The 258,524-nt window shown below is 41.0% G+C and overlaps 1 protein-coding gene across 1 annotated transcript; it reads left to right on the top strand.

The window, feature by feature from the left end:
• Nucleotides 1-14,959: 14,959 nt before the first annotated feature.
• On the top strand, nucleotides 14,960-146,182 carry LOC126360221 (uncharacterized protein C05D11.1-like). The gene is made up of 19 exons (XM_050007692.1): nucleotides 14,960-15,131; nucleotides 15,253-15,410; nucleotides 34,399-34,539; nucleotides 36,158-36,258; nucleotides 51,807-52,016; nucleotides 70,597-70,719; nucleotides 70,889-71,043; nucleotides 76,860-76,959; nucleotides 80,806-81,075; nucleotides 81,598-81,852; nucleotides 82,028-82,201; nucleotides 82,398-82,634; nucleotides 97,107-97,287; nucleotides 99,071-99,323; nucleotides 117,658-117,844; nucleotides 133,702-133,845; nucleotides 134,160-134,320; nucleotides 134,430-134,582; nucleotides 145,514-146,182. Exons 1-19 carry the CDS (start codon nucleotides 15,049-15,051, stop codon nucleotides 145,572-145,574), a joined length of 3,147 nt encoding a protein of 1,048 aa, XP_049863649.1. The 5' UTR covers nucleotides 14,960-15,048; the 3' UTR covers nucleotides 145,575-146,182.
• Nucleotides 146,183-258,524: the final 112,342 nt, after the last annotated feature.

The raw sequence follows: 258,524 nt of genomic DNA, 5'->3' as shown, positions 1-258,524 counted from the left end.
ATGTGCAGAAATCTTTTTCAAAATAATGTTTGGCTTTGGTTCTCATATCTGTATTTAAATCTAAGTACTTCTTCAACCAATCCCATTGTTTAAATTTCAGAACTCTACGTTTTTTCCTTAATTTCAATTGTAGAGACAGATAATGTTAAAGATTTCCATAGTGAACTGCATAATTATTTTTGGTTTCTAAAGTGGTAAACAATTTCAACATTTTAGTACCAGTTACAATTTTATTTTCAGGAGTGAGTGGTAAATCTTTATGTAATCATTGAGTTTTTTTTGGATATTCTAAACTTACATCAAAGATATATCCTGTTTTAGCAGTATCTGATACTGTACTTTGTATAATCAAAATTATTTGGTTCTACCCATTCAGATCCACCATGTGGCAAGTATGGCATATCTTTTACAACAAATTCGGTATTCCTTCTCTTATTCCTTTTTGAATAATTAAAATCATATCATAATCATAAAATTACTCAAGTGACTGCTTAGCCATTTTCATCATTTTATCTCTGGATGATCCTAGTAGAATGAAATACCAAGATAGGCTACATCACTATCTTTTATACACGTTTTTCAAAAATTTTATAATTTACTTCCGACAATAACGATACATCAGTATTAAGATACAGATCATGATATATATCTAGAATTTTAATATTACATTTCTTCCAAATTATTTTTACATGTTTATAATCTTCATCACTTATTTCGCAGTAATTAAGTTTATTGTAGAATTCTTCTTTTACTGGTAACTGTGCCTCTTCAAATTTTTTCACAGAATCCATGTAATCATATGGATATACACCTTTTCTGATAACTAAGTCGAATAACTCTTCTGGGAAAATTTTTCTAATGTTATTCATTTGATCTCCCTTCAAATTTTATGAAAGGTTATCAATTGACAAACCCATAAATTTAAATCTGTCAATAAATTTCGTTTTCAAACTCTCTGTCTTATTACAAAAACTAATATAATTGTCTTCATTGTTTGCTATTAAAGGTTTTTCTTTCCTACCATAACCAAGTTCTTTTACGAACAGATATGAATGATATCCTAATAAATTATGTAAATTAATTGGTACAAAACTAAGATTTTACACTGTTAATTACATTTATTACATAAAATGGATATATATGTTTCCAGTCGGATCAAAATGATATCGAACCTCCTTATTTTTGAGTGAATTATGACATTTACACAATATATGTTCTTCAGTCTTCTATATCTTGGATGTTCTTCAGCAGCTAATGGTTTCATTTCTTAAACTTCAGTTTAAATTCCTCCAATTTGTTCAAACTCTGTTTTTATATATTCAATGAAATATTCTTGAAAAACCTCTATAAACAATGGGAACATTATAGTATCTATTTACATATTTAGTATAGTAACATAATCCATTTGGTTCATAGTTTTGATATTTCATTGTATATGAATTTTCTGCATTTGGTTGACAGTTGTCCATCTTCAACAGTAAACTTTGAAAATTAACATAAATAGCAACTGGAACTTTCTGTGTATCTTGACAATTTTTAAAACTTACATAGGAACCTTTCTCTTGTATCTCTACTTTAAATGGTTTCTTAACTTAATAGCTTCATGTGCGATTACCTAATTTTTCTTTACTAGTGAAACAGAGTAAACACATATCACAAATTAATTTTTCATACTCATGTTTATTAATTTCACTCAAAACATACCTAGGTACAACGTTTATGCAATAATAGTTGAGTTATTTCCTTCCACGAAATAAAGGACATTTACATGTTTCTCTTTATTACTTTTCGCAATTTTTATTTGAAATACTTGATAGTTTTCATTAAATGAATAAACTTTGATAGATACAATTATTTAATTATCAAATTTTGAAATATGATAAACAACGAGAAGGAAGCTAAAAATTTTCAAGTTTCTGATCAAGATAAAGGCCAACATTTTAATATTTTGTTACTCTTTCTGAATTTTTCAGGACATAATGCAGATTTTATAGCCCAGAGAAAACATTTTTGATGTTAATTTTTTACATTAATACATTCCTGTTTTAAATTTTATCTGGTAATTCAGTGCAAGATAATCCTTTCAATGGAACGTATCTGTTAATTCCTAGTTGTAAACCTATAATTCTATTTAATGTCCAACCTGATCTGCAAGCTTGAAAATCACCCATACTTGTTAAAATATTTTGTTCACAAACCTTAAAATTTTTAATTATCTCTTTCATTTGTGATCCTATAGTTTTCTGTCTGTGTCTGAAATTCCATAATATTTCTAGTTGTCTGTATTTGATACTCACAAAAAGTTTTAAAGTTATTTTCAATCTGTGATGTATCTTTAGATAGTACTTTAATTGTTCATATTTTTTTATTTTACTGCTGTTAAGAAATAATTATGTTTAATTGCGTTTAAATTATTTACAAAATTTTTAGTTTGCCATCTTATTTATCGAGTAACATGAACTCTAGTACTCACAATTAAGTTACAAGTTATTCTCCTGTTTGAATATTACACAACAGAAACGGATAATGCACATCTGACTATTAAAAATTTACAGAACTCTGTTCAGTACGTACTGGCAATACCACATTTTCTTTCTTATTCAATGGCTTTAATAAACACATGGCTATCGCACTGAATATGAATGGGGCGCACATTATAAATTCTTGGTATCATGGCAACATACTAATCGAAGGAAAAGGCCACCAATCTTTTTCTTTTCACTATCTTATTTATTCCGATAAATTCTATAACCTAAACACGCAAATTCTATAACCTACAACAATAACACATGAGAAATTCCGCCCAGTGGGCATGGCTTTACATCGGTGATTCTCTATCTTTTGGTCTCGTAATTATTTAACGCTACAGTGCACTTTCTTGATAGGATGGTGTATCTTTTGCTATATCTCACACTTAGACTTTCACACCCATCATCACGAAAATTTCCTCCAGACCAAGCAGTACAAAAGGAACATGCATAATCCACTACCTTTGTAACTATCTTGCCATGCAAACCACACACACTTAAATTACATGAAATACACCACACTGGCAACATACAATACAACACCAAGAATAGTCACAACGTTATAATCACATCACTTTCAGCTTTCCCACTTCAATTAATGTTCACCCCAGTTTCACACATCAATGCCCCATTTCGTAACTTCCCTTTCCTACTACGAACTCTGGAGGGTATATGCACAGTCTTCCTGTGCAATGCAAGCCAAGTGGCATTGCTGGGCAGACGGCTGACTCACCTTGCTTCACTCTCAGAGTATTATAGTTTGAATCAAGCGTCACACGGAAACATAACACGCAAAGTAATATTAAGAACATATTCATCACACACGCGAGTCCTCAACTGATACCATGGACGAGTACTTCTCTTTATCCTTTGTCTCACACACAGATTGAGACTCACACAGTACTCACCACGTGGAAGTACTCGTCTCTAATTTCTAGTTCTGCACACTTCATTTCTTAAATATTTCCAACTTATAGTACACACGCCATTAATTCAGCTCAAGGAACTTCCTGGCAGATCAAAACTGTGTGCCCGACCGAGACTCGAACTCGGGACCTTTGCCTTTTGCGGGAAGTGCTCTACCATCTGAGCTACCGAAGCACGACTCAGGCCCGGTCCTCACAGCTTTACTTCTGCCAGTATCTCGTCTCCTACCTTCCAAACTTTACAGAAGTTCTCCTGTGAAACTTGCAGATGGTAGAGCACTTGCCCATGAAATGCAAAGGTCCCAAGTTCGAGTCTTGGTTGGGCACACAGTTTCGATCTGCCAGGAAGTTTCATATCAGCGCACACTCCGCTGCAGAGTGAAAAATCTCGTTCTGGAATTCAGCTTAACTTTTGCAATCAGAAGTATTTCAACTTATTGCTACACCTGGTTTCATTGTGACCGTTGCTCACTTCCGAAGATTACTACAATCCCCTTAATATTACCTGCCTGACATTTAATTCTCTCCACAAAAGTTCCTGAAATAGAGAAATTATTATTACAAACTACTCTTAAGTATTTGACATGCATACCATGTCTCCACTCTTTTGTGTTTATGGAGCACACTTAAGACAGATCCAGCGGCAGAGTGTTGTAACATGGCCGTTCTTCAGGTCAGCTTGCACCTCCGTTGCGGTGGGCGAGCAACTTGCTACCATATTGGTTAGCCACATTTCAGGCGCTCAAAGCTCAGATAAATTTCATCTCTTTGGTTCTCTCAAAGATGATCATATATTGCACATTCACTATCTGTGGTTAGCAGACGACCATACATTCATACATTTCGCACATCTCACCAAATTGGATGTAGGGATTTATTTTGTGGGAGTGCACATGTGATCAATTAAATAAATAATTTGTCATTCTATCCTACACTGGTATATGGCTTTGGTGTATTAACTGAAATTGAATTTTTATTACAAAAAATATGTTGTTTTGACAAGAATAATGAAGAATGTTGTACCTATTTTCAATGTTGGGTGGTACTGAACCCTTTCAAAATTATAACATTTCTCTAACTACTCTTAATAATGGGGTTGTTTTACTGATCATATCTGTCACGGCACAATTCCTTTAATCTCAGTCTCTGTAAAAATTTCAGCTTCAGAAAATTTAAAATTATAAATCAGCCTTGTGTTATGTTTTAGCTAGAAATTTATTACAATCTCAAACTAAATAAAGGCACTTTGACAAATGTGAAATGAGTTGTAACATACTTACAATAATGAATTAATTATGCACAAGCAGCTACATGCTCTCTGCCCTAAATCACACAACGTACTGACACCCTTATGCCAATTTGGCTACCCCTATATATACTTTCTAAACAATCCCGAACAATCCTCAGCATCGTTTAGAATCATTTATTGATTAATTAACAAATAAAACTCTCATCCTAAAACAACTGTCACATGTTAAAGATTTATTAGTCTTTTTATATATAAAACACATGAGTGAATTCTAGTCTATAAACTAATTGTAGAGTGTATAAATGCTTAGGTGTTCAATGTTAACAATACACTTGTTACATTTTCTAGTCACAGGCGATTCATGTTGTATAAAATGTCCTTACCAATTAACAGACTTCTACACATTAATGTAATTAAGATTCCGTAATCATTCCCTTTGTAACTTTTTCACATGTACATATTTTTCATACACCTCTATGTTAGAAGTTACTGTTCATGGCTAAAATATATGTGTTTGAATTAATTTTTATTTTACTGTTACATTTGAAAATTAGTATAAAAAGGACATAATATTTCATTAATAGTTCTAGTTTTTGATTCTCAAAGATGACATTAGAAAAGGGAAATATTTTTTTCAGTGCTTTATCTTCATTATTAGTTCTAGGTTTATCACAAAGGTGTTGTTAGAAAATGGAAAGATATTTCAATGTTTTATCTTCTTTAGTTTCGAAACAATAATCACCATTTTTAATTTTATGATAAGATAATTGTTTCCAAAGGCTTCGTCCTTCTCTGACATGATACATACATACATACATGTAGTGTTCAGTCCAGAGACTGGTTTGATGCAGCTCTCCATGCTACTCTATCCTGTGCAAGCTTCTTCATCTCCCAGTACCTACTGCAACCTACATCCTTCTGAATCTGTATTGTGTATTCATCTCCTGGTCTCCCTGTACGATTTTTACCCTCCACGCTGCCCTCCAATACTAAATTGGTAATCCCTTGATGCCTCAGAACATGTCCTACCAACCGACCCCTTCTTCTAGTAGAGTTGTGCCACAAACTTCTCCTCTCCCCAATCCTATTCAATACCTCCTCATTTGTTATATGATGTACCCATCTAATCTTCAGCATTCTTCTGTAGCACCACATCTCGAAAGCTTCTATTCTCTTCTTGTCCAAACTAGTTATCGTCCATGCTTCACTTCCATATATGGCTATGATCCATATAAATACTTTCAGAAACGACATCCTAACACTTAAATCTATACTTCGTGTTAACAGATTTCTCTTCTTCAGAAACGCTTTCCTTGCCATTGCCAGGTTACATTTGATATCCTCTCTGCTTCGACCATCATCAGTTATTTTGCTCTCCAAATAGCAAAACTCCTTTACTACTTTAAGTACTCATTTCCTAATCTACTTCCTTCAGCATCACCTGACTTAATTCGACTACATTCCATTATCCTTGTTTTGCTTTTGTTGATGTTCATCTTATACTCTCCTTTCAAGATACTGTCCATTCCATTCAACTGCTCTGACCTGATATCTTTTAAGAAATAGAATTAGTCCAGCTTTATTTTAATTATAACATCCTATTAATTTATCTCCTTTACATTAATCATGAAGTTGAATGACCACTGACTGCTCCATTTGGTCCTCCTATTTATATAGACTATAATTTACTGGATTTGTAAAAAATAAGACATCAAAATTTTTCGACTTCAGAGATTTCTTATTTAATTGATATTTAAGAGCTAACTATATGGAAATTTTATGTTCATTTTTTTCATACATTCTTATGTACATTTTTTACATTTGTTACTATATTTATCTTTATAAGAAGAAGTAACGTAGAAACGATCTACATTTTTCATGTCTTTGCAAGCTTTATATTTCTATGCCACTTTATTGTTTTATTGTGTCTCTTCATTTTCCAATGACAATAATATTTTCGAAAGTTCTTCACTGGGAATTAGTTGTAAATGATTTTTATAATAAGATTTTGTAATATGTATTACACATACACTAGGAATTCGATTATTGTTGTAATTTACACATTACACAATTAGTTATTTACACATCGTTCTATATCCAACTTTTGTATATTTTTGTGACTAAAATAATCAATTAACTTTTCTGTATTGCAATATTTACAAAGTTTGGATTTTCCTGCTTGTTGAACCCACTCAGTTTATATTGCAAAAATGTATTAGATTTGTGAAAAAGTAAAATTCTCTAATGTTTCTACGTAAACTTATAAATCCTTTATTACATTATGCACTAATGTTGTACCTTTAATACCACATAAAGATAAATCATCTACACTAGCTCTAACTACTTGTTTCGTAAGTTCATTATATCCAAAAATGTATCTCCCTTGGAAAACTGAGACAATTCATTAATGTATCTGAATGCAGAATTTATTGTAGTAGGTAACGTTGCAGATTCTCTAGTTATAACTTCTTGTGATTTATATGTAAGATTAAATTCATCTAATTGAACATAGAAAATTTTGTTAGAGAATAAAAATGTTCTGCCTGAATAAGTGTCAACTATATCATTTAACAAAACGTTTTTACAGAATACTCTACTAAATATTGACTTATGATTGCATGGGGGTTTAATTAAATAAAATGCTAATAATTTTAATTTTAGTCACTGTTTGTCCGGTTATGCAGTCTCGTAACCGGTTGGCCCTGAATAATATTAGTACGCAATCTGCTTGCATAGAATAACAACAAAGAATGAAAGGAAATTTCCGTTAACACAATTAATTAATTAAGTCCCCAGCAACTATAAAAGCTATGAAACAAGGAAGCATAAGTGTAGCTGTTCTGTGTGTGGAAGTGTGATTCAATGTACACATCTGACACGGTTCTTCCTCAATGCAATAAGATGCTATAAACCCCATTTACAATGAAGTAATTAAAAAAAACAGAAATACTATAATTACATATAGAAACCAGAATTAGTCTACTACAAGAACACGAGCCAGATACTTTGTTGACTGAACCTGTGAGCAAGAGGCATTGTCATTTAGGACATTTGAAATACAATAAATTTTTTTTACCTCTTATATATTGACGAAAAATACACTCTGATCATTACAACATCCCCAATCAAACACCATCGGCTGTCTAGCCCATCAGAACAACTGCACACGACATGCTCACAACTAGCACTGCAACTACGGCTACCTCACAACTACAACTGCCCACAGCAACTTCTCAACAAGCACTGTCAGTGGAGGCGGCTGAATAATACTCTTTGGCGCAATCTCTGGCACTGTGACTCAGTGTAGCCACCTTTCAGGATGTCCCAAAATTAATTTTAGTGTTAGTAGATTTGTCATTTCTATAATTTAATCAACAAATAAAATAACTTCGCAACTTGGTCTTTGATACATTCTGTCTGTTTTTTGTAAATCTTGTGGTAAAAATTTTAACCAATTAGTTATAAACTGTGAATTCACATCTTCACTTATCCATGCCCTCTTCTGACAAAAAATATATAGAACTCCATTCATAATTAATAAGTCATAAAATTTATTATTTTCACATAGATCTTTAATTAACTGGTGTTATAACTGCTTTAGAATTTGGTATAGTCGTTTGTGTTGATATTTTCTTACCATATAAACTTTTAATACCATCAATATCATCTTGAAACCATTCTAAAGGTGAAACAATAGATAACAGACTCACTGTAGATTCATAATTATATAAATGATAGAAAACCTAATCAGCATCCATTTTCGTGATCTGAAGGCTCAAATAAATTTATTTGATATTTTGGTGTATTTTTATCAGTTTCCATGTACCAAATCTCATCTTTATCCACGCATATTTCAACAGGATCATTATTCATATTTGGAAAAAATTCATCACCTATCACATTGTCATTTCCATCTATCTATAGTCTTTGAACAATGATGACCAGATATTTCATGAGTGTGTACTCGTCTTTTACTTGTAATTAAAACATTAGAATTATTAATATCATGAGCAAACTGAATATTAATATATTTTGACCATACAAGAAATGCCACCTCTGTCACTTCTAACATTTTTCATTTCCTCCTCTATAATTCCATTTTATATTTTTCTTATTCCATTTACACATACTAGTTCTATAACCACCAAATCCATCTTTTACACCATATCTAAGTCTGTTCATAAAATAAAAAGTATCTTCACATAACTCACCTGATATATCAAGATTGTATGTTAATTGAAATAACATTAATGATTCTCTTAATAAATAATCACTCACTTCGCTGATTATTGAATCATCTTGGCAACTGCCAAAGCAGTCTTCAGACTGCATCTGAAAAATATTCTATATCTAAGTAGCCAAAATCATTCAAATACTTAATTGTTTTATTCTTATCATTTGGCTGCAGGCCTATAGCTGGCGCTGAAACCACTTTCTTTGCAAACAACAATAGCAGAACTATGTTCATTTATAGTATATACAGTTAAAACATTATAAGATTAATCTGTTCACAAGTACCACCATCATCATATCCATGTGTATTATTAGCAAATAGAAAAACATCATCAATTTGGCATCTAACGAAATTTTCATTATACCTTTTAATAACACTTCCATACTTTGGACAGTTAATTTGTTCTTTTAGCCATCAACACATTATTTGCAAAAAAATTATTACAGCATGTTTTTATAAATTGGTGATTTTCATTACTTAAGTCTATAAGACATTCATAATCTACAGAGCCAGCTGAAGCCTACAGCCAGAATATTCCGTAACTGTTTCATAATGTTTAAACTTTTTCCTTAAGAGATTCAGATAGTTCTTGATATTTTAAAATTGTTTCACAGTTCTTAAATACAAATCATATAAATGTTGAAAATTTAATTTCTTACACACACACATTGAATTATCTAGTAAGTTGTTCTCTTGTTTTTGGGTAATTCAACTCATTATGCTGGGAGGGGCTCACCCTTGGATTGTTAATATTTTTATTTATGTGTCCATAAGTTATTGTCTTCTCAGTTTTGAATAACCTGTAAGTCCTACCTATTTTCTCTGTCTTTCCATTCGTTTATTTTCTGTTTATGTAGACCCGCCATTTATTAGAAATAATTTTTATTAGGTCTGTAAACAAAAGAATTCAAAATGTAATTTTTCCATTTAAAAATTAATCCATTCTTTGAAATTTAAGTACATTACCTTTAACTTTTTTATATGGAATTGCCAGGACCATAATTATTAACACCTGCAGATCTTAAACAATAGAAGATTAATTATATTCATTATCTGGGAAGATGGAGACTAGAAATATATTTTATAATGTATTCACTATGGAATTTCAGAGATTGTGACAGCACATGCTTGGAAACCAGCGCCTGAAAATTATTTAAATATTAAAAGAAATTACAAATGATATTTTATCTTTTCTATATGGAATTCCAGGCACCAGCAAACTGATTCCTGGAAACGTTAAACAAATGGTGTTTTATACTTTATTTATGAAGATTTTCAGTTATATAAAGATTTACAAACCTGCCAGGGTGTCAAAAGTATGTCAATGTACAAAAAAACCATAAAATTACATAATAAAGTAAGCAATCGAATATTATGTTCACTGAAATAAGAATAGGAAAAACAGAATTAAAAAAAAGGTAAAAATTATTTTTAATAAATGGTGGTAGTTCCAGCGACAGCTAAAACAGTCACAGTGACAGCTGATGCAGTTTTTGGACTGCATCCAAAGACATCTAAAGCTAAAGTATCTATATGGAATATATTTATCTGATTTTTTTATAACAATAAAAAATAGAGACAATATATATATGTGTGGTGTCTGTTCTTTAACCACATTTTCAAAAGAACAGACACAATTTTGATCCAGCAACCACCATGAATTAAAACACAAAGGAATTATAGACATTGTCTGTGAGTGGGCATTGGTTGAAGTCTATGTGGGTGTTGAAAATTTGTGCCGGCCTGATTTTCTAACCCAAGTCTCCTGCTTACTAGGCAGATGCACTGACCACTAAATCATCCAGACACAGTGGTCATCCCAACTGCACTAACTATCCTAGCATCCTTCCTGCAGACCCAAATTCTCAACTTAGTCACATACTTCTAATGTAGCCCATTGCCAATTATACTCATTACTCATGGCATTTTGCTGATATCCATAAGACTTTGAGCCTGGTTTACATCTGCACTGAAGAGATCATTGGATGTCTTCACATCATATATATATATATATATATATATATATATATATATATATATATAGAATTAACTGTTGACAGATTTGACGGTTGTTGTCAAGTCTTGGAAATAAACAGTTCAAAAATGAATTCAAGGAATTCAGATGTTGCTGGCTCCAGTTATACAAATATCTGACTGTCTATTAATAGAGTGCACAAACACCTGAAGGTGGTATTAATGAGATGCCAAAACTGGTCATCTAAATAAAATAATTTCTGAAAACGATAGACTGTTTGGCGATCTTTTTTTGGTAAATATGTGACTGGCTGCTGTCCCATGTCCAAGATGGATCAACAGAGATCAAGTGAAACTTCCTGGCAGATTAAAACTGTGTGTCCGACTGAGACTCGAAATCGGGACCTTTGCGTTTCGCGGGCAAGTGCTCTACCATCTGAGCTACCGAAGCACGACTCACGCCCAGTACTCACAGCTTTACTTCTGCCAGTATCTCGTCTCCTACCTTCCAAACGTGATTCGGTAGCTCAGATGGTAGAGCACTTGCCCGCGAAAGGCAAAGGTCCTGAGTTCGAGTCTCGGTCGGGCACACAGTTTTAATCTGCCAGGAAGTTTCATATCAGCGCACACTCCGCTGCAGAGTGAAAATCTCATTCTGGGAACATCCCCAAGGCTGTGGCTAAGCCATGTCTCTTCAGTATCCTTTCTTTCTAGTCCCGCAAGTTTCGCAGGAGAGCTTCTGTAAAGTTTGGAAGGTAGGAGACGAGATACTGGTAGAAGTAATGCTGTGAGTACTGGGCGTGAGTCGTGCTTCAGTAGCTCAGATGGTAGAGCACTTGCCCGCGAAAGGCAAAGGTCCCAAGTTCGAGTATCGGTCTGGTACACAGTTTAAATCTGCTAGGAAGTTTCATATCAACGCACACTCCGCTGCAGAGTGAAAATCTCATTCTGGAGAGATCAAGTGGTTTACGATTTGTGAAAAGCACGAAATGTCTGCCTTTAAGCATGTGGATAAATTTAGTGATTGAGGCATATTCCACATAGAGCTCATAGGTATAGATTGAGTAATTTGCTTGTGAAGGTGATAACTCTTGCTAGAGGTTGCCAGTCGTTTTGCACATATTGCTGTAACAAGACTCCAATTGAAGCTGATGATGCATTTACCATAACTGAGAAATATATGTCAGGAAGAGGGTGAGCTAACAATGCAGCCTCTGCAAAAGGAACGTTTACTTTGACCAAGGATGGTTCCTTTTCATCAGTCCATTAAAGTGTGTCTTCACGATTAGCTGAACCTTCTAGTATTTCATTGAGAGGTACTGCCAATAATGCATGATTGTGCATAAAACGGCGACAGAATTTTGTCAAGCCCAAAAAACGGCGTAACTCTCATATTGTAGTGGTCTGGCGAAACTGTGTAATAATTTGCACAGCATCTTGAAGTGGCAGGTTTCCTTGTGCATTGGTGAAGCGCCATAGGGATTTTACTTTCATTGCTCTGAAGACAGATTTTTACAGGTTAATCACTAAACTATGTTCTTGCAGTCTAGTTAATAGTTCCTATAGATGCACTAGATTCTCTGCCTCGCTAGACGACATTACTAGCAGGTAATCAATGTAAAAATAACAAAAACTCTATATCTCTAGTTACTTGATTCATGATCACTTAATAGTCTGAGTGGTACTGCACAGTCCTAATGGCATTCACATAAATTCAGAGAATCTGAATGGAGCGCGAACATCATTTTGGGTACATCTTTTGATGCAGTTGATATTTGGTAAAAACGTGGATGTGATCGATGGTGGAGAAAACAATCTTACCATGAATGTGCATAGGAAAGTCTACAATGTATGGAACAGGGTAACAATTAGGTATTGTTCTGGTGTTAGGCTGATGATAATCACCATATGGACACCAATCTAAATTCTTAAAATTATACCAATATTTTGCAAAATAATTGATTAAAAACTGTACAAAAACATAGATGTAAGAGAAGATTTTCATTGCAGTACGATAACGACCCCTCATTATAAGGCACATAAAGGCCAGAAAGAGGTACTTTACAATACAACTTAAAGGTTACTAAATCCTCGTCAGGCATTGAACATCAGCTGAATAGAAAATTTATAGTTTATGCTGAAGAACAAAATGAGGAAATTAGTGTCACTTTACTAACTGATTTAATCAATAATTTCAAAGCATAGAGAGTAGATTTATGTACTCAAGTTAGCTGCTAATCTTTTGGATTTGATGCCTAGGAGACTGCAGTTTATAATGTAATCAAAAGGACTCCATGCGAAATGACAGAGGATGATGTAAGCCAACAATCCGAGCACTATTATTTTTAACACAGTTTAACTTTTTTATTCAGTTGCTTTGGGTTCATAACAATTTTTTTCTGTATTCAGTCACTTAAGGAGAGCAGGACGTCAAATGGGCCGACTTGGAGCAGGAGAGGCACCACAGGACTTCTTAATTTCCACTGTCTATACTTTTACGAGTAAATTCATAACACTTTGTCAGCATGACCAGGAAGGATTCAGGATTCACACTCGTAGCAGCGGAAGTTCAAAAACATAACAAAATAATTTTTTTACATGTGAAATTCCATCATTTTTACACTTACTATTGGCTGCATTTGTTGCTATAGGTACACTTTTCTTGATAAGTAAGAGAGACTGTTCGATGAATTTTGCACAGCATACAAACCATACTTACAGGTGTCTGAAACTCTAGAATCTATTTAATTTATGAAAAATGAATGAGCTGTTACGTTTTAAACTTTATGTTTAGAAAAAATCAAATTTTGTAGTTAATTATCTTAATTTTTACCACAGATTTTAATAGATTTGGAAAATTGTAGAGTTTCATACAGCTGTAACTATGGTTTGTATGCTGTGCAAAATTCATCAAAGAATCTGTCTTACTTGGGAAGAAAAATATACCTATGGCAACAAATGCAGCCAACAGAAAGTGAAAAATGATGAAATTTCATGTCTAAAAAATTTATTTTGTTATATTTTTGCACTTCCACTGCTATGAGTGTGAACCCTGAATCCTTCCTGGTCATGCTGACGAAGTTTTATGAATTTATTTGTAAAAGTATAGACAGTAGAATATAAAATGTCCTGTGGTGCCTCTCCTGCTCCAAGTCGGCCCTTTTGACGTCCTACCCACCCTTAATAAATAAAAATTTTAGTTAAATGTAACGCAAATTAAAATAGAGCAATATGTATGGGTGTGTGAATATTTTTGTCCAGTCCAAATGTGTGCTTCTTTTCCAACGATCTCATTGTGTGTGTGTGTATGTGTGTGTGTGTGTGTGTGTGTGTGTGTGTATTATGTATTGAACCAGGGAACTAGAAACGATGGAGCAATTTCATCCCACTGTAGCCCTCAGTGGTTCACAACCTCACAACAGGCCTCAGCAGTCCACCCACCCCACTTCCGCCCCGCAGTGAACCTAGGGTTACTGTGCGATTCGGTCCCCAGTTGACTTCCCTGGGAACGTCTCATACCAAACGAGTGTAATCCCATATGTTTGCATGGTAATTATGGTGTATGCGTAGTGGAGACACTGAGAGACCAATCGCTGACAATGGTGCTGAGGCGGAATAAGGGGAACCAACGTGCATTCGCCAAGGCAGATGGTAAACCACCTTAAAAACCACCCATAGGCTGGCCGGCACAACGGACTTCGACAATAATCCGCCGGGCGGATTCGTGCCGGGAACCGGTACACATTCACGCTCGGGAAGCAACGCGTTAGACCGCGGGTGTCGTTGACATTGTTTTGACATTGACAATTTTTAGACAATAAATTTGTTTGAGCGGCTCTTTTCCGCAGCACTTCTAATTTTTGTCTTTATATCGTCTTGTCATTGTAAAAACTGCGAAATTATTTTTAGTTTTTCTATACGTTTAGGACGGTAAAAGCCCAAAGAATGACCTGTTTAAGAAAATTGCAAAATTTATCTTGAAGAATGGAGAGAAAACACCAAACCTGAGTGGCCAGATAACTGCTTGTGACTGGTGAATGATATAAGCAGAGACCCTTTTTTGGGACGTCGATCGTCTTTTTCTGATTGTGCAGTATTTATTTCTTGTTCTTTGATTTTGTTGAGCAAGGAAATTTGATGTCTTTTGTATTTCGAAAACGATTTACTGTCTTGTCACTGTGCAGAATCCTGCACAGTAACGGCAGTAAAATTTCTTTACGGTAATTGAAATAATATATTACGTCGCACAGATAGATCAGATACTGAACAGTATCTCCTTGGAATAACTCACCGAGAGCCAGTATCTTTGTGTAAAAACTTGAAAATGGCTCCTGTTGACAGCTCACCGCCGAGACAGAAGAGCGCAAATTTTGAATTAATTTGTTCGTTGAAGGCTAATGACTTGGTGCCAGTTCATAAATACAAATCAAGTGTTACGGGTCTAACAGTTGCAATAGCAGAAGTTGAAGGACCCGTAGTAAATGGATATTTCTGTTTAGGTGAGTCTCAAACCACAGACCATCCGGTCTCCAACGTTTACGGCTATTACAATGAAAATACATTATATAATGTAATGTGATACGATAAAACTGAATTTGAAGTCGTTAAGTGGTACAGTTTCATAGTGTGAACTGAAAAGAAACCATCTGTTACACTTCTACGGTGATTTACTCTTATACTGTAAGTGTTTTTGAGTATCACGCGAGCTATTTCGTGGAGCACCACGCAGTTTCATTAGAGAGTCACATGTGTTGGACGTCTATTTTTCATTACAAACCGTACAATCAGGCTCTCACGTGTGACTATTGTGTCCAAATTTACCAACAATTTATGTATGATTATACGTATTGACGGCCTCCTAATCGGGAACAAGACTGTAACGTGGCCCGAGAAAAAAGTAAATATGAGAAGGGAGTGATATGAAGCAGTGAGTCCCACCCGTGCATGCCGCAATTTTTTCCCCCCAAACCACTATAAAATCTGTCGCAACGGGATGTAGTTTACGCTCTGTGTGATACCAGCCACAAACAATACTTGCACCTGCGAAGCAATACCCACGATTGCCAGTAGCCAGTACTGGATTTCATATACCACTGTCAGTGAACCAATTGAAAGCAGGTTACTTCAAATAGAAAAGTGTCTTTCTTGAGTCTCCATCAGATGGTAGGTAGCATGCGTTCCCCCCTCAGCCCATACTTCCATTGCAACAAACAAACACGCACACGCACGGACAGTCTCCAAGGAGCAACTCTCTGCTGTATGTGTGACACGAAAAATCACATCAGGACCAGGCCATATTCTTCCTGCTGTGTTGTGTTCAGGCTACATTCTTTGTGCTATGTTGTGTCATCTATGCTAGCTACTAGATGTGTGCCCATTTGTAGTTTTAATATAAATTAATTTGATGGAGATATTGGTTCCTCTATTGAAACTTATTTCCTGTACTGCCACACTAACCAACTCCTTATGAAAGACTCTTGATACTATAGCAAACTACTGACTCTATGGGTTCTCAAATCCCAAAACCTCGTGAACAACTTCCAGTGTGAATTCAGGGTCACATCATCCTCTGTAACTTAAGAGGGTATATGAGTCTGCCCTGTGTTCAATTTGTGTGGCTGATGGTTTTACAATTGGGTCTTGTGTACAATGACGTATGTCTCACTCAGCAGTGGAGTGTGTACTGATATGAAACACAGGGTTCGGTCTTAGGTCCTTTACTGTTGTTGATATACATTAATGACTTACCATTTGATAAAACACAGTATATACAGTTCCGTACAGTAAATGGCACAACTCCAGTAATAAATATGGACTTTGAACAGAAGTCTGTAGCTAAGGTAGAATTTTCAAAAAATTTTTAGGTGTGTCCATCGATGAGAGGTTAAACTGGAAGCAACACATTGATGGTCTGCTGAAACGTCTGAGTTCAGCTAAGTATGCTATTAGGGTTATTGCAAATTTTGGTGACAAGAATCTCAGTAAATTAGCTTACTATGCCTACTTTCATTCACTGCTTTCGTATGGTATCATATTCTGGGGTAATTCATCGTTGAGTAGAAAAGTATTCATTGCTCAAAAACGTGTAATCAGAATAATTGCTGGAGCCCACTCACGGTCATCTTGCAGACATCTATTTAAGGATCTAGGGATCCTCACAGTAACTTCACAGTATATATATTCACTTATGAAATTTGTTGTTAATAATCCTACCCAGTTCAAAAGTAATAGCACTGTGCATAGCTATAACACCAGGAGAAAGGATGATCTTCACTATGCAGGGTTAAATCTGACTTTGACACAGAAAGGGGTAAATTATGCTGCCACAAAAGTCTTTGGTCACCTACCAAACAGCATCAAAAGCCTGACAGATAGTCAAACCAACATTTAAAAATAAATTAAAAGAATTTCTAGATGACAACTCCTTCTACTCACTGGCTGAATTTTTAGATATAAATTAAGGGGTGAGGGGGGGGGGGGGGGGGGAACTAACTTAAACATTAGTGTCATGCAATATTTTGTGCAATGCAATATCTTGTACAGACATCTTTTATTAACCTGACACGTTCCACATCATTACGAAGTGTCTTATTCATGATCTATGGAACAAGTATTAATCTAATCTAAACTGGCATATGAAAATGGTGTGCCAAGTTGAGACTTGAACTCTGGACCTTTCTTTTTCATGGGCAATTGCTCTACCATCCCACTGCACTCCTCCGCACTTATGGAGGGGGAGGGATATTATTCCATATCAGTCACCCAATAAAAAATAAATTTTACACCCACCTCTGTAGATTTTCATGAAATTTGCCTAAGATGGTTCTAATAACCATCTTGACAACACCTGCAGTTTTTTTATAGTTTTTTATATAAATTTTTAAAGTTTTAATGTTTTGCGTTTTCCGAACCTTCGGAAATAGTGAATTTAATTTGTATTCATAACTTTAAAATTGCCTATCTTAAAAACTCTTTTAGATAACATCATGAATTTTTGCAGCAGGTTAATTTATTATACATATTTGAAGATAAAAATGATACTATTAAAATATATTAATATTTTATATGAAAAAAAAATTATCTAGAGTCTCAGACCTGATAGAATGCTCAAATTTGTTTTAATTTACTCTTAAACATATAGGCTACTTCATCATCATCTTTCAATACTGATTATGCCTTTCAGCATTCAGTCTGGAGCATAGTCCCCCTTATAAAATTCCTCCATGATCCCCTCTTCAGTGCTAACATTGGTGCCTCTTCTGATGTTAAGCCTATTACTTCAAAATCATTCTTAACCGAATCCAGGTACCTTCTCCTTGGTCTACCCCGACTCCTCCTACCCTCTACTCTACTGCTGAACCCATGAGTCTCTTGGGTAACTTTGCTTCTCCCATGCGTGAAACATGACCGAACCATCTAAGCCTGTTCGCCCTGACTGCTACATCTATAGAGTTCATTATCAGTTTTTCTTTGATTTACTCATTGTGGACACCCTCATGCCATTGTTCCCATCTACTAGTACCTGCAATCATCCTAGCTACTTTCATATCCGTAAAATCAACCTTGTTGATAAGGTAACCTGAATCCACCCAGCTTTCGCTCCCATACAACAAAGTTGGTCGAAAGATTGTACGGTGCACAGATAACTTAGTCTTGGTACTGACTTCCTTCTTGCAGAAGAGAGTAGATCGTGGCTGAGCGCTCACTGCATTAGCTTTGCTACACCTCGCTTCCAGTTCTTTCACTATGTTGCCATCCTGTGAGAATATGCATCCTAAGTACTTGAAACCGTCCACCTGTTCTAACTTTGTTCCTCCTATTTGGCACTCAATCCGTTTATATTTCTTTCCCACTGACATTACTTTTGTTTTGGAGATGCTAATCTTCATGCCATAGTCCTTACATTTCTGATCTAACTCTGAAATATTACTTTGCAAACTTTCAATTGAATCTGCCATCACAACTAAGTCATCCGCATATGCGAGACTGTTTATTTTGTGTTCACATATCTTAATCTCACCCAGCCAGTTTATTGTTTTCAACATATGATCCATAAATAATATGAACAACAGTGGAGACAGGTTGCAGCCTTGTCTTACCCCTGTAACTACTCTGAACCATGGACTCAATTTACCGTCAACTCTAACTGCTGCTTGACTATCTATGTAAAGACGTTTAATTGCTTGCAAAAGTTTGCCTCCTATTCCATAATCACATAGAAGAGACAATAACTTCCTCCTAGGAACCCAGTCATACGCCTTTTCTAGATCTATAAAGCGTAGATACAATTCCCTGTTCCATTCATAACACTTCTCCATTATTTGCCGTAAGCTAAAGATCTGATCCTGACAACCTCTAAGAGGCCTAAACCCACACTGATTTTCATCCAATTTGTACTCAACTAATACTCGCACTTTCCTTTCAACAATACCTGAGAAGATTTTACCCGCAACGCAGATCAGAGATACCTCTCTAGTTGTTACAATCTTTTCTGTTTCCATGTTTAAAGGTTGGTGTGATTACTGCTTTTGTCCATTCTGTTGGAACCTGTCCCGACTCCCACGCCATTTCAATTATCCTGTGTAGCCATTTAAGACCTGACATTCCACTGTATTTGATGAGTTCCGACTTAATTTCATCCATCCCAGCCGCTTTATTGCACTGCAATCTATTGACCATTTTCTCCACTTCCTCAAATGTGATCCTATTTCCATCATCATTCCTATCCCATTCTACCTCGGAATCTGAAACATTACTGATCGTATTTTCACCTACATTGAGCAACTCTTCAAAATATTCCCTCCATCTGCCCAAGGCATCCACAGGATTCACAAACAGTTTTCCTGACCTGTCCAAAATACTTGTCATTTCCTTCTTACCTCCCTTTCGAAGACTGCTAATTACAGTCCAGAATGGTTTTCCAGAGATTGACCCATGGTCTTTCCAAGATTTCTTCTTGGAAGCTGCAATTATCTGTTTGGCTTTGTTTCTTTCTTCAACATAACTTTCTCTGTCTACCTGAGTTCTAGTATGTAGCCATTTTTGATACGCCTTCTTTTCATTTTACAGGCTGCCTTGACTGTCATTCCACCAAGCTGTTTGCTTATTCCACCTTTACACACTACTGTTCAAAGACATTCTTTGGCCACTTATAGTATTGTGTCCCTGTACCTTGTCCATTCCTTTTCCAGTGACTGCAATTGACTACATTCAACTAACTGGTACCTTTCTGAGATCACTGTTATGTACTTGTGTCTGATTTCCTCATCCTCAAGTTTCTCCACTCTTATCCTCCTACCTATGGATCTGACCTCCTGCACTTTCGGCCGCACAATACCAATTTCACTGCAGATTAAATAGTGACCAGTGTCATCGAAGAATCCCCATAATACACGTGTGTCCCTCACAGCCTTCCTGAATTCCTGATCTGTTATTATATAGTCAATGACAGATCTGGTTCCCGTGCCTTTCCAAGTATACGGTATTTGTTCTTATGCTTAAAAAAGGAGTTCGTGATTACTAAGCCCATACTGGCACAGAAATCCAAGAGTTGTTTTCCGTTCCTGTTGGCCTCCAAATTTACCCATAACCTTTTCATACCCTTCTGTTCGATTTCCAATCCTGGCATTAAAATCACCCATGAGCAGAACACTGTCCTTGTCCTTTACTATAACAACTACATCACTGAGTGCGTCATAAAAACTATCCATCTTATCTAGATCTGTCCCTTCACAATGCGAATATACTGACACAATCCTGATTTTCTTGCTAGACACTGTCAAATCTATCCACATCAGTCGTTCGTTTACATACCTTTTGCAACTACGCTGGGTTCCATTTCTTTCCTGATGTAAAGCCCTACACCCCATTGTGCGATTCCTGCTTTGACTCCTGACAGGTAGACTATGTATTCTCCCACTTCCTCTTCTTTCCCACCCCTTACCTGAATGTCACTAACAGCTAAAACGTCCAACCCCATCTTACTTTCAGCCTCTGCCAGCTCTACCTTGTTCCCAGAGTGCCCCCATTGATATTAATAGCTCCCCATCTCGTTACCATTCATTTGCCGAATCGTATCTTAGGAGTCCCTGGTTTGTCAATTAGGGGTGGGACTTTGTCACCTCCAAAGGTCTGAGGCATTTTGCTCTGATTGTTGTCAGCATCATATTTATTGTACCAGGGAAGCAGGTTGCTAGCCTTACTTGCCCCGAGTCCCATTGAGTTTTACCCCTAACGGTTGAGGGACTAACTGGTGGATTTGGTAGTCCTTGTCGTCTGAGCACAAAGGTGGCCACGACTCGGGATATGTCCGAGATGCCCAGCCTTATTCCAAAGTAACTGGTATCCCGACTGTCAGTACCACTTACTTGGCCACTCATATGTTGCCTGTGGTTCATGAGCTAGGACATGATACCAGGAACCCACACCATGAACCACTATAGGCTACTTGATAAAACAAAAGTAATGATGGCTTTTTAACATTTTTATTAATTATAGTAGATTACGTTAGAATTATGTACAAAGATAGTGTACTTAAGACACTTATGTATAACCCAACTTGTTGCTTGAAACATTGAATTTTTTGAGTAATTTTGTCTTTTTAATAAACATTAATGCTGATTCAAACTGTTTTTCCATTTCATCCAAGAGCTTTCAGTTCTTTTGATATAGTCTTTTTTGAAGTAATACATTCTTCCAGTGCCGCCTGATTGAGGTGCACCCAGCGAGGTGGCGCAGAGGTAAGGCACTGGACTCACATTTGGGAGGACGACGGTTCAATCCCGCGTCCGGCCATCCTGATTTAGGTTTTCTGTGATTTCCGTAAATCACTGCAGGCAAGTGCCGGGATGGTTCCTGTGAAAGGGCACGTCCGACTTCCTTCCCCATCCTTCCGTACACCGATGAGACCGATGACCACGCTGTCTTGTCTCCTTCGCCAAAACAACCAACCAATTCATAAGAGAAATCATTACATCAAAATCCTTTGCTTTCTCAACCACACTTGTATCTTCTTCGTCATCATCAGAACTTGGTGCATCGTATTTAAATGCTTTTGAAACCGCCTTTTTTGCAGCTTTTTCAATACTGCTAACCTTCTTTTTAAAATAAGACCCTTTACTTTGTTCTGACAAGCCATGAAGCTTTATCGGTGTTAAACCTAAAATATCAAGACCAATGTTTGTTTGTACGAGGGATTCATTTCTGGATTCCAGTGTTTCTAATTCAACCATGACTTAAATCATCTGTTTCGCTTTCATTGACTTCAACTCTTAATTTTTCCTCACAAAAGTTACGGCATGTCGAGCAAAGCTTTTGTCCAGGTTTTATGCTAATATTTTTTGTCAGTAATTGTTTGGAAAGATCAAGCCTACACTTCTCATCGATTTTTTTATGGGCTTCTTGTGTTTGATACTTTTCAAAAACATTTAAAAAGTAGTAGCTGTATTGTGAACATATATTCTTATATTCACACAGATTAATTCCAGATTGTAAATGGATCAAATCTTTTTCTTCCTCACTCAATTCATATACTGGTTGTAACGTTTTTGAAGGTGTGTAGGTTGTTTGGAAACAGTCAGATTTTTTTAAATAACCCTACGCTACAGGTTTGAATATCTGACATACTGATTTCATTTTTGGTCTGATTACTGTTCTGGTTACTTTTATAGGATATTGGAAAAGAATCTCTGTAAACTAAGTAACAGTACTTACTGAAAGTTCAAATAAACTTAATAAAATACTATGCGAGCACTATTTAACACTGTAATAATTTTTTACTTCAAAACACAGAAGTAACAAAACAAAATCCAAGCGTACATATTGTTCCTCCAAGAAGACAAAACCTTATTTTCGGTGTCTTAGTTACTTGGTACTTTTTATTTTTAAAATATAATTAATATGTAGCCTATACAATTAAGAGTATTTTAAAACAAGTTTGACCTTTCTATCTGGTATGAGACTCTTAGATATTATAGTTTTTGTGAAACTAAACATCCGTTAGAAGAAAGGGAAAAAAGTACATTTTTTTTCATTTGGAAGATTTTTAATATATCTTTATGGTAATTATTTTTAACATTTAGATATAATACACAAACTTATTCCAAAATTTCATACTGATATCTTGAGTATTCTTTAATATACTTTTTTTTTTTATATATATAGTTGTGAGGACACATTTAAGTTTCGATTTCGGTCTGCGGAAACAACGCCAAATCTAAAAACTTCAAAAATTTATAAAAAAACTAGAAGAGATAGAGCAAAAAAGTTTTACAAGTGCTTTCAGGATGATGAAAGAAGTAATTGTACCAAGTTTCATCAAAATCTGACATGGTTGGTGTCAAAGCCTGGCTGACTTGACATGGAATGACCTGGGAGGCAGAGGTTCTGAGTTTGAATCTCGGTCTGGCATAGTTTTAATCTGCCAGGAACTTTCTGATGATTCTTGTTGGTTAGTTCTTGTTTCGGGAGCCTTACTTGGACAGATCTGCTACATCAGAGCATTCTGTCTCCCAAGTCGAGCATAACATTATGTGTGGTAGCCAGCAGCAGAAATGCTTCTGCACTGACAGTTTTGTGATCTGTTCTCTGGCCATTTTGCAGCTATATCACTGGAGTAATATTGACCATCAAAAGGCTGTAAGAATGTGCTGCAGAAACTGGTTTTAGGTTTTCACCAGGGAACACAATATGTTTAAGGTCTTATATTTTGCATGCTACAGCTCAACAGTGGATGACACTGTTGTAATTGTAACTAATTTCTGAGTTTTCTGGGCAAGATGAATGACAAAAAAAATTAACACGATTGCCATAGGCCCACCTAAAGGTCCTAACAAGCTGCATAAAATCAGTGAACCTTCTGAATGAACTGTAATTTATGCGAGTGTTTCATGTTGGATGTTTACTGTGACTTTTGAGACATATGAGAGAGTAAGTGTCATGTTGCTTGACTCCTCTTAGGTTCACTTTGATCTGTTATTAAAAATGTTCACTAAAATGTATGTAGTAGGTAGCAGTGTATTAGTAGTTTGTGTTTACTTCCTTGTAAATCACTATAATCAATTGAGAAGTGGAAAAAAAGCATGCATATAAAGATGACCTGGTCTTGTTTACCTGATCTAGTGACCCATATTTGGCATTTCTCAGTTGAAAGCTGACAACAGTGCTGCCTGCTGCCATGGCTCTTCTTTCAGTGTACGGAGTATAGGTTTTTCAATGGTCTTTTGTCAGGTGCTTGATTAGTAACTATACACCATCCTTTTCTGTGGTATAAATAATTTTCGGTCGTAGCTGCATTGTCAGAAGAATGTGCCACAGGGTCAAGTATGCTAGCAATTCCATGTGTAGGCCAACACAATAGATAAAGGTGGCGGCTCATACAGAAGTTTTAGTAAGTGGCTCCATGAAAAATGTCTGTATTACAAATATAAAGTGCACTGTATGTAGTGACAGACTTTTAAATACCATTAGACTATGTTCAGTGAGCCAAAAATGGATTCAAACAAAAGTGTTCCGATGGAGCAAACACAAAATGTGCCTGTGGTCTAATTGACCGTGTTTGCAAATGATTTATGTACCAAAACATGGTACTGTACCTGAAGAAAACATAGTTTCTACATTAAAATAGAACTTATTGTGTTCAAAACAATGCGTATGTCATATGGAAACAGTGATAAATGAACTCAAACGAGAACAAAAAGTCAAAAGTGAGCTATTTTTTAGGCCTAAAAAAAGCTGGTGTGTCAAACAAAATGACAAACATTTTGAACTGAAAACAACGAACAAATATGATTTGTAAGATACAATCAACCGGGGAAATAAGAGAGATGATTTCACGTCTCCAAGAAGTACCTCGAAGAAGCAAGAAAATATTAAAAGTTCGCGAATAACAAAGGTGGCGATTACATATTTTCAACTATCCTTGGAAGAGGCTTAGGAGGTATTATGGCCAGAATGTAAACTAAACTAAAAGTAACTGGTTTTACTCATCGTGGCACACTTCTACATGAGGTGCTAAAAGACTGAAACAATCGTACCAAAATGTTTCTATGTGTTAAGAAAGTACAATTTTGTATCTAGTAACACTCAAAACAGCCACAAGATGAAAGAACAAAAGAGGAAACATGACTCTGCCCTGGAAAGGAAGGAAAAGGAGTGTCATCACCAGCAGCAGAAGGAGTGTCGTTACCAACAGGAGGAGGGGTGTTGTCACCAGCAAAAGAAGCTGTGTCATCACCTGCAGAAGCACCATCTGTGGCAGAGACCCTGCAGGCAAGAGACAGGAGAGGAGATAGAACAAAGAAGCAAAAACATCTCAAGGAGCAGGATGTTTTGTACTAGCAGTTAAAAAAAGGGTGCCACAGAAACTCAAAACATTAACACAAATATTTCTAATATAAGAATCTTGTATCAGAATGTACAGTATGCATCCAATAAATTAGAACAGATAGAAGTACAGAAGCTACAGAGCTATCACATATATTTATTGTCAGAACATGGGCTACAGGAAAATGAAATTTACAATGTACAGGAATATAAAGTTGCTAATTTCTGCAGATCTGAACATAAGGGCGGCGGGGTGGCAGACTATGTACACAGTAAAATAGAGGGTATCATTCTGTGGTCAGAAGACAACGGTACAGAAATGATGTTTGAAACTGCAGCAATACAGATGACATTTAACAGGGAAAAGTATGTGATGATAGGGCTCCACATATCACCAAACAGTAAGATAAATGGATTTCTAAAAAGAGTTAGAAGTCTTGTTAGATAAGGCTAGCAGGGAATCCCTTATATAATTGTAGCAGGTGACCTGAATATTAACACACTAAAAGACAACTGTTGCACAAGGAGTTTTCAGGATCTGATTAAAACTTACAGATTTAATTTAGCAGTAGACAGATGCTGTAAAGGAATAGAAACATTAATAGATCATATAATCACTCATATACCACAGAGCAGTCAGTGAGTACAGGTCATGTACACAACCATTGCAGACCACTATGGGGTATTAGTTGAATTAGCAGGCAATGTAGGAAGTCGAGAAGAAATATTTAAAGAATTTAGACAAACTAAGCAAACAAACATAGACAGGCTACAAAGGCTATTGGAAACCAAAGATTTTAGTGAAGTATACTTATCAGAAAACCCAGATAAAGGATGGGAATTATTCTGCAATACCTTAGGTCATTACGTAGATGTCACATTTCCATTAGTACATAGGGAAATAAATGAGAGGTATAATAGAAATTAGGTCACAGTAGAGGTAAAAAGGAAGAGCCGAAATGTTGGCTAAGGCCAGCCCAAGAAAATAGGGATGCATATAGGGAAAAGAAGAAATCGTACATCAAACTGATAAAAGAAATTAAATCAACACATTATGAAAACAAGATAACAAATTCACTAAGACCATATGGTCTCTCATAAATGAAGAGAGGAAAGGTGTAGGAGTGGAAAACACTTGAGGTAAATGGGAGGGAACTTAAGGATGCACAAAATGTCAGCAATGCTTTAAACAAACATCATTATATTGAAGTTACAAACGAATTAATAAATCAAAATTATACTTCCAAAATAAACACAATAAACATTACATATGAGACAAAATGCTTATCACTGACCCCAGCTAATGAATCAGAAATTGGATAAATACTAAATAGTCGAAAAACAAAAAACACGGAAAGACTAGATAGTATATCCACTAAACGAATGAAATGTTGTTTACAGTGGGTAGTAAAACCATTAGCCTGTCTGATAAACTTATCTATGGAAAAAGGAGTATTTTTCAGTGTACTTGAAGAGTGTCAAGTAATCTCTACATATAAAGGAGTGTGCAAAAAGACCCGGGAAATTACAGATCTGTAACTATTACATCTGTACTCTGTAAAATAATAGAAACCATAATAAAAGACAGAATATTAAATTTTATACAAACATGCAATATTTTCAATGATGAACAACATGTGTTCAGACAAGGCTAATCTACCAAAATAGCAATAGCTTGATTTGTAACACTTGTAACTAAAGCACTTGCTGAACAGAAGAAAGTATGTGGTATGTTTCTGGACCTATCCACACTTGGTGTACACCATGACATCCTATTAGAAAAGCTTCATTGTTATTTTATAAGGAAGAAGCAGTAGACATCATTAAATTGTTTTTAGAAAATAGAAAGCAGTGTGTAGAAATAAAGCAAAAAGAGAAAAATAATATAAAAGTATCCTTTCAAGTTTTGAAGTTATGAAATACGAGGTTCCTCAAGGATCTGTCCTTAGTCCATTACTTTTCATTCTGTGTTAATGATATGACCAAAACAGTATCTGATAGTATAGTTTTCATATGTTAGTATAGTTTTCATATGTTGTTCCCACTTCTATGACAGATGACCTGCAGGAGAATGCTTCACTAAATATAAAAAGTGGAAACATTTATTTCAGGGGAAATAATCTCTTTATAAATGGAAACAAAACAACAGATATTCAGATACATGAAACAAAAAACACACTTTCAACAACATTACTGTCAAGCTTGGGTATATGACGTGGGGAAAATCACATAAGTAACATTTGCAGCAGATAGATTCAAGCATATTTCTTATGAGAAAAATGTCAGTCAGTCAATAATATGGACTAGTCCATCTGCACCTCTCGTATGGCATCCTGGTTTGGGGCAATGCTGCAGATTTGCACCCACAAAGGATATTAAGAGTACAAAAGATAGCCATATGATGCATCGCAAAAGTATCAGCTAGAGAATCTTGTAGAAATAAATTCATCGACCTAAACATTTTAACAGTAGCATCAGTATATATTTATGAAACAACTATCTACCTAAAAGCTAACTGCACTGCAACGCTAAATGGAGAATAATAATAATAACAATAATAAAAAAATAATAAATGGAGAATAATAATGAATATAATACAAGAAGGAAAATGACTATCATATAGAAGAAAATAAGCTAAAATTAACAGGGATGAACTTGATCAACTAGTAAGGACCATACCGGATACTGACATTAAAATTCTGCTTGGAGACTGTAATGCGAAGATAGGACGAGAGAAGAAATTTTGAGGTGTGGTGGGGCGATGGCTAGCGCATAAACTTACAAACGAGAATGGTGAATGGTTAATTGAATTTTGTACTACAAATGGATTGGTTTTGAGGACAACAAGGCTTAAGAGAAGACCACATAAGTTAATAACATGGAAATGCCCTAACATCAAGCAAGGAGAGTACCAGATAGAATATGTAGCCATTGATCAGAAATTCCATACGGAAATCTATAATGTTCTGTATGGAATATTGATGTTGATTCAGACCACTACATTTCAAAAATTAAAATGAAACTTACATATAAAAGAAAAAGCAAACCTCAAAAGTTAGATACAAAGAGAGCATATGACACTAGTTATATTGTTAATAATCAGATATGTTACGAGAGATCAAGAATACCTTTAAGTGACAATCTAGAAACCACTGTCAATTGATTAAAAGCCTTGGATGAAGAAATAGCTCCTGTATGGAAACGCAAGAAACGTGCATGGTTGAACGAAAATTGCGATATATCGATTCAGCATAGACATAAGGCCCGGTTAAATGACCGACAAGAGAACTGAAAGCTCCAGGGAGGAATTAATAAATGCTAGACGATCAACCAACAAAGAAATTAAAGGGTCAAAAGGCAATTTTGTAAGAACTCGCTAAAATCTATCGAGGATGTTTTCAATTACCACAAGACGAGATTCATAATGCTGAAATACACTCCACCAAGTCTTTTGATAAAGGATGCAAATAGAAAGGTAGCACATAACAATTATGACAATTTAATGATATTGGCTAAATATTTCAAACACTTACTAAATAGCGCAGAACCTGAACATCACTTGAATGTTGACCTCTATCCAAGAAACAAAACACATATAGAAAGAGTTATACCACCACATACAGGTGAAGTACAAGCAGTGATCAACTCGTTACAGAATTATAAAGTGGCAGGTGAGAACCAACTAGTGGCAGAACTTGGAAATATGCTAATGTACATACTATTCTGATATTACACAAACATCTTATTGACATTTGGAATATTGAGAAGTTAGCAGAGGAATGGAATGTTGCAATAATCCATCCATTACACAAAAAAGGAGATAGATCAGATCCAAATAATTACAGGGATGTACCCCACTGGTTATTACTTAAAAACTTTTTTCCAATGTTTTGTATTTCAGAATTAATGAACAGCTTGATGGTGAACTAGGCGAATATCAAGGATGCTTTCAGCCAGAATGAAGCTGTCCTGATTAAATTATTAGTCTCAAATGGATAATGAAACATCAAAGGGTCAGGGACAAGAAGCTAGTGATCACCTTCGTCAGGTGTAAAAAAGCCTACGATAGTACCCATTGTGAATCTCTATTGTCAATTCTAAAAGAATTTGTTTTACGTCAGAAACTTGTCGACCTCGTTGCAGTCACCCTTCGAAATATCAAAGCTAGAGTAAGGTTCAGAAATGAATTCTCTGAACCTTTTGAGATTCATACTGGCCTTCGACAAGGTGATGAATTGTCTCCTTTATTGTTCAGTTGTGCGCTGGAGAAAGTGATGTGTGAATGGAACAATATATGTTCACCATCTGTTAAGATTGGAAGAAAGATTCAACTTAACTGCCTTTCATTTGTAGATGATTTGGTGCTGTTAGCAAACGATATTGATGGAGCAAGGGTTCAGATAGAACAACTCGAACTATTAGCACCAAAGGTTGGATTGCAAATTTAGTTTGAGAAAACAGAAATAATGCCCAGCTTCCAAGTTGACACATCCCATATCATACTCCATAATGATCAAGCTAGATTAAGGAAGGGCAAACCTGCATTTCTAGCATTTGTAGACTTGGAGAAAGCTTTTGACAATGTTGATTGGAATACTCTCTTTCAAATTCTGAAGGTAGCAGGGGTAAAATACAGGGAGCGAAAGGCTATTTACAATTTGTACAGAAACCAGATGGCAGTTATAATAGTCGAGGGACATGAAAGGGAAGCAGTGGTTGGGAAGGGAGTGAGACAGGGTTGTAGTCTCTCCCCGATGTTATTCAATCTGTATATTGAGCAAGCAGTGAAGGAAACAAAAGAAACATTCAGAGTAGGTATTAAAATCCATGGAGAAGAAATCAAAATGTTGAGGTTCGCCGATGACATTGTAATTCTGTCAGAGACGGCAAAGGACTTGGAAGAGCAGTTGAACGGAATGAACAGTATCTTGAAAGGAGGATATAAGATGAACATCAACAAAAGCAAAACGAGGATAATGGAATGTAGTCAAATTAAATCGGGTGATGCTGAGGGAATTAGATTAGGAAATGAGACACTTACAGTGGTAAAGGAGTTTTGCTGTTTGGGGAGCAAAATAACTGATGATGGCCGAAGTAGAGAGGATATAAAATGTAGACTGGCAATGGGAAGGAAAGCGTTTCTGAAGAAGAGAAATTTGTTAACATCGAGTATAGATTGAAGTGTCAGGAAGTCATTTCTGAAAGTATTTGTACGGAGTGTAGCAATGTATGGAAGAGAAACATGGACGATAAATAGTTTGGACAAGAAGAGAATAGAAGCTTTCGAAATGTGGTGCTACAGAAGAATGCTGAAGATTAGATGGGTAGATCACATAACTAATGAGGAAGTATTGAACAGGACTGGGGAGAAGAGAAGTTTGTGGCACAACTTGACCAGAAGAAGGGATCGGTTGGTAGGACATGTTCTGAGGCATCAAGGGATCACCAATTTAGTATTGGAGGGCAGCGTGGAGGGTAAAAATCATAGAGGGAGTCCAAGAGATGACTACACTAAGCAGATTCAGAAGGATGTAGGTTGCAGTAGGTACTGGGAGATGAAGAAGCTTGCACCGGATAGAGTAATCAAACCAGTCTCAGGATTGAAGACCACAACAACAACAATGATCAAAAAATTAAAGTAGTAAACAACTTTAAATAACTTGGTGAGATTATTACCCTGGATTGCTAATGAAAGAGCATCAATAGATAGTAGAACATTACAACTACAGTGAGTTCAGAGAACCCCATGGCCAACCTACAAAAAAAATGATCTCTCTCAATAAATGTAAGCATCATATGCAAGTGAAACACTTTTCAAACTAAATATTAAAGCAACAACTGACAAATTGCAGAAAGTTGATAGAAGAGTACTCTGAACAACTATCAGTAAAAAAACATCAAGTTAATGGGCGGTGGAGACTTTTGCCCAATTCAGTAGTGTATAAAGAAGTAAATCCATTAATTATACAATATGGAAAAGGATTGCGTTTTTTTGGGGACATATCTCGTGTACGAAGTACTAGAATCCTGAAGCAACTTTTTGACTACTTCTGGAACAGTATAACCAAAAATATTGGGTTTAAAGAAGTAGAAAGTGGTCTGGATAATTGAACATCACCACACACCAAATTCAACACCGAGAAGAGAAACTGCCTCTGAAGAACAAATGCACATGACTGACATTCAAACCACCTGAAGAACAAGCAACCAGATCACAGCGAATGAAGGAATTTTGGGAAACCAAGTAATTACTGACTGCTAACACCTAAAGTTAATCATTTTAGACTCTGTTGTATTACATTTGATTTTACTGCTACAATGCGGGTGTAAATTATGTAAATAAAAAAATAAAGACATAACAGGCAAATAAACTTTAAACGTATGATGCATACTGTACAACAGTTTACTGCATTGTATAAAGATGATAGAAAGTATGTCTCTTTTTAAAAGAAAATTAAAAAGGCATCTGATCAATATTTGCCCTTACAGTGTTAAACACTATCTTGAAATAAAAAGTTAAACAGTGTATTAGTATACACTACAAAGTGAAACTGCAACAAATATAAAACTGCATATGGACTCGCTTCCAGTATGTAAGATATACAAAATAATATTTCATGTCAAAATGCTGATGCTGCTGTCGTCTACTTTTTCTCTGGTTTTCTTGGCAGTTCTGAGTGAAGACCAAGGAATTACAGAAAAATGAACTATATTATCACTGACATCATCTAGAATGTACTTGTAATGACTTTTTTTGTGAAAATTCTATTTTATATGTACTGTCAAAACTAAGCTTTTCGATTAATTTATCCATGTGCTGATGCTACCTTTGTTTATTATTCATCTGGATGCCAAGGACTTCATACATTAGAGCCTGCTGCAGTGTGTTATAGTTGTAGTATCTAAAGGTAAAAATAGTCATTGATGCACAGCCCGTGACTCAGGCTATTGGCCTGACTGCAGTTGAGTGCAGCCTGTCTTTGCCATGACACTAGATGGGCGAGGGTGCAGGGCCCATTGCTCAAGCAGTGTTTTTCACCCAGGTAAGATCCTCACACCCCTTCAGTAACAGACTTGAGTGGACGTAGGGCGATTATGGAGATAATGGAATGAGGAAAAATCCCCTGTTTGGGTTTGAACCTGGGACCTCCAGGGCTGGCCTGCATCCTCTAGCCCACTGGTATAAGCGATTTTTGTGTATCTGGATTTACGTAATACGAGTCTTTGTGAGATTGAGGGTTAAACATTTTATTGTGAATCAGTCATAAGTCTATTCCATTACTTTTCCCCACTGTGTCTGGCATGTAAGTATTTGGGCCCTTCATCAGAAAAGTCGCAGTTGTTGAACAGTCCTTAAATGTCTGGCACACAGTAATCTATTTCAGTGCTTTATGATATCAATATTTTTTATTTGTATGTTTCAAAGTTGTGGAAGGGGTATTATTTGCCTATGACAGAAATCTGTTTGAATAAAAATTCCATTGATCATGGGACATTGTTTGGTGGGAATCAAGAAAGCAATATACCCATGTGAAGAACACCTTCGAAGGACCACAAAATATTCTGTGATGTTTATATAATTTTTAATGAAGATCAGACTGAAAGGTGTCAAGCCAAAGGGAAGTGTAGGCTTTTGTACCAACAAATACTGTATCACTCTGTATACATACACATTAATGATTCCAATTAAGTGCTTGTTAAATGTGTGAAGTGGCCATATTATGTCTCGTTGGGATATTGTCTGGTGTACAGTAGGGGCCCACGTCATCAGTTTGGCAGTACGATATATAATAGGTAATCTTATCCATCCTGCATATTATGGAGCCCATGGCTGAACCCAACGTATTCACTAGGTGTGATCAAAGTTCAAGGTGGTCACTTTCCCATCCACATGACTAAATGGATTACGACCTCATTATCTGATTGGGTCGCACAACGTATGTGTTTGCTTTGTAAGGTACTTAACTCAGTTAGAGAATGTATGGGATGAGGAAAAGTGGTTCAAGAGACGTTGCTGTCAATGTGCTTCCTCACAGACAAGATATCCTTCATGAGCCTGTATGCCGTGCTTGGCAGATGTAAGATTTATTTTGCTAACGCAGTGCCATAGCATATCATTTCTGTGATGTTGCTTTCACCAGTGATGCCTGGGTGAAGTAGTAGCTCGCAGTGTAGACTATCCTTTTAAGGGAAGGAATTACTCATGAAAAGAATCCATTTCAGCCTCGTTTGAGTTTAATGTTAAACTGTGGGGTCTCTATGTAATTGACTATTCTCTAGCCAAAAGGTATAGGTGTACCAGTAGGACAATGCTTAGTTAACTTGTATTCAAACCCAATTCCATATTGATGACAGGCTTCCGTCATATTAACCGAAGCAAAATATCTCGGTGCTCTATCTGTTCTTCGAGGGAAGATGGTCTTGAGCGTGTGAATATTTTGATGTGTGGAACACACCATTTCAGTTGAAGTAATATACTGCTTTCTCTTGCGTATTTCCATTAGTGACATGACTTTTGTATTTCCATCCATCCATTCTATTGCCTTTTATACAGTGTATGCTGGGTTGGGACTGGTGAGGTACTTCTCCTGTTACACACAGGATCAATGATACCTTTATACAGGCTATTATTATGATGGGCCAGTTACTCCCAAAGACATTTTAAAGCTGCTTCCACCTTGCTGCCCCTGCCCTCTTCTACCCACTCCCACCCCTCTCAGGAAGGAATTGTCTACTACACCTGCCTTCATTGCTTGCCAGACCATGACAATGTTTTCCAAAGTGTTTGCAAATTGTGTAACTGTGGCAAGACGGGGGATCAGCCTAATATTCACTTCTTTGGACATCGAAACCTACCTAAAAACCACATCATAGCTGGCTAGGCCACTGGTCCCCATTGTTAATCTGCTAGGCTTATTTGATGCAAGGCTGGCACACCTCCACATGGCCTGGGACTGGGTACTTCAACATGTTGGGGAGGTTCAACTTCTTGTTTTTATCCATTATGATCTTCTTGTTAGACATCACACAAGATACATGTGGCATGTAACCTACTTGACGACAGTATTACTTTTGTTACTATTACTTTTATTTTTTTTAATTACTATTACTTTTATTTTTACTGATTCATTGGAAATTAACATGTTAACTTCTATTCATTTGCAGCCACTGAAGCACATGATGATGATGGACTTCCCCACACACTGGAGCACCTTATTTTTCTTGGAAGTGAAAATTATCCCTACAAAGGTGTACTTGATTTACTTGCAAATAGGTGTCTAGCCTCAGGAACAAATGCATGGACTGGTAAGAAATGGAGACCTTAAACTTTCTTGTTGCAAGTGTAATCTGGTAAGTTTTTGTTAACATAGTAGGCTAATGAGATTGCCTTTTATGACATGATGAAATAATGGTTAATGTTGTACTGACATCATAAGAAAGTGTTTAGATGTGCAGACTAGAGCTGTTAAGTGCAGGAGTAGTAATTACGAAGTGTGTGCTTGTATCTACACATAATTTAGAATTTTCATCCTCAGTTTTCTATATAATGTATGTACAGTATTTGTAAATACCATTGTTATATATGAGGTGTACATTTTTATTTCAGTGTGATGTATGGTTTTTAGCGACAAGTTCGTTTCTAGTCCTGTAACAATATCTCATTGCAGCGCATTGTTTAATAATTGTCATTCCTGATGAAGGTTGTATTAAAGGCTTTCAGAGTTGTTAGCTATCACATGAAACTTACAAATTTCAGTTGTACGTTATGGCATATTTGTAATTTTGGTTCAAATAATGCCACAAGTGCTACATTGATGTAATTAAACATACATCTACATCTACATTTATACTCTGTAAACCACCCAACGGTGTGTGGTGGACAGCACTTTAAGTAGTATGTTGGTGTGTTTAGGACGCTCATAGCCTGAAAACAGGTACCAACTGTAGCATCCAGAGGAAAAGCCGCAGTATGCTGTAAGTGCACTTCTACCCTCAGTAGATTACTCTATAAATCTTGTCCTGATCACACAGTAGTTCGTAATTGTGTGCGATACTGTCCACCTAGGCTGTGAATAAATGCCCAGAATAAAGACCGTCAGTGATTTGAATGTCGTGTCAGTTATAAAGTACTCCACACCCAGAAGTTGTGTTTTTTGAGAAGTAAACATAATCACGAGGAATCATTGTTTCTTCCTATGATAACAGTGACCACTTTGACTTTTACAGATCAGTATGCATAATGTTGATAATTAGTGAAGGTCTTTTTATTTTTATTTTTTTATGATAATAGCCGTCATTTTATTAGACACACAAGAGCAATTTTCAGGCAATCGAGAAAGTGCCATTATCTGGCAATTGAAGAAGTGCAAATGAATGTGAAGTGCACACCTCCCAGAGGATCGGCAGCTGAACATTATAAAACAGATTGCTGATCTAGGCTGCAAGTGTTAACATCAACACCTGTCTGATGCACCACACTTGTTGTTTTAAAACCCATCTTCTCATCATTCTTAGGTTGTAGATAGATTTGACCTCATATTCTACATGTAGATGTAGACATAGAATACGAAATGGAAAATCTCTGGGAGAGATCACTCGTGAACTGGCAAACAGTGACAAAGCATTGATTTTTGTTAACAGTTTATGATGGAAGTTGATTAATTTTGATTAAATGAGATAGACAGAACTTCATTCTGTAACAGAACCTTTATCAGCATTTTAATATGGCTTCTGCCTTTCAGCATTGAAAAACTGGGATGAGAGCAGGTTTCAGTTGGTGGCAGTTTGTAAGCACAGATTGAGATACTCACAGTTGTTAACTGGGATAATGAATTGTTTATGTTGTCTCATTAATTTTTGGCTTTGTATTACTCAACATTAAATTCAATTCAAAATGTACCGAATATTTTAATAATTTTTACAGATACAGATCACACATGCTACACGATGACAACAGCTGGCAGTGAGGGGTTTCTCACATTGATGCCTATATATTTGGATCATATTTTGTATCCTACTTTAACTGTAAGTACATAAAAATTAAACCAAATGAAAACATAATATAGAGTGTAGAAAGTTTGAATGTAAGGATAATCAAACTATAAAGTAAAGTCTGTGTTAAATAACATTGAATAGCTTAAAGCTGTAGGTGCCTAACGCACAAAATAATAAATTTAAGGCTATTTTCTCATCTGGTGAGGAGGACACAACAGTTCTTTTACTCTTTGAAAGATGCCTGTGACCAGTGTTCGCAGCTATAACAATAGAGGCTTTATCAGTGCAACAAAGATGCATGATTATCACAGCATTTGTGTCACTATCAGTGTAAGATAATGGACTTCTTAGCTCGTTTGCACCTGATATTCAGCACTGTAGCCAGTCTGTTGCGGTGGGGCCGCCATGTACCCTGTTGATTGTAGCCACCTGACAACACAGGGATGGCTCTACTGATGCCTGCGCCGTTAACTCTCCACATATGCCAAGGAGTAGAAGCCCGTCACCCTGGGGCATTGGGACTCCTGGCAATGGCCATCCTGCCAGGTGGCCTTTGCTGCGGCTGGTGGCGCCCGTGGGTCAGAGTGGGTGGCATCGGGGTGGATGACACGCCATGAAGCGTAGTACGTCATCTCTTGCTGGTGGTCAAACACCAACAGCCTTTAAGCGATCAAGGTGTAACTTCAGCACTAAGAAATACAACCCCAAATCGTTCCCCCTTCTAGCCACACCCTGGGAGGAACGCCAGGAAAAGGATACCTCATATGTACGAGAGTTGATGGGGAATCTTGCTTATCAATGAAACCTCATTTTTTTGTGGAGCATTTGGAGGACAAGTTCGGGGAGGTGGAGGGCTTGTCCAAAATGCGGTCAAGATCGGTCTTGATCAAAACAGAATTCTCTGCCCAGTCACGGGCACTACTCGCCTGTGACAAGCTGGGGGGTGTTTCTGTTTCGATCACGCCCCTAAGAGCTTAAATATGGTCCAGGCTACCATATTTCACATGGACCTTTTTTGCAGTCTGACGATGAGCTGCGTGCCGATTTAGAGTGGTGAGGTGTTCATTTCGTCCGGCATGTCACAGGGGTCCGAGGGATAACTGGTGTCTTCATCTCGGCCTTCGAGGGTGACACGTGACCCGAAAAGGTCAAGGTGATGGTCTACCGCTGTGATGTTAAGTCATATATCCCTTCCCCGATGCTGTGCTTTAAGTGCTGGAAGTTTGGCCATATATCTTCCTGCTGTACTTCCAGTGGCACCTGTTGGGACTGTGGACATCCTTCACATCCCAATACTCCCCGTGCCCTGCCTCCCATCTCTGTCAACTGCGGAGAGCACCATTCGCCTTGCTCGCCAGACTGCAGGATTCTTCAGAAAGAAAGAAAAATAATGGAATGCAATACCCTGGACTGACTGACCTACACTGAGGCTAAGAGAAAATATGAGAGGCTACATCCTGTGCATAAGACGTTAGCCTACGCTGCCACTACGACAACAGTTCTACCATCTTCCGTTCTGACACGTACAGTTTGCTCTCTGAGCTGTCAGACTCCACCTGCCCCCTTGATGGTGGGGGGGACTTCCTACCCTGTTGCTCCTGCACAACCTACTTCAGGAGCAATACACCCCACCCACCCCCCAGCCATCCAGGATGTCAGTCCCCATTTCTCAGCTGGAGAAGCGTAAGTCTTCTAGGAACGAATCCCTTGGGTTACTCCCTTGCAGGTTCCTACCAGTGGCAAAGCTGACATCCGCCAGTGGCTGAAGCAACCACAGGTAGCTGGTCGTAGGGTCAGGTCCTCCTCAGTCCCAGAGACTGAATCAGTGAAGCCCTCCCAGCCGGACAAACCTAAGAAGCAGTGAGAGAAACCTAAAAAGAAAAAGACCCTCAAGAACCAAGGCACTGTGGTGGCACCCACACTCACACGACCTCTACCTACAAGCTCTGTGTCTGAGGATGAGGTGGAGATTCTGGCATCCGCTGAGGACTTAGAGCTTGCTGGGCCCTCAGGCACAATGGAAGTTGATCGCACAGGTACTCATCTGGTGGCAGCAGGTGGCCCTGAGGTGTAGACTGCCTCATTGATTGTTTCACACCTTCCTAGTCTCACGATCGAGTAATCCTCCAGTGAAATTGCGGCAATTTTTCCCACCGCCTGGTTTGAGGTATGGCAGATGTTAAGCTTTACACCTGCTTTCTGCATTACACTCCAGGAAACCTGGTTCCCGGCAATGCGGACCCCTGCCCTCCACAGCTATAAGGGATATTACACAAACCGTAGCAACTATAATATTCTGTCAGTTATGGTATGCATCTGCCCTGAACTCAGTATGTAGTGAACCTGTGCCTCTGCAAACCCCTCTTGAAGCTGTGGCTGTCAGGATAAGAACAACACAGGAAATAACTGTCTGCTGTGTATATCTTCCCCCAAACGGTGTAGTACCCCTGAACGTATTGGCTACACTGGTTGATCAACTCCCTAAACCTTTCTTACTTTTAGGAGATTTTAATGCGCATAACCCCTTCTGGGGTGGTGCCATGCTTACTGGTCGAGGTAGGGAGGTTGAAAATTTTGAGTCACAACTCGACTTCTGCCTCTTAAATACGGCTGCCCGGACACATTTCAATGTGGCACATATTTGGCCATCGATATCTCTGTTTGCTGTCCTGACCTTCTCCCATCTATTCACTGTAGAGCACATGACGACCAGTGTGGCAGTGACCACTTCCCCATCTTCCTGTCACTCCCCTGGCATCATGCCCATGGACACCTACCCAGATGGGCTTTAAACGAGGCAGACTGGGAAGCCTTCACCTCTGCTGTCACTGCTGAATTTCCCCCATGTGGTGCTATTGATGTTGTTGTTGAGCAGGTCACTACAACAATCGTTTCTGCTGTGGAAAACGCGATCCCTCGTTCTTTACGGTGCTCCCGGCGAAAGACATTTCCTTGGTGGTCACTGGAAGTCTTAAGGGCAATTAAAGAGCGTCGGCGAGCTCTACAGCGACATAAGTAGCACCCTTCCCTAGAGCACCTAAGGCCTTTAAGCAGCTCCGTACCTGCACTCGCCAGCTTGTAAAGCAATGGAAACAGGACTTTTGGGAGGGATATGTGTCGACAATAGTGTGCCATATATCACCTTCCGAAGTCTGGATGAAGATCAGATGTCTTTTTGGGTACCAGACCCCAACAGGCGTCCCTGGCATTAACATCAATGGCATGTTACCTGCCAGCACAAATGCAATTACCGAGCATTATGCTCGAGCCTATGCGTCGGAGAACAACCCCCCCCTCCCCCCGCCGCCACCCTTTGCGCCCTCAAATGGCAGATGGAAAGGAAAGTCCTCTCATTCATTTTACGCCATAGTGAACCTTATAATGCCCCATTTACAAATGGGAGCTCTTCAGCGCGTTTGCACATTACCCCGACATAGCTCGTGGGCCGGATCGGATCCACAGTCAGATGATTAAAGATCTGTCATCTGACTACATGCGACATCCCCTCATGTTTAACTGAATCTGGTACGATGGCATCTTCCCATCGCAATGGCAGGAGAGCACCATCATTCTAGTGCTCAAACCCAGTCAAAACTCACTTGATGTGGATAGCTAACGGCCCATCAGTCTCGCCAACTTTCTTTGCAAGCTGCTGGAACGTATGGTGTGTCGGGGTTGGGTTGTGTCCTGGAGTCACTTGGCCTACTGGCTCCATGTGAGGGTGACTTCTGTCAGGGTCGCTCTACCACTGATAACCTTGTGTCCCTCGAGTCTGCCATCCGAACAGCCTTTTCCAGACACCAATATCTGGTTGCTGTCTTTTTGGACCTACGTAAAGCATACGACATGACCTGGCAACATCATATCCTTGCCACATTGTATGAGTGGGCTCTCCAGGGCCCGCTCCCGATTTTTATCAAAAAATCCCTGTTGCTCCATACTGTCTGTGTCCAAGCCTGTGTGTCCCATAGTTCCCTCTGTATTCAGGAGAATGGCATTCCACAGGGCTCCGTATTGAGTGTGTATCTACTTTTGGTGGTTATTAATCGCTTAGCAGCAGCTGTAGGGCCGTCAGTCTCACATTCTCTGTATGTTGGTGACTTTTGCATTTCGTACTGCTCCTCCAGTACTGGTATTGCTGAGGGCACCTACAGGAAGCCATTCACAAGAAGCAGTCATGGGCTCTAGCCCATGGCTTCCAGTTTTCAGCTGTGAAGTCTTGTGTCGTGCATTTCTGTCGGCGTCGCACTGTTCATCCAGAACCAGACTTTACTGTAATAACAATCCACTCCCTGTAGCGCAGACCTATCGATTCTTAGGACTGGTTTTCGACACCTGGTTGACTTAGTTACCTCGCCTTCGTCAGATTAAGCGGAAATACTGACAGCACTTCAATGCCCTCTGCTGCGCTGCCTGAGCAACATCAACTGAGGTGCAGATCGCCCTATGCTGCTGTGCTGCAGCTCTACAGAGCCCTTGTTCAATCATATCTTGTTTATGGGAGTCTGGTTTACGGTTCGGCGGCGCCCTCAGCATTGCGTTTACTTGACACAGTGCACCACTGTGGCGTTTGCCTAGTGACAAGAGCTTTTAGAATTAGGCCGGTGACCAGTCACCTGGTGAAGGCTGGAGTCCCTCTATTGAAGGTTAGGCGTGCACAGCTGCTCGCCAGTTACGTTGCACACATTTGTAGTTCTGCGCATCCAAATTACTGTCTCCTTTCGCCAATCAAGGCTGTTCATCTCCCCCATCGGCAGCCCTGGTCAGGGCAAACAATTGCGGTTCGTGTCCGGTCCCTTCTGTCTGAACTGGAGTCCTTCTCGTTACCACCTCTCCTTCAGGACCATTCACATACGCCTCCATGGTGTAGACCTAGGTCGCAGATTCTTCTGGACCTTTTGCATGGCCCTAAGTACTCCGTTAACCCTGTGGCTCTCCACTATCACTTCCTCTCGATTCTCGATATGTACCAGGGCCATAAAGTGGTTTACACAGATGGCTTGATGGCTCATGGTCACGTAGGCTTTGCATATGTTCATTGATGACATATTGAACAGCACTCCTTGCCAGATGACGGCAGTGTTTTGACTGCAGAACTGGTGGCCATATCTAGTGTTCTTGAGCAGCCTACGAGCTATCAACCAGTGCTACCCTCGCCATCCTTGAGTATTGTCCAGTCAGGAGTCCATCGATGTCCAGGAACGGTCCTGTTGTTCAGTGGTGCATCGGAATCCCAGGCAATGAACTTGCTGACAGGCTGTCCAAACAGGCTACATTGAAATCGTTATCTCAGAAACTTACCTGCGTTACCCCCTGCGGGTTCGGGGGTACGAATAGGCTCGCGGTATTCCTGCCTGTCGTAAGAGGCGACTAAAAGGAGTCTTCAAAGTTTCGGCCTTATGTGATGGTCCCCACTTGGGTTTGACCTGCCATTTTCAAAATTTCCGTTGTTAGTGCGTGCCATTTGGGGAAGGACGCCTTACGTGGTGTTTTTCTATTGGTCCATCGTGCACCTCCATATTGCATGCTATCTATTGTCGTGTGGAGGGATTTACACCCCATGTCTTCTGGGTTGCCTCCTCGTCTTGTGCGCAATCCCCTTCTTAGCGCCCACGGCAACTGTGGACCCTTTCAACACCTAAAATCCAGCACGGTAGCCAGTCCGTTGTGGTGGGGTCGTCATGTACCCTCTTGGTGGTAGCCCCCTGACCACGCAGGGATCGCACTACAGATGCCAGAGCTGTTTCCTCCCCATGCATGCCAAGGAGTATGTGCCCATCTTGTCTGGGGCACGGGGACTCCGGGCAATGGGATATCGGCCAGGTACCCGTTGCTTTGGCTGGGTGGCGCCCTTGGGGAGAGCCCTCGTTCGGAGTAGGTGGCATCTGGGCGGATGTGGCGCAATGAAGCGCAATAAATCTCAGCAAGCTGGTGGTCGCACTGCCACCAGCGTCTCTAAGCGAGGCAAAATTGAATTCGATGCTGCACAATATGATCCTCAGTCGTTCCCCTCGTTGGCTGCGCCATGGGAGGGACGCAGATCTAGTTCCAAGCAGGAGCCTTATGTACCACAATACCTTGTCTGCAGCAGGACTGATGGTGACTCCTTTCTTTCGACAAAGCCTATGTTTTTTGTGGAACACCTGGAGGATAAGTTTGGGGAAGTGGCGGGTTTGTCTAAAATGAGGAATGGGTCCATCCTCCTCAAGACGGCCTCCCCAGCCCAGTCACGGGCGTTGCTCTTGTGTGATAAGCTGGGAGACGTCCCTGTTACCGTCACTCCCCACAGTAGCTTAAATATGGTCCAGGGGATTATTTACCATCGCGACCTCTTGTTACAGTCCGATGACGAGCTGAGAGCTGACTTGGAGCGACGTGGTGTGCATTTTGTCCGTCGTGTGCACAGAGGACCCAAGACCAACAGGGTGGCCACCGGTGCCTTTATCTTGGGCTTCGAGGGTGTTGTATTGCCTGAGAAGGTCAAGGTAATGGTTTACCGTTGTGACTTCAAGCCATACGTCCCTCCCCCGATGCGGTGCTTCCAGTGCTGGAAGTTTGGGCATATGTCCTCCCGTTGCCCATCCAGTGCCACATGTCGAGATTGCCTGTCTGTGTCAACTGTGGGGAACACCACTCTCCATGCTCGCCGGACTGCCCCGTTCTTCATAAGGAGCGGAAGATTATGGAATTTAAGACCCTGGACCGGCTTACTTATCGCGAGGCAAAACTGAAATTTGAAAGGTTGCACCCTGTCCCTCTTCAAACTTCCTATGCTGCAGCTACGTTATCGTCGCCCTCGCGGGCGGCAGTTGTCGCCTCCTCTGTGCCGCCTTCAGTTGGCCCTCGGGGCCGTCCATCTCTGTCTGCCCGCCTTGTGTCTGGGGGCAAGCCTTCCTCTGTTGCCCCCTTAGCAGTTGGGGGCAAACCCCCTTCTGTCACTCCCCCCGCACATGCTTCAGGAGTGACATCTGCTCCAAAACCAGGGGGCTCGATCCCTCCCCCTCCCCCTTCTCTGCCGGCATCGTCTCCGCCGGCGTCGTCTCTGCCGGCTCCTCTCTCGCGGAAGGGGTCCCTCGGGGCCCTCCCTTCTTCCGTTTCTTCTGCTACCCCGCCGGATGTCAGCCAGTGGCTGAAGGTTCATCCACCTGCTGGTCGTAGGGCTTCTGCGTCGTCGTCAGCCTCCGACGCTCCGTCAGAGAAACTCTCCCAGCCCTCTAAGCCAAAGGACAGACGCGAGAAGAAGGACCGGAACGTGTCCAAGAAGAAGGACGCTCTGGCAGTTTCAGTACCGCCTGCTGTCAATAGCTCTGGCTCTGGGGATGCGGTGGAGATCCTCGCCTCTGCCGCGGATCTCGCCCTCACGGAACCCTCGGGGACCTCTCCTATGGACACAGCTGACTCTCGCTCGGTGGCGGCCGTTGACTCTGCGGCGCCGTCTGCCTCTTAGTGGACTTAACGCCCTCCCAGTCCCTTCCTGCTTCCATTCTCCAGTGGAATTGCGGCGGTTATTTCCGCCACCTGCCTGAGCTCCGGATGCTTTTGAGTGTTTCCCCTGTTCTGTGCATTGCTCTTCAGGAAACTTGGTTTCCAGCAATGCGGACACCTGCCCTTCGCGGTTATCGGGGATACTATAAGAACCGCGCTGACTGTCAACGAGCTTCAGGTGGAGTTTGCCTCTTTGTTCACCACTCTGTCTGTAGCTCACCAGTACCCCTTCTGACGCCTTTAGAGGCAGTCGCTGTCAGGATTGAGCTCTCGCCGGCTATTACTGTTTGCTCTGTTTACGTTCCTCCATATGGGCAACTCCCCCGACATGTCTTGGCTGCGCTGCTGGCTCAACTCCCGCCGCCATTGCTGCTTCTGGGCGATTTCAATGCCCACAACCCTCTATGGGGTGGGACTGTCTCCGATGACCGTGGTCGCGCTGTGGAGCATGTGTTGGCTCAGCTCGACCTTAGCCTCTTGAACACCGGTGCTCCCACGCATTTCAGTGTGGCCCATGTCTCGTTCTCGGCCATCGATCTCTCTCTTTGCAGCCCCGGACTTGTCCCATCCCTTCACTGGAGAGTTCATCCTGATCTGTGTGGTAGTGACCATTTTCCCATCTATTTGTCACTGCCCCAGTGTCATTCTTCTGGGCGCCTGCCCCGCTGGGCTCTCAACAGGGCTGACTGGCCGGCTTTTACTTCCGCTGCCACCATTGCTTCTCTCCCACAAGGTGACATTGACGAGGTGGTCCGTGTCTTGACCTCGTCAATTATTTCTGCGGCCGAGACTGCCATCCCTCGCTCTTCTGGACTCCCTCGGAGGAAGTCTGTCCCCTGGTGGTCGCCGGAGATTGCTGAGGCTATTCGCGACCGTAGGCGGGCTCTCCAGCGTCATAAGCGGCACCCGTCTCTGGAGACCCTCATCGCCTTTAAGAAGCTCCGTGCCTTGGCCCGTCGTCTTATTGCACGGCGTAAGCAGGAATGCTGGGAGAGGTACATTTCATCCTTGGGCTCCCGTGTCTCCCCGTCGCTCGTGTGGTCCCGCATTCGGCGGATTTATGGATACCAGATCCCTATGGGTGTCCCTGGAATCTCCCTGGACGGCGCTGTCTGCACGGACGCCGCCACCATTGCTGACCACCTTGCCACGCACTTTGCTACGAGCTCTGCGACTGCAACTTACCCTCCTGCCTTTCGCTCTCTAAAGGAGCGCGCCGAGCGGACGCCGTTATCGTTCCACACACGTCGTTCTGAAAAATACAATGCTCCTTTCAGCGAGAGGGAATTCCTCGCTGCCCTCGCCAATTGCCCTGATACAGCGCCAGGACCGGACTGCATCCACGCGCAGATGCTGAAGCATCTCTCCAGGGACTGCCAGAGACACATCCTCACCATCTTTAACCGCATTTGGAGCGAGGGCGTGTTCCCGTCGCAATGGCGAGAGGGTGTTATCGTTCCCATCTTGAAGCCCGGTGCGGACCCTCTGGCGGTGGACGGCTATCGTCCCATTACACTAACCAACGTTTTGTGCAAATTGCTCGAACGTATGGTGGGGCGGCGTTTGTGTTGCGTCCTTGAGTCGCGCGGTCTCCTCGCTCCATCCCAGGGTGGCTTCCGTCAGGGCCGGTCTGCTGCGGACAATTTGGTGCGGCTGGAATCTGCTATCCGTACGGCCTTTTCCCGCCGTCAGCATCTCGTTGCTGTATTTTTTGATCTGCGGAAGGCATATGACACAACATGGAGGCATCACATCCTTGCTACGTTGCGCGAGTGGGGTCTTCGTGGTCAGCTTCCAGCTTTTCTTCAAAACTTTTTATTGCGCCGCTCTTTCCGGGTGCAAGTCGGTGCCGCCTCTAGTTCCTCTTATATACAGGAAAATGGGGTCCCGCAGGGCTCGGTATTGAGCGTTTCCTTATTTCTAGTGGCCATTAATGGTCTGGCTGCAGCTGTGGGGTCGTCGGTGTCTCCTTCTTTGTATGCCGACGACTTCTGCATCTCATTTAGCTCAACGACTACGGGAGTCGCCGAACGCAGGCTGCAAGCAGCCGTTCGCAAGGCGGCATCATGGGCTCTGACTCATGGATTTCAGTTCTCTGCGGCCAAGACTCGAGTTATGCACTTCTGCAGGCGTCGGACGGTCCACCCTTATCCGGAACTTTACCTCGACGGTCACCTACTTGAAGTGGTGGACACTAGCCGCTTCTTAGGACTCGTCTTTGATGCCCGGCTCACATGGGTTCCTCATATTACTCAGCTGAAGCAAAAGTGCTGGCAGCACCTCAACGCCCTCCGCTGCCTGAGCCATGCGTCTTGGGGTGCAGATCGCAGCACGCTGTTGCGATTGTACAGAGCCCTTGTGCAGACAAGGCTTGATTATGGGAGCCTGGCCTATGGGTCTGCATCGCCCTCAGTGTTGACGTTGTTGGACCCCATACACCACTGTGGGGTTCGGCTTGCAACTGGTGCTTTCCATACGAGCCCCGTGGATAGTCTGCTGGTGGAGGCCGGGGTTCCCCCGCTGCGGATTCGCCGCCACCGACTGCTCGCTGACTATGCTGTCCACGTGCATTGCTCACCGGGCCATCCCAATCATCGCCTGCTTTTCCCTGCCAGTGTCCTCCCTCTGCCCGACCGGCGACCTAGGTCTGGGCTTTCCATTGCTGTCCGCGTCCAGTCCCTGCTGTCTGAACTGGGGTCGTTCCCTCTTCTGCCGCCCTTCCGGGCCTGTGCACCCACGCCTCCCTGGTGTATGACCCGTCCGTCCGTCCGCCTGGACTTGGCACGGGAACCCAAGGACTCGGTTCCGCATGTGGCCCTCTGTCACCGTTTTCTTGCGCTCGTCGCCTCATTTTCAGGCTGTGAGCCTGTCTACACTGATGGTTCCCTGGTGGATGGTCGTCCTGCCTACGCTTTTGCTCACGCTGTCCATGTTGAACAGCGCTCCTTGCCGGCTGGCTGCAGTATTTTTACTGCAGAGCTGGTGGCCATATTGCGCGCTCTTGAGCATATGCGTTCCTGCTCAGGTACGTCCATCGTCATCTGCAGTGACTCCCTGAGCAGCCTCCAGGCTATCGACCGCTGCTATACCTCTTCTCCTCTGGTATCCTTTATTCAGGAGTCTGTTTTTGCCATTACCCGCTCTGGTCGTTCGGTGGTCTTTGTTTGGACGCCAGGTCACGTTGGCATCCCGGGGAATGAACATGTCGACAGGCTGGCCAAAGGGGCGTTCGACGCCCCCACTTTGGCGATCGGCCTCCCGGCTCGTGATTTGCAGCTGGCGTTGCGCCGTAAGGTGCTTCAGATGTGGCGTGATGAGTGGCGTAGCCTGACTTCTCCGAATAAACTGCGGGCTGTCAAGGAGACGACCGATGTGTGGCAGTCCTCCCTGCGGGCTTCTCGCAGGGACTCTGTCATCCTGTGTCGGCTCCGCATCGGCCATACCTACCTGACGCACGGACATCTTTTGCGTCAGGAGGATCCCCCCCTGTGTCGGTGTGGGTCCCGGTTGACGGTCGCCCACATTTTGTTGGAGTGTCCCCGCCTGCGCATCCTCCGGCAGACTTTTAATCTCCCGGGCACGTTGCCTTTGGTTTTATGCGACGATGCCTCCATGGCTGACGACGTTTTAAATTTTATCCGTGGTAGTCCTTTTTATGGTTCCATTTAGGGGGACCTTTCCCTTTCCCTTTCTGTGTATCTTGTCCTCGAGTGTCTCATTGGTTGCAGATTTTAATGTGTGTATTCGGATGGTTGACTCTTTCCCAATTTTTGTACCCATGGTCAGTCAACCAGTTTCCGACCCTCTTATTTTCTTCCGTTTCTTTCTGTCCAGTGTTCGTCTGTACTCTTCTTGTCTCTAGTGTTCGCTGACACATTGGTGTTCTTTCAGTGACTGGGGGGAGGGGCGTCTCCTCCCCCCTTGGGGTTTTACCTGTTCCGTAAATTTTGTTTCGCCGGTTTTTTGGAATGGGGGACTGATGACCTTAGCTGTTTAGTCCCCCTTAAACATCCCAACAACTTACCTGCGTTCAGTCTTATGCCGCAAGGTTTTTCAGCTTTGGGAGACGGAATGGCATAACAGTATGCACAAAAAACTGTGGGTCATTAAGGAGAATATGAATGTGTAGAAGTCTTCCATGCGGTCCTTTCGCAGGGAATAAGTTGTCCTCTGCCGCCTCCACATTGGCCAAAAGTGTCTAATGCATGGTTATCTCCTCAGTCACGAGGACCCACCTCGGTGTCGCTGTGGCTCAAAAATGTTGGTCGCCCACTTCTTGACGGACTCTACCCACTTTTAGCTGCTCTGCAGCAGACTTTAAACTTTCCCAGCACCCTACCTTCGGTGTTGGGCAGCAATGCCTCAACAGCAGCTTTAATTTTAAGTTTTATTTGTGAGGATGGGTTTTATCATTCGCTCTAAGTTTTAGCGTATGTCCTTCGTCCCTTTGTGTCCTCCACCCTAGTGCTTTTAGGGTGGAGGTTTTAATGTGTTGCAGAGTGGCTGGCTTCTCGCTTTTATTCTCATGGTCAGCCACCCATGGTGATTTACTCTCTTGTTTTGATTTCTTCTACAGGTTTCTTGCTTCTCTCTGTGGTTTTCTTGACCAATTTTGTCCATTTTAGTGTTTGTTGCTCTTCTGTCATTCTTGTGGTTTACTCCTTTTTTCCAGCTGTGTTTTGTATGTCTCGATTATTTTACTCCTACCATTGTGGAATAATCTTAACTGGGACGAGGGACCGATGACCTAGCAGTTTGGTCCCTCCCTCCCTCTTTTAAACCAACCAACCATCGATGTATTGAATCTGGGAAGAATGATTGTTTAAATGCCACTGTGTGTGCTGTAATTAAGCTGAGCTTGTCCTCGATAACGCTACTGCAGAGATGTGTGGGGGTTGTTTTATATTCATAGTCATCATTTAAAGCTGTTTCCTAAAACTTCATCAGTAGTTTTTGTTGAGATAGTTTACATCTGTCTTCAGTAGCCTGACACTCCAGTTCCTTCGGAATTCCGGGAATTTTTCATTGTTTTAGCTTTGTTAAATTTTTGTAGTTTTGACTGCCAAGAATTGATTCTCTAGCAAAGATTGTTACTGTATCCTTCTACTGGAGAATGATACAGCAGCAATAAAATATAAACGAGACAAATAAAAAGTTTAGTGGCAAAGAAAATGCGCCACTTACAACAATAAAACACTGTGCATGCACAAGCATCTGCAAACAGCAAAAATATGTCAAAGGCCTTAGGGCGAAGACTATGTAATACTTCGTAACAATAAACTGCTTTCTATGAGCGTGATGTCACAACCGTGTACATTAGGTTCATTTGACCATTTGCCAGCGGGCTCACGCGCATGCGCAGCTGACTTGCGTATGAGCAGTACCTTCTTCCACTTCTCGCTACTTGAAGTGTGGCTGTTAGCTGCATCAGCAGTAGCAGTAAGCAGCCAGATGCTAACGAGTAAAATTTTTCTCGCGCGCGCACGGAGTTGTCAGAGTTGTAGTGAGGAGGGGGTTAGTATTCGTCTGACTCCTGTTTGCGTTAAGTGACTCCGCTGTTTCCTCTTTGTTTACAGCTCCCACATCAAATGATAACAAAACGGATTACTGCGGCTGGGAGCTATCAAGTGAATTATTATACATTCACGTAATTACGGAGGGCAAAATTATATTATTAGTTTGTTTTCTGCTTTTACTTCCAAATTATTAGCAGTCAAGCATTAAGTGCCTTGCAGAACAGGGAAATTATTTTTGTCAGTTTGCTAAAGAAATTTGGCTTTATTAACCTTCCTACTGAGGCAATCAATTTATTTGAAACAAAGTGTCTTGTTCCAACTGTTCACTGAATTTCAAGTGCACATTTTCATCTTCTGCCATGTATGGCATTATGCCATAATAAAGAACCAAATATGAGATAGTGCACTACTGGTACTCCAAAAAAGAATTTACATCCCCAAAACTACACTGAAAAGCTTAATATCAGACGGGACCTACTCCAGTGTGAATCTGGAAAAAACCAATGTGTACTTCAAGCCGAATTATGCATTTCAGTATGGTTTACGAAATCCCGATGCTCTTGGAGTATCCTCTGATGTCCTGTTTCTTTTATGACGTAATGTAAGCTTTCTTAGTGCTTTATACGTACGGTCATGAGGACTTTCTAAACCACTGTAGCAGTGCACGTGCAATAATGCCTGTTTTCTGGCGCTCTCTGGCAACTGCTAAATTGAACCGTTTGAAAAGCGTTACTTTCCAAGTAAATTTCTTTTTACGCAAGATAAATATGTTACATGTGAGTAAGTGGGATGAATTTCTTAAATTACATTTAAAACTGAACACTTTGAGGACCTGCCACTTACAAGAATTTCGAGCCCAGAAGACTAGACATTTGTGTCACTATTTTAAATTTACTGGCACATTTGTGTGATGTATCTTAAAGTACAACACACAGAAAAAAGATCAATATTACATGTGAAAGCTTAGCTTCTCTTGTAGCTTATTAGTCTTATAGACCAATAGTGTATGTGAAAGCTAAGCTTTTTTGTAACTATACTATATATATTTATGTAAACCATTAACTTTCCCTCTTTGTTTGTTCGCACTATGTAACAGTGATCTGGCTATTGGCCGACTATAACACGTGTCCAATGCTCTGAATATCTGCTGTCATTGGCTGGTGAGATAATGTGGCAAGAGATATGACTGGCTTGCAAAAGGACGTCGCAGTCCCAATTTCAACGCTCCGGAAACTAACGTGCTGTGTTTGGTGGAATTCAAATGTATACTTCCGTAATACGAAAATATGTAGCATATATGCTGCTGCACATCAAAGGTCTTTCCAGAACTTTTCTCCTTTTTTTTTTCTTTCATCAAAAGTCTTTGAGGTTCTACGCCAGTGTATAAAATGTAAACCATTCAAAGGATTGATAAGTTTTACAGTTCCAAAGGAAAAATGTACGGAAAATCTACTGTCACCTAGCACGGAAAAAGTTGTATTTCCTCCCTGGAAAAAGTATATTTTTTAATTGGGATATGTGGGAATAATTCAGGACTTTTTTTTTCCTTGTCCATGTATACACCCTAACCATTTCTAGGCCATAAGCATTGGAAATAGTAACCACTGATCGTTTGGGTGAACCACTGAGCAGAGAAAGGCACAAAAACCATATACAAAATTAATAGTTTAGCTTTCGGACAATGTCCTTTTGATGCCGAGCTAATACGTACAGGTGCATTTTCCTGCGCTGTGACCTGACTGATACCGTATGAGTCCCAGCAATCAGAGAAAAGCTAAGGTACATGTTCCAAATTTTAAGTTATGTGACTGTCTACCACTTAATGCGTCAATTATATGATGAGTGATTATCTTAAATGAGTGTTCAAACTAGAATGTTATGAAGGCTGATTTCTATGTTGTAATTTTTTTTTTTTTTTTTTTTTTTTTTTTTTTTTTTTTGTGCACTGATAAGAAGGACTTGCTTCTTATTTTTCATGTGAATCTTTCAATAACCGAGCAATTTAACATCATGTTATTGGAGAATTGCAGAGTAGGCACTAATGTTTCTAGTAGTATGGAAGCGTTAACTTGTTATAGGGACCCCGAATTATAATCTACATTGTTTGAAAAATCTGTTAAGAAGATGCTGCTTTTCCATACCTGACATGTATTTGAAGTTTTCTAGGAGCATTCTTAACATTTTGCTATTTTATCATACCAGTGAATAAGAAAAATCACATGGAAATGGCTTCCAAACTATCTTTGCAGTCTTGTTTCAAGTTCAGAGTGGTATTTTATTCCGTTGTTGAAGTACTTAAGTAGTTGTCCACAGGCATAGGACAGAAAATTTAAAATTTTGGTAACTATAAACAAAATTGAAAAAAGTTGAAGCACAATCTCTGGGTCCTTGGCTTGCAAATCCCACATAATGTTAGGAATAATGCTCATAGTAATGTCAGCCTACATTTTTACAGTAAGTTGAAGTGTGAAGTGTTGTTAGAGCTCAGTAAATGTAGAATATACAGTAGTTGATTGATATGCAATAGCTTAATATAAAGCACGTGAATTGGTGAATATTATTTCCTTTGTTTTTCAGGACTCCGGATTCATCACTGAAGTTCACCACATCACAGAAGAAGGGGAAGATGCTGGGGTGGTTTATTGTGAAATGCAAGGCCGTGAAAACATGGGCGAATCAAGATCTCATTTGGCAATGGTACGAGGTGTCTACCCTGGTGTCTGTGGCTATAAATCAGAAACTGGAGGCATTATGAAGAACTTGAGGGAAAGCACTGATAACACAAAGGTAAATAGAAGCAACGTTAATTTTGCGCACATATGCAATATGTGCCGAAACTTTGTTTTGTGTAACAAAACTAAATATGGTGTGAAATGCAGTGTAATGTATTTCACAGAAAACGTGATTTAGCACTCAGGTACTGTCTATATTTCTATTCGATTATTTTAAAAAATTGTGTAATTTGATTTAATAAATACATATGATAATGGCAAACAGTCACATATTGCTAATCATTGTATGCAGCAGAAACACCCTCCTAACAGCAGAGAGACTTAACTGGCTTTTGAACAACTGCTCTTATTTGTGAATAATGGCCTGTGTGCACATTTCACACATACAACACTCACATGCACTACACATCAGTCAACTACAGCAGAGTGGTTGGCATTCCTAATTTTTTATACACTATCATAGTTTTTCTCACATAGTTAAGGCATTATCGACATTCTATAAATTATTATGTTCAGTTTTAATATTTTACAGGAAGGTTAGAGTAATTTCCTCCTTGGATATTTGATCATCTAGAAATTCTTTTTTCAAAATTGGTCTGTGCTTTGTTGAAAGTTGTAATCAGTCTGATATGGAAGGGGCTTAACTGTTGAGGAGTGGTGTAAGAAGCAAATATGATCTGCCAGAACTCAGTTTTGGTACACAAATGGGAGGAGGGTGTGGTCTGCTGGTTGCTGAGGAACATGCAAAACCAATTTAGCAAGAAAACTTCTCTAATAATCTAGAAGCCTTGAAGGGGGAACACTATCAACATTGTATGCCCATCCTTTTGACGGGAGGTCTTGGGAATGACAGCCATTTACTATTGTGAGAAAATGAAAAACCTACAGCCATATTTACGATTTTATTTATTTTGTAGGTATGAGTTTTGGTGCTTCAGTGCGCCATCTTCAGGCTGTAATTGATGCTGAAAGGTTTACAAAATCCCTTTATGTACCACATCAGTGACCAGCATAACTGGTTACACAGACTATCTGAAAACTTTGGCGTCAGCACTCCAACTGTCAACCAGCAGAAATTGGTATTAATGCAGACAAGCTGGTGTGTGTCTTGCAGCAGAGTAATGTGGCAACTGTCATGGATAGTGCGCATCAGGCATTTTATTGCAGAAGCACTGAGCCAGATGTTTACCTGTTGGCAGCTATAGGCTGGGCCTGTCAGTTTTTATTCTGGTATCAGCTACCTTGTATGTGGCCTTCACTTTGTGCCATGTTCTGTTTCTCCGTGTTTAATTGTTCAGTAGCTTGTGCTGGTCAAGTTTTTGTTTTGCCCACCTCACCATAGTCACTTGCGTAGTGTGTTTTGTTCCCTCTTCAAGAGTTCAGATCCATGGCTTGTTATGGAATTTGTTGGCTGGAAGAGTTGTATTTGAGCCGACAGCGATGGTTTTGTCGCTTTGTGTATTATACGAGAGTGGTGAAGTGGACGTTCTTATGTATGTAATACTTTTCCTATTTTCATAGTGTTAAATTGTAGTCATCATGGGCACATATTTTATGTGATACTAGCAGGAACAGTTGTGCCTCCAGAAGCAACAGCAGCTGAAGAACAACCAGTATCAAGTGCAGCTGCAGGAGATGCTCAAACAAAATGGATCTGCTTGCACACTGTGCTGATGGTGGACTAGATGTTTTCTGAGAAGCTTGCCGTGTGCTGGTTTTGATGAGTCATCAATGGAAAAGTGGGGAAGTTCCTTGTGCTGGTTCTTGTTGCATTGCCAAGTAATGTGTATCATAAATCCTGCTGATGAGGCTGCCTTGTTATTGTCTAACAGTGTGGGGTAGTACAAAATTGTGCAAAACTTGGAGTCTTCCGCTGAGCCTGGGAAACTTAACTTTCAGGTGTTCTATCAGCAGCTGGTGCATTATGTTTTACATGAAACCCATGTGGTGGTGGCACAGTCGTAATTTAACCAGCACCACAAGTGCTCCAGGCAGACGTATGCAACCTCAGTCAGCAACATGTGAGAGATCTTTTTTGCAAATGACTTTTAGTGTCTCCATTGTCCTACCTCATATGCAGACTTGCTAATTATGGATATGATCGTCCATTTAGTACCTGATGTCGAGGTCCAAGCTAGGGCATTGGCCTTGTCTGACCCTGCTTTAGCCAAAGTTGCCCAGATTACTGAATCACAAGAACTTATGGCAGTGGCAAGGGATGTACTTTATGAAAGTTGTCAGGTGGCGATGTTAGATATGTGTACTAAATAACTAAAAGTGGCCTGAAGGGTTGGCCAAGCAGTCTTACGTTCTGCTGAGCTGATGTGCGCTTCCGTTGTTGGTGGATTGTGTGCCACCTGCCTTCATCTGCAGTGAGGTCGGCAGATATTGGTAAGTTGAAGAGCTGTGGTTCCAATTGCTTAGCCAATCGGTGTCAGTCTCCTTCTGTCTCTGTTTCTGCATAGTGGACAAGTTAGCAGTCCTGCCATGACTGCCATGTGGTGTATGTTAGACAGGATTGCCCATACATAGGTAGCATGTGTGGTGTATACCAAGAAGTAGACAATTTGCCATCAGTTTGTGACAGTCGAGCCACAGGATGGTCATCCAAAGCCTCAGTGTTTTCCCTGGTTTTGGAGGCTGTGTGTTACGCTATTTTATTCTGCTAAGGTTGATTGAGGATGGGTGATTGATGTAGTAACAGGTAGATATGGGAGAAGCAGTCAGCCAAATAAACTTAGACACACTCGTGCTCTTGGGCTACCTTTTGTTGCAATGGCTACTACACCATGCTGTCTCTTACAATTAACAGTGTATGCCTTTGAAGGGGCAATTCTTGTTCTCTGCAAATTATAAAACTGTGGAATGACAACTTATGTTATTAGCGATTAATTTATCACTGGTGAAAAATATTTTTGTGTTAGACACTTTCTCTGGTTTTTGGCTTCCAGGTAGTTGACAGAGTACATTTAGTGTCTTAATTGGAACCATTTAAAGATTTGGAGTCTTTATTGGGATCTTATGACCAGATGTTTGAGAATACTGTGGGACAGACAGAAAATTTCGAACCACACATCTTTCTTAAGCCATCAGCAAATGCGTAATTATGTTGCCCCTGCCCCATTCCCATCACCATGTGTGACAGTTAAGATCGAGTTTCGAGTAACAGTGTTGGCAGGATCTGTGCGCGTCATTTTCCTACTTTGTCAACTCAGTTGGTAAATCTTTTGGTGGAGATTCAGAAGCTGAATGGTGCCGTGCACCTTTGATGTGATGTTAAACAGATGGTCAGTGGACAGTATGTTACAAACTTGTATCCAATTGTGCAGCTGGAGGAACTGTTGGTGAAGTTGTCAGGGAGCCATTATTTTTCATACTTATGCGACACATACCTGTAGTTGTCTTTAGACGCCACTCCTCGGGATTTCTTGGTGCTCAGCACACCATTTGGGTTTTATCAGTTTAATTACTTGGAATTTTGTGTGCAGCAAGAACTTATGAATGATATTTGTGGCAGTTTATTCAACTATATTGATGACGTCTGGGTCACAGGCTCCAAGCAAGTACAGCATTACAAAATCTGCAAGCAGTTTTCTGGCTTCTGGATAATGGTCTTTGTGTGTAATGTGTAATGTGCTTAGCGAAGGTGGCCTTGTACCTACGAACAGGCAAGTCAGAGCCATCGTCAGCCTACTGGCACTAGCTCACTGGCTTGTGGTAGAGTTAATTGGTTAGTATACAAAATGAAACAAGCAAGGAGCTTAGAGGGAATGTGAGCAGCACAGTGTGTCACTTCCTTGCAGGATATCATCTCATGTTAGGACGAGAAACTGCTGATGGTGAAAGCATGTCTGTCTGGTGTAACTACATCTAGTTACTTCTGTTAGGATGAAGTCACGTCGTTTCTGTTCATACAGGATACTGTCTACTGGCAGTGTTTTCATATGAGATGAATGTGTTGCACATTTAAAAATTACTTCTCTCCTTAAGCCCTTTAAATGCAGCTTTTAATATGTGAGGTTAAAATCATTGGGAGAGCTAGACTTGCTATATAAACTACAGATAATATTATGTACACGGCAGGCAGCAATGTGAAAGAAAATATTAAAGAGAAAGTTACAATTAGATAAAGTGTTATTTCTGGCGTACAGTTGGAGAAACCTATGCCATAATTGTGAACATGTGCTATGTGAAGAAAAAGAGTCCTGTTGTATCATTGTTCAAGAGGAAGGATAAAAGTGACTCGGACAAACACAGAAGAATATGTTTACCTAACTCAAGATATAAAATCTTTGCAAAAATAATTAGAACATTGATAAGAAAAATTTCTTTGGTCTCCTTAGAGACCATCTTGAGAGGTGTCTGCTGTGTTCAATGTGTAACAGATAATTGAGAAGCGCCAAGAATATACAGTATAACCCTACTTTTATGTTCCTGGAATTAACATTTTCCCGCCATTTACGACATTTTTTTATCGTGCCCGTAAAATTTCCTATGTCCACAATGTTCATTTGCTTCCAATTTTGCGTCAACATATTTATAATTTTCCTGCGATTTACACATTATGAAAAAGTGTTCATGGAGAAGAAAATGACACTGGCATGATGTTGGCCATCCATTAATGTTTATAAATAGTAAGTAGTTTCGTTACACCAGAGTGCTATACTCAGAGGATTTGAACCAGTAAACGTGTAACAGTTACAAAAGTTCGTACCGTATTTCCAGCTGCTGCCAAGTTCTACTTGGCATCGTGGCTGATGGAAGTAACTAGGTTCGTTCGAATAAAGATGTTATGATCAATCACAACAACAATTTCCAAACCGTCTCTGCTGTACAAACTCATTTTCATGTTTGTTGTGATCATTGTCGCCTTTGTCGAATCATATTTAGCGAGTTTCGGAGTTTGTCCACTTGTAGCGCTAGTTGACACTGTCATTCACTTTCGTGTTGCTCAAATGTTTTTACTTTTTAGTATAAACAAGTGCTGGTTATGCAAGTTTTTCATGTTGAGCAAAATGTGTTTCGAGAATTTATTCTAATTATCAAGTGCAGTATTTATGTATGTGCTTTTTATTTATTTATTTATTTATTTATTTATTTGCACTGTCACACAAACAGTGTGAGTGATAGTTTGCAAGTGTGTGGTTTTTCTGCATAACTGAGGAGGCACAGTACCTGATATAACCTCAAAGAGATGACTACAGGAGAGACGCAGAACACCATGTGCCAACGCAGCACAAAATACTTACCTACATACACTACTGGCCATTAAAATTGCTACACCAAGAAGAATTGCAGATGATAAGCGGGTATTTATTGGACAAATATATTATACTAAAACTGACATGTGATTACATTTTCCCGCAGTTTGGGTGCATAGATACCGAGAAATCAGTACCCAGAACAACCACCTCTGGTCGTAATAACAGCCTTGATACGCCTGGGCATTGAGTCAAACAGAGCTTGGATGGTGTGTACAGGTACAGCTGACCATGCAACTTCAACACGATACCACAGTTCATCAAGAGTAGTGACTGGCATATTGTGACCAGCCAGTTGCTCGGCCAGCATTGACCAGACGTTTTCAGTTGGTGAGAGATCTGGAGAATGTGCTGGCCAGGGCAGCAGTCAAACATTTTCTGTATACAGGAAGGCCTGTACAGGACCTGCAACATGCGGTCGTGCATTATCCTGCTGAAATGTAGGGTTTTGCAGGGATCAAATGAAGGGTAGAGCCACAGGTCGTAACGCATCTGAAATGTAACGTCCACTGTTCAAAGTGCCGTCAGTGCGAACAAGTGGTGACCTAGATGTGTAACCAATGGCACCCCATACCATCATGCCGGGTGATATGCCAGTATGGCGATGAAAATACACACTTCCAATGTGCATTCACCGCGATGTTACCAAATGTGGGTGCGTCAATCATAATGCTGTAAACAGAACCTGGATTCATCCGAAAAAATGACGTTTTCCCATTCGTGCACCCAGGTTTGTCATTGAGTACACCATTGCAGGCACTCCTGTCTGTGATGCAGTGTCAAGGGTAACTGCAGCCATGGTCTCCGAGCTGATAGTCCATGCTGCTGCAAATTTTATTGAACTGTTCGTGCAGATGGTTGTTGTCTTGCAAATGTCCCCATCTGTTGACACGGCAATCGAGACTTGGCTGCACGATCCGTTACAGCCATGCGGAAAAGGTGCCTGTCATCTATACTGCTAGTGACACAAGGCCCTTGGCATCCAGCAAGGCGTTCCGTATTACCCTCCTGATCCAACCGATTCCATATTGTGTTAACAGTCATTGGATCTCGACCAACGCGAACAGCAATGTCGCGATACGATAAACCGCAGTTGCGATATGCTACAATCTGACCTTTTTCAAAGTCGGAAACGTGATGGTACGCATTTATCCTCCTCACACAAGGCATCACAACGATGTTTCACCAGGCAATGCCGGTCAACTGCTGTTTGTGTATGAGAAGTCTGATGGAGACTTTCCTCATGTCAGCACATTGTAGGTGTCTCCACTGGCGCCAACCTTGTGTGAATGCCCTGAAAAGCTAATCATTTGCAAGTCACAGCATCTTCTTCCTGTCGGTTAAATTCCGCATCAATAGCACGTCATCTTCGTGGTATAGCAATTTTAATAGCCAGTAGTGTATTTGCCCATGACAACGTGAAAAAATTCTTTAAACGTGCCATTCTAAGCATGAAACTGCACATAAGTAGTGCAGTATTTCAGCATTTAAATAACAAATGATGGCTACAGACTTTCAAAAACATTGATTATGATGTATTAGATTGAGTGGAACGTTCATATTTCCCAGACAGTTATCAGTTACAGTTACATCAGCAGTTTGTATTAGATAATAAACAAGTCCCTGACAAGTCTTTCGATGCCTGTTGTGTACATATATCACAAATAAAGTGTGAAAATGCAAGGGGGATCCCATACTTAATTTTGCAGATTAAAATGTTATTTCCCACATTTTACATCATTTTTTGAAGTCCCTTCAAAAGTGTAAAAGCAGGGTTTCACTGTAATTTGGAAACACGCATAGCACTCATTGTTTGCATAAAAGCATGTAGTAGGGTTAATATGATAATGGAAGGTTCAGGGAGAATTTAATGATTTAGAAGTAGAGGAAACAAATGTAATACGCACTGAATAGTCAACAGGCATATCTGTCTATAGAGCTACATAGTACCAACAGAAACGCACAATGCTGGGATTGCAGTTATGAAGGTTGACTGTGATGAAAGTTTGTGTCGGTTGTGTAGGTAGATGGAAAAAGGAGGAAAGGAGTTAGGTAAAGTTGGGGTGAAGGAGGTAACAGCTTGGAGGGAAGCAGCAGGTGTACAGGATAGGATGTAGGAGGAAGGTGGCAGGGATAGGACTCTGACACAAGGTCACTGACACTGGTGAGTTGATGCAGCATGTGGTAATGATGATGTGGAGGAGTGGACAGACAGTGGCTGGAACGAAAGAGGAAGGAGAGACTGTGGAAAAGGTGATGTGAATGCAGAATGAGTAAATTTAGGATTATGGTGCAGGGTGAGTGTAGAGGTGGTGTGTGAGACAAGGACTAGTGGAGATTGAGACCAGGAGGATTACGGGAATGAAGTATGTGTTTAAGAACAAATCAGATTTACACAGTTTAGAATCACTGATGTTTCGGGAAAGGATCCAGAGGGCATGGGTCAGAAAGAAACCATTGAAATTGAGCATGTTGTGCTCAGCAGCATTTTCACCATTGGGTGGTCAGTTCTTCTCTCGGCCATAGCAAGATGGTGACGATTCATTCTGATGAACATCCAATTGATAGATGTTGCTCACATAAAATGCTGTGCAGAAATTGCATCAGAACTAGTGTTGGATATAGTGGCATTAATGGGTGCCTCTCCTTCTGCCTCTGATGGGGTAAGGATAAGCCTGTGACAGGACTAGAACAGTATGTGCTGGGTGGGTGAATTGGACAGGTCTTGCACACGAATATTCCACAGAAATAAGACTCCTTATGGCTAGGGGTTGGGAGTGAGTGGGCCACACTGGATATTGTGTAGATTGAGCGGGTGGCAAAATACCACTTTAGGAAGGGTGGTAAGAGTATAGGGTAGGCCATCATTACCGGCCATGATGATAAATTGTAAAGTGAGCTGGTTCATGGGGCTGGTGTGGAGATTAGTGGTGTTCGGAGATAGGGCACAGGAAATCTGTGTGTAGGCTAAGGACTTAAGACTTCCAGAACAATGGACAGTTCAGTCCACAGGTGGCCAGACTATATTGAAGTGATTTTTTGCTGTGGTAGGGGTGATAGCTATCAAAATACAGGTATTGTCGCTTATTAGCTTGATATGTACAGAAGGTGTGGATGAAACCATCAGATAGATGGAAATCAATGTACAACTAGGTAGCACATTGGGCTGAGGAGGACCAGGTGAATTAAATGGGAGAGAAAATGTTGAGACTGTGGAGGAATGAGGATAGGATTTCTTGGCACTGGACCCACATCGTGAAGATATCGTCAATAAACTTGAACCAGATAAGGGATTTGGGAGACAAGGTTTCCTCCAGAGAGCCCCTAAACAAGTTTGTACAGGAGTGTGCCATGTGGGTGTCCGTGGCCATGTGGTGGATTTAAGAGAAATGCTACAAACGTTCCACAGAACAGCGACTCTCAGCTCTTGTTTTACAGGAGTGAGACGTGTGCTAAACTGCTAGAGATGAATTCTAGATCTGAGCACCAGAAATGAGATTCTCATGTGCAGTTGAAGGCTGCTCCAAGAGAGAGCATAAGAAGTGAGAGAATCAGAAAAGAATCGGACATCTATTCTGTAAAAATAAAAGTTAACAGATATTGAAAGAAATGGTTCAGATATGACAAAAATGGTGCAAAATTGTATTTATTTATACTTAACAAATAAAAGATAATTGAAATAGTCCATGCAACCCACATATTAGTATTTAATAAATATATATAATAATTACTATAACCTCAAGGCAGAGAAGTGGACATCAGACACTGGAGCTGGCAAAAGAGGCAGTGTATTGTTTAAGAATGAAGTGGACAGAAGGCATGATAATTCCAGATGTTAGTGACGGTGCTCTGGCAACATCTGTTTTACACATTAGCAATGGTTGAATCAGTAAAGTTCTTGGCTAACAACCTGATTTTATTCTCAGAGTTCAGTGATGACTGCATTTCCTGTTAAATCAGTAATGTGCTTCACAAACTACCTGATTTTATTCTCAGAATGCCATGATGACTGCATTTCCTGCTACCTACAGTTTACAATCACAAATTGTAGCATGTTTGTGTAATAGGTGCTCTACCTCAGGTGGTAATTCTGGGAAGTTCCAGCATTTGCGGCGAAGGAGAACTTGAACATGCTGAAATACCTTCCTAGTGTAAGTCAGAGGGCATTATTTTGACATAATTATGAAAAGGATGACTTGCTGCTTACCCTGTAGAGGATATGTTGACTCCCAGATAGGCACAACAAAAAGAATTCAAACATGTAAAAAATGACAGTCTCTGGCTGATGAATCCAGACCTATCTGTAATATTGTCATGATTCTACCCTGAATTTTCTATTGTTTGGAAGTACTGTTTTGGAACATTGCATACATAAACTCTTTTGAAAGCTGGAAAATGGAAAGAATTGCAATTAATTCTATAGAAGAACCATATACTGATTTTAACATTGCAGGAAATTAAGGTCTTGGAGGAGAATGTAGTTGATAAACAATGTTGCCGAATATATAAAGGGAAACAAGCAGTTACAAAAAAGAAAGTACTGATTTTTGGATCATCATTTTATGTCAGCAAAAAAATCATTTATAGTATAGTAGCTTCAAAGTCAGTCAGAAAGGATGTCCATGTTCACAATGAAGAGCAAGAATAAGAGATTGGCTCTTACGAATTTTGAAGCACCCATAAATTGAGATAACGGAAGAAATCTGCACAACGTTTTGGGATCTCTTATAATTTGAAGTCTCCAACATACATTAAAATACTTATCAGCAATTTCAGTGTGCAAGGGGAGGAAAAGAAATTTAAGAATAATGAAACAGAAAATTCAGCAGACTTGAGAAGAAAATACAAAAATGGTGGTATACTTATCTTTATGTGTAAAATATTCAACTTTAAACTTATGTCCATAAATTTACACAATCTACTAAGAAAATCAAAGACTTGAGTGTACCCAATTCTAGGAGAATTTCAGCTGGATCACATAATCGTGTCAAAAAGGAATATCAAGGATAAAAATTTAATTCAGGTCATTCTTTCTAAGGTTCAAATTTAATTGTTGTTGTTGTCTTCTTCAGACCAGAAACTGGTTTGATGCAGTTCGCCATGCTACTTTATCATGTGCAAGCTTCTTCATCTCCAAGTAACTATTGGAACCCGCAACCTTCTGAATCTGTTCAGTGTTTTCATCCTTTGGTCTCCCTCTAAGATTTCTACCCTCTGTGCTTCGCTCCAATACTAAATTGATGGTCCCTTGATGCCTCAGAACATGTCCTATCAGCAGGTCCCTTCTTCTAGTCAAGTTGTGCCACAAATTTCTCTGCTCCCCAATTCTGTTCAGTACCTCCTTATTTGTTACACGACCTACACATCTAATTTTCAGCATTCATCTGTAGCACCATATTTCAAAAGTTCCTATTTCCTTCTTGTCTGAACTATTTATTTTGTTGCACTTCCATACATGGCTACACTCCAAACAAATATTTTCAGAAAAGTCTTCCTGACACTTAAGTCTATACTTGATGTTAACAAATTTCTCTTCTCCAGAAACTCTTTCCTTGTCATAGCCAGTCTACATTTTATATCCTCTCTACTTCGACCATCATCAGTTATTTTGCTTCCCAAATAGCAAAACTCCTTTACTACTTTAAGTGTCTCATTTCCGAATCTAATTCCCTCATCATTACCCAATGTAATTCGACTATATTCTATTATCCTCACCTTCCTGTTGTTTATGTTCATCTTACATCCTTCTTTCAAGACACTGTCCATTCTGTTCAACTGCTCTTCCAGGTCCTTTGCTGTGTCTGACAGAATTACAATGTCATTGGCAAACCTCAAAGTTTTTATTTTTTCTCCATGGATTTTAATTCCTACTCCAAATTTTTTCTTTGTTTCCTTTACCGATTGCTCAATATAGAGATTGAATAACATCGGGGATAGGCTACAACCCTCTCTCACTGCCTTCCCAACCACTGCTTCCCTGTCATGCCCCTCTACTATAACAACTGCCATCTGGTTTCTGTACAAATTGTAAATAGCCTTTTGCTCCCTGTATTTGACTCCTGTCACCTTCAGAATTTTAAATAGAGTATTTCGGTCAACATTGTCAAAAGCTTTCTCTAAGCCTACAAAACGTAGGTTTGCATTTCCTTAATCTTATCTTTTAAGATAAGTTGTAGGGTCAGTATTGCCTCATGTGTTTCAGCATTTCTATGGAATCCAAACATCTTGCTCACCAGATGGTAAAATTTTGTCAGGACTGGCTTTCCCAAGGCTGTCAGTAGTTCTAATGGAATGTTGTCTACTCCCGGGGCCTTGTTTCAACTCAGGTCTTTCAGTGCTCTGTCAAACTCTTCATGCAGTATCGTATCTCCCATTTCATCTTCATCTACATCCTCTTCCATTTCCATAATATTGTCCTCAAGTACATCGCCCTTGTATAGACCCTCTATATACTCCTTCCGCCTTTCTGCTTTCCCTTCTTTGCTTAGAACTGGGTTTCCATCTGAGCTCTTGATAGTCATACAAGTGGTTCTCTTTTCTCCAAAGGTCTTTTTAATTTTCCTGTAGGCATTATCTATCTTACTGCTAGCGATATGTAGCTCTACATCCTTACATTTGTCCTCTAGCCATCCTTGCTTAGCCATTGTGCACTTCCTGTCGATCTCATTTTGGAGACATTTGTATTCCTTTTTGCCTGCTTCAGTTACTGCATTTTTATATTTTCTCCTTTCATCAATTAAATTCCGTATCTCTTCTGTTACGCAAGGACTTCTACTAGCCCTTGTCTTTTTACCTACTTACCAAATTTAATTATTCCCATCTTTAATAAAGAAGACAACTGAGAAAGTTAAGAGATACATCAGTATAGCCATTATTACAAAAGAAAATATAGAAATATTTAGAGAAGAAATTGAAACAACTAAAAGGTGAATGGCATGAATTCCAACAACAGATTATCAATGTGGCAGAAAAGACATAATGATTGACCAAGAAGAGGATTAAATGAAACAATAAGTTTACTGTTACCAGTCACTGTTTATTTGTTTCCACGACGCGTTTCGAAGGTTTAAACCTCCATCATCAGGTGGATATACATCAGTTAATATGGCATTTGTGTGTTTGTGTTGTGTTAAACTTAAAGTTTCTAACACCTCACCTGATTGTATAAATGAGTATGAACTTTATGCTATTTTAAGCTGTCAAAATCGTATTTACATACTGCCTGAAGTATTTACTCCAACAAATGTATTCAACACCTCCAAATCCTTCAAAAAAATTTTCTGTAATAATGTTGTTAGGACGTATATTCTCTGGACTTTGTGAGAACGTTTTCTCTTTTGCTGTACGATCCATGCACCTAATAGATTACGACGCCATATTTGTTTATACAATATGATAGCGTTCATGTGATGTGTTACGACTGTGAAAGGATCCTGTGACCACTGGAGGTACTTTATCTTACTTAATTTATGTTTACTGCTAGATACAAGTTCAATTTTGTCAAAACAGACAAAGTTCTGAAATACTGTTTTGTTTTCTCCACTAGACAGTGTCACAACTTCCTCCAAAGAAATCGTAACACAACACAAACACACAAATGCCATATTAACTGATGTATATCCACCTGATGGAGGTTTAAACCTTCGAAACGCGTTGTGGAAACAAATAAACAGTGACTGGTAACAGTAAACTTATTGTTTCATTTAATGTCAATAACAGTCACGGTAAAGCCTAACCTAAAAATGTTCGCATTCAAGAAGAGGATATTGTGGAACAGGCATTGTGTGGAATCTCCAGAACAAAGGGCTCAAAACTGGAGATGTTATAAAGAAGAGCAGCAGCAATATCAACACCTAGAACAATTGAAACAACAAATAAAAGAAACATAAAAAGTAATCCAGAAAATCAAAAGAACCTTTAAAATATCTCAGCTTATGGAAATACAACAAAATTTCACCAAAAATAATACTAGAAATTTTTTCCAGGCTCTTAAGTGTGTGTTTAAAGCATATCAGGCAGTAAGCATTTCTTTCAAATATGATACTGGCAAAATTGTATAAATAACAAAAAATATTGTCGAATATTAAGAAAAAATTTTGGCAGGTGTTTAAACTGTCTAGTTCCTACAGTTAAATCAGAATTTTCAGTATTTAAGAAAATACTGAGAGATTTCCCGTCAACATTGCTATAGATTCATGAAATCATCAGAACACACAAAAATGAAAACAAAAGTGGGAGAGGCTCAATTACCGCAGAATTATTCAAACTGTCAGAATCAAGAATTAGACGAGCTCTACATTTGTTTTTTGAAAACCTGTGGAAAACAGAAAATATTCCAGACAAATGGAAAGTAGCAATAATTAACCCGCTACATAAGAAGCAATACATACAAAATTTCGAGAATTACAAAGGAGTATCACTTCTACCACTGATATACAAAATATCAAAAATTCACCTCTACAGCAAATGAGTGAACATTTGGGTGCTTTCGAAAGGGAAGACTATGTACAGAACAGACTTTTTATCTAAAATCAATGTCCGCCGCAGTAGCTGAGTGGTCAGTACGACGGAATGTCATGCCAAGAGGCTCGGGTTCGATTCCCAGCTGGGTCAGAGATTTTCTCCACTTGGGGATTGGATGTTGTGTTGTCCGAATCATCATCATCATCATCATCATCATCATCATCCCATCCCATCTCATCTCAGCTCCATCCAGACGCAATTCGTCAAAGTGGCGTCAACTTGAAAGACTTGCAACAGGCGAACTGTCTACCCAATGGGAGGCTCTAGCCACACGACATTTTGTTTCATCTGAAATCAATAATTTACCACAGAATGTTAATGCACAAACTTATAACAATGTCATTTATTTGTTTCAAGAAAGCATATGATTCTGTAGACAGAGAAATAATAGGTAAAATATTAAAGAATTCAGTGCCAAAGCAAATTCAGCAAACATAATTCATGAAACTCAAACAAATATGGTATCTTAAGTTAAATTTGTGAACTAAATAACTTGGGCATTTGAGTAGCAACTGATATTAGGCAAGGGCACGACTTATCACCTTTACTGTTTGTGTTTTAAAGAAGCTAGGAACCCGCCTTGGCTTCGGAAGGGTAGCCTCAAGTATAGTATCTACTTTTACTGGGTGGCTTGTTTGGCATAGTGGTAATTTTGTTTATTGGGCACTGCATAGAGTTAAGATTAAAAATCATAGAACAACATTAGGTAACTGAATATCATTGCTTTTATTTAACTCAAATGATTTAAGCTGCACATGCCACTTGCTGGCATACTGCAGCACCGAAAGGCATAAGGGGACTGTCCAGCTGCAACCCGCTAACAATGCTAGTCATGCAGTGAAGGCTTCCATAGCCACTCACTCGTCGGTAGAAACAAACACCGTGACAAATATTTTAAAAATGCGCCAAAGTACATAAACACAACTGAGTAAAATAGAGCAAGTTTGAAAATTTAAATATTTTTGTGATACTGTACAGCAGATTTGACTAGAAACATTTGAGATTGATGTAAGAGTTGGCAAAATGGGAAGAGCAAATGTTTCAACAAACATTGTGTACAACAAGAAAAGCATCTTCAGAAATCTCAGAACCTGGAGCAAGGCATCTCTGGTCCATATACAGGTTGCTTATTAATTGTTTTCAGGGACAACAAAAGTGTATTTTTCCATGTTTTCTTGATTATTGACTGAATGTAAAAATTTAAAGTGCTGTCAAAATCTTCTCATTAAGAGCTGTAACCTAATGTTATATAAGACAAATTTTACAGTTAGTAACTTGGTGTTTGTCTCAAGGCAATGTAATTGATGGCGTGCAAATGTCTAGACTTTATTCGTCTAGTATTTGAGAGTAAAAAATAAAGAGGTATTGAGAAGAGTGAGAGTGAAAAGACAATTACTAAATGTAATTAAAAGAAGAAAAAGAAATTGGATTGGGCATATATTAAGAAGAATGACGGACTGATAAAAACAGCTTTAGAAGGTTATGTAGAAGGGAAGAGGAAGCGAGGAAGAGAGAGATTCCAGATACTGGATGACATGATGGATGGTACAACATGCAGCAGCCTAAGAAAGAAGCAATGGATCGCAGAAAATGGAGAGACAAAGGACCTGCTAATATAGCAGACAACTGATGTTGATGATTTGAGAATGACAGCACCTAGTGAATTCCAATAAACTTTACACATAATTTCAAACACTTTTGAAACTGTTTCTTGCTGGCAAACCCCTTCCTCCCACTCACCCATCCACCCACCCACAAAATGAGGAAAGGAAAAAAGTTTATTGAATTTTTCACTGTTCATGCAGCATTTGGCACGGTGTTTCAGTTTATTATGTCTTCGCTGTTAATTCTATTTGTAACACAGTTTGCAGCCAGTATCCCCATATACTACTGGAATGTACCTGCAGAACTATATCCTGGTACGACACTTAGTTCAGGAAATACAAAGTCATAAAAATTAAGATTAGTGAAAAACTAGGTGTTGCTTAAAATGATGTGCAGTAAAGCTTCATCAGGCATGACATTTAAATTTGTTACTTGTTTACTATCAATTCACTTTGCATACGGTATCTACATATACCACTAAATGTACCTCAAAAATTATATTGTTGTATGACACATAGTTCAGGAGAACATTGAGATGCATTATAAAGTAGTTCTTGCTTAATGTTGGTGGTGGTGGTGGTGGTGGTGGTGGTGGTGTCTTCAGTCCTGAGACTGGTCATCCTTCTGAATCTGCTTAGTATATTCATCTCTTGGTCTCCCTCTACGATTTTTACCCTCCACGCTGCCCTCCAATGCTAAATTGGTGATCCCTCGATGCCTCAGAACATGTCCTACCAGCCGGTGCCTTCTTCTTGTCAATTTTTGTCACAAACTCCTCTTCTCCCCAATTCTATTCAATACCTCCTGATTAGTTATGTGATCTACCCATCTAATTTTCAGCGTTCTTGCTTAATATGCAGTGCAAATTACCCAGTTTATATTCATCCAGTGTGTCATAATGAGAGTACTTAACGATTTCTATTGAACTTCAAGCATAACTTCAAAATTTTTCTCTCGTACATACGGAAAGCAAATATTTAACACATTAGCTCATTTGTCACCAGATGTTTGAAGCTGTTTTATATATGGCAGCTCAGTTCTTTAAACAGTCAGGGGTTTACTGGTACAAAACTAAAATGCTATGCCACAGTGAGAAGACAAGACTGTTTATATGCCTGTGAAGACTTAATGGTGAACTGCAAGCTGGACAGAATAAAGTACTTGAAAGATGGATTATTAGAAAACTTGGTTCAGTAGCAACAGGTGGTTAGAAAACGAGAAGGAATGAGAAGCTCTACAAAAATGTACGAAGCATTCAGAACTTATGCAAAATGTTTCTTTGGACATCTCAATTGATTGAATGAGAACATGCTAACAAAACAAATATTTCTTATTTATGGAAAAAGCCGTCCACAGTAGCATGAGTTATAGAAAAGAGCTGGAAGGAAACAACATGAAAGACTGCTAAATAACAGAGGCAAATTAATCTGAATGGAATACTAAATTTTGTAGGCTTTTGTGGTTGAAAAAAAAAAAAGGAATCAGGGATGACATAGACAGGAAAAAGGAGAAGACAATGTGGGAACAAGGTTGAATATGGAAAAATAAGGATGAACTAAGAAGCAAAAGGAATTTAAGTTATGTGATGCTATATGGTCACTTTGAAGAATTAAAAAATATGTGCTGCTTGCTGCATAGTAATATCATCAAAAAATTAGTACTACTGAAGAAGAAACAGAAATAGAAAAATGTTTTTTCAACACTACAAAATTGCCATTGATCTCGGTAAAAGTCTAGAATAGGGCCAGCTGCTTTCGTTCGGGAATGTGGTCAGTGCTGGCCCTGAGGTATGATAGGAACAAAAGAAGGTGTGTCAGCTGTTTGCGTTACACAGCAAATGAGAGAGCAGTGGTCAGATGAAGTGTTGCACAGTAATACATTAGGAAGAAAGGGTGAAACATTGCTGTAAATGATGGTTATAAATTTAATTGCTTCTTGTTAGAGCTGCAGCTTTTTTAACTGAGCTAGTGTCTGCAAACAAAGGACAGCATCGCAACCTAAGATATATTCAAAAAGGCAGGGAAATATTTCTCTGCTCTGTGTTGCTATGCAATCAATGTGCGCGAGCACACTGAGTAAGTCGATCATTGTTTTGGTAATTAAATGATGTGAGAAGGTAATGGATCAGTGTTTATTAATATATTGAATGTGCGGCTATGTTAATAAATATTGATCCACCTACATGATCTGATTAAAAAACATTGACCCACTTACTCGATATGCTCACATAGTTTGATTGCATAGTCATTTCATGACCACATTTGACATATTTTTGTTTTTCTGCAATTAATCCATGAGACAGGTACCAATGGACAACACTGCCATACAGAACTAAATCACTTAAATTGGTCCACTTTGCAGCACTCGTGCCATAATCACAAAATACTTCTCTCAAAACACGCTAATAAAAAATAAATAATAAAAAAAAGAACAATCGATTCAATTTTGGCGCTAAAAATACGGTGCCGCTCTTCTCGCTTCACATTGGTTATGTCAAAGAATCATTCCATTGGGTGCGTGAGCTGACGCATTGCCAATTTATGAGCATTAGATAAATACCACTGTGACAGCTGTTGCCTCTGGAATTGACTTGAGCCATTGATTCTTTAGCCAATTACAGAACTGCTAGTACTATTATTTGTACTTCTAATTCTGTTACTATTACTATGCTTCTCTCATTTGTTTCACAGTTTCCCTGCGGAACTAAGTCAGTTGAACTATAAAGGTTGTTTATTGTAACTGGATCTGTCCTGATAGTACCTAATCCAACAGCTAATGCTGTTCCTTGGAGACAAATCTGCTCATCAGCAGAGTTTATGCATGAAAATCGGTCCCGGATTCTCTGTACCATTGCAGAACACACATTTCTGTAACCAGTTGTTCTAACATGATTGATAGTTTTCAAGAGTGTTTCCTTCTGCAGTCACTGACTTCAGTTATCTTTTCACCATCTAAACAGAATGTTGACTGTGACGAATGGCAGCATCCTACGCAGTTGACTGTCTCCTGCAGTCTTTCCTGATCTTCCGGGATACTGTGGGGGCATTGTTATAAAAATGCTCCACACAGCTCATTCCTCAGATCTGTTGTTTTATTATTATTATTATTATTATTATTATTATTATTATACGAAGAATCTGAACTTATTTCTCTTATTCTGTTTATAATAGCTCTGCAAAATCTTTATACTGTCTGTCTATAATATTTCATTTGCTTTTCTTAAGTGACACACTTCTTGATCCACAGGTGCGCAATTACCATAAACAGTTCTATCGACCAGAGAACCTGACTTTAATCATTACTGGACAAGTGAAACCAGAAGATGTGTTTGAGGCTTTGGTCCCACTCGAGGAAAAAATTGTTTCTAAGGTTGGTATTGTGAAAAAAAGTACTGACAAGCTAACTCTTGGGTAAATAGCACATTGGCAAAGCATGTCTTGAATATCACAATAAAATTGTAATTGCAAATTCTTGTAGAGATCATAAAACCATATATGCTTTTCAAACAGATAGTTTCCAGTTCTTTAAATTATTGCAGGGAAGTAGGGGCCCCTTCACACGTCCGTGGCAGTCGCCAGTGCCTCCGCTTACTGAAAGCTTGGATTTGGAAGTACCATACCCATGCGATGAGGAGGATCATGGTATGGTCTACATCGCATGGCGGGGGCCCTCTGCAGTCAAGGAACTATATAGGTCTGTTGCAGCTTTAGAGAAATATTTGGCAGAAAATGCATCAACAGCTGACAGTATTTTTAAAATACTGGCAATTTTTTGCTTCTGCAGTTGGTACCAGTTCTGCAGTACCAGCGGCAGTACTTTGTCCCTCCTTTCCAAACTTTGCAGTCTCTCTCCCATCATACCTTACTGGAGGAGGACTCCTGCAGTAGTGGCATGGTTACGATCGAAAGGTTGTTTCCTAGGCGAATCTTTCAATTATGCTGTTATGAAACATGCTGATAAATGTAGACTGTTTGTTCAATCAGTGGCTGGAAACAATCTTTAATCTGTTGAGTAGCCACTCTTCACCCTACCATTTCTCCAGGGAATGCTAGTTCTGCCCAATGTGTCTGAGAACACCTTTGGAATACAATGGTACCTTTATTGTTTATACCTTAGAGGTGGACTTTGAAAAGTGCCTAGGTAGATCATTTGGTCAGAACACATCCGTAAAAGACAAGAGTCTTGTTTCAAGTTCCCTTCTGCCACATAATTTTAATCTCTTGGGATGTTTCGCACTCAGACATTGTGGTAGTGTACATAAGTTCTCTGTATACTGACAGTTCATGATGTAAATGAAGTTGTTCAGGTATTAAAATTTTTAAATTAAGGAACTATCTTAACCACAAACATAATTTATTTTTTCTTAAAATGTAACTGATTTCGATCTGTGTGAGATCATCTGCAGACCAGTTACTGAATGATGACTGTTGGAGACAGTGGCACGAAGCAGGAACTGCTATGGAAAGTGTGAAGATCAGTGTATGTTTGTGGGGAAGAAGGATTAAAATACACTGTGTGCCTCCATTTTTACAAGCTTTATTGGTTTCTCCTCATGCCAATAGATGAATGTTACTGTTAGCTCTGATCTCTAATAAGTATGTCTGTTACAAATGTGTGGGGGAGCAGTGTACAGTGTGATGCAACTGAGACTGGCCACTGAAAATCCAGAATGAATGAATATATCAAAGTGCAGTATTTGCCAAGTTAGAGCAGACAATATGGAGAATTTTCCAAGGTTCACAAGTAATTTTTATTGTTTATAATCGCAGAACTTTGGAAGAAGCTTCAAAGAAATCTTCAACAACATAGCATGTATGAGACTTGATAAAATAGTATCAAGATAGCAGTGCCGCAAACCACTGTCCTGCCATGAGGAGGAGAGGTTCCCATACATGCCTGTTCTATTATACCAAACGTAAGCAAGCACATAATTGGGGTATATTTTTTGTATTTATTATCACGGATGTCTTACCAAGCACTTAAAATGTTGACCTTGAGCACTGTTTCACTAAAAAGTGATTCTGGAGAAACAATACTGCACATTGAACTTCATCTGGAGTTAACGGCACAGGCCCTTGTTAATAAGGCATTTCATGCCTTTGGGAGTCGTCAGTGTTTTCTAAAGGACCTTCAATTTTAAGTTCAGCCACTTTTAAGTTTGATGAATCTGCAGACTGTTCTGAGCTTCCCGAATAATGCTCAAGAGTGTCAGTCATGACATGTGGAATGGGAATGACATCTGTCATACAAATAACCTCATAGCTCGGGCAACCGCAACTAGAAAAACCTGTGCATAATGTGGAGGACAATCAAATAATTTAAAATCAGAGATGGTAAAATAGTCTCATTAAAAGTGAGAGAAAGTCCAAATCTACACTGGCTATTTCTTGTGTTTCCACAACCAGTTTCATACCCTGTGGAAGTACATCTTCAGGTCATATCTACATACAGAATACAGCTACATAAGTAAAAGCACTAGTAGTCAACATAACCTACCGAACAAACTTTGACAGTAAAGTATCGTACTCGTAAGACTAATATTTCGTGTGCCATGAATTGCAAGGTACAAGTGCGTATAAAAACATGTCACTTGTTGCTAAAACCTTGAATGAAATGACAGATGGACATCCAATCTGAGTCATGCGTGGTCACTAATACATCTCCAGAACTCAATCAAAAGATGAGCGCAGACAGCATGTGACAATCCACATATGATAGGATAAAACCTGTGAGCACAAAACATTGCAGAATGAACATACTGTAAATTAAAACACATGAAAGAGAAGATACCTGCCATCATCAAAAACCATGGTAGAAACAAAGAATTAAGACACCTAATCCTTGGGAGTCATTAATGTACTATTACATTTGTTTCTCCCGCAGATTTTGATGAGGGTAGGTATCTTCTCTTTTATACTCTACCACTGCTGTGACCAGTGTTTCTATTCACATTACATTCATCTGCAATGTTTTGTGCTCATAAGTTTTATCCTATCGTATGTGAATTGTCATGTACTGTCCAGGCTCATCTTTTAATTGAGTTTTGGAGATGTATGAGTGATCATGCATGGTTTGGATCGGATGTCCCTCTGCCATTTCATCTGCGATTTTACGGAGTAGTGACATTTTGGCGCGCACTTTTACTTTGGAATTCATGGCACATGAAATATTCATTTTGTGAGTACATCACTGTGTTGACTACTAGTGCTTTTTCTTACATAGCTTTTTTTCTGTACGCAGATATGACCTGAAGATATACTTCCAGGGTATGAAACTAATTTTCATATAGTGGAAAAACACACACACACACACACACACACACACACACACACACACACACACACACACACACACACACACGCACAAACAGCTTATGCGGATATGGACTTTAACTCAGTGTTAATATAGATTACCTTACCATCTCTGATTCTAGATTGTTTAGTTGTCCTCACATTATGAACATCTGTCACATTGGTACCACACTGTTTGCCTTGTGTCCAGTGGGATGTCTTCCAATAATTGCGGCATCATCATATTGTAAGAATTTGACCTTGAGTGTGTTTAAATGCACCAAACGAGGATAGACCAAGAGTATTGTTTTTATCCACTTCTTTCATTCAGCGTGAATTTGCAACTGAAGATTAGTGCATATTGCAAAGTTTGACGCGCCTGTGGTTTGTAAATGATGGTTCTTCCTTAAACAAAATTTTGCCAGCATATGCCACATCGCTTTGCACTTTTTGTTGATAAAATTCGAAGGACTTTAACTAATTTTGCAAGTCAATTCGTGAAGCTGTAGATGCTGCGAAATATGAAGAGGATGCAATGTTATGGAATGTAGCTTCACAGAACACTCATTTGGTAGATCCCTCTTGTTCTTCAGAGATGCCTCTTAGTGACAATTGCAGTGTGCTGCTGCTGCTAAAATGTTAGTTCAATTTCTTTCATCAGTTGATTTTTATTTCCCTTGGCGTATTTCATTCTTCACACTGCCTGTTTCTGGAACTTTAATACTTGCAAAGACAAATCGTGAGTGCTTGGCACAATCCGGATACTTTTCAGCATACAGTGTTACTGTTGCTCTAATAGTTTGGCAACATTTGACATAAACAATATTCACTTTTTTGACTGCCGCATACATTGTGAATGTCTCAATAGCAATATGAGCAAGTTATCATCTAATTGTTACAACAGCAGAACACAACAGGTAAACAAAAGAACGATACCTGAGCTACATGTTTGCTTATATTTGGTACAATATGGCAGATGTGTATGGAACTTTTTCTTCTGACAGCACGACAGGGATTTACAGTACTATTATCTTGATGCTATTTGTTCAGGTCCCATATATGTTATGTTGTTGAAGTTCTCTTAGAAGTTCCATTCAAATCCAACAGAAAAATCTATATAGTACCATTAGAAAAAAAGATAGTGTTGTAATTCAGTGAGTATAAATGATTAAGACTGCTGGTGAACATAGGAAATTCACTGTATTGTCAACTGTAACTTGGCAAAAACTGCTTCTTGATGTATTTATTCATTCTGGGTTTATCTGGGGTGCCTTTCTTAGCTGCCTCATCTTGTATACAGGCTGGACAAATAAAACTGGACTGGAAAAATTTATAAGACTGACACAGAATAGACCCATGTTAATGAACAGAAGAACCGCTTATCATAGAAAATGATGGAAACCGTGATTCTGAATCACCAATTAGTTGCTATCAGATATCTGTGGATATACATTTCCCACATACTCTGCCCTGACTATTTCTCTGTGTCATCATGTTTGAGTGAATGAGAGGAGCAGACATGTTTAGTGACCAGTTGAATGTAGCACAAAGTAATTATCAAATAAACAGTGCATGTTCATTGTCAAGTAACTTAACTCATGAAAAACAAGTGTAATGGCTTGCACAAGAGTTTAAGACTGAAAGTGTTTTAGCAAAATCTTCAGCAAAGTTTACAATAAAAAAATTATTGGTAAAATTACACGAAATGGGCTCTGTTGTGAATAAAAGCTGTAACAATCTGAAAGAATTCTTACACAGTATTGCTTAAGCCAAGGAAAACCTGAGAAAAGTCTGACAAAAACTCATTTATCTGTGTTGGTAGGAATTAAGAGATCATAATGTTGAAACATTATCAAAAAGTACCTTCACTTGTATCCATGCAAATTTGCTGTTGAGCATGAATTAAAATGTTTGGACGAACTTTTGTATGTAGAATTCTGCCAGTAGTTTCTGAGTGAAGTGGAACCAGGAGTTTCAGATCTTGTTTTCCGCCGGCCAGTGTGGCTGAGCGGTTCTAGGCGCTTCAGTCTGGAACCGCGCGACCGCTATGGTCGCTGGTTCGAATCCTGCCTCAGGCATGGATGTGTGTGATGTCTTTAGGTTAGTTAGGTTTAAGTAGTTCTAAGTTTTAGGAAACTTATGACCACAGATGTTGAGTCCCATAGTGCTCAGAGCCATTTAATCTTGTTTTCCATTTGTACAGATGAGGCTTGGTTCAGAAAGCCAGGGTATGTCAGCTCGCAGAATACGCTCATTAAGCATCAGGAAATTCCCGTCAATACTTTGAAAACTTGTTGTATAATCTCAAGATTGGGGTTTGTTGCACAGTGTCCAGTGTCTGCATTGTAACACAATTATTTCTCCAAACTGTTTATCAAAAGCTACTCCGTATATCCGGAAGCTGTTTAAACCATATGTGGATCAACTCGAGGATGATGAATGACTGTATGGTTATCGGACAGCAGGACGAAGTAGCAGCACACACTGCCTTGACATTCTTGTCATGAGTGCCATAGGTGTTCAGTGAGGCAAGGACAATCAACACAGGCAATGCAACCTCCTGGCCATCTGGATCACATCCTCTCTTTCCCTATGGTTTTTACCTATGGGACAAGTTGAAGGGTCAGATGTACTCGAATAATCCCCACTCATTATAAGAGCTACGGTAGAAGAGCCTAAACACTATTACTGCTATTTCTTGGGAAAGCTACTACATGTATCTCACAATTTGAAATCGAGCGCAGCACACTGTCACTGGTGGCCATTTCCAGAAAAATTTGTGACATTCATTACAAGGGTCGGTCAGTCTTGCATCAGCATTATTGTAAATATTTTCTGGATGAGTTACATTTTGCCCACTTTATATGTGCAGCTCCTTAAAAATCATTTTATGCATTATTATCTTAGAAAATGTGACAGGCTTTTAAGGCAACAGTCTGTTTCCTGCATTGTTTTATTTTCTGTCAACATGAATAATTCAATAAGTGTTGTACCAAAACAGGTAGCGACTAGTGGAATGAGAGCGGAGAGTAAGTTAATGTGGTCTCATTCTCTTTGTGAAATTATATCATAAGTGAACAAAAAAGCAACAAAAAATATGGTTATTCTTTGTTCATTTTGGGAGTAGTACTAAGCTTAAACAAGCTTTTTCCATAAATTTTTGTTTTCTTCTTTGTAAAAGTCTTATCATAATGTGAGTTCAACAACATGTTTTTTCAGAATGTGTGCCTGCTCTGTGATGCTGAAGTACTTGACGGATACATCTGTCAGTCCATTGCAGAAGGAATTTGTTGAAATAGATGATCCATATGCTAGTAAGGTATTATAAAATTATTATAAAAAAGATAAGAGATACTGACAATTTTTTCAACAATATTTTCTTTTGTAGTAAAAAAGTTCGTTTTTATATTCACTTCATAATTAATTACGTGATTTTTGCCACAACAATTGCAATGCAGTCAAAAGTTTTAGCTATATTACAGAATATTCTCAGTGGTGGTAGTTCCTTTGTTGTTTGTAGTGTATCTACTGTCTAAATGGCTATATATACTGCTCAGTACAGTCATTTTAAAAATTCTAACTGTTTGGCACTCAAGATGTTTTCTCGACAAAATGTGTATCAGATTGATTGTACATGAGTGCCTCAAAATTATTGCAGTTGCTCACAGTGACGTTGGTGTGTAGTTATTCTTCCAAGCTACTTTGTCCTTTCTCATGGTTCGACAACAGTTTGTCTGCACAGTTACCATTTCATAGAGATTCGTTAAATTAGTAGCTTAGCCTATCAAAAAACTCGATAAAACAATTCATTATTTTATTTTTAATTAGCTGTAACCACTACACAAACTATTCTTAAGAGGTGTTGAATTTAAAAGCTTATGTTGAGAAATAAATAATAATTGAATTTTGTCAAACCTGGTTTGGAGCACTAGCACTCATCTTAAAAAATTGCAGGTGATCAAGTAAGGAACTATTCAAACCTAAACTATTTTCTACATTTTCCCCTTTCCCCCTTGACCTCTTAGTTCCTGTCTGCAGCTGCCATAAACACAAAAACTCATCAACTGGTTGTATTACATAATTACTAACACATCTTATTTTCTTTTAGATATGTTGGTCATATACAATTCTAGTATTATGTCATTGACTCTCTTGTCTGCTGTCAAACTTAGTTGTATTAAGCTTTTCCATTTGTCCATAAATAAAAAGGAATGGAAGCAGATTGTTTTGTAAGGTCCATGTCAGTGTCTTATTGAGTCAGTATTCCTATAGGAAGATGTGGAGTAGAAGTAACTGCGCTGCTGCCTGATGTGAAGTCATAGCCTGAATTGTCTCAATCCACTATGACCAACATTTTGTGTAAGACAGAATACAGATGTCTCAGGAAATCACATATGGTAACAGGGCACCTAACAACACTATCCAGTGGTTCGCTATCCTGTCAGGGTGACACACTCAACTATGCTAAAGGCTCAACAGAACTATACTTACAGCTGTTACAGCCCGGACCTGTTTGCTTCTGAATCTCGTAGCCTGGGATCAACATGACTGGTTCACATGCTGTTCACATTCATGTAAAGCTCTGAAGTGTTGTCACATGTCTTACATTTAATCCAAAGGACAGCAGACTTTGACTCAATGCTGTCTAAAATTTGTGTTGGGAAGCTGGTCGTATGCATCTGTTGCACTTAAAGTAATGCATCAGTATTAATACCTCAGGGGTCCTAACATCTGAATTGGACTTTGGGATCTATCCTGGTTTGTTCTCTTAATCCTCACTAAGATGCAATTGAGGTCTGCCCCCCCCCCCCCCCCCCCCCCAATTCTTATAAATCGCTTTAAAATGTGCACTGAATCAGAGGGCTGTTTGAGATGAAGCTCATTTTCATGTAGCATGGGAAGTAGTTAAGGGAATAAATAGTCTACACTAACTCGTGCAGCAGGTAAGTGTGCTAAGAGCTGCAGCAGTGGGAAAGCCACATTGCATCATCTTCACCTATAGCAGCCGTCTATACTAAGAGATGCAATTGAAGACAGCAACAAATATGAAATATGTTCTGTAGTGCAGGTTTTAGTGCAAAAAAAACCTCAAAGATTTTAACATTCATCATGGAATATCTGCCATATGCAGACTGAATGTGGCGATTGAAGATGTGAGTTGTTAGTATCACTTGTTTGAGAGTGCAAAGACAAATAGTGGTCATGACGATAGTGTAAGTGACCAAACACCTTGTCAAATGTCTACAGAAAATGGATGAAAAATTTTATGAAAATGGGTTCAGGATACCTCAGCAGTGGGCAGAGATTTGTCAGTACGGTTTGCAAGTGACTGTGATTAAACCATTAAGGTACCCCAAGTTTAGTGCTTATTGGTTTCTCAGAACCACTAAATGAATTGAGTGACTGCTTCTATGGCTTTTCCTTTTACTTTCATGTAGTAGAAGGGCTATTGAAAAGAATTGTGACAAGATAAGCGTTTCCTAAGCTAATATGGAACAAAACACCAATAAACATTTTGGGATCATACTGCTTCATCCATAAACCAAACACTTATAAGTCAGCAAGGTTATGCTTGTAGTTTTTTGGGGCACTAAAGGAATACTGTATGTGGATTTGATGGAGTGTAAAAGGCAATAAATTCTGAAGCCTATTTTGAGACACTAAGCGAACCGAGAAGTCATTCAAAACACACAGTATTGACTTCCCGTGTAATGTTTTTAAGCAACAGTACTCAGCCAAATCTGTTCAGCAAACACAAATGATGTTGCATCTTTTCAATTGAGGTGTTTTTGAACATGTACCCTACTGTCCAGACTTGGCTACAAGTGAGTTCCATCTCGTAATGTGGATGAAAAATTGGTGTATCTCTTATGAAAAACTTAGATTCTGTCATGAGCTGGCTACAGTTAGGCAACAGCATTTTATACAGTGGGAATTTAACTTGCGAAGAAATGTGACATATGCTTAAATCTGAACTCTGATAGGAAGGTGTAATTCTCAGTTTATCTTAGTAAATTTGATTTAAATACTCTAGTATTTTAATGCCTCCTTATACTTACGAAAAATGACCTGGAATGCACAAATGAAAATGTGGCAGTTACTTGGTCAGAGATAATATTGGGTTTTTCATAATTGTGATGTCATGCAGATGTCTTGTCAGTGATGTAGTTGCTATTTCCAATGCTAAATTTATACATTTTTTGAAGTGGTTATTGCTTTCCAACAAATGATATGGGTGATAATATATTGGAATTCAATCAGTGTACTCAATGAAATGCTTGTCTGTTTTGGTTGACATGAATTTGAGATAGATAATGGTAATCATCTTGAAAATATTAAATCTGCAATTGAGGGTTGGGGGCAGGTTAGAAATGCATTGTACTTTATTCAGTTATGGGAACCCCATCCTGTCTTAAAGTTGACACCGATCGAGGTGGATTCGCATTCGGGAGGACGACAGTTCAATCCCGCATCTGGCCATGCTGATTTAGGTTTTCCATGATTTCCCTAAATCGCTCCAGGCAAATGCTGGGATGGTTCCTTTGGAAGGGCACAGCCGACTTCCTTCCCCGTCATTCCATAATCCGATGATCCAACCCATAAATTTGAGAAGAGGGGCTAAAATAAATCACACGTCATTGAAAGACAAGGTCCAAATACAAGTTAGGCATTGTTTCTTGTGATGCTTATGTGTGGGCAGTATTCTTAAGTGCTTTTTGTTTGGGATACAGACTTTGAATGTTTATTATACTACATGAGAGAAAACTATAAAATGCTAATGAGATCATTACAGCTGAACATGGAGGATTGTGAAATAACTATTTAATACAAATTACTGCTCCACCTTGCAACCAGTGTTGTTTGGAAGATATTAGAAGTGGCACTTAATTTGTATGCATGTCAGTTCATAATAGTGCCTTAATAATATTAATACTTTAGTGCATACATTCTTTTGATTTCATTTTCATGTATCATAGATTCCAATCTTTGCCTGTTTGATGATTCTCAGTTTTCGTGGCCATACATTTGATATTAAAGTTGATGGTATGTGAATTGAAATAAAATCTAGCTAGTGATTTTTTTTTTTATATGAAATTTTACTTTTGGTGTTTAACGTGTGTAATGTTTCCTCACTCACTGTTATTTTTACATCTGACATTTGCAGGTGGGCTACTCTTTGGCAGAGAATTCTGAATCAATGTTATATCTGATCTTTGAGAATGTTCCTAATCAGAAACTGTGCTTGGTACGTGATCGTTTAATGCAAGTACTCAATGGAATAGCACGTGGTGATGAAAAAATTGATATGCGCCGCATGCGTGCAGTTATTCACAGACAAATTCTGGAATCTCTTAGTCATTTGGAGAACAGCCCTCATGACAGCATTGCATTCATGATTATCGGCGACATGTTATATGGGAACACCAAAGAAGATGTAAGTCAGTTTGGTAAACAGAAAATTAAACTCCTGTGAAACATACTTTTAATTATAGAAATAGCAATAGGTAGTAGAATATATTAAATATTAATGAAGTAGTAGGACGCCAGCAAGGAAGCTTCAGGTTAGAGCAACTTTGATGGTTGGATGTCTTTTTGTCTGCCTAATTAAAGTGAGTTGGGTCTTTTCATTATATTTAAGAAAAATAATTTATATGTGCAGATAGCTATGCATTTTTTGTCTTTGCTTTACTCTTAACCTCAGATCTATTTCTGCAAAGAATGTTTAAAGAAAATGACATCTGTTTCGTAACAATGAAAGCTATATGGATGCTTACAGTAGTCGGAAAAGAGTTCAGCACCGTTCTTAGTTGTGTATGCGTGCGCCATTTTTGTGATGCACATATGGCAGAGTATATTCTGGTGGGAACAGTGGTAGTACTTGTGTATTTATCATTGCTAAAGCTGTTAAATAATCTTCAAGAAGCAGTGAACTGATGTGTTGTTTTGTTTGTAATAGCTAGACCATCGCTTAAATCAAGTTGAAGATCTTCGTCAAATGGAACGAGAACCGGAAGACTTTTGGATAGGACTACTAAGGAAACACCTGGTGGAGGCACCAAGTGTAACAGTGCGTGGTGTGCCAAGTATAACTGAACAAAAACGTATGGCTGATGAGGAACGTCAGAGGGTTGAGGCCCAGAGACAGTCTTTGGGCAAGGAAGGGCTATCAGAAAAAGGGGAGAAACTCCGCCATGCTATGTTAGAGAATGAGGTATAAATATATATTTTCCCCCCATGTGATTTTGCAGTAGAGATGATCATCATATTTCTAGTCTGATTACTGAAATTGTGAACAAAAAAAATTTAGTGACAATAAAAAGACAGCAAAGGATACAATTCATAGTAAGTGTGTTACCTTTATTTAAATAGGATGTATTATTTTCCAGAAACCACCTCCAGAAGAGATGCTGACATCAGTGCCAATTCCTAGTATAGCGTCCATAAATTTTCATCCTATTAAGCGATACACAACTGATTCATCAGAACAGCACCCTAAATTCGACCTTTCTGGTGTGCCAGTACAGATGCATCTTGATGATATTCATACAAATTTTATCTATGTAAGTTATCAGGTGTATTTGCCTTTCCATTATCGTAATTTATAAATGTGAATAACTCTTTTAAGGTAAAGGACAGATAATAGTCTGCAAAATGCGAACTCTCTTCTTATTGCAATGGAAGTTTATAACCACTTGATGTATAATAAAATTACATTGATGTTTACTTGTAAGTGACAGAGTCTGATCACTTTCTTAGATGTTTGTGCTGATGGATACTTCAGTCATTGATCAGAATCTCAGACCATATCTTCCACTATTGTTGGATTCTCTTCTGGAACTACCTATACAGCGGGGTGATAAATTAGTTCCGTACGAAGAAGTAGTTGCTGAATTGGAGGAGGATACAGTCGGAAGCAGTACTCGCATAGGGCTGGAATCTGGATCGAGGTTTCAGTGTGGCCCTTACTCACATACAGCTTTACTTACATTACAAGTAAGTTACCTGTTGAGTGTTTATCTACAGTTAAAATATAAGTACATTTTAATTGTTGGTAATTTATAAACCTTTCAGTTGCTTTGAATGTAGTTTACTTATGCATTAGTGTTGCATGTTAAACATTGTCAGAGATACTGTGATTATTAGAGTAGAAGAGAAAACAATCTGTTGTTAAAATTCTACTCTGGGAAGTATGTATTCTTTCCATAATTTATGCTTTTTTCAAATAAATAGATTTAAGGAAATTTGCAACATTCCAAACTGCAAGTGCTTGCATTTAACATTTGGGAAACCATGTGAGGCAGTTGGCCATTTATACGTATCATTGTGTCTGCCATTTATATTGTGATGGTTTGTCACATTTACTTCAGCTCACTGTGGCATTGCTGGCTCTATATAAATTCATTAACTTTCAATAACAGCTTGATAGTAATTTTAAATTTTAATGCTTAATTTTGCCCATTCTTCACACACATGACTTTCTTAAAGATTGGCTAGACAAATTGCGAACTTGCTGCATGTTCGCATTTCATAACACAGTTATTTTCCCTTAAATGTGAAGATGTTGCAATTAAGTGCATATTCTTATATGTTGTGGATGAAATAATGTTTTTGGGGCTGGGCAAGATAATTTCATAATCAGTGGGAACATTTTTCCAGTATTAGGCTTGTTAGGTGTAAAGATTAGAACAAATAAGATTTTCCAAGAAATAGAAGCAAAATTTTTGATTTGTGTGCACTATCCACTACTTCATTGGTAGCAATACTTTTACGTGTATAGGACACACACACACACACACACACATACACACACACACACACACACACACACACTTTTATCTCAAGTGCTGAGGACTAACTGATGCTAGTAGCAGACTTGGCTCAGTTGGCAAAGAAATAGAACAGGGAGGGAGGGGGGGTTAAGAAAGATTATGGTGGTGTGGAACATGATGTGTGAAGGGGAGGTTGTAGGGTATGAGGGCCATGGAAGGGGACATTTAGAAGGTAGGCTGATACAGAGCATTGTGGGAAAATGGAGGACCCACAAAAGAAGAAAGAAATGTATAAATATAAAATGGGTGACATTGTTTTTAATAGATAAGTAACAGTGGACAGTGAGAGGTTGCTTTAAGATTGGAAGGTGGAATGAGATAGGAGCAGGAAGTGGCTGCAATACAGATAGTAATGTATCTCGGGACAAGAGGGATTATAAGATAATGAACTGTAGTGGAGACAGTTCCTGCCGGCACTGTTCAAGAAAAGCAGTTGAACTGATTAAACAATGGAAACTCCATGTAGGAATATCAAAAAGTAGCAAAAGATAGATGGCTACTTACTGTAAAGTAAAGTTAGGGTAAGTTGAATTCATCAGTGAGACAGTGGAGAACACCCATGTAAATGACTTTCGGAGCTGAAGAAAATGTTGTTTAAGTTGTGGAAGAATTGGGAAAGAGTATCTCACGCTGTATCCATATCACGTCTGCCGGGGCACCTCATCCAAGATGTGGAGGCGGCCTTGCCTGCGGCTATCGAGCGTACGAGGTGCAGTCATGTGCAAGTAGTGCTCACATCGGCACCAGTGATACCTGTCGCTTGGATTCTGAGGCGATCCTCAGTTCATACAGGCGGCTGGTGAATTTGTTGAAGACCGCTGGCCTCGCATGTGGGGTGCAAGCAGGGCTCTATATTTGCAGCATCGTTCCCAGAGTGGATCGGGGTCTTTTGGTTTGGAGCCGAGTGGAGGGTCTCAACCAGAGACTTCGTCGACTCATGACGGTCTTGGCTGCAGATTTCTAGACTTTTGCTATTGGGTGGGGAATTGTAGGATGCCCCTAGATAGGTCAAGGGTGCACTACTCAAAGGAAGAGCCTACTCGGGTAGCAGAGTACTTGTGGCGTGCACATGGTAGTTTTTTAGGCTAGGCCGTAGTGCGAGGTGTCATAAACACTCACCAGTCGACGTGCAGGCAGGGAAATCAGGATGCGCTCAGTGTAAAGACACTTCAGCTATCAAGATATTAGCAGTAAATTTTCATAGTGTTAGGAATAAAATTCCTGAATTTAATGCCCTCCATGAAGTGTGTGGCACGCAAATTATTCTCGGGACTGAGACCTGGCTGAACCCTGAGATAGGAAGTTCTGAAATATTTAGTGAGGGTTGGAACGTGTATCGGAAAGACAGATTAGACACCGTAGGAGGTGGTGTCTTCATTGCAGTTGACAAAAATATTGTGTCTGCTGAGGAAGTAGAGTGTGATTGTGAAGTTTTCTGGACATGTTTAACAGGGCTAGGAGAAATAAAGTTAATTGTTAGGTGTTATTACCAGCCACCAGGTTCCACCGTGACAGTTCTAGAATCATTCAAAGGGAGTCTACATTCTGTATCGCAGAAGTACCCAGATCATGCTATATTAGTCAGAGGCGACTTCAGCCTACCAAGTACAGACTGGAATGTCTATGGATTCATTAAAGGTGGTACTGACAAGACGTCGTGTGAATTACTTTTGAACACATTATCTGAAAACTGTCTTGAGCAGCTAATTCGACAGCCAACGCGTAATGGAAATATTTTAGATCTGGTAGCCACGAACAGACCAGACCTCATCGATGGTGTCAGCGTTGAGACAGAGATTAGTGATCATGATGTTGTCATTACGACTATGGTTACTAAAGTTAAAAAGTTGGTCAAGAAGGCTAGGAGAGTATTCTTACTAGAAAGAGCAGATAAGCAGTTGTTAGCATCCCACTTAGTAAATGAGTCGACTTCATTTACTTCGGGTATGATGGACGTGGAAGAATTATGGGCAAATTTTAAACACATTGTAAATCACGCATTGGACAAGTATGTGCCGAAAAAGTGGGTTGGTTAGTTTAGTTAGTTTTTAGTTTAGTTATATTACTTGTTCCATGGATCATGAACAGGATTCTTTCGTAATGATGTGGAACGTGTCAAAGTACACAAGATTCATTTATCCCAAATAATCATTGTTAGTCTTATATACGGTACAATTGTTAATGCTTACTGTATTTCTTTGGCCTATGTCTAAAAATTCATCTACGGACCGAAAAGACCCACCCTGGTTTAACAGTGCAATTCGGAGAATGCTCAGGAAGCAAAGACAGTTGCACTCGTGGTACATGAAAGATCAGGAGAATGAGGACTGGCAAAAGTTAGTAAAGATTTGTGCTACTGTAAAAAGAGCGATGCACGAAGCATTCAACCACTACCACCATCATACCTTAGCAAAAGTCATACCTTAGCAAAAGTCATACCTTAGCAAAAGTCATACCTTAGCAAAAGTCATACCTTAGCAAAAGTCATACCTTAGCAAAAGATCTTGCTGTAAACCCAAGGAAATTGTGGTCTTATGTAAAATCGGTAAGTGGGTTGAAGGCTTCCATCCAGTCACCTACTGATCAGTCTGACCTGGCAACGGAAGACAGCGAAACAAAATTTGAAACTGTAAATTTAGCTTTTGAGAAATCTTTCATGCAGGAGGATCGTACAAACATACCACTGTTGGAGTCTCATACAGATTCCTGAATGGAGGACATAGTGATAGACTCCCCTGGGGTTGTGAAGCAGCTGGATTCGGTTGAAAATAAATAAATCGCCAGGTCCTAATGGGATTCCAATTCGGTTTTACAGAGAGTAGTCTACTGCATTGGCTCCTTACTTAGCTTGCATTTATTGCGAATCTCTTGCCCAACGTAAAGTCCCGAGCAACTGGGAAAAAGTGCAGGTGACACCTGTATATAAGAAGAGTAGAAGGACGGATCCTCAGAATTACAGACCAATATCCTTAACACCGGTTTGTTCCAGGATTCTCGAACATATTCTCAGTTCGAATATAATGAATTTCCTTGAGACAGAGAAGTTGCTGTCCATACATCGGCATGGCTTTAGAAAGCATCGCTCCTGCGAAACGCAACTTGCACTTTTTTCACATGATATCTTGTGAAACATGGATGAAGGGTATCAGACAGATGCCATATTCCTTGTCTTCCGGAAAGCGTTTGACTTGGTGCCCCACTGCAGACTCCTAACTATGGGATTGGTTCCCAAATATGTGGGTGGCTCAAAGACTTATTAAGTAATAGAACCCAGTATGTTGTCCTCGATGGTGAGTATTTGTCAGAGGTGAGGGTATCATCTGGAGTGCTCCAGGGAAGTGTGGTAGGTCCGCTGTTGTTTTCTATCTACATAAATGATCTTTTGGATAGGGTGGATAGCAACGTGCGGCCGTTTGCTGATGATGCTGTGGTGTACGGGAAGGTGTCATCATTGAGTGACTGTAGGAAGATACAAGATGACTTGGACAGGATTTGTGATTGGTGTAAAGAATGGCAGCTAACTCCAAATATAGATAAATGTTAATTAATGCAGATGAATAGGAAAAAGAATCCCGTAATGTTTGAATACTACATTAGTAGTGTAGCGCTTTACACAGTCACATTGATTAAATATTTGGGCGTAACATTGCGGAGTGATATGAAGTGGGACAAGCATGTAATGGCAGTTGTGGGGAAGGTGGATAGTCGTCTTCGGTTCATTGGTAGAATTTTGGGAAGATGTGGTTCATCTGTAAAGGAGACCGCTTATAAAACACTAATATGACCTATTCTTGAGTACTGCTTGAGCGTTTGGGATCCCTGTCAGGTTGGATTGAGGGAGGACATAGAAGCAATTCAGAGGCGGGTTGCTAGATTTGTTACTGGTAGGTTTGATCATCACACGAGTGTTACGGAAATGCTTTATGAACTCGGATGGTAGCCTCTAGAGGAAAGGGGGCATTCTTTTCGTGAATCGCTACTGGGGAAATTTAGAGAACCAACATTTGAGGCTGACTGCAGTACACTTTTACTGCTGCCAACTTACATTTCGCAGAAAGACCACAAAGATAAGAGAGATTAGGGCTCGTACAGAGGCATATAGGCAGTCATTTTTCCCTCGTTCTGTTTGGGAGTGGAACAGGGAGAGAAGATGCTACTTGTGGTACGAGGTACCCTCTGCCATGCACCATATGGTGGATTGCGGAGGATGTAGATGTAGATGATGTAGATGTTGATGTTGATGTTGTCGCCAATAAATCTGAGAAAAGTGAAGGGTTCACGATTTTGGATACCTAGAAAAGATTTTTTTTAACATGCCTCATGAACAGATTGCTAGAGGACAATTTTAGCTCCTGTCATCGTACTGAGAGTTGTTGCATATTTGGAGTCAGCTAAGATTTGGGGAAGCTAATTTTTGATAGTGGCAGGCTCATAGGTATTGATGATGTCAGTGTAGAGGAGGTGGCATCAGCAGTAACATAGTGCCAGTTACTAAATATTTTTTTGTTTTTAACTGCAGACTGGGTTGATCTGAGCAATCACTCAGCGGGGTGGCAAAGCTGTGACTGAGAGAACACAAAGATACAGTCTAACCCTGCTTTTACATTCCCGGAATTAATGTTTTTCTGCTGTTTACGATATTTTTTTATCACTCTTGTCAAATTTCCTATGTCCACAGTGTAAATTCACACCCGATTTTGCGTTAACATATATATATAATTTTCCCGCAATTTACACATTATGAAAAAATGTGCGTGAAAAAAAACTGACATAAAATGATGCTGGCATGATGTTGGCCATCAAGTAGTGATTAAAAACATTATGTGGTTAAGTTTCTTCAGATCTTAGCAGATTGAAACCAGTAAATGTGTAAAAGTTGGATCAATTCGTACCGTATCTCCTGCCGCTGCCAAACTCTACACTGCATGATGGCTGATGGAGTAACTAGGTTTGTACAGATAAAGGTACCTTTGAACAATCACAATGATTTCCAGACTGTCTCTCCAGTGCACATGCAGTTTTGTGATTGTTGTAATCATTGTCACGCCACTGTTGAACCTTATTTAGTGTGTTTGTCTTTTGGCTGCGTGTAGCACTAGTTGTGACACCTTCTTTCAGTTCGCGTTGCTCAAATGTTTTTTTGTTTAAACAGAGAGCGAATTACATATATTCTCATGCTGAGCAATCGATGTTTCAAGGGTTTATTCTCGAAACACACTGTGCTAAGCATGAAAAAAATATGTAACTGATGCAGTGTTTCACTATTTAAATAATGAATGACATCTGCAGGCATTCCATCAATAATTACGTATGAAATTGAGTCAAATGTTTCTCCTTCCCAATTATGTCCCATTATATCAGTGGTTTTTATTAGATAATAAACCATTATTAGATAATAAACAAGTCCCTACCATGAATGTTTTGATGCCTATTATGTGCACTTACATAAAGTGCAAAAATTCAAGGAAACAACAACAACAACAACAACAACAACAACAGCAATCATAATTACCACTACTGCCCTGTTGGAAGTATGTGGACACCCCCAAAAACATATGTTTTTCGTATTAGGTGCATTGTGCTGCCACCTACTGCCAGGTTCTACATATCGTCGACCTCAGTAGTCATTAGACATTGTGAGAGAGCAGAAATTAGGGATCTGCAGAACTGAATGTTCTTCAAACATGATAAAGTGATTGGGTGTCACTTGGTGTCATACCTCTGTACTTGAGATTTCACACTCCTAAACATCCCTAGGTCCACTATTTCTGATGTGATAGTGAAGTGGAAATGTGAAGGGACAGTTACTGCACAAAAGTGTACAGGCTAACCTCATCTGTTGACTGACAGACCACAGACAGTTGACGAGGGTTGTAATGTGTAATAGGCAGACATCTACCCAGACCACCACACAGGAATTCCAAACTACATCAGGATCCACTGTAAGTACTATGACAATGAGGCGGGAGGTGAGAAAACTCGGATTTCATGGCCGAGCGGCTGCTCATAAGCCACACATCACGCTGGTAAATCCCAAACGACACCTCGCTTGGTGTAAGGAGCATAAACATTGGATGATTGACCAAGCAAAATCGTTGTGTGGAGTGACAAATCATGGTACACAATGTGGTGATCCGAAGGCAGGGTGTGGGTATGGCGAGGTGTGGGTTTGGCGAATACCTGGTGAACGTCGTCTGCCAGCTTGTGTAGTGCCAAAGAGTAAAATTCGGAGGCGGTGGTGTAATGGTGTGGTCATGTTTTTCATGGAGGGGGCTTGCACTCCTTGCTGTTTTGCTTGGCACTGTCACATCACAGGCCTACATTGATGTTTTAAGCATCTTCTTGCTTCTCACTGTTGAAGAGCAATTCAGGGATGGCGATTGCATCTTTCAACATGATTGAGCACCTGTTCATAATGCACAGCCTGTGGTGGAGTGGTTGCATGATAACAACATCCCTGTAATGGACTGGCCTGCACAGAGTCCTGACCTCAATCCTGTAGAGCTTTGGGATGTTTTGGAACGACGACTTCATGCCAGGCCTCACCGGTCAACATCGATACCTCTCTGCAGTGCAGCACTCCATGAAGAATGGGCTGGTGTTTCTTCCAGCACCTGATTGAACATATGCCTGCGAAAGTGGAAGCTGTCATTGAGGCTAACGGCGACCCAACACCATGTTGAATTCCAGCATTACTGCTGGAGGGCACCAATAACTTGTGAGTCATTTTCAGCCAGGTGTCAGGATACTTCCGATCTCATAGTGTAGTTCAGCTGGTCCTAACTTGATGGTAGGATTATAGAAGCACCCTTCCTTGTACACTGAAGATAGTTCCCTACAGCACAAGTCTGACTCGACACTGTGCCTTTTTAACCACCCATAAACCTGTCCACCACCAACTGCCACTGTCCTCAATGTGTTAATGTGTTTATAAGGTAGTTGAAGCTTGGCTCAAAGAAGTTACATTTGCCCAAATGGCAGTGAAGGCTGTTGGCTTTAAATTATTCAGATAATGCCTAAAGGTTATGCAGATATCACTTTAATGTGACCCCTGTCATGATTACATCATCCAGATAGGTCACATTATTGTATGCGCTGCACAAGATACCTTTGAAAAATCGTGAAAACAGTTATGAACCCAAACAGTAACGACACATTCGAAAATTTGTCACATTCAACTTCAACAGAAAACTGTAGGTATGCATCAGGTTGGTTTAGAAAAGTAGTGGCTCTCGGCCAGCTTTGTCAGTGATTCATCTAAATTAAGATAGACATTTCATTTGAGTTCATGGTGTTGTTAGTTCCCATACAGCCTAATTAAGCCAGGAAATGAGAGAGGTACAAAATTAAAATTTAGAAACAGAATGCGAGAGGAAAATAAATATAATACTCATCTGATGTAATTTCTGATCATTTGTCAGCCACTATAAGTTAGGACTTACATAATAGATGTAGAAGAGCATAAAGAAATGATAGTGTACAGTGAGTATAGATTTGCATGCTAATGGTCAGCCAAATCACCTGGGATGTGCCATTTTATCTGATCATTTCACCTGCTCATAATGAATCTCTGTTCTTGTAGATCAGTACTTTGCTTTCTTGCCCACAATGCACTTTCCTATATCTTCTTCTTCTTCTTCTTCTTCTTCTTCTTCTCGGTCTCTTGCCCTTAATCATTTAGTGCTCTGCTTGTCACTGTCAGTGCTAACTCCATCATTTGCAATGCCTGTGTTCATGCTACAGTTGGCACCACTTGTCACAATGCCAGGCTAACTTTGCTTTGAAATGAAGTGGAATGCGGTCCTTTCAGTATGTAGATCTCCATGTCTTAAGATAAGGAATACCTCTGTGCTATCCTTCACACCTTGTTGAATGGCCACTGCTGTACTCTGCCAAAGCAGTAACAAGCATGATGTCCACATAATATTGGGCCACTGTTGTACTCTGCCAAAGCAGTAACAAGCATGATGTCCACATAATATTGCTGATTTCAGTGTCTTCTTCACAATCTGTGACACCTTCTTGTGCCCTCTTTTTCCTCAAAATGAGTTTTATTTTTCCTTGACTGTGTTGATGGGGAACTCTTCCTGCAACATATCATAGGTTTCACAACCCCTGTTATTCACTTCTACATTGATCTTTGCCTTCAGTCTACCCCTCTTTCTCCTAATCCACCACACCAGTTTCACACTCCCTTGTAAAGTGGATTCCAAAACTTTTTTCTTCATATTTCCCTTACTGTGAATTCTTTCCCCCCCCCCCCCCCCCCCTCTCCCGTTTAGGTGTGCACCACCTCCTTTGCAACCACCCACCTAATTGTTTCACATTGACACAATATTGTGCAACTCCTTCCCAACCTGATTCTCACTTTGCTCAGCATTTTCCTGCCACCAACAAATGTCTAGGACAGAAATCAGCGCAGTTGGATCATGGCGTCAGTGGGTCTCTCTTTCCCATACTACACAACACACCTATTTGCCGGGTGGTAACCTGTAAACATATAAATGCAGGTATAACATGTTCTGAATTTGCTGTCAACTTATATTGAACTTCATATTTGTCAAAGATTGGAGATTTAGCTTTGCACATTGAACCGTGGACCTTGCCATCGGTGGGGTGACTTGTGTTGCCCCAGTGATATGGATAGAATTACTGTAGGTACAACCACAACAAAGAGGTTTCTGTTGAAAGGCCAGACAAATGTGTGGTTCCTGAGAAGGGGCAGCAGCCATTTCAGCAGTTTCTGGGGCGATGGTCTGGAAGATTGACCGATCTGGCCTTGTAACATCAACCAAAATGGCTTTGCTGTGTTGATACTGCGAACAGCTGAAAGCAAAGCGTAACTACAGCTGTAATGTTTACCAAGGACATGCAGCTCTACTGTATGGTTAAATGATGATGGCTCTGTTTCGGGTAAAATATTGTGGAGGTAATGTAGTCCTCCCATTTGGATCAGGAAACAAAACTGTCGTTCTGTGACTTGGAGTATGGAATGTTAGATACCTTATTCAGGCAGGTGAGTTAGAGAATTTAAAAAGGGAAATAGATGGCTTGCAGTTAGATGTAATGGGAATTAGTGAGGCTCAGTGTCTGGAGGAAGAGGACTTCTGGTCAGGTGAATACAGGGTTATAAATACAAAAGTCAAATAGGTGTAATGCAGAAATGGGTATAGGGAAGAAGAAAATAGGAATGCAGATACACTATTACAAAGTTGGTTTTGACGCCATAACCGTAAACCCATGTTCCGTCACCAGTTACGACCCTTTTGAGCAAATCAGGATCATCATTGTTGTCATTCAAGAGCTCCTGGGTGATGGTCATGCAATGGTTCTCTGATCAAAATTGAGAAGTTTTGGAACAAACTTCGCTGACACATGTCTTATGCCCAAAACATACGAAAAAATTGCATGACATGAGCCGACTGATATGCCAACATCCTCAGCAACTTCTCTTTTGGTAATTTGACTATTTTTCAAAAAAATTTTCTTCACAGCTTCAACATTGTCATCTGTTGTTGATGTGTTGGGGCATCCGGGGTGAGGTTTGTCCTCGGCATCTTCTTAGCCATCTTGGAAGAGCTTGTACCACATCTTAACATTTTATTTTTGTAGAGCAGGCTCACATTTTGAACAGCCCTCGAATAAGGAAATTTTATATGTGGAAGTGACCCGCAGATACTGGAAGGTTTCAAATTTATTATAAATCGGTCGGACAGAGATTTAGGAACCAGCTATTAAATTGTAAGACATTTCCAGGGATGGATGAGGACTCTGACCACAATTTATTGGTTATGAACTGTAGATTAATACTGAAGAAATTGGAAAAAGGTAGGAAATTAAGGAGGTGGGACCTGGATGATGAGTTGAAAGAAGCAGAGGTTGCTGAGAGTTTCAGAGTAAGTGATAGGTAACTGTTGACTAGAACCAGAGAAAGGAATACAGTAGACAGATGGGTAGCTTTAAGACATGAAATAGTGGAGACAGCAGAGTCTCAAATAGTTGAAAAGACAAGAGCCAGTAGAAATCATTGGATAACATAAGATTGATAAAAGGAGAAAATATAAAAATGCAGAAATAAAGCAGTTGAAAGGGAATACAAATGTTTAAAAATGAGATTGATGGGAAGTGCAAAATGGCTAAGCAGGAATGACTAGAGGGCAAATGTAAGAATTTAGAATCATATTTCACTAGGGGAAAGACAGATACTGCCTACAGGCAATTAAAGAGGCATTTGGGGAAAACAGAAGCAGCTGTATGAATATCAAGAGCTCAAATGGAAAACCAGTCCTCAGCAAAGAAGGGAAACCTGAAATTTGGAAGGAGTACATAGAGGGTCTGTACAAAGGAGATAAACTTGAAGGTAATGTTAAAATCAAAGTGGATGTAGAGGTGGGAGATATAATATTGCATGAAGAATTTGACAGAGCAGTGAAAGACCTCCTAAGATGTAACAAGGCCCCAGAAGTAGACGATATTCCGTTAGAACTACTGATAGCCTTGAGAGAGCGAGCCACGACAAATCTCTTCTTTCCAATTATAAAGAAAACAGTTGCTGGCAGGTGTGAAAATTATTGAACTGCAAGTCGTGGTTGCAAAACACTAACACGAATTCTTTACAGAATGGAAAAACTGGTATAAGGTGACCTCAGGGAAGATCAGTTTATATTTCAGAGAAATGTAAGAACACAAGAGGTAATACTGACCCTATTACTGATCTTGAAGATATAATAAGGAAAGGCAAATCTACATTTGTAGCATTTTTAGACTTAGAGAAATCTTTTGAAAATGATGACTGGAATCCTGTCTTTGAAGTTCTGAAGGTAGCATTGTTAAAATACAGGGAGTGAAAGGCTATTTACAGCTTAACCAGACAATAGTTATAAGAGCTGGGGCATGAAAGACAAGCAGCAGCTGAGAGGGGAGTGAGACAAGGTTGTAGCCCATTACGATGTTATTCACCCTACCCTTTGATAAAACAATAAAGGAAACCAAAGAAAAAATTTGAATAGGAATTAAATTTCAGGCAGAAGAAATAAAAACTTTGAGGTTTGCCGATGATGTGATTCAGTCAAGAGACAGCAAAGGACTTGAAGGAACAGTTGAACAGAATGGACAGTGTCTTGAAAAAGAAAAAGGTGAACATCAACAGAAGGAAAACAAGGATAATGGAATGTTGTCAAATTATATCAGATGATGCTGAGAGAGTTGGGCTAGGAAATGACAATTTAGATGAGTTTTGCTAGTAGGGCAGCAAAATAACTGGTATTGGCCAAAGTAGAGAGGATATAAAATGTAGATTGGCAATGGCAAGAAAGCAATTTCTGAAGAAGAAAAATTTGTTATCACATATAGATTTAAGTGTTAGGAAGTGTTTTCTGAAGGTGTTTGTCTGGATTGTTGCCATGTATGGAAATGAAATGTAACTAATAAATGTGTAGATGAAAGGGGAATAGAAGCTTTTGAAATGTGGTGCTACAGAAGACTACTGAAGATTTGATGGGTTGATCGCATAACTAATGAGGAATTATTGAATAGCATTCGGGAGACAAGAAGTATGTGACACAATTTGAGCAAAAGAAGGGATTGGTTGATAGGACACATTCTGAGACAAGGGATCACCAATTTAGTGTTGGAGGGAAATGTGAGGGTTAAAAATCATAGAAGGAGAGAAGAGTACAGTAAGCAGATTCAGAAGAATGTAGCTTCCAGTGGTTTTTTAGAGATGAAGAGACTTGGACAGGATAGTATAGCGTGGAGGGCTGCATGAAACCAGTCTTCGGACTGAAGACAGCAGCAACAACAACAACAACAACAATGTTGAATATTGCACCAAAAGCTTAGTAAATTATCGCAATACTACATACTTAACAGAAACACTTTTACTTAACATGGAGAACAGTGAAATCAGTGTGTTGATTGGCCTGTTACAAGAAGTTTGAAATTTATTCAAGGCATCAAAAATTTGGTCTCTACTGTCTCTTACAAAACTTACAGGACGTGCTAAATCCATATTTTGAAACCTCTTCTCCGTCATTTGTGTTGCCACTTTTCTACTAAGGTTGTTCCCTTTCACCTCAGTGTGTAACTTCTACTCTGACAATAGTGTTTAACTGTTTGCACTGGTGCCTGTAGCATCAAATTTATATTGATCTTGTGACTACAGCCTCACAATTTAAAAATTTTGTATTTAATTTATATCTAATTTGCAGCTCAATTTGTCTGTAGCTGTTTTGTTTGAATTTCTCTGGATTCTTTACCACTGTGCAGTGAAAAAAGTCAATTCACTTCTGTGAACAGTGATTTGTTTATCACATTTTGTGTGTGCATTGGAAACTCTTGATTCTTTGTGCTGTCTCTGAACTACAAATGATAGATCTAAATGCTCATTGCAATCTTATGGTTATCAGTTGTAAACAAATGAATTGTTTTTTTGCACAACATTTGGTGATCTCAAGTTCCAAATTGTCCACTGGAATGACTGCATCACATGCCAGAAAGATTGAATCGTGCACTGCTATGATAAAATGCTTTGCATCAATCGTGCCGCACAGAACCACCTGTGAACAACTGTGTTGCATAATCAGTGCCCACCATGTCAGAGACATACAGAATTGTGGAAGCATTGAAGTTATCAGTGTGATCCTTAGTCCACTAGGGGTGAAACTCCCAAGCTTCTGGTCAGATAATCCAGAAATATGGTTCACCCAAATCGAGAACCACTTTGTCTTGAGCCACACTACCTCGGATGAAACTAAATATAGTGATCTGGTGGCTATATTTAATGAGCTAATGGCTATGGAAGTACAAGAAGCCTAGCTTCGCTGCCAAGAAAAATGTGTCTCTATGTAGCATGTATTCATAATGCACTTGTGGCCAGCAGAAGCTAAGCAACTTGAAAAATTGCTCCACACTGAAGAACCTGGTGACTGCACATCATCTCAACTAGTGTGTTATCTTTGCATGCTCGCAGGCAATACGATTAATGACGAGATTTCTTGCTTGCCTGTGGATGTACGGAAAATACTCACAGTTTGCGCTGGTGACCTTGATGCTCTCGCTCAGACTTCTGACTGAATAGGCGTTGTGAATGTCTGCTACATTTCGTGCTTGCAATGTAAATTCTTGATTCTTTGTGCTGCCTCTGCATTACAAACAAATGAGATATAGATGCTCCTTTCAGTCTGATTGTTTTAATTAATTGCTTATGTTGTGTTGAACAAATAAAATATAATTATGCTCTACACCTCCTGACGCTCAATACCACTGTCCTGATTTTCTTCTGGAAGTTCTATTGTGCTACACTTTTGGTACGTCAGACTCACCTCGGAGTTTTTATGAGCTGATCCCCTGCTCTGGCTTTCCTCTGAATCATAGTTCAACTGACTCCGTACTTAACAAGATATTTGTTAACAGTTACTCTTCAGAATTGGAATGTGGAAATTTGTTACAAAATTTTGTGAACATAAGCTTGATCCATAGGAAGATAGCATATTAAAAGCATTCTAGTGACACATTTTCGATACATAATGTAATCTCAATAGGGAAAACACTTTAAATTGATTGAGTAGATCATTAATCTTTACTATGGTTGATGATGATGATAGTTATGCAATATATGAAGTGACTATTGTTCCAGCTTGAGCCTGAAAAATATGAACGCTGTATTGTTTGGATACGAGAACTCCTGTATCAAACCAAATTTGTGTCAGAAAGGCTTCGTGTCATTGCTTCGAAAATTGCAAATGATGTAGCACAAGCTAAGAGGCAAGGAAACAGTGTCACAAAGGATTTAATGAGGGGTTTGTGCTTCAGTAAAGGTAGGTTCCTTTATGTTATCTTTTTACATGTTTTTACAGTTGTGCAAGCTACATAGATTAACTGTATTTTGCAGATAATATACATTGTAGTACATTTCATCATATTTAATAATCCTCTGTACCAAATTAAGTGTGTGTTAACAGTTTTTAAAATGTCAGGAGGGTTATTTGAATTGGAAGTGTAAATGGGTAATTTGAAATGGTACTATTCTTATAGTTGGAAAAAAGTTGTTGAAGTATGAAGTACCAATATGTTACTTTAGAAACCTGACTGTGAATCCACTGGCTTGAGTTGCAGACGTTTTGGTCTTCCTTTACATTGCTATTATTGTAGAGTGCATTTAAGAATGAATAAGTCAAACATATCTAGAAAAGGGCAGAGTAGAACTTATACTTAAGATAGTGTAATTATTAATATTGTTGGCAATAGAAGCAACAGCATTAGAAGCAACTTAACTCAATGAATCATAGTCAAACTTTAAATGTGAAAAAGTGAAGTGCTCAGAATGATTGTGGTTTTTGCTGTAGGATGTCCATCGTATTTAACGTGTAGATCAGGTATGATTCCTGGGAAGGATTAACATTTCACGTTATGTATTGCCTTACTCCTGTGTGTGAAGTTGCAGTTAATACAGATAACTTTCCTTGCTTCCAGTGCAGTTCATTTCACTGCCAGACCATAGAGAGGCACTTAGTCTGTTTTAAATTTTACACGTAGTCTGCAGTCTGCCATTGTATTTTTATATGGTTAACAAGCAATGTAAATTATTGCAGATACAATAAGTTTAAAGGAGGAGGCATTGCCATACCACAAACACACATATACTGTCTGTCATGATTGACTGCAGCTATTCTGGACTGACCATGCATGTTTGAAGTAACAACATACGTACCTGCCTTCAACCAGTTTTCCTGGATTGTTGAGAAGAAATAAGGGAGGCTTGTTTTTACAGATTAGTCTGCAATGACTTCTCATTCATCCTTAGTGTGCCCCTACTTAAGTGAAGAAAGTGAACCACATTATTTTCCCACACTCCTTACTGTTATTGAATGAATGTCAGTGGATGAGTGTAATCTTCACACAGAATAAAACTGGGACACCCACATCCGTTTCTTGTTAGGTGAAAATAAGATGTTCCTTTTTAGATTGAAATCAGTCATTGATGTGTTGATGTAACTCCAACTGCACAATCTTTTGTGTTATCCATTGATTATGAATTTTCATTACTTGAAAAATCTCGTCTAAGAACTTGGAGACAGCCATCATTCAGTCCTGAGAGTACCCTGTATCTGTTGGTAGATGCAGTGGACACTGTCTTCAGTCTTTCTGCAAGCACAACACATTTTATTTGATTGCAACTGTTTTGGGGTCCTGGACAAGATTTTATCTTAAAAGAGAATTGACTTGTTTGTTCCTGTTCCAGAATTTGTTGAGAAAATTAAAGACTGCTGCTATGGTCGAAGTAAAATCTCCATGTGTGAAATTCCACCTATCAGCACTCAACCCCACTTTTAGATTGTAATAAAGTATAGGAATGCTGGTTCTGATGCAATACTGCACTGAAAACTACTTTGGATTCAGTCTTTCATAGAATTGTGACAGGAAACAAACTTTAGAGTAATCCTTGTGCCAACATACTTTTTGTCTAACTTGTAAATACACATTTGTATTTTTTAGTGCCAAATTATGTCAGTGCAAGTATATTTTACATCTCCTAATACAAGCAACATTGTTCTGTATTTGATTCATGGGAACTTGTAGATATTGTTATCTGTTTTGCAGAAAGTAATCACTATTCTGCTGGGATGATAAGGCAACACAAATTCCTTACTTCCTTGATTGAAAAACTGGATTCAAGAGAAAAATGCAGTGAGGTAATAAATGAGATGGAAAAAGCTAGACAGTTGCTCACAGATCCAGGCAACATGGTAGTCCATTTGTCAACGAATGTGGATCAGCTCGTCACGAAATACCCTGATCCAGTAAAACCTTGGGAGAAACTACTACCTGAGGATAAAACTCCAGCAAAGAAGCAGTATGTATTCTTTTTTATTGTAATTACATGTTAAGTTTGTTTTGTGGCATCTGTATGGAATGGTAAGTTTCTCAGCGCATTTTGAAGCACTTCTATCAGGAAAATTTGGCCATAGTTGGACAAAGAAAGATAACTTTCTCCTTATGGGAAAGGGAAGGGGGGCTACCTCATACTTGTGCCAGAGTTTATGAATATCTCAATAGCAGGCATGTCCTGTTATGGATGAAAGTTATTGACAAGAATGGGTTAATAAACATGATGTGGTTAATGTTGAGGAGAAGAGTGGATCAGCACTCTGCTATGAAACATTCTGTGTTGTTAGTGTTGGTGTTAGTGGTGGGATTCCCATCCATTTGTTTCGATTTCATGTCCCTTGACAAATGACATTTAAATATTTTCCCCAGCAGTATCCTGAGCATTAAAAAAAAGGTGTAAGTGTGGTTGAAATTATGTATAGGTTAACAAAATAGAAGCCATAAAATCAAGAAGATTGTGATATTGGCTGTAAAACAGCAATTACATGAGTTGGAAAATGATGGGCTTGGATAGGGAATCAGTGCAAGGACATTCTGTGATACTGTACCTGCATCAGATATATTTATGAATGGTGAACCATTTGTGGAAACTTCAATCAGAAAGTGGACAAGCATAAATAAAACCATCAGTTGCATTTTCTGTAATTCCACAGGGAGAATCTTGCATCATAATAAAATAAGGGAAGTCAGAGCTCTCGTGGAAAGATATAGGTGTTAATGTTAACTGAATTTTCCATCGGTTCTTGGTAGAACAACATTATAATAAATGAAAACCACCAGTTTGTTTTGGTTCTACAGTATTACATTTATTGTGTTACCCGGTTATTGGCTTACAGGATGGCTCTGGAGATGGCCTTGTAAGCCAAGAACTGGTTAACACAATAAAAGTAATACTGTGGAACAAAAGCAGACTGGTGCTTTTCATTTATTATATAGGTGCTCATTTTTCCCATGCACTGTTGGAGAGTGGGAGAATCGAGAATTATTCTGAAGGTGGTTCGATGAACCACTCTGCCAGACGCTTAAGTGTGATTTGCAGAGTGGCCACGTAGATGTAGGTGTGCAAATAGAATGGGACTCCAGCTGGTCAAAAACTTGAAAATAAATACTGCCATCTGTAATATTATTAATTACTTTGACTATCAGTTTTGGTGCGTCATTGGCACCATCAGGCCCCTATACATGTAATGTCAGACCATTTTAACTGATTTTTCACAGTGAGTGAGTGTGTCTGAAATGTATTGGAAGCTTGGTTGTATTTTCACTAGCTATTGCATGATATTAGGCATCAGCTGACAGAGTGTTTTCAGTAATTAATCCTTTGTCGATGGAAGAAACAGGCAGACTAAGAAACAGAAAAAGCCCTGGAAGTGATAAACACTTTCATTAGTTTCCCTTACATGGACTTCTACACTACCAAAAAGAGTACAACTCAAGTGCTAGTTTGCCAGTACCACCCACATCAATGTAAAATGAGTGAAATTTATATTTACCTTACATCTGAACTGTAGATGTAATACTGCTGCTTATATCAGTTGTATGCTAGGTTCTGTGTAAATAAATTATTATTGCAGCCTATATGAACAATAATTCAATTATGTTTGGAATTTCACTCATTTGCCTGAATTCCTGCACATTATTTCAAGGATGCCCTGAATTCTCTCTCTCTCTCTCTCTCTCTCTCTCTCTCTCTCTCTCTCTCTCTCTCTCTCTCTCGCTCGCTCGCTCGCTCGCTCAACTTGTACACCTTGTAATGAATCATTACTGTATCCAATGAATTTATGTACAAGTTTATTGAGATGAGAGTTTTATTATGTCAGTAATAAATCAGCTTGCGAATTTTGTGTCATCTCAGCTGGCCATTTGATGAGCTGTCAATGAATTTGGCAGGGTACAAATGTCATTGTGCAGTATTGCAAATGAACTGTGGTTTCTTTCCGTACTTAATGTGTAACCTCTACTTCATATACGTGACTTCTAATTCATATATATAGCTGTTACTTTTGACTTCTGTTACTTAGTGTTGTTACAAAATTGTCACACTTTCATATTCCTGAATTTTGTTACTTACGCCATCACACTGAAACATACGTGATTTCGGTGATGATGTACATGGTGATACTGATGAAATGGTAGATTTTTATTTGAATTATATGGTCCATTTGCGATATCAGGCCTAAGTTGGTACAAATATTTTCACAAGAGAGACTGCATTTGTCATCATGGTTAAATGTTGAGAGATCAAGTGCACATTAAGTTACACTTGACGAAGTGAGTGAATGTTGCGTACAGAGCCCCAGGAAATCTGAATGAATATCCAGACAATAGTTGATGCCAGCAGTGTCGGCAATTAATAAGAAGCTGTGTGAGCAATCACAGCAGATCCTGCACAAATTACAAGTAATGCAGAAACTGCAGCCTAATGATCCCATAAAGATAGTCATACTAGAATTTTATGGTCATTATCGGAAAGGTTTGTGAAAGAAATCATTGAATAGCAATGCAACATTTAATTTATGCAAAGAAGTTATAAAGCACTGTATACAGGTTATGAGAATGTTAACACTATTAGTGACATAAAACTCACAACCAGGACGTAAAATTGCCGTTTGTTATTTTTAAACAGGATAGATTTTACTTACTTGTTTTCATAGAGAGTTGTTGAGGAATGCTTTCACCTGGATGTATTTGAGGATTAGTTAGTAAAACTATTAAAAATTGCAATGCATTTTTACCAAGAGGAGCCTCAACCACACTGGTGTGTTATTGTGTAGCAGTTTGCACCAGCTTGATGTTTTCCAATACACTGCTCGCTTATCCCAATAAACTTAACATTATTTTGACTGTTAACCTTTTGTACGTTTAATCTGCTCGCAAATAGAGTATTTCATTGTTTTCTGGAAATTGCCTCAAATGATTGATTGTCATTTTATGCTCTTAACATGCTTTTTCCCATTTGAATTTCAGTATTCTTCTATAAAAGCGGAAATGAAATTCAAATAATTTGAAAGCCTGCTAAAACAATCCATTCGAGTCATTTGATGCTTGTGACATCATTGGCTAGTTCGCTGCTCTTACTATCAAAATGCTAACATAGTGACTTGTTGTTTTGAAATTTATGTTTTAGAAAATTACTTACAGATGGTGTGTAGTACCATATTGTACAATTATATCTATAAAAATTTCTGAAAAGTTGTTTTTGAGTGTTGTGAGTGTTTCAGAGAATGAGAAGATAAGTAAAATGTTCTTGTACTGAACCTGCAAATTACCACCACATCGACACAGAAGTTCACTAAGTTAATTAAAAATGTTTTGCACTGTGAAGTTAACATTAATTTACTTTCGAGACACACTCTTGTACTGTTACAATGAAGAATAACATCAGTCAACGCAATTAAAACTCCTAGTGAAAATTGTCCTTTTACCCAGCCAACTACACATCAATTATTCGGTAGTTCAGTTGTTTGAGCAGTAGACCATTACGAGATAATGTCCATAGATTGCTGTTTGAAACGTAACCCGAAAGAACATTTTAACTTATATATAAAATGACTTGAGAATCCTCTCATGTGGAAACCAAATCACAATTACAAAATTTCACTATACCCCTCAGAAACAGAGTATTATTATGTTTGCCTTTGCTGTTCACATGTGCTTACATTTGCAATCACCGTTCACACAGGTCACATTTAAAGATATTTTCTGGTTAATATGACCCCACAATTTTTACCTTTGTACTATCCAGCTAGGATCCAAATTGTTTAAGCTTTTGCAGTTTTATCATCTTAATTAAAGATGAAGTAAGTCTGCTTCAGACACTAAAGTTTGTTTACACTCACAAACATCACAGCCCTTAAGTTTGTGTCACATGCATGTTGACGCCTAAAATCTCTCTGTATAATGTCATTGTCCTACGCCTCATTGTACTGGGGGTGTATTCAGTTCCAGGAATTCTTTCCAAAACAGTGAATTGTTTGTTCACAAAGTAAATGCATTTATCCTCTGTTGTCAGTTTCCCAGACTAAGACTAATGTAAGTTATACACAATACATCTCACAATTGGAAGAACTACTCCAATCAGTTGTTGGTAATGCTGTTTTCGTATTTTGTGGAAACTTTTTAGAGATGCATGACCTTCCCAGGATTCCAACATACTATCTCTTCATCTGCAGTCGGGTGAGCTATCTGTTGTTCCACCAAATGCTTGCTTGATGTCGTATTTCTGCTGAGTCTTTTCTACAGACAAAATCAGAACTTAAGTTTTGCCAAAAATAAATTTATTCTGCTTTGGGTCATAGCTAATGACTGATAGTTGACAACTTATTTACAATATACGGACTCATTTACAAAAGTTCTACAATTAGCGAGTTTAATGATATTGCAGGGAGAAGGGAAAAGAATGTCCATCATTGCACATACCGCTGCTGTAAATGGGGGAGCATAAACACATCAACTTTTGCAAGGCTCCCACTATCACTGTTAACAAAATTCCTTTCTATTGTTGCTTCTATCTACTCCTAGCCTGTGACGTCACCAGAGCATCAGCCAATAAGAGTGTTTTCGATTATGTGACCAATTCTTGATATTTAATGATTTTTAAGCTTTAATTGTGCAAAAGTAACACACATTTTGTGAGAATACTGACTGTAAATGCTGTTTAAATGTTATGATCAGTCAGAATAACAGCAGTCGGGACCATATTTTTAACATAGCCAAATAGCCTATTGTAGAATCACTAGCTAAATGAGGTAAATTGTTAGAAAAATAACTGTACCATACTTTCAAACAGAAAAGTCACAAATTCTACCACAGAGTTCGTATTAAATAAAAATCACACTTTTTTAACACACAGTTCATGAAACGAAAGTTAATGTTTATCTGTTCCTTTACTAAAAACTGCCACTAGCAATCAGTATCCGTACTGAATAAGCAATCTTCCAATTAGAAATTGAAACCGAATAATTGATGTGTAGTTGGCTGGGTAAAAGGACAATTTTCACTAGGAGTTTTAATTGCGTTGAAACGGAATCAGTTTACTAGTATTCAAATGTTTACACAATATTCAGTAGTTAGTTTTGCTTTCCAAAATGTTACAGAGTTCCTTACACCTTAGCTGCTAGTGCGTGTAAACCAAGTCAACATAAAATTCCATATAGGGCTATGGCATGCAGTAAGAAAAAGTATTTTCACTTTAATAAATGAAATTCTTGGAAAAACCATCCAAATCAGATATTAATGATCATATGTACTTTGTACAATCCTTATCACTCTGTTCCTCAGCAAAATGTATGACTGAGTACCGTATTTACTCGAATCCAAGCCACACTTTTTTTCCGGTTTTTGTAATCCAAAAAACTGGCTACGGCTTAGAATCGAGTGCAAAGTAAGCGGAAGTTCTAAAAAATGTTGGTAGGTGCCGCCACAAAGATAAATACTGGCGCCAAAACCTCTGCATCAGTAAATAAATTAAAAGAGAGGAGAAAAAAAAAGGTAGAAGACGAGCTTTTGTCTCTGCCCCAAGTCTGCATTTACAGACATTATCCAACGAAGTAAATAGAAAGTTCGTATTGTTCATCTTCAAATGTAGCGGCCTTTCAAAATACTCGTAGCAACTAAAATGAATTTATTAACACAAAAATACCAACAATGCACAAGACTTCAGGATTGTAGCAAGAGTTGATACGCTGGGGCTCATTAAGATTTCACATAGTGCACCTCTTGCTTCGTGGAATTTTGTGAAGTGCTTGTTGGTGTTAGTGAACCATAATGAAGCACTTTCATTATTGTGCCAAATTCAAGAGGGGAGTTATTTCTTTTGCGGAACAAAGTTCTAATCCTGCTGCAGGTCTGCGATATGAGATTGATGAGAGCAACGTCGGGCGATGGCAACTACAAAGAGACAAATTATTTGAATGTTCAAGTAGCAGGAAAGCATTTCGTGGGCCAAAGTGTGGCCGATATCATGCACTAGAAGTGATTTTTAAACGAATTTGTTTAAATTGCTAGAGAGCAAAAAAGAAAATTTTAAGGCTAGTCATCTGTTTATGAAGCGCTGGGGTTTTTCACTTCGGAGGCGAACTTCAGTTGCTCAGAAGCTGCCGAAAAATTATGAACAAAAACTTGCGGAATTTCAGCGCTTCATAATTAGGCGGCGCACAGAAAAGCAATACCTTCGTGGTCAGATAGGAAATACTGACCAAACTCCCGTATATTTTGACATGCCGTCAAATTATACGGTTGATGCCAAAGGAAAGAAAGACATAAGTGTTCCTACATCAGGGGATGAAAAACAGCGGATGTCTGTCATGCTTGCTTGCACAGCAGATTGACATAAATTACCCCCATTCATAGTTTTCAAGCGAAAGACTTTACCGAAATCGGAAGTGTTTCCAAAAACTGTAATTGTACGAGCAAACGAAACTGGGTGGTTTTCGGAGGACATGGTGTTGGAATGGGTTAGGTGTGTGTGGAATCGTCGTCCTGGCGCAATGCTTGGTTTACGCAGTCTGTTGGTATCAGATGTGTACGCAGGCCATACAACACCTGCAGTTAAACGAAAATTAGAGGCAAGAAAAATAGACTTGGCAGTAATTCCTGGCGGGATGACGTCAATTCTGCAACCACTTGACGTCTGTTTGAATAAACCATTTAAGGACAAGATTAAACACATGTACACAGACTGGCTTTCGAAAAGCGACAGACAACTGACACCAACTGGACGCGTAAAACGCGCAAGTTTGTCACAAGTGTGCCAGTGGATTTATGATGCATGGAAGTGTGTTCCAAATCAGACTGTGCAACAAGCATTTAAAAAGTGTTTGATATCCAATGCACTAGATGGTACGGAGGACAATGCTTTGTATGAAGAAATGTGCAACAAAGAATCGAGTGATAGTGATTCAGAATCATGACTGATAGTTTAAACATATCGTATAAGATGTATTACAAACCTAGTAAAATTTTGTTTTAAATTTCAGCGTTTAATTTCCAAGTTATTTTCATTCTTATTTTATAAGTGTTGCTACTCTACATTGCACTGGATAGAAAAGCGTGGAGAGCGGCATCAAACCAGCCTACGGACTGAAGACAACAGCACACTCTGCATTTGAAGTCATCACTTAAACTCTACTACGAAAATCCGACTGGCGAGGCTGTTTGGGATGTATGTCAATATGGCCAACTCTACATTCTGAATTTTTTCCTACCTGTGACAAGACATGGTTGCTAATAGGAACTTTTATGAATCGTGAATCACATGCAGTATTCTCTTCACCATAAGAATAATACGAATGTAAACATTATGCCATGTATTTTTTCATGTTTGCTGCTATTTCATTTAAATCCTGTCTGCCTAATACACTGCGAAACTAGAGTGAGACAACAGCAAACGCGAAAGAATATACATATCATATCATATTTATATTCATATTATTCTCATGCTGAATAGTGATACAGTCAGAAATGAAGCACGGCAACTGACTAGATTTTTGAATCTAAGATTACTAATTTCTGTGCAGAATGTAATGTACTAAAGAGGCATCTGCAAAGATTTTCAAACGGAGAATAATTTTCGCTGAATTCTCGTTCACAACATTTTCTATCATACGCAATCTATTATTTGGTTCTTGTTGATCGTTATCGAAGAAAGAAGCAGTGTAAGTAATAACAAATAGCAGTCTCTTGCCATTGTTTAGCTAATGAGAGACGTCCTCCTTTTTTAAGCGGCAGTAGCACGCACAAAAGCAAGCCATGCCGCGAGCGGCGACAGGTCGTAAACACTCATCATCAGAATGCGACAAACAATGCATGACAGTACAATAAGGCATTTTTAGCTTAGAGTGACGTAAACACCTATAACAAAGAAAACGGCACTTATCAGATCAAAGCAAAATAAGCAATCAATTCAGACCACACGAAGCACGTGAAAAGGGAAGGGTACCCGTATAAATACGGAAGGAGTGCCTGCCGCATAGCAATGGCTACCTGGTAAAGCTGAACTGCTAAGCTTACGACTCAAACCAAACTACTGAAGCTGTATCCATTATACCTAAATTATGTCTCATGTTACAATGGACCAACTTTGTTTCAAATTGAAGGTGCAGTCTAAAACTTTTCTCTCCCCTTAAATTTAGAGTTTCAAATTTCAGATGTGGCTTAGATTCGAGTGCGGCTTAGATTCGAGTAAATGCGGTATATTACTGAAATTTTTAGATCGCCTTGGGACACAAAAGTTCTATGAGAACTAGGTCCTGACTTCTCGATAACTTAGTATGTGCTGTCAGTGTACCAGGTACGTAATGAGAGACTGCACTCGTCCCTGGTTGGCTAAACATTATAGTCATTCAATATTATAACTGCCCTGGTATATTTAGATCCTTGAACAAGTTGACTGATAATAAAAATTAAATGAATTTGCATATTCTGCCGAAATGTGTTCTCTGAAACTAACGATGTCTTTAAATTAATGATGAATATAATAGAGAGAAACATTCCACGTGGGCAAAAATATGTCTAAAAACAAAGTTGATGTGACTTACCAAAGAAAAGCGCTGGCAGGTCGATAGATACACAAACATACACACAAAATTCAAGCTTTCGCAACCAACGGTTGCTTCTTCAGGAAAGAGGGAAAGACGAAAGGATGTGGGTTTTAAGGGGCAGGGTAAGGAGTCATTCCAATTCCGGGGGCGGAAAGACTTACCTTAAGGGGAAAAAAGGACAGGTATACACTTGCGCGCGCACACACATATCCATCTGTACATACACATACACAGACACAAGCAGACATTTGTAAAGGCAAAGAGTTTGGGCAGAGATGTCAGTCGAGGCGGAAGTACACAGGCAAAGATGTTGTTGAAAGACAGGTGAGGTATGAGTAGCGGCAACTTGAAATTAGTGGAGGTTGAGGCCTGGTGGATAACGAGAAGAGAGGATATACTGAAGGGCAAGTTCCCATCTCCGGAGTTCTGACAGGTTGGTGTTAGTGGGAAGTATCCAGATAACCTGGATGGTGTAACACTGTGCCAAGATGTGCTGGCTGTGCATATTAGGTACATACTTGCATACACTGAATCAGTTACAGTTTAAAAATTCGTTCTTCACATGCAGTCTCAATTCGCTCCATCACATATTCCAGTAGCATGAAAACTATGATATTAACCAAAAAGAACTTGAAATGGAAAAAAGAATTTCAAAAATATTTGTGTAATGCTTTTTTGTGATGTTAGGGGCTATATTTTGACTATTTAATGTAGACGTGTTTGCCTAGAATTCTGTGATGATGCATGTGCAATGTTGTACCAGTGTATGAGGAGGCTGTTCTGTATGTAATACAGAAAATGTCTACTTTTAGTAAATCGTCAGTGTTGTGTGAAATTTTATTACCTTCAATGTGATGAAATAGACAAGAGTTAAATCACATGTTGGTGTATGATGTAGTTGCTTAGTATGTGCACAGAAAACAAATTGCTGCTTACATATTGTGCTAATGGATCTCACAGAGACATTTCTGTGCATGATGTACACAGGCACACAACATAGCTTAATCAGAGAATAAACATTGCTATGCCATAAGTTGGGATATTGCCAGTTGCCATGCTGATAGTTCATTCTGTTGTCAGAGATATGGGAGAGGCAGTGGAGCATATTTACTGAAATAGTTGAAATTGCATATCATAAACATTAACCACACATACGTTTTCTTCCTTCATTTTACATTATCACACTAATGGTCTTGTAAAAGAAGTGAACATAAATATCACTTGACAAAAAATACGTAATACTGTTGTATGTTACATAATAATTATGCCAAATAGCCATGACATTTGTTGACTGTTGCTTGCCTGTATGCTGATTGATTCCACATTCTTAATGCTTGTACAATCAATGAAGAGGACATAATGAGATTTACAACAAAAGAGGAGAAACATTTATACTCTGAACAGTTACAATCTGTGTTTTAAATCACTTTGCTATATATTGTATTAATATTTAGCAGTTGCTGTTCAGTTAACTGTAACTGAAAGAACAGAACGACTCCTTGAGTAGTATTACATGACTTGCAACATTGCAATGCTTCACCATCTTCTTTACATGACATCAAGCAAATCTCTGTGTGTGTGAAGGATTGCAACATAGTGAGGACCACTTTGATATCATTGAGTCAATCACACACACATTGTTCTGTACCCAGTGAGGTGGTACAGTCGTAAGACACTGGACTTGGATTCAGGACAGTGATTCTGTTCCTTGTCTGTCTGTCCCATTTGGAGTTTACTTAAATTGATTAAGGCAAATGCAATGATAGTTCATTAAAAAGGGCCAATTTCCTTCCTCAATATGAGCTTGGGCCCAGTCTCTATTGACCTCATTGTTGGAGAGACATTAAATCTTAGTTTTCCTTTCTTCCTTCATGTCCTGTGAATTCCACCATTGAGAGCTTTTAGAGGAAAGTTATATATTAACAGGTAGTAACAACCACGGCAAACTTTTTCTCGAAAGTTAACGAACAACAAATTATGATCCTTGTTAATGTACTCACATTGATAATCATATGAATTATTTTATTAAAAAGGAGCTCCTTTGAAAAATTCCATTGTTTCTCCCATTCATTTATGGAACATAAGTCATGGGGCACAAAAGGGTGGTTGAGAAGAGAGTGAGACAGGGTTGTAGCCAATCCCTGATGTTATTCAATCAGTACAGTGAACAAGCAGTGAAGGAAACCAAAGAAAAATTTGGAGTAGGAATTAAAGTTCAAGGAAAAGAAATTTGCCAATTACATTGTAATTCTGTCATAGTCAGCAAAGGACTTGAAAGAGCTGTTGAGCGGATTCGAAAGTGTCTTGAAAAGAGGATATAAGATGAATGCCAACAAAAGGAAAGCAAGGATAGTGGAATGTAGTTGAATTAAATCAGATGATGCTGAGGGAATTAGATTAGGAAATAAGACACTTAAAGTAGTAGATGAGTTTCGCTATTATGGCAGTAAAATATCTGTTGAGGGCCAAAGTAGAGAGGATATAAAATGTAGACTGGAGATGCCAAGAAAACCATTTCTGAAGAAGAGAAATTTATTAACATCAGATACAGATTTAAGCGTTGGGAAGTCTTTTTCTAAAAGCATTTGTATGGAGTGTAGCCATGTATGGAGGTGAAACATGCACGATAAATAGTTTAGACAAGAAGAGAATAGAAGCCCTTGAAATGTGGTGCTCCAGAAGAATGTTGAAGATTAGATGGGTAAATCATGTAACTAATGAGGAGTACTCAATAGAATTGGGAAGACAAGAAGTATGTGGCACAGTTAGACAAAACAAGAGATTGGTCAATAGCACACTTTTTGAGGTGTCAAGGAATCATCAGTTCAGTATTGGAGGGAAGTGTGAGGGGTAAAAATCATAAGAGGGAGACCAAGAGATGCATACGTCTAACGGATTCAGAAGGATGTAGGTTGCAGTAGTTATTCGGAAATGATGGGGTTAGTACAGGATAGGGTAGCATGGAGAGCTGCATCAAACCCGTCTTTGGACTGAAGACCACAACAACAAATATCTTATAGAGAGCGGCTCTGCCTCAGCCTTTAACTATGAGCAGCACCTGAGCTGCCAATTACTGACAAAGTTAAAACCTGTTTAATGAAATTTACATCCCTGAGTGAAAACATTCTTGTAAATTAATAAGGTACTATCTAATAAGGTGCTCTTGTGTTCTATCCTCTTCTAGAGAAATGAGACTCCCAAAATTAGACATACATTTTGCAGTAACAACTGCTTATTACAAGACCTAAGCCAAATACAACATCTCTGAGAAACTTAAGAACAGCAAGATATTGAGGAGCATAGAAGATTAACGATGGCACAGTCCCACGAGGGTGGTTACCTGTTGGCAGCAAACGTTTACAAATTTATTTGTCCACAGAACATGAGTGAATTGCAGAGGTATCTGAGATTACCAGAACTGCACTGCTTGGCATGAACACAGTCTCTACCAAAGAGTGTCAAAGCACTTGTCAAATTACCCCCCCCCCCCCCCCCCCTGGCTGAGTCGTAGCTAGTGGAATGATGGTGTTGGAATCCACATGATTTTGCTAGTTCGAAAAACAGTGCAGGCTCTTGGTCTGTTGGGACATGTACCAGGTACGAGAGGGGATGATCCGTGTGTTGAGAGAAATATTCTGCCTGTTGTTTCTCCAGAGATATCCATAATTGGTGCAGTTTCGGGGCATTGCGGCACAGCAATCCTTTTGTTTAATCCTGATAGAGGCACTTTTTAAAGCTGCATTCCCTTGTATCCACTTGCCATGAGTTTTGTAGCTGTGTCAGCTGCTTATGCTGCAATGAATTTATCAAAATTATTATTGTTGCATCAGCGTAAGTTGATCCCTGAGAGATGCAGTGGGCTGGGTGTGGCAGCATTGCGGGCCTAGCTCAACCACTAACGCAAGGCAATTTTTTAATTTTCTTTATTTTTATTTTATTTTATTTTTGGAAACATCTGTGTGGCAATGCCTCGTTGTCACAGCTCAGTACATGGCTACTGTTTTCACTTGCAGCCATTAGTGCTTAGCTGTTAAAAGCTGGAAAAGTGCTACAAGCTAACAGGACTCTTCTTTTTGCCATCTCTACTATAGTATGCAAAATTGCATTATAGCCTCATAAAATAGTCGACAGCTGTGTTATCTGCCCGTTTCGTGTGTGTCAAATCTGTACTAAACTGACTGATAAGTTCTAATTGTTGAAATTGCCACGACGAAAAAGTTCCCTTTGTTGTTTTGAAGAGAGAATTTATGAGTTTATGGTCAGTGTATATTGCAAAGACCGCGTTCCGTGTATGGGTGGAAGTGCTGGATAGCCTCGTGTATCTCATGCATCTCTCAACTGTAAACACTCCTTTGTCTGAGTGCCAGTCAGATTGTGAGGAAAAAAATCCAGGTGTTGCCATGCACCATCAACTTCTATCTGGAGCACCTTACCAACTGCCAGTTAACAAGCAGTCACAGTCACAGCAAGGGGAGCCACATGTATGTGGTGTGACAAAAGAAGTACTTTGTGTAGCCTGCCCTTTACCTGTTCAAAGGTGCATTGCTTTTCTGTCGTCCCCATCAGTGGTCACGGCCAGCGGTGTTTTGGCTTAGCAAAGCTGCTGTCAGGGGTGAAAAAAATTCATGGAGTTGCAAATTTTTGTTCAGCGGTAGGGGGGGGGGGGGGTGTGTAGTGAGCAACACACAAACAATTGTGGGTGATTGGGGGAAGGGGGGGGGGGGGGGCGTTTTAAAGATCATTTATGTTTTTCTTGACTATCTGAAAAACTCACATTCTAGTGAAAATATTTTCCAGTGCAAAATTGGCAAAATTTAATGTAGTTTAATTTCTTACAAAAAAGGTCCTTTTCATTATTTCTGTGGACTAACAGGTTTTGCATTGTGTAGGGGATAGAAAAATTGCAGATTATTAAAAATGGGTTTTTAACGGTATCAAATTAATGTTTATTGTTAAATAATGTGGGTTAAGAACAAATCTTAAATGTTCGTGCAGTGTCCAAGTGCAGTAAAACTGTATTAAGGGCTAAATTGTGTACAGGGGTTTGAAAATCTGAGGGACGGAAAGTTGGCAGATTGTGGTCATGTGCTTCACCTTCACATAGGACAAAATGTTGAGTGAGCAGGCAATTCCCCACTCTCTCTCTACTGCACTTTATCACAAAAAGCAACTTCAGGGTGTTCCACAAAGTTTTACTGACCCTTCTGCAGCTTGCCTTGTGAATCACTGGCGTGCAGACATTCCTGGTGCCAGTGTTCATTTTCCATAAGATGCATTAACACTACATGGGATACAGATACAAATTACTAATAACATGGACAGACTCAGTGTAAATCTGTGCACACTGTTCTACAATGCCAGAGAGAAACTGATTCTCACTCATCCTGTATGACAGCTGTAGCATTCTTCCAGGAAAGGCAACTTCCCCAACATGAATGCTGATCACTTTTGAGTTTACAGGCAGACTATACCTACCAGCATTTCCTGTCCACTTCTCTCTTGTCAGATGCTGAATTGTAGATAGGCCCAACGAAAAGACTGTCGGAAAGTGAGCTGGGCTCTCTCTCTCTCTCTCTCTCTCTCTCTCTCTCTCTCTCTCACACACACACACACACACACACACACACACACACACACACACACACACACACACACACGTGCACGATCACAGAGTCTGGCAGCTGGAGCCAGACTGCGAGCAGCATTGCATGATGGGAGAGGCAACCAGGTGGGTGTGAGGAGGAGACTGGGGCCATCTTGGATTTTCCACTGTGCTCACATTTATATAGTGAAATTATTTTCCATTTATTGAGTGAGTATTTATTTGATATTGTTCAATGAGCTATTTTGTAAAAAAGCTCAGCAACTGGTGGTGTCAGCTGTGTACCACGCTGAGGAACCCACCCCAAGTGTAACAAGCTGCCAATATGTATTTGACCGGAATGCTTTTCTCAGCTTGAGGATATCAAGTGCATCACCCCCACCTCAGCTCTCCAATATCTGAAGAGGCCCAGTGGCTGAAATTTGCTCTTCCTCTGACAGTGTCAAGGAACTTAAGATATTTCAACACAAGTCGAGCAGTGTGTTACAGGAGATCTGGCTCCACTCAGTGCAGCCCACTCTAGAAGTGCCAGCAATTCCCCTAATGAATGGAAGAGATTTATGCATTCTGCCAGTAACATAGTTAATTGAAGAGAAATGCATTCTGATCATTCATCAAATCAGCACCAAGTGAATACAACATGGTTACAGGGCTTTACAATACGCTGTCAACGACAGAAAACAGCAAGATGCCACATTTAACAATTCGATCCCTTTGCCACCAACACTGAGTAGGTCACTGACAACATTATATTTATAAATTGAGCACTTCTCAGCCATTGTTCATACAAACATATTTTATATAAAAGCTCACCGAGCAACTGCAAATAGGTACTCATTTAATAAACTGTAACTAACTTCACTCTATAAACACGGGCTCAGTGAAGTTTTTTTGTCTACTTGTGTAAGAGTACTGGACAGGAGATGTTGGAGAGATGCAGTCTGTCTGTGAATTGAAAAGTGAGCAGCACTTTTGGTGGAAGAGTCTTTCCCGGAAGAACACTAGGGCTGTTGTACAGGATGATTAAGAATCAATTTCCCCCTGCAGCACTGTAATATAGTGTGCAGAGAGTTAAGTAGAATCTTCCCATAAACTTTTCTTGCATTTGTAATATTAGCAACTCATTTACGTATTCAATTTAGAGTAAACACACTTTGTGGCAAAAACCTCCATCCCCCCCCCCCCCCAATCTCCCTCCCTTCCCCCAGAACTGTCTGCACTCTGTCACCAGTGATTCATAAGGCTAGCTGTGGAAGGGTCGATATAACTTTGTGAAAGCCCTGTGGTTGCTCTTTGGGATGTAATGCAGTAGAGAGATGGAGAATTGTGTGCTCGCTCACCATTTTACAGACCTATGAAGGAAGGTAGTGCACAATCACAATCCAGTGACCTACCTTTCCTCATGCTTCTTACCTCCAGCCCGCCTCTCCACCCTATTGCACCACTAGACCACAGTTTGTCCCGTAGTACAGTTCTACTGCATGTAGATGTGGTACACAAATTTAATATTTGCTCTTGACCCACTTCAACGAACAAACATCAATGTTATGCCATTAAAACAGTGTTTTTAATGATTTGTGGTGTTTCTACCCTGTGCAACACAGAAACTATTAATCCTAGAGAAAAAAATCAATAGACCCTATCTGTAGGAAATGTAATTTATATTAATTTTGTACTAGGAAACATTTTTGCTAGAAGCTGTGGTTTTTGAAGTATTCAAGGAAAACTTAAAAGAGTGACCTTTAAACATGACCGCCACCCAACCCCACACTCACACCCACTTGTCAGCATTTTTAGTATGTTGTTCATGACATGACACTCCTCCGTACTGCTGTACAAAATTTTGAGACCACAAAATTTTTCTCCCCAGTGGACTTTTTTCGGGATTCTTAGGTATTGAAAGTCTTTGGGGAGGGGAATGTTTTGTATGGTGTTGATTCTCTTTGGTTGCCAGATGCCTACTGCAGAAACTGTGTGACCTAGGAGTACACACTACACTTACAGCAAATGTTGAGTTTATATTCCCACATGTTCATGGGCTCATTGTTGTTTACATATTTGTGTTGTGTTGCTGAAGAATTGGGAGAGCCATAAGCATTAATGTCGCATTTTTTCCCAATGTGGACTTCTGTCAGGCAATGTGCTTATGTGATTTCTAAGTTTTCTGTTAGAATGTACCTGTATTAAAGCTTGTTTTCAGCTCCCCCATTACAGGTGAGTGCCCTTCCCGCCTTTTTAAAATTTCATTCAGTGCCATCAATTATGTAACTCCTTGTCTCATACATGACTCAATGCATTTCTGAGGACATGTGTTCCATAACTTGACTGCTAAGTTTTTCATAATGTAGATGCAGGTTTTTTTTCATGTTGGATAAATCATTATGTTTGTATGTTCCAAGGTATCCACTCCAAATTATTTGATTTGGTGTGCTGCTTGCCTTATAAGCCACTGTACTCTAAAGCTTAACAAAAATGTACACCAGACCTTTGGGAAACCAATATTAGGTCGTTGTGATGCCTGTGTGACTGACTTTATACAGGGTGAAAAGTATTTAAACTGACAAACTCTGGGAGGTCGTAGGGGACATAAAAACAAATATTTTTCCCTAATGTCATTTTTTCCTATGAGCAGTATTTAAACCAGGAGAGGAAGATTTCTCTGGCAGCAAATTAATTAAACCAAGGAACACCTTTCCTCTTTTTTTATGACCAAGAGACAACATACTGACACAACCCAATTTCAATTATAGCAGATTTTCAAAAATTCCTCCATTGACACGTAAACAAAGGTTACACTGTCGGATCATGTTCTGTCTGGCACAGGCAAAAACCCCGGGAGTATCCTGAATTGTTCCTGCTGCTGCTACTATCTGGGCAACCAGATCCTCTTCTGATGCAACAGAAGTTGCGTAAACAAGGTTGCGCATCTCTCCCCACATAGAAAAGTCCAGAGGGGACATATCTGGGGATTGAGCAGGCCTTGGTACAGGACCACCTCTGCCAATCCATGTTTCTGGGAACCGTCAGTCCAGGAATCGATGCCACATCGACTGAAACATGCCGGCGCCCAGTCATGTTGGAACCACATACGTTGTCTTGTAGGGAGTGGGATGTCTTCCAGCAATTTGGCAATGCTCTGACAACAAAATTGTAATAGTTCCTGCCATTTAATGGCCTAGGTAGCAGATACAGCCCAATTAAAACAGCCCCAAACAACACCGACCCACACATTAACGCAGAACCGCACCTGATGAGCGCTAGTAACTGTGGCATGTGGGTTATCCTCACTCCCAACATGCGAATTGTGCTTTTTGAAGACTCCATCAAGTCTGAATGTTGCTTCATTGGTAAACAACACGAAGGATGGAAATGTAGGATGCATTTCACACTGCTCCAGGTACCACTATGAAAACTGTGCTCTGGGGGGATAAACAAATGGTTCCAGGTTGTGGAAATGCTGTAAGTGAAAAGGACGTAACAATTGCTCTCGAAGGACTGTTCTTACATTTGTCTGATTCGTCCCCATGTCACGTGTAATTGCACGAGTGCTGATTGAAGGACCCGCGCCACATGGTGCAAGACAGCTTCCTCAAGTTGGAGCTTTTTTACCGTACGATGGCGTTCCTGTGCAGGTAATCTGCAAAATGACCCAGTATCATGCAGACGTTGGTACACAGCAGCAAAGGTTGTATGATGCGCGATATGGCGATTAGGTTATTGTTGTTCATTAACCCGCTGTGCAGCTCGTCTATTGTGGTGCACTACGTGGTACGCACCAACCATATCAGTGCACTCACAGAGAGAATGCACTACTACACTGGAGGACAGCTGTTGCCTACTACTGAAGACCGTAATATGACCTCTAACAAGTGAAGAGCGTAATAAGGCCTCCCCCGGTTTAAATAATCCTCACAGGAAAAAATTACATTGGGGGAAAATATTTCTTTTTGTGTCCCGTACAACCTCCCAGAGCTTGTCGGTTTAAATACTTTCAGCCTGTATTAATTTACACACCTAATGCTATAATTTATGTTACAATTCAATGGTCAACATATCCTGTTCAGTGTCTCTTCAATGTTTCACTTAAATTATATTAGTTTATTGCATTGTGTTCTATTTTGATTTTATGATTTTAGAATTTATTCATTTGCCTTCAGACTTGCCGTGACTCCAGACTGGTCTCTGTTGGTGCCTCCATCAGAATGCATTGGTAAAGGATGTGTTGTTGGGTTAGGCTGTGTCGAGTCGTGTTTCATGTGCCAAACTACAACTTCTATAAAAACTTTTGATGATCCAGACCTAGCACCACTGCTACTCTTTCTTCAGTATTTGACTCAGCTTGAGGTAACACAATTTGTTTATTTCCTTGGTATTGCAAATGCAGTTAGATGTAGATAATTTTATTAATAGGAAAAGGACGATAGAAACTAACCTTTCACTCCCCTTGATATATAACATACTTGCACTGCTTCATGTACATTATTTGCAGAAGGTTAATCAGTTTGTGAAAGTACTATTTTCCTCCATGTATTTATAATTATCTTGATACTCAGAAGTGTGAATATGACCTGTAGGAAGCTGTAAGAAAAAAAAATTGCTGGGGAGGAGGGGGGGGGGGGGGAAGGGGAATATTTTGTATGATTAGCAAATGAGAGAACAGAGATTTTCCCTATTATATGCCAAATCAGTGGGACCAGATACTGTTGCACACAGTTTTTAATGTTTTTTACCTCATTGTTTTCAACTTTCTAGTTTGAGGACAACTTAAAAAAAAACTAAAATTTAAAGTAGAACTGAAATATACACAACATATGCAGAAAATAACTGTTTGCTAGATAAAAACATAACCATAGAAATATACAATAGCTGTGTTATTCACCAACTGTGGTATCTGCATTTATTTCATCCAGAAACTGAGAGAAATATATTTCACAGACCAAATTTGCAAACCTGTAAAGTTAGAAGCAACAGAGATGACTGCAGAAGTGTAGAGGAGTCAAAGTTGCCAAACAGCAGAGATAAAACCAATAGTGGTAGGGGGACAAAAAACAAAAGTAGAAAATTTGTGAGAAAAAGGAAAACATTCTGTGGAGAGGTTTTTGGGGTGGTGTGGGGAGGGGAGGGGAGGGCAATTAGGTAGAGAAATAAGGAAATTAAATATAGTAAATGCAAATTGGGAGCAACAAAAAGATGATTGGAGCGTGGAAAGAATTAGGCATTGTATAATATCAGAATAACAAACACACTGCTATAGTCCACATAGAATGTACTTGCCGGTAGATGCGCAGCCAACAGGGCACGCATGGTGAGAGTGGTTGTAGTGGGAGTTACAGGCAAGTGTTGTAGGGGAAATGCCGAGCACTGGAGGGGATGTGTCGTTCTAAGCTGAAGCCTATGCTCATATTTTTTGTAAATATTAAGCGGTGCCCCTCCATGTCCACACTTACATGGTGACCATTCAAACAGATCACTGTCACCTCCGCTTTTGTTAGTATCTAAAAAGAATTTCACTGAAGATGGAGCAGTTTATTTTTGTCTGGCTTGTTAATCATTTGTAACTTTCAGAGAAGTGCCATGAGTGGTGAACTTTTGAGTAGAGCCAACATAGCACTCCGGTTGCTATGTTAAAATATTTGCTTCTTCCCAAAACACAGCAGAGTTTCACACATTCTCACCTCACTAACATGTTGTGCAGACACAATTGTGAGAGAATTCAGAAACAGTGGTTTATTAAGTGAGGAACTGAGGAAAAGTGAGGTCAGTAACTATATCCTCGGTACAAAGAAGCATGTAATGTCTTCACATACGTTGTTCCAAAACCCACAGCATTTCTCATTTCATCAGTTACCAATGGCCCTTAAAAATTACATTCTTTCATATAATAAGTCTGTAGTTATTGAAACAACATGGTAGATAACAAAGTTTTACATAATAATGATATGGTAAAATACTCTCCTCTATGCATGCTATCATTCGCCAAAATCTCATTTCAATACCTGAATCCATTTATCAAATATGAAGAATGTTGTGGACATTTCACTCTGGCTTTATCGCTGGCGCAGAATGACAACAAATGAGTGTGCTACATTGGATCAGTTTTCTAGAGATTGGTGGCAGATAGAGACCTCCACCCAAGTCTAAAGAAAAATTCAGTATGTTAACTAAATTTCATAAGCAATAACATACTATGTAATTTGCATGAAATGCAAAATCATAGCAATCTCTCTTTTTTTAATTGCATGCTTTTCCAAATTTTGTGCCTTGTCTTATTTTCCAAGTAAATATCACAATAACTATTACCATTAACAACTGATGGGCACATCATCCTGAATCTGCCATATAAAACTATAAGTAAAGAATTTTTTTTAACCAAATGGTTTCTCTAATGTTGTTTGAGAAAAATTGCAGGGTGTGCGCCACAATTCTGTCATCGCTGACCAGCTGAAAGGTGGAAAATGCTTACTGGCCTCCCCTTCCAGACAAACGAATGAACTAGCCCAGCTCTTTGGATGAAAACTGTTCCTTGCACGTCAAGCATCATATGCTGTGCAAGCTATACCTTTGTACAGTGCTCAATTTGTTTGATCCTCAAGATTTTTAAAACACTTCTTTGGTTGCTGCAGAATTAAAATAACTTACAGTGATAAATGAGAATTGAAAGATATTCTCTGTGAGCTTGCAGCATGACACGCTCATGAAGTTGGAAGTTTTTTGCTCTCTGGATGCATGGCAAAATATGCACTTTTATTGCTTTTTTTCTACATTCATCATCAGTAGTGTCAATGTGGGAGAGAGTGTACCTCAATATCATAATTATATGTTTAAATGGGGGAATTGAAACTACAGATGAGGTATTTGGCAACACACAAATAATCTGAAGAAGGAAGAAATATTTTTATTGAAGTAACCTGAGTACATTTAATAAAGTTTGGACTCTACTGATTCGTTGCTAATTAATCATACCATCAACAGATGTACATCACAGTACCTAGATTGTGAATCCATTTTATTGTCTTCTAGAACTGCTGTCAGTGTTTTGTGAAGTAATAAATTATAATATTGTAATTAACAAAGAGTATTACACATGTTCAGCATAATTGTGCTACTACGACCATTGACAATATAAAATACTCTTAAATAACCACCTTGGTTGCCATTGCATAGAATACCAAATCTCAACGGTCATAGAACATGTCTGTACATGAAATTACAACATAAAAGTAATAACAGATAAGAAATAAAATGTTTATGAACTCAAAAAAAGTCTATCGATAAGTTTAAGTAAATGCAATCAACAATACAACAAGAATCAGCTTAATTTTTCAAGGAACTCCTCGACATAATAGAAGGAGCGACCTATGGGAAAACTCTGTTTCGATTTGAAAGCGCATGGATTACTGCTACGATTTTTGAATTCGAGTGGTAGCTTATTGGAAATGGATGCAGCAGTATAATGCATACCTTTCTGCACAAGAGTTAAAGTAGTCCAATCCAAATGCAGGTTCGATTTCTGTCGAGTATTAACTGAGTGAAAGCTGCTTATTTTTGGGAATAAGCTAATATTGTTAACAAGACATGACAGTAATAAATATATATATTGAGAGGCCAATGTCAAAATACCCGGAATCATGAACAGGGGTTGACAAGAGGTTCATGGACTTAACACCACTTATTGCCCAAACTGCTCCTTTCTGAGCCAAAAATATCCTTTTAGAATGGGAAGAGTTATCCCAGAATATAATACCATACAACATAAGCGAATGAAAATTAGCAAAGTTGGCTATTTTCGTGTTAAATGATCACTCACTTCAGATACCATTTAAGTAGTAAAAATGGGTGCATTAAGTCTCTGACCAAGATCCTGAACGTGAGCTTTCCAAGACAGTTTACTATCTATCTGAACACTTAGAAATTTGAGATCTTCTGTTTCGCTAATCATATGCTCATTCTTTGAAATTAAAATGTCAGGTTTTGTTGAATTGTGTGTTAGAAACTATAAAAAGTGAGTCTTACTGTGATTTAGTGTTAGTTTATTTTCTACAAGCCGTGAACTTAGGTCATGAGCTGCACTATTTGAAACCGAGCCAATGTTGCACACAACATCCTTTACTACTCTAACACTTTGGACAACTTAAAGTAGTGAAGTATGAAGTTTGTGTGTAAACTCCCACTTCCTTAACGATATGACTTAGTTGAGATTGTCAGCCAACTTTCCTTGCTGGTTAACTTGCTGCTGCAAACTCCTTTTCTCTTCTTCTCCGAAGTATATTTGTTAGGAACAGGAATTTCTCAAGACACTTTCTACTTATAAAAATAAGCAGATGTACCCAATTTCTTTTGCTTCACTTAATGATGTTTATTCAAACATCAAAACTTTTACAAATCTCATTCTCCACACAAACACTTGCTAGTAAGTCTCTTCACATATGCAAATGTTAGAAACAAAGTTCATTTACACATAAGAGAAAGTTGGCTTAAAAAACCAACTCCATTCTCATCCTGAATCTGAATACACGTCTTATGATTTCCAAGTCAAAGATGAGCATCCATTCAACAATATTCCATTCCAGATGGAAGGAGGCCGAGTGGTTCTAGAATTTACACGGAAATTCTCGAAACACTACACTACCAAGCTAGTGTCATCAGCAAACAGAAATACTTTAGAGTTATCTGTAATACTAGAGGGCATATCATTTATATAAATAAGGAACAGGAGTGGCCCCAATACTGATCTCTGGGGCACCCCCCCACCACCCCCACCACCACCACCACTTGACCGTACACCACTCAGACCCCACGTCACAGCCATTCTCAACCTTGTGAATAACAAACTTTTGCTGCATGTTGCTGAAATAAGAGATGAACAAGTTGTGAGCTGCTCCCCATATTCTGTAATGGTCCAACTTCTGGAGCAATATTTTGTGATCAACACAAACAGATGCCTTAGTTAAATCAAAAAATATGTCTAGCATTCAAAACCTTTTGTTTAACCCACCCAGTACCACACAGAGAAAAGAGAACATAGCATTTTCAGTTGTTAAATGACTTCTGAAGCGGAACTGTACATTTGATTGCAAATTGTGCGATATAAAATGATCAATTATCCTTAGATACACACCCTTTTAAATAACTTTAGCAAACACTGATGGCATAAAAATGGGTCTAAAATTGTCTACATCATTCCTTTCTCCCTTTCTGTAAAGTGGTTTTACTACTGAGTACTTCATTCAGGAAACTGACCATTCCTTAAGGAAAAATTACAAATATGGCTAAATGAAGGGTTAACATATGCAGCATAGTACTTTAATATTCTGCTAGGCACTCCATCATAACCACGAGAGTCCTTAGTCTTCTGTGATTTAATTATTGACTCAATCTCCCTCTTGCCTGTATCACAGAGGCATATTTCAGACATCAATCTCAGAAAGAGATTTGTCAGGAGAGTTATATGATTCCCTGTACAAGCTAAATTTTTATTTAATTCACCAGCAATGCCCAGAAAATGATTCTTAAATACTGTACATTTATCTGATTTATTAGTAACAGAAATATTTTTACTACGAACTGACGTTATATCGTCAAACCTTGTGCTGCTGACCAGACACTTCTTTCACAACTGACCATATAGTTTTAAATTTATCTTCTTAATTAGGTATCTATTTGCATACCATATACTCTTTGCCGTCCTAATAACATTTTTAAGCACCTTACAATACTGTTTGTAATGGGCTTCTGCAGCTTGATTGTGAGCACTTCTAACATTCTGATATAATTCACACTTTGTTCTACATGATATCCTTATCCCACTAGTCAGCTACCCAGGCTGCCTATTACTGCTGGTACCCCATTTAGAATGTTGTAATGGAAAGCAACTCTCAAAGAGCACGAGAAATGTGTTAAGGAAAGCATTATATTTATCATCTATGTTATCGGCACTATAAACTTCCTGCCATTCTTGTTCCTTGACAAGGTTTAAAAAAGTCTCTATTGCTGTTGGATTAACTTTCCTACATAGTTTGTAATTACATGTGATATTTGTTTGAGTACAAAAGCCTTTTAGTGTTAAAATTTGTGCCTCATGGTCTGAAAGACCATTCACCCTTCTACTAACAGAATGAATAAAACAGTTGTCTATGGCTGTACTACTGTTCCCCAGCACCCTAGTTGGAAAAAAACAGTTTGCATCAGGTCATATGAATTTAGGAACTCTGCCAACATCCTTTTTCTTGCACCACCATACAAAAAAATTATATTGAAGCCACCACATATAACTAATTTGCTAATTTCTGGTACTTCCTACAAAGTAGTCCCCGGCTTGTGGTTGCTTTCTCGTTTCCCGAGCACAGGAGCACAGGATCCCAGGTTCGATTTCCAGTGGGGTTAGGGATTTTCACCTGCCTCAAGATGACTGGGTGTTTGTACTGTCCTCAGCACGTCATCATCATTCATGAAAGTTGTGAGATTGGACTGAGGAAAGGTTGGGAATTTGTTCGGGCGCTGATAATCGTGCAGTTTGAGTTCCCCACAAACCAATCATCATTATCCTACAAAGTGAATCAAGAGCCCTCTCTAGGTTAAGCAGAAATGCTCTGAAGTAAGAGTTAGGGGACCTATAAACAACAGTTAGAAGTTTAGTTTCACTAAATTTAAATGCCCCTGCACCACATTCAAACATCCATTCAGTGCAGTGCCATGATATGTCTATGGACTCAAAGGGAATACTGTTTTTTACGTGCATAGCCACTCCCCCACCCTGCAAGGAACTACTTGAAAAACAGGCAGCTAATCTGTATCCTGGTAAAGTATGCCTCTGAATTGTCAAATTATTTAAGTGGTGCTCCGACACATCAATAATTTCAGAGTTAACGTCTGTAAGCAGTTCACTAACTTAATCTCTAATACCTCTTATATTTTGATGATATATGCTAATTACTTCTCTGCTTGGAAACACTACATCCTCTGAAGGTGAGCCCTTAGAGGGACTTCCTTTAAGGAGGTATACCTATCACCTGACTTAAATCTAAAAAAGTGCAGCTCTAACACCAACTACTACAGGAATTTTTCTATGAGTGATCCTCCCACCACCACCACCACGACCACCACCACTCCCCACTTCCCACTCCCCACTACACTGTCACCTGTAATCACCTGTAAGCTTTGCCAGCCTCCCCTTCCCATACCTATTGAGGTGCAGATGCCTAGTGAAACCCGATCTACTGATAGACCCAACTGGTACCACTGAAATATGACCCATGCCCTCTGCCATCAGCGTCCTCTCCAGCCCCATGTTAACGTGCCTAACAGCCGCATTAAGATGAGGCCGATCATGACGCTGAAACAGTTGCACGAAATGCGCATTAGTGCTACCAGTTTGAGTAGCTATCTTTACCAGGTCACCACATACATCCTATTCCCCATCCCCATCAAGACTGTTCCCTGCTCCACACACTATCACTAATTGATCCTCTTTCGTAAAATTACTCCATAACTCCCCCGTGCTGTCAGTCACCTGAGCCAACCCTGCACTAGGCTTCACAATGCTGATGACCTGGTACTCACTCCCCAACACTTCTTGCGACTGCTGGCACACACCTTTACCTAGCTACAGAACCTCTTCTTTCTGTTAGATTTTGCAACTGACCTAGGCCTCCTAACTGTCGAGGACTGCTGCTTGGTCTCTACCTCTACAGCTACAAGAGGCTCCTCTCCACTCAACTCCTCTATCAACTTATTTCTACAACAGATTCTGCATTCCCAGGAGAGGATATCGGTAGAACGCCCACTGGCTTCCCCACTGCACACACCCCCCCCCCCCCCCCCAAATGAAAATACTTTGAACAAACCCCACACCATAATCCACTACTCCCAAACCTACAACAGAGTCCACACTTGTCACCCATGGTAAAATTTTACAGTTACTGAAAACAACTATACTATTGTTTTCGTATACCAGTTGCACTGGAAGATACACCCAAAACCATTGTTTGCACTCCATTCGAACTGTAGGAATTTATGCAAATGCCATTCAGGCTTTGTAACACCGCCCAGACTTTCCAGCACTTTGTGGATGATGTAATTAGAGACTTAGAATTGTGTTACATCTGCATTGATGACCTGCTTGTAATATTGTCTAAAGTGGCAGAGCATCTAGCACACCTATAGCAACTGCTCGCTAACCCACACGAACATGGTTTACTGATTAACCCACAAAAATGTGTCTTCAGATTAATGGAAGTAAACTTGTTAGGATACCTTACCAGTGCACAGGGAAGCTTGCCACCTCAAGAGAGTGGATGCTATTTCTCAGTATAGATGAAGCTATTTCTCAGCTTCCCCAGCCCACTACAATAAGAGAATTATGACGTTTCTTGGGATTCACAAACTTTTATCGACATTTTGTGCTCAATTAGGCATTGTTAGCAGCGCCTCTCAATGAAATGTAAATGGGATGTCTCAACCTGGAGATACACTGCAGTGGACTGATGAAAACAAAGCATCCTTGGGAAAAGTAAAAGCTATTATTGCAGAGGCCGCATTGTTAGCTAACACTTCTCCTGAGACACCTTTCTGCATTATGGTAGATGCAGCATCAGATGCAGTTGGAGTCATGTTACAGTAATGTGTGCAAAACATCTGGCAACCTCTAGCTTCCTTCAGCAAGGCAAAGCAAAGGAACCACTACACGCCATTCTGTCCCATCGACCTGTCTTAGTCGGTTGATTCCATACAATATCACTTCACTGTCACGACTTAATCAATGTTGTAGGGTCATATGACAAATTACTTCGTAAATTGAGAATTCATACATTTTGTTTTAAAAAGTGAACACTACTATCTACTTTCTACAAGTTTCACTTAGAAAAAAAGTCTTACTGTAATGACAGGAACCTAGGCAGATGGGCTTAGTGCTGTAAAGTGGACCACTTACAGCAAAACACTAATCCAGTGTTCCACCAGAGCATTCACCAGGCATCACCATCCACCTGAGTGTCAGTGCCCAGACTATTACCATAACCAGGGACTCTTTGGCTTGCGACACCACAACAAACCTATTTGGTGCAAATAAATATTGGCTGCTCGGCCAGGCTGGGCATGAGTTGAAAAAAGTGAGTTATCAAATTGTCAGCCATCATAGTGTTGGCTTCCACCATGAGGTCACTGAGTTCTGATGTCATTCCAACGTCTGCTGCCAGATGGACTGAGGGTCATACTGACATTATCCTAGCTAATGAGCCACTGGGCCACTCACCACCATCAGTGGAAACTAGATAACTGGTAGTCCATGATTGACTCCTCGGATATCTGTGTCGTTGCTTGCCACTGCTGTGCAACTCAGCTTTCTGCAGTCAGTGGGCAGTGACAGGCTGCTACAACAACCTGTTGAGCATCCACTGTATTTGAGTTGTACAATTAGAAAAGGCTTGCTTCTCTTTTTCATTATTAAGTGTTTCATGAAAAAATGAATGTTCTTTAAAGCAGTAATTTTCCACTATTAGCTAGAAATCGACAGTCTCAAATTAATCTTTCCAAAGTTACTAAATGATGTTTTCATGAACAAATGCAGAAATTACCTGTAAGTTGATACGTGACTTTCTTTACCAAACTGTACAGTAACCGATGTAAAACCCAAAATATAAAGGCAAATCAAATGGGAGTAGTTAATCTCCACTGGCAAATGAAATATGTGTCAGTGCCCCATGAACCATGGGCCTTGCCGTTGGGGGGGAGGCTGGCCTGTCTCAGCGATATAGATAGCCGTACCGTAGGTGCAACCACAATGGAGGGGTATCTGTTGAGAGGCCAGACAAACGTTTGGCTCCTGAAGAGAGGCAGCAGCCTTTTCAGTAGTTAGGGGCAACAGTCTGGATGATTGACTGATGTGGCCTTGTAACAATAACCAAATCGGCCTTGCTGTGCTGCGAATGGCTGAAAGCTGGGGGAAACTACAGCTGTAATTTTCCCGATGACATGCAGCTTTACTGTATGGTTAAATGATGGAGTCCGCTAGGGTCAAATATTCTGGAGGTAAAATAATCCCCCATTCGGATCTCCAGGCAGGAACTACTCAAGAGGATGTCATTATCAGGAGAATCAAAACTGGCGTTCTACGGATTGGAGTGTGGAATGTCAGATCCCTTAATCGAGTAGGTGGGTTAGAAAATTTAAAAAGGGAAATGGATAGGTTAATGGTAGATGTAGTGGGAATTACTGAAATTCGGTAGCAGGAGGAACAGGACTTCTGCTCAGGTGAATACAGGGTTATAAATACAAAATCAAATAGGGGTAATGCAGCAGTGGGTTTAATAATGAATAAAGAAACAGGAGCACGCGTAAGCTGCTATGAACAGCATAGTGAACGCATTATTGTAGCAAAGTCAGACACAAAGCCCACGCATACTACAGTAGTACAAGTTTATATACCAACTAGCTCTGCAGATGACGAAGAGATTGGAGAAATGTTTTATGTGATAAAAGGAATTATTCAGATAGTGAAGGTAGACTGAAAATTAATACTAATGGGGGACTGGAATTTGATAGTAGGAAAAGGAAGAGAAGGAAAAGCATTAGGTGAATAAGGAATGGGGGTAAGGAATGGTTTAAAAATCGTGAAAGAAGGTTTTATAAGTGGAAGAGGCCTGGAGATACTGGAAGGTTTCAGATAGATTATATAATTGTAAGACAGAGATTTAGGAACCAGGGGCAGATGTGGACTCCGACCACAATCAATTGGTTATGAACTCTAGACCAAAACTGAAGAAACTGCAAAAAGGTGGGAATTTAAGGAGATGAGACCTGGATAAACTGAAAGAACCAGAGGTTGTAGTGAGTTTCAGAGAGATCATTAGAGAACAGTTGACAAGAACGGGGGAAAGAAATACAGTAGGAGAAGAATGGGTAGCTTTGAGAGATGGAATAGTGAAGACAGCAGAGAATCAAGTAGATAAAAAGACGAGGGCTATTAGAAATCTTTGGGTAACAGAAGAGATACTGAATTTAATTGATGAAAGGCGAAAATATAAAAATGCAGTGAATGACACAGGCAAAAAGGAATACAAACGGCTGAAAAATGAGATCAACAAGATGTGCAAAATGGCCAAGCAGGGGAGGTGAGAGGACAAATGTAAGGATGTAGAGGCATATATCACTAGGGGTTAGACAGATACTGCCTACAGCAAGAGAACCACTTGTATGAATATTAAGAACGCAGATGGACAACCAGTTCTAAGCAAAGAAGGGAAAGCAGAAAGGTGGAAGGAGTATATAGAGGGTCAATACAAGGGCGATGTACTTGAGGGCAATATTATGGAAATGGAAGAGGATGCAGATGAGGATGAAATGGGAGGTGTATACTGCATGAAGTGTTTGACAGGGCACTGAAAGCCCGAAGTCGAAACAAGGCCTCGGGAGTAGACAACATTCCATTAGAACTACTGACAGTCTTGGGTGAGCCAGCCATAACAAAACTCTTCCTTTTGGTGAGCAAGATGTATGAGACAGGATAAATACCCTCAGACTTCAAAAAGAATGTAATAATTCCAATCCCAAAGGAAGCAGGTGTTGACAGGTGTGAAAATTACCGAACTATCGGTTTAATAAGTGACAGCTGCAAAAAAACTAACATGAATTCTTTACAGACAAACGGATAAATTGGTAGAAACCGATCTCAGGTAAGATCAGTTTGGATTCTGTAGAAATGTTGGAACATGTGAGGCAGTACTGACCCTATGGCTTATCTTAGAAGAGAGATTAAAGTAAGGCAAACCTACGTTTGTAGCATTTGTAGGCTTAGAGAAAGCTTTTGACAATGTTGACTGGCATACTCTCTTTGAAATTCTGAAGGTGGCAGGGGTAAAATACAGGGAGCAAAAGGCTGTTTGTAATTTGTACAGAAACCAGATGGCAGCTATTAGAGTCGAGGGACATGAAAGGGAAGCAGTGGTTGGGAAGGGAGTGAGAGGGTTGTCGCCTATCCTCGATGTTATTCAATCTGTATATTGAGCAATCAGTAAAGGAAACAAAGGAAAAATTTGGAGTAGGAATTAAAATCCATGAAGAAGAAATAAAAACTTTGAGGTTTACCGATGGCATTGTATTTCAATCAGAGACAGCAAATGACCTGGAAGGTCAGTTCAACAAAATGGACAGCGTCTTGAAAGGAGGATATAAGGTGAACATCAATGAAACCAAAATGAGGATAATGGAAAGTAGTCAAATTAAATCAGATGATGCTGAGGGAATTAAATTAGGAAATGAGTAGGTGAGGTTTGTTATTTGGGGAGCAAAATAACTGATGGTCAAAGTAAAGAGAATATAAAATGTGGAATGGCAGTGGCAAGGAAAGAGTTTCTGAAGAAGAGAACTTTGTTAACATCGAGTTTAGCTTTAAGTGTCAGGAAGTCCTTTCTGAAAGTATTTGTATGGAGTGTAGCTATCTATGGAAATGACTGATGGATGATAAATAGTTTAGACAAGAAGAGAATAGAAACTTTTGAAGTACGGTGCTACTGAAGAATGCTGAAGATTAGGTGGGTAGATCACGTAACTAATGAGGAGGTACTGAATAGAATTGGGGAGAAGAGCAATTTGTGGCACAACTAGACTAGGAGGGGTCAGTTGATACGACATGTTTCTGAGGCATCAAGGGATCACCAGTTTAATAGTGGAGGACAGTGTGGAGGGTAAAATTCATAGAGGAAGACCAAGAGATGAATACACAAAGCAGATTCAGAAGGATGTGGGTTGCAGTAGGTACTTGGTGACAAAGAATCTTGGACAGGATAGAGTAGCATGGAGATCTGCATCAACCAGTCTCTGGACTTGAAGACCACAGCAACAACCAATGATTGCCAGTGCTTAACTAAGATAGAATACAATTCCCAATTTGAATTGCATGTATTTTTAAATAAGAAGCCTCTGTGTAAACAAGATGACCTTAACTGTAAGCAAGACGATGTGCTGTGGGTCGGAATCCAGGATGGGAGAGCTGCCATGGCATTATTTGGAGAACGTAGCAGATGCTCACAAGTGTGAACGGCAGTCGTTTAGGATGGGCCATGGTTTGAGGCAAGCCGCCTTGGGCAACGGACACACTAACGTCACAATACAGTTTGCATCTTCAGGATGTGTCAGGAAGATGAATTCTATTTTTAATGAGCTTTTTGTGGTAGTATGTGCATGCTGTTTTTGGTAGAATTCCAGAAGAGTGCTATTGTGGATGGAATGGTAGAAAGAATTCATACAAAGACCACTAAAGATAACGTCTGAGAGTGGAATGGGGAAAAGTAGACTTTAGGACACCTTTAGAGAGTGTGACACACTGCCACCAAGCTCAGCCCTATAAGGCAAGGCAAGATAAAATGATAATTGGAAACCACTACTATTGGCTAACCTAAATAGTTTAGAAGTTGGAGTGAGACACATGGCTGTACTTAAAGAGGTCCACTCTCATTGGCTGACACACAAACATATATTGAGAGAGGGAGAGAACAGGACACAGTTTTTGCAGCATCAGGTATTACAAATTTTATTACGGGTTAACCACCTGAAATGAGAGGAAGCGAAGAATTTTTATTTTTAAAATTTTTTTTAGAGCTTCATACTGGTCACCACTTTGAATAATTATCACTCAGCCAATTAAAGTATTGTGATGCCAGAAAAATGCAGACTAGATTTTTCCTTGTAGGAAGCAAATGAAAGCAAATCACTCTTCACCTAGGCACCTTCTTGGGCAATCTTCTGATTTCAGGATCTTGATGAATGGGCATCTTCTGACAGACTTCCCTTACATACTTATTCTACCCAGCCTATATGAATTTAGACACAGATGCAGATTGTTGGTACAGAGCCAAAGATTGATTTTACAGCCGTTTCAGCCACCACCTTAACATTAATAAAATGAGGTCTAGCTGCAACATTGAGATGACGTGTAGCAAAAGCAGAGTTTTTTTTTTTTCCTGTGAGATTCAGTAACTTGGACCTTTTTCTGAAGAGGTGTTTGTAGTTAAATGTTCAATGAGCTCTCAACTCAGGCTGTAAGTGCAAATGCATATCAATCTGTAGCCCTTTCTGTCTTTAAACACTAACCCTTCTGCAATCATGTTGTGACTAATCCAAATATAATTGTTTATCCAGGTATGTGTTCATTGAATCACATTCCAGAGGCCTTGCCAAGGCATTAGCTTATCATTGTAAATGATTGTCAAACTATTTCTTTTGCATTTAATGTAATAAATTGTGTTAATTGTGGTCCTTGTTTAACTTTGCAGATAATGAATTACCTGATCACTATTTTTTAGGGCAACTGTTTTAATCATGTCAGATGTACAGGGCCATTTTTATGTATCCAGTTAGAATTAGCAGACAATTATCGAGCCTTTCCCTGCAACTGAACTACTAACAAAGAAAGACTAGCCTTTTCCCAGTTATTTACTAGTTGCAGCAAATATTTCAAGAGCTGAGTTAGATAGTTAAAGTCAGCTGATTAACTGACAGACAATGTATATGTAATGATACAGTGACAAATACTGGAAGCAAACCAAACCTCCAGTGGAAATAAAGAAATTTGCACATTACACTGCATTATCATGTGTAATTTATGCCTTGTGGTGTGTGTTATCCTTGTGCAAGTTTGATCATATTCTCACATTTATCATTATTGTTACAGAAACAATACAATTCACTACATTTTATGAGTGCAGTGTAAACACTCCAATTCTTTGTGCTATCTTAGTAGTACAGACAAACGATGGATATAGGTACTTCTTGCAGTTTTACAACTACGCATTGCAATTAACCACTTTTGCTGTGTTGAACAAATAAATTGTAATGTTGCATGACACTCTCATCTGCGTCATTACTAGAAGCAGTTGGCTGTTTCGGATTTGCTTTTACACACTGAGATATTTACATACTTTGTTTGGCATACTACTAATATGGTACAGAGGTGGTGTCAATGAAGAAATCATATCATGGTATCTTGGTTATTGTAAGGTATCATTAAAAGAATCACCAAATATGTTTCACATTTTACATATGTTTGTACATGTAACTTTCAAGTTGTTATTTAGTTCTTGTATCATCTGTTGAATCACATGCTATCTGATAGTGTTCTAAGAACATGTAAAGCACTCTGCAGAAGAGTGGATAAGGTCCAGAATGGAATTTTCACTCTGCAGGGGAGTGTGCAGTGATATGAAACTTCCTGACAGATTAAAGCTGTGTGCTAGACTGAGACTTGGTCTGGCTGCAGGGCCAGGTTGGGAGTCGTGCTTGGGCAGCTCAGTTGGTAGAGTACTAGCCCGTGAAAAGCAAAGGTCCTAAATTTGAGGCTCTGTCTGGCATGCACTTTTAATCTGGCCAGAAGTTTATGCAGCTAAAGGGTTTGTTTCATATTTATGTTCATTTGTAGCTCTGAGGTCTAGCAAGGCATACTGTATACAGACATCTAGTGTGAAATATATTCTAATGGAATTGAATACCTTGTGCAGAATCATTAGGTACATGGAATTGTCCTAGTCAATAATAGAAAAACCAGTTAAATTTTCTAATTGGTTCCTTAAATTGGTGCCAAAAACTTTTTTATTAATTTCTTCTTTGTCAGAGGCCATATTTGGATGCCTGAAAATTGTGTATATCAGATTGCTTCTCCTTTTAGGTAGCCATGAGAGTGCTGCATCACACAATTTTTTTTGTTTGTGTTTCCAGTGCCTTCCCTTGCCATGATACACATTCTATGTGGTCTTCAGATTTATGCGCTAGTGCAGGGAAAACTACTTGTGAGCACTTTTAGCTCTACAGTTAGGCATTTTCCTCTGTGTGAATACATATGATTGACAATTGCATAGAATACTGCAGTTAGGCTCTTGTGTTCCCTTTCCCAGCTTTCTCCCTGGGCTTCTTAGTCTTACCTGTATTTTTACAAAAGGGACAGTCCAGGGAAAATATGTACCAGAGAAAGCACTGCGTGCGTGCGCTTGCTAGCTCGTAAAAGGATTACTTCAAAAGCTAACAAGTCTTTTCTTTTTGTGTTTGCTTGTTGACAACCCAATCTTCTGCTTTTCATTGTGTGGTCTCCTATAATCAAAAATATTTAGTTTCTGAAAGGTGTACTTTATAAGTCTGCTTGAATTAGCACTTGTTTTAGTCTGTGTGATAGTTGAATGATTCATATTATTTTACCGAAAATTGGTATTATTTTGCAGGGACCCATGTGGAGACAAATAAGAGGTCAAGGTTTAGCATATAGTTACAGTATAATACCGAGGCCACATGAGGGACTTCTGCATCTGACACTTTATCGAGCCACTAATTGCATTGCGGCATATAAAGAAGCAAAAAGTATTGTTGTGAGTTATACTTATTTCCTTAAGCTTTGATAATTACATTGTAAAATGTTTGTCTGGTATGGAATGTGAAACTGTTAATCAGTACACTTGATGACTATAGCTATCAAATCATTTGTTCTATGCACAGGGAAGAACACTTTTACTCAGTTTATAATGTTACAATGTGGTATGCTTTAGCAGTTGCATATGTGTCTAATATTACTGTATTGTGAAAAAATCCAGAAAACAAATTTTATAGCAATACATTTAATACGTAGTTTGTAATTTTCTGTCATTAAATATGAGTTTGTATATAATTTTTTAATTTTGTGCAGGATTCTCATCTAGGTAAAGATGTCAAATGGGACCAGACATTGTTTGATTCAGCAAAAAGTTCCCTAATTTTTGAAATTATAGAACGTGAGAAGAGTGTGGGAGATGTGGTAACGCAGTCTCTACTGTCATATTTTAAAGGTGTTGATCAGAACTACAATAGGTGAGAATCACAAGCTATGCACATATATAATCAATATTTCTAATATGATGTACTAGCTTCATGTTGTTGTAGTTGTTGTTACTGTTCAGTTCAATGATTGTTTTATCAGGCATCTAGTGCAGCTCATATCGCAAGTCACCGTTGAGGACTTGACACAAATTGGTCCAAAATATGTAGCTCAACTCTTCGATCCAGAGAAATCTAAAACAACTCTTGTGTGTCATCCTACAAAATCAGAGGAAATTTCATTGGGATTTAAAGCGTAAGTTCACATTGTCTTAACAACATGTATCATAATCTTAGCACAAAATAGGAAGTAGTAGAGAGTAGCATGACCATTTGGAAGACTAACTATTTAAAATAAATCTTGGTATTGTGTCCCTGACACTAACTGTTTAGCTGGGATTGCTTACAGTATTTTTTCCTCTTCATTTCTTTTTTGTAAATGTGTGAACTGAGACTCCATACTGTGTCATTATTTTATTATTGCTTGAGCTGTAACAGAACTTGTGTTAATGTTGTGAGAGGTAAGACTTTTTAGGTTAAATATCTCATGCAGATAAAATGCTTTGAAAGAGGTCCAGGTAAATTAAGTGGCTCATACAACAGAACTTGTTTGAGTAACTATATCGTTGTATATCAGGATGTTAGAGAACTAAAAACCAAAGTTAGTGGCATTCTTATCAGTCAACATGATCTAGAATGTTGAAGGGAATTTAAGGTGTTATGTCTGTCTGAAGTTGATGTAAAGACAGGAGGCCATATGTTAGACACAGAGAACTATAAATCAGAAACCTATTTCTGGATAGAAAAATGGAGAAAGGAGATAGCAAAAAAGTGAGTTGAAATCTATTAATGTAAGTAGTTTCTGCATGGATCACCAGTTAGAAGCCTGTTTTTATGAATTTCTGCTACTGGAAAAGCCATTTATGCATACTAATATTCTGATATTGTGGGTAATGTGGGGGAGAAGATGCACAAATAATAGATATTTTCAAACAGGTATTCTGTGTTTGAAAGTTTAAGTTCTGTGCTGTAGGCCTGTTTATTTCTTAATATAGTTTGTGGTGTTGGTCTGCTTTTGAGAGGAAATGGCATTTTTTCACTGGACAGTTTGAATTTTTCTTGCATTAGTAGTGTCATTGTACTGAAACTCCTTCTGACCTATATAATGTAAAAGAATATCAACACTTTACAATGTGATATAATGGCTGACAGTACCAATGTCGTTATCCCCACTTTCACCTTCAGTGTCCTCGTCTTTGTTTTGTTGTGAAGTGGCTGTTACAATTTTGGCATCACTTGTGTACTGGAAGCTGGGGTCACATTCATTGATCTTCAGCAATTCCTTCAAGTTTTCTTTATCAACACCACATCTTCAAAACCATTGAAACCCATAGCCAGATTTATTATTTGTGCCAGTGTTATGTCTTAACCACTGAAACCTTGAAAATTGTGGTCTTCTATATCTGGCACCAGAAATCCTGTGTTTGGTATCTAGAATTGTCAACTTCTTCCAGAATGCTACCAAATCAACAACAACTAGCATTCTCAGTAGACCATACCGGTAGTGGCATTTTCATATGCATTTAAGCCTTGCTTCATTGGTTGATAATAGCAGTCATGTTAGGAGGTAAAAATTTAGTTACGAGAATGCTCTCATTGGAAGTGAATGGGTGTTATCAAGCAAAAGAACAGCCTTCTGTGTGACAATCCTTTCTTGTCTGGAAATCGCTGAAACTGTGGAACCAGTGTTTGAAAAATTTCACTATCCATCCATACAACTTTTTGGTGGTTATATTGCACAGGGAGATCGTTAACTGTGGGATCTGTGACTGCTCAGACTATTTTTAATTTTTTCCCCCAATTTTCCAATCACCAGTAGTTTTAACAGTTCACAAAACTGCAATGCTTTATTTAGATGACTTATATCCAGGAGCGTGAACTTCAGTCTTAAAAGCAAGGATTCCAGTTGGTAAATATTTCCAAATCAGACCACTTTTTTGTATTTAGAATTTGATCTGGCGTGAAATTGTCTTCTTCCTCAAACTTCTCGAACTTGTACCGGAAGGAACTGGCTGCTGCAATATTTGAACTAAGCTGCTGTTCATTCACAGTAAGTTCGTGAGTCCTGTGATGATGATTGAATCTGGTTTGCCATCCAGATAAGGTATTAAATTGTCCCCGTAACTCTAGAGCTTCATGAAAATGTTTAGCTTTTATGGCAAACATCGTGCCTAAAACAGACATCTTCTGTTCCTTTTTGGCTAAACAATTGCAAAAGAGCAGCATCTCATTCATCAAATGTGGATCTCCATGTTTTTTTTGTGCACATGGTCCAGAACTAGAATTGCATATCCTGACAAAATCCTGTATTTTCTGCTTATTCTTATTTTTGGCCTGAACCCCTCTGCATTTCAATACCATAATCAGCTTTTAGGTTTGCAGTTTCCCCCTTCTCAAACTCAGAAAACTGAGTTTGTTTTCAATTTCCACGGTACGGGCTGGCTAATACCAATGAAAACGATACTCTGTTGTCACATACGGCATTTGTTTAAATGATGGGAAATGGCACATTTTGGGCACGTGGCAGATTGTTTATTGCTCTATGCTACAGAAAAATATTGCAGTTTTTTTAGATGCACGAATAATCCACATGTGAATAATCAAGAGTACACTGTATATTGATCACCGCAGGAAACCATTCATAGTAAAAATTGTCACTGTTTTGCCAGCTCGCAGACAAAAGACATGAAATGATAGTCTGTGGAGACTTTAGTATTAATTTTTCAAAAGATTCAGAATACACAATTTTTCCCACCAGAAGTAGACATGATAGTAGTACACTAATAGGTGATCTCTTAACCTGTAATGTGAATTTTTATCCTGTAGTGAATGGCCTCTTTAACCACAATGCATTACTGGCTATACTAAATAACAGATCTGATTACTATGAAGTGCTATCATGGACAACAGTTTGAGTAGTCCTAAACAGGAAACTTCAAGGCAGTCTTGCAGGAAGCTAGTGGGTTTGCATAAATTTTTAGCTGCTAATTTTGTAAGAAAACAAGTATGGCACAAATAAGATAGAAAAATGATCCGAATTACAGAAAGAAAGTAGCATGTGAAAGGAAAGGGAAGTTTTATGAAATAGTTAGAACAAACAAAGTAGCAGAACTGATTACACATTACAAGAAATACTTTGCTGTTCTAACAGAATGGATTAAAAAATCAAAAAAGGTGTGTATAATATCTGAAATCAATAATTCAAATAATAAAATTGAAAGGTATATGGGCAATAGTTAAGAGAAACAGTGGAATCGGACAAATAATGTGAGGACTTTGGTAGTAAAGACAATAGTCAAAGAATAAATGGTAACCTACATATTTATTAATAACTTTATTGCACTCAGAAGATTGGCATGGACAGTTAATAAGGCAATAGGAGCAGTGTCTTATACATATAGGTAAACCCAATTACTCTGACAAAGAAATTAAGAATGTAATAAACTGGTCAGTACCAAAAACTCTCTAAGTTGATAATGTCTCGTACAAAATACTAAAATCCCATTCGTATTCAGTCACATATGCAATACATCACCATCATGGTGGATAAATCGTGGCAGACTGACAGACTAAAATATGATATTGTCAGATCTCTTTACAAGAAATGATACATAGATATTAATAATTACTCCCAAGACTCTTTCGTTGTCTTATTCTCTCAAAATAAGATTGTCAGTCAGTCTTTGTTTGGATTTCAAAAGGATCTGTCCACAGTACATGCCATTTTACAATTCACCAATCAGATAATACAAAATTTAAATCACAAAATATTGCCAAGTGGTATTCTTTGTGACATGTTAAGAGCATTTGATAGTGTATTTCCTAGTATACTTAACACATAAGCTAAAATATTATGATATCAGATATCTTGCTGACAATCAGTGTGCACTCTGTTTAACTAAAAGGATGCAAAGTGTTGTATTGGGAAACTTGGCATGTGTTCACAATGAAGCAGCATATTCAGAATGGAGTATAATCACTACAGGTGTATCACAGGGATCGATATTGGGTCTGTTCTGTTCTTGTTCTTGTTCTTGTCATATATAAATGATCTTCCATCATACATACAGGAAGCAAAAATAGTTACTTTTGGTGACAACACAAGTAGAATAATGAAGGCTAATGGAGTAATTTCAGCATCCAAGTGCACATGGGTGACCACACCGTTAAAAATAATAAATAAGGATAAATCAATAAATGGAACAAATTATTACGAACTTTTACTCGTATGATATATTGATAAAAAACTTGAACAGTAAGTCCCATGTTACAGATCATCTTAAGTGTCTTAAGCTTTCCAATTTATGCGTTACAGATATCAGATTTTGGAAAAGAAAATTTCATGAAATTGACTTACTTTTCCTGTTGTTATGACCTGAGCAAGGGTCGTATTATCAGGAGATAGAGGAAAATGGGGGTGAGTGATTTTGTAGACCACTGGGGTATTGATGAAACACATTCAATTAAGTTATTTGTTGGTGAAAGTATTTGATCACTCCACTTTTTTTCCTGGTGCTAGCCAGCAATGACCGTGCTGAGTCCACGCTGCTTGAAAGAGTGAGATGGCACTTCATTGCCCGACAAGGAACTTGAGTACAGGTCCTGCATTGCCTATGGTCAATGATGTGGCCCCATCATAGGAACTTGTGCATCCCTACAGTGTGGCGTGGCTATGGGCATCTGACAGAGCCTCAACATTCCCAATGAGTGAAGCTGCACGAAGGCTCGGCCCCAGAAATCTGCATATCTGTGGTGCCAGGGATGGCATGTAGATGGTAGATCCAGCAGCAACACGGACGGCCCAAGTGGCAGTCCCAGCATACACCCAATAAGGTGGTATTTGTACTACCACAGTAGTGTTGACACAGGCATCCAGTGCCTACTCTGAACTTGCAGATGAGCAGATCAGCTCTTCATCCATGGACCCGCTTCCCATCCTCAGTGAGTCACCGTTGTACCAGCAGGGTCAGAAGTATCCTCCACAACCGTTCGGCTGTTAATTTGCAGCAGTGTTCTCCAAGTGGGCGGAAGCTTGTAGACAGTTGTTGGATCCTTGCACAAAAGGATGTTATAAGGACCTCTTGGGGACAGCTCTTAAAGCTGTTGGACATTCTGACAACAGCCTCATTGTATATTTACTTTTGTGAATTTTGTTGCTAACACGTAGTCTCAGTTTGAAAACAACAGTAATATTAACAAATATAATACTCGCTCTCTGCAGCTTGTGGTCTAGCGGTAGTGTTCTCGCTTCCCAAGCACGGGGTCCTGGTTCCAATTCCTGGCGGGGTCAGGGATTTGCACATCCCCCAAGATGACTAGGTGGTGTTGTCGTCTTCATCATCATCATTCATCCCCTTTATGGCCAGAGGAAGGGAACGGCAAACTACCTCCATTAGGACCTTGCCTAGTATGGCGGTGCGGGTCTCCCGCATCATTCCCCTATGCTCTGCCAAGAAGCATAGGACTTCATTTCCATTATACTAGCTGGAGAAATAATTTCCTTTATCCATCACTCAGCCTCAGAGAGGCACAGAAAGCAGTTAGGTATTCAGCTGTAAACTCTTTGAACTAGTGAAGTAAATGAATGTATTGGACAATAAAATGAACATGGAACACGAACCAAAATCATTATCCATTGTTCGGGGTTTTCCCAAAGCCATAACCACTGATGAAAACATCAAGAAAGTGTTAAATATAGCCCTAATCTTGGATGATTGGCAATTAAAGGTTACGAAACACAAACACTACCATTTGTCTGCATCATATGAAAGAGTACAGAACATTTTATATTAAGAATCAAGTATGACAAAGCTTTGTGCAGATGAATGCAGCATTTGTTAAACACTGACTAAAAGCAAGTGCATAAAAGAATTTCTCAACAATGTTTTATGGTGTTGCAAAAAGAATACAACTGACTTTGCGATATGACTTGGTTTACCCTATTATAAGATGAAGATTTTTCCCAGATTTGTCATTTGAAAAATATGGGATTGTCCTTTATTTGTAGGTTACACTATTGGTGCTGAGGTCAAGGTTTTTATACTGTTTAATAGGGTATATAGGGGGAGCCTTACATTTGCAGGGATCATCTTTACATTTGGAGATGAAGCTTTTTCTATTGAGGTCATGTGCAGATTTATTTTGAAGTATTTGGAAGGGCAGGGCTCAGCAAATAAAACACTTTCCAACAGGCTCGAGATTTCCTGATATGCCGAAGCACTTGATACAGTGTTGACATTGCTCGAACAATCACGTGTCACTGACTTGCACGGCACTAGTACAAGAGATGTGAGAAACAATGAACTAGCCACTGCAACAGTCTATTGTACTGATTCAAATTTGGCAATTTTGTGGAACACAGGAGGAAATATCATCAAATTCTATCTTACAAACTTTTGTTGTATTTGTACAGGTTTGCAATGAATGTTCTCAAACATGTATGGATATCATATACAAAAACATTAAAAAATAAAAAAGTCCTTCAAACAAATGAGTTGATTCAGAACCCAGACCAGCATTTCATTTGATTACAAGAGACTGTAATGGTTTACTAAGTGGATTGCAAATGAGAAATTTGGCCGCTGTTCACATATTAGAATACTGGGTAAAATATTACAGAGGCAAGACCAGTCATGGAGATAGTATCGACAGATGTAACTAGATTGTGGGAGAAGTGAAAGTTTGAGAATGGGACTGAATTGTAATTATGATTTTTTTATTTATGTATTACTTCATGTTGTTACATATGACCTTCACACTAGAATATATTGCAGACTGTTTTTCACAATTGCTCAAGCTCAGCCTGGCTGAGAGCAAGGGTGGTTGCTGGGAGGGGAGCAGTGACTTAGAAGCAAATTTCATCCTGTTGCCAACCATGGGAATCTGTCAACAGCCATTGCTTACTAGATTCCTTGAGTGTCAGGCAGCATGCCACACTTCCTTAATAACTTGCACCAATGCAGTGTGAATTCTTGAAACATTACTTCATTTGGTAGTCAAAGACCTCAATTACCTTATCTCCATCTGCAGAATATGTTGTTTAGCCTGGATGGCAGCTCGCTGACTTACGGTTGAATACCTCATGAAGTCTTCCTTGGCCTTCCTGCATACTGTGGCTGCAGTATCGTCAAAGATGCGCCATGTCAACTTGCTCCTTATTGCTGCTCTGGGAGCCAATACCCTTAGTACCTGATGTCCATTACCTGCCACATCTTCATAAAGTGTGAAATCCCACAATGTGTCTTCAGAAGTGCCCACACAGCCGCAGGCACAGCTATCATTCATTTGTCTTCTGATTTTGTTTACATGCGTAGCATGGGCCACGGCCAGCCAGGTAATGTATCAATCCACTTGACAGGTTAAGAAACCTCATTTGTAATATTTCCCTGATGTTAGGGAGAAATTTGTATGTTTTCCTGCCCATGCCTGCAAGTGTCCCATTCACTTTGCCACAGTTGTAATATGCAATCTTTTATTGCCTTTTTGGAATTGGACTCAGTTCCAAGCACCTTTCGTACTTTTATTTTGTTCTCTTTCTTTAATCATGGAAGTGCTCCCTTTTTTCTGATTTCCAAGCCCAGTGGGCATAGAATTAGTAACAAAGCATCATTCGGGGTAAGGGCAGTAGGCACCTGTTACTGTAGAGCACTCCTTGTTGAACTCTTCTCACTAACGAGTTTGGCTTCACTAGCTGCAATATATGCAGTATATTCTATGACTGATGCTTATGTAGATTGGCAGTATACTCTGATTTTTCTCAAGGGAAGCCAATATTGCCTATTTGCAGTGGTTTGATTTTATTAATCATATTTGTACCCTCTCTGCCTGCTTCCTCTATATGAAGTGCAGAGTTATAACATTCATCCAGAAATACCCTTAGTTTATTTTAGAGTTCCTTACTAGGTTTTCTTTCAGCAGGAGGTACATTGTCTTGTGAGATGCTAGTGATAATGTAACACTTAGACACCAGCCTTAGAGATCGTGGAGTGTCACATTACGTTTGTATTCTATAATTCTTCTGGAGTCACCACCTACAGTGAACAGCACATCATTTACACATGCTATCAGTCCACTGTCATGTAACTTTCATAGTATGGGCTCCAGTGCTAAATCTCAAAACTCTGTACCACAAACTCATCCCTACAGATAGCCTTTTATTATTGTCTGTGTTACATTCTTTCCTGGGAATGTTACCAATCATGTCGCCTGTGGCAGTAGTCTCTCAGGCAGTTGTACACTGCTTGTGAACACACTAATCCCTAAGGCGACCAAAGAAAGACTGCCACTGTAGGTTAACGAATGCGCCAGCAATATCAATTATTATTTGTGTAATAGCTTTTCAAACATCTTATTGGGAACATTCAAAAGACAGATGGTCTAAAGAATTTAAATATCACTGGACCCTTATCTTGCTCTTTACTGATTACTACCGCTTCAGTACTCTTCCATGGTGCAGGGACCCCTCCTTGCATGAGACACTTGTATGGTTCACGCAAGTAATTATCTGATACATCACATAGGGATTGTATTACACAGGTGTCCAAAATTAAAGCAACAAACCACTATTTCCCTGTACTGTGTCTAATTCACAATGTACTCACACTGTACGATTGTGTCCTGCATGAAAGATGCCATTCCAGTCAACAGACAACCACACATTAAATGGGACAGTCTTTGCTGGGTAGTCCCACATCCACAATCATTGTGTACACAGCACATATGGTGCAGTATAGCACAGAAAAGACGCCTACCAGGCTCCCTACAGTGGAGTCCTTATTCGGTCTGGACTGTGATTATGGGACCCAACCATTGTGGAAAGACTTACATCGAGGATGATACGTAATGGTGTGGGCAGGGATTATGTTGACCACTCGAATGCCTCTTCATGAAATTGTACAGTTAAATCGGCAAAGTTCAACTGCTGTCCGGTATCGTGACACGATCTTGATCTCATGTGTGGTTGTCGCGAGGTGCTGTGGGCCCAGACTTCGGAATGATGATACTCGACCTCATAGAGAACGCGTGGTTGATGTTCTTGGAAATGGAAGATATTGCATGCATGGCGTGGCCTGCTCACTCTCCCGATTTGAATCCAATAGAGCACATCTGGGATGCACTAGGGACAGGAGTTGCATCACGCCACATCCATCAGCCACTCTCAAAGACTTGTGCGCAGGGCTGTAGGAAGAATGGGTGTTATTGCCTCAACATGAGATTAATGGCATCATTCGCAGCATGCCCCATCATTTGTCAGGCCTATGTTGCTTGCCAGTGGTGGTTGCACCTCACACCAGTTGTTGGAGAGTGTATGTAAAGCCATTAAGATGGGAAAAAAATTAAAAAAAACTTTTTTATCTACCATTGTGTTGCAGTTGATTTTGTTCTGTATTCTTTATGTTGTTTCTACTTTACTATCACCTGATTGTACTGCTTGTGGCAAAATATACACAACATTGACTTATTTTGGTTTGTTGCTTTAATTTTGGACATGTGCTTGGTAAAGATCTGTCCGGCCCTGGAGATTTTTTCTTTTTCGGTCTTAAAATTATTTGCCTTATTTCTTCTTGTGTGAAGGGGTACACAAGTTTATTCTTTCTATGGTCTTCCCATAACATTTTTCATAACCTACACTGGTCATCTGTCTCACCTTCTTCCCCATTGTCAGGAAGTAGTGTTTTCATTATCATGGCAGCTGACTGTTCCCTACTTTCTGTTAACCATCCCATCATTCATTTTGAGTGTGGATAAGACTATTGGTGAGTGTATTTTCTTGCAGACTGTTTAATATGGTACATCCCAGGGATCAGTTGCTAAGTTAGCCTCCACAAACTGTTTCCATTGCTCCATTCTTGTTTTACATAACTATTTCTTTAGAACTTTATGCAACCTTCAGACACTTTCTCCTTGGGTCATGCTGCTCAGGTATCATCAGTGGGACACCAAATCATAATCATCTTCTTCATTGTTGAATGCCAGTGAGTGTGGCACTACTACTACTATCAGAGCATATCTGATAGTGATGCCACTATTTTCAGGGGGTGGTTCAGCAGCTTCAACTCACAAAATCAAAATTGGAAACACATGAGACAGAATTTCTTGCGCTCAGGAGGTGAAAAATTTAGTACAGCTGATAGAACAATGTGAAAGTACACAACACCATCCTCGTTTTTTGAACTATAAGTTCCTTACCCAGGGACAAGGGAGTGTTAGGCTGAGAACTTAAAAAAAGGAAAGAGTCGGGTAAATCCCACTAAGGTCCTTTCTTTTAAACCTTGTTGCAAAGAAGCATGCAATACAGATGACGTGCAGTGTCCATTCAAGAACCTTTTGTAGATTTCTCTTCATACTGTTGGGCATACTGACAACAGTCTCATGGTGCATTTACACTTTTATGAGGTTTGTTGCCAATGATCAGTATGAGTTGGAAAACAACAATGACGTTCACAGATAAAAGTGTGTGGTGGAGGAGGGAGTAAAACAACAGTGAGAGGTGCGATTATGATCCATGGAACATACAAATAACTAACTAATTAATGACTCATCACTCATTCTTCCCTGAGGAACTATTAGTTTAGAAAGTTAGGGTGCAGTTGCTCACTTGTCAGTAGTACTGAATTTTTCGTCCTCTGGAAGTTAAGCACTGGCCAGAAATTCTGTCTCATAATTTTTCAAATGTTCTACAGTAATTTTCCTTTTGAAAGATTCAAAATCGGGCTGATCCGACAGCTGCCTATCATTATGCTTGTGCCCAGACACAGCTTGTAGCAGTTATAAACTTGACTCTTGCTTCTTTCACAAATAACAAAGATGCAATCAAGTTTTGATCACAGATGACAAATGTACCAATGTTTCGGACAATTTTTAGAGTGACGGAAGTGGAAAATTTCTTTGAGGCCTTCCTACACCTCTGAACTAAGAGTTTTATGTAACTGCCATAAGTATACTGTTCGCTGGAAAAGTACTTCATTAGCAGCTAGAAGTACATGGCTATCAGGCTCATTTCTATTAAACTTTATGGTTTTCCCATCTTGTTAAAATTGCTATTATAATTAATTCCGATTTGTATTTTCTCATTTCATTTTATAAGCATTCTGTGGTGTGTGTTTAAGTTTGATTTCCTTTTTCCAGGATGAACAAAAATCTCCAAGTTTACAACAGCCTAGAGGAAAGCTATCTTAGTCAGTGGTAACTGCCATGACAGTGGACTATTGCAAATCAAAATTGAAGGGTTTACTGAGACTAAAGATGATGATACATCCTTTATAATTAATGAACATCAAGGAGTAATGGTGTGGTCCCTGATCAGACATGTCTGAGTCTGTATTGCCAGTTTGAATGTTGCTTATGCAGTGTGGATAATTTATTAAACTTGATTAGTTTCTTTTATTGTGATGAGGGTGCACTGTTATTAACACGATTGTCATGGTTATGAAGATCATCAATTGAATTTTGTTTAATTTCAAATGCTATCATGTTTGTTTTTGGCAAAATCAGACTGTTGACCAAGATAGTCATAATTACTTAAACATTTGGAGTACTGAAATTGCTCTTGCTAGAGTGCATTTTTATTTTTTGCTTTGTTGCATTTCTGTACCCATTATTAATTTATCTCGGAGACTGGCTGTTGTATGCCTCCACTGAAAACAAATGACCAAACTCAATTTTTCTACTGGTGCTTTTGTACATTAGCATTTGCACTTTTTGAAGTTTGTTTTTTTAAAAAATATATTGTGTTTGAAATGTAATAAAGAATACATATTTTTTACATCAAATAAAAGTACATTGTTGACTATTGCAAATATTTGTTACATACTCTTAGATCAATTACTATGCAAACATCAGTATTATCCTCTTGGTTTTGACTGAGAACCTTTCACAGCCAATATCTGACTCAGCACAACTTTCAGATTGTATAGCACTGTGAGAAGAAGCAATTAATGTTAATTTTAAACCTTTAAATTACTGCCTTACTGGACTGGGTGAAAAAATTTCTACTTATCGGGATTGGAGAAAGTTTTATACTTACGAAATGAAAATTTGAAATACCCTGTTATTGGTACCTGTGTTTCAATCTGATTACAAGCACACAAATCCACAATAAGTTGCAAAAAAGTAGTTATGCTTGTACATCAGTAAGTAACTAGGTTATATGAGCATTATACTGGAAGATCCACTCTTCTGACATTGATCAATGGGAGTTGTTATTAACATCAAAATCTTTAAAAACCTTGCTTTGAGACAGAAACAAATAAAAATGGTTTGTGATAAATGTACCATGTTCAGTACTTTACAGTGGTTAAATTTTTTGCATGAAAAAGTAGTAGTAGTACCTGTTGTGACTCGCCGAACATTCAAAGTGCCGCCGCGCAGTTACACGCGTCGTCTGTATGCGGTGCTGTCTGCCAGCCAGTGGCCGCTAGACTTGTACGCAGTGCTCATTCGAATGTTACCGTGTTCACATGTCTTGCTTTGTCAACTTGCTCAGTGACTTATTTGTGTGTTGTCGTTTCGAAATATGTGTGTTCAACTTGATGTTAAAACAATTGGCGATGAGGTAGTGGATATTTCCTTTTCATCATTGACCCACAGGTTTCCATGGCTACAGTTGAGCAATTATTGCAAGGTCTCATTGAACATCAAACGCTTCTAACATCGGCGATTCGCAATTTCGTTGCGGCATCAAATGCGGGCATTTCTCGTCGTTGTCTATACCTCCTTTTCCTCCTCATGACGAGACGGCGGAAGACTGGTCTGATTACAAAAAATGTCTTCGACAGCACTTCTTTGCATTTCATGTCACGGACGAACAAACATGTAAGTCTCTGTTCCTTTCATGGATTTCACCTCAAATGTATGGGTTGTTGTCGCAATTGGCTCTTTTGAAAGATCCTGCGCCTTTGTCCTTTGCTGAAATGTGCTCACTTCTGTCTGTCTATTTTCACAAGCATACGCATGTGGTAGCCTCTCGTGTTGCCTTTTATCGTTGTCAAAAACAACCACATCAATTCCATCGCGCTTGGGCTGCTGAACTTCACGGCCTCATTCGAAAGTGTCAGTTTGTTACTGACGTTCACAAAGAATCCTATGCAGATTCCATGGTACGGGATGCTATTATCCGGTCGGCGCCCAACAAAGAAGTTCGACAACGTGCCCTTCAGTTGGCAAATCTGACTCTAGATGAAGTCCTATCCATTGCACAGTCTTTTGAAATTACTCGCGCCACTGGGGCGCAAATAGAGGCATGGGGTGACGTCGGGGAAGTACAACCTCTGTGCGCTGTTGACGACGCGTGTGGTGTGTCCCTGCTGGCCGACGTGGCCGCAGTATGCTCCCACATGCAGCCTTGCCCTATCCGTAAACAACCCTCTAAGAAACTGCAGCAAAACCCCCGGCAACTTCCTTCATGTCCGCGGTGTTCTATGAAACATTCACGGGAGGACTGTCCCCAACGTTGGGCTGTGTGTCACAATTGCAAAAAGAAGGGTGATGTGTCTGCCGTTTGCAAATCCGACCGCATACATTATGTTCATGACCGTGACGCTGATTCTGCTTCTGTGTTGTCTGTCAATTGCGCTTCTTTCCTTTCAGGGAAGTTATTCCTCACTGTCCAAACCCTTGGTCGGGATGTTCGCATGCAGGTGGATACTGGTTCTGCTGCCACTATAATTAATTCTCAGACATATCTTCAGTTGGGTTCTCCACTCCTATCACCTGTCACTCAGCAATTACGGACGTACAATAAACAGAAGATTTCTCTCTTGGGATAATTTAATGCTGAGGTATCTTACAAATCCATCGTTCGCACTGTTTCCATATTTGTCGTCGACCAGAGTAACGCAGAGAATCTTTTTGGTTTTGATGCCTTTCGCGTTTTTGGGTTCTCCATAGATGACTCTGTCAATATCGTCTCTGATGCTATTCCTTATGCTCAATTGGATTCCTTGTCGACGACATTTTCGTCCCTTTTCTTCTCCGGGGTTAGGCCATGCAAACGACTTGGAAGCTCATATCACACTCAAACCCACTGCTCGGCCTAAGTTTTTTCAGGCTCGGCCCTTTCCTGTGGCCCTTTGTGATCGGGTAAAACGGGAGCTGGATCGTCTCACTGCATCAGGGGCCTTGCTTCCTCTCACTTCCAGTGAGTGGTCCTCTCCTGTCGTCGTTGCTAAGCCCAATGCTGATATTTGTCTCTGTGGCGATTTTAAAGCCACTGTAAATGCCCAATGCCTCATTGACACTTACCCTATGCACCAACCTGAAGAATTGTTCACTAAACTTGCGGGAGGCCAGTATTTTTCTAAAATTGACCTGTCAGAAGCTTATCATCAACTTCCTCTCGACACTGCTTCCTGGCAGTTTCTGGTCCTTAACACGCCTTTCGGCCTCTGTCAATACCAACGATTGCCATTCGGGGTAGCCATCACCCCTGCTCTCTTTCAGAGATTCTTGGAACAATTATTGCTCCCTGTCCCTGGGTGTATAAATTACATGGACGGCATTGTTGTCACTGGCTCCACCACTGACGAACATCTACAGAACCTCTGCACACTTTTTCATGCCTTACAGACTGCCGGTCTTAAGTGTAATCTTCAGAAGTCATAATTTTTTCAGGCATCTATCACTTACTTGGGGTTTCAACACTCTCGGGATGGTATTCGTCCGCTTCAGCGAACTGTCGCTGCGATCGATGCCCTTCCTCGCCCTACTTCTGTTAAGGAATTGCAGGCCTTCTTGGGGAAAATAGCATACTATCACAAGTTTTTACCATCTGCTGCCTCGGTGGCCCAGCCGTTGCATCGCCTGTTGCATAAAAATGTGCCTTTTCACTGGTCCATGTCATGTGATGCGACTTTCCAGAAGTTGAAGACTATGCTGAAACAGACCCCGTGCCTGGTTACTTATCGACCTGGTCAACATCTTGTTCTTGCCATGGACGCCTCTCAATGTGGGGCGGTGCAATCCTTGCACACCATTTTTCTGACGGCTCTGAACAACCCATTGCTTATGCCTCCAAAACACTCACGGATGCCCAACAAAAGTATTCTCAAATTGAAAAAGAAGCTTTAGCCATTATTTATGCTATTCATAAGTTTGGTGTTTTTCTCTATGGATCCAAATTTCATCTTGTTACGGATCACAAACCACTTGTTTCCTTGTTTCATCCATCATCGTCACTTCCCGACAAGGCTGCACACCGCCTCCAGTGTTGGGCTCTTTACTTGTCTCGTTTCAATTATGAGATTCATTTCCGGATGACGTCTCAACATGCGAATGCTGATGCACTGTCTTGCCTTCCCATGGGTTCTGATCTGGCATTCAATAGGGATGAACTTTTGTGTTTCCACCTGGATGTTGGCGAGCAGCGGCTCATGGACGGATTCCCCATCACCGGGCACCGGCTGGCGGCTGCTACGGGCTCTGATCCTACTCTCTTCCGGGTTTTATGCTGTGTTCAGAAGGGTTGGCCAGATTGTCCATCCGCTAAGACTTCTGACCCGTTGTGGAACTATTACGCTTTGTGCTACCTCCTCACGGCGAAGGATGGTGTTATCCTCCTTTCCATCGACAATGCTTCGCCGCGTGTTGTTGTACCTGCGTGTTTGCGTGCTTCGGTCTTCCGCCTCCTTCACCAAGGGCACTGGGGTGTCTTTCGCACAAAATCTCTGGCACGCCATCATGCGTACTGGCCTGGCATCGACTCTGAAATAGCAACACATGGTTGCTGCCTGTGGCCCTTGTGTGTGACAGTCTGCCGCCCCGAAGCCATCTTTGTCACCGTGGCCTTTGCCTCAGATGGCCTGGGAGCGCATTCATGCTGACTTTGCGGGACCTTTTTTAGGTACTTATTGGCTCCTCGTAATTGACGCCTACTCTAACTTTCCTTTCATTGTCCGTTGCATGTCGCCTACCACCGCGGTAACCACAAGTGCTCTCGCCCGCATTTTTTCTTTGGAAGGCCTTCCCTCTACTCTTGTTTCTGATAATGGTCCGCAATTTGCCTCTTCCGAATTTGCGGATTTTTGTGCTCGTCATGGCGTTATGTCGCGGCCCCTCCGTTCTATCCACAATCAAACGGTGAGGCTGAACAACTGTTCTGCACATTTAAGGCTCAGATGCGGAAACTCCTGACTTCTGCTGCTGCTGCTGATGCGCTTCTACAGTTTCTGGCTTCTTATCGTTTCACCCCCATGGGCGACCACAGACCGGCTGAGCTCTATGGCCGACAGCCCCGCACGCTACTTCATCTTCCGCGGCCTTCCACCTCACGGCCGTGGGTGCCTTCGCTTGGCTGGTTTACTGTCGACTACCTTGTCTGGGTATGGGGATATGGCAGGCGGTCAAAATGGAGTCCGCGCCACATCTTACGACTCCGTGGCCGACGCCTGTATGACATCGAGATGGACACGGGTGTTGCAGTGCGTCATTCGGACCAGCTTCAGCCTCATGTGCCGTCAACGCCTGTTCCGAATGCCGCTACACAACCTTCAGCTCTACCTGACACTCGGGATCTTGGCATCTCTCATTACTCACAACACAGCCCTCTCACCGTCATCTCGGTGGCAGTACAAGAACGGACGCCACCAGGAGATGTGCCCATGCAGTAACCGGATGACCATCATCTATTGGAGCCAATCTACTCGCCTCCTCCTCCTACGGACGCTGACACATTGCCCCCGTCTCCAGATATATCAACTGTACTTACCGCAACGGGCAGATTGGTGCACGGGGCCCCAGCCGATTCGTCTCCTGTCATCTCGACCCGGTATCATCGGGGATACTTCCGTCCGTACGGGAAGCCTCCTCCTCGAGACTTTACGGCCAGTCAGACAACACGTGTGGACGTTAGCAATCTGCAGGCCACCTCCATCAAGACCAGTGTGAAAATTTCAAAGGAGGGAAAAGTGTTCTGACTCGCTGATCATTATAAGTGCCGCCGCGCAATTACGCGCGTCGTCTATATGCGGCACTGTCTGCCAGCCATGCAGCAGCCACATTACCTAAGCGGCCAGGCAGCCAGTGGCCACTAGACTTGGACTCGGTGTTCATTCGAATGTTATTGTGTTCACATGTCTTGCTTTGTCAACTTGCTCAGTGACTTATGTGTGTTGTCATTTCGAAACATACGTGTTCAACTTGACGTTAAAACAGTACCTCATCTGAATGAATGTATTCATGAAACAAAAAGCTAGGTCATTAATTACTTAGTTTCAGAGATCATTTGAACAATTCTTTTATTGAAATGTTGATAGTTTACAGGATTTGTATGCATTATTATTAACATTAATGATCACATTATCATTTTATCCCTACTCATGCAACTACACTTAAATACATTTATTTTTTATTACTGTCATCTAGGAATTCATCGATGGAATGGAAGGAGTTATCAGGAGAAATGATTTTAGATTAGACTTAAAATTTTGCTTTGTTACCTGTCAGACATTTTATGTTGTTGTGCAAATGATGAAAAATTTTAATTACTGTGTTTTGAACTCGTTTCTGAGCCTTTGATATCTTTAATGATGGATAATAAAGACCATTATTCCCTCTAATGCTGCACATGTGGACATCACTGTTATCATCAATTTGTGATAGATTATTTATGACAAAATTCATTAGCTAAAATTTGTATTGTGATGGCCTAGCTCCTTGAAGAGATAACTATGTGATGTCCGTGGGTGAACACCAAATAATATTCTTACTGCTCACTTTTGTGCAGTCAATACTTTCTTTCCATACGCATTGGTTATTATGTTCGTTTAAAAACATAATCACAACAGAATCGATATTTTCTTATTCAATCAGGTGACTTTTTTTACTATATTTGCTGACCAAAGCCTATTGATGTGCTTTAGTATGCCTTCTTTAAGTTGTTGATCTACAAACTGTTCTGTCAATGGCTGGAGATGTTTTGGTAACCTCTACTGCTTACTGTGTGCTGCTGCATGACTACCCACTGGAATACAATTTTATGTTATGGGTGTGACTGTTAAACAACTTTCTGAATCAAACGAATCTCTGTACCAAACTAACAATGACTACATGACTGATCGATCACTACCTATCAATGTCTTCTTGATCGAGTATCCGTAGTATAGCTACTGCCAGTCCCTTCAGAAGGTGTAGTTCATTCATTCTGAAACTATCCAAGCTTACGGGCACCATAACCTGGCCACTTATTTTCCTAGCATGTGCTATATTTCTTCATACAAAACAACGCTGTTATCCAATATGTCATTATTTGACAGAGATTCAATTGAACATAAAGCTTGTTGTGGATCATCAATATCTGTCATAACCCAAATTAGCTTTCCTGCACCTGCTGGGACTCTGTCATGTGCAACAACTTTTGTCATATTGTATAGAGTTTAGATGGTACCACCTTAATAATGAATTTACCTTGTAAGATGGAAACATTTGCAACTGTTCCACACATCAGAAACAAATTCCCGTTGAGTTCAACTGTTTGTTGCCAAAAGTTGATATTAGCATGAGGCCTAACCAGTTAGTCTAATCTCAGTATTGCAGAAAGTCTCTGGTCCATGGTTGACCACACTTCTGTTTGCTCCAGAAATCACAGTTACTACTCTCAACTTGAGCTATATTGTCCTCACCTAAACTTTTTTTTTTTTTTTAAAAAAAATCTCCCATTGCATGCAATCTGTACCTTGTCATTTTCGATCTCCTCTCGTTGACGAGGTTCAGACTGACAACCAATACATGTGCTCCAGTATCTACTAAAAACTTATACAACTTCTTGTTTATCCAAGCTACCATGCGTCTCTGCATTCTTTTTTCCAGTACTGCGATTTACTGTGGACACTTCCCAATGGAAGGAACATTCCTGTTGGCTTTTAACTGTTTCTTTTTCGCATTGTACAATCAGTGAATTCAATGTAAAGAAAGATTCAGATATGAATTGTTTACTGCCTTGATTGCACGTAGTATACTGGACTACTCGTTTCGACCAGACTAAGCTGCCATCTTTGCATCCACAGTGTACAGCGTAATTTCATAACCTGTACACAGTGAATCTGAAGATGGCAGCTTACTGCTGTCAAAACTAGTAATCCGGTGTATTTACATGTGATCAAGGTATAAAACATTTCATATCTGAAGCTTTCTTTGCATTAAAACAATTACATGTAATTCCTATGCCTAATCATTCACCAACAACACTCTGAACATGCATCTGCTGTGTGACCACATATGTTATCCATGAACTGCAAATAATTTTGAATAATTCCATACTAAATGATGCCAACGTTATAACATCAATACCCTCTCCAAATTTCAAGTTTCTATCTTTAGCTGTTTGGGCTGAGTGATGAATCATTGAGCCACCCCCTTAAGGCTTGAATTTACATGATAGATACCATAATTTTTTGTTTCTGAACGAGAATCCAAATACAATTTTTTGCAGATTTAGCTTCAAAAATGCTGTCATAATGAAATATTCCAATAAAGACTTTTGTTCCAAATTACATCCCCTCAGAAAGTGAATTTTTCAAAAACATAGAAACACATGTTTTTTTTAAATTTTTAATCGAGAAATCAAATAACAGTTTCCATAGGTTTAGCTTAAAAATGCTGTACTACTTCCATACTGACGATTTACTTTTAAAAAGTTTTCACCCACACTTTCACCCCAACAGGGGTTAAATTTTCAAAAATGTTGAAACACATATTTTTTTATTTCTGTTTTAGAAACCAAATACCAATTTTCGTAGTTCTAGCTTCAAAACTGCCTTATCAAGAATATGTCCCAAAAAAATCTTTCATCCCGTATTTCACCTATGTTGGGTTTGAATTTCAAAGAAATCCCTCTTTAAACAATGTCTATACTATGAGATCAACACCCCCTCCAAACCTCAAGGTCCTGTCCTTAGAGGTTTGTCTGGGCGATGATAAGCTATTCAGAACATTTCCTTTTATACAGGGTCAGGAGCAGTCTGGAAAGCTTGTAAGGGTGTTGCAGGACAGAATGTGCTGAGGAATAACTGTTAAGCAAAAAATTTGATACTTGCACCGTTTCCGATTTAAGTAGCATTGAAGTTAGCCATTCAGGACGTTGCGCGCGCAAATTCAAGCTGCCTGCCCCAGATATTGTCATCAAATGTGTTTTCGTTTTGTTTCCTTAATACGAACAAGAGCGATACAGAAATTAGATGTGGGACGGTAGTAAGGATCGAACGCGAGCCAAAGGTTGAACAGTCTCATGCACTATCATTTATGCTATGAGAATAACTGACACTAAAACCTGCATCTGGCAGGCCGCTCGAATTTGGGCGTGCAGCAGCCTGATTGGTTAACTTCAATGCTCCTAATTTACGGAGAAATCTGCTCGGTATCTACAGAAAACAATGGTGCATACCTTGCCGGTACCCATACAGTGAGTTCAGTCAAAGCTGCAAAGGTTTCCACAACTGGATTCAAATTTGATGCGAATTTATTTTTAACACATCCAAAAAAGGCTGTGCCTCACACATCAAATTCTTCCATTGTTCGTCCTTTTCCGCATCTTCTTCTTCCAAACTCTGAATCACATCATGAAAATACTTGCAGCCATACACTACAAATTGACTAACTCTAGATCTTTGTTGTTGACTAATTGTTGGGTCTGCTTGATGGCTGCTGCGTCCATTGAGTCTAGCACACCTATGAAGTACCCGATTTTATCAACGTTTTCGTACAAGAGAATTGCGCATCTTATTCAAGTATCCCACCTTGTGATGACAGGTAACTGGGGTGGAGGAGGGGGGAGCCCTGTCATTTCTTGATTAAAAAAAAAACTTGACGATTATGAGACTTTACCAGTATCTTCTTCAGAGTAGCAATAAAGTAATTTATCCTGCAGTAATTTCCCTGATACTTTTCGGAAACACAGAATGGACCATGTGGAATACGTGTGTCATAGCTGAGACTGGGGCATATGCTCTCCAATTGCTGGAAAGCTAGAAGCTTGTAGCGTGCCTGATCAATCACCACAAGCCTGACTTTTTCATATTATAAGCCTCGTGGCCACAGGTTCATACATTAGCCGTTGAATGATTGCATTGTTGTGCAGGCATTTGTCTTCTCGAGTTTGTACATTTTAAAAAGCACAGGTATTACCCATTCACCAGATAATGGAAAAACCAACATATACAAAATATATCTTTGCAGTTCTTCAGAAGTTTTATCTGAAACGAATTCCACTTCATGTTTGCCGACTGTCTCTTTTACTTTCTCTAAAACGTTCTTCTCATCCGGTATAGACTTTTATGTGTACTTCTCAACAAATGTTTTGATTTCAGGATTGTTAACTGTGTGGACCGGAATTCCTGACCAGATTTATACCATGGCAAAATCCGCACAGAACTAATTCAATGACTGCTGCTTTTCAGATTCTGCAGCAAACTCTTGTATCGGAGTAATCTGCTTAGTTTCTGGCTGCAAAGTTCAATATTGTGTAAATGTTTGTTATTCTGAATGTTCTGATTACTCTGTGTCTTCGATGCTTGTCATTGGTTGCAATATATCCCTCGCATATGGCACATCACAAAATGATGCCATCAGTTGTGATAGACTGAGTCTTGAATTCTTCTGAAAGTGCACACATAATTTTCTTCTTAACCTTCAGCCTGATTTTGTAGTGAAAAATCCAATCTGATAAACACTAACATTACCAACAAGACAGTACACAGTTGATGGATAGGAACCTTTAAATTCATAAAAGCACTAACTGAATTTAGGTTTCAACTGTTGCAGTATCAACGATCAATTGTATTTGATTTGACAGCTGCATGCTGACCATTGTTACAGGTCACAAATCAGTATGCTACCGATAGCTTCTACATCTGCATGGATACTCTGCAATTCACACATAAGTACCTGGTAGATGGTGCTTACACAGTATAAAGGCCAACTGACACAAGCTGTCACGTCACATCACATCACATGCCATCCAATCAAAACATTCTGCAATGCATTTCAAATGGCAGCATGTACAGTGGTCATACCATAATATCACGTCACATCACAACACCGTCATGGTTGCTCAGGAAGAAAGTTTTGCCAGCTGACATCATCCATCTGCTGTTGATTATGTGACCCCCAAGCTCATTACCTCGTGCAGCCATACACAGGTGTCCCTATTTCATTTCTCTGTGGTTTTCATGGTTAATATCAGTTTTTTGTTCACTATTTATTATAAATGGTTTCGTTTTGTTGTTTCTTTTGTTAAAATTTGTAATAAATGATGAAGATTAATTGAAGCAGTGAGGCAGCAGTCTGAATTGTATGACGTCAGTTTACTAAATTACTTGCCCTCTACTACATTCATAAAGTGAATTTTTATACATACCAGTATGGTATTTAATATCTTGAAATGAAATGCATTGCAATATTACTCCAACTTGAAGTGAAAAAAGTACTGTAGGTAGAATCAAATTGACTAGTAGGTGTAATTTCTTTTTGTGTTGTCAGGTATTTGTCCCGTTTCAGAAAGAAATTGACTGAAAAATTTAGATACTGCAAGTTGTTTGTTTAAATTTATGTTTGTGTCAGGTTTATTTATTGTTAAGCAGCTCTCTGAATTGTGTGAGAAACAGTTTAGCAGGCATCAAGGATCAACAACTATGTCGTTTCACTAGGCAACACAAATACAAACAAGGCACTTTAACTATTAAAAGCTAAATACAAGACAAACAGAAAACCAATAATCTTGAAGTGAAGGGTATTGAGGGAGATATGACTGTTGCACTGGACCACCAACTAAGCTTAACCTTAAACAAACCAATTTTCCACGGAATGTGATGGCAGCTCGTAATACAGTGTTCCTTTAATAATTCTGGGCACAAGCTGACGTAGCAAATGGAGGGGGAAAAAAACCTTCAATTTCCTAAAATTTAAAATTAAGGTTCTTCCTCCTCGAGCTCTTTGTATAGTGTGTGGAATTCACCTTCTGTAACACTTCATGATATTTTTCAGGCACACATTCTTTTTTGTGTTGTTTTGCACATATGTCTTCTTTCTCTAATATACCTGCAATCCCAGCAAGCTGTAAACCATTTGATTCCAATACATGTCATATTTGTACCGTGTTGTGCGTGTGCACGTAACGCATCAAAACAGTTGAAAACCATGAGAAGGTCGCAATTTATGCGAGAACAGATGAGAACAGCTATGCGAGCTGAGATCACGTCACTTGAATTGGCTTGACGTTCCATGATGTGACGGGCAGTGTGAATACACATTATCGTTACGGTGCCATGACATGAAGGTCCTGTGAAGGCCACTGTGAATTGGCCTTAATCCTGAAGATGAAGAGTGGAAATAATACTTCTCGAAAGCTGCAACTTTAGCGAGATCACTATGTGGGATGTGCTGCAAACCACTGAGTAACTAGAAACATATCTGTGAAGATTTTTACATGAAAACTCAAAAATATGGGGAACAGATTGCTCCATTCGTATCTTTTAACAAAGATCGATGTCAATTATATAACAAATCCCAGATCATCCTTGTACTTTACAAAGTCAACTAGGCTTTTAGTACTCATGATTCTGTATGTTCCTCATGTCGCCGCACAGGATAGCCGAGCGGTCTGAGGCACCTTCCCATGGTTCATGTGGCTCTCCCTGTCAGAGGTTTGAATCCTCCTTCGGGCATGGTTGTGTGTGTTGTCCTTAGCGTAAGTTAGTTTAAGTTAGATTAAGTAATGTGTAAGCCTAGGGACTGATGAGCTCAGAAATTTGGTCCCATAGGAACTTATCACAAATTCCCAAATTCTTTCCCATGTCTAGAGAACGAGAAATGTCTCGTCCATCTGTTTTCCACCTTCTTAATGCAAACAACACATCACAATTTATGTTCTCTCAACCAAATAAAAACAGGAAAATTAGGAAAATTGTAAAACGGCAGCACAGACAATCAAGACACTTAATTTACCCAAGTGGAGGATAATTGTCCAGTGCTGACATTTGCCATATTGAATCTTATCTAATTTCCATATAAAAATCGGAGAACACACGCGATCATGAAGGATTCTCAACACATACTGAGTATTAGTTCGCTATTCTCTAGCCCAGAGGCCGACCCGGATAGGTCAGCCGCATCCCTGTTCCCCAACTGACCAGTTCCTGACTCTTAGTGAAGTCTTTGCGCCTTAAACCGGAAATGTCAGTTCACCGATTACCTCCGCCACCCGCTCTGCATGCCAAGTGGTGTCGTCTTAGGAAGCCAGCCACATATTTATCTATGTAATTACGTTTGAATATTATGATTGGAGCCACAATCTGGTGACATTCGAAAATGACCAAAGTATTGGAAATACCTTCTCCTGACAGCTGTGCCTGTGGAAGTATCAACTCCTCACATAAATCTATATCTTTCTTTTGACTTGACGTAACTTTCCATGTAAAATCTTTCATACCCTCTAATGGCTATCAGTGCACTAAAATCGCCGTTTTCCACATCACATCCGTACCTCTCTTATGACCAGATATAGTTATTTTCTTTGCACATGTCGGGACAACGACCACTGTAACTTTACACCCTAACACACACTTTATAAGCGTGCTGATTACAGCGAATCACACATGCGCCACTAAGTACAATGCTTTGCCAATTATTGAATGGTAGTGGCACCAAACAATAATGAGCGAAAATTCTGGGATGGATGCACATTCTCTGTCTTTCTTGTGATTGGTACCAGTGTGCCTTAGGAAGAGGGATCCAACAACCTGCATAAAAAGTGGTCTTGGTTCTACAGGCACACACAAGTATCACTAACAATATACATGTTAAAAAACATACTTTATAAATCGAGGTATGGTATTGCTTTCAAATAGTGGCCGCCCACACAAATACTGCAATTTGGATACAGAATGTGATTACTGGGGTGTGTATTAACAGACCGAATTTATGAGTTGCACACAGCCAGTATTTTAAGTTAGTAATAAAATCACTCATCTGAGCGAATATAGAAAGTGATTCGGCTAAGGAACGTTGTATTAAGTCGATATTTGCATCTCCCTCATGCCACTGCAAGATATTTCTCACGCTAACAATCAATATTTGTAACACATTCTATTCGAAGCCATGTGATATATCCACAGGGCTATAGGCGAGGGAGGATGATGGTTGATTAGGATGATCACATAACAATAGATGGTGTGCTATGTGAGGAATTACTTAAAAAATGCAATGCTAGATAGAAGTTATAAGAAATGTTTAAAATCCTATGACCAGTATGTTGGATTTTCAGAGCTATAGTGCTAGACTCAGTGGTAGAAATGCTGTCTGCCATTCAGCCACACACTTGTGTTGGATCCTATTTAGATGTCTTTTTAATGATTCCAGCCACTAGTGATCATTTTTGTGGCACTCTCATACCTCAAAACGAGTCACCTTTTTCGACCCTATCTGCTAAGGAGCACACACAGCAAAACTCCAGCGTGTTTGTAGACAATCTTTCTGCATCATGTAACCATTCATTAGTCTCTGCCACTCCCTCCCTACAGCTTTGTCCATGTGATCGTTCCAATTGAAACCGGAGAGCGCTATAACCACCACTTTCTGCATCTTACGAGCCAAGTAAATTCGTTAGGGCAGTATTTTGGCCACTCAGTGGAAATGGGAACATCTTGTCATAGCTCCGCCAACTGTGTACAATGTGTAACGCCAGTGCCAAATGAAGATTTCTCCTGCATTATTAGGCAGCATAAAAGACAGTATGAGCAGCTAAGTTGGTGTTTCTTATCAGGAAATTAAGACAACTTCACATCGTACAGGAACTGCAAGAACAACAATTATTTTCCTACTGGATTGTGGTGTGTTTCCAAACTACATACAGGTAATGCAGTCCGAAGGAGATCCCCATCTCTCGAGGTGCATTCATGCCTGTCAGCATATATATATATATAAAATAAAGATTCCAAGACTTGCCAAGCGGGAAAGTGCCGGCAGACAGGCACAATGAACAAAACACACACACACACACACACACACACACACACACACACACACACACAGAATTACTAGCTTTCGCAACCGATGGTTGCTTCTTCAGGAAGGAGAGGGAAACACGAAAGGATGTGGGTTTTAAGGGAGAGGGTAAGGAGTCATTCCAATCCCGGTAGCGGAAAGACTTCTGTTAGGGGAAAAAAAAAGGACAGGTGTACAATCTCGCGCGCGCCCACACACACACACACACACACACACACACACACACACACACACACAGACTGCGTGTCTGCTCCTATGAACTACATTCAATCTAACTTCTAAGTTCCATACCATCCACTGTTACAGCACTTCGCTAACGTCGCTTGTTAGAGAACTCGACGAGATTTTAGCTTGCCTCTCTCTTCCAATACATTGACAAAAAATAGATTCTGTGTGTCGGCATTGAGCATAAGTTGTTAAATATACACATATTTCTTCACTGGAGCAGGTGGCGAGCAATCGAAGTTGCTTTCACAGGCATGTGTGAAGTTTCATTGCCTGTGCTGGAAAAAGACCATATCCCTCAGTAGAGTTTTCTTGCGTTATAGCTTAATAAAATGTTTCATGCATTGTTTTTTTGCTGTAACACATCCAAGCAGTGGATGACTGTGTACAGCGCCATATATTTTGTTTTCTTTTCTAGTGTGACTGCACTGTCTATGTCAGGTGCTGAACTGATATTAACTCGTTTTGATCCATTGGCTATCTCAGGAAGCTGGACATTGCACAGTGTAAGGTAAGGTGCTCCCACAAAACACACACACACACACACACACACACACACACACACACACATATGTGGTGGTAGGAAGAAAAAAAAGCAGAGGTGATGTTTCTTATTGACAAAATGTGGATGACATTGCAATATTTGGAAACTGGAAGAGGTAAGCAGTACATTCCGATATTCTGCTTTCGAAATAGCATAATGTGTTCCACACTAGCACAACTGACTGATGCCAGTGATACAGACCGGCATTCTTGTCCCAGTATCGTAACTACCATCCCAATCTTACTCACAGCACCTGTCGAAGTCCACATGATCTCTTTAAATGTGTGTTTACTGAGGAGGCTAGCACTCCTTATTGGTATGTAACAAATATGAGTCCAAAACATTTGGCAGTGTTGTGGTGAAATAACTAAGGTAAAAAGAAGAAGAAATATGTGGTTAATGCATGTTGGGGCTCCAGATGGACGGAGTTTGAAACTCTTGATGTAAATCACTTAAATCACTTACCTTGCAATTCTCAAGTGCTGTTCTAATGTCTGGAGTCTGTACAAAAAAAGAAGATAGTGGAAAGAGAGACATGATCGTGGAAGATTGGAGGCACTCCTAAGGCTACATGGTTCTGCACTTAAGCAGGCTATAATGCTAGAGTAGTGCTGTTTTCGACATATTAGCCATGTGGAACTCAATACTGTTAATATTCCAAAGTGAGAAATATACACCACTGGCCATTAAAATTGCTACACCACGATCATGACGTGCTGCAGACACGAAATTTAACCGACACGAAGAAGATACTGTGATGTGCAAATGATTAGCTTTTCAGAGCATTCACACTAGCTTGGTGCCAGCGGCGACACCTACAATGTGCTGACATGAGGAAAGTTTCCAACCGATTTCTCATACACTAACAGCAGTTGACCGGCGTTCCCTTGTGAAACGTTGTTGTGATGCCTTGTGTAAGGAGGAGAAATGCGTACCATCACGTTTCCGACTTTGATAAAGGTCTGATTGCAGGCTATCGCGATTGCGGTTTATCGTATCGCGACATTGCTGCTCGCATTGTTCGAGATCCAATGACTGTTAGCAGAATATGGGATCGGTGGGTTCAGGAGGGTAATACGGAACGCCGTGCTGGATCCCAAGGGCCTCGTATCGCTAGCAGTCAAGGTGACAGGCACCTTACCCGCATGGCTGTAACGGGTCGTGCAGCCACGTCTTGATTGCTGAGTCAACAGATGGGGATGTTTGCAAGACAACAACCATTTGCACGAACAGTTGGACGACGTTTGCAGCAGCATGGACTGTCAGCTCGGAGACCATGGCTGGTTACCCTTGACGCTGCATCACGTACAGGAGCACCTGCGATGACTAATCTAGGTGCACGAATGGCAAAACATTAGTTTTTTTTTAATGATTCAAGGTTCTGTTTATAGCATCATGATGGTCGCACCCGTGTTTGTCGTCATCGCAGTGAACGCACATTGGAAGCGTGTATTCGTCATCGCCATACTGGCGTATTACCTGGTGTGATGGTACAGGGTGCCATTGGTTACACGTCTCGGTCACCTCTTGTTCGCATTGAAGGCACTTTGAGCAGTGGGCGTTACATTTCAAATGTGTTACGACCCGTAGCTCTACCTTTCATTCGATCCCTGCAAAACCCTACATTTCAGCATGATAATGCACGACTGCATGTTGCAGGTCCTGTACGGGCCTTTTTGGATACAGAAAATGTTCGACTGCTGCACTGACCAGCACATTCTCCAGATCTCTCACCAACTGAAAATGTCTGGTCAATGGTGGCCGAGCAACTGGCTCGTCACAATACGCCAGTCACTACTGTTGATGAACTGTAGTATCGTGTTGAAGTTGCATGGGCAGTTGTACGTGTACATGCCATCCATGCCTTGTTTGACTCAATGCCCAGGCGTATGAAGGCCTTTATTACGGCTAGAGGTGGTTGTTGTGGGTACTGATTTCTTAGGATCTATGCACCCAAATTGCATGAAAATGTAATCATATGTAAGTTCTAGTATAATATATTTGTCCAATGAATACCCGTTTATCATCTGCATTTCTTATTGGCCAGCAGTGTATTTCCAGCGCATGGCATACATTTTGCCTGCAAGTTGCTCTCCACTAGCCTATGGTGACAAACTGTAAGCTGATAAAACAACTACCACGCACACCAAAAGAAAACCTCCATTCTTTGTAACACAAACACTGCATAGGTTTTTGGAGGTGTTGGAGCCTGCTGTTTATGAAGTTCAAGCCTGATTATGGTTCAAAAACTACGATATGTTCGCAACAGTCGTTTAAAATGATGGTCGGCAACTGAAAATCCATATGAAGAAATAGCAACGTCCTATAAGGGAATTAATACCCTGATCAGTAGCCATAGGAGATGTAAGTGTTATCGCACTTTACCACCACCCCTGGTAACCTTCCTCTTGCACACACAAGTCATGGCCTAATGATACGTTGTAATGTTCATTTGCGGGATAATATGGCCGTTTTGCCTTGACACCACATCTCTAGAATGCCTCCTCTTTCCACTGTTATGGTGTGTGTGTATATATAGCATCAGTTCACTATCCTCCAGAACACGCAATTTTATAGATTTCAATCAGTATCCATTTCGTGGTATTTTTTTCTCTAATTTTATGTATTCTCAGTCAATTTGTATAATTTTGCTAGTTTTTCGTGATTTTACATATTTCATAATACTCCCTTCAATTTCAAAAAAAATTATTAAAGGGTTTTCCCCGAATAGTGCCAATTTTATGTCATTTTTCATATTTCTCAACAGTTTTCCACGTGTCATATGTCATATTGCTGACACACCCATATGTTGTTTGATCTTATAGAAGAATATTTGATTGTCTTGTACACCAACCTACTAAAAAAATCCTAAGACTTCCCCTCTTCCCAATGATCCACATGCATGCATTTCAGACAGGACAATTATGAAAAGTACAATAACAGTCGCTTCATACCTGTATGAGGCTCAACGAGTGGTGCAGGAGGCGACCGCTGTGGCTGAGCAGTTCTAGGCACTTCAGTTTGGTACTGCACTGCTGCTACAGTCGCAGGTTTGAATCCTGCCTTCGGCATGGATGTGTCTGATGTTCTTAAGTTAGTTAGGTTTAAGTAGTTGTATGTCTAGGGGACTGATGACCTCAGATGTTAAGTCCCATAGTGCTTTGAGCCATTTCAATGGTGCAGGTGTTGGTTGTGTTGGAAACTCGAAGTCGGGAAACGATTGTGTGTACTGCTCTGACCCATCAGAGAACTTGTCCATAGGCTCATGTAGTGCTGCACTTGATGAAATTCAGTGTCTGATAACAGTTCTGCATGTTCATTTGACTTCTGCTCCATCATGTAGGGTTCTGCAACAGGGAGTTGACATGTGTACAGAGTTGATTTCTGTTACTGCCCAGATTTTTTCTATAAGTGTATGCTCTTATTCTTTAGCAGATATGCCTCATTATTTCTGTGTGTACCTTACAAATCTGATACATATCCATAATCCTGTCAGGGCATCTACAAGCTGTAGATTTTGGGCATTTATTTTTATGCCACAGTAATAAGTTATTCGTAGTTGTCAATGTGTTGGCTGCAGGTAGCATCTTTGGCCATAAAAGTTTCCCTTCTCTCACACTACCTACAGAGTGCATCTCCCTGGCAGTGTCATTTACAGATGAACAGTTAGCATGTTATGCTTATGAACCACAACCATTCACCTCCAACAGCTCTACACAAATGCATATAAAGACTCTGCAGGCATATTAACAATTACAAAGTCTTGAATTCAACCACTTGTACATTATTTTCAACACTGGTACAGCATGCAAATAGCAAAATTTTCTTCGCAAAACGATTCTGCAATGGGTGTAAGCACATTTAATTTGTGATACTAAAGAGCATATCTCCAATATAATTTATATTAGCAATATTTGCAACAAGGTTGTCTAGCTCCTCCATTAAATAACAACCATCCAAAGTGTCCCTCTGTGTCTACCACACATCCTTTTACACTCCAAATATCCATGATGATGGGACATGGCTACCGCAATCGCACTATTTTGTGTGCTATATTTCTGTTGGATGGACGAAGACAGTCTTTTGTGAGTATCATTCATGAGATAGAACAGCACATTAGTCGAACGGTATAGTACAGCACTGTACTCATTTCCAGCTACATATTCTACAGTTGCAGTACATTTGCTGTATGTCTGTGTCTGTGACTTCACCTGGGATAGGGTTCGAAGTTGGATCCTCCATGCGTTATATCCTGAGTGATGCCTAGAGGTGGATCCACATCTTCGTTTGGCGCTGGCCTTACACATTGTACACGGTTGCTGGAACTATGACAACATGTTCCCATTTCCACTGAGTGGTCAAAATTATGGCCCTGTCGAATTTACTTGGCTCACCTTGTTTCTCCACAGGGTGCAGAAAGTGGGAGATATAGTCCTCTCCGATTTCAGTTGGAATGATCGCATGGACAAAGCTGCAGGAAGGGTGGGCAGAGACTAAGGAACAGTTACATGATGCAGAAAGACTGTCTGCAAACACGCTGGAGTTTTGCTGTAGGAGCTCCTTAGCAGATAGGTGCGAAAAAGGTGATTTGTTTTGAGATATGAGAACGCCACGAGTATGATCACCAGTGATTGGAATCATTAAGAGACATCTAAATAGGATCCAACGCAAGTGTGCGGTTGAATGGAGAGACTTGATTCCAAATTGCATACAGCATTTCCACCAGGAAGTCTAACAATAAAGTTCTGAAAAACCAACGTATTGGCCATAGGATTTAATACATTCCTTCTAACTTCAGTCTAGCGTTGCATTTTTTAACTAATTCCTCACACAGCACACCATCTACTGTGTTTGATCATTCCAACCAACCATCATCCTCCCTCGCCTATAGCCCTGTGGATATATCACGTGGCTTCGAGATAGATCGTTACAAATACTCTTTGTTAGTGTGAGAAATAGCTAGCAGTGGCATGAGGTAGTTGCAAACATCGACTTAATACAACGTTACTTAGCCGAATCACTTTCTAAATTCGCTCAGATGAGTGATTTTATCACGAGCTTACACCACTGGTGGCGTGCAACTCGTAAATTCAGTTTGTTAATACACACCCCAGCGATCACATTCTATATTCAACATCGCGGTATTTGTATGGAGGACCACTATTCGAAAGCAATACCATACCTCGATTTATAAAGTATGTATGTTTTTTAACATGTATATTGTTAGTGATACTTGTGTGTGCCTGTAGAACCAAGACCATTTTTTATCCTGGTTGTTAGTAACATATCCCTCTTCCTAAGGCACACTAGTCCCAATCACAAGAAAAACAAATGGTGTATGTGCGTACATCCCAGAATTTTCGCTCAGTATTGTTTGGTGCCATCACCATTCAACAATTGGCAAAGTATTATACTTAGTAGCGAATGTGTGATAGATTCGCTGTAATCAGCAGGCTTATAAAGTGTGTGTTAGGATGTAAAGTTACAGTGGTCAGTGTTCCGACATGTGCAAAGAAAATGCCTATATCTGATCAAGAGGGAGGTATGGATGTGATAAGTAAGATATAGATTTATGTGGACAAATGATATCTCCAGGCGGCTGGTCCCGGCAGAGGTTCAAGTCCCCCTTCCGGCGTGTGTGTGTGTGTGTGTGTGTGTGTGTTTGTCCTTAGAATAATTTTAGGTTAAGTAATGTGTAAGCTTAGGGTTTGATGACCTTAGCAGTTAAGTCCCATAAGATTTCACACAGATTTGATATTTCCAGAGGCACAACCGTCAGGAGAAGGTATTTCCAATACTTTGCTCATTGTCGAGTGTCACCAGATTGTGGCTCCAATCGTAATATTCAAATGTAATTACATTGATAAATATGTGGCTGGCTTCCTAAGACGACGCCACTTGACATGCAGAGAGTGTGGCGGAGGTAGTCGGTGAACTGACATTTTCGGTTTAAGGAGCAAGCCTCCACTAAGAGTCCGGAACTGGTCAGTTGGGGAACAGGGATGCGGCTGACCTATCCGTGTCGGCCTCTGGGCGAGAGAATAGCGAACTAATACTCAATATGTGTTGGGAATCCTTGGCGATCGCGTGTGTTGCGAGTGTTCTCCGATTTTTATATGGAAATTAGAGAAGATTCAATATGGCGAATGTCTGCACTGGACAATTGTCCCCCCCTCCCCCCCCCCCCCCCCCCCCCTTGGGTAAACTGACCGTCTTGATTGCTTGTGCTACCGATCTACAATTTTCCTGGCTTTATTTGGTTGAGAGAACATAGATTGTGATGTGTTGTTTGCATTAAGATGGTGAAACACAGGTGGACGAAACATGTCTGGTTCTCTAGACATGAGGAATATATAGAATTACGAGTACTGAAAGCCTAGTTGACATTGTAAAGTACAAGAATGATTGGGAAACTGACATCGTTTTTCGTTAAAAAATATTAGCGGAACAACAGTTTTCTCTATTTTACAGTTTTCATCTAAAAATCTTCGTAGTGAGATACATGTCAATTTACTCAGTGGTTTGTAGCACATCTCACATTTTGACTTCGCTAAGTTTCATATTTGTAGAGAGTAAATTCCACTCTTTGTCTTCGGAATCATACTGTTCAAGTGATCAGTAGATATTGCAATGCTGAAATCGAGAACAGTTGCGTAAATGGTATGATACATTCATATGCTACTTGATGATTTCAGCGTGAAAGAGTCACAAATTATGTTGTTTTGCTTGGCGTGTAATATCAGACAGACACTGCAGCTGGTATTGGTTTTGAGATAGGTAAATTAATTCACAATTGAAGGAGCATTTCTCATCGATAGAACTCAGAAAGTAAATGTTCTTGTAATCCCATAATCTGTATATGGTCACAACTCGTTGCAGAAACCACGGCAGTTAGCAGGCGAGACCGGGAACATCACTGTTAGTGGACGCCTTTGTGCCAGCAGAACCAGTCAAGCCTTTGCAGACCATTCCGCAAAGTGGCTGCTGTCCACAGAGGGTGTTCTGATCGCACACCAGGCCAGTTTGTGCAGGCGGCAGTGACCTCGTGCCCACTGACCACGGTCCACAGTTCATGGACTAGTGGGTCGCGTTGCTGCCTCTGGATCATGGGGTTCTGGATTTGTTCATGGCTGGGCTGGGTACCTTCTCGACCTGGGGACTGGATGTTAGTGTTGACCTCATCATTCCATTGTCATTTTGGAAAGTGGCGAGACAGGACAGTAAAAAGATTTTGAATTTGTACAGGCTCTGATAACCATGCAGTTAAGCACCCACAAACCAAATATCATCATCATCATCTTCATCGTAATTGGCTGCAGTAGATGACTGACTGACACCCCCCCCCCCCCCCCCCCCCAAGGAATATCTGGTGCTGCGACTATATATGTTGTATGTGCTTTTATGTTTTCGGGATATGTGTTCTTTGCAATATATGCGTTGAGCCCTGCTGGTTGATGGCTATATGCAGGATGCAGAATTGTGTGTTTAGTATAATGATATGGCATCGTGGTCCAATCGTTTGTGGTGGTACAGCATAATTGGAGATCGGTTTCGCGCTGAGAAATTCAACTATCCTCGATAGTAGCAGAGCAGTGCAATTAACGTGGTGTCTTTGGCGATAATTTCCGTATTTCATGATCTGTAGACCACTTTTGCAGGGTTTAACTGACAGCGAAATATGATTTCTGTACGTTTTTCGATCTTTACAAAACAAGTTTCCACTGAAATTCTCGTAATTTGTCCGTCTGTAATACAGGGTGGACAGTGCTCCCACACCAGTAGCAGCAATTTAGCGGTAAATTCAGGAAGAACCAGTCACAATTCTGGTTCGAATAAGACAGGGGTAAGGTACCTATGGAAAGTTTCGTGAGTCTGAGAGTCACATGATGTCTTCTTTGTTCGAGTATTCGGAAACAAGTCCAGGCAGACGAGCCTCCTCGGTTTCAGATAGGTGGGTACTGTCACACACCCGCCATTGCGGCTTTAGAACATCTCTAGACCAGCAATTGTAGACATCGGAAACTCCAGCCATTTTTTTTTTTTTTATCTGTAGGACAGTGCTTCGAATTCTATTTGTGTTCCTTTCACGATCAGTTCGAGTTTCGAAAAATGTCTCATTCCCGAATCCAGCAGCAAATATAAACTAAGCCCACTCAGCGTTTCAGAAAAGTGATGAACGTTCCTGGTCACGTCGGTATGACTGAAAACGAGGCTGCTGATGCTGCTGCCAAGGCTGCAGTCCTGGTACCTCGGCTCAATATTTCTTCCATTCCCTCCACTGATATCTGTGTGGCCGTCCGTCTGCAGGTGATGTCACTTTGGCATCACCACTGGTCGTCCCTTCTTGGGAACAAACTCCAGGAAATTAAACGTCTCCCAGTGGCTTGGATCACCTTCTCTTGGCCCTCTCGCCGTGGCCCTAGGTTGCGTATTGGGCACTGTCTTTTTGGCCATCTATATTTGTTAAGTGGTGCTCTCCCAACACATTGTGCTCTTTGCCTTCAACCTTTGAAGGTTCGACATTTCCTGACGCGTAAATGCCCTCTTTCTTAACTACTTACGTTGCAATTTATGTTTACCGTCTGAGTTATCGGCCGTTTTAGCGAACGATGCGCGAACAGTCAACTACCTTTTACTTTTTATCTGTCGTAGCAATATGGCGAATATATTTAATATATATATATATATATATATATATATATATATATATATATATATATATATATATATATATATATATATATAGTTCAGTTCTCTTTGGCGTATTTTATGGACCTTCCTCCAAGTACCTGATTTTAGCTATCTTTCCTTCCGTTGATTGGTCGCCTTAAGTCCTTTTTTTGTCTTCGTTTTTAGCTCCCTAAAACAAAACAAAACAAAACCTCAGCAGCTGTAGGACTCAGCAGCTGTAGGACTCAGAAATTTTTCTCTCTCTAACAGTGCTTTCAGACGAGCAGCTAAAACTCGAAAAGTGATGAGCGTCTTATTTAGAGTTACAGAGATATTTATTTATTTCCAGTCGTAGCTGAAGGAGTGCGCTATGCAGGGTTTGAGTTTGTATGCTGTTAGTTTCGAGTGGTATGGTGAATTTTTTTAACACCAGTTGTGTGACATCGTCATTTCAAGCTGTATTATGATCTCTACAAATAATTAAACAAACTGTGTGAAATTCATCGTTGTTAAATAAACAATGTTCTGCACTGCCTTGTCGCCTACAGTATTATAATTTCTTAAATTTTTTAACGCAGTGTGATTGACGATACATTACCCTGCTGTTGCAAGATCCTCCCAGTCCAACAGTGCAATACAGACTGAGCGAGTTTTCTGACATTTCCAGGGGTGGAGGATTGCGAGGGTGGTGGCGGGAGGGACTGGGAAGGGGAGAGGGGGAAGGGACGGGAGAGGAATGGTGGGGGAAGGGAAGCACATGCCGGCTGGCGAAATCTCATGCCATTGTCAGGGAGTGGGGTAATTAATCATCATCATTTAAGACTGATTATGCCTTTCAGCGTTCAGTCTGGAGCATAGTCCCCCTTATAAAATTCCTCCATGATCCCCTATTCAGTGCTAACATTGGTGCCTCTTCTGATGTTAAGCCTATTACTTCAAAATCATTCTTAACCGAATCCAGGTACCTTCTCCTTGGTGTACTCCGACTCCTACCCTCTACTGCTGAACCCATGAGTCTCTTGGGTAACCTTGCTTCTCTCATGCGTGTAACATGACCCCACCATCTAAGCCTGTTCGCCCTGACTGCTACATCTATAGAGTTCATTCCCATTTTTTCTTTGATTTCCTCATTGTGGACACCCTCCTGCCATTGTTCCCATCTACTGGTACCTGCAATCATCCTAGCTACTTTCATATCCGTAACCTCAACCTTATTGATAAGGTCACCTGAATTCACCCAGCTTTCGCTCCCATACAACAAAGTTGGTCGAAAGATTGAACGGTGCACAGATAACTTAGTCTTGATACTGACTTCCTTCTTGCAGAACAGAGTAGATCGTAGCTGAGCGCTCACTGCATTAGCTTTGCTACACCTCGCTTCCAGTTCTTTCCCTATGTTGCCATCCTGTGAGAATATGCATCCTAAGTACTGGAAACCGTCCACCTGTTCTAACTTTGTTCCTCCTATTTGGCATTAAATCCGTTTATATCTCTTTCCCACTGACATTACTTTCGTTTTGGGGATGCTAATCTTCATACCATAGTCCTTACATTTCTGATCTAGCTCTGAAACTTTCAATCGAATCTGCCATCACAACTAAGTCATCTGCATATGCAAGACTGATTATTTTGTGTTCACACATCTTAATCTCACCCAGCCAGTTATTGTTTTCAACTTATGATCCATAAATAATATGAAATGCTTCCTGACTATCTATGTAAAGACCTTTAATTGCTTGCAAAAGTTTGCCTCCTATTCCACAATTTCGTAGAACAGACAATAACTCCCTCCTAGGAACCCGGTCATATGCCTTTTCTAGATCTATAAAGCATAGATACAATTCCCTGTTCCATTCATAACACTTCTCCATTATTTGCCGTAAGCTAAAGATCTGGTCCTGACGACCTCTAAGACGCCTAAACCCACACTGATTTTCATCCAGTTTGTCCTCAACTAATACTCGCACTTTCCTTTCAATAATAACGGTGAAGATTTTACCCACAATGCTGATTAAAGAGGTACCTCTGTAGTTGTTACAATCTTTTCTGTTTCCATGTTTAAAGGTTGGTGTGATTACTGCTTTCGTCCATTCTGTTGGAACCTGTCCCGACTCCCACGCCATTTCAATTATCCTGTGTAGCCATTTAAGACCTGACATTCCACTGTATTTGATGAGTTCCGACTTAATTTCATCCACCCCAGCCGCTTTATTGCACTGCAATCTATTGACCATTTTCTCCACTTCCTCAAATGTGATCCTATTTCCATCATCATTCTTATCCCATTCTACCTCGAAATCTGAAACATTACTGATCGTATTTTCACCTACATTGAGCAACTCTTCAAAATATTCCCTCCATCTTCCCAAGGCATCCACAGGATTCACCAACAGTTTTCCTGATCTGTCCAAAATACTTGTCATTTCCTTCTTACCTCCCTAATTACACTCCAGAATGGTTTTCCAGCAGCTTGACCCATAGTCTTTCCAAGATTTCTTCTTGGAAGCTGCAATTATCTGTTTGGCTTTGTTTCTTTCTTCAACATAACTTTCTCTGTCTACCTGAGTTCTAGTATGTAGCCATTTTTGATACGCCTTCTTTTCATTTTACAGGCTGCCTTGACTGTGTCATTCCACCAAGCTGTTTGCTTCATCCTACCTTTACACACTACTGTTCCAAGACATTCTTTAGCCACTTCTAGTACTGTGGCCCTGTACCTTGTCCATTCCTTTTCCAATGACTGTAATTGACTACATTCAACTAACTGGTACCTTTCTGAGATCACTGTTATGTACTTGCGCCTGATTTCCTTATCCTGAAGTTTCTCCACTCTTATCCTCCTACATGTGGACCTGACCTGCTGTACTTTCGGCCTCACAATACCAATTTCACTGCAGATTAAATAGTGATCAGTGTCATCGAAGAAACCCCTGAATACACGTGTGTCCCTCACAGCCTTCCTGAATTCCTGATCTGTTATTATATAGTCAATGACAGATCTGGTTCCCGTGCCTTTCCAAGTATACGGTGAATGTTCTTATGTTTAAAAAAGGAGCTTGTGATTACTAAGCCCATACTGGTACAGAAATCCAAGAGTTGTTTCCCGTTCCTGTTGGCCTCCATATCCTCTCCAAATTTACCCATAACCTTTTCATACCCTTCTGTTCGATTTCCAATCCTGGCATTAAAATCACCCATGAGCAGAACACTGTCCTTGTCCTTTACTCTAACAACTACATCATTGAGTGCGTCATAAAAACTATCCATCTTATCTAGATCTGTCCCTTCACAATGCGAATATACTGACACAATCCTAATTTTCTTGCTAGACACTGTCAAATTTATCCACATCAGTCGTTCGTTTACATACCTTATTGCAACTATGGTGGGTTCCAATACTTTCCTGATGTAAAGCCCTACACCCGATTGTGCTGTTCCTGCTTTGACTCCTGACAGGTAGACCTTGTATTCTCCCACTTCCTCTTCTTTCTCACCCCTTACCCGAATGTCACTAACAGCTAAAACGTCCAGCCCCATCTTACTTGCAGCCTCTGCCAGCTCTACATTCTTCCCAGAGTAGCCCCCATTGATATTAATAGCTCCCCATCCCATTACCTTTTGTTTGCCGAGTCGTATCTTAGGAGTCCCTCGTTTGTTAGTTAGAGGTGGGACTCCGTCACCTCCAAAAGTCCGAGGCATTTTGCTCTGATTGTTGCCAGCATCATATTTAAAGTACCAGGGAAGCAGGTTGCTAGCCTTACTTGTCCCGAGTCCCATTGAGTTTTACACCTAACGGTTGAGCGACTAACCGGTGGATTTGGTAGTCTTGCCGTCTGAGCACAAAGGTGACCACGACTCAGAATATGTCCGAGATGCCCAGCCTTATTCCAAAGCAACTGGTATCCCGACTGTCAGGACCACTTACTTGGCCACTCATACGTTGCCCGTGGTTCATTAACTAGGACATGACAACAGGAACCCACAACATTGACCAATTAATTAATTTCCATAATTAATCTGATATCAAAAGTGGGCCAGAAGCACTACTGTTCATGCCACGTTGAGTTGTTGCACTAAGCAAGGTTAAGGGAAGTATGACACGATATTAAGAGTATCTCATGACTTTTGTCTCCATAGTGTAACTACTAAGAAACGAAATAAAATATAACGATTATTTGTAATCAATACTAGGGAAGGCAACTGGAAGATTTAGATATGTTTGTTGGCTTTTGGGAAATTGCAATGAATCTGTAAAGGGATTCACATACAAGATGTTCGTGTGAGGAACTATACGATATTTCTCCAAGCGTTTGGAGTCATTAAAAAGCTGGCATGACAGTACACATTGAACGAAATCAGACACGTGCTGCTAGGATAGTAACATGTCGCTACAACCAGCTGAAAGTGTAACAGAAGTGCTATGGGAACGTAAATGGGAATTTGTGGAAGAAAGACGACGTAGATGTCCGAAATCCAGACGGGTAAATGCAGAAACCATTTTTATGCCCTAGTCGTATATCCTGGGTAGGGATCACGAGAATGAGATAAAGGCGCGTACAGAGGCATGTAGACTGTCATTTTCCCTCGATCAATAAGGCAATGTAATAGGAAAGAAAATCGACTATACTGGTTCGTTTACCTTCCCCCATGCACTGTACAGTGACTTGTGGAATATGTATGCAGATGTAGATTTGTACCGCACACATTTCCTTTCCATTATTTTCCTGTATCTAGTGGTTAGCTGGGAGCGCTTCACATTTACGCTGATTCGATGCCAGTATACCTTGTTCAAACATTTTTGCTGATAACGTTCAGGCTAGTAACAGAATCGGTGATGTAGTCATTGAAGATTTTAATACTGGAGATGACATGTTTGGCTAGGACATTGGCACCTCTACTGTTGTGAAATCATTTCGCATCCCATTTCGTTTCCCCCAGTGACGGCAACAGTCTTCTTAGCGTTATTCTTAATCCACGTTTGAGCTGTATGTAATTCCCGATTTAAAGCGGTAGCTAATACTACGGCATAATCGATTACCTCTCTAGCTAGTCAAAACTTACGGGTGTTATTCAACATACTGCTCTTCAGATACATAGACCGTGTGGAAGGCCACTCTGCAGTTACCCTACTCTCTCATGTCATTTCTCTTGCGACTTCTGCTGTCCTATTCAACTCACTCACGTCGTTTCAATCCGCTGTCTCAGACACTGTCCTGCATCTACCCATCCCCTTTCTTCCTCCACAATTCATGTCGTATCACTCTACTATTTCTTGCATCTGCACCTTTAACTGTGCAACTTCGTCTGCTTCCCTGTCATCCCCCTCGTACTTCATTGTTGGTTGTAAACCAGAAGGTACTTGTTCCAACCTCATTTCGTTTCGTAGTTCCTAAACATTAAATACAAAACTTAATGTCCAGTTGTGATTTGGAAACACCACATCCTGCTGCCTAAAAACACATCTCCTGCGTCCAGATGATGACCTTGCAGTGCCCCTACTCCTCCTCAGGCGACAAGTCACAGCACTTCCAAAACTAGCATTTCTCCTTCCGCGCCGTCGTCGAGGTAAAGCCTGAGGAAAGAGACCATTATCATATCCCCTGCAACCAGAAGCCTGCTGTCTCAGATCAGCAGCTCCCACACACTAGTTAAAGATAATACTAACCCTAACAGAACCATATGTCCTATTCACAATTACAGTACTTTAACGATCTACACAAAACACAAAAGCAAACTCGCAAAAATCATAACAAACATAAAACACATTGACTATCTCCTCGATCTTAAGGAATACAATACACGAGGTATAGGGTCTTCCTCTGCCTATTGCTTTCTCCCTTGGTTCTACCAAAATTCCCCCCGAGATCGACTCTGACACACCCCTGAATGGTCATAAGCATGTGACTCGTGCGATCGTTGACGTCATTTTCAACTGTAACTTCACAAACTCAGGTGACATGGTTTCAATCACTTAAGGGTCCTGATACCGTGTTACAAACTTCTTTGTCTTCTCATTCAGGATATATAGAGTCGACATCACCCGCAGGTACGGTTCCCGTATGCTTTATTGCCTCCTCTTGCATTTCCAATGTCTTGGTGTTCACTTATTAGCTCTTCTTCCAAACTACTTCTACAGTTGTCGCAAACTCTCGGACTGACTCTCTGTTCCTGCTTCCTTTGTAATAATGATATCGAATGGTGACGACATATTTTTACCGTACACCGCCTCGAAGTGCGACAATTCTGTGCTGGTGTATACTTTCGAATTATGCGCACTCACCATAAAAGATGAATATGTGTTTCAGTCTGTATGGCAGGAGTTAACATAATAACTAAGCATCCTCCAGATCGTCCGATGAACCAGCTCCATACTACTGTCTGTCAGAGTATGAAGTGAATTAGTTCTTAACTTTTTGCACTCTCAACACCTAACACCACTCCGTCAGGCCAGATATGAAGTTCGTCTCCTGATATGTTATTATTGTCTCTGGCACACCACACTTCAGTAACTGTCTATTCACCGGTGCTTGCATGACTGCCACTGCATATTGGCCTGGCATCGGCACCATATCGGTTGTTGTTGTTGTTGTTGTTGTTGTTGTTGATGAAGATGATGATGATGATGATGATGATGATGATGATGTGGTATTCAGTCCGGAGACTGGTTTGATGCAGCTCTCCATGCTACTCTATCCTGTGCAAGGTTCTTCATCTCCTAGTACCTACTGCAACCTACTTCCTTCTGAATCTGTTTAGTGTACTGATCTCTAGGTCTTCCTCTACGATTTTTACCCTCCACGCTGCCCTCAAATACTAGATTGGTGATCTGTTGATGCCTCAGAATATGCCCTACTAACCGATCCCTTCTTCTATTCAAGTTATGCCACAAATTTCTCTTTTCCCCAATTCTGTTCAATACTTCCTCATTAGTTATGTGATCTACCCATCTTATCTTCAGCATTCTTCTGAAGCACCACATTTCGAAAGCTTCTATTCTCTTCTTGTCTGAACTATTTATCGTCCACGTTTCACTTTCATACATGGCCACACTCCATACACATACTTTCAGAAACGACTTCCTGACACTTAAATCTATACTCGATGTTAACAAATTTCTCTGCTTCAGAAACGCTTTGCTTGCCATTGCCAGTCTACATTTTATATCCTCTCTACTTCGACCATCATCAGTTATTTTGCTCCCCAAATAGCAAAACTCCTTTACTACTTTGACTGTCTCAATCCTTAATCTAATTCCCTCAGCGTCACCCGAGTTAACTCGACTACATTCCATTATCCTCGTTTTGCTTTTGTTGATGTTGATCTTATATCCTCCTTTCAAGACACTGTCCATTCCATTCAACTGCTCTTCCAGGTCCGTGGCCGAGCGGTTCTAGGCGCTACAGTCTGGAACTGCGCTACCGCTACGGTCGCGGGTTCGAATCCTGCCTCGGGCATGGATGTGTGTGATGCCCTTAGGTTAGTTAAGTTTAAGTAGTTCTAAGTTCTAGGGGACTGATGATCTCAGAAGTTGAGTCCCATACTGCTCAGAGCCATTTCTTTCGGGTCCTTTGCTGTCTCTGACAGAATTACAATGTCATTGGCGAACCTCAAAGTTTTTATTTCTTCTCCATGGATTTTAATTCCAATTCCGAATTTTTCTTTTGTTTCCTTTACTGCTTGCTCAATATACAGATTGAATAACATCTGGGGTAGTATACAACCCTGTCTCACTCCCTTCCCAACCACTGCTTCCCTTTCGTGCTCCTCGACTCTTATAACTGTCATCTGGTTTCTGTACCATGTCGAGTAACGAGAAAAATGGTCTATTATAGTCAGCACAAAACGATTCCCTGCTGGATTTCGGTTAAACGGTTCAAATACATACAACCCAATAAACTGAAATGGTACCGTCACTTTTTGCAACCTCTACAATAGTACTCGTTTGCAACTTAGACCTGCACATTGTGCACACAGCACACAGTTCCTGGTGTACTGCTCGACAACACCTTTCCTTCCTTTCCACCGGTATTGTCTCGCCATACTCTGATTCGCTGCTCTGCACCTTCCATGGCCAGACAAAACGTGACCATGCGTTATCCTCAGCACCTTTTCCCTTAGTGCTTGCGCCAGCACTAACTTCCTGCTTAGTGTGTCCACATTTTCGTGTTTATTCCTGGATTGTGGATGTCTTTGTACTCAATTCACTGAGTTTTAATGCCTGTCTCTTCAGTCTATTGGACGGGTCCTTCAAACCCAGTAACCACATCATAGCAGCGTGGTCAATCACTACTTTCATGTTCCTCCCATACAAATAACACACAAGTATGGTACTCTGTGCACCAGGCTAAGCATCTCTCTCTCCATGGTATAATACGAGGCGTGTTTTTTTAAGTAAGTACCGTTTTGAAATTAAAAAAAGACGTGCTAAGATATCTCAACAATTTTATTTTTACATGAAAGCCTGTACCTTATTCTACTTTTCTACATAATTTCCGTCAATATTGAGACACTTGTCACAACGTTGTACCAGTTTTTGAATACCCTCCTCATAGAAGTCTGCCACCTGACTTGTTAACTACTGCACCACTGTTTTGACTTCGTCATAATCTTGAAGACGCTGACCGCCCAGGTGTTTCTTAAAGTGCAGGAACAGATGTTAGTCACTGGGCTGTATGGAGGATGCTCTAGAGTTTCCCATCGAAAAGATGTCATGAGATCTTTGGCCTGATTCGCTACATGCGAACGGGCATTATCTTGCAGCAAAACGATGCCCTTGCTCAACTTCCATGGACTGTTGCTTTGATTCTGGTGTGACGTAGGCCACCCATGTTTCATCGCCCGTAACAATTTGGCTTAAGCAGTCCTCACCGTCGTTGTGGCACCGTTCAAGGAAAGTCCGTGCACTGTCTAAACGTTTGGTTTTTTGCACATCCGTCAACATTTTCGGTACCCAACAAAAGCACAATTTTCGGTAATTCATGTGCTCGGTCACAATGCCATACAAAACACTACGAGAAACATTAGCAAAGTCATCCCGCAAGGAGGAAATCGTAAAGCGTCTGTTTTCTCTCACCTTATTGTCCACTTCCTGCACCAAACTTTCATCAACGACCGAAGGACGCCCACTCCATTGTTCATCATGCACATTTGTGCGGCCATCTTTAAATGCTCCCACCCACTTTCTTACCATTCCATCACTCATGATGTTTTCTCCGTAAACTGCATAGATCTCACGATGAATATCGATCGCTTTTAGACCTCTAGCACTAAGAAATCTCATAACAGCCCGTACTTCACAGTCGGTGGGACTCACGATTATCGGAGGCATCTTAAACACTCAGTACACAACGTAAACAAGGAAGAAACAGACTGTAATGGCGTCAGTGTGTAGATGAAGGTACAGACTTTCATGTAAAAATAAAATTATTGAGATATCTTAGCACGTCTTTTTTTTAATTTCAGAACGGTACTTACTTAAAGAACACGCCTCTTAATGACACTCTACTCCATTCATTTGTGTGAGCGCGAAAGCAATAGGGTGTTCTTCATTGACCTGGCTCAAAATGCAGCCTAGAGTATGCATTGTATGATAAAATACATTCCTTCTGAAAATTCGGGAATACCAACACTGGGCTCGACATCATTACTTCCTTTAACTCGTCAAATGCTTTGTGACACTTCTCAGATCACACAAATCTGACACATTTCCTTAATAATTGCATTGTAACTCATGCTGTATTTGTGAATCCTCCCACGAATTTCCTGTAATAATTTGTCAAGCGCACGAAAGACTGCAGCTCCTTGCTTGTCCCTGGTACTGATAAATCTCCTACTGCCTGTATCACTCTTGGGTCAGTCCTCAAACCATCGTTACTAATTATGAGACCCAAGAAATTTACTTCTTTCAAAGCAAAATGACTCAGTGTTAAATGTGTTGTTTGTAACCTCTTGATCACTTCCCATATTGTGTGCCTATGTTCTTGCATATTACGTGAAAAAACAATTATGTTATCTAAATACACACTCCGTGTAATAAACACTGGAAAGTTGTTGGTAGATTCTACGAAACAAATAACTTTCTTTTATACTGGTAATGTCCCCAAGGTACTGAAAACACAATCTGAGTTCTATCCTCTGGAGGCGCTTCCAACTTATGCTAACCACTCCTCAAGTGCATCATCGACATTACTGGCACTATCCGAAATTATCAACTTTTTATTTTTATTTTTGGAATGGGGTGAGCATCTCTTGTTCTCTTCTTGTTCAAATGGCACTAGTTGCAGCATAACCGATACTTCCTTAAAACTCAGTAGACTTTTTCGGTTCGTTTACAACTCCCGCCTGCCCAGGTGCTACTACTCTCTCCTATTATTCCATACGTTAAGTGCTGATTGATAAAATATTCTGAAATAGGCTGCAGTGTACCGGCGCTTTGTTCTTCGGTCTGTGCTCTCTCGGTTCCCCTCAAATACTTACCTTCTCACGCAATGGAGTCTTAACAGCAACCTGTTCGTTTTCGTAGACTACAAGTTCCGTGCAGCAACCTCCCTCTTCAGAAATTTCTAACGTTGCCACTAACGTTCCCTTTAACAACGTAATCTCCCCAGCGCAAGATTATCGATATTGTTGTGTATTACTTCGCCTCCATCTTTTTCCTGTACGTGCGCAATACTTTGTCTTACTAAACAACATGCTGCAACTACACTACTGGCCAATAAAACTCCTACATGAAGAAGAAATGCATATGATAAACGGGTATTCGTTGGACAAATACAGTATACTAGAACTGACATGTGATTACATTTTCACGCAGCTTGGTTGCATAAATCCTGAGAAATCAGTACCCAGAACAACCACCTCTGGCCGTAATAACGGCCTTGATACGCCTGGTCATTGAGTCAAACAGAGCTTGGATGGCGTGTACAGGTACAGCTGCCCATGCAGATTCAACACGATACCACAGTTCGTCAAGAGTAGTGACTGACGTATTGTGACGAGCCAGTTGCTCCGCCACCATTGACTAGACGTTTTCAATTGGTGTGTGGTCTGGAGAATGTGCTGGCCAGGGCAGCAGTCGAACATTTTCTGAATCCAGAAAGGCCAGTACAGGACCTGCAACATGCGGTCGTTCATTATCCTGCTGAAATGTAGGGTTTAGCTGGGATCGAATAAAGGTTAGAGCTACGGGTCGTAACACATTTGAAATGTAACGTCCACTGTTCAAAGTGCCGCCAATGCGAACAAGAGGTGATCGAGACGTGTAACCAATGGCACCCCATACCATCACGCCAGGTGATACGCCAGTATGGCGATGACGAATACACGCTTCCAATGTGCGTTCACCGCGATGTCGCCAAATACAGATGGGACCATCATGATGCTGTAAACATAACTTCGATTCATCGGAAAAAATTACGTTTTGCCATTCGTGCACCCAGGTTCGTCGTTGAGTGCGCCATCGCAGGCGCTCCTGTCTGTGATGCAGCGTCATGGGTAACCGCAGCCATGGTCTCCGAGCTGATAGTCCATGCTGCTGCAAACGTCGTCCAACTGTTCGTGCAGATGGTTGTTGTCTTGCAAACGTCCCCATCTATTGACTCAGGGATCGAGACGTGGCTGCACGATCCGTTACAGCCATGCGGATAAGATGCCTATCACCTCGACTGCTAGTGATAAGAGGCCGTTGGGATCCAGCACGGCTTTCCGCATTACCCTCCTGAACCCACCGATTCCATATTCTGCTAACAGTAATTGGATCTCGACCAACCCGAGCAGCAATGTCGCGATACGATAAACCGCAATCGCGATAGCCTACAATCAGACCTTTATCAAAGTCGGAACCGTGATAGTAAGCATGTCTCCTCCTTACACGAGGCATCACAACAACGTTTCACCAGGCAACGCCGGTCAACTGCTGTTAGGGTATGAGAAACCGGTTGGAAACTTTCCTCATGTCAGCACGTTGTAGGTGTCGCCACAGGCGCCAACCTTGCGTGAATGTTCTGAAAAGCTAATCATTTGCATATCACAGTATCTTCTTTTTGTCGGTTAAATTTCGCGTCTGTAGGACGTCATCTTCGTGGTGTAGCAATTTTAATGGCCAGCGGTGTAATACATAACCACTCTTCAGCGGTTCCACATACGCAACGTCCCAATCGGTAAGTAAGCGTCGGTCCCACTCATCCACAGCGACATCCCGGTGCCACTCAACACAGTCATGCAAATTAAGTCTTAGAGTCATTATTCGTGAGCTAACTGGACTGCCTTGTACAACAGACGCTTCTTGCGACAGATCATCATTGATGACAGCTTCCCCTAGCCGGAATGTCTTCCTACTAAGTTCCGCTACACGTCATCAAAGGTCAATTATGGCATGATGCTGATGTAGAAACTCTAATCCTATAGCCCTGTCTGTAGCTCTCGCTTACACGAGGCACCCCTTCCTTATATATGTTTGCCTCCAGGTGAAAAATCACTATTACAGACCCCTCGCTAATTATAACGTGGTGGGTGCCAATGCCTCCTACCCTCTAAATCTCTGAAGGCCAACGACACATGTGGCCCTGTGTCCAGCAAAATCATCTTGCATTCTGTTACGCCCATTATGGCATTTTCCAGTTCTGCATTCATATTTACTGCTTTTCGATTCTGGAGTTTTCTCTTGAGTATAACGGGTGCATGTTACCACCCAGACCGCACCTAATTTTATTCTTACAATACTGCTGCTGGTCATACCACCCTCACCGTTATTCCCATAGAACTGTTGATAGTTCATACCAGCTCTATCATTCTGTGGGTGCCACTGCACGTATCCACATACCTGCAGTTAAAACACTTCACATTTTCTGCAAACATTTCGTCGATCCCTCGCGCTATCAGTCTCTTCAGATTCCATTTCTAACCTAACTGATGCATGGAGACCCCTAGGTTGACTTGTGCGCACTCTGCTAGAGTTTCTGATGTCAAGCTGCTCAAGAAAGCATCAGATGCCGTTTGCTCGGCATACTGTAACAACATTTCGTTTGTTTCGTCACTCTGCGTCTGTTCATACGTATGTAAGTTCATTTTTCCATTCCTATCTTCATGGTTTTATTAGGCCTCTTAGAGATTACACTCAATTGTCCACGAAAAAACCACGCACTACTTTGCTTCTTATATCTTTGCACCAATTGTTGTCTGAGCTGCTTAAATGTTTCCAGCTTGTCCAGTGCCTCTGTGCATCGTACAAAGGATTTTGCTTCTCCCAAAAGGTGCAATCTTGCCATATGCAACAACTGTTTGTCGGTCGATGACAAGAGATCCTCCACAAATGACAACATATTCTTGGACGACCTACTGGAAATTCCCAACAACTGTATCTATCCCCAGACTCTCTGATTTCTACAATACTAACTCTTCATACTTCTCTTCTAGATCATTATTCACAAATATGTTCCCTTCTCTTATCTGCACTATATGATCAACTAATGATTGCATAGCTACCTCACCAGTGACACCTTCTGTCTCTGATTTCGCCTATGCTTAATCCTTACTCGTGTTTTCGAATTCGACAGTAACAATCCAACAATAAAAAGAGCAGAACTATCCGTAGTTAATAACGCTGCCACACTTATTTCTTTCGTCTGATCATGAGCCACCAGGACTCCCTGCATCGGCTCAGACGAGATACATAAAAGAAACTGTCACACGTTCGGCACAAGGGGCAGTATGCTCAACTAAAATTACGCTGTGAACATTGCATGAGCTCTAACCACTGAACCTTATGATTGTTACCAAACCAGAAACAGTAGTCTCAAACATCACAGAAAGTAGATACCGTAGACTGCGGTTCGAACATCGTGCTGTGGGGGTTGTACATCCACCGCCGTCCATTGCGACGATGGCAGCTCTCCTGACAGCGCTCTGAAGTCTGTGGCACCGATTTCAGGCGCCAGTCCATAGGGTGAGCAGTGGAGTGATGGGCCGGTGGGGCCCAGTGACAGACAAGTGGTCGAGAGAAATATTTTATTAGACCCCCTTACAAATTCCGTCATTGACAGTGCGAGGCAGACACACCTCACTCCGGCGTGGCAGGCCGGTGACGGCCAGCAGACAGCTGGCTCCCATCCCAGTGAAGAGATACGCGTGTCAGGATCCTGCGCTGCTGACCTCACGTTGGCAGCAATCTAGCGGGTTGACATTCGGCCAAGTCCCTGATGTTAGTGGCGCTCCCCTACCTTGTGCTGCGACTGCATTCTACTGCACAAATGCCCACGTCTGGGTGACTCGGGCCCAGCTTGCATCCACCGCAGAGACGAGGAAGACTGCGGTACAGAGGTCACGATCCGTTGCCCGCTGGCTGGAGTCTGGATGCTGCCGGCGCGGACAGCTGGTCGGCGGCGCTGAGGACTAAGTCCCACAGTGTGGACTCAGTGCGGGAGGCAGCTGGACTGACCCGGTCTTTAATCCACAGCAACAACTGGAGGTGTCCAGTCGTATCGTCGTCTAGTGTAGCCCTGCATCATGGTGGCGTTGCTGCACTCCGAATGAATCTGCCTCGAAGTCCACAGCTATTTGTACGGTTCTGGGGCCCATTTTTTGCAATATTACCAAGCCCGCAGTCACGTAGCTCGTAATATGGTTCTTGTCTTGATGTGATGATGCTGAAACTGTCCTGCCCACACCAACCATTACCGCCGAACGGTGCATGTGTCACCATGCAGTCTGTAACCTCCCCCTCACTTATCGACCTTAATGACAGTGAAAAATTAAACCGCGTGCACCTAATGGAAATTTGGGAAAAGCAATCGTCACCGAAGTTAATTTGTCGGTAAAGAGGGAGGAAGGGGTTACATCTAAATGAAAGGAAAAATGCAAATGAAATTGGTGGAAATTAATTTTGAGACCAGGGTAAAATTAACGAAGAAAGTAAATGTGCGGTTGTTACTTTAACAATTAACTGGCGTTAATTAGATACTTGAGATTTGGGGAAAATTACGGTCGTCAGTCCTATGGATAACTACTATAATAATTAATGCACATATAATTAGCACTAAAAACGGTTTAAGTAACTATATTTTCCACGCTTCATACGTGAATGGAACATAAGGAAATCATAATATGTGATATAATGGAAAGTAGTCACTGCCATACTATTCACAGTTGTTTGCAGAGCTCGGATGTAGATGCAAATATGGCACATTTTATATATTCTGTGAAACATTCATGACATATTTTTCGTTATCTGTAATTGTACTCTTCAACCCCTGAGTATAGAAATGGTCGTATTTCGAAAAGAACAAGGAATTCGAGCTCGATCCCTGTCGTTGGGTATGCACGAAGTATCATCTGACAATCTCAGTCTGATGAAAACAACATGTTGAATTCCTTCTGCTGGGTAGCCCTGAAATCAGTCAAAAACCTGAGCATATATTCCCTAAGCCCATAATTTGTTCACTAGGAGACAGTGTGGAAATGTGTAGAATTACTTGGAAGAGACGAGAAACACGACATGGATATGTGCGCCTCCGTCTACTGGCTTCTGGATCTCGTGTATGAGCAGAGCGAGCAGTTTCTAGCAGATTCTTTACAGCACAGAAATGTATTCTACCTTTCTAGTATCCTGCATCTCTTTATATTTGCCACCTATGTTGATCCACTTCAGCCTGCTGAATTATTTGTTCTATACTGTCTGTACAGCTTCACCAGTACTTGACCTGGAGCAAAAACTATGTTGATTTCGTCCCAGTACATACAGGGTTCACATCAGACATAGTCCTATTGTTCTGTTCTGCTTCTATTGCGTGTCTGTGACGATTTTGGTCTGTGGTTTAGTAATGCAAGGTTTCCACTGACCCTCAGAATTACGCCATCCTCTACCCACTTATTGTCTTGTTCTTTATTCTTTTTCTCAATTTGCTTTCATTTGTCAGTTATTTAATTTAATTGAAATTACTTTTTCTTATTTTTTGTTTTTCTTTTATCTGTTGTGTTTTAATCATTTTGAGAGGTTATAACGTTTTTATACGCTCTGGGGTATTTACTACTTCTTTTCCATCTCCGCTGTGATTGTTAGATTTGATGAAGTTCGCATCTTTTTCTGTCTTAGTGAGACTGTGTATGTACTTTTTCTGGTGTCTTCTGAAAGTCATATAGTTCGCGCAATTCTTTAAACTTTTCATTACAGTGCCTGTTATTATTGTCCAGCACGTTGTACCTAAATAGATAGCACGACTGTTCTATCCCTGATCTCAAGACTACACCTCCATGCTCGATAATAGTGTTGAAACCTTGTATGATCTAGTTTGAGTGTAAGTTATACTAGTTTGTTCTTATTGTTTTTTCTGTACTTGTGTGATCTGTGTTTTTTTTTACTAATTTTCTGATTCATGAATGCATTGCTGTCGATTTTCCTCTGTGAGATTTTATCTAAGGTTACACAACTGAAAATTCGTTGTTTTATCAGTGGTCGATATGAGAACTCAACAAATATGTATGCTACCTCTAACCTGAATTGCAAAGGAAAAGTGAAATATTGAAAGTTATGCCTGTAGGAGTACTCTTCCTAATTCCTTAGCTGAACGATTTGTTTCCAATGATGTGAGATAAAGCTCTTTACATGATTCTGTTCAAGACATCTGTGATGGAGGACAGAAACAGAGTTTAACAGAAAATTGATTATAGTCGCAAGAGAAGTAGACGCCGCTTGAACACTCTGGAGAAGTATATTGTCAATAACACTCCGTAATTTATAATCAGATTCAGATGTTAAGAACGTGATTCAGAAGTTACTGATAAAATGATGTGAAAACAATAAATCTGCAGAATTTCAACTGAGATTATTGTTATGTTTCTCTGCTTGTAATTCCTGGCTTGTCTAACGCACTGAATTCATTTGTAGCGTTTGGTTGTGTTTAAAGACCGATGACTGCTAAGGTAAAACATCGCTAGTGATATATGTGATGGTATTATTCCAAGTCATGTAAAGCAACTACCAGTATTACATGCGTCTGGATCAAAAGAAATTAAGAAACTCAACAATGAAATAGAGGATAAGTTGGCAAGGAGGGTCAACAGCTGGCAGGCCCGTTACATCAAGCTCCATCAATGGCCTGTCTATGTAACTAACCGACTAACGAGGTTCATGGTTCATGTTTCACGGTACCAGTTCGAGGTTGTCTATCTAGCGGCTTCCATGAGCAACAACAATCTGAGTTTCAATATTTCATATAATTGGTGGAGCAAAAATTAAAGTGCTGCCACAACTTAGTCATTTACTACAATCATATGTTAAACGCTTAACAATAAAACAAATAGTGCAGTTAGAAACTGTGTATATGTTTTGTGGCATCGTAGCTCATTACACGCAAATTACCCCGACTATATTCACCCTGTGTTTGAGAACGAGAGCACTTAGCGACTCCAGCAAAATTTACATATAATTTCAAACTTTTACGAAAGTCTGTCTCTCTTACGTTGCTCACAAAATGATAAAATGAAAAAAAGTTTATCGCTTGTTATATTTTTCTGTTGATGCAGTAAAACTCCATCATCAGTACGACGTTGTCATTTATTTCTACTAACTCTATCCGTAACATATTTGGCGGAGCCACGTATACCACAGAATGCATCAACAAAATTGTATTATTGTGTGGCATACAGCTCAGGAGACATGCCGCCATAAACAATGAGATACTTGGAAAACTAGCTTTTGCTTAAAACGAACTGCAAATTACCCACACTAAACTCACCTAGTGTCTGATGATGAGAGTACTTAGTGGTATCCAACAGATGTGAAGCGGGATTTCAAACCTTGTGTAAACTGTTCCTAGCTTACAGTCTCACAAAATAATGAAAGGAAAACGCTTAATCGATTACTAAATGTTCGTTCTTCATGTGGATAAACTCCACCATCAAGCAATGACGTTCCACTTTATTATTTCTATACTGCTGTGGGTGAATAACCCGAAACCAGTTACACCAACATAATTACGGTTTCGCGTCTTCAATGATAAACGTTTTGGACACTTTACGCCAAATATTTAACGAATCAGACATTTGATGCTGATCTATAGAGTTCGATTCTTTACAGAATCGGGGTGAGTGTTACTGGTACTTCACAACGGAAGATTCAAGTAGCATTACACACGCACTTTCGTTGGTGACTCAGGAATCCAATCCGAGTTCCCACTTGGTGCTCGTAGATGGGACAAGTGTGTAACGCCCAGGAAGAGGGGTCCGTCGTAACCGCGTGTCTACACGCTCCCTTCACTATTAAGGTGTCGAACCATACCCCATTGGCAACTTGCTGTCATCCGTGACGAGTCACTCCGTCTGCTGCGGTCTTCGGCGAGCTCCTCCCATTTGTCGCAGGTAATATTAAACGCAGTCGTATCGTACTTGAGGAATCTTTAAAGTGCAGTACAGGTCTTGCATGTGGCCTCTTGAAGGTACTTTCTCATTAAGTAGTTTGTGTTGGGGAAGACGGGAGTGGCCCATACGATGTTAACGTCCTCGATACCGCTAGCGACGTTGCTTGAGAGTGGCAGCGATACTCCGGACAGTCTCATTTGTCATATGGTCCCTCCACGTTACGCGCAGAATATTTCGTAAGCACCGCAGATCAAACGTGTTGAGCTTACATTCATGTTTACCACATGATGTCCGCGTCTCAACTCTACGTAAAATGGTGCTCGCCATGCTTGATAGACGAGTAGTTTTATGGTCGTCGTAAGGTGCTTTTTGTACCGTACACTTGTGCGGAGTTTCCAGGAATTATTCAGCGCTTTGCCAATTCTCGCATTTATTTTGTCGTCCGGGTATCTCCTGACACCAACGAGCCGAGGTAGCATAATTTTGTAGATTGCATTCAACAAGAGGCCATCTAATTTTATGGTAGGCATATCCGTGCATCCTTGCACAGTCTACCTTACATTCACAAACATACAGAACAACTTGCGCGCAGCAGCAAATTTATCCATAAATCTTTGAAGCACGTCTCGAGTATGTGCTGCGAATGCTGCAACGTTCAGCAAATAAGAAGACTGAATACAATTAGGTGCTCACGATAGCGCTTCGATCTGAGTAGCGAGATGTAAAGTTTCTCCTCAGAATTGGTATGGAGATAGCTGCCCGGATTTGTTTCACCCAAAGGAACTCTGAGAAGTAATGAGATGAATGTACCAAACAAGGTAAGACCCAGTATACAACCTTGACTAACCCCTCTTTGCACAACAAATGGATCTTACGTTCTTCCTCCAAATACCACAACACACGCCATAGCATCATGAAAAGTCATTATCCTCTTCAGGGGTTTTGGAGGACACCATATCTTCACGAGCAAAGTATACAGTCCCTTCCTGCTGACCGTGTCAAATGCCTTCTTTAGATCGATCAAAGTTGCGGTGAAAAGCCAGTACAGGGACGACGGGTCCATTATTCTTTACTTGACTTAGTTTCCTTATCTCGTGGTTCAAATGGCTCTGAGCACTATGGGACTTAACCTCTGAGGTCATCTGTCCCCTAGAACTTAGAACTACTTAAACCTAACTAACCTAAGGACATCACACACATCCATGCCCGAGGCAGGATTCGAACCTGCGACGTAGCGGTCACGCGGTTCCAGACTGAAGCGCCTAGAACCGCACGGCCACACTGGCCGGCCCCTTATCTCATACAAAACTCTTATCAGTTATATTTATTATCTGTCACTATTGTCTCAATCGTTTATTGATTAATTAACGACCTGTCACAATTTATAACACAATTACTCGTATAATGATTTATTACCTAAAAATAATGATTTTTTCCCCACCACTCCAAAAAATCTCGCCACTCCTCTGGTATTACTAATCATCAGGCTGACTCCTCTCTTGTATTCTGTACACCGTAGTGAGACCATCATGAAACGTTGTCAGAGATCAGTCATCAGCAGCAGGCAGAATAAGAAGACTGTCACACTCAAATGTAAAGACACTATGTGATCAAAAGTATCCGGCCACTCCCAAAACATACGTTTTTCCTATTAGATGCGTTGTGCTGCCACCTACTGCCAGGTACTCCATATCAGCGACCTCAGTAGCCATTAGACATCGCGAGAGAGCAGAATGTGGCGCTCCGCAGAACTCACAGAATTCGAATGTGGTGAGGTGATTGGGCGACACTTGTGTCATACGTCTGTCCGCGAGATTTCCACACTCCTAAACGGCCCTAGGGCCACTGTTACCGATGTGGTAGTGAAATGAAAATGTGAAGGGACACTTACCCACAAAAGAGTACAGGCCGACCTCGTCTGTTGACTGATCGCCGACAGTTGAAGGAGGTCATAATGTGTAATAGGCAGACATCTATCCAGATCATCACACAGAAATTGCAAACTACATCAAGATCCACTGCAAGTACTATGAGAGTTAGGCGGGAGGTGAGAAAACTTGGATTTCATGGTCGAGCGGCTGCTCCTAAGCCACACATAACGCCGGTAAATGCCAAACGACGCCTCGCCTGGTGTAAGGAGCATAAACATTGGACGATGGAACAATGTAAACACGTTGTGTGGAGTGACGAATCACGGTACGAAACGTGGCGATCCGATGGCAGGGTGTGGGTATGGCGAATGTCCGGTGAATGTCGCCTGCCAGCATGTGTAGTGCCAGCAGTAAAAGTCGAAGGCGGTGGTGTCAGGGTGTGGTCGTGTTTTTCATGGAGGGGGCTTGCACACCTTGTTGTTTTGCGTGGCACTATCACAGCACAGGCCTACACTGATGTTTTAAGGAGCTTCTTGCTTCCCACTGTTGAAGAGCAATTCGGGGATGGCGACTGCATCTTTCAACACGATCGAGCGCCTGTTCACAATACACGGCCTGTGGCGCAGTGGTTGCCCGACGATAACCTCCCTGTAATGCACTGGCCTGCACAGAGTTCTGACCTTACTCCTACAGAACATCTTTGGGATGTTTTGGAACGCCGACTTCGTGCCAGGCCTCGCCCACCGACATCGATACCTTTCCTCAGTGCAGCACTCTACATCGACATCTACATTTATACTCCGCAAGTCACCCAATGGTGCGTGGCGGAGGGCACTTTAGGTGCCACTGTCATTACCTCCATTTACTGTTCCAGTCGCGTATGGTTCGCGGGAAGAACGACTGTCTGAAAGCCTCCGTGCGCGCTCTAATCTCTCTATTTTTACATTCGTGATTTCCTGGGGAGGTATAAGTAGGGGGAAGGAATATATTCGATACCTCATCCAGAAACGCACCCTCTCGAAACCTGGCGAGCAAGCTACACCGCTTTGGAGAGCGCCTCTCTTGCAGAGTCTGCCAGTTGAGTTTATTAAACATCTCCGTAACGCTATCACGGTTACCAAATAACCGTGTGACGAAACGCGCCGCTCTTCTTTGGATCTTCTCTATCTCCTCCGTCAACCCGATCTGGTACGGGTCCCACACTGATGAGGAATACTCAAGTATAGGTCGAACGAGTGTTTTGTAAGCCACCTCCTTTGTCGATGAACTACATTTTCTAAGGACTCTCCCAATGAATCTCAACCAGGTACCCGCCTTACCAACAATTAATTTTATATTATCATTCCACTTCAAATCGTTCCGCACGCATACTCCCAGATATTTTACAGAAGTAACTGCTACCAGTGTTTGTTCCGCTATTATATAATCATACAATAAAGGATCCTCCTTTCTATGTATTCGCAATACATTACATTTATCTATGTTAAGGGTCAGTTGCCACTCCCTGCACAAAGTGCCTATCCGCTGCAGATCTTCCTGCATTTCGCTACAATTTTCAAATGTTGCAACTTCTATGTATACAACAGCATTATCCGCGAAAAGCCGCATGGAACTTCCGACACTATCTACTGGGTCATTTATATATATTGTGAAAAGCAATGGTCCCATAACACTCCCCTGTGGCTCGCCAGACGTTACTTTAACGTCTGTAGAATTATCTCCATTGACAACAACATGCTGTGTTCTGTTTGCTAAAAACTCTTCAATCCAGCCACACAGCTGGTCTGATATTCCGTAGGCTCTTACTTTGTTTATCAGGCGACAGTGCGGAACTGTATGGAACGCCTTCCGGAAGTCAAGAAAAATAGCATGTACCTGGGATCCTGTATCTAATATTTTCTGGGTCTCATGAACAAATAAAGCGAGTTGGGTCTCACACGATCGCTGTTTCCGGAATCCATGTTGATTCCTACAGAGTAGATTCTGGGTTTCCAAAAACGACATGATACTCGAGCAAAAAACATGTTCTAAAATTCTACAACAGATCGACGTCAGAGATATAGGTCTATAGTTTTGCGCGTCTGCTCGACGACCCTTCTTGAAGACTGGGACTACCTGTGCTCTTTTCCAATCATTTGGAACCTTCCGTTCCTCTAGAGACTTGAGGTACACGGCTGTTAGAAGGGGGGCAAGTTCTTTCGCGTACTCTGCGCAGAATCGAATTGGTATCCCGTCAGTTCCAGTGGACTTTCCTCTGTTGAGTGAAGAATGGCCTGCCATTCCTCAAAAAACCTTCGAATACCTGATTGACCGTATGCCTGCTAGAGAGGAAGCTGTCATCAAGGCTAAGGGTGGGCCAAAACCATACTGAACTCCGGCATTGCCGATGGAGGGCGCTACGAACTTGTAAGTTATTGTCAGCCACGTGTCCGGATCTTTTAATCGCATAGTGTATTAATCCACCCCTCTCTTTCATTATTCATTGCATATGTGTGTGCGTAATTTCACAAATACTTACGATTTTGTCCTGTTTTCAGCAGCACAACAGGGCCTGATGCCTCACTATCTAACAGCAATGGAGCAGTAACACCACGCAGATAGATTAGCAGATACTCTCAGATCAGGACATACATCCGTCCCCTGCACCATCATCATCACCACCACCACCACCACCACCACCACCACCACCACCACCACCTGTCGAGCCAGAGCTAAGTGATCCCAGTGTACTACTGGTCATCACTACCCACGAGTATAGTTTTACAGCCAGTGGATCCAAACGTATAAATATAGGTATAATAGCATGCAGTGATTGTGATGCGGGATCAGAAATCGAGGATATTAAACGTGGTATTAAAGCATGATTTATGGAGATCGTGTGGGAAGAGTTATGTGTTGCGATGGAGAAAATCAATGCTCATATGACGTCAGAGTATCACCCATCTCGTTCTCCTCCGGATGTGCTCCTCTTTGGTTCGAAACTGTTATAGATATTTACGAAGATGCAGTACTTGAGGTAAAAACAGAAGACTTTTCCATTTGTTTACGCCATTCAAATGTTCAGAAATTACGTGACGTAGGAGGTGCACTATGGATTGTGTTTGATACACCAATTCGATGACAACCATTTATCAAAACTGTATCCAGTGCCGTTGTATTTTATCTGTGAGACCACCGGGTACATGCAGATGACTTCGAACAGTGTTGAAATTCATGTCTCTGTGCAGAGCCAAAATCGCCAGCTGTCCCCACAGTAATTATTAAATCTATAAAAGCGGAATTACATATGGAATACCTAAGTTTTTTCTTGTACCCATCTGTTTGACTGTGATACACTCCAGTGGTGTCGCGACAGGCGTGAATGGAGGGACGAATGGAGACGTGTCGTCTTCAGCGATGAGAGTCGCTTCTGCCTTGGTGCCAATGATGGTCGTATGCGTGTTTGGCGCCGTGCAGGTGAGCGCCACAATCAGGACTGCATACGACCGAGGCACACAGGGCCAACACCCGGCGTCATGGTGTGGGGAGCGATCTCCTACACTGGCCGTACACCTCTGGTGATCGTCGAGGGGACACTGAATAGTGCACGGTACATCCAAACCGTCATCGAACCCATCGTTCTACCATTCCTAGACCGGAAAGGGAACTTGCTGTTCCAACAGGACAATGCACGTCTGCATGTATCCCGTGCCACCTAACGTGCTCTAGAAGGTGTAAATCAACTACCCTGGCCAGCAAGATCTCCGGATCTGTCCCCCATTGAGCATGTTTGGGACTGGATGAAGCGTCGTCTCACGCGGTCTGCACGTCCAGCACGAACGTTGGTCCAACTGAGGCGCCAGGTGGAAATGGCATGGCAAGCCGTTCCACAGGCCTACATTCAGCATCTCTACGATCGTCTCCATGGGAGAATAGCAGCCTGCATTGCTGCGAAAGGTGGATATACACTGTACTAGTGCCGACATTGTGCATGCTCTATTGCCTGTGTCTATGTGCCTGTGATTCTGTCGGTGTGATCATGTGATGTATCTGACCCCAGGAATGTGTCAATAAAGTTTCCCCTTCCTGGGACAATGAATTCACGGTGTTCTTATTTCAATTTCCAGGAGTGTAGAAGTTTACTAAACTGGGGTTCTTAGATGTGTTAAAAAAACAATGGCCTAAATATTATGACATCGCCTAAGAGGAGGAGTCCGACAATGCGACATTATAGTGATGGAAATTAAAAACATTTCTACAGTTATGCCGCACTCTGCAGGTGACAAACAAACAATACATCGGTATTATCAATAGAACAGGAATTGAGGGATTGAGGGAGGAGGTGTGCAGCTTATTTAAAAAAATTCTGCTAAGACCCGTGCTATAAGTGGGCGTGATCTCTACTGTGCTCGACCAGATGTCGCCATGAGAGCCCAACCATCGCTGCAGTTGGCAGCCGCGGGCTGCGGCTCCGTCTCCTGACTTTGAGGTCGCTCCAGCTACCGTCGCCTATGTAGCCCCCCAGTTATAAGTCTCTATCTGATATGTCGCGAAATCCGGTACCAGCCAATGCCGGATAAGAGACGAGTTCTACCAAACATGCTGCAGTCGAAGACGAGAGCCAGCAGCGGATTCACCATTACTCGTAACGCTAATTATGACGTTATTTTTCGAGCACATTTTCTGCACTTTTAGCAACATGTACTCTATATTATGATCAGAAGTATCAGACCACCTGCTAGTAGCTTTAGTAACAGCCAGCTTGTAATATAAATAAACATCCTAATCATCTAATTCTTCCTCGATGTTGTTGTCGTCTTCAGTGCAGAGACTGGTTTGATTCAGCTCTCCATGCTACTCTGTGCAAGCCTCTTCATTTCCGAGTAACTGCTGCAACCTACATCCTTCTGAAACTGCTTAATGTATTCATCTCTTGGTATCCCTCACTGATTTTTACCCTACATGCATCCCTCCAATACGAAATTCGTGATCCCTTGATGACTCAGAACGTGTCCTAACAACAGATCCCTTCTTCTAGTCAAATTGTGGTTCAAATGGCTCTGAGCACTATGGGACTTAAAGCATCTGAGGTCATCAGTCCCCTAGAACTTAGAACTACTTAAACCTAACTAACCTAAGGACATCACACACGTCCATGCCCGAGGCAGGATTCGAACCTGCGACCGTAGCGGTCGCGCGGTTCCAGACTGAAGCGCCTAGAACCGCTCGGCCACCCCAGCCGGCGTCAAATTGTGCCACAACCTCCTCTTCTCAGCAATTCTATTCAGAACCTCCTCATTAGTTACGTGATCTACCCATCTAATCTTCAGCATTCTTCTGTGGCACCATATTTCGAAACTTCTATTCTCTTTTTGTCTAAACAAATTATGCTCCATGTTTCACTTCCATTCATTGCTACAATCCATACAAATGCTTTCAGAAAGGACTTCCTGACACTTAAATCTATACTCGATGTTAATAAAATTTCTCTTCGTCAGAAACGCTTTCCTTGCTATAGCCAATCTACATTTTATATCCTGTCTAATTCGACCATCATCAGTTATTTTGCTTCCCAAATAGCAAAATTTATTTACTACTTTAAGTGTGTCATTTCCTAATCTAATTCCCTTAGCGTCACCTGATTTAATTCGACTACATTCCGTTACCCTCGTTTTGCTTTCGTTGATGTTAGTCTTATATCTTCCTTTCAAGACACTGTCCATTCCATTCAAGTGCTCTTCCAGGTCCCTTGCTGTCCATGTGAGAATTACAATGTCGTCGGCAAACCTCAAATTTTTCATTTCGTCTCCATGGATGTTAATTCATACACCAAATTTTCCTTTTGTTTCCTTTACTGTTTGCTCAGTATACAGACTGAATAACACCGGGGACAGACTACAACCCCGTCTCAGTCCCCTCTCAACCACTGCTTAACTTTCGCGCCATTTGGTTTCTGTACAAATTGTAAATAGCCTTTCGATCCCTCTATTTTACCTTCAGAATTTCAAAGAGAGTATTCCAGTCAACACTGTCAAGAGCTTTCTCTGAGTATAAAAATGATAGAAACTTAGGTTTGCATTTCCTTAATCTGTCTTCTAAGGTAAGTCGTAGTATAACCGTAGGTGTTCCAACATTTCTACGGAATCCAAACTGATCTTCCCAGTGGTTAGCTTCTACCAGTTTTTCCATTCGCCTGTAAAGAATTCGTGTTAGCATTTTTCAGTCATGACTTCTTAAACTGACAGTTCGGTAATTTTCACACCTGTCAACACCTGCTTTCTTTGCGGTTGGAATTATTATATTCTTCTTGAAGTCTGTGCTTATTTCGCCTGTCTCATACAAATTGCTCACCAATGAAAGAGTTTTGTCATGGCTGGCTCACCCAAGACCATCACCAGTTCTAATGGAATGTTGTCTTCTCCCGAGGCCTTGTTTCGACTTAGGTCTTGCAGTGCTCTGTCAAATTCTTCACACAGTATCATCTCTCCCATTTCATGTTCAACTACGCCCTCTTCCATTTCCATAATATTGCCCTCAAGTACATCGCCCTTGTATAGACCTTCTACACACACCTTCAACCTTTTTGCTTTCCCTTCTTTGCTTGGGAATGGTTTTCCATCTGAGCTCTTGATATTCATACAGGTGGTTCTCTTTTCTCCAAAGGCCTCATTAATTTTCCTGTAGGCAGTATCTATCTAACCCCTAGTGATATATGCTTCTACATCCTTACATTTGTTCTCTAGCCATCCGTGCTTAGCCATTCAGCGGCATATGCAGATACTGTGTGCGAAAAGTGTTACATTAACTAAAGCAATACGAAACCAGTTATAAACATCAGTACACTAAAAATAATGTCCTTTCACATCAGCAGAACCCATACTTCCTTATGACGAAATAAAAAACACAACGGCACAACGGTAGGCTGTTGTCGTGTTCTGTCCCCTGTGAGCCGGAGATACTGAAATGTTACAGCTGAAGATTTACCTGCGGTATGGAAGAGATACACAGATGTCCAAGGTTGCGGATGTCCACGATAGAGAGAGGTCAGCTGTTACAGTTCACCTTACACTCCTTCTGGTGGCTGATTATGGGTAACAGATTGAGCATGCTAGCGAGCCAGTGTTATAGTGGGTTCTTCTGGATTTCCAGTACTATATGACACCACACGTTTCACGCAGAGTCTAACGCTACAACACGTCAGACAACGACTATGCTAGGTAGAGTGATATATAAGGAGGTGTGAAAGGAACTAAATACACTCCTGGAAATGGAAAAAAGAACACATTGACACCGGTGTGTCAGACCCACCATACTTGCTCCGGACACTGCGAGAGGGCTGTACAAGCAATGATCACACGCACGGCACAGCGGACACACCAGGAACCGCGGTGTTAGCCGTCGAATGGCGCTAGCTGCGCAGCATTTGTGCACCGCCGCCGTCAGTGTCAGCCAGTTTGCCGTGGCATACGGAGCTCCATCGCAGTCTTTAACACTGGTAGCATGCCGCGACAGCGTGGACGTGAACCGTATGTGCAGTTGACGGACTTTGAGCGAGGGCGTATAGTGGGCATGCGGGAGGCCGGGTGGACTTACCGCCGAATTGCTCAACACGAGGGGCGTGAGGTCTTCACAGTACATCGATGTTGTCGCCAGTGGTCGGCGGAAGGTGCACGTGCCCGTCGACCTGGGACCGGACCGCAGCGACGCACGGATGCACGCCAAGACCGTAGGATCCTACGCAGTGCCGTAGGGGACCGCACCGCCACTTCCCAGCAAATTAGGGACACTGTTGCTCCTGGGGTATCGGCGAGGACCATTCGCAACCGTCTCCATGAAGCTGGGCTACGGTCCCGCACACCGTTAGGCCGTCTTCCGCTCACGCCCCAACATCGTGCAGCCCGCCTCCAGTGGTGTCGCGACAGGCGTAAATGGAGGGACGAATGGAGACGTGTCGTCTTCAGCGATGAGAGTCGCTTCTGCCTTGGTGCCAATGATGGTCGTATGCGTGTTTGGCGCCGTGCAGGTGAGCGCCACAATCAGGACTGCATACGACCGAGGCACACAGGGCCAACACCCGGCATCATGGTGTGGGGAGCGATCTCCTACACTGGCCGTACACCTCTGGTGATCATCGAGGGAACACTGAATAGTGCACGGTACATCCAAACCGTCATCGAACCCATCATTCTACCATTCCTAGACCGGCAAGGGAACTTGCTGTTCCAACAGGACAATGCACGTCCGCATGTATCCCGTGCCACCCAACGTGCTCTAGAAGGTGTAAGTCAACTACCCTGGCCAGCAAGATCTCCGGATCTGTCCCCCATTGAGCATGTTTGGGACTGGATGAAGCGTCGTCTCACGCGGTCTGCACGTCCAGCACGAACGTTGGTCCAACTGAGGCGCCAGGTGGAAATGGCATGGCAAGCCGTTCCACAGGCCTACATCCAGCATCTCTACGATCGTCTCCATGGGAGAATAGCAGCCTGCATTGCTGCGAAAGGTGGATATACACTGTACTAGTGCCGACATTGTGCATGCTCTATTGCCTGTGTCTATGTGCCTGTGGTTCTGTCGGTGTGATCATGTGATGTATCTGACCCCAGGAATGTGTCAATAAAGTTTCCCCTTCCTGGGACAATGAATTCACGGTGTTCTTATTTCAATTTCCAGGAGTGTATTTGAAGAAGGAGTAGATGAGAATAATATGTTAATTTCACATCTTTAGAGGTACTTTGTCTCAACTACACTACGTTCACGTATTTCTTTGATGATATGCAGATGGAAGACAAATCAATAATTCGCTAGAGCAATAATCAATTAAGCCTTCCTGCTACACCTTTATTATACACTACTATAGTATAAAAGTTTCTTTCCGTGCATTATTCATAAGCTTTACGAGAGTGGAATCAGATTTCGGCTACAGTATTGCATGTTTTCTCCTATAAGGACAGTGCACATGTTATTTCTGTGTATTTGACGGTAACTACTGTTTCCACCAATAGGGGTAGTAGACAGTACTGCAGTTCTTTCGCTATCGTGTGCTATATTAATTGTGAACTCCAAGTCTCCCTGCAGTTGGTTACAGTCTGCTAACACTTATTCTTCTTATACACAGCTGACTCCTACATTTGTGTGTATTATGGTAAAAAAAAGTATGTCCTTTCCTTGCAAGAATCTCAGTAAAAAAAAAAACTCCCATTCATTATTTAAACAGCATTTTCGTATCGAACTCTCTCCATCGTTTACAAAAGCAGTTCAATTCTGTGTTTCTTCCGCAACAGGCTCTGTATCCAGGAAATTCAGAAATAGTTCCACGCCAACCAAACAACCTTCACGGACTGAAAGGTTTCCTGTTGAAAGCGGTTTCACTACCAGCGGACTATTATGACTGGCATATAGCAACTGGTGGAGCGGTGTACAAACCAGCTACTCCACACACATATAATTAGCCGCAAAGGAGATGTAGTTTTGCAGGAAGCGATACATATTGCAGTGGACAGACTAAGTTCATGTCGAGTGCATGTTAAGATGTTTTTTGGCGATATTGCAAAGCGCGTATTGGATGTAAAGTTAAGATGTTTTTTGGCGATATTGCAAAGCGCGTATTGGATGTAAAGTTCTTGATGATGATGTTGATTAAGTTAACTGTATAAGTGTATGTGCAAGATGGTATGCCTCTCTCAGTATGTTTGAACGTAATACGTTCGGAAATCAAAGCAAACCAAAAGCACAACCTTATATCCTCCCCTTTGGACTGTTGTAAGCAACTGTGACTGTCTATGACAATAAAAGTGTGGTATCAACGTTCGACCGTGGCCAGTAACAGATATCGCTGGACCCGCGAGTCCGCTAGCGCCGCTCCACGGCTTGTGACAAGTATCTAGCGAGCTCTCGTCCACTCTTGCTCGGGACGTCAGCTAGGAATGTAGCATAACCTTCAGATGATAGGAAGCAACCTCTAACAAGGCGCTTAGTCAAGTAAGGCATAAGTGATGACTATGTAGACATCTTTTTGTAATTATATGTACGCAGCATATGAACAATCCTGTAACACAAGCTAAGTACAATATATACTATATTTTACCAACGACTACTAATTATTTCAGTCGTTGCAGATACAGACTGTGCAGCCAGCCCCATACCGACTTCACTGTCAAGCCTGCAATATATGTTTCTATTTATCATTGGCCACCTGTCATCATAACAAATGACAACGAGAATCATAACTAAAAGTCCAATTAAAACAATTATCTGCGCAGTCACTCTTTTCATTTTATCCCACGATACGTTTAGAGAGTTTACACTCATCGTCAGGTGGAACAATGATATTCTGTCACATTTTTGCTAGCTAATCGAAGCCGATTGTTTGTTGTGGTTTCGTTTTGCTTGTTTTACGTTACTGTAGCAAAATGAAACCATAGTAAACATCTAGCTGCATACAATTAAAAAAAAGTAACAAAAAATCATTTTTCCACCAGAAGATGAGGGTGTAAATTCTCGAAACGCGTCGTGAGATGAAATAAAAAGAGTGACTGACACAGATAATTGTTTCATTTGAACTTTTATATACAAAAAGCAGTGATTTACGAAATATTGCCACAGGGCGATTAGGGTTGATGTGGAACGAAAAATGTGAATTACTATGTTTTAAAATTTTAATATGTAGGATCAGTGTTGTCACTACGTCCGAGCATTGTGTATATAAGATAACCCTGTCATAAACTGTCTGACACTCCACTCCTTTTGACATTCGTCAGACATCATCAAAAGCACCCCGTGCGTGCGTAAGCATCACTAGAATAAATTACCGGGGGGGGGGGGGAGGGGGGGAGGTTGGAGTGGAGCCTCATTCTACGACAGAACACATCGGTGTTCAGCTGTACAAAATTTGTTTTTGATTTCTGTATTGTTGCCAAAGAAGCACACTGGTTTACAATGACTGCGACATGACAATTTCAGGACAATTGTCAAGATAATGATTACGTCCTAATTAACAGAAATAACACTGACCTCAACAATATTAAATTTAAACACAAGAGTTTTTTTCATCTAGACAGTGAAGCACTGTCTGAGTTGGACAATATTACGCCAAATCATCCGATTCCGGTTCTAAATTAGGTACTATTTAGGATGACAATCAAGTCTATGGAGGGTGGTTAGTTTTTGTGACAAGATATGCAGAAGATTACTCGAGGTTGCTCATGTTCACAGTGGACGCAAGCTGGTGACCCAATAATTTTACGCCTCTGCCAGTGGCATTTACCTTTAGCTGCAACATGTTTCGGTTGCACGGTTGCTCTCGCCCTCTGAAAATCCAATACACAGCTAATCAAAATCTTTACTGATCTTATCAGCTGAAGCTGCCCTCTGTTTCTCGTTAGGCGAGTAAACATGCACTCATCCCTAGACTGGAAAATATGGCGATTTACACGCGCATAGATGGAGCAGCACGTATACTTCAAAGCCCTCTCAGTTTTCACAAGAACAATTAACTACGTGGCTGTTTCATTTCTCTGCTGTCGGAGCTCAATGACTCTTCAGCTAATTTCTAGCTGAATGTCAGCCAAAGTGGACAGTGTTCACACAAAACTCCTCTCGTCGACCGGTGTGGCCGATCGCTTGTAGGCGCTACAGTCTGGAACCGCGCGACCGCTACAGTCGCAGGTTCGAATCCTGCATCGGGCATAGATGTGTGTGATGTCCTTAGGTTAGTTAGGTTTAAGTAGTTCTAAGTTATAGGGGACTGATGGCCTCAGAAGTTAAGTCCCATAGTGCTCAGAGCCATTTGAACCATTTGAAATTCCTCTCGCAGGAGAGCTTCTGTGAAGTTTGAAAGGTAGGTACCTCACTGGCAGAAACAGAGCAGTGAGAACAGGTCGTGAGTCGGGCTTGGGTAGCTCAGATGGTAGAAAACTTTCCCGCGAAAGGCAAAGGTCCCGAGTTCTAGTCTCCGTCTGCCACACAGTTTTAATCTGCCAGGAAGTTTCATCAAATCAGTATCATCACATTACAAAACTTTTTTTATAGAACCTATATATCAGTAAACAAGTTACATATTAGAACCTTAGCTTCCAAATAAAATGTCAACACTTGGCTTTCTTAGCCTAGTTATTTTGTCAAAATATGAAATACCAGAAAACATCATTTATCTGTCAAGATTTAAAAAAATATCCTCACAAGTATTGTTAACAAAAATCAGTTTCTTGCACAAAATTCTTCAAAAGTTAAATATTTTTCAACAGTAACAACTCTGTGTGTTCGTAATTTTTTCATTTTAACGAGGTACATGTTATTCTGTCACAGACAGTCTTTTCTCATATATCTTCAATGTGGTTAATTGAAGTCATCAACCTCATCTTCATGCGCCTCGACATGTCTCCTCTGAGCATGGAATAACGGTCGGCAGAGAGAAAGAGTGCAGAAGGTTTGAGTGTATTGTGAGTGCTTGGTTGCCTTCGTTCCATTCCGCTTGTACCCATGGCGAAATTATATTAGAGATCTATTACCAGCAGCATAAAAACCTGTATTCTTCGTCAATCCTCGAATCTTTATGACAATCCATCGTTGTTTAACTTGTCTCTCGTTTTCTGTACGAATAGTCGTCTCTCGTCTCACAGTGTGACATTTGAAAGTGCTGAAATTTGCAATAAGAAATATATTGGACATTTTTATTGCGAAAACAGATAAAATGGATTTTTTGTGGGTAGGTAGATACAATAAACTTTGAGGTTCGCCGATGACATTGTAATTCTGTCAGAGACAGCAAGGGACTTGGAAGAGCAGTTGAATGGAATTGACAGTGTCTTGAGAGGAGTATATAAAATGAACATCAACAAAAGTCGAATTAAGTCGGGTGATGCTGAGGGAATTAGATTAGGAAATGAGACACTTAAAGTAGTAAAGAAGTTTTGCTATTTGGAGAGCAAAATAACTGATGATGGTCGAAGTAGAGAGGATATAAAATGTAGGCTAGCAATGACAAGGAAAGCGTTTCTGAAGAAGAGAAATTTGTTAACATCGAGTATAGATTTAAGTGTCAGGAAGTCTTTTCTGAAAGTATTTGTATGGAGTGTAGCCTTGTATGAAAGTGAAACATGGACGATAAATAGCTTAGACAAGAAGAGAATAGAAGCTTTCGAAATGTGGTGCTACAGAAGAATGCTGAAGATTAGATGGGTAGATCACATAACTAATGAGGAAGTATTGAACAGGATTGGGGAGAAGTTTGTGGCACAACTTGACCAGAAGAAGGGATCGGTTGGTAGGACATGTTCTGAGGCATCAAGGGATCACCAATTTAGTACTGGAGGGCAGCGTGGAGGATAAAAATCGTAGAGGGAGACCAAGAGATGAATACACTATGCAGATTCAGAAGGATGTAGGTTGCAGTAGGTACTGGGAGATGAAGAAGCTAGCACAGGATAGAGTAGCATGGAGAGCTACATCAAACCAGTCTCGGGACTGAAGGCCACAACAACAACAACAATAGATGCAACAATGATCATGTATAGGAAGGGATTTAGAAAGGTTCGTGATTTCTTGTGGTCCAGGTCTTCTTTCTTCCTAATCTTCTGGTTCGAATCTTCTTTTCTTGTTGCGTCTTGCTATCTTTTAACTTGTGTCTTCGTTCTTTGTGGACCGGGAACTGGCATTTAAGACCTGCTTAATCTTGTTATTGTATAAGCCACAGAGGTGTTATCCTCTTAGATTGTTGCTCCCACAAAGGCATTTCCTTTCGTCATCTCGAAAGCTGATGTACCAGGCACCCACACTCATTGTTCCTTCCTCTCATGCCTAACCGCTCTAGTCAGTTCTGCTGCCGATCTGACCATGATGACAATGCATTGTTCTTGACGACGTCGTGTATAGTACAACATTGTGCACACCTTTGTCTATCTTACATCCTCAAATTTCTCTGATTTACATGTTATTACCACCTATCTTAGATTTTTGGGTTGTTCTACCACTCTTTACCACGGCAAAAATGATTATCAAAACCCTTTCTCCCCTTAACATACGTTACAAGATTTACAGTCACTAAACTACTAAGAGACTTTAGAAAAATTCTGTATTAAAAACTACACATAAGATTCTCCTTGCTAAAACTCGTCATGACTTTATATCTGTTTTAACAGATCAACATCTTTTATCCCCATTCTATATGTATACTTTGTGTCTTCTTTGCACTATTAGTGTAAAGATAATGGTTTCCTCATCTTTATCTCATTGAATAGTAAGAGGAAAATCGATGGTGATGAAAGTTAGTGTGTCACTATGTCCCATTTCTTTTTTCTAACTACTGGTACATCATATTCTAAAATCTCTGCACCCTGACTCCGACTCCGGCCTCTTTTTCTCTCCAATCTCTTCTTTTCGGCATAAGCTGAAACAGAACTTCAAGATACAATATATCTCTATTTCTTGTTTCCCTTTTGAAGACTTTCACCACTGTCCAATTCCACTGTTGTACTTTTATTAGTTGTAGTTATCCGTATCTCCTTCTTATAAACAGTAAGCTTTTATATTACTTTTCCCCCTATCTTGCTCTTCCTTATTGAAATCATCACTGCGTTAAACTCACACCCCCCTGTCTACAACCTTCAAAGAAATAAGATGCTTCTTGCTTTCCTTAATAATTCAATTCTCTCTCTTAATTCTTATCTCCTAACAATCTTTTCTATACATTTCCCTGACATCTCCTTGTAATATCAACTTGTGGTAACTTGTGGAAGTCTCTTCACCCTCAACAGGTGACTGTGTGGCGTGCAGTGTCCAGTCACGGAATAATCAGTGCGATATTCCTTGATAGCGCGGTGACTACCGAACGGTATGTGAAGGTTTTGGAACATGATTTCATCCTCTTTATCCAAAATGACCCTGATTTCGACTAGATGTAGTTCACGCAAGACGGAGCTCAGTTACCGCTTATTGCACCATTGTCGGCTGTGAACGCACACTACCTGCTTCGATCACCTGTTTCAACTGTATTTCTACCATTTGTTTCTGCTTCGGAACGGAAAATACTGACGCAACATCTTGTGGCATACAAGTGGAATATCATTACATTTTTTTGCGTTTCCGCAACTGACACGGAAGATTGCATAACGGGCTTGGTTGCATCTGGGCTTTTTTCCACCGCTACGTCAGATTATACTAACGATTCCGTTGCTTCACTACTGCTTTCTGTACGGTTCTCAGTACACTACTTCAGTTCTGTACGAAGCTGTTCATACTGCTGCTTATTTTTCGAAACGATATTGACAATGCCTGTATCGAATCTTTTTAACGTGGCTCGCGTGACACGTTTCCCGACATTGAGTTCTTCTACGATTTGTTGCACCTTACCAGACGCCTTACGTGCTAAATTATCAACTCTTTGGTTGACATTAGACGCTGCATCCTGCACCTGGTCAATGTCAGTAAGCATTTTTTTTTTGATCGGCCATAAGCGATTGAATTAGTTAGCGCGAGTCTCTCGCCGCTTTCCGGATTTCAATAACCTGTTCATTAACTTCCGTTCGCATCTTTTGCTGATCTTTACGAACTTTTTTGAACACAGCATTGGTTTCAATTTTGAGACCATTTAAAGCAGCATTTGTTTCAGTTTTTAGATTCGCTGTTTCGGTTTTTAAATTCACCGTTTCGGTTTTTAAAGCCGCCAACCCTGCATTTGTTTCTGTTTTTAAATATGCTAACTCTGCGCTCATCGTTTCACTTGTTCGCTTGACAACAATAGTGAGTTGATTCAACATTACGACCACAATATCAGACGCTTCACAAACGTCATCTGTCACCATTTGGTGTAAATTTTGCCGTTCGCGTCTTGCATGTGACGTCACACCGACTTCTGTGCATAGTGCTGACGTACTTACACACATTCTTTTCGTAGGAAACTATCCCGTTTGATTCAGAATTACTACATTTGGTTCAACGTACCGAAGTTGCACGTTCTCTGATTCTGCTTCTGAAGCACTAGGTCCGTCATCTGCCCGTTTTTTTATGGTCTCAACCTGAGATACCGATTGCAAAACTGCCTCCATTCCCCTGCATTCGTACTTCGTTCGGTTTCGTGACGCGCATTCGATACATTTTGTTGTACGTCATTTTCCAGCATATCAGGATCTTCAGTTTGCCTTATATTCGATGATCTACGACCGTCCATCATCTCAGACCGTCTAACTGATCTCTGTCGTTCATGAATTGCACGTGCGTGAGCTCTAGTTAACATGAAGTTATACGACCTCACGCATCACCAAAATATTATAGAAAGTCTCTTGTGACATTAACACATCATTATCAACGCCGTTCACAGTCTGTTGGTACTCAAACCATCTCAACAACGCGGTTAATAACGTCGCTCGCGCCAGAATGGTCATACACAAGCTACTTTTACTGAAAAACATAAAAAAATTGAAATTTTTTTCTTAATACCAATTTTTAATTACGCCTTCTAATTTGACTAATTGCATCCTGGCAGAGCAATTGCCATCCTGGCAGGGTCGCCATAATTTGAAGTCCACTCCTGTTCACATTCATCAGACATCAGCAAAAAACACCCTGTGAGTGCATTAGAGTCACTAGAATAAATTACAGGGGGTAGGAATGGACCCTTATTCTATGACAGAGCACAGCAGTGTTTAGCTGTACAAAATTTGTTTAATTTCTGCATTGTTGTCAATGAAGCACTCTAGTTTACAGAGATTGTGACAATTGTCAAGATACTGTATTACATCCTGATTAGCAGAAATAACACTGAGCACAACAATATCAAATTTTAACATAAGGTTCTCTAAATGATTTTTCTTACATCTAGACAGTGAAGTCTGAGTTAATCAATATTACGTCAAATCATCCGATTCCGGTTCTAAGTTCGTTACTATTTAGGATGACAATTAAGTATATGGAGGATAGTTAGTTTTTGTGACAAGATATGCAAAAGATTTCTCAAGGTTGCTCATGTTAACAGTGGACGCAAGCTGGTGATCCAATAATTTTACGCCTCTGCCAGCGGCATTTACCTTTAGCTGCAACATGTTTCGGTTGCATGGGTGCTCTCGCCCTCTGAAAATCCAATAAAAAGCTAATCAAAATCTTTACTGATCTTATCAGCTGAAACTGCTCTCTGTTTCTCGTTAGGCGAGAAAACATGCACTCATCCCTAGTCTGGAAAATATGGCGATATATACCTGAATAGATGGAGCAGCATGTGTACTAGAAGCCCTCTCAATTCACACAAGAACAATTGAGTACGTGGCTGTTTCGTTCCTTCCCCAACGGAGCTCAACGACTCTTCAGCTAATTTCTAGCTGAATGTTAGCCAAAGTGTTCAAACAAAAATCCTCTTTTAGCGCTGTTCAGAGCGTGATGTGTCCTTTTCTACACTTGACGCTGATTCAGAGGAGAGTCCTCGAAGTTTTCGGTATTGTGTCTTTGGCAGAGAACTGTCTCCCACCTGTGTCCTTTCGTGCTTCGCGTCACGGCCTTTTCCAGACCGATGGGAGCGTCCCTCATGGAAACTACCTCCGCTAATAGCAAAGGCTGTACCTTCAAACTGCGCCGAAATCTCGCCGCTTCCACTCCTTCCGAGTTTATTTCAGCCAATCGGACATATTGTGCCTGCTCCTGATGCCTGAAACTTACACGCGTACGTCATGAGAGCAATACGGATCTTTCACGTGATCAGTAAATGCGACTCTCTTTTAACTGCCTGTTTGTATACATCTGGAATTTCCCCAACGCAATTTCCTAAAGAATTTCTCTGTTGCAGGCAGCGCTGGGCTAGCCTAAGAGTACACAGCCAGTCGCAGTACTTAAGCTCGCCGCGAGGCGCCGCTAGGAAACTTTATGTGCAGCAGGAGTGTAGTGCAGTTGTGCCAGTCTACAGTTCGTAGCCGGCTCAGTGGTCAGCCAGCGCCGACGTTAGTCATCGTCTGCAGCTCTGTCACTGCTGCCATCAAGTCTTTGTAGCTCCGTTCCAAGTTGGTCTCCAAATTCACCGGATTCGACATTCAAGATTACGAGAGATTAATTCGTCACCGCAAGATTTGTGACTTGTAAATTATGTCATTCTACAGGCGCTTAGTCTAGTCGCGTCTTCTATAATTGTTAACCAATTGATCATGGACTACACCAAAGTTAAGTAATAAATACTTTCTTATTTTGTACTCCTGCTAATTAATTGTGTTTTCGTGTTGTAGCTACCAAGCAGTCTTAGCATAGTAGAACCCACCTGTTCACCTCCTTGGCTACCTCATATTTGCCACCTCATGTTGATGGACTCGATTACGGTGGAAGATCGAGAGCCATCAATTTTATATGACACAGGAGATTGGAAAAAAACATAACACTTTCAAGCATTAAACGTATTCGCAGTTGCGAATATGGACAACATCAGCTGCATAATGGAATGACGACAGTGAAAATTTGTGCTCGACCGCGACTCGAACCCGGATTTCCCGCTTATCGCGAGCGGTCGCCTTACCATTTGGCTGTCCGAGCACGACCCCCGGACATAGCCAAACCCACATCTGTAATCGACCATGTCCAAAGGGACATTGCATCATATTCCTGAATAACACTGGCGCTGCAATACCGTATTTGTTCACCGACGAGGGTAAAATGTCTCCCCTGTACGGGAATGTAAATAATGGATGTACGGGTATAGGATGTAGACAGAATTCACAACATATGGATGTTTGGGTCTGTCCTTGAGTTGTACGTGAACATATAAATGTTAAAGCGCCCGCTCGCAATAAGTGGGGAAATCAGCGTTTGAATCCCGGTCCGGCATAAATTTTCATTGTCATCATTCCATTCTAAAGCTGAGGGTTGACCATATTCCCAATTTCTAATACATTTCATGTATTTCATAACGGTTATAGTTGCTGCAGTGGCTCTTTCTTTGGACATCAATCTATCGACTGTAAGAGTGTCTTATTGTGTGTTATTAGTAAAGAATAAGTAGGTTAAAACTTCACGCACGATGCAGCGTTTTTCAAGCATCTGAATGTTTATGACGTCATATCTCTTGAACTTTGTGCCCCACAAAAATGGTTGAAATGGCTCTGAGCCCTATGGGAATTAACATCTGAGGTCATCAGTCCCCTAGAACATAGAACCACTTAAACCTAACTAAACTAAGGACATCACACACATCCATGCCCGAAGCAGGGTTCGAACCTGCAACCGTAGAGGTAGCGCGGTTCCAGACTGAAGCGCCTAGAACCGCTCGGCCACACCGGCCGGCTATGTCGCACAATGAGTTATTTGTGTGGGTACATTCAGCGGCATATGCAGATAGTGTGTGCGAAAAGTGTTGCGAATAGAGCTTGCAACAAAGAAGTAATACATTTGAACGTCACACATGACGCGGCAGTTTTTCACGCATCTCAGTGTTTATGACGTCACATCTCCTGAACTATAGTAGTTAGGAGGTTCTTACCACCACAGCGATGGAGATGTCTGAACGAAGTTTGGTTGATATATATATATATATATATATATATATATATATATATATATATATATATATATATATATATATATATGGATTGAATGTGTTGTTTAGTGTGAAGAATGTTCTAACACAACCTTCAGATAATATTGTAATTTTGGAAAACCTGGCGTGTCCGATACTGGCCACCTTATGTCCGCATTCCATGCCCCTGTTGATCGTGTATGATACGCTGATTCCGCCACCTCCTGAGCTATAAATCAGTGAACGCGCCTTGGATCTAGATGGCCGCGGCGGCAAGAAAGCACACGCTAAACGCGGGTGTTAAGTGGGTCACCTGGGCGCCGGAGGTGGTCGGTAAGTCAGCGCGGCTTATCTGCGCCGCTGACCCTGCCAGGGAGTTTTACAGCAGCCGGCGACCGGGTCGAGGTCGCCCCGGTCACATCGCGTGCTGCGAGATCGCGGCTCAAGTGAGATGCGTGCCGACCTCAACCCCAAAACCGCGCGCCGGCTTCGTATCCGAGTCACCGCTTGTTCAGACTACACCGATGGCTCGTGAAGTGACCGAACAGCTCGTTGACGCAGGGGTCCATATTCCAGCCGTAGCATGCCAACACGAGGGTGAGCTTTCCCGCAACGTCAGAATTACGCTACCACTGCATCTGCAAAATTCGAAGGCGCCAGCAGAACGTAGCACAATTTTCGATTTTCGGTGGCTGTACTTTGGTTATGCAATAAAAAAAACCCATAGAGAGCCAGTTCTTCTTTTCCCAGAGAGTCGCAACTTATAATCTTCCGACGGCTTAATTTATTTTTAGGAAGTTTTTACAATAACCCCCCCCCCTATAAATGTTACTACTGTACGTACGGTACTGGCCTCATTTATACCGAGATTGCAGCCCGCGTGGTTATCTCAGCTGAATGTTAGCACATCGGAAGAGAACACATGTTTCGTAAAGTTTGACTGACCTGGCGTCATCTACATCTATGTCTACATCTACATCTATATAGATACTTCGCAAGCCACCGTACAGTGCGTGGCGGAGGGTACCCTGTACGACTACTTGTCGCTTCCTTTCCTGTTGCACTCGCCAATAGAGCGAGCGAAAAACGACTGTCTGCGTGTCTCTGTACGAGCCCTCATTTCTTGTATCTTACCTTCGTGGTCCTTACGCACATTGTATGTTGGCGGCTGGGAACCGTTCGGCGGTCAGCTTCAAATGCCGGTTCTTTAAATTTTTTCAATAGTGTTTCTCGAAAAGAACGTCGCCACCCCTCCAAGGATTTCCATTACAGCTCCCGAAGCATCTCTGTAACACTTACGTCTTTCTCGAACGTACCGGTAACAAATCTAACAGTCCGCCTCTGAATTACTTCGATGTCTTCCTTCAATCCGACCTGGTAAGGAGCCCAAACACTCGAACGGTACTCAAGAATAGGTCGCACCAGCGTCCTATATGTGGTTTCCTTTGCAGGGGAACGATTCTTTCCTAAAACGAGTGACCCAGGGGACATCTGTAGCAGGCGCTTACAACAAGATATTTCTGCAAAATATTTCACATCCGAAAACTCGTGAACGAAAGCCTGGCATGTTTGCTGCTGGTGCCCTCATTTTGCACGCTAGTGCCAGACCGCATATTGCTCTACCAGTGAGAGAAACGCTTGACAGATATGGATGGGAAATACTTCCCCATTCACCATACTGTTCTTAATGAGTCCACCAGACTACGATTTGCTTCCCAAATTGAAGGAATAACTCCGTGGTAAACGTTTTTGATACAACCGATGAAGCTTCCTGTGAGGTGGTCCGAGTAATCAGATAGCTTAACAATGAAAGCGCCCTATCCGGAATACAGAAGTTGCCAAGGCGTTGGGGAGCTGTCTTAAGCAAGAATGGAAAGTATATTGAAGGGCTGTAAAAGTATTTTGTAAAATAAATTAATCTCTTCGGTTCTATCTTACGCTCTGCAGAACTTTTGAAATGACCCTCATATTAATAATAATGATAATAATAAAGTGAGAGTACCACAAAACGTAGGTAGTGAGAGCGAAGTGGCAGAATAAAATACATTGACAAAAGGATAGAAGAAGTCAAACTATCAGAAATGATGAATGCTGTTGAGATGAGAAAAAAGAAAATGAGCTGAAAGCAAAGGAGAGAGAAAAGATCATCCTGTGTGACTGACTGCCTGGTGGAAATCTTTCCATTGGACGGCTGTTTGGAATATTATCTGTCCAATACTCACTATATACTAAAAAAAAGAAGCTCTCTATAAACGAATCGTCAAAAACAAATATCTTTCGAGATATGGGCCATTTTACTAACCTCGGTAACATTCAGTTGTGGAGGCTGGCTTCCTTATGAATTTTGTTGCTCATTTCTTATTGGTTGCTCCGCTGACTGTGTTGCAGAGAGTCGTAGCTGATAACCGTAGTAGTTACAACTATATCCGAGATTGTGATTTCGTGCAGTTGAACGAAGTGAAAGTTGAAAAAAGTCCTTTCTTTGTATATGGGAAATCACAGACGGGGTATTTTGCCATGGTTAAGCTAATGGCGTTAAAAGATCGGGGCCATAAATATATAACAAAGAAACGGCGGATTATTCTAACTACTTTTAGATACGAAATATTTCGCAATGTAGCATATTTTGTCATATTACTCACTGAAGAGTGAGAGAAAAAAAAAAAAACTGGTACACCTACCTAATATCGTTTAGGGCCCCTGCGAGCGCGCAGAAGTGCCGCAACACAAGATGACATGAATTCGACAGATGTCTGAAGTAGTGCTGGAGGGAACTGGCACCATGAATCCTGCAGGGCTGCCCATAACTCCGGCTCCCATGGGGGCGAGTGTCATTTGGACTGTCATCGATCAGTTCAGCTATCCGCAAAAGTGTGGCTTTGATAGTAATGTATTTCGTCTCAGATTATGTTACCTCTTCGCAACTCCACCCAACCCTGTAATTGTGCTTGGCATGTCCTATCTTAATATTGTATTTTCACAGAAGTAGGTCATATACGTATCAAACCCGTTGTGATTGCCACAGGCGTTCGACAGTTATGCTTGAGTGCCACCACTTATCCATCATCTACCGACATTAGGGACGCGAAGCTTGCCCTGCACCCACGGTAACCGTACGCAAGAATTAACAAGGTGACCACGCCTATTGTCATCACTGATTTCTTCGAAATTTATGATATATTCAGAGTTTGGCAGGAAATGAAAGTGACAGAAATGGAAGCTCCAGGCGGCCAAGCGTTAAAGAAAAGGTATTTTTGGCGGGATAAGGTGAGGCATGCGCCATTTGTGATAGCGATTTGCGCAACGAAAAGAGTATAGAACGATAATCCAAGGGTCGTTGGGTCGAGTGCCTAAGCGGAAACTTTTTCTAAAATTTTCAGTTTTTACGTACGTTGCAAATAAACAGACATAATCTCGATACATTGTATAGTTTGGACAAGAAGAGAATAGAATATTTCTAAAGGTGGTGCTACAGAAGAATGCTGAAGATTAGATGGGTAGATCACATAACTAATGAAGAGATATTGAATAGATTTGGGAAGAAGAGGAGTTTGTGGCACAACTTGACTAGAAGAAGGGATCGGTTGGTAGGAAATGTTATGAGGCATCAAGGGATCACCAATTTAGTATTTGAGGGTAGCGTGGAGGGTAAAAATCGTAGAGGGAGACCAAGAGATAATACACTAAGGAGATTCAAAAGGATGTAGGCTGCAGTACGTACTGGGAGATGAAGCAGCTTGCACAGGATGGAGTAGCATGGAGAGCTGCATCAAACCAGTCTCAGGACTGAAGAAGACCACAACAACAACGTACGTTGCTAATAAAGAGACATAATCTCGATATATTGTATTTATTAATATTTTCATAAAAGGTATGAAAAGGAGAGGCAAAGGAAAATTTTGGATTCCAAACAAATCACCAGAAGGAGATTGTAAGGCGTACACAAGAACTTCCTATACAAAATAAGATACATTTATTATTTTGATTTACACTTGTTGGAGTGATATTCATCGTACAATTAAGGCACGCAGCAATTTTTTTCGGAAACGACGCATATTTACAATTACAAGGCTGCATTAAAGTTTCGTAGAAAACCAAGTTTGGTTTACGTTCATGGAAGGCTCTCTCTCATCGCACAGTTTGGAAGAAAACCACGTGCAACGCTTCATTTCGCCAGATATTGGCGAGGAGGAACTGGTGACGTACGGTGGAATGTATTTTGATGCAGTTTTCTCGGGATGTGATTTCTTTTTCTTTCTCTATGAGGGCGTACCGCGTGCTCATCCACTTTATTTTTATTTTTTTCGTATTCGATCCAGAATTTTCATTTGACTTTTCTGGCAAACCGAAAATAAAAAATAAAGTTTCCACATATGGGCTCGACCACATGTCCCTCGGATTAGCGTTATGTATTCTTTCCGATGCGCGGACCGCTGCGTGGAAACTATGCTAATATAAATGGCCTGTGGCTCGCGCTACCCGCGCCAAAAGCACTATTGTTTCTATACATTTGGCCACCTAGAGGTCCCACATCTGTCACTTTTATTTCTGGCCAAGTCTTACATACATCATAAATTTCAAGGAAATCGGTGAAGACGAGTAGGCATGGTCTCTTTGTAAATCAAATGTGCGTGAAACTCTGTAGCAATTGCTCCAGGCATTTCAGAGCTGTGCTGGAATTTATGGGTGTCTGAGACCCTCGCCAAATAGGACTAAAAGAAGAGGCAGAAAAGATACAACGTACAGTGGTGCGTTTCGTCATGGGAGAGCTTAGTCGATGGGGAACCGTTACGGAGACGCTCAACGAACTCCAGTGGCGGACTTTACAAGACAGGCGTTGTACATCAAGCGGGTGTTTATTGTTGCAGTTTGGAGAGCTTACGTTCCAAGAAGATTCGGGCAACATACTGCACCCTTCGACATATGTCTGACTCATTTGGAGCTGTACCGACGATCTTTTTCCCACTCGCCATTCGTGAATATAAGAGGAAAGGCGGAAGAGACAGTGGTACTAGATGTACCCTCCGCCACACGCCGGAAGGTGACTTGCAGAATATAGTTGTAGATGCTGATATATTACAGAAAATTCGATCGTCACGGAGCCTTGCAGATCTTGACAGTTTTAAGTGAACTTTCTGAATATCGAATCTGTGCTTAGAAATTACCGGCAGTGTCTATGGACATCGAGGGGCGAACTGGTTAAGCATCTGCACGTCTCTCTGAACGTGACACGACTAGAGGCTACCAATAGCTCTGCCTCCTGGGCCGCTCGGTCCACCTGCACCAAATTTTGTCGTACCCACAAACAAGCTTATGTTCTCTGAATACAGATGACGTTAAAGTCGAGAGAGGAACCAGGAATTGCATGTGGTCTTTAGAGATCTAGAGAAAGCAAATGGCACGGCACTACGGCAAGACATTTGGAAAAGTGTGAGAAAGAAGTCAGTACCCGAGAAGTATGTAAGCCTTGTACAGGATGTGTATGAATGGGAAGACAGAAATAAGAAGCAGTGTAGATATAACAGAATGGTTGCTAGTTTACGTAGGCTTGCACTAGCGATCTGAAAAAAATTGGTTATATACATCGGAAGGAATTTGAAGTTAAGCCCCATGGCTCATGCTGTTTACAAACGATATTGTTTTGTGCAGCATCAGGAATGATGGCGTGGAGTGCAGACTGGAAGACTGAAAGGGAACACTGAAACAAAGAGCTTAAAATCTGAAGCGGAAAAAGGAGTATTTACGCCTGGGAAACATTTCATGAAGACGAGTAGATAGCATCAAATACCTCGGATCAACTGCTACAAGTCACGGAGTGTGAGATAGATCGTGGAATGCAAGCCAGATGGAGAAATTCGTAAAGGACGTCTAGAACCATCGGTCACAAAAATATAAGTGTCAATATCAAGGGGACAGCACGAAGGCAGTCGCAAAGCCATCATTTTTGTGTGGAGCAAAGACGTGGATAATAGCTAATTCTAGATGTAGCTGAGATGAAGATGTTGATGTGGATGTGTGGGGTGTTTATAATGCACAGCATTCCAAAGAAGAAAATCTGAAGAACCGTAAAAATTGTTGAAGTGTCCAAGAAAGTGTTAGAGAGAAAAGTCCAATGGTGTGGACGTATAATGAGAAGTGACCAAAGATATGTTGCAAGGAGAGTCATGGAGAATGCAGTGGAAGGTTCGACGGAAAGAGGAAGGCGTAAAAGGTGATGGGAAGACTGAATTCGAGAGGACCAGAGGGGAAAACAATGCATTTATCTTTCGTGTCACTTGTTTATGTTTCATGTGTAATTTCCCCCAATTTAATCGAAAGGGGCCGCGAGTGTTTCGAGTCTGTCAATTGAAGATACGTATCACCCACCCGTATCGAACCGCCCGTTGATCTGCCACCGCCCGCAACTGCGCGACAGTCAGCTGTTCCCGGCGCATGCGCGGAGTATCCAGTATGGAGTCCGCCACGGAATGCGGCGTGCTTCTATCTGGCCAACCCGGTTATTGACAGCATGGTGTCGTGTCCGTCGCCAGGTAGGATGCTAGAGCTTTTGTGTCTTCATAATATTTCTCTGTCCTAAACATCGCTCCTCTCGATTTTCGTCAGGCAACATAACGTGCACGTCTAGGAGTGTGTGATCCACTGAAAAGCCCCTTCACAGTCTGACTATCTGTTAATCAGCTGAAAGAGGCTATGTAATAGTTTCAGCACTGAAACAAATGCAGTATTTGGCCTGATAGAGGCAATCCAGCACACCTAGACGTTATTAGATGCCAAATTTATGCACGAGTAACAAAACAAGTGAAAAAAAGAGAAATCGCGAATCTATTTCCTGTACTTCAGGTACATCCCCTTGATATAATGTCGTCAACTGTCATATAAAGTCTAATTATCTGTAATTGTTCAGTCGAGCTTGAAAGCAACCTCTATGACTTCGACAGAGAAGATGGCTAGAACGTTTGGTGCGCGGAGATAACAACATGGAACGCTGTCGTTTGCAGTAATTTTTAGATTTTTGACGCAGAGGAAACGGTACAGAGCTCCTGATAATGAGACTGCGCGTCTTTGTAAATCCCCGGTCGATGAGTACTCTGAGCATGTTGCTTTTCGGTAGCGAGAGACGGTGTGTTGACAGGAGCTGTTCGTATAGCGTAGCATATACCGGGTGTTCAAAAAGTCAGTATAAATTTGAAAACTGAATAATGTAGATAGAGAGGTACAAATTGACACACATGCTTGGTATGACATGGGGTTTTATGAGAACCAAAAAATACAAAAGTTCACAAAATGTCCGACAAATGGCGCTCCATCTGATCAGAATAGCAATAATTAGCATAACAAAGTAAGACAAAGCAAAGATGATGTTCTTTACGGGAAATGCTCAATATGTCCACCATCATTCCTCAACAATAGCTGTAGTCGAAGAATAATGTGAACAGCACTGTAAAGCATGTCTGGAGTTATGATGAGGCATTGGCGTCGGATGTTGTCTTTCAGCATCCCTATAGATGTCGGTCGATCACGATACACTTGCGATTTCAGGTAACCCCAAAGCCAATAATCGCACGGACTGTGGTCTGGGGACCTGGGAGGCCAAGCATGACGAAAGTGGCGGCTGAGCACACGATCATCACAAAACGACGCCCGCAAGAGATCTTTCACGCATCTAGCAATTTTTTATTTTGGTTCTAATAAAACCCCATGTCATTCCAAGCATGTGTGTCAATTTTTACTTCTCTATCTATAAGTTTTCAAATTTATACTGACTTTTTGATCACCCGATAGGTAGACAACTTTTGGGATAAGGCTTTATCCAAACTTCTACCTGCGATACAGTATCCACCTATACGCATCCATGTTTGCTTACATAATTTATGATCTCGTCTACGCACCTGCCACCAGCCTGCGTCCGTCGGAATCCGGCAAACAACTACCTTGTTACACCTGTTACCCATACGCATCACCACGATCCTCACCAACCACCATTTCACTTTCGTTGCACTCATATAGCGACAGAAGTAAATCGTAGCACCAAAAATCAATTACTGTAGAGTAATGAAATTTCCGAAATCCTTTTGTCTAGGTAAGATATTTAAGTGATTAACATTACATGATCACAGGTTAGGTTAACGTAAGCGCGAGATAAACCATTGTAAATGTGAAATGCTGGTACACTGATACCCATTGTAACCGCCAGACTGTTGAATCCAAGCAAGCAAACGTGTATGCATTGTGCTGTACAGGTGCGGATGCCTGCTGCATTTGGTCGGTCGGTGCAGCGACGGCTAATGCTGTTTGTGTGTGACGCTAGAGTTGTCGCCCGATGATGTTCCACTTGTGCTCGATTTGGAGACGTATCTGGTGCTAGCGCAGGCGAACCCAACACGTCAACTCTCCGTAGAGCGTGTTGGGCGAGAGTTATCCTGTTGGAAAACACCACCTGGTTCAAATGGTTCAAATGGCTCTGAGCATTATGGGACTTAACATCTGAGGTCATCAGTTCCCTAGAACGTAGAACTACTTAAACCTAACTAACTTAAGGACATCACACACATCCATGCCCGAGGCAGGATTCGAACCTGCGACCGTAGCAGCCGCGTGGTTCCGGATTGAAATGCCTAGAACCGCACGGCCACCACGACCGGCTATAACCAATACTCGTCCATCACTGTCACCGTGACAGAACCAGCTTTTATCAGAAAACACAACAGATCTCCACGCTGCCCTCCAATATGCTCTCGCTGACGTCACTGAAGTCACAAATGGCGGTGATTCGAGGTCGCTGGAATACACGCTACAGGCCGTCTGGCTCTGAGCTGTCCTTGAAGTAACCGATCTGTAACAGCTCGCCGTGTCACTGTGGTCCCCCGACACTCTCCGAGGCTACTTCGCGGCCGCTGAAACACGGTATTTATCGAAGAAACGTAAAAGAGTAGGGTAATAAAAGGTATATCACTGTGTAGGTCTCCTACTTCTCTTTTGAACTATTGGAGAAAGTGGCGATATCTCTTTATAGTTTAAGAATTAATCCCATTTTTGTACACTGCGAGTCACTTTACTCCGTAGCTTTAAGTGCTGCTAGGAAATAGCGATTGCCTGTTACGCTGTTAGCTCGATAGAATCTGTTAATCGCTATTTCTTTTGTTTCTTTCACGCCCATTCAGAATACCTTACTACCCAACTGAGTATCGCCTAGTTTGGAAAATCTGTTCACAGGAGGGAAGTCGTATGCGCCGCGTATCTGCCAAGCGCGTGCCAATGTTTGGGAGAGAATATAGAAAGTTTCAAGCGGTTCTCCAAGCTCTTAAAATTTTATGCGAATATTATCCTTGTAGGCTATTCTTTTCTCTTTAATATCATGTCCTACATTTATTATTTGTTTGTTAGGTTAGGAAATTTAGATGCAAAAATGAACTTGTGTGTGGCGCGTGATGGGCAGGCGAACATAAAAAGAGGTTTCCTTGTTGTTGTTTTATCTCTTAAAATTTTGTGCGCCTATTTCCTTGTAAACTGTTTCATTCCATTCCAACACAGGTCCTTACACTTCATATTTGTCTGTTAGGATAGGAAAGCTATTCGCAAATATAAAGTCGTGTGTAGTCATCCGCTGGGTGGTGGCAGAAACTAGCATTTTCCTGCCTTTTCCTAGGCTGCAAAAATTTTTTGTGTACACACAATAGCAGTATTTTATATGCCTTCCAAAAATATGTTTTCAGTTTTCATGTATGTATCATAGGTAAGGGAACATGTCTGTAAATTTAAAGGCGTGCGTGAGCCAAATCGGGCAGATACTCAGCTCCAAATGAAGTTTATCTCAGAAAAACTCTCAGTCTACTAACAGATACTACAGAAGTACGAGATGGAAATTCTTGAATTTCAAACCGTGTTAAGATGTGTCAAGGCCCCTCAGACAGAAATACCAGCACTGTTCGAGAGCTAAGCCAAGAAAGCAGCCGCAAAACCATCAGTACCCACACAGCAGCCTGTAAAAACACAACAGTCAAAAGTCCTCATAGCAAAACTAGCAGAAGGTATCCAGAAAACTGGGAACGAACTTGAAGAAACTGTAAAGAACCTTATCGCAACATCACTGAAAAACGTACGAATATCGAACTGCAAAACAATGAAGGACAAATGCATTGCTCTTTAAGCTCCTAATGATCAGGATGTCAAGGAAATAAGGAAGTGTGATGACCTAACACAATCAGGCATCGTTGTCTCTCACCCAAAGAAAAGAAATCCGAAGCTACTTATTTTTGATGTAGCCAGACCTAAAAGGGAAGATGAACTGAAATAGAGCTGTTTGCAAGAAACCTCTCCATGTTGTATGTGACACAGGAGGAATTATGAACAGCATCAAGGTGCGTTCAAGCCTGGCTCAAGAAATCGGGAAGAGGCAAACGTTCTGTTGGAAGCGACACCAAAACTGTGGAGCAACCTAATACAACAAGGGCCGGATCTACATAAATGTACTTCCCACAAGGTACAAAAATTCAGCAATACAAACACTTCAAGCGCCAAGGTGATGACCAAACAGCAGCAACGTAAAACAATACACAAAACACTCTGCAGCCACTGTGCGGCACCTGGGCATACTTTGAGGGAAAGCTCAAAGAAGGGCCGACCAACCCAATATGCAAACTGTAAACTCGCGAAGTAGCCACATACTCGTGCAGTGACGGAGAAATCTTGACCAGAGTACAACAAAGTTAAGGACATAACAAAAAACAGAATTGACTATGGTCTGTAACAACAACGTAGAGATGCAACCTGGAAGGAGACCACGAACGTATACAAAATAGCGCAATAAGAGTCCTAAAAAGAAATAGGCAAAGAACAAAAATAATCCCAGAACAATTGGCACAGCGAATCAATGAAGAAAATGTAGATGTGCTATTGATTCAGGAAACGTATTATGTAAATAATAAAGTATTTGTATATCCTACAAACTTCCAGCATATCTACAGCTCCAATGATGGAGCACCTAAGGCATCTGTGGCAGTTAAGTCACAAAGAATAACGGCTTTGCAACTGACAAGCTTCTGCAGTATGCATTTAGCTTCTGCCAGCATAAATGGAATCTTTGATGAGATTTACATAGCCACAGACCAATTCCTCCATGAACTGGAGATCATTTTGGACAAAATTCCAGGCAAACCGATTACAGTAGGGAAGGACGCAAATGCCAACTCACCAGTCTGGCATAGCTCAGTGATAGATGCAGCAGGCAGAACGCTTGAAGATTTCATCTCACAACATGGACTCATAATAATGAATGAGAGATCAGACCTAATAAGATTCTTTGGCCCAAAAGGAGAGAGGAATAGTAATGTCATGGTCTGCATACCCATTTCTGCCAGAGTACTGCACAAGTGGGTGGTCCATGAAGAATAGACATCAAGTGACCGCAGGCCAATGACATTCGAAGCCACAGCACACCAAAGAGGGAGAGAGACTGTGCAACTTGTAACCTACAATCAAAGTTTTGCAAAGTGGCCCACTTTTGACCAGATCCACAGCCCATTGGCCACATAGCCGAAACGAAGTAGTCAATAAAATGGTCACGGATACAGAATCCAGTGCCATGGTGGAATACAACACATGCTAACGTGTGGCGTGACACCATGTCGCCACGAAAAAAACTGCAACGTGCACAAAGAAACGACAATGTAACTGATGTAGAAGATGCAAGGCAAAACTACAACAGAATGAAAAACAACTAGAATAAGGATCCTGCAAAAGCCAAAGAGGAGACCTGGAAAAAAAACGGGTCATCGACTGCGACCAGAATGATCCCTGGGCCATAGTGAGACAGATAATCCGGCTAAAATATGGCACAGAAAATGTGCTCAGTAACTTAAAAACCACAGGTCACACTCCTAAAGTGCATGGGAGGAGACTGTAGAATCATTACTACAGAACTTACTTCCTGATGACAATCCAGAACTGGACACATTTGACCAACAATCTGTGGAAATCGATAAATACTGTTATGACAACTGGGACCTCGGTCCAGAATTCACGTCAGAGGAAGTAGGGGCAGCTATAAAGGCTTGTAAACCAAGGAAAGCAAGGGGGCCTGATGTTGTTGATGACGCAGTTATCAAAACAGTTTGGCATACTAATCTCCGTCTTTCCTCGGATTTGTATTACAAAAGTCTGCAAGAAAGAAAGGTCACAGATGTGTGGGAAAAGGGAAATGTCTGTGTATTACTGAAATCAGTGGACAAACCTTGGGACGAGCTCAAATCTTGCCACCCAATATGCCTTCTCCCTATTCTAAGGAAACTTCTAGAACGGCTGTCGGTCGTCTTGAAAAAGGACATGATGATCAGTCCTCAAGCCCTGCAACCAGTTCAGTTAAAAAAACACGAAACAACAGAAATGGGCATCAGGCAAAAGTTGAGCAATGTGGATTGTGAAGGGAGGTATGTGGTGGTAATATTTGTGGACACAGCAGGCACCTCTGATAACTTACGGTGGCCTAGTGTTATGAGGGACTGAGAGCAATCCTGTGCTTACGTATCCTGTATGACCTAATGGCAGATTACTTAAAGGACTGGAGGGCCAGGGCTAGATGTGTGTGGAAAAAATGGTCACTAAAGGCTGTCCACAAGGCTCCATTTGCGGCCCATTCCTATGGGACCTCGTCTTTGATGAGTTTGTAATTGAAAAGGAAGGGACAAATGGCAAAAAATGGAAAAGCAGATGACCTCGCGATCATCGTTAAGGGACACAGCAGGGAGTAGATAGAAGACCGAGCAAGACTGATGCTGAGCGATGTAAGCAAGCCAACTATCCCATTCGAGGGAGGGAATATACAGTTCGTTTTCGAATTTACATACCTCGGTATATCTTTCAATAAAAGACTCTGGTTCACACCTCACATGAGAAGCATCCAGAATAAGCTAAATGTTATCGCGTTCCCTCCTGAGGGTAATCAGAACAGAGTGGTTTCTGCAGAAAAAAATCATTTAAGCAAAATTTTCAGGGTTTGCGTCTCTCTGGTTGCAGATACGGTGCAGCTCATGTGCAGGTCGGACAAAGCGCCGAAATGTTAAACGAATAATCGATCCAATCCAAAGGCCATCTCTGTCACAGCTTGTAGGACTGCATCACCAGAGACCCTGCAGATATTAACAGGATGCATGACACCTGATGTGCAGGTAGTGAAGACATGGTATGGTTGGCTTCGTCGCTGGGTTGTAAACTCCAATAGCCATTTACAGGAGAAATCCTAGATTTGGCGCTCTCAAGCAACTAGACATCATGGTGCTAGAAGAGCGCAGAATAGATGGAACCAAACAGAGAATGATAAGCAAAACCTACAGCTGGGTACTAGATGTGAGACTGTGGCGGGCAGGTTGGCAGAGAGCGACAATTCTGCCATACTCTCTAACATGCCTGCTGACAGACCATGGTCTGAACAAAAAGTGTATGACCTGGATATTGAAAAAAGTGCCAGATGTACATGTGGTGAGGAAGAGGATTCCAATCATATACTCGGCACCTGCACACTCATAGAAGCAGTGGAACCTGCATCCTACCAGAGAGAGGAAACACTGCTACAAATAATAGACAGCTTCTCAGCAATAAAGTCATTTGCTGAGGAAGCGTTTTAAATCAGGGAAGTAACAAGAGTAGTGCATGAAGTAGCGTAAAAACCATCTAGGCACACTAAATAGCCAGGTTTTCGACCAAAAACAGCGACCACTGTGAACAGGAGACAACCAGTATCTTTCTTGACCCAATGATTCGGAAACAACCCTCACTTCTCACGTACTTGGAGGAGTCATGGCTGAGTGTGGAGGGATGACGAGCTGCCTCTCAAACCAACGATGACGACCCTATATAGATCCTGGAACACCAGTGGCGAGAAGAGTATATCATAGGGCGAGAAAATCAATCCTATGGACAGGGACCACCCGAGATCCTGGGAAACCGGTGACTGATAGTATGTGGGCCTGGCCAGCCTCGGGACTACGGGTTGTCCGAGTACCTCCATAATTACGAACACGCTGTAAGCGAATGCCATATTGATGGTGAGAGGGTCGCGATCAGCAGTGGTGGCGCCACCTCCACAGGATTCCCCGTGGGCACCCCGCATGGTGGCTGAAGGCGCTCTTCAAATGGATAGTCCGCTCCCCCATAAAGGGCGTAGTTTTTCCAAGCTGGTTCCCTTCGTCGCGGTGGAGCTGAGTAGTGGATATATGGAATGGCCTTGAAGGGAGGATGGGCGAAAGCTTGGGGATCCGTGATGATGATCCACCTCTGGCAACAGGAAACCCAAACCGGAGCTGTCATGTGTGATACTGTCATGTGGTGCCAACTACCAAATTACTGCTGTAGATGCAGTACGATGTGCCAGAGCCAAACGCCGACCAAGATGGCCTTCCCTCTCGGTAGTGTCACGTGGCCGTCTGGCGCCCGGCCTTCCCGCTATCGTGCATTCTCGTGACCACTGCTGCCAGCAACCATATACACTGGCTACATTCCTACCAACTCTTTCTGCAGTAGCGCAGAAAGAACATCCAGTTTCTAGTAGCCCTAGTACACGATCCCTTTCAAACTCAGTGAAGTGTTGATGATGGCGTCTTTGTCACCTCAAAGGCATCAACTCACCAATCTCAAAGGTAACTAATGCTCACGACCGTTTCAGCGTGAATGTGAATTTAAATCAAACTTGATTTGCATCCTCATAGTGGCTCTTCTAGTGCCACTCTTAAGCAACAGGCACGAAATCTGAATGGATGTCGTCTTTGAGATGTAGAGATAAGCCTAGCTGCTCCTTCTTGGTGTTGTGACATTTTTTCCCGTCAGTGTAGCTACGTTCTGGACTCCATCCACTCCGTGACCTATTTGCTCGTTTTCCAATTTCTCCAAGTAATTCTCAAGACGCATCTCTATTTACCGATGTGTAACGCTTGGGCTTCGCTTGGTTTCCGTGTACCATAAATCCCTTCAGACAAATCGAATCTTCGTTTTCAAAAGCTACTTAGTTGACGTAAAGGCACTTCAAGCCACTTTTACATCGCTGTTTACTTGCTTTCCTGTCCTGATTATCTTAAACTGGCCTAAATACAAAGTCTCCTGTACGATTCAATAAAACCATTATTAATCTGTACTGCTTCATTTCGATGTATTGCAAAGTGCTATGACCCGTGCATTTAGTGTAAGCGCACTTGTACGAAATAACAAATTTGCACACAATACTCTACATAAAATAATAGTCTTTCTAATTTATTGTCGCTATTACACTTCGTTTCCGAAGTATCTTGTTGCAGGTTCATATAAAATTCCTTGTGGAGAGAATAGTGACACAGTTTACATTATATCTGTTCCGTAAAAATACAGTTAAAATTTCTCGCAATATCTTCTCTCCTGTTGAAAAACTGCCGCGCAATATTTGCAGAAATCTCTCGATAGAAATTAATTATTTTGAGTAAATTCACATAGTTACTTAATATTAGTTCTAGCAATGATCACTATCCCGATAATTGTCATGCTTTTCTCTCATAGACAGCTTATAGCCTCTTTCCTTCGAAAAATATCAAAACGAACTGTCATAAAACCACTACTTCTTAATATTGCAACACCAGAGATCATTGCACTGTGATAGCTTTATGTAGAATTTGATTTTTATGTCTGATTCAGCTGCAGTGATAATTTTTACTAACCTTTCAGTTTTCAAAAGAAATCATTCAAAAATTTTGAAAATTGGTCCCCACAGAAACACATTTGTATATTCGACACTTCAAATAAATTTACTACATAGAGGAGTTTATTTGTAATTTCCAGGTAGTAAATTACTCAGCACATATGTGAAGGCAATCGTGGCTATATCGGAACTGAAACAATGTTGACACGAATATCTGTCTTTTTTTAAGGTTCATAATGGACAATGGAATTCTTGATATAACTTCGGGTACCTTCTCGCGGCGACAACAGTCGACTCGGAATTAATGCTATCCAGCGTCTCGAGAACTTTGTGCTGCACTTGGAAGATCTTACGCCAAGTCTCTGCGTCGAGCATGCAAGAAACAGAAACAGAAAAAACACCAACAAACATTTTGTAGTCTTGGGTAAATTAAAATTCATAAACCAAAATCGATTATCATGTAAAAAACAAATTATATAACATACTTCACCGTATATCGTGATATAGCGAGTGACCCTGCACCACTTCGGTTGTCCATACGTATTATTTATTTTATTCAAACGGATTTTAAGGCCAATTTTCGAACTTCTGTTAAGCTGTTCTGCTTGTTGTTGAAGTTTGTATGTAGTAAGGGCGCACAGCAGAACGATATCTATAAAACTAAGGTGGTTAAGAAATGACCCATTAACACGTATTCGTTCTTCGTTTTTCCAGTTTAATAATACGAAAATTTCCACAAGGGTTGGCGAGAGTAACTTTGATAATATCGTATCTCATATACTGACATACACTCCTGGAAATTGAAATAAGAACACCGTGAATTCATTGTCCCAGGAAAGGGAAACTTTATTGACACATTCCTGGGGTCAGATACATCACATGATCACACTGACAGAACCACAGGCACATAGACACAGGCAATAGAGCATGCACAATGTCGGCACTAGTACTGTGTATATCCACCTTTCGCAGCAATGGAGGCTGCTATTCTCCCAAGGAGACGATCGTAGAGATGCTGGATGTAGTCCTGTGGAACGCCTTGCCATGCCATTTCCACCTGGCTCCTCAGTTGGACCAGCGTTCGTGCTGGACGTGCAGACCGCGTGAGACGACGCTTCATCCAGTCCCAAACATGCTCAATGGGGGACAGATCCGGAGATCTTGCTGGCGAGGGTAGTTGACTTACACCTTCTAGAGCACATTGGGTGGCACGGGATACATGCGGACATGCATTGTCCTGTTGGAACAGCAAGTTCCCCTGCCGGTCTAGGAATGGTAGAACGATGGGTTCGATGACGGTTTGGATGTACCGTGCACTATTCAGTGTCCCCTCGACGATCACCAGAGGTGTACGGCCAGTGTAGGAGATCGCTCCCCACACCATGATGCCGGGTGTTGGCCCTGTGTGCCTCGGTCGTATGCAGTCCTGATTGTGGCGCTCACCTGCACGGCGCCAAACACGCATACGACCATCATTGGCACCAAGGCAGAAGCGACTCTCATCGCTGAAGACGACACGTCTCCATTCGTCCCTCCATTCACGCCTGTCGCGACACCACTGGAGGCGGGCTGCACGATGTTGGGGCGTGAGCGGAAGACGGCCTAACGGTGTGCGGGACCGTAGCCCAGCTTCATGGAGACGGTTGCGAATGGTCCTCGCCGATACCCCAGGAGCAACAGTGTCCCTAATTTGCTGGGAAGTGGCGGTGCGGTCCCCTACGCCACTGCGTAGGATCCTACGGTCTTGGCGTGCATCCGTGCGTCGCTGCGGTCCGGTCCCAGGTCGACGGGCACGTGCACCTTCCGCCGACCACTGGCGACAACATCGATGTACTGTGGAGACCTCAGGCCCCACGTGTTGAGATATTCGGCGGTACGTCCACCCGGCCTCCCGCATGCCCACTATACGCCCTCGCTCAAAGTCCGTCAACTGCACATACGGTTCACGTCCACGCTGTCGCGGCATGCTACCGGTGTTAAAGACTGCGATGGAGCTCCGTATGCCACGGCAAACTGGCTGACACTGACGGCGGCGGTGCACAAATGCTGCGCAGCTAGCGCCATTCGACGGCCAACACCGCGGTTCCTGGTGTGTCCGCTGTGCCGTGCGTGTGATCATTGCTTGTACAGCCCTCTCGCAGTGTCCGGAGCAAGTATGGTGGGTCTGACACACCGGTGTCAATGTGTTCTTTTTTCCATTTCCAGGAGTGTATATATTTCAATTTACTCACATCAGTGTCTTATTACTCAAGGGCGTCGAGTACATATTTCGTTGAAATAAGTGCACACTTCCTCTGCGTGTATGAATTCCAGACAAAATGTTGATTTACAATCAGTGTTCAATTTTGTATTTACGACTTACAAATCCTCTTTGTACTCTATTCAGTTGTAAAATCAACTTGTATTTTTGTTAATTTCAAAGATTATATATATCGTACGTTACGGAGAGGAGGCCGCTAAGTTAGTAGCCTTTATTTTTTTTTTTTTTTTTAGCCTTGACTGTCTCTTTTCCCGGGAAGTAGAATAATTACGGCATTACTTCAGGTTACAGTAATGTATCACATTACTTTTCGCTTTATTCTTCAACTGTTCTGTTTCTCGTGCGTAGTACACAAGTTTTGCTGTTTGTTGAATGTTTTAGGTTTTTAATAATGCAGGCTGCAGAGTTTCTATCTTTGATTACAATGTAGGCTCTGAAGTAGGCAGAGCATTCCATTCCGGGTACGAGGCGCTTTAATTCCCCTTGTTAACAAGTCGGTTGCCCCTGCTTCTGTTAAATACTACACTCACTGTGTATGTCTTGGAAATGTTTTCCCTGTGTTCTTCCCACTAATTCTCTCAAAAATGGTAACTAAATCATCTGTTATCTCTCACTCATTGTTGTTCTTTTATGATACAAACTAGCTTGGCGAACTAGTTACATTTTCAAAAGTTTGACCCACGTTGTTGGAAAAGACTTTCCTATCGCTTTTATATCTAAATTATTACGAACAGTTGGGGCAAAAACAATCGTCTGAGCCTGTTGTACTATGACCAATTCTAGTTAGGAGGCTTACTGCGGTAAACAATTCAAAAACTTGACATTAGAAACTCTAGGATTTCGAGATCAGTACTCTAAGAAAGATAACCAATATGTCATGTAATCTTACAACGAAACGATCTAAGTTCCCCAATATTATGTTTTCATACACAAAAAATTGTATTATAACTCTATTAATTCCTCTCGTTTTATGAAACTGTGTACGTTCCAGTTTTCTTCAGGGGGTTACGAAATTTTGTAACTGTTTCGAAAGGCAGTGCCACACCGATGAGCAATTTTACGAAGACAGTGTGAAATATTGTGTATTTTTTCCTCGCATAAACCAGGTATTAAGATGCTCTCTAACTCAGCATAACCGGCAGAAGCAGTGCATTGTCTATGTAGTGTTCTCTAAATGTTACTGATCTTTCAGTACCAATTTAACATTTCCAGACGCTGATTACAGAATTTAAAAGACAATGTCTTTCATTTCGAAAAATCATATATAAGGAAAGTAAGCGGCTACTTGACATTTATTATTGCATTTGAATTAATGGCAGCTTCCTTGCAAAAGAACAAATTGAAACTACGCTGGTTTGTAAAACTGAAGACGAGACTATATTTCACATGAAGTGTGACCGCCAAGTAACATACCTGGACGAAGCTTGGGCCACACAGAGAAAGAACTGCCACACCGTAACACATATGGTACCTGATAGAAATACGCAATGAGACGAACAATAATAACACTGAAGCCATCGCGATTTACAATGGATCCATGGACATTACAAAAGGGAGATACGGTTCTTAACAGGGTGCGCACGGGCAGCAGTGCATGCTCTGCCATGTGCTCCCATATGGGCTACAATGTTGGCGAGGAGTTATTATGTTGGCGTACCATTTCTCCATCGGCGTGGTTGGCAAATGCTGGATGGTGCAACGATATGTTGTAATACATCTCCTCAACGCATCCTACAGGTGATCAAAGGGGTTTAAGTCAGGCGAACGAGCAGGCCAATCCATTCGTGGAATACCCTCTCGTTCCAAGAGCCCCTCCAACTGCGCTAGTGGATACGAACGCGCATTGTCATCCATAGAAGTGAAATCAGGACCGAATACAACCCAGAAAAGACGCACGTTGGGAAGGAGAACAATGTCACAATAACGCTGACTGTTTCACTGATTTGGAGTTTAGTACGAGAATGCAATATTATGCCTCCCTACATGATAAATCCTGGACCAGCAAAACGATCATGTCGACAGTGTTCCTGGGTGCATTAGGCCAACGTGTTCTCACCTCACGCCATAAGAGGGTACGTTCAGCAATGGCGGGAACTTGGCGAATTGACCGGCCTGCCGTTCTTACGAACTCAGTCCCATCGAGAAGGTGTAGGGTATGTTGGGGAGGCGTACTTCAAGACCTCCACGTGCACCATCGACCGTCCAATAGGGGTCAACCGCGCTGTGGAGGTAGGGAGCGCTCTACCACTACCACTTCTCACCAACCTTGTGGCCAGCATGGGAGCACGTTGCAGAACATTCCTGTCCGAGATAATCAGACACCGTATTAACAACCATGTGCCTCCTTTAGCAATGCCCAGAGGTTCTTCATTAATCGCGGTGTCTTCACTTAATTAATGTCTTTGAAGAAAAGTTTCATTTCTATTCGTCTCATTGAGTATTTTTTTCAGTAACCTCCTGTACTATACTGAAGCAATTCCTTCTAATGAATATTCCAAGTTTCATCGAGCTATGTTACTTGGCACTAACATATCATGCGAAGGTTTCTTTCGTCCTTAAATTTTGCACATAAGAGTATTAGCATTACGCTGATTACGCCATCTGCAATAATATCAAAGGAATAATTCGCAATGGGGACCGGCGCAAATCATCTCTCGAACGCTTATTTAACTTACCTTAAAGGCATTAGATTTCTTCGAAGATAGTATCTTCTTCGAAAATAGATAACTTAGTATACGCACTTGGGAATAAGTCACACTCAGTTCCATTTATCACCTTCTACTTTTATTTTTTACATATAGAAAATACCCTAATGTATTGGACTGGTGAACTTACATCTCTTTTTCAACATTAAATTCCTGAGCAATTTTTTCTAGCAATGCGTCAATGTTTTATGGCATAACGTTATGGTTCAGGAAAATGTAAATTTTATATTCGCACCCATGACAATGTAGAGATTGGGGAAAGAGGTTGCAATCGATATTACATTTTGTTGCGAATGAAATCCGTAAACGCTATAGATTTTTATGTCTGAAACAACTCTTAATTACGTAAGTAACTTATAGCCATCCATTCCATGACCCTCTCGAAACATTCGTGCGATATATTCATTTGTTACAAAGTTACTAATTCAGTAACATTCATCTTTTCAATTTGCAGCTCTAGCATCTTCCCGTGATTACAGTTTAAATTATTGGGTATAGGTTCCACCTTTTATGCAAAACACTGTTTCTCCTTGTTACCCAAACATATTTCGGCATCTCTGTGCCATTATCAGTGGGTTTTGTTGATCGAAAAACTGTAAAAAGTGAACATAATTTAGGCGGTAACCGCTCTAACAAAATGAGGCCTAAAGATAGTTTTCTTTCGTTTTTGTTCATATCTTAATTTTACATGATACGGTTTTGCAGGACCATCTGTATGGTGTCCTGCAGTGATAGCTTTTCATCTGCAAACCAGACGATGCAAATGTGAATTTTATCAGCGAGTTAACACCTCCCTTGATTTTTAAAAACGTGATTTTAAGGTGGCAAAATGTTTTGCATATATATTTGTTATTACTCACGTTTTGTTATGACAGAGCTTTCGTCTTTCGCGTTCTGAGAGCACTACACAAACATATTAAATGTACGTTTAACAAACACCTTTTCACTTCTCAAAACGAGGTGTTAACGATGTGTGTCCTAACCCCGTCCGCGTTCATTTGTTCCCCTGTGAGTTTGGCGCTAAATTTGAATTTTGTTAACTTTTATCTCTCTCTCTCTCTCTCTCTCTCTCTCTCTCTCTCTGTATGTGTGTGTGTGTGTGTGTGTGTGTGTGTGTGTGTGTGTGTGTGTGTGTGTGCGTGTGTGTGTAAGCTCATTTAGCTGTTTTTGTTGCCCTTTCCGTAAAGTTCCTTTAATGTGTTAGATAATGTGCCTTTACAGAGTGTAGCGTATTCATTTAAAACTTGTTTGCCTTGTGCTATTGCCTTCTCTTTGTCGAAGTTTTCTCCTGTTGTTAGTTTGTGGAATAGGCTGTGGCTGGATTTCAGTATTTTTAAATCTGATGGTATTGTAGTTGGCTGGTGGTTATGGGCTGTTAGGGGGCCAGCAAATGTGTCATGAGTTCTGTCACCATTTAGGGCTCTGACGTGTTTTGAGTATCTTGTTTTTCAGTTCGTGCATGTTTGCCCTATGTATACTGATTGGCAAGTGCTACATGTGAGTTCATATACTCCTGATCTGATGAATTTACCTGTGCGTGTCTCCTGTTTTCTGAGTTTTACTGTGTTGTGTTGTCTGCCCACTTGTAGCGTGAGACAACATGTGTAGCTTTCTCTAGTTGTTAAATTCGCTTTGAAATGACGATTATTTCAGTCGGTACTTAATGAAGTTTGCTGAAAAACTCTTACGTCCCTCAGACTCAAAACTGATATCTAAGTAATCACTTCCTGCTACGTACGCCCTTCATTTTTAGAGGTGTCACATTGGATACGACATCGGCTTAGTTTCGGGAAGACGTCGGTTAGAATCCTCGTTTGACCAACCGGACTTAGATTACCTGTGGTTTCCTCCAGTCACTTAATACAAATGCGATGAGGATTCCTTTTGTCAAGAACATAGCCGGTTTACTTCCCCCAACACTCTCCGCCTCTAATGAACTCATCGTTAACGGAACGTTTAAGCCCTACCTTCCATTTCCGAGTTTGTATTCATTCGGGCTCTCATTTCTGAAAGTTACAATTTTAATGAAATTCAATGTATGTAGAAGCAGTTGCAGCACAAAGTATGGTTAAACCTTGCAAACGCTTGACGGTTAGTGTTTAAGTTCACACTAATGCTTCATGTCCGCATCCAGTGACGCCTGTAGGCTGTGGAGGACACGGCGGCCGGTCGGTACCGTTGGGCCTTCATGGACTGTTCGGCTGAAGTTTAGTTCAATGTTGCCCTAACGGTGAACTGTTATGAGACGATTTATTTGACAATGAGACCGATAAATGCGGTGATTTTACATTGTTGTAGATCACGATCTAGGTTAAAGGATGCTAAGGTATGCACCATTGCCATTAATTTAGTCTGTTTATCGGAGAATAGCATGTTATATGTTACAGTAAGAATGTTTTACTTTCTTCTGGTTTAGGTCATCCTTGTAATTTATGCTCTTCTATAACCAGAGTGGCGTCACAGTATCCCACGCTCAAGATAAAGCTATTTTTGTCATATCTTAGGTAAAAGTGAAAATGCCCCGCCCCCACGAGCACAAATCTGGTAGCTTTACAACAAGCTATGGGCCAGAAATTAACAAAGTGACTGAAGTGCGAGAGAAATTGTCTGTGTCTGCTGCAGGCTCACATGGGAATCTGATAACTAATGCCAAAGCAGATCTATTGAGGATGCAGTACATAAACGCCTTCCAAATATCAGGTACTAGGTGGTATAAATATACTGCTGTTACGATCACACACCTTTCCATTCGGTCATGACGACCATTCCACCACTGTAAAGCTCTCACTCTTTAGGTGCTCACCAGTCACGCCTTAGTTGCTGTCTGTGTTACAGTCTGGTTGCTGCTAAATAGGAAAGCATGAAATCAAGACCATCGCTTGACATCTCCACTACGGGTGTTGCGCAGAATGTAATTTAGTGCTTACCAGACCTTCAACCAGAAGTCCTGCCATGGCGACTACCCGATGTATTATAACACAAAACGTCTTTGCACGATTCCGTAGTCCTGTGTTCTCTACCCCCCCCCCCCCTCCCCCTCTACTCCATACTTCAGGTCAATAATTTTCCATGGGAATCCAATTAAGATTTTTCCGCAGGTCATTTAGGATCAGTGCAACACATCTAGAATGGAGGCAATAGAATTTCTGATCAAAACTATCTGGACGCTCCTTTCAGTGCGGAACTGACCACTAGAGAATATCAAATCAAACACCTTTCAGCCGTTTTATTTCGAAACAGTTATTTTGTTGGGTACCAGTTTCGGCGATTTATTACGCCATCTTCAGGCCCCCTAATCGACGCGTAGGAAGATTCCAACCTCGGTTCCGGTCAAAATCGGGGTTAGCATTCATAGACTGGTATCTGTAGACTTCTGCTCGATACAGGGATCACACATGTTTGAAGTAATCGCTGTATCAAGCAGAAATCTACAGATACCAGTCTTTGAATACTGACTCCTACTCTGACCGGAACTACACGTCGGTCTGGGGACTGAAGATGGCGTAATAAATCGCCGAAACTGGTTGCTCAATAAAATAAGTTTGGAAATTAGACGGCTGAAGGTGTGTGATTTGACATTCAGTACTGAACAGCTGAGTCCTGCAACCATTCCTGAAATTATGGACGTACAGAGACTTGACCACTAGATGTCACGAGAGGCAAAGCGGCAGTATAAATAGAAGCGCGGAGTATTCCGTAGCCAGTAGAGACGCAGCGGAATGGGTCGGTCAGGATAGATGAGCGACTCCGAATGTGGACTAGTCTTGGGTGTCACGTGGCTAACAAATCCATCAGGGACACTTCAGTCCTTCTGAAGCTGCCCAAGTCGACTGTTGACGATGTGACTGTGAAGCGTAAAAGCGAAGTAACAGCCATAGCTAAACCGAGACAAGCCAGACCGCACTTAGCGACAGATAGGGACCACAGCGGAGTGTGGTTGCAAAAACCATGGCATGAAATCAGGCGAAGAAGTCACTTGACAGTTCTAAAGCGCTGGCAGCACTTCAGATAACACAATGACTGTGCGTAGGGCATTGAAAAGAATGATCGAGCACTGTCTTCCAAGCCACACCTTTCCGTGGTCAATGTTAAGCGACGCTTAATGTGGTGCAAAGAGCGGCCAACGTTACAGGACAGTGAATGACTGGTGATTTGGAGTGACAAATCACACTGCACCCTGTGGCAATCCCACGGCAGGCTACAGGTTTGACGACTAGCTGGAGACCGTTACCTGCTATCATGGATAATGCCAACAGTGAAGTACGGAGAAGGTCGTATTACGGTGTGGGGGCGTTTTTCGTCGGTAGGTTGTGGTACCCTTATTAAGCTTAAAAAAATGCTAAATGCGGAACATATTTTACAATATTGCGTGCCGTCTATAGTAGAGGAATGTTCGGAGATGATGACTGTATCAGCATGACAATGCACCGTGTCATAGCAGCACCTGTGAGGCAATGGTTTGTGAACAGTAACATTCCTGAAACGGACTGGTTGCTTAGAGTCTCGACCTGAACTCAGTGGAACACGTTTAGTGGCAGTTAGAACATAGTCTTCGTTCCACATTCCAGCGTTAAAAATCACTACCTTCTCTCGTTTCGGCTCTTGAGAAAGTATAAGCTGTCATATCTTCATAAACATTCAGACCCATCCCTGAAAGAGTCTCCAGTATAGTTAAAGCCACTATAAAGGCGAATGGTGGACACACTCCATATTAATATCCACTGATAGGTGTCTACATACTTCTCATCAGATAGTATACATCGATGTTTCAGAAATATCGATATTTTGTTGGGATAATATTGACATAAACACATCAATGTTGTACCGTTGGAATTCCGAATGTATCTGTAAGGCTACCCGACATATCAGGTTTTAAAAATTATACACACATAAAAAAAGTTTTGCATCACCCAGGTTCTCAGAACTCCTGACTGTGGATATTGTATCACAGAGACAGTCCCTTTGATTATTGATTGATGTCACTAAACCCGCCCAAAGATGTAAACAACCGTGCATAAGCAGCGCCTATTACACGGAGGGGATACCACAGCCGATCAGTTCCAGTCATTCCACCAGGAAGGAGGTACACGGCTCGGTGGTGTCTGTAGTTCAACCATGCCTAGACGGTCAATAACGTGGTTTGATCGCGTCCGCATACTTACTTTCTGCCAGGAAGGTCTCTCAACAAGGAATGTGTCCAGGCGTCTCGTAGTGAACCAAAGCGATGTTGTTCGGACATGGAGGAGATAGAGAGACAAAAGGAACTTTCGATGACATGCCTCGCTCAGGCCGCCCAAGGGCTACTGCAGTGGATGACCGCTACCTATGTATTATGGCTCGGAGGAACCCTGACAGCAACGCCACCATGTTGAATAGTACTTTTCCTGCAGCCACAGGACATCATGTTACGACTCAAACAGTCCGCATTAAGCTGCATGATGCGAACTTCACTCCCAACGTCCATGGCGAGGTCCATCTTTGCAACCACGAGCCCATGCAGCGTGGTACAGATGAACCCACTAACATGCCGTATGGACCGCTCAGGATTGGAATTACGTTCTCTTCACCGATGAGTGTCGCATATGCCTTCAACCAGACAATCGTCGGAGACGTGTTTTGAGGCAACCCGGTCACGTTGAAAGCCTTAGACACACTGTCCAGCGAGTGCAGCAGGGTGGAGGTTCCCTGATGTTTTGGGGTGGCATTATGTGAGGCCGACGTACGCCGCCGGTGGCCACGGAAGGCGCCGAAACGGCTGTACAATACGCGAATGTTATCCTCCGACCTTTAGTGCAACCATGTCGGCTGCATATTGGCGAGGCATTCATCTTCATGGACGAGAATTCGCGCCTGCACCGTGCACATCTTGTGGATGACTTCCTTCAGGATAACGACATCGCTCGACTAGAGTTTCCAGCTGTTCTCCAGACATGAACCCTATCGATCATGCCTGGGATAGATTGAAAACGGCTGGTTATGGACGACGTGACCCACCAACAACTCTGAGGGAATCGCCGTTGAGGAGTGGGACAATCTGGACCAACAGTGCCCTGTGGATAGTATGCCACAACGAATACAGGCATGCATCCATGCAAGAGGACATGCTACTGGGTGTTAGAGGTACCGCTGTGTACAGAAATCTGGATCACCACCCCTGAAGGTCTCGCTGTATGGTGGTGCACATGCAATGTGTGGCTTTCATGAGCAATAAAAAGGGAAGAAATGATGTTTACGTTGATCTCTGTTCCAATTTTCTGTACAGGTTCTGGAATTCTCGGAACCGAGATGATGCGAGAATTTTTTAGATGTGTGTATTATCTATATATTTTAAATGGTATTTGATTTTTCTTACACCTTATGAAATTAAGATAACAAAATGGAGAATCGTTAAGTATTTCTAATGTAATATTTAATTTTCACAGACTAAAAGTTGAATGCATTTTTAAATTCATAAAACGCCCAGAAAATACTAGAGATCATTTGAAAGAAAAGGAAAAAGCTTTAGAGTAATTTTTGAACGAGAAAATTTGAGAATGGTAACAGATGTGAAAACATACTGGAACTCAATATTCTAGATGATGGAACGAGGTTTGGTTTTGTAAACATTGTTGGCCGCAATCTTCTTTCTGGGCGTGAGTCTTCGTCCATGCTGATTGCTGCTATGGAGCTGGAAAAAAGCTAATGAAGAGGAGGACCAATTACTAGAGCGTTTGCCAAGAGAACTGACAGCGGGGATGGCAATTTCACGACTCAATTGTCCCGTCCACTCAGTATGTACAAAGACTACGAAACAAAGCTTCGATACAAGCTCGAAACCTGCTCCTCTGAAGAAATTTGACAAAATATTTAGTGCAACGAACACACACATTTACTTGCTGTGCCATGTTTTCCGACACGAGGCTTGAAAAACAAGCAATTTTTATTCATGTTTATCAAAAGGCTCTAAAACAAGGGAAAAAACTCGTTGCAGCACAGTCAGAAAAGATATCATTACCCTCAGAATAAGAGGCTGAAATAGACGCAATAACAGATCACAAAGATATACAGGATGAAAAGTAAGCCTACTGAAAAAATTTCGGCGGCTGTTCAGGGATACATTCTAAGTATTTTGTTATAAGGGACTGACGAAATGACAGTATAGTTACGTTCCCAGACATAAATTTAAAGAAAATGGAATTCTGGAACATTTACTAAGATCTGTACTCCCCTCGGAGGAGCATGTAACTCGTAGATGGCGCGTCCCCAGGTGGTGTACAGAGGATGACTCCCTGAGGCAAATGAAATATCTGCCGTCCCGTAGTTGGATGTAGGATTATCTGGTGCTTGGTCCGCAGCCTAAAATTATGCATCGCCGGCGGACGTGCGAGACAGATCGGCTGGTTGATTGTCATTTCTCTAAACTTTCTAAATAGTGTTTTTCTAAAAGAACGTCGTCTTTTCTCCAGTGATTCCCATTTCAGTTCATGGAGAAATTCAGTAATAATCGCATGTTGACCGAAACGACCGGGAACAAATATAGCAGCGCGGTTCTCAAGTGCTACGGTGTCTTCATTTAACTCGATCTGGTGGGGATCCCAAACACTCGAGCAGTACTCAAGAACGAGAAGCACAGGTGTTCTGTATGTGGTCTGCCTTACAGATAAGCGACACTTTTTAGAATTTTCCCCTTTAGCTGAAGTTAAGGTTAAGTTACCAGAGAAACGGATGTTACGATTGATAATGGAAGCAACACTGAAGAAAAATTAAGACACAACTATATGGTTTGTCCACCTGGAAAAAGTGTTAGACAATGTAAATTGGAGCAAGATGTTCGAAATCCTGAGGAAAATTGGAGTAAGCAGTAGGGAAAGACGGGTAATATACAATATGTACAAGAATCTACGAGGAACAATAAGAGTGGAAGACCAAGAATGAAGTGCTCGGATTAAAAAGGTTCGCTGACGACACTGAAATCCTCAGTGAAAGTGGAGAATTTCACGATCTGCTGAAAGGAATGAACTGTGTAATGAGTACAGAATGTGAACTGAAACTAAATCTAAGAAAGACGAAAGTAATGAGAAGCAGCAGAAATAAGAAAAGCGAGGAAGTTAACATCAGAATTGGGGATGACGAAGTAGACGAATATAAGGAATTCTTCTACCTAGACAGCGGAGAGCGGTGTGCTGACCACACGCCCCTCCTATCCACACTCTCAGCTAAGGATGATCCGGCGGTCGGATGGTCCCGATGCACCACTTGTGGCCAGAAGACGGAGAGTGCTACCTAGGCAGCAAAATAACCGATGATGGATGGACCAAGGAAGACATCAAAAGCAGACTATCACTGGCAAAAAGGGCAGTCCTGACTAAGAAAGTCTATTACTATCAAATATAGGCCTTAACTAGAGGAAAAAATTTCTCAGAATGTACGTCTGGAGAACAGCATTGTATGGTAATGAAACATGGACTGTGGGAAAATCGGAGCCGAAGACAATCGTAGCGTTTGAGATGTGGTGCTACAGAGCATTGAAAATTGGTTGGGCTGATAAGGTAAGGGATGAGGAGGTTCTCCGCAAAATCGGCGAGGGAAGGAGTATGGAAAACATTCAAAAGAAGAAGGGACAGGATGATAGAACATCTGTTAAGACATCGGAGAATAACTTCCATGGTATTAGAGCGAGCTGTAGAGAGTAAAAACTGTAGAGGAAGACAGACTGGAGTACATCCAGCAAAGAACTGAGGACGTAGGTTGCGAGAGCTACTGTGAGAGGAAAGGGTAGGCACAGGAGAAGAATTCATGGTGGGCCACATCACAACCGACATTACGTGTTCACTCCATTTCAAATCACTTTACAATATTGCGATACACCTTTTTAGTTTAGTGCTTCACTAATGTTGTATTGGAACATTACTGGATGGTTTTCCCTACTCATCTTTATTAACTTACATTTTTTTCTACATTTAAACCAAACTGCCATTCATCACACGGATTATAATCTGTCTACACCCTGTAGCCTCCTATTGTCAGCCGGCCGCGGTGGTCTCGCGGTTCTAGGCGCGCAGTCCGGAGCCGTGCGACTGCTACGGTCGCAGGTTCGAATCCTGCCTCGGGCATGGATGTGTGTGATGTCCTTAGGTTAGTTAGGTTTAAGTAGTTCTAAGTTCTAGGGGACTAATGACCACAGCAGTTGAGTCCCATAGTGCTCAGAGCCATTTTTTTTCCTATTGTCATTCAAAGACAACAGTTCCCTGTACACAATTGTGTCATCAGCTAACAGTCACAGATTTATGTACAAGGATTGTTCGGAAAGTAAGGAACGATCGGTCGCGAAATGGAAACCACAGTGAAAATCCGATGAAGTTTTGCACATGTATGTTTGGCGGTCTCTCTAGTATCGCGTCGATCGCGTTACGTCGTTCTTTTTAGTTCTGAGCACACAGGGAGCACATAAAGATACCTAGAACAATAGTGTCTCCCGCCAAGCATGTGGGCCTGGTGAGAAATTTCGCCTGAAGCTATGCAGCCAACATTAGATAACTGTCATGCGTTTTCTTCTTCAAGACAATTCTCAGCCACATTCTGCAGGCGCAATGAAGATGCTCCTGCATCGTTTTCAATTGGAAATGTTTGATTACCCACAATATAGCCCGTAATTGTCTCCCCCTGAGTTTCATCTCTGCTCACATGAACCTGTGGCTATGAAGATAACATTTTGGCACAGACAACAAGCTGTAGGCCAGCGTAGAGAATTGGCGGAAAGCACTGGCGGCTGCCTTCTATAACGAGGATATTGGAAAGTTGTTACAACGCTACGACAAACGTCTAAGTCCGATCGGCGACTGTGGAGATAAGTAGCTAGAAGTTGTAGCTAACTGTTGCAAATAAAACAGTTTTGATTTTCACTGCGGTTTCCACCTCGCGACCTATCGTTCCTATGTAGAGAACAATACTGATTCTGTCACACTTGCCTGGTGCGCTCGTGTTCCCTTTGTCTCTGTTCAATACTCTCCTCCCAGGACAACGAATTGAGTTCTCTTACGTAAAAAGTCTTCGAGCAGCTCACATATCTGAGAACCTATAACGAATGCTCGTACTTTCGATAAGAATTGCAATCTGTCACCGTGTCAAATGGTTTCAGGAAATCTAGGATCTGCCTTCTTTCTCGTAATTCACGAGCACCGATATTCGTTGATCCTTTCCCAGTCCAGCGTTGATATACTGGACAGTTTACGTGACGGGTGCTCTGACCGAGAAACTCGTAGAGCTGGAGGAGACACTGTTTCCCAGTTTCTTTTGAGACACTGAAAAGATCTATTATCAATTAACCAAACACATCGTTTCCAACGGAGATTGCGCTGTAAAATAAATTTTTGGTATTTATTATTGTTTTACCTAACTTATCAGTCCGCCTTTGTACATTCCCCAGGATAAAAAATCAGAACGCAGTAAAGTGCCAGCTGCACTGGTTCTTCAGGGTTTGATGCGCAGGCACATCCGTAGCTTTGCCGAAGTTCACTCAGCTGAGCTTGGGTCCCACATGCAAGCTAAAGCTACATGTTATTGTGGTTGACCCTGAGCGCGAAAACCGGTAGGAAGGGGACTCCCTGCATCAGAGGACGCGTAACTACCGACTGCCGGTTTCCGCGTCACTGTGTTCAATTGGCCAATGTGCCTTTCCATCTTCCAATATGTGTACGATACCGTACGCATTGTAGCAATCCTTCGAATTCTGTGTAGAATGGTTACGGACTGTGGCCTTTTAAAACACAAGTGACTGCCGATTTTCAATTTCTGTATATTTGCCATAAATAGTAAATTGTGTAAATGAATAAAAATTATAGGTTTGGAGGCGTAGTAGGGGTGGGTAGCACATATTCGTTATTTGTTCGAAAAAATATTACTTCTTTTTTTTGCATTTCGTGAATGGACCTGAAGAAGAATATTTGTTATGCAGTTCAGTGCGTCCTGAGTTCTCGTTATTGCTGTCCTGCCAGAGACAGCATAATGTTTCCTGTTCCTAACACTGAATATTGTTTTGCTCTCCACGCTAGTGTATCCTGTGCAGATCTGTTCATCTCTACGTTACTCTTGTTTGAACCTGCTTCTTGTATTTAACCCTTGGTCTCCCACTACAATTTATATCCGTTATGTTTCCCTCCATTAGCAAATTGACGATTTCTTAATGCCTCAGGCTCTGTCCGATCTACCGATGCTTTTTTTTCACTGAGATTCTGCCATAAATTTCCGGTTTCCCCAACTGGTTCAATACTTCCTGATTAGTCATTCGATCTATCTATATAATCTTCAACATTCTTTTGTAACACGCCATTTCAAAGAATTCTGTTCTTTTCTTTTCTGAAATCTTTATCTTCCACGTTTCATTTCCGTACAAAACTATACTCCAAGTACATACCTTCAGAAAACACTTCCTAACACTATAATTTATATTAGATATTAGCAAATTTCTCTTTCACAGAAACCCTGTTCTTGCTACTGTCAGTCTGCATTTTATATTCTGTCATATTTTATTTTGTTCGATGAAATTTCCTACTAACTGCCGGATGTCTGTAACTTACTGCCATTACATTTCTGAACAGTGTTCTAGCCGTCTTCAGATGTATACTGGCGGAAATACACCGAGCTCAGCTTATTTTCATCAGTATACATCTGAAGATGGACAGAAGACTCTGCGTAGAAACATCGTGGCGCCAAGTTACAGACATCCGGCAGTTCGGACATTTCACGAAACAGTTAATACGACGAGAAAGTTTTAAATTTTACATACTTTATTAAGTTGCCCAAATATAAAAATTCATCTATTAATCTCACGTGACATTTCCTAAACTAATTCCATCAGCGTCGCCTGATTTAATTCAACTACATTCCATTATCCTTGTTTTACTTCTGCTGATGTTAACCTTGTAACCTGTTTTGAAAATACTATCCATTCTGTCCAACTGCTCTTTCAAGTTCGTTGGCACTTCTGACAATTACAATGTCGTCGGCAAACATTAGAGTTTTTATTTCTTCTCCCTGAACTTTAATTTCATTTCCCAGTTTCTCTTTGGCTTCGTTTAATGCTCACTCAGAGAGTAACGTTGGGGATAGGCTACAACACTGTTCCACTTCTTTCTCAACAGTTGCTTCCCTTTAATGTTCTACAGCTCTTCATGTTATAACTTCAGTCTGATTTTCGAACTAGCTGTGAATAACTTTTCGGTCCTTTCCGTTTGTCCTTGCTACTTTCAGAATTTCTAAGAGCGTATTCTTCACATCATCAAACGCTTCCTTTAAATTTACAAATGCTAAAAACGTAGGTTTGACTTTCCTTAACCTATGTTTCAAGAGAATCCGTAGGTTCAGTGTTGTCTCGCGTGTCTCTATGTTACTCCGCAACCTAAACTGATATGCCCTCATGTTGGTTTCTACGAGATTTCCGTTCTGGTAGAAGCCGACTAGTATTTGTAAACTAGTAGTTGAAAAGAGATGATTTTGTGAAGATATTTACTTCGCAAATACTTTCTGGTCTCTGAACTTTAAGACTCGCGCATGCGTATTTAAAATATGTAGCATACCACGAGCAGTACTAGAAGTTTGATCAGTGAGTACGGCAAGTCACGAGGAAAGGGAAACATAAGAAAATGTGTTCGCCCATTTATTGTCTAACCCATTAAAGTGTCTTTATTGTTTTAGGACTAATTATTGCGGTAGAAGCAAAGGCTGAGGTACCTGTCGACAAGTTGCTGATACGAACCACACACAGGGTTTCATTGTCTTCATTTTCGTTAACTGTATACGTAGCTTGCGTTTATCTCAAATCTATCGACACGCGAAGTTCCAAGTGAAGGGAAGCAATCGCACGTGATTGCCGTATACAGGGTGCTCCATTGATAGTGACCGGGCGAAATATCTCACGAAATAAGCGCCAAACGAAAAAACTACAAAGAACGAAACTCATGTAGTTTGAAGCGGGAAACCAGATGGCGCTATGGTTGGTCCACTAGATGGTGGTGCCATAGGTCAAACGGATATCAGCTGCGTTTTTTAAAATAGGAACCCCCATTTTTATTACATATTCGTGTAGTATGTAAAGAAATATGAATGTTTTAGTTGGACCACTTTTTTCGCTTTGTGATACATGGCGCTGTAGTAGTCAAAAAGTATAAGGACGTGGTATCACGTAACATTCCGCCAGTGCGGACGATATTTGATTCGTGAAAATTACCCGTGTTAAAATGGACCGTTTACGAATTGCGGAAAAGGTCGATATAGTGTTGATGTATGGCTATTCTGATCAAAGTGCCCAACGGTTGTGTGCTATGTATGCACGACATCATCCACGTGTACGGACCGTTCGCCGGATGGTTACGATATTTAAGGAAACAGGAAGTGTTCAGCCACATGTGAAACGTCATCCACTACCTGCAACAAATGATGATGCCCAAGTAGGTGTTTTAGCTGCTGTCGCGGCTAATCCGCACATCAGTAGCAGACAAACTGCGCGAGAATCGGGAATCTCAAAAACGTCGGTGCTGAGAATGCTACATCAACATCGATTGCACCCGTACCATATTTCTATGCACCAGGAATTGGATGGCGATGACTTTGAACGTCGTATACAGTTCTGCCACTGAGCACAAGAGAAATTACGGGACGATGACAGATTTTTTGCACGCATTCTATTTAGCGACGAAGCGTCATTCACCAACAGCAGTAACGTAAACCGGCATAATATGCACTATTGGGTAACGGAAAATCCACGATGGCTGCGACAAGTGGATCATCAGCGACCTTGGCGGGTTAATGAATGGTGCGGCATTATGGGAGGAAGGATAATTGGCAACCATTTTGTCGATGGCAATCTAAGTGATGCAATGTATGCTGATTTCCTACGTAATGTTCTACCGATGTTACTACATGACGTTTCACTGCATGACAGAATGGCGATGTACTTCCAACATGATGAATGTCTGGCACGTAGCTCGCGTGCGGTTGAAGCGGTAGTGAATAGCATATTTCATGACAGGTGTATTGGTCGTCGAAGGACCATACCATGGCCCGCACGTTCACCAGATCTGACGTCCCAGGATTTCCTTCTGTGGGGAAAGTTGAAGGATATTTGCTATCGTGATCCACCGACAACGCCTGACAACATGCTTCAGCGCATCGTCACTGCATGTGCGAACATTACGGAAGGCGGACTACTCGCTGTTGAAAGGAATGTCACACGTATTGCCAAATGCATTGAGGTTGACGGACATCATTTTGAGCATTTATTGTATTAATGTGGTATTTTCAGGTAATCACGCTGTAACAATATGCGTTCTCAGAAATGATAAGTTCACAAAGGTACATGTATCACATTAGAACAGCCGAAATAAAGTGTTCAAACGTACCTACGTTCTGTATTTTAGTTTAAAAAACCTACCTGTTACCAACTGTTCGTCTAAAATTGTGAGCCATATGTTTGTGACTATTGCTGCGCCATCTATCACAAAGCGAAAAAAGTGGTCCAACTAAAACATTCCTGTTTCTTTACGTACTACACGAATATGTAGTAAAAAATGGGGCTCCTATTTTAAAAAACGCAGTTGATATCCGTTTGGCCTATGGCAGCGCCATCTAGCGGACCAACCATAGCGCCATCTGGTTTCCCCCTTCAAGCTAGACAAGTTTCGTTCTTTGTAGTTTTTTTCGTTTGGCGCTTATTTCGAGAGATATTTGGCCCGGTCACGATCAATGGACCACCCTGTGTAAGAAGGGTAAAACAAAGGACCCTCAAAATTACGGATTAATATCTTTAATGCCGGTTAGCTGCAAAATTCTTCGGCATGTTCTAAGTTCGAATATAATAAATTTCCTTCACAAAGAGAAGTTTCTGCCTACAAATCAACGCTGTTTTAATGACCATTGTCCTTAAGAAATTCAGCTTACCTTTTTCGCACACTCTATCTTGTAAACCATGGATATCGGGCAATAGCTAAATTCCAAAGCGTAGATTTCCGGTAAGCGTTTGACTGCCACACTACATACTGTTAACGAAGATCCGAACATACGGGATAACTGTCATAAATGTGAATGGATAGAAGACCTTTTACATAATAGAACTCAGTAGGGTCTTCTGGACGGCGAGTATTCATCATCGACAAAATGTGATCTATATGCACAAACCATTTGAAGTCTAGGATAAGCAGCAGTCTGCAACTACTTGCTGATGATACTGTAGTGTACGGGAAAATGTTATCGCTGAGTGACTGGGAGGATACAGGACGACTTGGACAGAATTTTTAATCGGTGTGCTGCAAGGCAGTTGACATTAAATCTAGAAAAAATGTAAGCGAATGAAGATAAGTAGGAAAAACAACGATGTAATGTTCGAATACAGTGTTAGTGGTGAGCTGCTTGACACAGTCAAGTCGATTAAATATCTAGGTTTATCGAAACGTTGCAAAGCGACTTGTAATGTAACAAACACGGGAGGTCAGTTGTGGAGAAGGCGAATGGTCGATACCAGTTTATTGAGAGAACTCTACAAAACCATCGCTCATCTACAAAGGAGGTCGCTTACAGAACACTTGTGTGATCCATTCTTGAGTACTTCTCGAATATCTGGAGTCCGCACCAGGTCCTGGTAAAGGAAACTATCGATGCAGATCAGAAGCAAGATGCTGGATTTGTTACTGGCAGATTCGATCAACAGACGAGTATTACTGAAATGCTCCATGAACTCAAGTGACAATCCTCGGAGAAAAGAAGACGTTCTTTTTGTGACACATTATTTAGGAAGTTTAGGGAACTGGCATTTGGGACAGACTATAGAATTATTCTACTGCCACCAACACAAATCTCGCGTAAGGATCGGGAAGACAAAGGAAATCAGGACTTGTACGAAAGTATACAGACAGTAGCTTTTACCTCGCTCCATTTACGAGTGGAGCAGGAAAGGGAATGAGTAGTAGTGGTACAGGGTTCGCACCGCCATAAACCGCATGAAAGCTTGAGGGGTGCAGAAATATATGTAGATGTACAGTAGTAGCTGAGTAACAGCTTCAAATGCTATGAGCTATAGCTACTAATAAGCGAGTAGCACTAGAAAACTGTATTTTGTGTAAGTGAAGATATTCTAGAATAACCGTATTACGCTTTCCATTGGGTCAAACGATACATTGTGTCACAAGTCCCAGATATTGTCTGCGACTGGTATCCCGCATTAATAACTTGCAGCACTGTCTAAGTAAAACACATTTATCATGCCCTTTATCTAAACAATAGTTTCGTTTGCGTGAGACAACAAATGGTTGCTGCGGGTGTTACAGAATTTAGCAGCGGCTATTTTAAGTTCATGACTCAAACTCAGTTGAGCTGCATGCAGATCGCAGATCTGGGTGGATTATTGTGCTGAGCCAAACAGTCGTTAGCGGGCCGCTTATGGGGCATATACCCAACCCCGATTATACACTCCTGGAAATGGAAAAAAGAACACATTGACACCGGTGTGTCAGACCCACCATACTTGCTCCGGACACTGCGAGAGGGCTGTACAAGCAATGATCACACGCACGCCACAGCGGACACACCAGGAACCGCGGTGTTGGCCGTCGAATGGCGCTAGCTGCGCAGCATTTGTGCACCGCCGCCGTCAGTGTCAGCCAGTTTGCCGTGGCATACGGAGCTCCATCGCAGTCTTTAACACTGGTAGCATGCCGCGACAGCGTGGACGTGAACCGTATGTGCAGTTGACGGACTTTGAGCGAGGGCATAAGGTGGGCATGCGGGAGGCCGGGTGGACGTACCGCCGAATTGCTCAACACGTGGGTCGTGAGGTCTCCACAGTACATCGATGTTGTCGCCAGTGGTCGGCGGAAGGTGCACGTGCCCATAGACCTGGGACCGGACCGCAGCGACGCATGCATGCACGCCAAGACCATAGGATCCTACACAGTGCCGTAGGGGACCGCACCGCCACTTCCCAGCAAATTAGGAACACTGTTGCTCCTGGGGTATCGGCGAGGACAATTCGCAACCGTCTCCATGAAGCTGGGCTACGGTCCCGCACACCGTTAGGCCGTCTTCCGCTCACGCCCCAACATCGTGCAGCCCGCCTCCAATGGTGTCGCGACAGGCGTGAATGGAGGGACGAATGGAGACGTGTCGTCTTCAGCGATGAGAGTCGCTTCTGCCTTGGTGCCAATGATGGTCGTATGCGTGTTTGGCGCCGTGCAGGTGAGCGCCACAATCAGGACTGCATACGACCGAGGCACACAGGGCCAACACCCGGCATCATGGTGTGGGGAGCGATCTCCTACACTGGCCGTACACCTCTGGTGATCGTCGAGGGGACACTGAATAGTGCACGCATCCAAACCGTCATCGAACCCATCGTTCTACCATTCCTAGACCGGCAAGAGATCTTGCTGTTCCAACAGGATAATGCACGTCCGCATGTATCCCGTGCCACCCAACGTGCTCTAGAAGGTGTAAGTCAACTACCCTGGCCAGCAAGATCTCCGGATCTGTCCCCCATTGAGCATGTTTGGGACTGGATGAAGCGTCGTCTCACGCGGTCTGCACGTCCAGCACGAACGCTGGTCCAACTGAGGCGCCAGGTGGAAATGGCATGGCAAGCCGTTCCACAGGACTACATCCAGCATCTCTACGATCGTCTCCATGGGAGAATAGCAGCCTGCATTGCTGCGAAAGGTGGATATACACTGTACTAGTGCCGACATTGTGCATGCTCTGTTGCCTGTGTCTATGTGCCTGTGGTTCTGTCAGTGTGATCATGTGATGCATCTGACCCCAGGAATGTGTCAATAAAGTTTCCCCTTCCTGGGACAATGAATTCACGGTGTTCTTATTTCAATTTCCAGGAGTGTATTTGGCAAGCTGAGGTATTCGTGGGACCTCTACACACCCTCAAAAGTGTGCTAAGGACATTCGCAGTGCCTTTCTTGCCCCACTAGTGATACCACACCCAATCAACTAAAAAAATGACTGGTGGCCAGCGCTGCTAGTAGTCCCCAGAAGATGACCAAACTCCTAAGCGACCATGTGATATGGTTTTTTATTTTTTATCGTATTTAAAACGTGGAAAAAAAGGAAATGACGCAAAATATTTCAGAGCTATTGCACTTTCACGCTATGTCTGACGGATGATTTCGAATCTCAAAATGTCTTTGCAATGTTTGAATTAATCAAACCATTTTTTACGACTTTAGTTAAAAAGTTCATAGAGAATTAGCTTTTCCTAAGAGATGCTGCAAAATGCTGTAATGGATTTTCTCGTGACTCTTGTTTCAGGTACTGCCATCATCAGTTTCTTAACCGCCTCACCTGCATGTTACACTCTTTGAGTTTTTTTAGTCTGTTACAATGTGGGATATTGTTCCGCCGTTTGTACCTGGGAACAGCTGAAAACTGTTATACAACGTTCTTATTCAGTCGGTATATAATAGATATAGTTGGTGCTCTTTTTTCTCTATGTAGAGAAGACCCACGAAGCTACAGCGAGAGAAATAACCTCACAGTTCTCCGTGAGCGGTGTTACCAAGGACGTCTTTCCATCTCTATTCTGTCTTCCCTTTATCGGTGTTATTTTTGGTACACAATCGACAGTTCTCTCCCAGACTGTATTGAGCAGATAACTTTTTAAGTGCGTCTTCGTTCGCAGTCAGGTAGCTTTTTAAGTGCGTCTTCCTTGGCAGTCAGGTAGCTTTTTATGTGCGTCTTCCTTCGCAGTCAATATTAATAGTAGAACGTGTTACATAAAGTTCGTGATTCAGTGCTCCTTATTCGGGGAAGAGTTCTTCATTTCTTACTCTTCTTACAGTTTCCTAATAATGAAATGTCGATTATAGCACACGTTTTGGCTGACTCGAGAAGTGAGCAGGGGGAAGGGGGGGGGGACTGATTGTCATCTCTGAAATGATAAATCGTGTCAGCTGTCAGCCGCTCAGGGTAGCCGCGCGGTCTAAGGGCGGCGTGCTACGGTTCGTGCGGCTGCCCCCGTCGGAGGTTCGAGTCCTCCCTCGGACACGGGCGTGTATGTGTTATCCTTCGCGTAACTTATTTTAAGTTACATTACGCAGTGTGTAAACTCAGGGACCGGTTACCTCAGCCGTTTGGTCCCATAGGATCTCACCACAAATTTCCAAATTTTTTGTCAGCTGTTGGCTTGTTATTTTCAGTATTTCGGATCTTACAGTGAGGAACATTATTCTCAAACTGCTATCTCAGAACCCGGTAGTGACTGCAGGTTGCCTAGCTAACGGCTTCCAGGGGCAACAAAAATCCTTTCGGTATGCCGCGTAATTACTGACCGAATTTGAAAAATTGAACTGCTGTCGTAAACTACTCATTAAGAGGCGTAATCTTAAGTTGAAAGTTCAAAACGGTAAGAGTTTTATTACAGCCAGAAACTGTTTGTCTCGAGGCAGCGTAACTGATGGCGCGCGAACACTCGGACTTCATTCACCCAGTAGTTGGGAATGAGAACACTTAGCGACTTCCAACAAACTTTACACACAAATTGAAACATTTACGAAACTTTTTCTCGCTAACACCCACACGAAATGATGAAAGGAAAAAAGTTTATCGATTACTACATTTTCTCTGTTCATGCAGTAAAATTTCAGCATCAGGTGTGTCGTTTCAATTCATTGCTTCTTTAATAAAGACTCTATTCGCAACATAGCTTGCAGACAAGCTCGACATATACCGAATGGCGGACTCAGAGAAACCTCAAGGAGGGGACCCAAAAGATATCTTGAGCTACCTTTACTTGTACCGTAATAAAAAATAATGAAGTCACATGCTAAGTCTAAGAAAGTTTTATTTAAACTGATTATATGCATACACAAGACAATACCATCTTATAATATAAAAAAGTTACAATTGTGCTTCTCTTCCTTAAATGATGAATTCTACGCGCCTATTCTTCCTGGCACATTGGTTAATTACATCGTCAATCGGTCAATCAATCTCAGGGTGAGTGTTCAACACAGCTGATCCATTAAGTCAATCCTCCTCCGTTACCGGCCTCAGCCATGTCTTGGTACGACGCAATGTTGAAAACTTCTTTCTACTACAGCAATATTTTGTACAGCGTGTGCAAAGTAGGATAATCAGATCTAGGACAAACAGACAACGCTCGCATAACAGAACCACGATCATTGAGGGCGTGTATGCTCGTTTGCTTATATTGAAGAACCTCTCCCACTGGTCTCTTTTTAATCGCAAAGAGTGATTCTTCTTAAAAGAACGGGTGGCAATGCGGGCGGCCCCGCAAGGGGAAGGGGCGCATCGCGCGCCCTCATACACTGTGTGATCAAAAGCAACTGGACACCCCAAAAACATACGTTTTTCATATTAGGTGCATTGTGCTGCCACCTACTGCCAGGTGCTCCATATCAGTGACCTCAGTAGCCATTAGAAATCGTGAGAGGACAGAACTGGGTGCTCCGCGCAACTCACGGACTTCGAACATCGTCAGCTGATTGGGTGTCACTTGGGTCATGCGTCTGTACTCGAGATTTCCACACTCCTACACATCCCTAGGGCCACTGTTTCCGATGTGATAGGGAAGTGGAAACGTGAAGAGACACGTACAGCAATAAAGCACACATGCTGACCTCGTAGCTGGCCGACAGCTCAAGAGGGTTGTAATGTGTAATAGGCAGACATATATCCAAACTATCACACAGGAATTCCAAACTGCATCAGCATCCACTACAAGTACAAGTAGGCGGGAGGTGAGAAAACTTGGATTTCATGACCGAGCGGCTGCTCATAAGCCACGCATCACACCGGTAAATGCCAAACGACGATTGAACGGTGGAGAAACGTTGTGTGGAGTGACGAATCACGGTACACAATGAGGCGATCCGATGTCAGGGTGTGGGTATGGCGAATGCCGGGTGAACGTCATCTGCCAGCGGATGTAGTGCCAACAGTACAACTCGGAGACGGTGGTATTATGGTGTGGTCGCGTTTTTAATGGAGGGGGCTTGCACCCCTTGTTGTTTTGCGTGACACTATCACAGCATAGGTCTACGTTGATGTTTTAAACACCTTCTTGCTTCCCACTGTTGAAGAGCAATTCGGGGATGATGATTGCATCTTTCAATACCATCGAGCACCTGTTTGTATTGCATGGCCTGTGGCGGAGTGGTTACATGACAGTAACATCCCTGTAATGGACTGGCCTGCACAGAGTCCTGACCTGCATCCTATAGAACATCTTTGGGAAGTTTCGGAACGCCGACTTTGTGCCAGGCCTCACCGGCCGATATCGACATCTCTCCTCAGTGCAGCACTCCGTGAAGAATGGGCTGCCATTCCCCAAGAAACCGTCCACCAACTGACTGAACGTGGAGAGTGGAAGCTGTCATCAAGGCTAAGGATGGGCCAACACCATACTGAACTCCAGCATTACCGGTCCAGTCGCAACACACTTTGCAGACAGAATCTGCATGTATCAGTGAATTTACCTACAAAATTATCTCGTTTTGTGACACATAGCTCAGGAGACATGCGATGAGTGATAAACTAGGTTTTGTTGAAAATGGCGCGCAGTACGACTTCATCACGCAGGACGTTTTCATTGATTAGTTCCTTACTAGTAACCGCATTCACAACACACATTGTAAACATAATATGCATGTATCACTGTATGTACCTACAAAATTATCTCATTTTAAAGTTCAGGAGACATGACGTCATAAACATAGCGATACGTCATAAACTAGCTTTTATTTTAAATGCAGCGCGAATTATCCAGATTGTATTCGTCCAGTGTGTCACAATGACAACACTTAGCGACTTCTAGCAAATTTTAATATAATTTCAAACTTTTCCTGACATTTTTCCGGCCTACGTGCCTAATTGACAAATATTTAACTCGTTAACTTATTTGTAAATTAATCAGACGTATGAAGCTATTATATACATGGTAATATGATTCTTTAAAAATCAGGGAATTTCTTGATTTCAGACATTCAGAAATCACAAACTTATCTCGTCGGTGTTCCTGAAAATCAGAGTTGTAATGTATTTCGCAACTGTATATTTCAAAATACTTTGAAGACGGTTATCTGCCATTTTACATCAGCAGACACCATCGTGGGGCGACAAACAAGTGGCCACCCTTTGCAAGATTTTTTAGTAATCGTCAGCCTGTATCGGGGTTTTTGGTGCTTCTGTCTTTTAAAAACGATTTTTTAATTCTATGTTCTTTTTTGTGCATCGGTACAATTCTAACTTCGCGTACGTTGATGGCAGCGTCATACACGGTGAACCTGTTGGGTGTTCTGTCGTTTCATCAAGACCTCGTCTTCTGGATCGGCTTTACAAAGGATTCGTCGGTCTCTAATGCAGAGCTGAATGCGGTCCTCGAGGCGCTAGAAGTGTGTGAATTGTGGCTGAGGGAACACGTATGTAATTGAGATTGATTTTTTGGCGATAAATATACCCAGCAGACAAAATATCCGAGAACATACAGCCTCAGTGTTCCTATTAAAAAGCAAGGTAAGAAAGCATTATACCGGAATCAATAACATTGAAGAGAGCGAGGAAGCTGCCACAGAAACCAAGGAGGCCAGCAAGCCTGCGAGTTATCACTCACGCAAACGAACTTCACCACTCGAGTAACGGCACAATTCAGAAACAATAAAGATGAAAGAATAATCTGAAGGTCATCACGACATTAGGTATCAAATCTAACACAAAAATAATTAATGCCGTAAACAGTGAATACAATGTCGGATCAAAAGTAGAGTGTGTTCACGCCTTCGCCTTTATGAAGGCCTGAACACTGTTGCGGACCCTTTCAATGAAGTGTCAGAATGTCTGTGGAGGAATGGCGGTCCATTATTCCTCAAGACTCGAAACCGGTGAAGGTAACTGTGGTGGACGCTGGAGCGTGGAGCGAAGTCGCCGTTTTAACTCATTACAAAGGCGATCCACTGAGTTCAGATCGGGCCTCTGGGCAGGTCAGTCCATTTCGAGAATGATACTGTCCACAAACCATGCTTCACAGATGCTGCTTTATGACATGGTGCAGTGTCATGATGATACAATCACATTTTCCGAACTTTTCCTCTGCTGTATGCAGGACGCAATCCTGTAAAATATGTTCATATCCTCCAGCATTTAGCGTGTTTTTAAGTCCAATAACCACGAGGAACAACGCCATACCGCAACACCGTCTTCTCCATACTTCAGTGTTGACACTACACATGATGACAGATAACGCTTTCTAGGAATTCGCCAAAACCAAACCATTCCATCGGATTGCCACACAGTATAGCATGATATATCAGTCCAAATTTCCCGTTTACAGTTATCCAGTGCCCAAAGACGTCGCTATTTACACAGCATTAAGCGTCACTTAGCATCGAATACAGAAATGTGTGGGTTAAAACGAGCTGCTCCACTGTTGTACCCCATACTCTTTAACTCCGTACGCACACTCATTGTTCTAGCTGGACTAGTGGTAAAACTTCGGAAATGACGAATGATTCTTCCCGCTTATTTCATGGAATTTCCTACAACCACCATCCATAACGCTCGCTACATGATGTCTGCCTGGTCTTGGATTAACCCTGGTTGTTCCTACGCACTTCCACTCCACGGTCACATCACTTGCAGGCGACCTGGGCAGCTTTACAAAGGTTGAAATTCCGCTGATGGATCTGTTACCCAGGTGACGTCCAATCACTAGTGCACGATCGAAGTAATTAAGCACCTTTGACTGATCCATTCTGCTGCTATTGATCTCAATTGACTTCACAATACTCCCTGGCTGCTTTTGTACTGACGGGTTCGCCTTTCTTTACACGTGGTGGTTAATTCCGTATCACAAAGAGATGTTCAGATCCATTCAAGAGGTAGTGAACAGGAGTGAGCTAGTCGTGAGCTTACGATTGGCGATCGCGAAATTCAGTACATCACTCGGGTACCAATTGAACGCTTCCTGCAGCCGAAGTTTTGCGGCCAGCCCTGTCTCTACACACAGTTCAACTACACTCAAGCTGACACGGTCAAAACACGAAACGAAACGGCGAGACTCGTTGTTTAACTTAGAGATGCTTAACGACACGTTGTCGCACCTAAAAGAGGCCGCATCTGTTCTCGTATCGATCGAGATAACGGCGTCCTCACAGACTGCATGTGTGACAAGTGGAACGCCGCTTTACGCCTGCCGATTGGTCTGCGGCCACGATCAGGCGTCACACAAATCCCCCATTTGCTGCAGAAGAGAACCAGACAGCACTGAGCCAGGTCTAATTCCAAGTGTTCCCTTTCTCACTATCTTAACGCACCATGTTTCTGGGGAATTTGTACTGTTGTTCGTAATAGTGAGATTGATCGTGTGGAGAGGTTGCGTACTGTTAGACTGACACGGGGTTTCCAGTTGCTTCCAAGAGGCAGCGAGCCGCTGTGTTGCATCCTCCTAGAGCAATAGTTTCCAACATGGCGGTAATTAGCCCCTGAGGGGAGAAAGTGAATTTTCTGAGGAGTGAAAATAAAAGGGGGTCAACTGTGTTACGGTCACGAAACTAAATACTTTTTAAAGAACTTAACGATTAGCAATATAAAGCATACATTGTACTTCGTACCGTGCATGTATGATAGTAAAATTGAGAGATATATACCACATATGCTTAAATATCTCATGACAATGAATTCTCCACCTTGTAGGTAGTTCACGCAGTAGAAAAGAAATTGCTTCGTTTTTCACTTCGCAATAGTGAATATACTGTAGTTACTGACAGTACAGCAGAACTGTAAGCATGTATTGGCTATTGCACTGCTATAGGGCCTAAACATTATTATTATTAATGGGAGCTGATAACATACAAAGCACTGGCAGCCTGAAATTTTCCAAATGGTTCAAATGGCTCTGAGCACTATGGGACTTAACATCGGAGGTCAACAGTCCCCTACAACTTAGAACTACTTAAACCTAACTAACCTAAGGACATCACACACATCCATGCCCGAGGCAGGATTCGAACCTGCGAGCGTAGCAGTTGCAGGGTTCCGGACTGTGCGCCTAGAACCGCTCGGCCATAAAATTTTCCAATTTCTGTCGGATTAGAAGCAATCAGTCGAGCAATCAAGTGATCTGCGAACAGTAAGTATAATGCAAGCATTTGAGCTTGGTTATTTTTAAATCGGAGTGCAGGGAGTGGATGAAGCAAGTGCCGCAAGGGAGTGATGCAGTGCAGAGAAAGTAAGTTTTGCAACAAGAACGGTATGTACCCTCAAAATTGATAGTTAGCTTTCTTATCTGAGAATGAGGTCCTGGTAGCACTTGTGGTGCACTGATAATTGCTTCATGATTCTATAAAAATATGTTGTTAGAAATAAGCAGTACCAATAGTGCAATTGACTCCGTAGTTCGTGTTTTAATAACACACGTAAAAAACTAAATATCATCCAGCTTTCGCCGTTTTAAAAATAAAACTTTGCAAACAAAATTTCTTTATTCTCTAAAGTTTCGTTAGTCGCTAATGACGGTGGGAAGAGGGGCCGGGGGTACTAGCTAATATCTGATTGCACAGGAAAGTTAGGAACCGCTGAATTAGAGGGGACTACAAGCGATGTTTGGAAGGTAGCGGTCTTCAGCTGGTGCTATTGATTGCGGGAAACCACTATGAGGCTGATGTTGATCTCTCACGACAGAGGTTCAACGAATGACGTCGCTGTGGAGCGCACCAGTTCTTCGAGGGGTGTGGACTGACATGTGCACACAAGATACATTGTCTCATTCACGAATGGGTACAGCGAGCTCCACTGAACTGCGTTGAGAAAGGACGAGAACAGCTACACAAGTGGCTGAACATAGCATTTTGCTGTGGCCAAAACAGTATTGTGAATGATCCGATATAAAAAAGAAAAAAAAGCTAAACGAGTCGTGAGGGTGGTCAAAGTTAATTTCTACAGTTCAGATAGTACCTAAAACCATTATGTCTCGAAGACGTCGCTAACTGAAAAGAACAGTGACAACAACGATAGTTGACGACAGCATGGTTGGAGTCGAGGCAGCGACTCGGCCGATACATAATAGCACAGCTCGCAGCATCGGAGGACGACGACTGGGTGCACAGAACAGAAAGAGCTCGGCTGAAGACCCGGAAGGACAGCATTCAGTGCTGTTGTTGTTTGTCAGAGTGGTGGCTGGGGGCAGGGCGGTGTCAGTGCTCCAGGAAGTGCAGCGGGGTACGTCCGGCCGCGGCCGCCTTTCACCGGCGTGACGGCTGTGGTGGCACACATCTGCTCTTCCCTCCGGCGCGCAGGTACTGCCCCGGGACACGTAAGATGAAGAGCGGGCAGTTAAGTGCTGGCAAACGGCAGGACTCTCCTCAATATGGAAGGAGTTCGAGAAACGGGGACAGTTCAACGTCAGACACGCCCTATATCACCCACAGAGAGTTCTGCTTTTTAAAGCGGGAAATGCTGATACGTGGCTGCCGTCTCGCAGACTGCAACACTTGTGGCTTTAGGTGGCTTAATATCCAGCACCAAGCTTCACTCCATGCTTTAGTTGAGATCGTATTAGGTGACGTAAGTAGCGGAGTCAGCTGCAGACGACAGGTGATACAGAGGGTACCGATTGCGTGAGAAATAGCGCCAATTTAGCAGTCGGATAATCTGACTGGCACAAGAGGAGATATATAGATTTCCGTTGGGCCAACATCCCAAATATCTACTTTTCATTTATTATTACTTTTTTTAAGCATAGTGAACGCACTATTGTGGCCAAGATAGACACGAAGCCAACGCCTACTACAGTAGTACAAGTTTATATGCCAACTAGCTCTGCAGTTGATGAACAAATTGATGAAATGTATGATGAGATAAAATATATTATTCTGGTAGTGAAGGGAGACGAAAATTTAATAGTTATGGGTGACTGGAATTAGAGAGTAGGAAACGGGAGAGAAGGAAAGATAGTAGGTGAATATGGATTGGGAGTAAGAAATGAAAGAGGAAGCCGCCTAGTACAATTTTGCAAAGAGCATAATTTAATCATAGCTAACACTTGGTTCAAGAATCATGAAAGAAGATTGTATACATGGAAGAAGCCTGGAGATACTAGAAGGTATCAGATAGATTATATAATGGTAAGACAGAGATTTAGGTACCAGGTTTTAAATTGTAAGACATTTCCAGGGGCAGATGTTGACTCTGACTACAATCTATTGGTTATGAACTGTAGATTAAAACTGAAGAAACTGCAAAAAGGTGGTAATTTAAGGAGATTCAGGGAGAGCATAAGGGAACAAACGAATTCTTGACAGACGAATGGAAAAACTGGTAGAAGCCGACCTCGGGGAAGATCAGTTTGGATTCTGTAGAAATGTTGGAACACGCGAGGCAATACTGACCTTACGACTTATCTTAGAAGAAAGATTAAGCAAAGGTAAACCTACGTATCTAGCATTTGTAGACTTAGAGAAAGCTTTTGACAATGTTGACTGGAATACTCTCTTTCAAATTCTAAAGGTGGCAGGGGTAAAATACAGGGAGCGAAAGGCTATTTACAATTTGTACAGAAACGAGATGGCAGTTATAAGAGTCGAGGGGCATGAAAGGGAAGCAGTCGTTGGGAAGGGAGTGAGACAGGGTTTGTAGCCTCTCCCTTATGTTATTCAATCTGTACATTGAACAAGCAATAAAGGAAACAAAAGAAAAGTTCGGAGTAGGTATTAAAATCTATGGAGAAGAAATAAAAACTTTGAGGTTCGCCGATGACATTGTAATTCTGTCAGAGACAGCAAAGGACTTGGGGAGCAGTTGAACGGAATGGACAATGTCTTAAAAGAAGGATATAAGATGAGCATCAACAAAAGCAAAGCGAGGATAATGGAATGTAGTCGAATTAAGTCGGGTGATGCTGAGGGAATTAGATTAGGAAATGAGACACTTAAAGTAGTAAAGGAGTTTTGCTATTTGGGGAGCAAAATAACTGATGATGGTCGAAGTAGAGAGGATATAAAATGTAGACTGGCAATGGCAAGGAAAGTATTTCTGAAGAAGAGAAATTTGTTAACATCGAGTATAGATTTAAGTGTCAGGAAGTCATTTCTGAAAGTATTTGTATGGAGTGTAGCCTTGTATGGAAGTGAAATGTGGACGATAAATAGTTTGGACAAGAAGAGAATAGAAGCTTTCGATATGTGGTGCTACAGAAGAATGCTGAAGATTAGATGGGTAGATCACATAACTAATGAGGAGGTATTGAATATAATTGGGGAGAAGAGGAGTTTGCGGCACAACTTGACAAGAAGAGGGTACCGGTTGGTAGGACATGTTCTGAGGCATCAAGGGATCACAAATTTAGCGTTGGAGGGCAGCGTGGAGGGTAAAAATCGTAGAGGGAGACCAAGAGATGAATACACTAAGCACATTCAGAAGGATGTAGG

The sequence above is a fragment of the Schistocerca gregaria genome, chromosome 1 (assembly GCF_023897955.1).
Source record: "Schistocerca gregaria isolate iqSchGreg1 chromosome 1, iqSchGreg1.2, whole genome shotgun sequence".
Taxonomy (NCBI): Eukaryota; Metazoa; Arthropoda; class Insecta; order Orthoptera; family Acrididae; genus Schistocerca; species Schistocerca gregaria.
This window is presented reverse-complemented; position numbering and strand designations above follow the sequence as displayed.

Coding starts and splice junctions, on each gene's coding strand:
- LOC126360221 (XM_050007692.1), top strand. CDS start 15,049: ATGTCTTTTGTATTTCGAAAACGATTTACTGTCTTGTCACTGTGCAGA. Junction 70,720..70,888: donor AGGAAAAAATTGTTTCTAAG/GTTGGTATTGTG, acceptor AAATTATTGCAG/GGAAGTAGGGGCCCCTTCAC. Junction 82,202..82,397: donor TTCATACAAATTTTATCTAT/GTAAGTTATCAG, acceptor TCACTTTCTTAG/ATGTTTGTGCTGATGGATAC.